Source organism: Halichoeres trimaculatus, unplaced genomic scaffold (assembly GCF_033239565.1).
Source record: "Halichoeres trimaculatus isolate MK-OKI-2021-1 unplaced genomic scaffold, fHalTri1.1 fHalTri1_scaffold_11, whole genome shotgun sequence".
Classification (NCBI taxonomy): domain Eukaryota; kingdom Metazoa; phylum Chordata; class Actinopteri; order Labriformes; family Labridae; genus Halichoeres; species Halichoeres trimaculatus.
This window is the reverse complement of record NW_027437189.1, coordinates 9,030,854-9,319,211: the sequence shown is the minus strand read 5'-3', so window position 1 is coordinate 9,319,211 and position 288,358 is coordinate 9,030,854. Positions and strand designations below refer to the sequence as shown.

The window sequence follows — 288,358 nt, the reverse complement described above, 5'->3', positions numbered from 1 at the left end:
ATTTGATTAATGGGTCAACAAAAACAGAATAAATAACATAAATAAAATCAAGACATTAGCCAGAAATGAAGGAACCAGATTGTACTGAGAGTTTCTCATTAGAGAAGTAGAGGATGATGGGAAGTGCAGTCCATGGCAGCTGATGTGTGCAACCAGCACTTGCAACGAAATGTTTCCCAGAGTTAACTGCTGCAGTGCTCACTTTCCCACAGTGGAAATGATCGAGGGTTTCGCCAGTGAAGCACCGGCAGCTCGAAACACAGCATGTAGACTCAGAGAGCTGAAGTTTCATCTGCGTGCTGCGTTTCTGCTTGATTGTGTTTCATGCGAGGCGTGACACAGCTTAAGAAAACGAGAAACAAATTAAAGAAGCTGTCTTCTAGATGTAGTCGGTCCTTTCACACAGCCCTTCATATTCACAACACTAGAACATGTGCACTTTTTTTTTACTAACTGTGACAAATAGTGACAGGTTCAAAAAGTAAAACAACCCAACAACAAAACTGGTTAACCACGGCAATAAATCCAAAAAACCACCTGCACACAGACTGAGAAACGAAAGCACTTCATGTTTACAAGGTACAAGATTGTTTTTGGTTCCATATTCATCAATTAGTGTACATTAGTGATGCAAAACAAAGAAAAAAGCGTGTGCAGAATATATGTTTCAATCAATATTTAACAGAGAGGTTTGACAGTGAAGATTCCCTTCAAAGAAAAAAGAAAGAATACGACAGAGAAAGCGTAAACTGGCACAATAAAAGGTTGATAAAAGCCCCATGGCTTGCTGTCCACAACAAGGCAAAGTATAAAAGCTTTTTTTCTTATACAAGCTATAAAATATCAAAAAGAACACACAATAAAGCTTAGCATCCAGCACTTAATAATAATTAATAATAATAGGAACATCAACAACAATAACCATAGTTCTGATACTCATAATAATAATAATAAGACATCTGCCTCACTTGAATTGTCAATAACATCGCCAAAACAAGGAAATAATCTGAAGAAATCAATATAGAATTTTTGGGGGAAGATGGACACTCAGACATACCTGCATACCTGTCCGCACACACACACACACACACACATACACACACAAATAGAAAGAAAGAGGGACTGACCCCACAAAAAAGGCATCCACAAACAGTTTTTTTCCATAATAAATAGCTGTTAAAAACAAAACAAATTAATATTACACTCTACAAAGTTCAAGCACAATTTTTGATCCTCTTCTTTTAACCTCACAAAAAGCCAGAGAGAAAAATACGCCACCAAAAAGAAAGAGTAAAACCAGAGAAACCAGAGAAAGAGTCTGCATATTCTGGACTTGACAAACTGGCATCACGTGACTGACCAAGAAGAAAAGAAACAGAAAGAAAAAAGATTTTTGAAAAAAAAAAAAAAAAAAGGAAAAGGCTGATCCTCTTTAGGTCCGATCATCACGAGAAACTGCACCAAAGACGCTGGGAGAAAGAGAGACGGAAAGAGTTAAAGTGTCGGTCGTGTGGATTAAATGTGTGCTTGTGTTGATTTTTCCAAACATGGACGCGAAAACTGAAGTCCACTTTGTGTACAAAGAGATTGAAAAGTGAACCATACACTCCTTAAAGTCTCTTTCCATCTCTCTGTCTCACGCACACCTCTCCCAAAAATCCCCCAAAACTGTATGTACATTAGTTCAGTATTGTTGGAATGGATTTATAGAAACCGTGTGGTAAACTTAAGTGAAGAAAAGATTAAGGACCCCACTGAAAGGCATAGGCTCTATAAACAGCAATCTGCACAAAGATTCAGTGATATCATATCGTGATAACAGTCAAGAGGACATAAAGTATACCCTTAAAGGTAGGTGCGGTCACCGAGTTGTTTTAGGTAAGCAAAGATCAGATCAAAAATGTAAACCACGGGTTCAGGGCTTTGATACGAGTCATTTGTCGTTAAAGTGCAAGTCTGTGGCAGTAGGACTCTGCATCAACAATGTGCCGTCGGGCTGCCCGCTCCTCTGACACACCAAGCATTGCAATAGATTTTAGAGACTCCCCCCTTTCCTCACAGAGAGCCTTCCCTTCCCTTTCTGGCTATTTCCCTACACCGTCAGTGATCCTTGGTTTCCATGGTGATTGTGATGGCAAACATACAAAGTTGCAGTCTTAACGTCCTTGGCAGCGTCCTCGTTGATTCCTGTTGTGACAGAGTAGAAAACTACTGGACTCTGGCCTGAACCCTCGAGAAAAAGAAACACTAAACACTGCATCAGAAGTAAAGGAGGTAAGCGGAAAAAGCCTTGCACTGGAGCCATCTCTTCACCATTTCTTCTTCAACTATGGCAGTCAGTGTTGAGAATGGCCTAAGTGTGTGTATATGTGTGTGTGTGTGTGTCTGCATGTGTGTGTGTGAGATCATTGTCGCGCATCACCCTACAGCGTTTCCGTTCAAAGGAAGGCCTGCCCACGCTGGGACGAATGGGTAAAGAGAGCAGAGGGTTCTGCCCAAAAGATCATGACAGATCTTCAGAGATTGGTCAAAGGAGGCGCTAACAGGAGCCCGGAAGATTCTAGGAGATCCAGGCGAAGTCCCTCTCACTCCCGTTCTGCTGCTCCCCTTCCTGTGCCGAGGAGTCGCTCTCCTCCTTCTCATTGTCCAGTGCTCTGTGTGCCTCAGCCCCGATCCCTGAGTCCTTCCACTTCCCCCCTCCCCCTCCCCCGCCTCCTCCTCCTCCGCCTCCTCCCTCCTCCTCACCCTCTCCCATCATCTCCCCGTCCCCCTCCACCATCATCTCCTCCTCCCCCTCGCCATCGCCGTCACACTCTGCCTGGTCATCGTGGAAACGGTCGCCTGGGTACAGCTCCTCCTCGGGGGAGATATCTCCTCCCGTCTCCCCGTTGTGGTCCAGCAGGGCTGCCATGCCCCGGCCGGAGCAGTCGGCGCAGACACCGTGACGACGCGAGCCGTGTTTGATTCCCACGCTGGCTGCTGACATGAAGACACGGCTACACACTTTGCACACGTACTTCTTGTCTTTGCTGTGGACCTGTTGGACAGAAAACGTCTCTTTAGACCAAATAAACACTTAATCAAATTTACATTTACTGCAGGAGAGCCAGAAACTGCAGTTCCTCTAATGGACACTTGAGGGTGGTCCCAAAAGTGAGTTATATCCCAACAGCTCCCATTTTAAAAACCTAAATTTCAATCAGTGTTTAACACATAACGCTCTGACACGCAGGGCCCCATAGCTGTCTGCGAAGTCTTAAGCCCCGCCTCTTTACCTCATCATAACTCAAATGGAGCTTGGTTCAGTGGCCTCTGGTTACGCTGACCCATGAGCAAATTGTGCTTACTGACAGCTACTGTCCCTGTAATGCATGAGGCTAATGCTGTTTCTTTTTCTTTCCTGTAAACAGCAGGCAATGTTCACTTTTATGTGTATTACTGCCACCTACTGGGGTGGGTCAGTGTTACAACTTTAATACTTCAGTTATGTTTAACAGTTTATTACAGTAACAGGATAATGATGTGAAAGAAACGCCTCTGATTCTTGTCACTTCTGGTTGTTACAGAGGTGGGACTCATCTCTTTTCCTTTCTACAATATTTATTAAAGTCGAAATAAATCACCTCTTAACTTTTTTCAAACCACTAATTGATGCTAAGAAGTAGTTTTGCTATCAGCTCAACTTTTTCCTTACCTGAAAACCATCGAAGCGTATTAATCGTCATTTTTGTTATTGATAATTTAATCTGCCAGATAAATAAAATGATGATAATGGGATTGCTCAAAGCCTACAGTGTCCTTGTATAGTCACACAACCCTCAAAACAACCTGTACTGATGGGCAAAAATGCTGAAGATTAAACCAGTTCCCCATAAAAATGACAGATGAAAGTTTTGGTGTCAGTGGCTAACTTTTATAATCTGCGTCAATTTCAGACACAGCGTGTGTCAGTGTTGCCACAGTTACCTTGAAAAAGAAATCCTTTGAAACCCCTTTCTTGCATTCTCTAAGAACTTTAAAATTTAAGAGCTTTAGTAATGTGGAGGTGATATGTCTTTGACTTTTGTACCCTAGTGAAGTGATAATAAGCTGTGTACAATTACGGATGTCGCAACCCAGTTGTTTTTTGTTTTTTTTTAAGGAATAAGGGGAAAGGATTATTTTACAGTTGATGGATCTATGTTACGTTATGTTTTATGTATTTTGTAAACTTGTAAAATCCCAATAAATACATATTCATAAAAAAAGCAATCTGATTACTGATTACTTCTTTAAAAAGTAACTAAGTTACTTTACTGATTACTCAGTTTTAAAAGTAAGTAAGTTAGATGACAACACCTGCAGCTGCATGATTTGGCGAAATTGTGTGGTTGCGATTACAATGAATAATATGAGTCTTCATGTTTTGTTTTAGAGGAACATGAAGAGATTATTGGTATTATATTATATATTATATATTATATTATATTTATAGTTGTGAAATATCTACTTTACAATTAAAAACAAGAATTCTTTTTTTACACACCTTGAATTTTAAAATATGACTAAAGAAAGCCTTCACAGTACTATTTTTGGTGCACTACAGCACTGCTCAGGTACATTTTTTAAATTCTTTGTTTTAGTCTACTTTGGGTTTTAATCGGTTTTATTTTTTAAGGTTGTAGTCTGTTGATCCTGTATTTGTAATTCAAATAAGCCAAAACAAATTTTACTGGATTGTGGGCTCACATAATCCCCAGTACCCTGCTCAGGGACTGTGAAAGACTGGGCACGCCCCTGCTTTTCTTTGGGTGCCTTGTTGTAGCTTACAATATGTTTCTCTGCTCATTCCTGATGGATTTATGCTAAACAGAGGGTTCAACTCATGGAACAGAGGGAGTTACAGTGAAAGACAGGACTCATCTTTCCCCCAGGTAAAAGTCAAACAACTTGTCAAGCATTTATGGCGACAGTGCACCAATCTCTGTCTAACTGATTCCTAAATGTTTCAGTAAAGGATCTGAAGCAAACTGCCAGCACAGAGTCTACGACTTATCTTAATACTGTCATCTTTAGCAGACACAAACTCAAAGAAGTGACTGTATTTCCGGCTAGAAAACACTCATCTCTCTCCTCCCATTGTTGTTTACGTTTGTGTAGCTGGCTGCAGGTGAGTTGTCCTCATGCTAATAACGCAACATGCTGAGTACGCAAATCCTGTTACTCCCCAAGATGAGAAAAAAAGCAGATATTTTTTTAACTGAGAAAAATTAGAAAATTGTAACACACAGTGACTTGGATAAGTAACTTAAATCTGATTACTGGTTTGGAAAAAGTAACGGGTTAGATCAGACGTTACAGAAAGTGCTCATATAAGAGTAACGCATTACCAGCATCACTGGTGTGTGTCTAGCGCTCAGTCAATCATTTTTTTTAGCTTGGTGTCAATGTGACTTTTGGTATTTCTGCAGCCAGCCTCAAGCAAACACTCAACAAACTACAGATTTGAACACTTCTGCATTGTCGCATCTTTTTAGCTTGGTCCACACACTAACTACTGCTTTATTAACTTTTAACGTTTTCCATTTGCTTGGTGAGCCACTTATTGAGGACCTGTGAGCTGTCCAGTAGCTCGCGAGCCACCTGTTGGATTCCCCTGGTCTGTGGCAAACAGACTCCCTCACTACCCCCTACTGGTGACGGTGCTGCACTCACCAGCGTGTGCCTCTTCATGTGCTCCCTCCTGGTGAACTTCTTGCCGCAGATTTCACAGGGGTAGGGCCTCTCGCCGGTGTGGGAGCGCATGTGCCTCTTGAGGATGCATTGGTGCATAGCGGAGAAGCTGCAGTAGGGGCACTTGAACTTTTTCCGGATCACCGTGAAGTCATTCACTGTAGAGACGGAAAAGAGGAAAGAGAAGAAAAAAAGATTAGTGTTGAATGAGTCTGGTTTAAATAAACCGAGACGTCACTTTTCAGTTATTACATTTAATTAGCAGCATGGTCTAGAAATGTACCATCAATTCCCATGGCCACCCTAATCCCAGTCAAAGCTACAGTTGCCCTGGCAACAGCTCTTCCTCCATACTAAAGCAATAAAGGCAAAGAGATACTATAAACACGACACAACAGTCAGTCTGCCTTGGTTTACTCTAGAAGGTCTCTGCTATGGATGACAAAAACACAGACAGAGAGGCAAACACAGACGACGACACGGAGGCTGAGGGCTGGGAAATAAAATCACACACACACACACACACACACACACACACTCAGAGAAGCTTCAGAGGGAAAGAAAAAAAAGCACAAATAATAAACAAATAATTTCAATACCATGTTCCAATCTTGTGTAAAGGTCTGTTAAGCCAATTATCTCAAGGTCTAGACTTAAACGCTGGTTAAGCCAGGTGAAGGGCATCCAAGTAAACAGATTGTGTGTGCGTGATGTTTGTGTCTGAGGGGAAACCGAACAGTGAGGGCATACAGTGTGTGACCAAGAGAGATCAGGGCTGGTTTTAGAAGGAAACAAGGACAACACTCACATCTAGTGTCATAAAGGAGGGATCCAAACACACGCAGACACACACACACACACACACACACACTGAGGGGTTATACGCTAAAAGTGATACAGTATAATTACCTCCATCTGCAGAGCGACTTCTGCATGCAACAAACACTCACAAAAAAACATGCAAGTATGCATCAAGTGCACAACACATGAGAGCATCTTTGTAACATGTTGCATATGGGGAAAGAAAAAAAAGAGTTATGTGATTTTGCAAAAAAGACAAAAACTACAGAGAAGTTTCTGATTTTCCATCACGTTTTAATTCAAGCATAAAACTACAAGCAAAATCTCATTCTTTTAAGAAAAAGTACATATCTGTGTACAGTACATGTGTGCTTTTTTTCCAATGAGAAAAACATCTAGACTGAAACATCTTTAAATATTCACAATGACTGAAAAAATAGCCGTAACAGTGTTTGATAAACTCCTCTTCATGGGTGATTTTTCGAGTTCCTTCTGTTAAAGCAGCCGGACAGGAGGACTTAGTGTGCTACCTGAGATATGGGGTTTTATATTAGAAAGGATTTGGCATTTTGGAGTTCCTCCGTGCAGGTATACGCACGACAGCAAGAGGGGAAATGTTCCCAAAAGACACCAGCTCTGCATTCAAGGAGCACTGAAACAATTTGAGTTCCATGTTGTTGTAAAAGTGTCAGAATAAAGATAAACGTGGATGTGTCAAAGTCTGGGTTTTCCTCATCCCTGCAGGGGAGACCTGTTGTAAACTCCAAAGAGGCAGAATTTGGTGTTAATCTGCATCGGTGACAATGATGAGGCCAGGTTTGATCAGATTCAGAAATACTATTTCCCTTTACTCCTCTCCTGCCTTCTCCCACTTGATCCCCCATTTTCCACCCGGCTCTCACAGCTACATTATTATCTGCCTGCAGCAGTGACATCACTGAGCTTGTCTAGTTTAAAGCACATCCACCGCCCTCCCTCCTCTCTTAGCCCCCAACTTCCTCTTCACAGGAAAGGTCAGGGGTTAAGAAGGGCCGGAGCCATGAAGGACCAATTACTGTCCAGCTCCAGCCACACTCAGCTCGGTACAAGACTTACAGATCTGGGACAGAGATGGACACAGAAAGAGAAGGGGGAGAAAATGACACCACCCAACCCCCATCTGAGCTGCTACTGCTCTATTGTTTTTGCTGGCTTTGTCTTGTTTGGTGCATCCCCTCCATCTGTACTGATCTGACGAGGGTAAAAGGAGGACTCCATGTGTCCAGAAAGGTTGGAGGATAATTATTTAAATGGTATGACCGAAAAAAAGAGTGTGAGGTGTTGAAGTGTCAGTTTTTAGTTAATTTGTGCTCAAACTTGCAGGAGGAATATTCAGATATGGGTTTTTCATTCTGCACACACGCTGCACTTTTCCAATCTTCCTGCAGGGGGTGTGGTTGTGTGGTTAAAGCCTGGCAGAGAGGGACTGTTTCTGAGTGTCTTTGTGTCTTTGGTAATGCAGGGCTGGACACAAAGATAAAGATCTCTCTGCCTAAAAAAGGAGAGAGGAGTTTGAGTCAGGCTGGTGACTGCATGGCGGCAGTAAAAACCAGACGAGTGGTTTAGGTCTCGGAGGCAGGGAGACGACCGTCTGTCTCACCACTCAGCCAGCACCGAAACACAAAGTAATTCACCTGTTGGAGTGTCCAAAGAAGCACTCTCAAACTACTCACGAGGATACGTATTATCTTAAAAACCGACCTAAAAACAGTGTGAGTTTTCTCCAAAAGCAGCTTTGCATAGCAGATGTGCATTGTTGACACGTCAGCTGTCAAGTCGTGTTAAATCACCTGTTAGAAAATAATATAATGACATAAAATTTGACAACTCGTAAGACAAAAATATTTTAGAACTATTTATAATCCTGTCAAGAGATGTTTCATCTTAAGAGCAATTCTCCTTTTCTCAGTGCAACGACACCACAGAGCTTCTTTTTTGGCATGAGTGAGCGCACCACACACGTGAGGGTACGCTGCGAACCGATGGGTATTAATGCGTGCACAGAAGCCTGCAGACACCGACTCCAGTCTCAGTTTTCCACATTGATACTGAGATTCTCAACTTTCATCTCTTGAGAGAGCCTCCACAGTGAATCGATAACCCCCCCACCCTGATACATTTCCATGCCTGCGCTTCCTCCCAGCATGCCTCCTGACCCTGACCCCATCTGGCAGCACACTTTAACATGCGTGGCCAGGTTCTTCTGGGTGCTAAAAGCCTTGGCACAGGCCGGGCAGGCGTATCCTCTCTCTTTGGAGTGCACGGAGGACAGGTGCCTGTGCAGGTCTGTGCGGTCTCTGAAGTGCTTCAGACAGTACACACACTGCATCAGCTTCTTCTTGAAGTGGATGGTCTTCTCGTGGCGGTCGGCGTTGGATTTGAGGGTGAAGCTGGCGGGGCACTGGGAGCAGAGGTAGCGTGGAGGGGGCGGCTCAGGTGCCAAAGGGCGTAAGAGCGACTGGTGCAGGTGGAGGGGCTGGCTGGGCTGGTAGTGGGGGCCCTGCATGTTCTGCCAGTCCAGGGACAGGGCCATGAGGGACATGGTGTGGCGGTACTCGTGCGCCCTGAGATGCTGCAGGCTGCTGAACAGCCGATTGCACAGAGAGCAGGCGAACCCCTGAGAGGGCCAGGCAGCGGACCCTGGCAGGATCCTTTTCTCATCGCCCAGCCCCATTAGCCCTTTAGACCCTCTGCCAGCCACGGACACTGACGCAGGCACTGTGGAGCCCTCGGTGCAGCTCTCTACGCCCATCTGATCCTTCTCCATAGGAAACTGGTTACTCTCCAAGGCTGAGGGAGCAATAAGGAGAAAAACAGATCAGCTTCAGCTGCTTTAAAAAAAAAAAAAAAACACTTCTTAAGTCAAAAAGATGTGACATACTTGTAAAAGCCATACCTGTGCTGAATTCTTTCGCAGGTTTTTCATCTTCAATGCCTCCCTGAAAGCAACAAAACACCCCGTTATGTCACACACACGCACATTTCTACACTCTGTATGGAATGTTGTCTAGGCATGCAGGTGGCAGGCAGGTGAAACAAGCTGTGAAGACAACACATGAGGAGAAAAAAGAGAAACAAACACACTGAAACATAAAAAAGAAAGAAATCAGAAAGGTTTAAAGACACAGATACATTTTAAAGATTAGAAAATAAAACAGATACAGGGTGAAACAGAAGTGAAACAGAATGAGCAGTTAGCTTCGTCTTCCTTTAAACACCTGTCCCCTGTCCTCATCTGCATCCCATCTCAACTTCTCCATGTTCCTGCAATTCCTTCACCCCCACCCATTTCCTCTGTCCTTACTCTCCACACCTCCTCCTCCTCCTCCTCCTCCTCCTCTCTAAGAACAGAACACCATGCACTGGGCAAACAGATGGCTTGTCCGTAGAGATAGGGAGGCTTGTTGGGAGGCAGGTCCGCTGAAATCAAATGCTGCTCCTAAATGCTCACACGCACACACACACACACACACACACACTCATACACACACTGACTGGCACGAAACTCATGCTCATACTGCCATACTCACACACACGCCCACACACTCTCCCTCTCTCACACACACACACACACAGCAGAACAAACAATTTCCTGGGCTGCGAGAGCAAACCTCTCATTGTCTACTTGTATTGATTCTACTCAGTCTCATCTCAGCACCTTGGCCGTTATCTGCCATCGCTGAGACACGCCGCCATTGTGACTGCATGTGTCATCTCTAATGTAACCACTACAAACTACATCCGCGCTAATGCTGAGCAAAGATTCCTGGCTCCAACGGTGAATGGGGTCTAGCTATATTAAAAAAGATTACGCTAAAAAGGGAGACGGGAGCGAAGAATTGGAAAATCTGAAAAGAGACAGAAAGCAAAACAAAATGTGGAGAAAAGACGGACAAAAGAAGGCAGCTGGGAAAAAAACAAAAGTTAGATTTGTCATGAAGAGTGAGAGGCAGAGAGGAGTTGGGCGAAGATTTTCTAAAGACAGTAAATAATTATCTCCACATCTGCTTATGAGCAGGGGCGTGTCCACAGGTTTTTAAACATGGGGGCCAACGACAACATGATTGAATAGCATGGTTTAAGATATAAGCCAGATGTCCCAATCAGCATTTTTTGCCTTGATACAATCCATATAATATTGAGTATCAGCCAATAACGAGTCTTGAGGCCCCCCTGAACTTATGTGCATGCAATATGGTACGCGTGGGAAAAAAACATTGTATAGTAGCAGCAACAATTTTTGATTAACGATTTTTCATCTGGATTTTTGGGTAAATTTTTCTGTTTTTTTTTTCTAATTTAAGTCTTTCATTTTAGTCTTTTTTTTGAGCTGGGTTGGGGAAAAGTTGATATGTCAGATCCCCTGAATAGATCCTAAAAACTGACTCTCATGTGATGCACATTTTTGGGGAAATTATGGCTCCTGCTGTAGTCTGTTGACATCACCATTATCATTCCACTTTTTCACTTGCTATGGTGTAAAAAATAGCAAACTAAAAATCACAAAAAATAGGAACTAACAAGGAATCACAATTAGGATCATATTGGGAGAAAAGCATTTTGTCCCAGCACACTGCAAAAAAATGAAATATTATCAAGCGTTTTTGTCTTATTTTAAGTAAATATTGTCTTTCAATGCTTAATCTAAGCAACATTTACCTGACCAGTCCAAAAATATGTCTCGTACCAAGTTATATAAAGACAAAAATGAGGTCTGAGTTGATTGTAACTAGTTAAAAAAATGTCTGCCAATGGAACAAGAAAAAATTGCTTGAAACTAGAGTCATGTCTTAATACAAGTAACTTTTCTCTTGTTCCATCGGCAAATGGAACAAGAGAAAAGCTACTTGTATTAAAATTATTTTTGTCTTTAAATAACTTGAAACAAGACATTTTTCTGGACTGGTCTACTGAAATTACAAGTAAAATTGATAAGATTTTAGTTTTTCAGTGCAATATTCATACAGAACAGCACACCTAAATCTGAGGCTACCCTGAATGCTTTTTTCTGTGACGATGCAAAACTTGTTTTTTTCCCTTTCTTTGAAATATTTGACCATAAACTGGATGTTAACTTAAGTCGACCTGAATCATCCCAAACTGGAAAGTAAAGGAATCAATCCAATGTTTACAGGCTCAGCAGAAACATAGGACAACGTCTGTTGTCAAACTATTCACATCATGTTTAAATCACCCCTTCTTCTTTAACTGTTGTGACTCTCTCTTTGTCTCTTTGGGTATTTATCTGTTATCTTTTTTACAGCCAAGAATCAGCTGCATGCTGTTTTAGGATGTTTTGGTCGTATTAAGTGCATGGCAAAAGATGGTCTTGCATAAAACTATTCATGTGTGGCTGTTGGTCTGTTTTCATGACCTAGTTTGTTAAATTTCCTCACTGCTGACTTTTAAACCTGAGAGTTGCTAACGCTAAGCTAACAGACTGTTGGTGTGTTTGTTTTTCTCTTTTGACCCTATGTCCCTGGAGGGCCACCATAGGGTGCTAAAAAGCAGATAACACCATAATGTGTCTGGTGTTCCACATCAATGTATCGTACATTATTTTATGAGTCTCTTGTCAACTTTACAACGCATCAGCAGGGGCGCCACCAGGGGCGCCACCAGGGATTTTGGGCCCTATGAAAAGAAATATTGCTGGGCCACCCTTTAATATTATTAGTGGCCTTTCTGGGCCCCTGTCAATGATGGGCCCCTAGAATCCCCCCCCCCTTTTTGGCACCCATGAGCTAGTGTCGGCAGCAATTTTTGCTCACTGATCACAGATCAATTAGAAAATGCCAAAAATTGCACTACTCCCATACTTTGGATTGGTATTGGGACTTCCCTACCTTTTGATGGTGATTTAACCTTGACTCATTGAGTTATCATAGAGCTGTTTTATTACTGTCCAGATTTATTTTTATTTTTGGGAAATAACTTTGAAAATTGAACATAAACAAATCTTGTGTGCCAAATATGATAAAAAAAAATGTGTTCACAAAAGCCACAGTGAAAAATTGTAAATCCCACATTTAAAAAGGGCTGATGGGCACAAGAGGCAGCCAATCAGATATAAGGAGGAGCCTATGCCATGCCAAAGACCCCCCTGTTTCAGCCCCTGCTCATACAAATCGACTCTGGTATTATTTACTGTCTGTTTTCTACCAGCACAACCCCTCTCTATGTAAGTGTGGGCCGTGTGTGTGTTTTTGTGTGTGTGAGGGTGAAGCTGCCCCCTGGATGCTAACTCCACTCATTCTTACAAACTTTTATCTGACTGGTGGAGCGGTACCCAGAGAACAGCCTCCACCCTGGAGAAGAGCCAGGCTCTATGTTCGCTTACCTCAGGCAAGGTGGAGGGCTCAGGGCCCTCGGGGGCCTTTTCCACTTCCATGTCCAACCCTTCAGAGCACTGTGGGGTCGCCCCAGCCTGCAGACCGGGGGCCTCCAGGGGCCGAGGCTCAGAGGGGTGCAGTGGCGTGGGTGGAGTGGGTGGGCAGTATGCTGATGTTGAAGATGAGGATGAAGATGATGGTGGTAGTGGTGTCGGTAGAGATGGTGGAAGATGAGGAGGAAGAAGAGGAAGAGGAGAAGGAGGAGGAGAGGAGCCAGCCCCCTGTTTGTTATGAATAGTGGCCCCCGTGGCCCCTGGCCGGAGTGTGCTGCAGTAGTTGTTGGAGCGGAGCCCTGAGGAGCACAGGAAACGAGTCTCACCCACCCACTCACGTACAACTGCAAGTCTGCTAGCAGCTGGCCACCAGAACACAGCGGGAGAGAGTGGGCAGGGGGGCACACAGAGGCTGCCAGTGCTACGTTATCAAACACTACGGAGAGGGGGAGGAAGAAAAACTCTGAAGTTTCACTTTCCACCAGCCGAGGGGAAAGGGTTAGGGCTTCTCTTCTCTCTTTCTCTCTCTTTTTCTTTCGCTCCTCTGCTCTCCTTCTCCTTCCACCCACATGCGTGCGCAGAGGATGGCAGCGTGTGTGTGTTTTGTGTGAGAGTGTGCATGTACTTGTGTGAGCGGGTAAAATGCATATAAGGAAGAGGGCTTGAGGATCCTGTGTAGCGTGGAGGGAGATTGTTTTGGAGAGGAGCCATCCTGCAGCTCAAGCGAAGACTTTTTGTACACGCAGGGTAAAAGGACGACTACACGGACCGTGTGAGATGTTTACCAGCAACAAGTTAAGGCCCGCTGGATGAGGAATTTTAAATTTCATACAAACCCTTTAGCACTCCATAACTATTCACTGAGAGCTTTTTCTGCTACATTAATATCACCATTAGCTGCGGCAGAGAGTGCATCTGTTTCTCTCATAATGAATCAAAGTAGAAAGTGCAGGTTACTCCAGATAATGTGTGTGTGTTAGTGTGTGTGTGTGTGTGAATACGTGTGGAGTGTGTGGGCAGCATTTTGGGGAATGTCTCCAGAGTTATGCAGTGGGTTAGCCATTCATCGCCCTCCTCTGCACAACGGACAGAATCACACAACCATGAGGCTCGACCATGGACGGATTCCTGGAATGTTAAACTACCGCGCCCGACACTCCCCACTCCCACTTACTGAGAACACACACAAATGTTCAACTCCCTATCTCCCATCCTCTCCCACCCCCCCTGGAGAGATGGAGGAAGAACATTAAGAAGACAGAGAGTGGAAGGATGAGCTACAGGTGAAAGGGAATGGCTCATTAACTAATAGCGCTGCCACAGCGGGTGCATCTTTGGGACGATTGTGGAAAAATCTCACACTCCTGTTTCAAAGCGGTGAACAAAACTTAACATACAGCTGTAAATTTTGCAATCTTGTCTCGGTGAGTTTAATATTGCAGTTGTGTCCGGCAAGCTGTGAAGAATACAAATAGCAGCAGGCTGACTCACTGCACAGCCAAAGATACAAAAAAAAAATAAAATCCATGAATGCAGAGTAACTGATTCATTTAAACACACGGCAGAGACGGAGGTGAGGTACACGGGAACATGCGTGAGCTCTCCTGCTCCCACCAGGATGAGGTAACTATAAGGAGACTGAACAATTGCCAAAAGCTAATCAACTAAAACTTGGTAAGCCTATTAGCAGAAAATAGCCAGATAGGATTTGGATTCTTCAAGACTCCATTGTGAAAAGGCTGAACGAAGGCTGATGTGCTCACGATAACTTTATCTATCTATAGAGCACCTTTTCAAGAGCAGAGGTCCCAGTTAGGCCGGCCACACGCTCCACAACTTCTTTCTTTCAGACAGACTGATTCCAGTTAAAGTTTGGAGCAATGGTCTGTCACACAGCAGCAAAATAAAGAGGATTTATTGAGAGGATCATACCAGAACTTTGTCTTCTTTTCAAACTTCTAACGTGACTCTGTTTCCAACCAGAGTTCAAAATTATAAAACACTTTTAAGAAGAGATAAAATAGTTTTATTGACAGAGGTGCATATTGGCCGTATATCGCGATACTTAACCCGTAATAAAATATCAATATTTTTGTTAAAATAAAAATTCATATTTTGGGTAAGTTGGAAGTACAATCTATCTTTTGCACCTCCACTGCAGTAGATGGCGGCGGAGAGCTACTCCACTGGTGGGTTTTGATGTCATAAACATCAATGTTTTCTCTCTGTTCTTGGGTCAGTTGGTTTAAAACCATTTTAAGTTTAATGTTTACCGTGTAGTAGACTGATAAAATAATAATCATAGTCATGTTTTGTGCAATGTTAGATTTTTATGAATCACACTCTTTACACCAAGGGACATTTATTACTTTCACCAACTCACCACGTCTTTCACCCAATCATTTTTTGTAACATTAGTTGAAACACTACATCTGACTTTTATTATTTCAACCACACCAAATTAGAAAAGTTGTTTCAATCAGATAGTTTAATGTGTAAAATCGAAATATATCACAATATTGTGATATCATGATATTATCGTGACCCAAGTATCGTGATGCGTATTGTAACCTTAAAAATCTTGCCAATACTCACCCATAACTGACAACATACTTGAGAATTATTTGGGCAAATAATCAACCATAATGAGCCCAGAACATATACTGTTTAATAAATGGACAAAGGTCGCCGTGATGTCAGCTGACTGTTTCTGAAACAGAGCTGTGAAACAAACCATTGGTGGGGGCTTTGAACTTCCACACTAACAGCTACAAGCCTGTCAGTCAGCTGAGCTGTGCCTCTGATTGGGCGAACTCGTGTTTCGTGTTCTTCTAAACAGCGAGTTAGAAAAACAGTGTACAGTGTGTGCTGATAGTAAAATCAACAATTCAGACCTAAGCAATTTTTGAAGTTTTTTTTTTCAAATGCTGTAAAAGAAGATTATTATTTTTTGGCTTTGTGTGTTTGGCTTCCAGTCTTATAACAGCCAGCCTCAAGCGGTCACTCAACAAAAACAAGATTTTTTGGGGGGGCTCAGCTGTTTAGAAGATATTAAGATCATGAGTGTGTCTAATCAGAGGTGTAGCTCTTGGGACTGACAGATCTGGCGCCCTATAGCTGATAGTATGGAGGCTCAAAGCCCACTTCATTTCCAATATGGCCCCTGTTGATGATAGGCTTCATTATCATGTCTAGGAACAGACAGGTGACGTCACTAAAGCTACGTTTCCACCAAGCAGTCTGGTTCGGTTCGGTACGGTTTGGCATGGTTTGGTACAGTTAAGCTTGATCCCGTTTGCATTTCCACAGCAAACTGTGCCCTCTTGTGGAAGGCAGTGTGTAAGCCAGATGCCGAAAACTGCAGCTGTTAAACAACAGCGTGACACCGAAGCAGTATGACACAGTTTACCCTGCTAATAAATCCAACAAAGAAGAAGAACGCGACACAGTAAACAAAGAGCATAGATGGAAGACATGCAGCATTTCGTCCTCTCTGTGATTGGTATGTAGCTCTTTGATACAAAGTGTAATCAAGCTTTGTTTCAGAGGAGTCTGTGTGCCGCCAGGAGAAATGCAGCCGCTGTCGGGGTAAGTGACGATTCTTTTGACCAACCAACGGTCTGCAGTTATAGCTCCACCTTCCGAGAGCGGATCAATTCATTCTGCTTGGTGGAAACGCGGCTGAAAACTATATCTATATAATATACAGTCTAAGGGTTATGCCTCTCAAACACTCATGGTGGCTGATTGGGCCTTTTACTTAGCTTAAATTTGTACAGTGTGTTTGCACAGGTAGCCTTACTCAATAAAGGGCCAACAGAAACAGTTCATTAAACATGAAGTCCAGAGTCTGACACAGCGAGACCCCAATCACAAGTTTGGATTATGGATGATCTGAAGTGGCCAAACAGAAACTGAGTGGCCCTCTGGATCTTTCTCTGCTCTTTTACTCTGTAGTTCAAGTTTAGCTGTTGGCTCCAGGTTGTGTATCTTAAGAGTCACCCACAAAGTGTTGATAAAGTCCTGTAAAGGCGTGAATTAAAAATATCTTTAGGGAGCGGTCATGGAGCTACTGTCCAGCTTGGGTGACTTTTTAAAAGTAGTTGTAAAGTGAACAAGAGGAAAGTTCAATAGAGGCAGAAGGATCCCCATGGTTAATTGGATGTTCTCTGCAGCCGGTACACAGCGGCACAGTGGACAGGAGCACAGGGGATGGTCCAGCAAAATCCATTGTCTGGCATTGATTATGAAATGCAGAAAAGGTGTGACAGGGGCCCAATCCAAATGATCTTAATTGGATTCAGGAGGCTGATTGATAAACTGACAGGTTGCACAGGAATTCTGCATTCTGCGTGGTCAGAGGAAGCCGTCCGTGACCCATGCAAAAGACGGCGAAGACGGGAGACGTGCATTCAGATTGGAAGAAATGTAAGAGTGGGATGATTTGAGAACAGTGGATTTAACAGGAGAGAGGTTTTCAGAGGTGGAACTGCTGGAAATTGATTTTACATTTTTGAATGTATGAAACTTGTGGAGGAACATGTTTTTATCAAAGAGTCAATTATAAAGAAAAGAGAGAAGTAGAGGGAGATGGGAGGGGGTGAGACAGAAGCTAAGTCAAGGCCTTTTGCTCATATTCACAGGTCTCTCCATCAGACCAGGTGACCTTGCTCTACCTCCTCTCTGAAAAGATCAATACTTTCCCAGGATTTCAAACCCACATACTTTGATGCTGCACGGTTGAAGTAAAAGTGGGGGAAAGAGACAGGAGTGAGACAAATAAGGAGGAACTGCAGGGGCCAGGAGAAGGGAGGAGGAGGAGGAGGGAGTGAGGGATGGGTGTTAAGGAAGGGTGAAGGAGAAATAGATGGAAGGAAAGGAGGAAAGGAGAGAGGGAGGGGGAGTATGGGAGGGAGGAAAGGACAGGAAGGATGTTAAGCAGGGGTGAAGGAGAAACAGGGAGAACAGGAGGAGGGGGAAATAAGGCTGAATGGAAGGAGGGAGACAGAGGGAGGGAGGCAGGGAGCAGCGATCTGTCAAGCCAGGCAGACTTCTCCTCCGCCCAGTAATCTGAGGTACAGTGTTTGTTTATTTTCTGTCCTCATTTAGAAGCAGGGACAGACTCGGGGAGGGAGGGGAGGTTGTTGGCCACCTCGACAAGCCCATTTCCCCAACAGCTATTGTGTTGGGAATTCAAAATAGGGTTCGGCTAACCAAAAACCTCCCCGAGGGTTCTCTGGTGACAACTGAAATACAGCTATAAGACTCATTTAACATGTTTCTTTTTTCTTCCCTCAATCCAATGCAGGGAGCAAATGATTAACATTCTCTGAATTCTCTTTTTCATTTAGTCAAGGCTGGGTGTATCTGCAAAGTGTGTTTGAAAAAGCCTCCTCTTCTCTGTCTCTTTTCTGGAGCATGTAAGGCTGTCTATCTGTGCTATGACAGCAACTGATTCTGCTCTTTAAGCCAACAGAAACATCTCAATCCCACACACTTAACACTTGCACAAAAGGGGGGTGATGTGATGTGATGTGCATGCGCGCCGCGAGCTCCGGTGTGCGACTGCAAACGTGTGCTCGGGCCTATTCAGCGGCGGCCCTGTCTTTTATTTTGAAGGTGAGTGGGGCTCAGCTCAAAAAGGCACGACTGTGCTCGGAGTTGTACCCTTCCTTTTGCTTTTTCTTCAGCTCACAAAGGCAGGCAGAACTCAGGACAAAAGATCCAATTACTAGCCAGTAGAAGCAAAAAAAAAAACACAAACACAAGAGTTGTGTATACACACACACACACACACACACACACACACACACACACAGAAAAAAAAGTGCCCACGCGAACATGGACTCAAGCAAATATACACTCACGCTGGCACACACACACACAGACACACTGACAGTTTAACACCCTCACTGAAGGGAGAGAAAACTGACTGAAAGAAGAGAAAATCTCTGGTTAACGTGGGCTAATCAAGCACGAATAAGGCTGTTTATTGATCTAATATTGATGTGGGAATAAAATATGAGTTTGTACTCAGTCAGAAAAGGCTGGAAATGAAGAATTCAAGCGCATTTTCTGCCACTTTTAAACAAAGATATTCAAAGGTTTATGTAAATGTTGTGAACTTGTGATGCAATCTGTCACATTTTTACAAAACCATTAAATACAAATAAAAAAAACTATAATAAAGCTTTATTTTGCACAAAATGTTCTCCAGAATCTTAATTAATTTCTTCCTTTTTCTCTTTTAAAGAATGGTGGGATAATATGACATATTTTGAGTGATTTTTTTTCTGTGCTGGAGTTGTGTAGCTCAAATCACTTCTCCCTCCACCTGGGAATAATAGCAAAATAAGTTATGTGTGAACAGTTGCTGCAGTTCTGTTGTGCGATTCTGCCGCTGTGAAACGCAGCCGTCGACCCACTGATACGCACAAAGAAACTGTCACATAAAACCAAACAAATTTTCTCACGACACTGAGAGCGATCCCAGCAAAATGTTCTCTCACTGAGTCACTGCTGACTAGTCATCACTAGCAACTGCCACACAAACTCTTTACGCACTCCAGGCGCACCACACACACACAATCACACACGTTTGCATTCAGATTTGTCCATAATGAGGTGTAACAGCAGAGGATACTCGTACCAGAAGTGTTCATGTTTTATGTTTCACAGGTGACCACATGAGCAGGCACTCAAACCTGCACTAAATTCAAAATGTTTGTGCATGTGTGTGTGTTTTCAGCTGTGAGTTATCATGTGTTAGTACAGAGTTACAAAATTGTGACTTACAAGACAGGGAGTGTGTTCCTTTGGGCAGGTACTCGTACAGTAAGGGGTTATCATCTCCCATCACCTCAGCCCGCAGAGACAGCAGGCTGTTCTTACTCATCAGAGCCGCCTTCAGATTGGCCACAGACGAGATGGTCCCGCCTCCGCCTCCTCCCCCGGCCTCCTCGGACTCATTGGGACCCAGGTAGCTGGGCTCTGTGGTCAGAGCCTCCTCCTGTTTGAGGAAGAAGTCGAGGCGTTCGCCGCGGCTGTCTGAGCTGTTTGGTTCGGTCACGTCTGCCCCTGAAAAGAGACAAGGAAAGAAAGGACGGATGAGGATCATGTGATCTTTTTTACCTCCACCAAGGAGGTTATGTTTTTGAGCGAGTCTGTCTGTCTGTTTGTTTGTCTGTGAGCAACACGACTCAATAAGTAACTTGATTAAATTTACAGAAAATGTTAAAAATGGGAGAAGGAAGAAGTGTTTAAATTTTGGAGGTGATCCAGATCACCGTCTGGATTTTAAAGGATCCTTTAGGGTTGTTTTCGCCATATGTGTATATAACTCCACCATAAATGGTTGGATTGCTTTGCAAAACAATACAAGACAAGGTCACCATGATTTCTGACAGATGTACACTGCAATAACTGAAATCTTATTAAGCGTTAATGTCTTATTTTTAGTAAACATTTCTCTTATTACACTTAATATGAGCCACATTCAACTTATCAGTCCAGAAAAATGATTTATTTCAAGTTATTTAGAGACAAAAATGAGGTCTGAATCGTTGTAACAGGTAAAAAAAATCTCCCAATGGAACAAGAAAAAATTGCTCAAAAATTTGCTTGAAAGTAGAATAATGTCTTAAAACAAGTTACTTTTCTTGTGTTCCATTGGCTGTTGTTTTTTTTACTTCTTTTAAGCAATCCAGACTTCATTTTTGTCTTTAAATGATTTGAGATAAGACATGTGTCTGGACTGGTCAGGTGAATGTAGCTCATATTGAGTCTAAAAACACATTTTCTACTAAAAATAAGACAAATCACTTGATTAGATTTCAGTTTTTTGCAGTGTAAAAGTACGATCCAGACCCTGGTAATATTCTGGATACTAAGATCTGGAATATGAAATATGTACCGGGTCATCATCATTTTCAACACTGTGACTAACACCAAATTGTAGCAGACAGTCTGCTGAAAGGGAGTATAACATTAAAGTAGGACCAAAGTGTTGGTGACAATCAATATGCTTAACGGAGGTCTGCGCTCTCTGAGTTCTAGTTTTAAATTCAACTATAACAGAGACACTCTAAAGTGTTGTAAGGGAAAATTTTATGTCAGGGATTTGATGTTTTCTGGCTAATAAAATCAGCCTGTATTGGGTTTGTGAAACACCTCCAAGGAGCATAAAAAAGACGTTCATCCAACTAAAAAAATCCCTGACATTCGGCTTCAATAGCTGTACAAATTTAAGGTTTCCAAGTGTCACAACACAAAAAACACAGTATTAAACCAATCCTTTCAAACCTCTCAGCCCAGTCATCGCTTACACCCTGTGTTTTCAGTAGCAACTACCAACACGTCACTCTCTGAATCATCTCCTTCTCTCCTCAACTCCCTAACATACCTCATCATCACCAGTCAACAAAAATACAGGGAGATCATACGGAGACAGCCAGCGAGAGAGAGAGAAAGAGAGAGGTAGACGTGGTGTGTGTGTGTGTGTGTGTGTGAGTGAGTGTGTGTGTGCGTATGTCTGCATGAGTGTGCTTAGCCATCAGTGTCGTTGAAAGCAGAGTGTGTGTAGAAAAGCTGTCAGCAGCAGACATGTCGCTGGAGGTTCCAATGTAGATCTACAAGACTGTCAAACCACACTGCTGACGACAGCTCCGCTCAACACACACACACGTACGCACACACACCAGGCAAACACAGACACAAAACACACTTTCATTGCCTCCTAATTGACATTTAACTGATGACAGGTTGCTTTCTCCAACAAAGACGTGAACAAAAATACACATCACGCACATCACAGACTCAAAGACTTTGAAAGAACTGCTTGTCTACACTTCAAACACACACACACACACACACACACACACACACACACACACACACATGCACACACGTACACACTCAGACTTCTTAATGCTAATGCAGACTCACAAGTTGCCTGAGGGTGGATGTTTGTGCATTATTATGTGTGATTGTTTTGGACAGAAACCTTCTGACATCCAAATATATACAACTAGAAATCCTTCAAGCTGCTGCAGTAATGGATAAAAATAACCTTTAATGGGGATTAAACACAGTTCATCTGTTCTCCATTGAGTCTGGTTCTGCTCGAGGTCTCTACCTGCTCTTTGTCACTGCTCTTTGTCACTGATGGGTCAGCGTTGGGTCTCTCTATATAACACACATAAAACAGTGTATAATGTCCCTTATGTGATATAGGATATGTGGTTGTGATATAAATGGTGATTGTTTGAGTCTGTTTAAGTGCTAGCTGACAGGATGCTCTTAAAGGGACAGATACATCAGAAGGTGACTTGCAAAATAACCTACTTCTTTGATATCATAACGGTCTTCGATTCTCAGTTCAATATTTTTCGTATTTGGTTCCCATAATTTTGATTTCCTCTTTAATATTTAGCAAAAAATGTGAAGCCTTTCAACAACAGACAAAGATTCTAGTGATGTTCAGTTTTTCATTTCCAGAGAAACATGAGATGAAGCAGATGTTCTTCTCATGAAAAGGCCCACGATTTTTTGTCTGTAAGGATCAAGCCTTCAATCATTTAACAACTCAACATTTTTTTCTCTTACAGTAAAATATCTAAAAAAAATTGGGGTGATTGATTAAGGCCACACTCAGGGATAGACAGTGTGACAAATAACTCACCAAAAATACCCTAACTAGTGCTGCTGCTGCTGCTAAGGGAGGATTTGCAGTGGTTGTGACAATATTTTTCCTGACTCTCTGTGCATTATACGGAGTGTGTTTGTCTCTGTGTGTGCGCACACATGTTTTTGTTTTGTGTCAGGACTTTGCTGTGTGCAATACAGAGAGCAAAGGAGAACTATGAATGTGTGACCATGCACTATAACTCTCGTGCTACTCTCTCATGCAGGTGTGCACTCACACATACACATAAGTCTTTTAGTGAAATTTGTGGGTCTCTGGTTTTCCTCCCAGCCCACAAAATGTGATATTTAATGACAAAACCCTTACCTAAAACGAGCTGTTTTTGGGGATTTGCTGACGTCAGCGGTTCCTTTTTTGACCAATCAGGAGCAAGTCTGACCTGATTGGTCTACCGGGGCAGATACCCCCCGAACCCCCTCCCCGCCTACTCTTCTCCCCGCTCCCAACCAACCATCCGCCAACAAACCTCGGACCCTGGAAATGTGAGTATTTTAAATGCTGTGTGCTGTGGAGCAGATGTAAGAGCTTGTCTTCAGTGTCCCGACTGTCTCTGTGTTAGCTCCAGGATGCTAACTTTAGCTGCAGTTAGCCTGTTGTTGTAGCCTGTAATGTTACGGTAAACAAGCTTTGCTGTTTTCTAAACATTGTGCACTCGGAGCTCGTGGTGCCTCTCTCAGTGACACGGAAGAGCGGGGCGGTATCAGCGGTGGCTCATTTACATATAAAGGCCACGCCCACTAAATCAGACCGTTCTGAACAGAGGGGCTATGAGAGCCTGGAAACAATGCTGCTGTGCTTGATTTATTGGCTTTTTGTACCAAAACATGTTACTTCCATTTCATGAAGACATCAATGATCCATATTAAACTGCAGAAAAGGAGCAGAATATGGGACCTTTAACATATGAACCCTGCCAACCTACGTATGGTGAAATATACTTCTTAAGACAGCCCTCAAAATTTTGTAATTAGGGGTCAAAAGGGGGTCTCTTGTGTCAATTAAGGGGTCTCAGACCCCCGTATTTGGTACAATGAGAATAGAGAAAAAGATTTTGAAGATAAAACACGTCTGTGAAGTTACAAGAAGAAAAAGACACAAATTAACTAGAATAGAGTCACACATTTTTCAGATTAAAGTTGCAGATTGTTGAAGATTAGTCATAAAGTGACAAGAATGAACTCATAAATTTAAGAGATAAAAGTTGTAAAGCTACAAGAGTACAGAGGGTATTTAATGAGAAAGAAGTAAAATTTACAGACTTTGATGGATTTTTATGTAGAAACCTGATTCTTTTGAAAATGTGGTGCTTTTGTGTAGGTTAGGAATTTAGTCTTTTATGAAACGTAACAAAGTTAACTTGACAAAGCGCTCTGTGGTCCTCATTTTAGTTCAGGCAATGGCAGGCTGCTATTCAGATCAGCTCTTTCAAAACACCTGAATTATTTCTTCAGATATTACAAAGTTTATTCTCATAATATTACATCCTAACCCCATTCTTTTTTTATATTTATTAATTCCAGTATCTCAATGTTTCTTTTCTTTAAAGTGGCCTTAAAACTTCAGTGTTGCACACAACTATCCATGGTTGGCATGGTTATATTTTAGAGATCCTTTTTTTTCTAAATTAGAAAAATGCAGCTGTATTGACACATTAGTGGTATGCTATCATGTAAATCTCATTGCCTGCAGTCTTAGAACAGCTAAATGCAAAAAAACTTCTTGATACAAGTCTTGAGACAGCGTTGGAAACAAAAGACCACATTTAATTCGTTACAAATAACAAATCCACTAACAACTCCTGTCTCAAAAACTGAAGCGTCTTTTGGGGATTTGTTGTATTAATAGAAAGTGGGTTTCTTACAGGAAGACAAAGAGATGGGAAAATGCAAGCGAGGGAACAAAACAGCTCTATTGTCCATTTTAACTACAGTCAGGTAGTGCTAAGTGTTTCCTGTGCAGCCCGCTGCTCGTCTGCTGCAGGGGGAGTCAAGGTGACAGAGACAGTAGTTTGCCTCCACGTCTGGAATACCGATGGGTCTGCAGCCTCTTCACAGCCTACTGGGTCAGTGTTGACCACTCTGTCTCCCCCTCCTTCGATCTCTCACACACACACACACACACACTCAGAGACAATGTCAGTCATTTCTCACCCTCAGTATAGATAAATGATCCCCGATCAGATTGATGGAAACACGCTCTGTATGCACAGTTGCACACAGATCTGAAAGGTGTAGCGATACAAGAGAGATACTGAAGATGAAGGAGATGGGGTGCGACAGATAAGAGTGACACACATACGAAGTAATCAGCGGCCATCAAACTCCTCGCAGACGCAGAGGAAGATATAAAAAAAAGGAGATAAAGTAGGAGGAATGAAGAAAGAGGAGAGGAGGCATGGACACGGAGCGAAAGAAAGAAAGAAAAAAAAAAGCCAGGGGAGTGTAGAAGCGGGGGTGTTGAGCTGTGGAGGAAGCAGCACTGAAGATACACACAAAAACAAACGTCCACGCATGCACACCCCCGCCCCACAAACACACACACAAAGTTAATTAAGGAGGGGGTGTAGGGGTTGGCGCAAGGGGGCATGAGGTGCAGGAATTCATTAGAGCTCTGCCCCCTCCTTCAGTGGGCAGCCTAGCAGCCACAGGAGTCAATCAATAACATAGATCTGCTGTGGGCCAACAACAAACACACACACACAGGCACACACACACGTATATGGAGAAAAAGAAGAGGCAGACAAATGGAAGGAGAGGAAGCAAAAGGGGAGGGAGAGAAAAGAGAGTCACCTCTGACCTCCATCTCCCTCCACTCATCTGTTCATTGGGCCAGCGAATGACCCCTGACCACTTTTCCCAGCATACCCCGGACGCGTGCATGTACAGATGGAACATGTCCGCCCTCTGCGCAGTCATACAGTAACAATGCTTCAATCGCAGGCTGTGGATCTTCTCCCATAAAATGGCTAAAATTCTGGAAATGTGTGAAATTAGTATCTCTGTTTTACACTTTAGCGAAGGCCTCCCTCTGTGCTGCTGAGACACTCCGTGGTGCAACGTTAAGTATCCTGCTTCCCGAGGATTTATCCACATTTCTGCGCCTTATCGTGAGATATTAGAAATTAGTATTCAGCTGACCACAAACAGGTCGCCGTGCCAAATAATCGGAATACACCACGTAATCCTCCTTCACTTATGTAAGCTTTATCGGGGCCCAGCATGTGTAGATTGTGGTGTGTTACTTAAACCTCATCCTGTTCCGACAGATAAAATCATTTACCACACCAGAAAACGGTCGCACCTAATCCCATGCACGCAGCTTATGGATTTCATCATACGTGCGGTGGCTTTTGCCGAGGATTTGCAGACACACATATTGTGGCGGTCTTTTCAGAGGCAATAGGTTTATCTGGAGTTTTAGAGACACTGCAGTTACATCATTCCTTTGTGCACATATGCTGAGTGTTAACATGCCGGCTGTCATGAGACAACCTATGAATTTCAATTGCATAGGATCTGGCTTTGAAGTGCATGGTCAGATACAAAAAAACAATGGCATTATCCTCTTCTTCTTTCTCCCCCCTCTTTCTTTTCTTCTTCTGCCTTTACAGTGCAGCGCTCTCTGTACAGTGAAGGGACTTTTCATTTTCCCCTCCATAAAAGAGTCCGAATAATTTAGATTTCTGCTTTCTGAAGAGATCCTCCGTTTAATTTGGTTGCCATGGTAGCCGGGCACCCTTGGCTTCAACATTTATGCTAAATAAAACCCCCTTTTAAAAGGAGAGACAAATATGTGGAAATGGTGGTTCTCTTTGTTCACGTGTGTGTATGTGTGTGTGTGTGTGTGTGGACGATGCTGCAAGCTATGTGGGGGCTTGAGTGGGAAAAAGCAAAGGCGGAATAAGACTTGCCTCAGAATAAAAGATGTGTGTGTGTGTGTGTGTGTGTGTGTGTGTGTTGAACTATACTTCAAATGTGTTGTGAGGGATACTGCATTTATCATCCATTGAGAGAGTTACAGCTAATGGAAAGAAGATACAGTTTTATGTGCTAGGGTTGGAGGCTGCACTGTATATCTGAGTGAAGTGTGAGTGTGTGTGTGTGTGAGTGTGTGTTTCTAAAGGGGAGTTGTGTTATTAGAGGGCACGATTTGACGCAGTAAAGAGGAGGAGGAGAGGGAAGGCCTGAAAAAGGAGGAAAGGGTCAGCTGACCTGGTTTGACCCCTGATCTTCTGTTCTGATTGAGCTGGAGAAGTGTGTCGGTGTGTGAGTCAACAAATGCTATCAGATTCCCCCTTTTTCCTCCAAATGTAACTCTTCCTCTTGTGCGAGGGAGGTTTTCTGTTCCAAAAATACAGCTTTAACAAAGATAAATGGAACAATTAATGTAAAATGAAACACACTGACCACTTGTGTACACTCTCAGGACCTTGGCGCTGATGGACACACTCCTTTAACACCTCCACACACTCATACACAAAAAGCACACCACGCCTTCAAATCAACTGAGACAGTAGCCAAACACAATGGAGAAGGAAAAAAAAGTCCAGGGTGGTTAAGCAACGAGTTACTGAGGCTTGTCGACCACAAGAGAGCTGTCAGAGAAGAAAGTAGGGCTTGTGTGCATGTTTGAGTATGGGAGTGCAAACAAAAGAGAAAGACTGTTCACTGTGTTTCCTTGTGTGTGACAAAAAAGAGGCCTTGCCCCAAGTTGGCCTGGGTAATGGCTCAGTCAGCCCGGGGTTGAAAAGGACAAGGGCCATGTTGTCACAAGACTCCGACGCTCGCCGAGTTGTCTATACGCAACATAACAGCGTGGAAAATGCCATCCCGGCCCCCCCCTCCCTCCTCCTTTCTCAAACAACACAGAGGACCGTACGTGTGATTAGCGTGTTTGTCCTCGAGTGGACAAAGAGACGGGAGGGAAAAGGTGGAACCTGCTTCCTCAGCATGCCAGAGTTTGAGAGGGTAAAAAAGTAATTTCAGCCGAGAAAGGGGAGTGAGGCACTAAAACAGCTCAAGAATTCAGAGGCAATTTAAAAAGCAGTGTGGGAGAGGGGAATGAAAAAAATGCTGGGTTAAAAAGGAGGGAGGATGGAAAGCAAAAGAGGTTGTTATTCTCTCTCCTTCTCTCCTTCCCTCTCCCTCCTTCTCTCTGTTGTTTTTAGGGACTAGCCGGGCCACAACCTCCAGGAGAGATAGGGAAGGGTGGGAGGTGGGTGGTGGTGGTGGGGTGTGTGTGGATAGGGAGGGCAAGCATAAATCAAGCAGAGCCTGAAGGCTTTAGAGGAGGGAGGGAGGGACAGAGGGAAGAGAAGAGTGGTAAAAGACAGGGAAGAGAGGGAGAGATGATGGTGCTGGTGGTGATGGTGGTACTGCTGGGGGCTCGCAGAAAAAGAGAGTGTGGGAGGAGGGGAGGAGAGAAGAGGAGAGGAGCAGAGCGATTGTAAGAGTGGTGGGGTGAGAGGTGGAAGGTGGGGTGACAGAGTGTGGGTGGGTAGGTGGGTGAGTGAAGGGGGGAGTGAGGAGAGGTGAGGAGGAGGTTACAGAGGGTGTAGGAGTGAGGGTGGGTGGTGATGGTGGGGGTTAGCAAGTGAGTGTATGATGAGTGAATCTAAAGTAAGGAGGCTGAGTTTGAAAAAAATAAAAGTATTTTAACTCTTCGATTTGGTCCTGACCAAACAATGAGTGTATTTTTGACACCTCCCCAAAAATACTTGCTTAGGCCAGAAACTCAAATCAACACATCACATCCGACAGACAGCTGGACGTATTTTCAACAAGGCCACTGAATCAGGACAAAAAGCATCAATGCTGCTGAGTTCAGCTTTTTGTTGACTTAGCTACCTGTTCATATGCTTTGCTAAGTTCACAATTTGCTAAAAGCCCTAGTGCAGCTTATGATCATACCAGAATGTGACCACAATCTATCGAGGGATTATTTGTTTATCAGCAACGGCGGATGCACGCACAACTTGAGAGCAGAAGCACTGTGGAGTATGATGGTTTGTCAACTGACGTGGGGGAGTAAAACACCAAAAAACACATTTTTTAACTTGATATTATCCCCTGACGGATGGTTAACGGCTCCCAGGTTTGTAAAAAGGCAGTGATCAGCAAGTGAACAGATATTAGGTGGACAGTTTTTAGCAGAGAAATCCAGTGTGAACTCCAGAGAGGAATTTAAACACACATTTGTCACACTATGCTCATGACCGCATTATCCATGGACACTTACCAGACTGTGACAGACCAGGACAAAAACATGTTTCGATAATTCAGAAACTCTACGAAACCAAAAAGAGCACACGGACTGCTGAGACATAACAAAAGAACCATGTACAGAAAACTGCACCAAATCAGAATGTTACTAGTTGCGTATTTCAGGGTTAATAGACTGGTTAACCGTTTTATAATACTCTGTAATTTTACTTTGATCATAAAATTTAAAAATCTCTTTATTGAGTCCATGTTTGGTCATAACCTCAGCCCAAACTGACTTTTTCCTTAAATTAGCAAAGTCAAATCTGTATTTTGAGTATCAGCAGTTAATATTGCTTTTTTGTGGTCAAACCTGGTTAACTGAGGTTGGATAAAACCACATATTTAATTACACACCTGAAGACATCGCTGGTGTTTCAGTGTAAAGTGTGACCCTGTTAACTGGTGACTCTCGGCTGTTAATTGCTGGTACCTCCAGCTGGGAGTCACCAGTTAGCATGGTTGCTATTGGCTCCAAAACACTGGCTGCTCTGAAACAGTTAAAACTTGACAGATGTGGCCTCTGGTGAAATAGTATAGTTTCTAAAAATTGACCACAGAACAATTGTACATTTTTATGATGATAACAGGTTGAATTTAGTGGTTAAAAATGTTGATTTGTCTGAATGAATGTTGCTAAATGCTACTTCTGCAGTCGAAATCTGGGCCCATCTTTATGATGATGTAAACTTTTTAGCTCAAGACGCTTCTGTTAACATGCAGGTCAGCTGGGATGGAGGCAGTAGCAATGGCAGGCTGACAACTAACAAGCCAGAAACGCCCTGCTGCTAGCATCCGTAAGCTCAAATAGCTAAGCTTTATATGTTACTGTATTAGCTTTTCTTTTTTTAATTTATTTTTTTTAATTAATTTTTTTTTTTAGATTCAAAAAATCCCCCAAAAATGCTGCCTATAGGGTAGCAGGCTAACTGTAAAATCTGCAGATAGGAAGCTGCACGAACAGTCATCTTAGCCTTTAGCTTGCCACCATTATTTATAAATCATTTAGCTCTCCGCTCACTCCCAACAGTACCCTAGCTTGTCACCAATTATAGTTATCCTAGCCACTAGCTTTCCATTAATATTCATCTTAGCCATTAGCTTACCACCATTAGTCAAGTTAGCAGTTGGCTTGCCACCAATGGTCAAGTTAGCTGTAAATCGAGTTAGCCTTCAACTTGCCACCATTAGTCATCTTAGCTGTCAGTTTGCCACCAATAGTCATCTAAGTCATTAGCTTCCATTTAGCTTTCTACCACTAGCTGTGATAGCAAGCTGGCATATTCAAAAGTTAGCTTGAGCCAACACTTGGGGAAATAATACCAGTAGCTTAGCTATTTGTTAACATATTATTTACCATTGCATGGCAACAAACCCAACTCCTGCAAGTTTTAGTGGAGAGCGTATTGCTAGCTCCCTGGCTAACCTAGCAAGAGCTTGTCAGTCCCAATAGCAAAGATGAACTTTGAATACCATTTGCGATCACACAGATTTCACTCAGTTTGTTCAGGAGCTAGTGTCATCACCTGTCCCTGTCCTATTGCTAAAGACACTACATACTGATTTAAGATAAACATAATTACAACACTTACAAGTGTATAAGTAGCATCAGTGTTTACATTGCTGATTGTTATGGTCACACTACCTGGTTTTTAGTCTTTTATTTGATGTTTAATAGAGCTACATGTGCAGACTAGGAAAGACATTTTGAGCTGCTGTCTTGGTTGTTTACAAGAAGATAAGCTCAAGGTGTTTATTTTGACATGTTTGAAGGGCAACCACTGACTCCTGACTCTGTGTTTCTAACTCTGAAAACTATTTTCCAGTAGTTGGACAGGATTGATGCTGGGAGGCTTAAAAAGTGACTTTTCTTGCTTTTATTCGTCTCTGTGATCACTATTCTTTCTTTTTAATAAAAATGCAACTGTCTGACAGAATGACATCTGGGCACAGATGACTGGGTAATTCTATGTAGTTAGTTTTAGGGAGGTTCAGTTTTCTGAAAATAGAAACAGGTACCTCTAATGTAGCCTAATAAAACACAGCACAGGTGATCATGGAGTGCAGAAGGTGACAGACTGGGCTTAATGTGGCTGTGTCTGTCCCACCGCTTACCAGATGTTGGCGGTGAGGCATGGTGAACAGACTCATCAAGTACTTTATTTAAGTATTGAGAGGGGATGATTTCAAAATGTTAATGAGTTTTTTTTAAATTAGCCGCCTAAAAGTGGGCGTAGACTGAGTGAGTGAGGGAAGGAGTGAAGGAAAGGAGGAAACGAGGGAGCGGTGAGTGCGTGGGGGATGGAGGATTGCAGGGCTCAAGGTAATCTGGGGAGTTAATGCAGCTTAGAGGGACTGAGAGGAGTGGGAGGGAGGTAGAGAGCGAAAGAGGGAGAGACGAGGAGTGATGGCAGAGGGGGAGAGAATATAAAAATAATAGGGTCAGCAGGGAGAGAGAAAGAGGGGGAGAGGAATAAATGAAGATGTATCAGAAACAAAAGCCGAAGCAACTGAGGGGAGAGAAGAAGAGGAAAAAGGGAGAGAAAGATGGAGAGCAGAGGGAGTGTAAAAACTGGCGCGATAGGAGAGTGGAGCCGAGTGAGTGTGTGAGATAAAGAGTGGGCTAATGAAAGGTAGGGTGAGGCTGAGCGAGTTGGCGGGTAGGAGGGAAGTCGTCAGAGAGAAAGAGAGCGCGAGCGGGGGAGAGGTCTGCATGGGGAAAGAATGCTGGGTGGGGAAGGAAGGCAGACACGCAGGGCTTTGTGCTAAAAGCTAAGAACGGGAGATGGAGAGGCTGATGGAGAGAAGGAGGAGGGAGGTTATGTCTTGGCTTTATGCACGCTCAGGGGAGGGAAGTGGTGGACGGCGTGTGCCCAAAAGCCCCGTCCAGCGCGGTCCAGGGTCGAGTTTGGAGGGTGAGGTGGGAGAGGGATGGAGGGAGTAAGAGGTTGAGAGGAGAGATAATGGAAAGTGGAGGAGGGAGGACAACAAAAGGCTGAGGGTGGGGATGCTGTACAGAGCCTGTGGGTTATTGGTGTGTGGTTTAATACCCTCTGACCAGCTCACAAGCTCGCTCAGGGGGGGGGACTAACTAGTCATAATGACTTCTTTATTGCTCCCTGGAAAGGATTTTAAGAGTTTGACAAGCGAAAAAGTTGGCAAAGGCGAGTAGTATTTCCAGCTGGAAAATCTAGAGTGGATTACAAAACTATAAATGAAAATAGGAAACTAAACGTTAAGGCAAATGAAATTCAAATTGGACACAGGAGGGGGATGATTGTCTCCATCTTAAACCCAAATAGCACTTTCCATGGCTGAAGTTTCATCACCTGCTCATGCTTGAAAGAAAAAATTAGACCGGACTTCATGCGTCTTCAAGCACACCATGACACACAATGAAAATGTTCAACATGTCTGAGTTCACTGACACACACTGTAGGATGTACAAACAAGTGTGTGCACCTGCTGTCTGCACGGCAGGTTGTGTACCGTCTCAGTAAACTTAAGAAAGTCGGGTTTGTGCCAGAAAAAGAGACAAATGGCTCAGGCCTTTCACCAAAATGCTCTCACTTTGACTCCAGAGTTTGTTATCCTCCTCATTTCCTCTGACGCCTGGCTGACTTTGAACTGAAGTTTTGAAGAGATTCTTTCTAGTTTCTCCACTCTTTCCTTTTCATTGATAACTCAATTTTTGCAGATAATCAGGCTGTATTGTACAGAGTGTTCTTTATAATATTCTCCATTTATTCCAGATTTGTTGGCAGTATGTTCTAAGTGCAGGGAGCTTTCATAATTCCCCCCAAATTGGTGTCACAAAGAAAGACACAAAAATGTGTGTTTGAAGAGATCGTTTGAACTCTCAAATATCTTTTTTAGGACGATTACACCCAGCTGGAATAAATGGGTTTAAACCACAACAGATTGATTTTTACTTTACAGTATTTTAGATTGCGAGCATCAAGACACCTCTGATGACTCTAAGGCGCTCAAAGATTTCTCCCTTTTTATTGTTTGACCTTTGCAGTCTTCAGATGATGAAGAAATGCTCCACAGACCTCAGGAGCACCCGTCAAGTGACTGCCAGCCAAATGTACAAGAACACAACAAATGAAGATGCAGAGCGCAGCCACAACAGGCGAACAAAGAGCAGAGGAGTAGAGGTTCTCCACAGTCGGTGTCACTGTGCTCCATCCACGCAGGGGGGCGAGGGAGGGGTTCGGGGTCTGTTCGGGGTCTGTTGCGTGTCCTTCGTGGGGCATTATAGTGCACAGTAAGGCCGCCCAGTGACCACAGAGTATAAGAGCTATTGCCCCCCTATCCCCCCTCTGTGTTTCTCTCTGCTCATCTCTCCCATCTTATAACATTAAGACTGTGCCTCTCTGTGCTTGTATCCTTGGCAACCTGCCTCCAACAATGGAGAGAGCTCTGGCCTCAGCATGGGAGGAGTGCAGTGCCATGGAGAGGAAAAAGCAAGGGCGAGGGAGATAGTGGGAGATGGAAAACTGGCAGACAAGGCAAGGCAAGACAGAAAGAGACAGAGAGACAGAGAGGGAGCGGGCTGCAGCGTTTCACAGGCACAGGCGCGTTCAGGTCAAAACGAGGGAACTGAGCGCGGGGTTAAACCAGGGGAAGGAAGTGAGACAGATGAGACGTGGATGAGGGAGCCAGACCTGCACAAGCTGCGGGCTTAGTGTTAGTGGATCATCGGGAGATCTGTGTCAGTCTTAAGCTGATAAAAGTTGGATATATCTCAAGACCACAGCAGGAAAGATCTGGACCCTGAACCTCACAGCGCTCCTCACGCCTCTCAGCTGTCCAAAGCTTGTGAAGATGCCACCCTGTTTGACGCAGATCTAATTCCCTAATCAGGGTTCCTGATCTGCCGCCAACACTGAGCTGATAAGGCACAGGGATTGTGTCAATCCAAGTTTGCTTTTACAAGTTTTGATTTTAATCTTTTCAAAGCCGATGTGTGATTGATATGTTTCGTGACCTCAGGAGTCTTCACAACATTTCTGAAACAGTCAAATGTCCAGATCAGAAGGTGGAGATTTTCAAGGGACATTTGGTGGACAAATGAAAACTCTGTTCTGCAGGAGGACATGTGATACAAAATTGTCACAGCACGCTTCCTCTATGTGATAGCAGTGGATGAAATCGCAGAGTGTGGACAGAGGGGGAAAACCAGGGCGAGGGATGCATGCATACAGAGGACTGTGTTCATCTTCTCTTCCCCCCACTGCTGCCGAGCCCAACCATCGAGATTAATTGCTTATGATCAAATCAGCCGAAGCTGTGCAAATTAAAGAGCTGTCCCCACCCCAACCCCCACTCCTCCCTCACCTCCACAACACCACCCACCCACCCACCCCGAGCCAGAAGCAGTGGACAGTGGCTGTGACAAGCCCCGGCTCTTATTCGAGCCTACAAACGTGTCGTTTCTCTTTCCCTGGAGAAGAGCACAGAGCTCAGAGAGGGCCCGAAATGGAGCAAGGGGTCAGTCAGACACTGGACACACACATGCATGCACACACAGATACACACACACTTAGAGAGAGTCATCGCCCTAAGCAGCACTACTGTTATCTCACCCAGCTTCTTAAAAACTGCTCCCTTCTCTGCTGCTCTCTCCCACTCTGACTCTCTCATTAAGAAGCCATTAGAGAAAAGGGCAGCGTGAGACCACATGACCCCTTTCTAACCCCTGCAACACACCCCTGGAAGGAAGGAGGGGGTGGCATGAAAAGCCAGAAATGAGGGAGGGAAGGAGAGAATATGGGTAACGCATAAACAGAGTCGGTAAGAGAAAGGGGAGACAGAGGAGGGAGGTTAAATATGAGGGGGAGGAAATGTGAACAGTGACAACCAGACAGGGGGGCAGACACAGATAAGCAGTACAATTATTCAAAATTAAGTCATTTTTCAGGTATTTTCATTGAAAAATTTAGGAGCCGTTGGTACTTCAACTATTATTTTGAGGGAATTTCCAATAAAAAGTTTCAGAAAGTTTCAGAAACTTCCAATGACTTCTAATCAAAATGTTCTCAGGAACTCGTGTTTTTCTCTTTTATATAAAAGAAAATTTGCTGGTTTTTTTATTTCAAACTGAATATATTTGCAAAAAAAAATTACAACTTAAAAAAAATTTCAGGGAAAATTTTCAAAAAATCATTTGGAATTTCTCAGGACTTATACTTAAAAAAAAAAAAAAACTTTGAAAAATAGAGAATTTCTGAACACTCAGTGGAATTCTTTGTTTAATCTCGTATGAAAATTTTAGAAAATTTTTGGAACTTCATAGGATTTTTAAACTATTTCAATCACATTTTTTTAAGAAATTGCTGGAAATACTCTAAATATTTTTCATAATCTTTTTTTTTTTTTTTTTTTTTTAGAAAATTTTCTTCCGTCTTCTGGTAAAGGGGTCGTTTAATGAGATAATACATAGAAAGAAAGAAAAAAATATCCTCATTTTGAATGGCTAGATGTCTCAAAGATAGCTGATGTGCTGTGTTGCCTTTAACTCTTGTTATAAACAGGATGAATTCAGTCCTTTCAATGCATTTTAGGTGGAGTTTGTTGGCAACAGATTATATTAATCAACAATCATCAATGGGAGAGGAGTCTTGTTTTGAACATGGTTTTGCACTCATTAAGCTTTTTTCTAACCAAACATTCACAACTTGTTTCAAGGTGATCGGATGTTGCATTGTGCTCAGTGGAAGAATAAAGATGACAAAAACACGGCAGATCGGCGAGGTATGCATGAGTCACATTGGAGGAGAGAGGTAGAGTGGCGTGTGATAAGTATGCAGCGACTCTGGGAGAAGGGGATAATTTGGGAGTGGAGGGGAAGACGGCTAGGCTGCTTCCTTAGTCGGACACAGGAATGCAGAGCGGGCGGATCCCTGCGTGTGTGTGTATGTGTGTGCTTTTCTTATGTGTATGTGTGTTTTTTTTGCTGTTGTTGTACCAGACAGGAATCCCTTACCCCCACAGACTGCTCTGGCTCCTCTTATCATAGCCTGAGCAGAGGGGTACAGGAGGGAGGGGGGCTGTCCCGTGTTATCAAACCAAGTCTTAACCCCCACCTGCACACACACACACACACACACACACACACACACACACACACACACACACACACACACACACACACACACACACACACACACACACACACACACACACACACACACACTAAACCTTGAAGCTTGGTGTCTCTGAGGTTGGAGGAACCATGGGAAGGACAAACTGTCTAACCACGAAAGGGAAAGAACCTGCCAGGGTCACAGACAATTACACTACATACATATGCAAACACACATTTAGTGTCTCTACCGCTTTCTCACGCGCTCATCTACTTCAAAACTGAAACAATCTTCCACTTTTCTCAACAGTCATCACCTTGCAGTCCTGAAGTATCATTTTCTCTTCCAAGACTTCTTAAGACTTCTCAAAGTATTTCACTAAAGGTAAAACAACGTCTCAACTTAAGGATTAGTAAATAAAGGGCGTCTCTGTGATAGGAGGTCCAACCCACAACCAGCTAATGCAAAATTCAGTGATACTGACTCAAGATGGCGATTGATAGAGGCTGAAATAGAGTGTGGAGGACATCAAAAAGATCAGATGGAGTGCTTCTTTGTATGCTGCTGCTGCTGGTGTATGAGGGTAGCGAGAGGAAAAGAGGAGCAAAGAGGGAGGAGAGGTGCAAACAATGAGGACAGGCAGACATGCAGGTGATAAGGGGCGAAGGGGTTGGGGAAAGGGAACAGAAGCAAGCGGGGACACTTTTTGTAAAATATGCCTCACATCTAATAACAATGTGCAGAGGATATGGAGAGAAGAAGTTCAAGCATCTTTAGATTCAGGGTAATTCTCTGCTTACACCAGAGAAGTAATTAAAGCTTCTTTTGCATTACCAGGTGGAAGTCAGTGTAAATGACATTAAGTAGTTTGGCTTCTGAGCTGGTAGCAGAGGTGTAACAGAGGCTAAGAGGTGCTGGAATACAAATACTCAACATGTTAAATTCTAAAAACAGGAAAACATTATGATGACAGAACATTGCTGCGATGTTGAGGTATAACCTCAGTGTGCAAAGGGGACAGCAAAGAGAATCTGAACAGCTGTTGATTTAATCCAGAAAAAAGATGAGTGTTCAAAAACTTCCCAAAAAAAACAGTTAAAATGATATAATCATCATATCTATGGAGGGGTGTTTCAGGTCCCAAAAAACAGTTTCTATAACCAGGGATAAGGCCGCCTTTGAATGCTGCCCTGTCTATGCTTCATCAAGGGATGGGTACATTTCACATTTGAAACAATGCAGTACCAAGGACCTGGCAATCAGTAGTGGTACTCAATGGTACTAATGTTCTGTACTTTTTTCTGTTTATGTGATAAATATTAATTTGTTAAATAATAAAATCTCTGAGTTTTTGAATTTAACACATTTATTTCTCAAAATATAAACTTGTAATGTTTATATATGCATTACAACTTATTGCAATGCATCTAGGAACCTAAACAAGGTAGCATTCGGTTTTACATAAATCGGGACTCAGTACTACAGACAGAATTCGGTTAGTGCCTATAAGAAGTACCTAATTCAGTACCCACCCCTGATTGCACCAGACCCCACTGGCTTCTCTCGTAGGGGTTGGGTCCCCAAGAGTATGAACCCATGTCACCCTTTCGGGCTGGGTCTGACCAGGCCCCATGGGTGAAGGCTGAGCCACCAGACGCTCGCCTGTGGGCCCCAACCCCAGTCCTGGCTCCAGGGTAGAGCTCCAGTGACTCTCCAGTCAGGATAAGCTGATCCCTGTCATCTTTCTTCATAGGGAGCCTATGACTCCACTTTTGTTGTCCCTTCACCTAGGACCAGTTGTCATGAAAAACCCTACCAGGGGCAATTGCCCAGAACAAAACAGCTGCTGGGATCATTGAGGCACTCAAACCCCTCAACCACAATAAGGTGGCAGCCATGGAGTCTTCCCATAGACTGTACAAAACATGGACGTAGTCTCGCCGACGTCACCCGTCTGTTTCTGAAACAAAAAATGAAGCACATCGGCTATAGCGGCCATATTGGTAGTGGCAAGGGCTTCGCCTACAGCCATAGGGTGCCTGTCGGTCACGTGACCCTCAGCTGTGCCTCTTATTGGGGGAGCTCTTATTATCCTCTGAACGGCCGTGTTAGAAAAAAATTCACCCCCCGTACAGTGGGCCAGTCGTAAAATTAGTAGACAGGAGACGTTTTTGAACCAGGCTGTAAACAGGTTAATTTCTGCTTTAAAAACAGCTTTTTTTAGCTTGGTGTGTATGTGACTTCCACTACTTCCAGAGCCAGCCTCAGGCGAACACTCGAGAAACAGCAGATTTTAGCACTTCTGCATTGTCTCATATTCTCAGACCGGAGGTTGCCGCTTGAGTCTTCCTTGGAGCTTAAAGTAGCGCCTCTGCTCCTGCTCCTCCAGGTCGAGATGAGGTAGAGGATGCCTCCCTGGAAGCCTTTCTGGGAAGATGTTTCAGACATGCCCAGCTAGGAGGAGAAGAACAGTATCTCTTAGTGGCCTGGGAACGCGTTGGTAACCCGCCGGTAAGAAGAGCTGGTGGAGGTGACTAAGAACAGACAGGTGGTCTTCGCTGATGACCCTGCTGCCTCTGCGATCCGGATAAGTGGTGGAAGATGATTGGATGGATGGATGGATGGATGGATGGATATCTTCAAAGTGACATGTTGATCTTAAAGAACACTAATAAAGCAACATCAGCATTGATTAAAAGCTTCCTTATACGCCAAACTGCCCACTATCAGCGGCTAATTGCTAACTTTGAATGTAATTCAGCTTCATGGGGATGTAATTCTTTTTTTTTTTTAACTAAAAACATCTAATTAGACTCAGAGTAAACCAAAAAGTAATGGCTGCAGGTCAGAAAACCAAAACAATGAGCTGAAAGTTGTTAAGAAGCTTCAATTGAGCAAAGAGAGCCGCAGTGTTTGCTGACTTTAATCTGACTACACACGAACAACAGAACCTGGAAGTTTTGGTCTCACAGCCTCGCACACACTGCAGCTCACAGATCTTAATGATGAAGAGGAAGTCACCCACAGGCTGCCTTTATTTGAAGCCACTGGACACAATATGAAACTCAACACACACACACACACATACACACACATACACACACATGCATGGTGCAAAAACAGCAGCCATAGCTCCAGAGTAGGATGTGAGTTTAAACAGAAGTGACAGTGTGAATTTTACGGGATGGAAAGGACATTTTAAAAAGACAGAGGGAAGGAGGGACAGAGGCTGAAGGAGGGGACAGATAGTTGTGAAGGACAGATAGAAGCTTCCAGGACTGTTTTCAACGCCTCTATAACTATCAAACCCAAAACGAACCACACACAAATACACACGCACACACTTGTATGTACACAGCCCAAGCCATAATTGTCCCCTGTGGTGATTTTGGCCTCTCCCTCCTAGTTTCTCATTGCTGTTGGCCAACTCCTCTGTGTCTTTAACACTTTCTTTTTTTCGAGAGGAGGAGGAGGAAGAGGAGGACGAGGGGGGGTATTTCACAAGAGAAGGAACAAGGGATGAAGGAGACAGAGAGGTCTAAAGGAAGGAGGTGTGGAGGGGTGTGACGGCGGAAAAGGGGGAATGGAAGGAGAGAATGAATGTGTAAGAGGAAGGGAGACTTTGCCCTCCAGCGGGAACACTCCCACGATTGTGTGTGCATGTGTGTGTTTCTTTGTGTGTGTGTGTGTGTGTGTGTGTGTGTGAGCTGAGCCTCGGCCAAACCGACACACCCACAGGCTGTAGACCTCTATATCCTGTTCGGGTTGTCCGTTTGTCCAAACATCATGCACCCTCCTCCCCTTTCTCCCCCTCCTCCTCCTCCTCGACTCTCCCCTCTCTAACTGGTCTGACGGGGGTAGAGGCCGCTGAGGGAGTGGGTACAGTAAATAGAACAAAGCCACCTTTCTAAAATAAACAGAGCGGGAAAGAGGAACTTCAGGTTGACTGAAGACGGGAGAAAAACCCAGCCAGAGGCTTACTGTAAAGCTGTTTTTTTATTCCTGAGGTTAAACTCTTCATGAAAGTTACAGCTTTCTGCTCCTTCCTGTCAGTCAATCTGCCAGTCAGTTTACCTGCCACTCTTCCTCACACACATTCATCGAGATACTCCGGCTGCTCGCGCTCGGCTAACTCTCGTTGAATGCTGGGTACAGGGTGACACACGTGGCACGGCGAGCAGTGCTGCCAGACTCGCGTCTACAGGGCCCATTACTGGCTATCAGATCAGTGGAGGAGAGAAGCATCCCAGCTCACAGCACATCACATCTCCATCTCATGTCTCCAAGAGAAGAGCTGCAGCAAGGATCTCCCATACAGCAAGAGGAGGTGTGGTTTGTCTGAGAGGCACAGATTTCTCAAGGAAAGAGGAATCAAACTTGTTCCATGCATGTACGCGACGTGCTGCATGATCACAAAGCTATGATGATGTGAGGCGCCTTCACTCAGGATGTATGTGTCAGTGATTTTTCACCACTTTAACCCTAATGTAACTCAAAATTCCATACTACTTTACCAAAATTGTGATCTAAAAGTACTTTTTTAGTACTAAGACGTCACTCTAGGAGAAAAAAGTCATCATTTTTTTAAACTAGCCTCCAAATATCTAAACAAAAAAACAAATAAACATAACACACAAATAAGAATAAAAAGGCAAAATATTACTATCACTTATATCAAGAAAATGTTTGTTCTGTTTTTCTTTTGTTGATGTAATTTTGTTCCTAAGTTTGGGGTTGCTTTGCTTATCATCATTCTGTAAAAACATTTAATGCAAAGCTAAAGGCACGCAATTTTTGATTTTGTCTGATTAGGTGTTTATTTAATCATTTTGTGAGTGAGGGGGCAGGTACCATCAGATTTTTTCTTCTTTCTGCTCATTTTCATCAATTTTGAGATTTACTTAGTATTGTACTTATATTCTTATGTCATCATGAATGAAATAAAGACAAACAAACAAACAAAATATCTGCCGTTCAAAAGTTGCATAAAGCATCTTTCACATTTTTTCTCAGCTATGTCCCTAAAATTTCTCAAAGCTACATGTCCCTCACAGTGTAAAGTTTTCCATGTCTGACGAGGGGATTGGAGTCAGGAGATAATAATAAAATATTACTGCAGAAGCCGGGGATGGACATGGGGGACATTATTTGAGGAACATTTTGTTGCTTGCTACAAAACTTAAACTCAAACAGCTTTGTGTGCGTGACCCAGCTTTTTGTGTTTGTCTAACTTTTGCCTAAACAAGATAGTCTAATGATTAATGGGATACATTCGTATGACTTCTTACGACTTCTCACAAGTTGAGCACACCAAGCCAGATTACAGCAAAAACAAGGGTGCTGCAACAACTCTCAGGGAACATATTCCACCGAATGGAAAAGCATAAACTGACTGGTGCACCTGCAACGTAAGTCAAGAAAAGTGATTTCCGTTAATGTGCAGTGCAAGATATGTGGTGTTAAACACTAGAAATACTACACTGCCTGGCCAAAAAAAGGTCGCCACCAAAAAAAAAAAAAAGTCACACACTGTAATATTTTGTTGGACTGCCTTTAGCTTTGATTACGGCACACATTCACTGTGGCATTGTTTTGATAAGCCTTTGCAATCTCATAAGATTTATATCCATCCAGTGTTGCATTAACTTTTCCCTAAGATCTTTCATTGATGATGGTGGAGTCTGACCGCTGTGCAAATCCTTAAGATTCTTAATGGGGTTAAGGCCTGGACTCTGTGGTGGCCAATCCATCCGTAATAATGATGTCTTATTGATTTCACCAAAAGTTGAAGTGATCCCCGGTCACTAGGGCTGAACGATTTTGTAAAATAATCTAATTACGATTTTTTTTAGACCAATATTGAGATTGCAATTTAGCATACGATTTTGGGGTGGGGGCGTTCATCTTCTGCATTGTTCACTTAACACAAGTTTTAAGTTATTCTATAGTATGAATAACACAACAAAAAGATACTATCAACATTTAAACAAGTCTTTTTTGCATTTCTTAGTTGAAAGAGAAAGTTTTTCTGACCTCCAGTTGTCAGAGTGACAAACCATACAGAATAAAGTGATCAAGGGGTATGACTCTGCCAGCCACGATCATGCTATTGGGAGAATCTTTGTAGCTCACCCTTCTCAAATAGACAAAGATCTTTTCCACGACCACGGGATGTGTCTTCCATATGGTTGTTAAAGAAATGAGAAGCAACTTATTGCACCAGTTGGGGTTTAATAACTTGTTACCAGCTGAAAGATGATCTTCCATGCAGTAAATTCAATAGGAAGCTCGTACCTATTTGCTTAGTTGAATCCAGGTGGCAACTTTTTCTTGGCCAGGCAGTGTAGTTTGATGCTAAAGCATGTGTGTTTATAGCCATGTTAGCACGTTGTTGTGACAAATCCAGAGCGTAAATTAGCCTGCTAATAAACAAAATACTAGCTTGAGGTATGCTCCCATTGAGTTTTGTGGAAAAAGAAGGTTTGATGGAAGAGATGATGGCGCGTGTCAAGCTGGAGTAGGAGCCACTACCACGGAGAACAACAGCTTAAAGAGTGAGGAAAGTGTTTGTCAGGTTTATGACTACAGACCAGGAGGTTCGTGTTCAGTGGACCCTTTTTTTTTGTTTATGGTAGTGGAAAAAAAAAAAACTAGAAAAGCACTCAGAGAGCACAGACCTCCACCAAGCATATTGTGATTGTCACCAACTCTTTAGTCCCACTTTAATGTTATACTTCCTTTCAGCAGACTGTCTCCTACAATTTGGTGTTAGTTGCGGGTTTGTACAATAATTTGTTATCTGATAGTGTTGAAAATTATGATGACCCAGTACATATTTCATATTCCAGATCTTAGTATCCAGAATATTGCCAGGATCTGGATCATACTTTTACATCTGTCAGAAATTATAGTGATCTTGTCTTGTTTTGTTTTGCAAAGCAATCTGACCATTTATGGTGGAGTTACAAACACATATGGTGAAAACGGCCCTATCTCACAATGATAAAGAATCCTTTAAAAAAATCCTGGATCCAGATGTTGATCCGGATCACCTCCAAAATGTTATCATTTCTTTCTAACCCCATTTTGAACATTTCCTGAAAATTTCATCAAGATCCATTCATTAGTTTTTGAGTTGTGTTGTTCACAGACAAACTCTCCCAAAAACATGACCTCCTTGATTGAGGTAATAACAATTATTTGTGAGTAGTCCTGTATTCGTTCATTGGTTTTTTTTTGAGTAATCTAGTACAGGGATTACTGTAAATTTCCATCCCAGTGTGATCTTCACAAAGTGATGTCCAAAAAAGCAACCAAGGACAGTTTCGCAAACAGACGAATGTACAGATATCTCCTTTTTCAGCCTTCAGATCTTCTCATTCATCCTGTGACACATCACTCTTTTAAAAGGCATGACGTAAATGCTGTCATCCCTTGTGTGTGTGTGAGAGAGAGAGAGAAAGAGGGTGTGTTTGTGTGTGTGTTCTGCAAAGTTAACCACATTCACTGATAAATCTATGTGAAGACATTTTGGGTTATGATGTGACGGAGTTTGAAGAGTTAGTGTGTGTGTGTGTGAGACGTGTGTGTGTTGAAGTGTAGGGGTGGGGATTTATCTCAGGGGGTACTATTGCTGTAAATGTTCAACCACAAAAACCTCTTGACCCACCCACCTCTGCACGGTGCCAACAGGACATCCTGTCAGGATGCATTCTGGGTAGTTTGGTTCGTAAACCTGAGATATCTTGACAGCATGACGTGTGAGTTAAAGCACCAACATTTTAAAGTGAAATAAAGGGGAAGTACAGGTATTTTATGAGAGGTTTGTGGATGTGAGAAAGGGGTTTCATGTGTATGGTTGTGTGTGCATGACATGTGTGTGGTCATTGCTGGAAAAAGCTCACACATGGGCCCAACCCAGGTGCACTCAGGGTGGGATGGCTAATCTTTAACTCCCCTACACGCATGCAAACACACACACACACGTTCAATCCTCCTTCACTTCTCCACCCAGCAATTCTTCTCTGGCCTGTTCCAGGGGCAGGAGGTGGAGAAGTGGGGGGTGTTGACGCTTTGGAAAAGAGCCATGGTCAGGAGATGGGAGGGGGCAGCTTCCTGTCCAAAATGGCTCTTTTAAAGCCAGAGAATTATAAATAGAGCAGGTGTCAGTATTGAGAACTGAGAGAGAGATGGAGAGTGCTGCGAGAGAAAAAGACAGACAGCAAGAGTGTGAAAAATTGTGTGAATGTGTGTGTGTGGTATGGTGTGATGGCGTGGTGGTGGTGGTGGTGGAGTAGGAGAAGAAGAAGAAGGGGCTTTTAGCTGGTGGACTGCCCACAATGTCCACCAGGATGTGAGGTCATATGACAAAGACGGCTGGTGGGCGGTGAGAATTGATTGGTTATGATGGTGATAATTGAACTTTTTTTCTTTAATCTAGTCGGGGCTTACAGAAAGAGGAGAAAAGGGGAATGAAATCCACAAAAGAGAAGAAAAAAAAGTCTTCAGCTCTGTAATATGCACAACTGAGGGTGGAGTGACTGTGGGCACAGAAAAGGGGAAGGAGAGGATGGAATGAGAGGGGGGAAACTCAGGGAGGTGGGGTGAGCAGGCCACAAAAGTCAATAGGGTGGGAGGAAAGGGCTGAAATCATCTGTGCAGTCAAAGAGGACAAAGAGGGAGAGCAAATAGGGGGTGGGGGAGACGCACAGAGAGGACTGGAGCACAAAGACAGCGAGAGACAGAAGAGATAATAGAGTGGCAATGGAAAAAGTGAGAAAGATGAACCAGAAGTCACAAAAAGGAAAGAAAGGAAGGAGAAGACAGCGAAAGAGAGGCCTAAAAATGATGTAGTTATCCAACCTGTGCGTGTCAAACAGCAAGCCTCAGCGTAAGGGGTTAAAAAATTAAGTCCACACAGTCTGAAATATTAAATCTATTTTGGTTTTTAATGAAGGAGGAGTGAATTAGGGAGGAAATATGAGAGTAGATTATTAAACTGAGGTGAGAAAAAGGGAGAGAAAACGCAGAGAGAAATGTGCAAGGGGTGAGGGGGGTTGAAATGTGTTCAGGTGTTTTAAATATTAAACCTATTTCAAGTTTAATGAAGTGCAAATACTATGGGGAGAGTCTTAACTGGAATACAGAGAGGAAGGGGGCGAAAGGGGGATCCGATTCATTATTTCAAGTGTTCACCTTTAGACTGCCGAGACTTAGGGAGAGGAGCGTAGGGGAGGGAGCGGAAAAAAGAGAGGAAAAGTTTGTGCAGAAGAGCAAACTAGAGGGCAATTTCAGGAGGACACAGGTGAGTCCAGGAGGGGGACCGAGCTGCACGGGAACAAGACCAGGCGGGCAGCACTTGAACGCTCGGTGTGAAAACAGAAAGAGGTTCCAGGGAAGGATGATTTCACTTTTAACATGCACTTGTGTGTGTTTTTTTTATTACTGTGTGTGTGTTAGTGGTTGAAGAGGGGGAACTCTGAGGCCGCAGCTCAGAGAGGAAGAGACTCAGATAAAGATGTTGGATTTTCAAAAAAGATCTCGATGTAATCAATGTGCAACAGCTAGAGGGAAATGGAAAGAACAGCCCACGTGTGATTGAACTGTTCACGTCTACATAATCACATGCTCTAAGCTCTGTGTGTGTGTGTGTGTGTGTGTGTGCGTGTGTGTGTGTGTGTGTGCGTGCGTGCGTATGTGTGTGAGAGACAGCGAGAGAGAGAGAGAGAGAGAGAGAGAGAGAGAGAGAGAGAGAACATCACACCGGCCATGTACCGGATTGCCAAAATCCCCCAAGCTGCCACAAAAGGTCACCGTCTCTGTGTGTACGTGTGTGTGCGTGTGTGTGTGTGAGGGAGAGATTTTAATACCAGGAAAAAAAAAAAAGAAAAGAAACAAAAAGTATTTCCAGAGCTGTTATAATGTGGGATGAAGATCAAGTCGGTGTTTGCCCCAACTATACAGGAAGTAGGAGAGAAATCAATCCTCCACTCGAGTTTTCAGCAGCTCTCGTTTCTTTTCTGTGTGAGACTTAATGCACCATTGAGTGAAAGGGCCCTGTCTCCAGAATAAAACATCTTTCAGAGAGCATGTTTAAGTGACTAAAAACGAAGCGCTGTGTGTTTCATGTGGTGCTTCCTGGGGATATTTATCTATAAATAAAAGTGTCGAATAATGTCTGGAGTTTACAGGAAACCAAGACATAAAACATAGAGATGGGTTTATTTGATCCAATACTGAAAAGTGATACTAGCAGGTTATTTCATTTGGGTTAAAGTCACACACACACACACACACACACACATATATAAAACAGACAGTTCTGGCTCATCAACTCATCAACGTAATGTGTTTCACCGTGACATGGAGCAGTCAGTCTTCATGCAGTCAAACTAAGCACATGAACAAACATCACATGTCCACATGCTGACAACTGTTGTCACTCGTGTTTCTGATCTGAATGTATAGAGATACATCGGCAAACTCTGGATACCTCTTTAAATACACCATGAGCTGGTAAAATACAAAATTAGAATAAGGTGGTTTATAAAGTGCTGTGAGCTCTGTGATTTGGTCATTAGTTGCTCACTTCCTGTTTGTGATGCTAGCAGCAGCTACTGCTTCTTTGTATTCTTTCAATTCGTTTTTACTCCAGTGACAGCTTTTAAGGTTACTTCAATTTTTTGTGTTATAACTTTAAGACTATTATCATGTACATTAACACCACTGACTGTATAAAGAGTGGACAGCGTGGCTCTGCCGTTTACCATTGTAAGGTTTCGAGGCCAAAATACCCCCGACACGGGTGCCGCCATTGGTAGCAGTTTATCAGCCAGAGTCTGCGCAGTAGAGACTGTGAGGGATTCTGGGAGAATCTGAGTGGAGCTGAGTGACATAAATAATAACTTTTTTTTTTCTTTCAAGAGTCTAAACACTTCTTGACTCTACCTCCCTTCATATTTTAAAATCCCCGAAAAACATACACAAGAACGGCAGCTGTCAATCATCGTTAAACATAATGTAAAGCCTTGTTTTTAACCTCTATAACTAATGAAAATATTACTTTTCAGGAAAAAGAGGACTTGAATACAAGACAGCCAAATAATATCTTCCAGCCACCACAATATTTGGACGTGAGAAACATTTCTATGAGGTGCATTAATTTTCTAAAGTTTGACCACAGCCCATCTGGAATGGCTGGAGAGAGATTTTTTGACCTATACTGCAGCCAGCCACCAGGGGGAGCAATTTTCGTGGCAAACTCACTTCGAACCAAGCAAGGTGAATTTTTTTTTTTTTTTTTTTACACCATATGATTCACACCTGTGATGCAATTTCCGTTCTGCGTTAGTCATGACCAATCCAAACTCCCACTTAATGTGTCTGAATACATAAATCTGCTGAACAAGTAAAAATAAGTTACTTTTATCAGTTCTTTGAACTATTAGAATAACAAATAGACAAATAATATTCACTTTACAGTCTGATTACCTTTTGGCTCTATATGCCTCCCCAATTAACATAGTGTCCATTGAGGCTATGTCCACATGTAGTCGGGTATCAAAAAAGAATGTATATAAAAATACTTTTGTCCACATGCAGCGGGCAAATCCAGCTTGAGGCATGTCAAACCCATATTTGTCAGTGTTTTCAAGATGTTAAACTATGCCAGCCAATCAGAATGAGCCCCCGTCATTCAGCTGTGACGTTTGAGAACCGAAAACTCTGTTTACTGGAGTTTTCCAAAATCTTCACTTTGGCCAGAGTTTTCAGAAAACATTGTTTTTGGTCACCTAAAGCTGCGGTTTTGTGTGGATGACAGGCGTAAATGTATAAAAATCTATGCAGTTTCCCAAATACCTCGCTACATGTGGACATGGCCTAAGTCCAGAAGTACCAGGAACTTTTAGCTCTCTTTCAAGAACTGAATGGTTCCTGTGGCAGAGTGTAGTCAAGGGGTGGCCCACCAGTCAGAGACCAAGAGCCACAAAAATTACCGCGGCACTACGGAAAGACACATCACACCCGTGGTCTTATAAACGCACTTCCACTGACACATAAACAAAATGACATAAAATGAAAATCAATACATTTCCAATTTTCAAAGCAAGAGTGTTTCTGTTTCAATTCGTATTAGAGAAGAGAAAGTGAAACTTAAGTATCAATCCCAACTGATCCCAACGTTGGCATCTATATATATTTTGTTTAGACTGATTGGCAGACAACTACTCATTACTATATATATTTTTTTATGAATGGATCGACCACACACCGAAAGGCAAAGAGCCACATGCGGCACGTAAGCCACAGGTTGGCCACCCCTGGTGTAGTCTATATTTCCACTGAGGTGTAAAATCCACATATGGAGTTATTAAATCAAGCAAAAGTTATGTTACTGTGGACTTTGTGTGACTTATAAAACAACATGGACACCCTGATCAAAAACATTCAGCATCGTGGACCCTGTCCCCTGAAGTACCTGGACCTTTGGCAAGTACAAGCAAGGGCTTTCTGGGGTTGATTAATTTGCACTTTAGATCTCTGCTTCTTAACATGCTCCTGTGGTCAGCCGAGCAGCATGCTTTGACATTCCAGGAAGTGTTTTGCAAAAAAAGGAAAAGCACATTAAAACTATATTAGAGGAGGTTGGGGTGAAGGTAACTGCTTGACCTCTGATCCATGAGAGGGAAGACTCGTTCAAACGGACTGCTGCGTCCTTAAAATGAGATGTGATTGGTTCGGAGTGATGGGACGTAAGCTGATAACAGCTGGGGGGGTATGACTTCCATGTCTAGCATGAACTAACACAAGTCTTCGACGGCCTTTGAACCTGTCGTGTCGGTAAAGATGTTGTATTTAAGTCACGTCACACAACAGACAGCACAGAGTCTAGCAACGACAACTTTTTTCTTAATCTTAGTTTAATATTTTAACTACTCTATTCATTATTTAGTCTAAATTTTCTCAAGATGCTCATCTTTTTCCAACCCTGTGTTGCAAAACATGAGAGCAAAGAATATTCAATTAAAAGTCAAGAGAAACAGAAAAAGAGCAGCCAGTCCTCACATTAGAGACGCTGGGAACAGCAAATGTCTCACATGCTTTGGTTAATAAATGATCAATTAATTATCATCATTTTTGTCAACTCATTTTCAGTCGATCAGTTAATGAATTACCAGAGCAGAGGCTGGTACAAGGCATCAAAGGAGAATGTACTGAAATATTAAAAAAAGCCTGACGCCTGATTTTCAAAAACACTCCGCCTCTGATACGAAGTCTCTTTTTAATCCGGGTCTAGAAGAAGCAGCGGGGGCCAAACTAAAAATAATTTCAGGTAATTATTTAAAGGCATAAGCAGACAGGAGAAGCTGAGACTATTTAAAACTCCCCTCCTCCAAAAAATGTCATCTCTAATATAGTATTGTGCAGCAAACTCTGAGCACACGATCAGATCACTGGAAAGCAGGCATTGCTGATTTTTTTTTTTCCCTTTCCAATTCATGTATATGATTTCAAATGTTTGTGTCAGCAGACAAGGTGAGCGGAAGAAAGGGAGAGATCAAGCGTTAGCGGGAAGGGAGAAGGAGACAGAGAGGGAGAGGGAAGGAAGTTGAGCGCTTAGTGGCCTCGATAATGTCATCAAGTGAACGCAGCAGATGTTTGCAGGAGAAGGGGATCTAAAGAAAACAAATCCTAATTCCTGCAGCTGTTTATGTCAACACGAGCACACGGCATTTTCATTTAAAAAAAAAAATCTTTGAAACGGCTGCGCGCTAATACACTGAGCCTTTACACAGCCATATATTATCCTTATATTACACAGTAATCCAGCCAAATCCTCAGTCAAACAGCCGCTGCGTCGAGTGTAATAGAAGCAGTTCTAATAGTAAAGCATGGACACCAATCACATACGTATAAGAGTGTGTATGTGTGTGTGAGTGTGTGTGTGAGTCAAAGCACTTCTCATCAATAAAGAATGAAGCAATTAAGCTAATCTCAGACTGAAGGTGCCCTTTCCACTTTATTCCACATCCCTGTAGTGGAAACCAACGACTGGACTTTATGTTCATCGTCCCACTACACAAACACATACCTTCATAGTGACATGTTTGCTCCTTTGCCTTTGTGAAAACTCAAAAAAGATTTATTATTTATTATAATCCTGCTCTGCAATAACAGAAATGACCCTTAACTTCAAAGCAAAACAAACACTTTGGCATAAAGCTTGGCTTTGTTGAACACCATGCTCCCCATAACTCCCTATCATGGGATTTTTGATAACGGGGACTTTAACAGCAAAATGAAAAAATAGTTTCTGATCTAAGTCTGGTCAATTCTCAGCCACATTACGAGTTAGTGTGTGGTAGTGTCCAGATACCAGTGCAATCTCGTTCTTTTCTAACTGAAGCAATATGAAGACCACAGGTACTATATTAACAATGTAAAGCAAATTAAATGCACTTTTTAGAAATATTCAGAACTTTAAAAACAACATTCCAACTTCTGAGTGTCCCTGCAGAAATCAATATCAATATCATACATTTAAAAGGCTGAGTGAAAGATTGAACATCTGGCCCAGTCTGGGAAAATAAAAACACTTAAAACTTAAAAAGTGTGAAGAAATGTAGAAAACTATAAGGTGATAGTTAGTGGTTAAATTCTGGGAGCCAAAATGTGCTTTAGTGCCCCCCTAGTTGGCAAAACACACTAAACTGGCCCTTGGGTGGTAAAAATGCATGCTAATGTGCCGTCTTGTTGGCAAAATTCAACTGCTTAGCCCTAAAACTGTTGTTGTAAGCAGAGACTGTATATAGAGTGGACGGCGTCGCTCCAGTACGGTTTTGAAGCCACAGGTGCCGCCATTGGCAGCAGTTGTGCAGCCAGAGTCTGCGCAGAAGAGGGATTCTGGGAGAATTTGAGTGGATTCTGGTGACAAAAATAATAATAATCTTTTTCTTTCAAGAGTCTAAACACTTCTTGGCTCTCCCTCCCGACATATTTTACAATCCCCAAAAAGATACACAAGAACGGCAGCTGTCAATCATTGTTAAACGTGATGTAAAACCTAGTTTTTAATCTCTTATGACTAATGAAAACAAAACTTTTTCAGAAAAAAGAGGACTTGAATACATGGCAGCTCAATGACATCTTCAGATCGCCTCATCTATCAGACATGAGAAACATTTCTACAAGAAGTATTAATTTTTGTTAAAGTTTGACCACAGCCCATCTGGAATGACTGGAGAGAGATTTTTTGACCTATACTGCAGGCAGCCACCAGGGGGAGCAGTTTTTGTGGCAAACTCACTTCGAGCTGAGCAAGATTACATCCATTTTATTTTTTTACAGTTTATGGTTGTAAGCTGCATGATAAATCATATTATGTGCCTTTTATATAACATATAAACATGTCTTAAAGGAGCTTAGTGCCCTTTTCAGAGGCCAGAAAGTGCTGCAGACCCCGCTTTCAAAAAGTCTGTGCACGCCACTGACTCAATATCCACACCTTTCTACGCCCCATACTGTCTCTGTAATATAGTCTTAAAAAAACCCATAAGTTATCTGGAAATGAAACATCTCAGCAGGAAACCTCTAGTGTGATCAATAGTCATGTTATAATGAGGCATGTCACATCCTGGGTCTTGGTGTCGGCTGTATGGCCATCACAGTTTACACAGACACTGAAAGGAACACAACCAACTCGTTAGCTGAGACCTCGTTAGTGAAATTAGGTACACCTGCTGTGACGAGTCAAGGTACCTGATGAGAAATGGTTCATCAGTAGAAGATTGATTGATGGTGCTTTTGATAGTAGTTTTGGGAGTTTTCAAGAATTCTTTGATGATTTTATCTTGTAACAAAAGTGAAAGTGTTTGTGCGTCTTATTTAGTTTTATGAAAATTCCTTGTTTCTAAACTTCATCTCGACCTGTCTAGATGTTTCTTTTCCCGATGTCTGAAAGTAGCCCTGTGTAGTCATTACAAGCCTTAACCGGAGCCCTACATCACTTTTTAATTCTTCCCATATGCTTGTACATCTGATTCGGATCTCCAACTGCAGGTGTTAAAATCTGGACTTAAGGAGACTTAAGGCTTAAACTCTCAAAAGCTCGTCCAGATCCTGAGTATTTTTGACCCTGACTTGGCAAAAGTAAGCGCCAACAAAAGTCACCTACTCAAAAGGGTTTTCATGTTAAGGGCGTCACATGGAGAGAAGTAGAAAAGCTGATCCATTAACAAAACATCACACCACCTTACGTACAGGCTCCGATAATGACCCACAAAACCTGTTCAGCAAACCCCCTAAACTTTAAGCACACAAAAACCACCTCCTGAGTACTGACTCAACACACAATGAAGTGAAACCAATCCTCACTGTCATACACTACCACTGTTTATCTTCATGTAAGCCCACTGGAAACATGATATTTCACCGCTAAATGGCAAAGTCAGGTCTGGTCTGAAGGAGGAGGTGATAACCTTCCATTACAGTGGCTCTTGTTTCCTAGTTTCGAAACCCATTTAAAAGCCGGATGAATGGTTGATTTTTTTGGCGAACGCCAGGTGAGTGTACACCAGCAGGAACACTACACTTCCTCTAAAGTTTAGGTGAGAAAACAGCCCTCTGGGTAATGGCTGCTTCACCACAGTCAGACTTAAACTCTACCCAGAAAGTGACCGGTGTGTTTAATGGAGCCGTTCTCTTTGTGGTGACACAAGCGTGTGACTCTGAAGCTCAAGACGAGATGTACTCAGGCAGCTTAACAAGGCCGGACTACAGGTTAGAAAATCTGGGTCTGAGGACAGTTGAGGCTAAGCGGACAAACCCTCCTAAACCCACACGGATGCTCCGTTTCCTCAGCCTGTCTTTTTTTGTCTCTGCTTCTCTTTCTCTCATTACCCCGCTCCTTCTCTCCTTCTTTTCCCTCCTCTTGCCCTTTGTAGAAGGTCCTTCCCTAAACCCCAGAGAGAGGGGGAGGAGCCTGGGATGGCGAGGACGCGCTGGTAATCCGTGCAGTGACCCAGGTCAATTCAATTATCCTGTTTTCTTTCGCTGTGCGACGCGTGTGCCCATTTCACAGCCAACTCCCTTAATGCGCCCAGGATTAGCTTCTCTTACTTTTAATGATCTACCTATCGACGCCTTGGGCCCGCTGGTGCAAACATACGCACACACACTTACACACAGAGACAGACGCCTACACGCGCGGTGCTAAGTGTTTTCTGGATGAGTTTTTAGTGTAAAGGAATTCACTGAACTATTCCACGAGGCTGAGGATCAAGAGACACTTTCTTGAAATAAACACGTGTGCCTTGAGTGAGTGTATGTTTTCTTGTTCACGTAGGAGTGTGTGTTACATAAACTGCAGTAAGATGAGGATTGTATTATCCGTCTGAATTTACCTAGGCTTCACCTCACACCCCCAAGATTTGAGATAATCATCTTAGGCCTCACACGTTAGTGTAGAAGCTCGCTAATCTCAACCCCGGAGGTGGAAACTAGGTCATTTATAGCAGTGAACTGTGCGGATGGCTGACATGCACTGAAATATCCACGCAGAATTCAAAAAGGTAAAAGTCCTGCAAGATATCATGAGAGGAACTCAAATAAATAAAACTACAAGATGAAAGTGGGATTATTTTAAAGGTTTCTTCTAAGATAGAAGCAGAGATAAATTAGATTATTCTATGGTGGAGAGTTGAGACCACAGTTTCACCAAATTATCTAACCTAATCTTATTATCTCAGCAGTCATTTGCTAATGACGTGACGGGATAAGAAGGAGCCTTATGAAAGAACAGCAGCTCCAGGAAACACTGTGGACTCAAAGAAGTGCAGGTCGGCTTCTCTTTGGCCTCCGTCCACACTGCCAGGTTAAATCCACCTGTTGTTTTGCGGGTAAACTCATTATCAGACCCACAAATCCACTATAAAAACAGGATTTGGATCTTGGAAACACACGGATTGCTTTCACTGGTGCCAAGCTGTGACCCAATTCGACCGCTCTGTCAGATCTGCGTGCTGCACGATCTAAAGAATCAAAATAAAAGTGTATAAAAAAAAGCAGGTGTGTGTCTTACCTGGGATTTCCTGGCCGTTGTAGTTCCATCCAGCCACAGCCAACATGGACGGCAGAGGAGATCCAGGCCTACTGTCCCGGTCTCTGTCCCTGTCCCGCTCCCTGTCCCAGTTCCTCTCAGCCTGCTGGGTGATATGTCTGACTGTGTCCTTGTTCTTGCGATTCTTCCTCCGCCCTGACCCTAACAGGGGTTGCCAGGATCCGTCTCCACCTCCTCCTGTAGCCCCTCCAGCACCTTGCTCTCCCTGACTCTGAGCCGCCCCCCTGGGAGCGTCCCTGGGATGAGAGGAGGAGGCAGGGGACACCTGTTCTTCTTTGACGGTGACAGGCCTGTAGTCGTGCGGCCAGGCGGGCTGGGAGTCATGGCAGGCTTCCTCCTGGCTCTCATGGCTCTTGGGGGGCTCTTGGTCCTCCTTTCCGTACGTGCTGCCTCCCTCGTGGCAGCTGGCGATGGCTGAGTCCCCAGAAGAGTTGGCGGGGCTGGTGCGGCGAGCCAGCCAAGGAGAGGTGCTTCGACCAGACATTATGGAGGCCAAAGCTTCAGATGCCATTCCCACTATCCCTCCTCCTCCTCCCACTCCTGCTAAACCTGCGCCTACAACACCTCCAGCTCCTGCTAGACCAACTCCTCCTCCACCGCCGCTGCCGCCTCCACCTATACCAGCTGCGGCGACAGCTCCCATTTCAAAGTCAGCCAGTTCGTCAGCCATCTCGGAGCGGATGCTGATGTCCAGCGCGGCCTTGATGAAGCTGTGGCACGCCTGGACGATGTCAGTCATCTGCAGGTAGCTCGCAGCAGACATCACCTCGATGACGTTCTTACTGGTGAGGGCAAGGTGCGCTGAGTACATGAAGTCCAGGATTGCTTTGAAGCCTGTTGCTGTGACTATGTCCAGGTGAGTGACAGTAGTCTGGTGGTGAGGCTCTGCCCCTTTTTTAACCTGGAAAACAAGAAGAGGTGTTTCATTTTATTCCTTATTTGTCCACAACTTGACTTTGGCAGGAAAGCTGCAAGACACAACCACAACAACCAGAGAGAAAACAAGCACTTAACAGACCTCGGCAGTGTCCCTGAGCGGAGCGGTCTCTTACCTGGCAGTAGAGAGTCTTGAAGTAGCGCGAGGAGCCCAGGAGGACATTCTTATGGGCTTTGAAGATCTTTCCATCCACAATGACACAGGCATCACAGAGGATGCCGTGTTGCCTCTGTTCATTGAGCTCACGGAGGAGCTGACGGTAGTGAGAGGAGATCTCCATGTCCTCCTTCCTGTTGTTCATCTGTGTAGCTGAACAAAAGCCTCTCCTCCAAACGTCTGCTGGGAGAGCACAGAGACAGAAAACCAGTTCAGCTCACGGGAAAGTAGAAGATTAAGATTATAGTATGTGGCCGAATTAAACCCATTTTTACAAACTTTAAGATAACGAGGCTTTAAAGTAACGCGCTCAGGTTGACAGAAGTCGCTGAATTCACACCCTGTCCTCAGAATGACGGTTTTCATCTTTATGTAAAGGGGGGAAAAATAAGCAAATTTAGTCGAACCACTCCTTTACACACGAGCCAGGGTGAGGATATGTGAGAAATGACTGTGACATAAAAAACAATGACATCAATAGAAAGCACATCTCAACCGCTGTAGTTTGATGTCTAAAAACAGCCCAGTTGCAAATAGTCAGAAATCTCTGTTTAAACCGTGTCTGACAGGTTCATTTGTGTGCGTGTGTGTGTGTGTGTGTGTGTGCATGTATTTGTGGAGATAGAGTGTGTGTTTTAAGCTCATTAAAAATGTCAGTTAAAAAGCGTAACACTGTCACAAAACAGTTGAGAGGGAGAAAAAAAAAACACCTCATTTAGTACAGACCACTTTACCATTACATTTATCAATAAACACAGCCTCAGTTCCTTGTTATTTTTTTCCACATCTCCCCTGCGACCGTGAAAATTCAATCAACTGTCTAGTTAAGACGAAAATTCACTCTTGAACCTTCACCTCGGTGTTTCTGATCTTGCACTGTTCGGTCTAGGTTGTGAGCACAAAGTATTTCTGAAAAAACTACAGAGAGAAAAAAGAGAGACAGACCCTTAATGACAATTTGTGGATCTGCTCAGCTGTCAGCGAATGAAGTTTCAGCTTTTCAGTATTAATTGACAGGATTCACAGCTGCGTGACGGGGATACAGGCATAATTTATTATGTCTCTTACAAAATGAAAGCCTTGAAAAAGTTCAAGATTTAAATTTTTGGAATATATTAACCCAACTCAACTTCTTGCTTTTGGGGTTTCAGATATTGAAACAAGATGTTGGTGATTTCTGCCCCGGTGTATTCACATCTTATTAAATGTGAGTTCTCTGCTGTATGCAGAAGGTTGAGGCATTTTTAGCTGACACAGAGGAGGGGATTCAGGTGAGGACGGCTGAGAGGGAAACAGACAAAGGGAAATGTGTGTATTGCTAAGTTGAATCAACGAGGTGTCTGAAAAACACAAACCTAACTGCATATAAGCTCCTGTAAACACACACACACACACAGGAGGGAGAAAGCAGAGAATACACACACGTACAGGCAGGCAGTGCATTAGCCGGAGCATTAGCAGCCGCCGCTCTCACTCTAGTCTTGGTGAAGGCTAAATCGCCGGGACGCAGAGTGTTACCAAACGCAGCAGTGATTTGTTTTGGGAACGCCACAGCTGTCAGCTCTCGTGGGCCATCCTGAGAGATGACAGCTCGGGTTGGCCGAGGTGACAGCAGCGTTTGCTTGGGGGCCGGCACACTTCAGGTCATGTTTAGCAGAGCTCTGCTCAACCTGATGGCATGTAAGATCAGATAAATCCACAGCGTCTCTCCCACGTCCACTCGGACAAACACACCTCCTATGAACAGCGGTGGACAAGCGGATGGAGCGATGGTGACAGTGTCTCTTTCTGGGTCTGATCAGTGCACGGCTAAGTCACACTCTTTCACTTTGACCCATGTTTTTTTTTTCCTCCTTTTTTTAGTGATATAAAGAAAGAATGGCGAGGAGGAAGAAACTTGGACGTGAATGGAGAAAAACTGTGCCTCAGAGGCTCAAAAGGCAACTTTTGACGCAAGTGTTTTTATCCTCCAGCACACACTTCTTAGAAAAAAATCTATTGGCGTGCTAACCTTGAGATATACTTTCCTTTCTGTGCTGCCCTGATGGAGGCATTGAGAGTCTTCACCTCTAACCTTAGGAGACAAAATGAGCGGCTTTAAAGACACAGCAGCTCCCCTCCTCCTCGCTTCTCTCTTCTTCTTTCAGGGCCACTGAAACATTCAGTTGTATGGCGCGGTCTAAGAGACAGACTCCCTCGCAGAGGCACATACACACCTCAGAGAAAGGCATTTATTCTCTGTGAAATACCTCAGTACTCTGCTATCCCTGGTCTTTTCTCATCAATGTGGACGAACTGCAGGGTCGCTCCGTAGCAAACGGTGTTCGACATTTGAAACAGGTTGATATTTGTTTCCCACAGGAAGAAGTGAGAGATAGAAATCAACAGCTGGTATGAAACCACCACTGCTCAAAGAGTTGTATGGTTAGGGATCACCAATCTCCATCTCTGTAGGGATGGGTACCAAATTAGGTACTTTTATAGGTACCAACCAAATTCTGCATCAAGCACCAATGCATCCTTGTGACTGTGAAGGAGTGGAAGAATAGGAGATTTTCTATGCTGCACATGAACACAGCATTGCAAGGTTATATAATGGTGAATAAATATTTTTAATTAATTTAAGAATTTAAGAATTTACATTTTCATAATTATACCAATTGATATTTTTTACCACATAAACACACAGATGTACCAAAAATTGGTACCGCTGAGTACCGGTACCGATTACTAGGTACCGGGTATCTGTACCATATCATTTCAAATGTGAAAGGTACCTATCCCTACATCTTTGTCTCTGTTGTTATTTCTAATGTTTAAATAATTGATGAATAAGAATGACAACATTCGATGGAATGAGCAACACACTGAAGACAGCCAGAGCCAGTCTGATGAGTAGGGACGGGTACCAAATTAGGTACTTTTATAGGTACCGACTGATTTCTGTCAAAAGTACAGGGTACCGATTCACGTTAAACCAAAAGGTACCATGTTTAGGTACCTAAATGCATCTTAGTGACTGTGAGGGAGTGGAACAGTAGGAGATTTTCCATGCTGGACATGAACACAGCATTGCAAGGTTATATATTGAAGGATAAATATGTTAAATTGAAAAAATGTTATAGTCTAACATTAAACAAATTTATATTTTTTTACTACATAAACACACAAAATTACCAAAAATGGGTACCGATGAGTACCGGTACCAATTGCCAGGTACCGGGAATTGGTACCATATTGTTTCAAAAGTGAAAGGTACCCACCCCTACTGATGAGCAAGGTTATCGGTTGTTTTTATGGGAAATACAACATTGCCTCTGTCTATACATAAAAGGTAGGTAAGAGCAGGTTAACTCAAACTGAGGGTATAAAGTGTAGAAAACATGGGAAAAACAAACAAATGAGTGATAAAATAAAAGCTGGACTCAGACATTTCTACAGTTAACCAAAGACTCTGATCGTGTGGCTGAAAAGTGTAGTTTTCTGACATTTCTGTGGACTTCATTTAAAAGCCAAGGAGGTGAAAGCAAAGCCTGCAGCACATTATTATTTTCAAAATTAGTGTGTTGACTTAATCTGATAAATCTGCACTTGCCCACCATTCATTTCTAATTTCACAACCACACATAATGCAACTCTTAAACCTGAACTACGATTTCAGCATCACAGGCAGGAGCTGAGATTACGTCTTCATTAAAAATTCATCAACATAACTGTAATATTTAGTCAAACAAAAGTCACGCTAAATTACTGATTCGGTGTTATCTGCAATTAATAACGACAAACTCATTATGGTTTATCTCTCACTTCACTGTTCACTCGAGCCTCAAACAGACTCTGCAGGATATTAGGACCAAGTTAATCCAGTGTCCTCAGACGATGTGATGATTCTTTAACTCTGTGAACAATCAGCTGCAAGGCACACAGGTAGAAAGATTCAGAGGGAGACTACAGGAGAGGGCTGTGTTCATACTGTGTTCATCACTTATTCAATACAGGGGCTTTGTGTTGGGAAGCATTAATGGCTTTACTAATGTGACATCATGGTTTAAAAAGTTTTAATTCACATATATCAGTTTCATGATATGTTTGATTGGCGACAGGTTGCTGCTTTTAATCTGAATTGAAACAAAAACTTTGGATATACAAAGTCTCAACCAGGTTTGCTTTGCTGAGTATATAAGCATGACATTTGTCCAAGGTCAAAGAAACAGCTTCACATCACTGAAAACTAAGACTATATTCAGCTAACATTGTGTCTTCATAAGGTATGCAGAATTCTGGGAATTTTCAAAGTTGGGAACTCTTGGATTTTAACAGGAATTTTCAAATTATGGGTAAATTTAACAGGATTTTTTAGAATTTATATTGACTGCATTAACCTGGTCATATACATGTATAAATATCAAACCGACACTAAATGTCATAAATTAGTATTCTGGAATTTTCCCAAACTGAGTCTAACTGTGATGAATATCGGCATAAATAGATGTCATAAGCAAACATACAAGCAAATATGCCTGATGCAACATTTATAAATGATACTAATCAGTGTAACTTTAACCCCTTACTGCCTGAGTTAATTACCAATTGTTAAAAATGTATTGTTTTTTCTGTGTTTTTGCATTCTTAAAGATATTCAATTAAGTGGAGATTGTAAATTTGAGTATACTGCACGCAACAGTTATAACTAAGTTATATTATATCTATAGACTAGAGAAGTTCATCCCCTGACCAACATATTGTGACATAATGGATCTCATACGATCTCTGGTTTGTGTAGAACAGGGGTGGCCAACCTGCGGCTCGCAAGCCCCATGTGGGTCTTTGCCTTTCGGTGTGCGGCTCTTTGATCCATTCATACAAAACAAATATTTATATGTATTGTTAAGAGTAGTGCTGTGCTTATCAATCTTAAATAATGTGATGAGATTGATACTGAAGTTTCAGTTTCTCTTCTCCACATGTGCTCATAGCTACCAATCTAGATAGATAGATAGATAGACAGATAGATAGATAGATAGATAGATAGATAGATAGATAGATAGATAGATAGATAGATAGATAGATAGATAGATAGATAGATAGATAGATAGATAGATAGATAGATAGATAGAAAGTCTTTGACACGGCTCCAAGTGCAAATTTAGACACACTTACAAACACAGTAAATCTCGCTTTGAAATTGGAAATATATTGATTTTCATTTAATGTCATTTAGTTCATGTGTGAAAGGAAGTGCATTTGTAAGACTACGTGTGTGATGTGGCTCTTTGTAGTACCATGGTCATTTTTGTGGCTCTTAGTTTCTGACTGGTTGGCCACCCCTGGTGTAGAGTATGAATCAACAGGTAATAATGAGATAAAAAGGTCATTTCAGATGTATCAAGACCTGACAGGGTATGTCGCAAATTTGTAACAACAAGCATCAAGAGGTTAATAGCTTCAACAGAAACCACGAATGGTGAAAAATAAAAGAAGATTCAGGTATTTACAATTACCTAGACATATTTCTTGTGTCCCCTCAGCATCCCCCCAAAACGATGCCTTTGATATCTATGATATCTATTCATTAAGGACCTGGACCTCATTGTCTTCAATGGCTGCTGTCTCCAGATCTGACTGGTCTCTGGCTCAAAAAGCCCAAAGTTTGCCCGAATGGCCACCAGTTTTTCAACCATCTCTTTGGGAAGCTGGTTGTGAACCTTTGTGTTTTCGGAGAATATATACTCCTGAGCAAAAATTCCCATGGAAATTTTTGGAAACTTTTCTGAAATTAACAGAAAACTTCCCACTCCTTGTAAGTTGTAGTTTGGCTTCATAGATCGGTAAATTCACCCAAATCAAGCAGTAATAAGCCGGATTTAATCTGTAATTCTCAAGGTGATTAAAAAACAACTCTCGCCAGTAAAAAAACTTCAGGAGTTGTTTCAATAAAGAAAGCTGATCAAAACATTTCAATTCACCTGTATTGAATTTGGATGGAGGCAAAAAATCTTGAGGGGATGCCTTAAAAATATGGACAAATGAAACTCTAATTATCTCCAAGGCTGGATAGCACTTGAGGTAAGTAATTTATTCTCTTTTATTTTTTTGTGCCTGTTTGTGTGTGAGTGTGTGTTTTGCTCAGTAAAGTACAAACCTTGAAAGTTTTGGTGCTTTTAAAAACGCAAGCAGCCCACAGTATGCTGATAAGGTCATGGGCTAAAGTTCACGACAGAAACTTTTCATTTCATGTGGTAAATTGTGTCCAAAGAGCTAATGATAATGTCAGGGTGGTGCTGCACTCTGACACACAACACCAAGTGTCCAAGGGAGTATTTAAGTTTTTTTTAGTGAGTGGGTGAGTGTTAAGTTTTGTGTTGCTGTGTGTTTGTGCATGTACAGCCGTGATTTTACCCTAAAGTCGTGTTAAATGGTGCCTCAAATTTAACAAAAACAATGATCAGTGGAGGGTAAAACAACAGCGACGGACTGGGAGAAATAGAGGGAGAGGTCTAATCAGATTTATTGCTTCAATAGACTCGGAGACAGACTGAGTTAGTAGTTCAGCTGCGAAGAGGAACTTTAATGGAGAGCGCTTTGACCTCTACACTCTCTGCTCGCCTAATTGGCTTGTTTAATTTCAGCAAGTCCAAATCCCTCCAGTCAAAGCCCCCCTTTTTTTTTCCAGAGGAACCGATCCACATGTACCCCCTGTAGCAGCACATAAGCACCCACAAACACCTCTTCAGTGTTCATCCCGGCTTTTCATTTCCTCAGAGAGCTACTCCATCTCGAGACCATCAACACGACCAAAACCTCGCTCTGTTCTGTGCAAGTGCGGCCTTGATTTATAGCACACTTTCTTCTCCGAATATACACTTGACACAAGATGGGAAAGTACGATAGAATGAACTTGTCAGACAATCAAGTAAAGAGAGGCAGAGACTTTTGTGTGTCATCCAAAGCATTAGCAGTCTCACCAAGGCTACAGAAACTAAAGCTTGCTTTCAGGATGTCACCGAGCAGTAAAAAAGCTTTTCATCCCTCGATGAAAATTCACAGAAAAAAAAATAAATAAATAAATAAAAGCATGAAAAAAGTCGTCAGGCTGACAGTCTGCGAGCGCTTCTGTGTGGTCAGAGAGGATCGTTTCAGTAAAGCATGCCACCAGAGCTCCGAGTCCCTGTCACCCTTCTGAGGCCAAATCAAAAGTGAATGTCCTCCATACTGCCCCCCTCCTCTCCTCTTCCCCACACATTTATTCAGCCCCCTGCCCCTAAATACACAAACACACGCGAGAGCTAAAGACACACACGTTCACACACTTAGCAAAGCCGTCATGGCGTCACAGCCGGTTTGTCCTGGTCACATCAAAGCAAAGTCACTTTAGGCCCCGGCCAGACGACTAAAGAGATGAGACGTGTGATGGAGTGAGAGGACGGGGGCTTCCTCCTTCTTGTGTTTCTCTTAATGCAGCCTGTCCCTTCGAGCCACTTCTCTGCCTCCTTGACCGCGCAAGACCGTGGGGAGACAGAGCGCAAGGTCCTTCTGGATCAAAGACAGAGCCTGGCTTTATATTCCTACAGAGGTTCAACATAGAAAGCTTTAACAGAGGGCTCATGCTGTGATTCCACTAAACCGGATAAAGATGCGATAGGAGCATCATCATACAGAGTTTTAATACACGATAAAATTCTCTTCCACACATTCAGGGACAATCAGATTCTTTCTGTGTGTTGGAACCATCAAGACACTTTCACACTTTGGAGTTATATTTATTTTGAATTAAGGGATTTCCAGTTGGGCAGGGTAAATTATCATTTAGCGGCCTGTGTGCTGCTTACAAAATTGCCACCCTCAGCTAATCACTCCACATTCAAATTGTGGCCCTCTGCTCGACAAATGTAACAGTCCAGCTCATTATTTGATAAAGTGACTTTGGTTGGACGAGCGTGACAAACTGAGTGAACAGAGAGACGCTGATGTGGGCAGCCAATTAAATAAATAAACGAACAAAATCCATTAAGAAAGGGAGAAAAAAACGTCAAAAATTGTTTATATTCATGCGCATTTGTTATGGAGGATGCCACGACATAAGTGCAATTTTTTAGGCAAGTTTTTAAAGATCTCTGGTTGTGCTTTTAACCCAATACTAAAACGAATGACAGGAAGATTAGGAGAGCGCCAGAAAGAGAAATACAATGTGGTAAAAGTGAAAAGTAAGCCATTTTTAAGTATGGTGGTAGTGTAAGTAATACATCCACACCTGCTGCTGCGCCTCTTCCTGCATGCTGTGTGTCTCCCTGCTCCGCTCTCTGTCACAGACACTACACCTCTAACTCTCCTCATTCACAGGTCAGCAAATACTGAGGTCTACTAAGCCTCAGACACACACCTTCAACAGACAGACTGTGCACAGCGGAGGGCGCCACCAATGTCACCTGGTCTTTTTTATCTTTTCATCTTTTCTGTTAGCTTAGCTGAGCCGTCCCTGAAAGGGAGCTCCGTGATGCTGTTAAATAATCACATTTTAAAGAACATGTTGCTAATGTGACAACGCTACTGTATCGCTCTTTTCTGCAAAACATCTTCACCAGCTTGTGAGTGAACAAGTGCATTTTAATTGACAAATAGCTTAACGTTTTACACAGGAGTGGGTGGAGACCAAAACAGAGCAACAAGGCAACCAGTGTTGGGAATAACAAAGTTAGAGCTAACACCATTACTCACGTTACCTTGTCCAGTAACGGGTAATCTAATTAATTAGATTAAGTGCTGTTACTGTTACAGCGGAATGAGGTTCGTTACTATTTATTTGACCTGACACAAGAGAGGAGCTGCAAATAAAGTGTGGGAAAAAGCGGCAGACACACAAGTAATAATGAGTACAATCTAGGGATGGGTACCGATTCACGAAAAACCAAAAGGTACCATGTTAAGGTACCTAAACGCATCCTTGTGATTGTGAGGCAGTGGAAGAGTAGGTTTTCTATGCTGGACTTGAACACAGCATTGCATTTTTTTATATATTAAGGGATAAATATGTAAAATTGAAAAAAAAAACAAAAAAACAATTAATATTTAAACAATTTGATAATTTCTATCACAAAAAAGTACTGATTATTGGTACGGTTGAGTACTGGTACCCAATTGCCAGGTACCCAGCATCAGTACCATATCGTTTCAAAGGTGAAAGATACCCATCCCAAATACAATTGTGTAAACCCGTCTTTTAACAAGGAGCTAATGCTAAAGTAAACTTTTCAGCAACAAATATCACAAAGCTACCAGTGTGCGTCTGTGTAACCTGCAGTTTAAGAGGATCTCCTGCAGCGTTTTTGGATCAAACCAACTCGAGGGAGAGGGGTGGATGCTTTATGACGTTTGAATGTAAGGCACAAGTAGCCGACTTATTTTAACTTGAAAAATATTAGAAATGACAGGACTGCAGTTAAAAATAAGGGGTTAATAGGGAGAAATTACAATTTGGGAGTGGAGCGAGAGACAGGGTTAAATAATCAGGAGCGATTTAGCCAGACACAGGACAGGAGCTGTAAATCTAATATGCACAAATCCGGAGCGGCTTGTGGGGTTAAAACTGGCGTTAGCAGGGAGTAAACAGACACCACTTCAACGTCATAGATGGAAAAGGCAAAAACACACATGTGAACATTATGTCACATTATGTCCCAGAGCAAAACCTGCTAAAAAACTGAATTTTTCAGCAAAATTGAAGGTTTTTAAAAAAATATCAACCTAATAATTACTTTTCTTGGTAGCTTATTACATTTATGAAGGAGTAATTCTGTTACTAATTCAATTACTTTTTGAGGAAAGTTACAAGTAATTATATCTAATTACTTTTCAAAAGTGATTTGCCAATCACTGAAGGTGAGTAGATCTAGATTGTTAATTATTCAAATAGAACAAACAGGGATTTCACATGATTGGGAGTGTTGCGGGACGACTGCAGGATGTGTTAATGAGTGTGACCGAGTTTCTCATGGTGAGGTGTAATCTGCATTGACAGAACTACAGGTAAATTTGGTTAATGGTTACCTGAAATTGAAGTTTTAAGAGGGGACAAAAAAAAGGAATCATAAATCTCATTCAGCAGATTACTCATACTACACCAGAGTTTGTCGGTTAACAGTACTGCTGTGCCGGGTATGACTCATCAAGGCACAGAGATGCAATAAATCTCCACTCTTTATGTTCCAGCTTATTATCACTCTGTTTTATTTCTGCTTTTAGGGTTCGTCTAATCGCAATGAAGTCCCTTCTTCTCACATCGCTACTTTCATATTGGCTCTGTCATTGAAAATCAGCAGGGGGAACGCAGTAGAGACTGGCCTGAAGGAATGAATGAATGTTAACGGAAAGGAGGAGGAGGTATGGCTGAAAAGAGTTTATGTTCATGTTATCAGCAACCTTCCTTTTTGCATATTATCCATCAGTGACTTGCACTAGAGCAGTACCAGGCTACTACATACCAGCTATAACATGCAGTTATTCCTGTACAAGATTCCCTGAAAACAATGTGAAATAAACAATCAAAGCCTAAATAAAATATAGAGAGAAAATCTGACTCTGTGTGGTAAAACATAGACAAATTTATTGGTTGTTGGCAGAGGAATTTTTCCTTCCACTCTTAAAATTGATGGCGAGTAAGTGACAGCGTGCATAAGTGGAATTAGAATGATATTTATCTGAACAATCGAGGCTCTGTTCCTCAAACACATGACACAGAAATCAGCCATTAGATCCTAGAATAAAATCCTCATTTTTTCCTGCTTAAATAAAAAAAGTACAATCAATAATTTAAACTTGACAGGTAATAAATGTTACTCATGGTGTTAGGGAACACAAAGCGAGAAGAGTAAAGGGCCGAAGAAAGACACAGATTAAGAAGAAGAAGAGTGGAAAAAAAAGGAGATTGAGCAGAATCGCAGATGCAGCGAGACTAGAAAGATAGAGACGGAAGATAAAGAGAGGGGGAGACAGGAAGAGAGAAGGGAGAGTGACTCAGGCAGCCAATATTTTTTAAACAGCTTTGCTTCCACTCAACTGGGCATCAAGGCCATTATCCCGGGGTTAATCCCCAATCCGACGGAGCTGGCAGCCTTCCGGGACAAGCCAGGGTGGCAGCCCATCAACAAGACAGGCACTGACAAAAATAACACACACACGTGCTTATGACACAAGACACACACATACACACACAAAGCTACACAGAGGCATGCATGCAAGCTGCAGTACGACACATTAGACAACAAAACTAGTCTTTATTTTCCACGAGGGGATACGCTACCGCTCACGTCGTCTCTCATTCTTTATCTCCAGCGCTGTCTCCTTTACATCCCTCTGCATGACTTCCTGTTGCCATTTTCCCTTCTTTCTTTTATCACACACCCTCCATCTGTCCACCTTTATTCTCTCCACCTCTCCCACCAGCTCTAACCATGCCACATTTTGCACCTCCACCTCGCTCTTCCTTTCTCTGGCCCGCTCTCTGTTTCTCTGGCCGGCGTCCAAGGAGTCAAGGTGGAGGAAGAGATTGACTCAAAGAAGGATAGCCATGTCATGTGGAAAGGGACCAAAGAGGATCCAGGAGGCTTAGGAAGACTTAGCGCTACTCCCCTTCATCCCCCTTGCTTCCCCTCTTTCCTTTCTTTGTCCCCTCCCACACATAACACCTGAAAACAATACCTGGACCCTCCACATCCACGACTCGACGCCTCCACGCTGCACAGCATGCCGTCGCTGTACATTCAGTAACCTGCCAAAATACCTGCTCTTTGTAAGCCTCCAATCCAGCTTATGTCACTTCTGTGCACAGTTCGACACCTTCAACCCTCCTCTGCCATCTTGTCCTCACACCTTTAGCCAAACAGGTGTTAAGCCCAAAGTGATCTTATGGAAATCCAGCCATAGTAAGGATAGATCAGGATCATCCCAGTGTGACCGGAAAACAAGTGTGGTGTTTTTTGGCGGCTTTTCAACTTCACCTCAAGTCCCTCCAATGACCCACAAAGTCGCACTGATGCTACTACAAGCATTATGAAGGAAAATCTGCCTTATCACCATCTTTTTTATGCTTTATCTTCTTCTTTTTTTTATCTACCTTCTCTTTGCTTGTGTGTGTGTGTGCGTGTGTGTGTAGTTTCTGGGCTATCTTTCTCTCTAGGCCCCTAAGCCTGCTACGTCTCCCCGTGGTAACTCCCTGACTGACGACTCGGGGCTTAGCCTAAATTCTCTCTCTATTAAAAGCTGTGAAATGCAAATAATGAAACATCTCATTACCACTGTTGGAGAACCCAAAATGAAAGGAGGAGGAGGAGGAGGAGGTTGTGAGATGAAGAGGCCAGCGCAGGAAAAAGGAGGAAAGGTAAAAGCAGGAAATAAAGGAGTGGAAGGAAAGGAAGATAGGGGAAGATATGAGGGCAGAAAGAAAATGAAGGAGGGGGGTTGGAAAGATAGCCACACAGTTAGTCTTTTGTTTGATATGTGGTGCCGTTATGGAGAGTAGGAGGGATTGGCAACCTATGCAAACAGGGGTGGAGCCCCGATGAGCGGAGGTGTAAGTCAGTGGGTGTCATTTAAATGTCAAACAAGCAGCGCTGAAACCTTCCACTTATCAACTTCAGCTAAATTCAAGTATGAAAACAGACCAGAAATCAGCTGATTGTCATTACAGTGCAATTAAAAGTTACGTGCCTGGATGTGTTGATGGCTAGCTTCATTATGCTTTAAGAGGGACATCAGACATGAAGGTTTGTCTCCTGTTTGGACAGCAAGTCACAGCCTGAACAAAAACTTCTCAACACCTTCCTCATACAGCCACAGTTCAAGTGTGATTTCAGAGCATAGAAGGACGTCTTCTTTGGAAAACACATCTGAGTCATTCAGAGAAGTGAAATCACCTTCAGCAGCAGGAAGTTTCTGTATCTGGGTTTGCATATGGGAGGAGATCGGGGCAAGGGTAGTGAGTAATAGAAGGGGGGGCTCATGTGATAATAACCACACCACCTTGCGATGCTTTGGGAGTTTTTTAATCACAAATAAGCAACACTTTGAGACTCATCGACTGATAAACAAACTCCTGGTTTCACAGAGGAATCCAAACGGCAAAGCTTCAAGGTGTGACACAGTCTGTTTGCAGGATTAGTGCCTGACTTCTGAGAACTCTGTGTTGTGTAAGTCTTTTTTTTTTTGACATGTGATGGATGCATCCTCCTTTGTTTCGGGTCAAGGGTGTAAAATTCATCTCACTCTATGATTTATGCAATCAAACTAAAATTATTAAAACTATTTAACAGCCAAAAGATTTTTAAGCCTTTCTTCTTAGATTTTAACTTGTATTGTACAAAATTATATGCACACCTAAACTAAGTGTGAACACTACACCGAAACACTTCACATCTCTGAAATAAGCAACACCTTATACTAACACCAGCCAAGGTAGTTAACAAGCACCTTTAATAAGCCACACTTTTCTTGAGCTTATCCATACATGTACACAAACTCCTGAAGTTTTTTCCGTACCTGGACTTTTCCTGCCAGCCCCTAAAAAAAATCTTATTTTAAGTCAAGATTAATTGATGTGTAAAGGTAAAAGGATGAAGAAATCATTTGTAAGAGCGGGCGAGTGTTGGTGATGTTTAAATTGGGCAAATAATGCCGTTACATACTCTTTTCTGCTAGTCAGTGTGTTTACACAAAGCGTGTAAAAGCTATGAAGATATACTGTGACAGGGCTGGGTGTTCATATATCGTAGAAATCCTTGAATCTGTCTTTAAACTGCTTAAAAATGGTCTGTCCTGACAAGTAGCATGAGATCTTCATGGGATTATCAGTAGTGTGTGTTGTACTGTGATTAGGTGAGGGGGAACAAGGGAGAGCTGTGGGGGCCTTCAATACAGAAGAAAACTTAAAATATAAACACGATCAAACAGCAAGTATGACAATATTTAGATATTAAAGAAATACTTTAATCATTGCTTTCGTGCACATTCACACAAGATTTTCCCTTAGCTCTGCCCTGAGTTAAACGGAGCTTTGGAGTCAGCTTACCGCCCTGTTTGACTTTTAATTGATCCTCAAAAGGAAGTTTTGTAAAGTCATTTTCTATTAGACACTCAAGGCTTCCATCTCCGTTCATTCTCTGCTAGCTACTTACTGATAGGATTCAGCTTGTCACAGCAGACCAGTTGTATAGAGTGTGGGCGGGTTTTTATTCTTGGTAACAGTTTGTGATTGGTTGGACACGAGGTCTGATCTGGTCCCCCTCAAGTTTTTTTAAATGATGCATTGACCATTAAATGATAAACCTTGCTTCAATCTGATTGGCCAATACGGGCTGTTTTTTTCTCTAGAGAAGGCGAGGTGAAGCTGGCCTCTGAACTGACAGATAGGGCAGAAGGCTTGAGACAGTGTAATACGTAATGAGTGCCTGACAAGGGGTTTTGCTCATGGACCGACAAAGTACGCTGATGTAGAGTTTTAACAACAAGGAAATGACAAAAATGTTGAAAAAAAAACATATACTGTGGTGAGGCAAATAAACATTTTTCTTGTTTTGCAATATTTTATTGGAGGAAACCAGGCTCCCTTTGGCATCCATGAAAATCCGCCACTGTATGTTTGTCAAACAGCCCCCAGGCTCAGCAGCTGTCTTATAAAGTTAAATGAAATTTAAAAAAAAAACTAAAAGCTCCTTAAGTTTTCTAAAGTAAGTTAAGTTTTCACCAATCAGATGGTACTGTGGGTGGGACAGTGCTGGAGATGGGGTAGTGACTGCAGACAGAGAGTTGTGGCTGTATTAGATCTAAAATAATTCAGTGTAAAATCTAGATTCTTATTGGCTGCCGTATGAAAAAAAAAGGCTGATGCCAAAATGCTCAAAAATGCTAAATATCAGTGTGGTCCATAATCTTTCTATCTCTAATATATATATATATATATATATATATATATATATATATATATATATATATATATATATATATATATATATATATATATATATGAAACAAAATGTTTTGAGGCTAAAAAATAAGGGTTCTCCAAAACACCAGTGTGAGGAAAAAACAGACAGTATAAAGCTAAAAAAAAATTAAAATCAAAACAAAACAAAAAAAAGCCCCTCTTTAATTTTTTTTTTTTTCAGGAAGATACATTAAGGTTTGAGGGCTTTGGAATTGTTCTCCAAAAGTCAACATTCCTTTGAATAGAAGATATAAGACACCAAGACTTTGCATTCAGTTTAGTTAAGTTGACTCAAGGCAGTCATGTGACCTCTCTTGCTTTAAAAAAAGAAAGACATGAGGTCAAGTATAACACTTTTGTCTGGAATATCAAAGTGAAAGGAAATCAGTGATTTAAGTTAACCTTACCCTTGTGTGACCTCTCTGAATGCTCCAACTTTAAGTCTGAGATTTTCTGACAGCTCAATTTGTTTTACTGACAATAAAATTTAGTTGTGTTTTCAACTCTGACATCTCTGCCGCCTTCTCCTGTCCAGTCTCTCAATTTTAGTGATTTGGCAAAACTCTCCTGTTTTGAAAAGCACCACAGCAATAGCTTTGCAGCAAAAGTGATGATGACAAAGTAAGACTGCGGAGCGGCTCAAAACTCTCATCAAACACCCACCCTGATCTGTAGCTCTGCCAACGAACCACTCGGAGTGTGTCTGTGTTTGTGTAATTGCGTGTCGTTGTCCAGACCCTTCCATAGGTCCTAACACAAAAAACCTGTCGCTGAAAAAAAAAAGAAATAAATAAAATAAAACAACCTGTCACGACTCAGCTAGACACGACTGTACATGAGTGTACCACACAGAATGCAGGCAGTCTGTTCCCGAGCTGTTAAAGGAGTCACTGCAGTCACCAACTACAAAGGTCTCAGACGAGAACACACACACACACAAAAACACGCAAGAATGGATTTATAGAGCGCATAAACAGTATGGAAGAAATGAAACACACGCCACTAGGAGGAGAATGTAAAAGTGAACATATGGTGCAACAATATCATGCCTTAAGGAACGAACTTCTCAAACGTCTGAGGGCTGAAATCTAATTGTTGTTTGTTAAAATGTGTGGTTTCTGAATGACTGAACGCTGGTGACTCACTGCTGGTGGCCAGTCACTATCTGGTGCCGAGGCGGGTGTCCAGAGAGAGAAAGAAGGGAGCGGGAGAGTGTTTCTGTGTGTGTATGGGTAACTTGGTGTGACTGTCGCTCTGTCAGACTGCAAACAGAGGCATCTTTCTCAAATCCACACTGGGCCGCGGCTTACAATGAGCTCATGCAAAGAAGGGAGCAAAAAAGGCCGCAGATTAAGTGTGTACTCGCAAGGACAACAGGCACGCCCTCCTTCCCCCCCTGAGCAAATATTAAAAGAGACTTCACTCCCGGCTAATCTAATTCACAAACACTCCAGAGCACACGCAAACAAGAAAAACACATCATTTTACTACATTAACTTAGCCCTCAACATGCAACATTCACTTAGAAGTTCCTGGCTAACGTTCCCGCAGACGGCCGCACAACCACCGAGCAGCTTAGTGATTTACATTTAGATAGAGAAGTGTTTATAAAAACACATTTGTATATAATAGCCCGGGGCTGTGTTGTCACTCATCAAGCTGATCAAAAAGCAGCTACTATACAACACTGATGAATCTCAGAGCGCTTTTGCGAATCTGTCCTTCAACAGTCAAAGGGAAGAAAAAAAAGGAGGTGAGATAAAGGGAGAGGAATCAAGGGGAGAGAGGAGAGAAGCGGCTAAATATAGAGAAAGACTCACATTTTGGAGTCAGAAAAGAGACGGTGAAGGGTAAGGAAAGGGAGGGAGAAGAGGAGGAGGAGGAGGAGGAGAAAGATGGGGAGAAGTAGAGTTGGAGCGTCACGATCAATGTTTGGAGAGCCTTGCTGGGTTTCTCGTCTACAGAAGGGTAGACGTGGCTCTGAGTGGACTTCCAGAGGACTGGACACTCAATTCTGCCAGTGCAGTGTATCACAGCTGACGTTCATCAATAGTCAGTGTCAATACAGAGGCTCTTCTCTTCAGTGATCTCTTTGACACAGACTGACACAGAGTAAACTCTCATAGTTACAAGCGAAAAAAGCAATCTGATTTAAATTTTCGGTTTTCTTTGTCCTGATTGGCTCCTCAGGGGTTTAATGCTGTCTGTAGTGTCTTAAAGCGGGTCCACACTACAGGATAATAAGGCTGAATTTTGTCCCTATCTCCCACTTATGAACAAAGCTAGCAAAGGCCTGATTGTGTGATGACATCTTGTGTTATTTTCCTGTGGTGTGGGGTGTGTTATGGTACGCCCACACCGGCCGAGAATTTGCGTCAAGATTACATACAAAGTCAATGCAAAGACGTGTTTGGATGCTGATTCACCCTGGACGGCGTGTTGGACGTTTGGGGCGTCAGAGGCCTCTACGCTCAAGTATATTAAAATTTTGACGAAAATTTGCGCGAGGCTGTGCCACGGCAGCCAATCAGGGGTGGCATTCCCCCACAACGTCATTGATTTGATGACTTTAGGGGGGAACCGCCACCTGCTCCAACTTCAATCCCGCCGGAAGATGGAGGAGAAAATAATATGTGCGGTGTGCCATTATCCAGAGTTATATGATATGACATGGGAAAAAAAGGAGCAGGCTTGGGTGAAAGTTGCTGAGGAGACAGGTTTTGAAGGTAAGTTCTGTAAATACTTGTTTCGAGCTGGATTTGCCTGCACGGGTCATCAGTAGCCACGTTTACATGGACCCAAATATTCTGCTTGCATTCGCTTTATTTGCTCAAACGGAAAGAATTTAACCTTTGTATACACCTCATTCAGAAAGAAAAGTGCCAATCCGAATAGATTCGGATCGGTTTCACAAGGGTGGGCTTTCCCCAAAACGATTGAGGTATCATGTATCCACTCAAACCGAAAGTTGTCAGGGTGCGTTCTTTCAGCGCATGCTCAGATATGACATAAGACACAGCTTGAGACGTTTCTCAATTTTAAAAATGGCAGCGAGCAGTCAGCACTGGAGGAAAGTTTGCTTTTGATCCAAACTTTGAAGAACTCAACATAATTTCAAGACTGGACAGACGAATAACTCGCAATACGGAGTATAATACCGTGATAAACAAACTGTCGTCCTCCGTCTTTAATAAATCACGTGATGTTTACGTTTGTTTGCGCATGTCCCATTGACTATTCTGTTTGATTATAGCGGCGCATGTAGACCAGAGATTGGAAAATTCCTTTCCATATATACTATTGTTTTCGGAAAAGTCATTCAGAAAGATTCCACTTAGAAAGACGAAAAACTCTTCATGTAACTGTGGCTAGTGAGTCCGACTGTGTTTTCCACAGTGGTGTTTTGTCGTAAAAGTTGTAAGAGCCTGATAGAGAGGAGGGAGGGGCAGAGCCAGGGAAAAGATGGAAGTTCTCTGCGGTCCTCTCTGTCCTCGACCCCTTCATTATCCCCAGGGAGACCTCCAGGAACATGGGACGGGGTGGTCGAGGATGAGGTCCCAGGGAACAGCCAGGCAGGGCCAGTGGAGGTGGATTACCAGGGAGAGACTGCAGGCATTGATTGTGATCTCCAAGGCTTTCACACACTCTCCTGTCATGCTTTTGAAACCACAGCTCATTGTTTTTCAGATGCTCTTTTGGGCTTTCCGTCTTTAAATGAGCAGGGTCTCTACTCCCCTCAGCTTGTCAAAATAGTCCAGCGTCCAGCCTTGGGCGTGACCCGCGTTTAAATAACGTGCACATAAAGAGTGATTTCTTCTGGTTGGAGCCGCTCAGAAGGCCTCTGATTTAGTGATCGTAGATAATGAACATGTTTAATATTTGCGACTAAAAATCCTGTAGTGTGTGGGGCGCTCTGAGAGGAGCCGAAATCTATCTGTAATATTTAAACAGACTTTACTCACCACCAACTCGCATTGTTGTTCATACAGCTCATATCCCGCCGTCTCCACAACCTTTTCCACAACCTTTTCCATCAGCCCTTTTCTTTTCAAAATTTCAGAGTCTTAAAACAAACATCTTTGCTTTTTCCCGTTCGTCCGTCGTGTTTGTTTACACCAAAGTCACGTTTTACCACGCAAGATTTGGAATATTGAGCATGAAGAAGCTGAAGCTCTGCTAAAGAATCTGTTAATGCACTGGAAAAAAACTGAAATCTTATCAAATGTTTTTGTCTTTTTTAAAAATTGTCTATTCTACTCAACATGAGCTACATTAAACTTATCAGTCCAGAAAAATGTCTTGTTTCAAGTTGTTAAAAGACAAAAATTAGGTCTGAATTGCTTGTACCGAGAAAAAAAATCTGCCAATGAAACAAGAGAAATTTGGTAGAAATTTTGTTTGAAACTAGAACAATGTCTTAATACAAGTATTTTTTCCCTTGTTTCATTGGCAGATTTTTTCCACTTGTTCCAAGCAATTCAGACCTCATTTTTGTCTCTAAATTACTTGAAATAAGACATTTTTCTGGACTGGTCAGGTGAATGTGACTCGTACTGAGTATAATAAGACAATTTTCACTGAAAATAAGACAAAAACACTTGATAAGATTTCAGTTTTTTGCAGTGTGTTTAGTGTCCTTGGAGTGCAGACCACACAGTGTAAGATCAGGAGAGAGAAATCTTGTGTAATCTGTCTTTCGTTATCATCAAGTGTGTGGTCTCTAAACGTGTGAAGTTTTGAAGAATCCTGTAATGTGTACCAGCCTTTAAAACCATCTTGATGGAGAAAGTTTCTCCTGCTGAAATCTAAATCCTCCTCTTATGGACTTTCGTACGGGTGTTGATGTCGCTCGAGGCCGCCACGTCCACCGTGATTGACGAAGAGCGAGGTTTGACCAGACAAACGCCTCACCTACATACCCCTGTCTTCTCGTCTTCTGTCACCCCCCACACCTGCCTCCTCATCTGTCCGTCTTTTCACTCACAGTGTGTTCGACTTCTTTGACGTTTGACTGTCACCTGTTGCCTAACGTGAAGGACTGGCGTTGCTCGCAGGCTTTTGGGTCTACTGCTGCTGCTGCTGCTTTCTCCCTTCAACCATGACAGAGACGCAAAGAGCTGCCAAGACAGACACAAAGACTCAGAAGGAGAAACAAAAGGACCCAGTGTGTAAACTTTTATGATCATCACTTAGGACAACACCCACCTTAGAAACCTAATTTTGAAGTTGCACATACCCACATTGTGAGGCAGCGCCAGTATCAGGTGTCCTGTCCAAACCAGCAGCCCACCAATCAACAAACACCCCCCTTTTCCCTTCTCTTTCATGACACCACACCAAAACAAGTAGGAAAGATGGGGGGAGGAGGTGAGATGAAGACATCAGGGAGGGGTGGGTGCGGGGGTGAGAAAGTGAGAGTTAAAAAAAAAAGGACAGGGCAAGAGAAAAGGCGAGCAGAGACAAAAGCACAGAGACAATGAGAGGAAAAAAAGATGATGAGAGGGGAAAAACGAAAATAAAGAGGACGAGATGAGCGCTGTGAGTTTACCGTGTGCATTCACAGAGCAAGAAACAAATGAGACTTCCATGTAAATGCACATTTCCGTTTGTGTTGGAAGAAGCAGTGAAAAGGCCGTTGTGGGAGTTCGCCCCATGCCACTGAAAAGGGGATGTGAACCTACTCACTTCTGTTCACCTAGTTTGTGCAAAAAAGGGAAGTTTACCGACACAGGAGAGCTCATAAAACGTCCACTTTTTAACATAATCACAAAAAAAGCTTCTGTTTTTTTTTTTTTACAGGGATGAAAAAGTTGTAAATCAGAATGAAACCCTGGTTCCCCTTCGAGACATCACACTCGAACCTAAAGAGAGCAGTTATTCTAACTCAGCAGCTAAAGGCCACGTCAGGTCAAAACGATGTTTGTATTTAAAGTGAATACTCCGCCTGTTCGTTGAATAAGGGGATGTCTAAGTATGAGCGAGGGTCAGGGGGAAGGATAAAAATGAGAAAGAGAACAGGGAGAGGGTTAAAAAAAGGAGAAAGGGAGTAGAGGAAGGGTAAAAATGAGAAATGGAGTAGGGGAGGCCACAGGAGGCACCTGGCCCACTTACAGAAGAGGAGGGGGTGGAGGAGGAGGAGGAGGAGGAGGAGGAGGAGGAGGAGAGGTGGAAGATTAAGGAGTGGGGGGGTAGAAAAGGAGAAGGAGGAGGAGGAAGAAGAAGAAGAGGGAGAGATGGCAGCTGGGACAGAGCAGAGGGCAAAGGGAGGACGGGGGTAAAGGAGCGGCGAGAGGAAGTGAGACGAGGACAGAGGAAGAAAATAAAAAGAGATGTAATAATGGGAAGGGGGAGGTGAGAGCAGCAGAGAGGAGGTGGGGGCTGGAGAAGAAGAGGTGGCCTTGTGATGCTGAGAATGGAGGTGGTGTATGAATGTGCATGCGCTGCTCTGCGAGTGTGTACGTGTGTGAGTGGGTGTCTAAAATTATGACGAAAAACTAACACCTCAACCCAAAGTATGAATAAGCGACCACAACAGGCCAATGTAGGTTCAATCTCTCCTCCACCGCCTGCCTATAGCACTAATATCCCACTAATACCACCCACAGTCCGCGCTCCACCTCACATCAATGAATATTTCATGTCCTGATGGCACTTTTAAAGCAAAAACTAATTAGCAAATCCAAGTTGATCTGGCATTAGTCATATCAGGCCAATTAAAAGCCCAGTCCTACTGTACATGTTAATGGCAGCGAAGTGGAATAATTGTATGTTGAGCAGGGGAGAGAATGTTAAACAGGCCTTGTTAGCAGCACTTTAGCACTCTAGCCAGAGTCCATGGCTGGATTACAAAACTCTACAAAGCTGGATCATTTTTTTTTACACCACACACACACTCAAAGAGCAGCACACACGCACACACACATCTTTGAAAGCGCCAAACGAAAACTCTATCCATTAATTAGAGTGTCGCCATCAATTCCACAGGGTCAGGTCTGATACTTATAGCTAAAGAAGAGAAATATTTCCAGGGAAAATGATGGTTTTATGCCTCAGTAATAATATTAAACAGGGATCCGAATGTTGTCAGAGGCTCACAGGTCAGATGTTGTGCAGTGTCAGCGGTGGAGGGAGGGGGCATTTTTATGTTCCTGTGGTCAGCGCCAGTCAGCATAAGGTTGTGGAGAGACAGCACCGTGTGGTTTTGAGAAGAGAAAGGTGTCGCTTTGTATCCGAGTCTTTCCGACCTACCCTCTGTGTTTTTTTTTTTTACCCATAGTTTAGATTGAGACAGACAGCACTGACACACACAGACTAAACTGTGCAGCACACACCAAAAAAACGCGACAGAATAACAAGGGCTGGAACTCTTTTCAGAGTGGATGTCTGTTTCATCACCCCCTTCTCCTCCTCCTTGTTCTCTCTCTCCTTCTCCTCCTTCCTCTCCCTCTCCCCAGTCTCCCTCTCTCACCTGAGCTTTGATATGGAAATCTCTCACCAGCCACAGCCCGAGGCTAGTTGACTGTTTCTAAAGATGTATTTGCTCAAAGCCGCTCAATTTCTCATCAAATGCTCACACTGTGTGTATGAAAGACAAACTCTTTCACTGGGAAAATAACAACTAACAACCGCGTACTTATACGCGGCTTTCAGGAGTCTGCAAACACCGAAATTCAACAAAGATGTTTTTCTACAGCAGATCCTTCAAGTTCTTAATAGCTTATATAAATGTGTCAAAAAAGACAGTGAAGGCTCTAACTTCTTAATGGATCACTTGGGGCGACTGTGTGTGTGTGTGTGTGTGTGTGTGTGTGTGTGTGTGTGTGTGTGTGTGTTTGCCAGTCCAGCTAGGTTACGATATAGCATCAAGGATGCCGGGTATGCAAGTCCATGTCTAAGCTGTTGTTCAAAGATAAGAAAAACAATTTGCTCAAGATTTGGAAAGATGTGAACATTTTTGGAATAAGTCAGCGTCTGCTCAGAAGACAAAATATTTAGTCGGCTTCAGTTGAAAGAATGCAAATCGTGAGCAACAATCAGTCCCGTGTCACCTCATTATCAGGGAGTGGTGATGTTTAAAACAAGCTCATGTGTGAATCAGTGTCACGCAAATCCCTTCTTTTATAAATCATTTAAACAGAGCGAAAAGTCAATTTCTGACTTGGAGAAAAAGTTCATATTCTGTAAAGAAACCACAGCTTGAGTCACCTTAAACCAGCATTCAGAGCATGATACACTGATTTTATCCATCAAAGGATCAAACAGAGGTCTAATTATAAGATAATCAAATCTTTGACATTTTTATCCCATCTTTTGTTCTTTGTTTAAATTCTGCTGAAGTAGACATAGCTTCTTTCTGGCTTGCATTACCTGACATGCCGAACAACTGCCGTCATCACTTGTTGCAATATTTGTTGTGACAGCATCTGAACTGGTGCAAACAGTCAGTGTATGAAGCCAACAATTAGGAATGCTCGTAGGAGGGGGGAAAGGAAAAAAAAGGAAACAAGGACAGGGGACTTCTTCAGCTGGCCTTAAATAAAAGTCATTGGGTGGAATTGATCACTGATGTCAAAGAACGTCATGAATTCCAGAAAATAACTCATGATGCGGGTAAGCACAGTGTGATCATGAGGCTCTGCTTGGAAAGAGCTGATCTGCCCCGCATTCCTAAATAAAAGAGGAAGAAAAAAAACACACACCCTGATGAAAGCACACAAACTGAAATCCCTCATCTGTTTGCTCAGGAATGTGTGATCCAAAAAGGTGTTTTGCAATATCAACAACTCCAAAGAAAAATTCCGACATCTTGCTATTTTCGCACTGCACAAGCTCCCCTATCTATTGATTATTTTTTGGCAATAATAAAACGATCATTTTTGAGTGTGTGTGTGTCTGTACTTTTGAGACTTGCTTTTAGTTTTTAAATTTTTGACAAAATCACATTCCAATTATAAATTCAGTGACAAAAGAACAGAAAGGAATGAGTGAGCTTATTGCTTTTCAGCGACATCCTATCCTGCGCGCACCGTGATGAAATATTAACACCTATGTGAAAAGACAAGTGGGTGCGTGGATGTGTGTGTGGAGTGGGGATGGCTTGAACTCACCTGTTCTCTCTGCTGGGGGGAGGATGAGCATGTCAGATAGGTGGATAGGGAAGACAGCTGTTATACACACACACACTAACATCCCCCACAGCATCCGTGTAACCCCGTGGGGATTAAGAACACCTGTATTCAGTGCTGCACAATGAGCTATAGAAGCAGTTAGGCTTAAAGGCCTTGGGAGTTATTAGGGGAGGGGGATGTTGGGCAGTGATGGTGGATGGGGGATGGTTTAGGTGCAAGGGGTTAATGTGTGTGTGTGTGTGTGTGTGTTTGTGAATTCTGTCACGAAATCTGATGTGAGAATAGTAATATTCACGATGTGAAGACAGAGTTGTTAGAAAACTCCAGAGAGAGGTGTCATGTGAGACATGTACATGGGAGTGTAAACGGTTCACTTTGCAGCGTGTTAGCCAGACAGGTGTTCCCATTAACGAGAGAGCTCCGAGGGGGGAACAGGACGAGGGAACCGGCTGAGAGCAAGAGAGGCAGGGAGATGAATGGAGTACAAGGATACTAACAACCTCTGTCATCCATTTTTAGGGAAAGTACACAGGACTGGATGAGTGTGCTGTACAGTTTAGTGTCATGTTGTTTCATATCTGACTTTGGTCTTTTCCATTTAAAAATTAAAGCTCCTCTGAGAAACTTTAAGTTTGGTTGATATGAGCGCCCTCTGTGGAAAAACTGGCACCTACTTTAACTTTACTGATTTTGTCCTTGTGTCTCACCTCTTTCATGTCTTTTTATCAACCAAACATACTGCTTATTGAGACTTTTGCTGTGGTAAATTTAAAACCATCTTGGTACTACTTCATCTGAAGCCCACCCCACAGCAGCAGTTTCAGGCATCAAGAATAAAATTAGAAATAACACATCTTTTAAAACATAGTCTCATTTGCGTTTGTCGCTCATAAAGAGGGTAAAAGTATTCATTTCAGCCCATTTTAAAACCAGCAGAAAGTTCCCCACAGGAGCTTTAAAACACAGAAACTGCTCTCAGATACGTTCTGTACACAAACAGGCAGCCAAGCTCTTTGATAGTAGCTGTGTTTAACTTTATAAACCTGGCTTTTTTGATTATTATTCTAAAAAACGGGGAACAAATGATAGGATGAAGGTCTAAAAATAAAATTTTTGACATGATAATGTGCTCTTTAACCCTAAAAAACTGTGGTTTGTTGTGTTATTTGACCTGTGTTACATTAAGCATGTTTCTCATTCAGTCTGTCTCCCCTGCATCATCTTTTCTGTAACATCCTGAGCTCAAACTTCAGAAAATTGATTTTAAGATCTTAATTAATTCATGTCATATAAATATTTCATCCTTTTTGTTTTCTATAGATTTATTTTAGATATATATGTATATAAATGATTCAAGGATGGAGTGAAGTTGTGTAGGGATATTTAGAAACAGAACAGCATCAAAAAGTACATCACACAGCTATACCTAAACACTTACACACAACTTTAAACATTATATAGAAGTAAGACTAGAAATCTACATCCTTTTTATACCAAAAAATGTCAGAAAATAAAAAAAGCTTTATATATTTAAGCTCGTGACTTCACACCCTTCTGTGAGAAAACTTTCCAAACAATAATCCGACAAAGATCCAGGCTGGATCAATATTTTTTGTGGCAAAGAGTGAGATACAAGCTTTCCTTTTTTCCATTGATTATTTTTTTCTTTATAAACACACACACACATGGACACACACACACGCATATATATGTTTTTGAGGGGGTGATATCTCCTGGGTGTGCATGGCTGAAGCAGACTAAACTTCTACCACACAGCTCAGCCCACAACCTGCATGGGAGCACTGAGCACCACCTACATACCAGCAGGCTTACACACACGCATACACACCCACACACACACACAAAATATCACGCACACAGCTAAAACGCAAGTGTCACGAGCTTCAAACCAGACTACTAACCAAAGCAAACCTCTACATTTAGTTCTCAGCCCCTCTTTTCACACCCCAAAGTGCCTTCAGTGCGACGAACCCACAAACACCGATAGCACTACTTGGATGATTTCTATTGTGACTCCCTTCAGCAAAACACACACACAACTTTGGCTTCAAACGGTGAGTTAAATCTAACTCCCTAATCGTATTTAATCAGTTCTTAAAGTCCATTCATGAGAGAGAACACAAGTGCTTCAAATCCTCCTTTTCCAATCCTACAAGCACATGCACTGTTAATATTTTTTCCATCTTTCAGCCGTTCTCGCCTACACTCCTCCTCCACTCATCCTTGTAGCTGTTGTCTTGGTCTGTATTAAATTTTCCTTGTGGAACACACAGATGGAGAAGGTGCAGGCACACACACAAATTTACACTGAAAACACACTCATGCACATGCTGTGTCCACTGCTTTTAAATACTATGTAGCCTCTTTCACAGAGAGCAGCCTCAGAGAGGGAACAAAGCAGCCTTCGGACACAAAGCATTCAGGGACAAAGTCCATGCCAAGATGCCAAGGCTTTGCTGGTAAGTTAATTAGTTTTAATGCTACTACAGTCGATAATTCTTGATTTTGAAAACAAGGATATCTTCTGCTCAGGTTGACGTATTGTGTTGAATAAAAGAGCCACATGAAAATATACACACAGGCCTACAGTAACTGGATCACTAAATAAAAAAGGTTTATCATATCAACAGTCAACCCTTAACTCTATACAAGGAAGTTCAAAACAACCACACAAATCCAGGGAGGCCTAAGACTATTTGGAAAAATCAGAAGCTTGGCTCTTAATCCCAGGGATCCAGTTAGCCATTGTCAAACAGGAAAATACTGTGATCTAATTGGATATAGGCCTAACTCTTGGAAGCCAAAAGCCAAGACGATGCGCTTTCTGGCAAAGTCAAAAGTGGCGTCTTGGTAGGTTCACTAAAGAGCTCCTCAATTTGATAAGTGCAACACAGAAACAAACACAGGTTTTGGTAAAAGTTTGCTCAGCACCAAAACTGCTTGCTAAGTCTTTTTGGCTAATGGGTCATGATCATTTCAGAATGAAATATTCATAACACAACAAAGCCTATCAGTTCAAACTCCTCAAAAGTTTGTTTCCAATTAGAAAAAGTTTTAACACACCAGTGCAAAGAGATACGAGCTGCAGCGTGACATGTAAACTCTGTCTCTTACTTGGTCTCAGGTTGTAGCCACACCTGGCTGCAGGCTAAAGGTGCAGGCGGCTGTCTACGCACAGGTAGAGAAGTGGGTTTGTTCCCCTCCTCTCACATGGTAAGCATGGCAGAAAATGGAGGAAGACGGAACTGACCGGTCTGAGAGGGCAGACACAGACAGCAGACACACTCACACACATGCAAACACACACACACACACGCACGCAGCTCTCCAGGAGACAGAGAAGCGGCGGAGAAGAGTAGACGCTTCCAGCTTCAGTCGCCTATAAACAGCAAACACTTGACGCCACACTTTTCAACTCTCAGTGATGATCAGCGGCTACAAGAAATCACCCGATCTGCAAACCAAACCCCCCAAACACACACCTCCTGTCTTCTCGTCTAGAGGTAGTGGTACTCTAGGGCTGGGTGTTGACGCAGCAGAAATTTCCAGCTGGAGAAATCCCCCTTTTTGAGGTTAATCGAGGGGAAAAGGGGGGAGGAGGAGGAGGAGGAGGAGGAAGAGGGTTTAAGCCCTTGTCTTCCAGGCACTGAGCGCTTTCATTTTGAATCCCCTCCAGACGGCTGCACGGAGGAGCATCACTCCTGTTTTATGTGGCACGATATCAGTCTGTGCATGGTTTCCCCACCTTCACAGCAGCAGATGTGGCACTGAGGTTGTCATGCTGTTCAAAACTTTGCAGATTTTACTAGGATGCGCTCGTTTTCATTTAAACTCCACCAGGTTGGTGAAACCTGACGGAGAATGATTCACGTGTGTCTAGAAGTAAAATATCCCACCTGGGTTTATTTTAGTTGATGTTTGTAGAATTGTAAAGAAAATATATTTGTGTAGGATAAAATTCAGAACAGATTTACGCTCTTTTCAGGAAATTTTAAAGTATCAAACAATGAAATATCAAATTATTTCAACAATAGGTTACTTTGGCTAGGCTACGTGTTTTAAACACATGCCAAGACACATTAGAAAGTAGCGTTTTCCCCCGTTTCCAGACAACTGTCTGTGCTCTACAAGGTGTGAAATATACAATGTGCGAATGACAGCTTCTCCCAATATCAGCACGCGCAACAGACAGCTGGCTGTCACGTATGGAACAGGTAGGCGGACTTTGAGACTGTCGCCTGCTCACTCGCTCGGCTATTTAGCTGTCAAAATACACTCACGCCGTGGCTAACATGATGCTAGTGGACCGGAATTTTAAGAAATAAAACAGACAGACAGGCCTCCACACTGTATCTTTTCCCTATGGTGAGAAATAACAGTGGCACGAGTTGCTTTGTGTCATGTCTCCAACCTGTACGACCACTAACTACCAGCTCCGCGAGGCAACAAAACTAATTGTTGTCATGATAAACGCATGGAAACCAAGCGGTTCACGCCGCTCCTGAATGAAACCTGTTCGCGTCAAAGCGGGGCTCAGCGCTGATAACACAAGGAAGTCAGACATACCTGTTACCCCATGGGGTCTGGGGTGGACGCGGTGTCGGTCCTTTGGAGTCCAATCTGCTTGTGACAGCCCGAGAGAAGAAAGGAGGGGGTGTCCAAAGCACCAGGTACTGTCCTTCCTCTCCTCTCTATGCTTTCTTGAAGTGTTATTCCCCCTGTTTTCTCCCACTCCCCGCTCCTCTTCTTCCTCCACCAGCCCCTTTTTTTCTTTCTCTCTTTCCCTCCCCTGCTTTTCCGTGTCTTGGTATCAGGAGCCTCCCCCTCCTCCTTCTCCTCCTCCTCCACTGTGCATGTCTATGTGTGTTTCTCTCTATCTCACTCTCCCCCTACACACACTCTCTCTTTTCGTGTCCCCGTATCTCCTCTCTCTCCGGGCAGAGTCAGGAAATGAGACAACGAACGCACACACCGCGCGTATCCATCTCATCTAGGACGAGTCCAGCTCATATCAAGACCACTCAGGCAAATTTCATGTGCTAGTATCACTAAGAATAATATTTATACTTGTAATAGTTAAATATTTAATATGAGCTTTTATAATTAAAATTTTTCTGTAATATAATGAAAGATGGGGGTGGGGGGAGGTGGGGTGGGGGGTGTTATGAGTCCTCTCTGGTTCATAGGGGCTTCAAGCTCCTGCGTCTGTTGCCATAGGGCCCAGTAAGGACCAGAGGTTTACTGTAACTGACCCCCTCTTGTGGCAACAACAAGAAAACACCAGACAGTCACACACAGAAAAATGAAGTCTGACATTTACAGTGTGACTGTGGCTGGAAAACACCTTTGAAAGGCATGTGATGTTACAGAATGCAGGCCAGTTTTTTGTTTGGCAAAATTTTGGGGTAATTCCACCCTAAGCTTACTGCTCCTCTTTTACATTATGGACTTTTTATTTTTTTTTTTACACACAGTTAAGGTGGTACTTTGAAGGGAGAATTGTGTATAAAGAAGGGGACAAAAAGAGAAAAAAGATGTGGGAAGTGTGTTTTTTCACAGCTCGATAATGGTGTTTGTGATGCAAAACACTTCCTGGAGTTAATTGTATGGGAATGCACCTGCTAGTTTTTTATGAGAATCACTTATGAGTAGCCACAACATTCATGTGAGTTAAGCTAATATGCTAAAATGGCAGTACACAATAACAATTCACAGGTAAACAACCCACTATCAGAAAAATTATTAGCAAAATGTATGCAAATTATCTAAAAACACAAAATGGGAGGCAAAAATAGGGAGGTCCTGAGTAGACGTGCATCCATAAATTTACAGATTTTACCTCATTAAGAAGTTACACTGCAAAAAAAAAAATGAAATCTTATCAGGTTTTTGTCTTATTATGAGTAAAATTTGTCTTATTATACTTTATATGAGCCACATTGACCCAACCAGTCCAGAAAGATGTCTCGTTTCAAGTTATTTAAAGATAAAAATGAGGTTTATTTTTCTTGTTCTAAGACATTATTCAAGCAAATTTTCTTGTTCCATTGGCAGATTTTTTTTTTACTTGTTACAAGCAATTCAGACCTTATTTTTGTCTTTAAATAACTTGAAACAAGACATTTTTCTGGACTGCTTAAGTAATGTGGCTCAAATCCAGTGTAATAGGATGATTTTTACTGAAAATAGGACCAAAACACTTAATCAAATTTATTTTTTTTTTGCAGTGTAATTTGTTATCTTCTCGCTACATAACACAGCTTTTCTTTCTTTCTTTCTTTCTTTTTGGGCTTACAGGACAACTCTCTGTCGATGAGGCCACACCATGCTGCCATTTTACTTTTTCAAAAACATTGAGCATAATGCTAGCATAGTGCATCTCTCAGGATATGAATTTTGCGTACACTGCAAAAAACTGAAATCTTATCAAGTGTTTTTGTCTTTTTTTAAGTAAAAATTGTCTTATTATACTCGATATGAGCCACATTCAACTTATCAATCCAGAAAAATGTCTTGTTTCAAGTTATCAGAGTACAAAAATGAGGTTTGAATCGCTTGTAACCAGTAAAAAAATCTGCCAATGGAACAAGAAAAAATTACTTGAAAATTTCCTTGAGACTAGAACAATGTCTTGATACAAGTAACTTTTCTTTCGTTCCATTAGCAGATTTTTTTTTTACTGGTTACGAGCAATTCAGACCTCATTTTTGTCCTTAAATAACTTTAAACAAGACATTTTTCTGGATTGGTCATGTGAATTTGGCTCATATTGAGTCTAAAAAGGAATTTTCTACTGAAAATAAGACAAAATCACTTGATAAGATTTCAGTTTTTGCAGTGTAACATAAATTAGGATCAAGCTAACCCAGTGATTTTCAACTAGTGGGTACAGGTGAGTATAAAAGGCCAGGAGAGGATTTCTGGGATTGTAAAAAGGCAGATAAGCCAAGGATGATTTATTGAAAATCACTCAATATGTGGTTATATTTTTCATCTATGTGAGAGTGAGAAGTTCAGTATCATCCTGTGACATTAAGCAGAGAAGAAATAGTCTAAAGGAGGCAGATTCAAGTAACACAAGCACTCAAGGAGAACTTAATGTGATGCTAGCAGACAGCTTGTCTTTAGTTGTCAATACCTTTCAGTTTGCTTGCTTACTCTGAGCTTAGAACATAAATAGAGTAAACTAAGGAGGGCCAACTCCTACAGTGTCTCAAAATGTTGTTGACTGGTGTGCGTTTTTGTCCATAAATGCAGTCCAGCCCAGTGTGAGAAAGTCTGCAGCAATGAGGAACTGTGGAGGACCTTCTTTCTTAGGAAACGAGAGTACGAATGCTGTGAGCAGGAATTGTTGTAGCTTTGAGGAAGTGGGAGAAGTTAATGGGGAAGAGAGCTGGGTGGCACAGTGAAACGTGTAGTATTTGTATGTATTCATGGATGAAAGTGTGTGTGTGTGTGTGTGTGTGAGAGGAAAGCGATGTGTGGCCTGACACAGCGGGGGGTAGATCTGTGCCTCCATCAGTCTGGGTAGTTGGCCGCTGAGGGCCGGATAACGGCGAATGTCAGGCCATGTGGATTAAGGCTGTATGTCTGTAATGCCCAGGCACAGAATCACTCCCTCCCTGTCCCTCCACACACACACACACACACACACACACACACACACACACACACACGTTCACACTGCCTCTCTCTCAGAGCAGAGTCCGCAAACACAATCCCCGCCTGAAACAAGCTGCTTTACTCAAAGCTGTGCTCCCACACGCCAACGTGGCCTTCCAATCCGCCTGACACGACAAGCATGACCCTTGGCTCCCCCTCCGCCACCTCCCAGCCCCACCTCTCCCCCCTTATCCCCCCCTCTCCCTTCCTCTGTCTGCTCATGGATGGGTTTAGGCATCATTAGGCCACTTACACATGTATTCAGCCCTAGGAACACTCGTCATGGCAATCCACTTGTGAGGGAGAGGAGCTGTGTGAGGGGGAATCAAGGATTCTGGCCGACTGTGGTTTTGTACCTCAGTTTGTGTGTGTGTGGCACTTGTGTTCCCAAAGAGTCCTTGAAACACAAGGTAATGGGTGTGGTGTGTTGTGTGCGTCTTTGCATTGTGGGGAAGGGTGTGGGGGGGGGGGTCAGCACACGAGGCTGAATTGCTGCTCACCCAAAGGGACACTCACTCGTCTTCTCCATTCTTCTCTTCCTCTTCCTATTTGACTTCCAGAAAGTGAACATGCGCATGCTGATTTCTCTTTAATGTTTGTCATTCAGGCCGGTGAGAAAGCTTAAAAAAAAAAAAAAAGAAACAGGAGAAGAAGAGACACATTTTGCCCAACACAGAAAGTGAAACCTGGGTTTGTTTTTGAACCGTTTTTGTTTGAACCGTAACAAAAGCACGAGCAGCGTTAACGCACTTTAGGAAAAACTTTTTCAAGTCAAAGAATAATTTGCTCTCCCAGAGTCTCCCCCCTGCTGAGGAACGTAGCGACATAATTGGTCACATCGAATTAAACAGCTAAAAAAAAATTCTACAACTGTCATAAAAATAGCACAAGGCGCTTTCAAAGCCCCATCCACTACCCTTCACTATCAATTTACCGAGGGGAACAGCTGTGTGCTGCTTGTGCCATCCTAGCCCGGCTTGTATAGAAAGCAGCGCCTGCAGCTGAAAGAACACTATCTCTACCAGGTGCAGGCAGGGGATGGGGGAAGGATGTACAAAGGAATATTTGGCACAAGGTGTGAGGCAACAATATGTGTGAAGGTGCAGCTTAGTGATACTCAAATCAGTATTGGGAAGCGACAAGGCCTTTTTTGAAGGAGTCCTCCCTCAGAGAGAAAAAGCAAATTAAGAGTACAGGGCACCAAAAGAGGACGGAAGGGATTGAGGGGCAAGAGGAGAAGGACAGATAGAAGTAATAAGGAAGGAAAGGAAGCCAAAGAGCGAGCCGATTCCTCATAAAAGTGTTAATGAATGAATTCCAATGAAGAATGACACCAGGAGAAGCAGAATGAATCAGTGTGATTGGATTTAAAGGATGTATAATCATCTGGAGGATACAGAGAATGTGTTTGTGCTAGCTGCCCACACGTTTGGTTCCCGTGTAAAGGGGGGCTTGGGGTATTCACGCCGCTGCGTGTCCTTGTGTCACCCATAGGACTTCCTGTCCTCTCCACAGCAGCAGGCCTTTGTTTGTCCATTGTATGTATATGATGGAGAGACGCCTCTGGACAGGGATGCAGATAACGCTCTTGCCGTCCCTCAAGTCGTGCTTTTCTTTGATAAGGACGACTTCTGGCTGACCTCACCGTGTCCATCTGTGCACGATGAGAGAACACATGTATTTCCCCCCCAGTTCAGGGCAGGAGGAATCTTCCTCGCAAATGAAAAATAGGCAGACTCTTATTCGAGCTTTTCCTGGCCTGGATTTTGTGAGGTTTCAGCCCTCGTCTGCTGCGCTCTAACCCTTGGAGCCGCTTCACTTTAGGGCAATTCAGATCTTCCCCTGTTTATCATATCTGAGCTCTCTGTGTTACGAATCCTACATTAAACTGCCCTCTCTTCGCTATCTCTGTCTCTCTTTCTGCATGTCTACCCTCTTGATCCCTTCCTCCTCTATCCTACCCCCCCTTCCAAATCTCATTTACTCCATTGGAAGTGGTAGGAGAAAGAGAGGGAGAGGGAGAGGAGTACAAAACAACCTTCTCTTCCCCGAAGCAAGAACATCTTCTTATTGTGGAGGTCACCGTCTCAGTGCAGCCCCACGCTCTGAACACTACTCTGCTTGTTTTAATGATGCACAGAGCGGAGAGGGAGAGGGAGGAAAAGACAGAGAGACAGAGAAGAAGGGAGAAGAGGGGAGTGGATGGAGATGGGAGGATTGGACTATTTTTTTTCCATGACTCCTTTCACCCCCACCCCCACTCTTACCTTCCCTCCCCCTCTCCTGTGCAGAAAGTGCACCTCTCTTTCCACATCCATCTTGAAAGGTTCTTCTAAGCTGTCTAACCTCTCAGCAATATTATATATTATTGCTTGCCTCAACCCACACTGAAACCTGGGTTGCTATGCTACAATAATATGACCTCTCATCTCTTCTCCTCTACTACATTTCCTCTCTCATTGCTTCCTCTCAGTTCTGCACGGAGGCAGGGGAAGGGGTTAACAGCATGCCCCGCTCAGCTCCCCCCACCATCAGGACTCTCTGTCTCCTTAATGACCTTCTTGTGCTCAGAGCCGCTGTTTGATTTGACCCTGCTGACCGTGTGGGGTCATGACCCCATTCCACACCACAACAAATTATCTTTGACCCTTGTGAGAGGGCTAAGAGCCTATTTCTGCAAGTCACCATTTTTGTTTGTAATTAAGTACAGTTTGTAGAATCTGTCTGTCTGTCTGTCTGTTTGTCAACCTACCATGCTAGCTACTCTTGATCGACTGATCTACAAAGCATTGACTGTATATAGAATGGACAGCGTGGCTCCACCTCTTACCATTGTATGGTTTTGATGCCAAAATAGCCCCTGTCTGAAGCTGAATCATTTAAATTTACAGCCAGAGTCTGCACAGTACAGAATCTGGTTGGAGCCACGGTAACAAAGCTCTGACCATACAGTGTGCCATCCTGGGGCCTTATGCAGCCCCTCTACGCACATAAAGTTTCATCCTTCCTGCTCAATTCTTACAAAGTGTACAAAGAAAAGGGTAAGAACCTCTTCCAAGCATATTGTGATTGTCACGCAACACTTAAGTCTTACTTTAATGTTATACTCCCTTTCAGTAGACTGTCTGCTACAATTTGGTCTGAGTTGCAGGTTTGTACAATAATTTGTTACCTGACAGTGTTGAAAATTATGATGACCCAGTACATATTTCAGATTCCAGATCTTAGTATCCAGAATATTGCCAGGATCTGGATCGTACTTTTACATCTGTCAGAAATTATGGTGACCTTGTCTTGTATTGTTTTGCAAAGCAATCTGACCATTTAGTGGAGTTGTATACACATATGCTGAAAATGGCCCTTTATCACAATGAAAAAGAATCCTTTAAAGAAATCCTGGATCCAGACAGGGATCCAGATCGTCACCAAAATTTAATCACTTCTTCCTTATTCCATTTTGAACATTTCCTGAAAATGTCATCAAGATCCGTTTTTTTACTTTTTGAGTTATGTTGTTCACAGACAAACAGGTAAATATCTGTTTACTGCAGAACGTCTCACTTTTCTATTTAAGGACAAGATATAAACCAATGATGATGAAAGTCTAATCTCTTCTTGGCTCTCCCTCCCAACATAACTTACTGTTGACTGTGCAAGAACAGCAGCTGTCAATCATGGTGAAACCTGATGTAAAACCTTTTTTTAACCTCTAATAACTAATGAAGAGAAACTTTTCAGAAAAAAAGACGACTTGATCAAAATGCAGCCCAATGATAACTTCATGGTACCACAGGTAGGAATGTGAGAAACATTTCTAAGAGGTGTATTTATTTTACAAAGTTTGATCCAACCCCATTTAAAAAAAAATGGGGGAGACAGAGTTTTTGACCTATACAGTAGTCACTCACCAGGGGGAGCAGTTTTAACTAGCTAACTAACTGTCTAACTATTGCATTTATTCCTGAGGAATAAACCTGCTTAGATTGCTATATTTCAAACAAAATGTATCATTCTCTTAAAAAAACAAGAGATGACAGCAATGAACAAGAAGACAATACGTGTTAGCCAATGATTAGCTTGTTATCCAGTCTGAAAGCGTGTTGCTCAGGTTTACTGTCACTGCTCTCATAGCATTATTTTTGAGAAAAGCAAGCTGCTGTTCCACCAAAAATACCCTTGAAAACCTACTGAACAACAAAGGTGGCCTGGGTCTTTCTGTCATGACGCTCGCTGCATGCATACTCAACATTTTGACATGTAGGTATTGAAATAAGGCCTGTGGCCCGGTGCAGTGCTTTGTTATAAATATTAATGGTCTGTAGAACAAGCTGAGCAAAACCCAGACATTTTCAGGGATTTTGTAAAATTCCTCCAGACATAATTGTAGAACCAAAAAGAAGGACATGTCTGGGCAAAAGAGGACGTATGGTCACCCTATGAACACTACCTGTACACCACTAAGTAGCACACGCAGAGTGGGAGCAACTAACTCACAGGCAGTGTCAGTATTCAGTGGGTTTTTCTTTTTTTTAATAAATTACAATCAGATGTAGATAGGGACAAAAACAGAGCTCAAAGTGTGCCATAGGGAACACAATCACAATACAGAGATATACATAGGTTATGTTTTTCACAACTTGTTGCCTTAACTGCTAATTTTCGTAAAAGTTTAACCCTAAAGTTCAATTCATTTTGCCAGTGTGACTGCTCCAAACCATGCACAGGCACGGTACACTCCCTTGGCTTCAGCACACTTTGGAGAGGTTTGCTTCGGCACGGCACTTTATGCGCAAGCACACTTTGGCCATTAGGACATGACGTATAATCTACAACGTATAATCAATACAACGGCTCCTCTGGACAGTCGTATTAAACAGTAGCGGGGGGTGTAAGAGGGCTGTGTTGGACCAAAAAGAATGTAACATGAGCCAAAAAGTAACTAAAGTTGCAGCCATGTTCCCTGTGTTCTCCATTGTGCTGACTGATGAGACCACACGTCTTGTTAACAGACGCTTCATGGTGACGTAGGCGTGCCATGCATGTGTTGTATTAGGATGTGATGACCAAAGACTGTATAATTAATGGACATAAGCTGTGTTTCCACCAAGCAGACGGTTCAATTTGTCTCCGTACGGCGCGCATTTTATGGCGGCTCCACTGACTTAGCCCGGGACAGATCCCCAAATAACCACAATACCAGCCGTCTCACTTTTTGGGACCCTTTCGTATGGGTGCCAGACTGAACCAATTCGCTCTCGGAAGGTGGAGAAACACACTGCAGACCGTTGATTGGTCAAAAGAATTGTCACTTACCCCGACAGTGGCTGTATTTCTCCTGGCGGCACACAGACTTCTCTGAAACGAAGCTTGATTGCACTTTGTAACAGAGAGCAACATGTCTATCACAGAGAGGACGAAATGCTGCATGTCTTCCATCTGTGCTCTTTGTTTACTGTGTCGCGTTTTTCTTCTTTGTTGGATTTATTAGCGGGGTACACCGTGTCGTGCTGCTACAGCATCACGCTATTGTTTAACAGCTGCGGCTTTCGACATCCGGCTTACACCCCGCCAACCACTAGAGGGCACAATTTTGCTGTGGAAACGCAAACGGGATCAGGCTTAACTGTACCAAACCGTGCCAAACTGTACTGAACCGAATCAGACTGCTTGGTGGAAACGTGGCTATAGTCTTCCCGACATCACTCGTCTGTCTCTGAAATGATTTTTGAAGCAGATCGGCTATCGCTGCCATATTGGAAGTGGCAGGGGCTATATGTCAATCACGTGACTGAGCTGTGCCTCTGATTGGGCGAGCTTGTGATCTTATTATTCTCTATACTGCAGAGTTAGAAAGAAATTCACCCCCGTACAGTGTGTGCCAATAGTGAAATTAGCGATTCAGACAGGAGACTTTTTTTTTAATCAGTCCGTAAATAGGTTAATTTCTGCTGTGATGCTGTGCTCTATGTGACTTCTGGTACTTCCGGAGCTAGACTCAAGCAGACACTCAAGAATTAGCTAATTTTAGCACTTCAGCATTGTCTCATTTTCTTAGACCAGAGGTTGCCGCTTGGTGATGACATATGTACAAAAGGCATTTGTGCTTAAGTCTGGTTTACATTGGAGTTGTGTGACTGCCAAACTGGCCAGTGGGGGACAGGGGGTCAATCGTGCTTCAATAACAGTACAGTATGGATGACCACTGGGACGTGCTCCAAGTGCACCATGTGACCAAAACTGTGATAATGTGACAGTGTTCATCAATGAATCACATCCTTCTGTAATGACAAAAAATAGCTCGTCCTGCATTAAAATGCAATCAATGCAAGGATAATGAGTCATAGCAGCAGCATCTTAAATAGTACCCCAGTCTGTCTCTTTTAATGTAAATTCATTCTTCATCACGATCTTTGACTATTAAACTGCTTCACTACACTCTACAATCTAGTTTCAAATAATGTGGTGTAGAAGTTTAAAGTAGCATAAAAACTCATCCACATTACGAGGACTGCAACCCTGAACTGAAGTACAGCTCATCCACATCCCCACCCTACAATCTCCAACCTACCACCACCCAGATTGACTGATGATTGTCTGACAAGAATAACATGAAACCAGCGAGATAGACAGAGATATTGAAAGATATGGTCTGATATGAACTGCTGGTTCCGAAACTCTCAACCCAAATCCTAATGCACAGCCAAATTCCCTGTTACATCATCCATCTCCAATCCCTTCCTCCTCCTCCTCCTCCTCCTCATTCTCTCCCTCTGCCATCCTCTTCTTTCTCTCTCTTATCTCTGCTGGCCCCGTCTCTTGGGGGTCGTTCGTTTTTTGTCATAATCACCTCGGAGATTGGGGACCGGTGCCCATGGCAGAGCTGAGCTGAGCTGAGCGGAGGAGAGGAGGAAAGAGGATGAGAGAGAGAAAGAGTTGAAGTGGGGGAGGCGGTGGGTAGAGGGGGGGTGACGGCTTGTCTGGCTCAGCCCCGGCTAATGTGAGGGGACAGCCTTGGCTTTTCCTTAACCACACTTGTGCCGTCGATGCCAGGCGGAGCGGGGAAGGAGAGAATAGACGGATGAAACGCTCTCCTTTTCAGCACTGCCTTTCTCCCGCCCGCACTGACTGCATTTGGAGGCGCGTGGGGCCCCGATGTCACACCCTGTAGGTGTTTAAGCTGCTTACTTACACCAACCAGAGAAAAAGAGATGAGGCAATCGAAGACAGGGAGACAGAAAAAGGGAGAAGGAGCTGCTGAGAGGATGAGAACGGGAGAATGGGAGAGAGTTAGAAAAAGATGGGGGCGGAGGTCACGGTTGTAGGAGGTTGTAATGTGTAAGAATCCCAGTTTGACTGTCTGTGGGGGAGATTCATCACTTATAACGCCTGTGTGGTTCGAGGCTTTTTTTTCCTGAATGTGACGGTTATTTTGCATTGACAAAGACTGAACCGGAAGAAGCAGAGTCATCAGGGCGATAGCATGATAGGTGTTTTCCTTCAACCCCACCCTGCTGACTATTCATCTTTACAAGTGAAAAAAAACAGTTATTTTTGTGCTTTTTTGAGAGGGAGAGGCTGACTGGTAAGACATGGGATGCATCAAAAAGAAGGAGGCTCTTTGAAAAAAAAAATCTTGCTGTTGGGTGTATCTTAGTTCAGACCAGAGGTGTGTGTGAGGTGATGATGATGACACGTCACAGATTTTGCATGGGGGCAGGGTGATTGTGAGGATCATTTAGAGCTTTAATGAAAGAAAAAGACATTCACGTATGAGGGTCAAAGGTCACGGCAGGACAAAGACGACATGCAATGACAACACTCAACATTCTCTGTGCTGCTATCGCTGTTTTAACTCTTTTTCTGTCCTCTCAGCAGCCTCCTTGTTGATGCATGCTGGGTAAGTTCTCAGACACTCCCTCCTCAGGTCACTGGCTCTGTTTGTCCTGGCCCTCCTTTCCTTTACCCCCCCCTCCCCACACACACACATACACACACACACTCCTTCTCTATCTACCCCCTCTCCTCTAACTCCTCTCTGCCTCTCCTCTTCTCCGCCTGACCAGTTCCTCTAATTTGGTTTCTAATTTTTTTTTCTGTACCTCATCTCCTCTCCCTTCAGCTATGTGGGGGTAAAGTACAGCCCCTCCCCTTGGCTGTGTTTGCTCTGCAAGTGCGTGTGTGTGTGTGTGCGCGTGTGTGTATGTAAATCCCCTAAAGTACTCCCGTTTTCCAGCTATGCAAGTCCTTCTTCTAAATGATGATTTAACACTGATGGCCTTTGGGAAAACATGCCGCGCGTACGACTCAGACAAAGTTAACATGCAGTGAAAACATGTGGGCTTATGTCACGTCTACACACACACACACACAGACACAAACACACACAGTGATGAAAAAAGACCAGCAGAGCAGACAAATGTGTTAAACATAAGCCACAAGTCAGTCTACAGTCCAGTTTTGTTTTTCATCCACGCCGACAAATCTTTCTTTTATTTCTGACAGCGTGTGCACTTGCATGCTTGTGTTTGTGTGTGCACGCGTATCGGAGTGTGCGCGCAGAAGGGAGGGTTAGAAATTGAGCGCTGCGTGGTGGAGCTTACAGTAAATGGAGACATTTAGGAAAGCAGCAGATAGACAGACACAAACACACAGATCAAAGAGGTACGAGCATTACAATACACATGGGAACAAAGGGAATAAAGAGAGAAAGAAAGAGAGGATGTGAGTGAAGGTGAATAGAAACCCGGATCAATACGCCATCCAAGAACAGTTTGGGCCAGTGAAGGAGCGGAGAAACTAAAAGAGAGAGCGATGGAGAGAAGAAAAGTGGGTCAAATTATGAAATGAAAGGATCACAATTTGCACAGGGGATGGAAAGATGGAAGAGGAGAGACACAGATCCATGAGAGAGCAGGTGTGGGGTCAGGAAAATGCTAGTACAGAGCACGAACAAGGGAGTCACAAGCTCCCGACCCCTGCTGCTGACCCCCAGGAAGGCCCGAGGAGCTCCAGGCAGGGACAGGATGGGATGGAATGGGGGGAGGTCTTGGGGGAGGTTTTGCAAAGAGGAGGAGGTGATATTGATGTGGAGGAAGAGCGGGGAGGGGGGTTTACAGGAGGGTCAGGGGGGTTGGGGGTCAGCACCAGCATCCAAGGACATCAAACCTGACCAAACCTGCCTGTACACCCTTTCAAAATAAAATGTCATATTTAATCCACCTTCACATTGACTGTCACTGAGCATCTTGGCTGGATTTTACCACACCAGATGTTACTTTTGAATCGAGAGTGCTTTAACTCCAAACTCCATTTGAAAAGTAATCCTATTTCAAGTGTCTGCTATTTTGCAGTAGTGCCTGATTGTCTGGAGAGACTCAAATTATCCCACAATGTAGTGAGTAATTAGAAGATTAGTAGTCATTAATCAAGTGCCAACAATCATCATGTACTGTTAATGCTGGATTACCAACCAGGCACAGGCAACTTCCCTCAGGGGCCCATAAAAGTCAACTAAAGCTCCAGGCTTGCTGGGTTGACTACTGTGTTCATTTTTCTTGTTTTAATATCCAACGTGTATTGAAGTGGGTGCAGGCGCCTGTTTGGCACAGGGACCACACAGCAGATCCCTGTCCAAGTAGTATTCTAGTTTTAAGAGCTTTTTACACACTACAAGAGGACTTAATTGAAAATATTTTTTGAAAAGTTAAAGCAGGAAAAGCACAGGTGTAAAAACATGAAATCAAAGATGGCTGCACTCCATGAAGCTGCCTCAGTGTTCGGATCCTTATTTTGTGCGTGCTCATTCACTTTAGCTCTGTCACAGCTCGGCTGAGGAGTTTAAATAGAACAGAGTCATCGTTAATGTCATTAGATACACCTGTGCTTTTCTTTATGAGTCAAAATGTCTGCTGTGAAAAACGGCCTGCTGTGTTTGTATGGACAGAAAAGTGGCAGAACAGTTATCTGTAACCAACCTTAAGCAGTGTGTGATGTTGTATGCCAAATGCCACACCGAATTTACCTCACACTGTCAGATCAGACGTTTGGATAATACACCAATAAACAGACTTGAACCTTGTTAAGTCAGAATTAAAATGGGTCTTCTGGTGGCCTCGTAGTTAAAACAGCATTCATGTGAGGACTCTATAGCCTCAGTAACTGGGGCACACGCTCTAACCACAAGGACAACAGGTGTGCTGTGGCGGGGAAACTTTGCTGTCTTTCAACACTTTCTCTTTTGATCAAGTTATCACAGCGATCTTGTTCTTTGATAGCATCCTGTATCACTTCATGGTTGACTTTTGGTTGCACATGTCCATTTTTCTGTGACTCACCTTTAAAAAAGTGTCCCTGGCAGGCTTATAAGTGTAGTATAATGTATAGTGAGTGGGTGTTCATGTGAAATAAAATCACATCTGGAGAACAGTCTGCTTCAAGCCAGGATCTTAGCCACCCTGAAGGGTTTTAGTAAAGATAAAAGTAAATTAAAAAGCAAAGATACACAGAAGTTGACGCTATTGGTTTAAAGAATATTATAAAAATGATTGACACACTGATTGGTGTCTACAAGCTAAAAAAAATATTTCATCTGATTTAATGGCTGACAGTGCTTTTAATGGCAAAAGCACTTTATTCATCCTCTGTAAACTGCTGACATTTTTCATCTGCATTCTTAACAGATGCAGAAAATAACAGCTGTACCTGTTTAGGGTCTTTCCTCCTAACTTTTCTTTTTCTTTGCTTCAACCAGCACCACCAAAACCCATACTGGGTTTCAGCTGATGGTTGCTTTGTGTCTGTTTCCCTCAAATTGGTTAGTGTCTCCTTCACTCAGTTGGTTTCAGCATCCCTTGTTGGTTTTTGTACCGAATTTCTTCCCCTTGTCTTCCTTTTTAAGCTGGTAACAGGTCAGCCGTTCTCCCTGTATTTTTGCTCTCTCATTAAGTTAAGTGTGATATCAAGAAAAAGCGTGTGTGATGTGGTTGTTTGTGGCATTGCTCATTCTATTCAGGATTAACTATCGTTTTTGTGGGGTTTCGACCAATCAGAATCAAGAATCTAACCCAGCTTTAAATCATTAAGAAAACTGGAATATATAGTCCAAATATGCATGGTACAAATCTGTCAGATTATAAAAGTTACTTCTTTTTACTTAGTTTGTAAGTCATCTTGAAAAACTTCACTCCTAGATATATGCCTAATCCCAATCCATGATTTAAAATGAGATATTAGGTGATTTCTTAATGCTTTTTCCTCAGTTTCCCTGTCCAGGTTGCCCAGGACTGATTTACAGCACATAGAAGTTCCTATGACAACACTATGCAGGCTGACAAAGTTAGGTAAAGAGGAGAGAGATCTGTCTGCTGAAAAGGATTTTTTTTTTGTTTATTTTGTAGTAATGGGTGAGACTGGAGCAGAAGAAAGCTAATCAGGAGAGTGATTGAGCACGGGCCAAAACAATGGACTGTATAATTTATGGATGTAGTCTCCCGGGTTTTTGAAGCAGATCGGCTATCCCAGCTGTATTGGAAGTGGCGGGGCTACAAGTACATCCATAGGGTGCCTGTCGGTCACGTGACCTGAGCTGTGCCTCTGATTGGGCTAGCACAGGATCTTAATATACTCTAACCCCCCCCAGTGTGAATCAATAGTAAAATTAGCGATTCAGACAGGAGACAGTTTGTGAACCAAGCTGTAAATAGGTTAATTTCTGCTTTGGCTTTTTTTTGGCTTGGTGTGTATGTGACTTCTGGTACTTCCAGAGCCAGCCTCAAGTGGACAATTGAGAAACAGCAGATTTTAGCACTTTAGCATTGTCATATTTTCTTAGCCTGGAGGTTGCCGCTTGGCTAAAATACGAGTTGAGCTTTTTCAGATAGTGTCCATTCCAACCCACATGCAACAGTTACACTACAGGAATCTGTTCAAACTTGAGAGTCTATCAGTAAAATGAAAAGTGAGGTGACGTTAGCTCTGCTTGGTGAGGTTGGAGTTGGTAGATGAGGATAGGTAGGACATAACTAGGATTCACAAACGTTACATGTTGCGGAAACATCCCAGAGCACCAAATATAGCCGGCTACTAAATTACAACACAACCCAAGTTTACTAAGCTTGCTTGTTTTAAATGGGGTGTTACATAACCATTGATAGATACATGAACTCATCGCTCTGTATCTGGTAAAAAAAAAAAAAAGTTGTCCTGAACAAAAAAAAGTACTGTTGGTAAAAAGGTCTGATCTCCAATTGTTAACCCCAAAACAACACAGGCCTTGGCAAGGGTCACATCTTCACGTCATTGGGTGATGGTGCTCATGGGAAACGGAGTCTTTATCCCAGAAAAGCACTATCTATTCTGGAAAGTCTTCACAGCACCTTTAACTGTGTTCATACCTGAATTTGATATCCCATACTGTCCTGTCAGTGCCTTTATATATTGAATTGAAGTTAACTCAGTTATGCTCAATCATGTGAGTCCGAGATATATCTTTCCCTTGTTCGTACAGATATAGTAGAGTTTAAGTTGTGGGACGGCTGAGGCAGGCTTACACTCTATTCTTAAAAATAGGATTCCTCATGTTACTGTAAAATATATATTGACTGAGTGAATGTGGAGGCTTAAAAACGCTTGTGTCTCTTCAGCCTCTTCTCACATGCACATTCACACACTTACTGTCTCTATCAAGTCAAATCAATACATGAAGCAGGATGTCGAGTATTACTGTAGAAATGTTCAGCATAATGACCACAAGCAACATTCCTCTCTCTGTTGCTCTTCACGCCATCCTTTCTCCCACACCTTCAATTTCGCCTCTTTCTCCCTCCCTCTTTCCACCTCTTCTCTCATCCCTTCTCCCTCCTTTCTCTCTGTCTCTAACACACACACACACACACTCTCCCTTTCTTCAGCCTCCTCACAGTCCAGATGGCCCAACTGCCCCCACACTCACTCCCCCACATACACTCACTCCATGCACTCCACCCCACTCCTCCTCCTCTTCCTCCTCCTCACCCCTACGGGAACAGCACTCCCTTTAGAGGAGAAGACCTAACCCCCTCCTCCCCTCCCAAATAACATCACTACCACTTTGCGCTCGAACACACTGGCAATGTATACACACGTCCCCCCCCCCACACACACACACACTTCTCCACTGTCCTTCCACAGAAGACCACAGGCTTGTGTACGCCCACACACACACAAACCTCGTTCAAAATTCTTCTTCTCTACAGCGTGAGTATAGTCGGAGGGCTGGCCGGTATTGTATAGAAGTAGGTGTGATGTATGGCATGAGTCACAGCCATTAATAAAAAAAAAAAAGAGAGAGAGCATGCCTGTCATAACATTTTTGTTTCTCCTCTTTGTGTTGTTGTTTTCTCTTTCATTCAGCCAGATAAAAGACATTATTACCTTTCTTTTAACATAACATATCCACACAGCAGCCATTTCCTCTGCTGTGACACTGAGGATGGGGGACTCAGAGGCGGTTATAATTCAACACCACAGAATCCAAGGTTAAAAGTGAAAGAAATGTTGGAGACCTTACAAGTCCTTTTCAAATATGTTTTCAGTGCTTTCATGTACAGTGCTTAACAAATCTATCCAACCACCTGTTATAAAAATGAAAAAACCAGCCAGCATCATGAAGCGCTTTGACTCTGATTCTTTGTTTTCAGAGGTTTTCCTTCACCTCACCATTCTAAACAGTAATGGGGAGTAATGCGCTTTCCTTTTTCTTCCTTTTTGTAAATCGGTACATTTGAGAATTCATAGATAACAAGAATAATTATGTCTTAGAATTAAATGTATCATAATGGTTAAATAAATTCCTGGTGGATTAACCATTACGGAATCACAAAAAGTGTGTTGGTGGTCAGCTATATACTGCTCATTAAAGGCAGCAGAGACAAACACCTTACAGCGGGTGGTGATTGAGTTAAGTTGTTAAGCACAATAATTTAGCAACTGTATGGACAACAGATAGTGAGAATTTAAGGAAACAACGTAATTCATGTTTTGAAAAAATATTTGAGGGCTCATTGGCTACCATCTACAACAGCTTATAACCATTTATTGTAATATCAACTGTTACCTAAGATGCTAAATGCTAACACATTTCTAGAAGTATGTAACATGTTCGTAAAGGTATTGGGAGATTTCACCTCATACAATAAATAAATAAATAAACAACTAGCCTATTTACCGACTGATTCATCTATAGCAGCGAAGCTAGCATTTAGCAACCTTCTGTGTTTTATTGGTATTATTATGTATTCACTTTTGAAAGTTTCCTAGATATGGTAGGCTTAACATTCACAGACACATTATTTTTAAATAACAACTAACAACTCGGTGCTTTGTAATTTCTTCACTTTGTATAGCATTTCTTGCTAACCATTAGCTAGGTAGTGGGTGTTCTCTACCATTCCTTTTTTTAATTTTTGAATGTGTTACATGTGTTAAAATGAGTTTAAATAGATGCAATTTAAAGATTAAATGATGACCCACAAGCTACCATCTATGAGTGCTATGTTAGCATTTAGTAGTATTCTGTCTGATATCAACCGTTAGCTGGGAAGTAGCTAACTGATAACATTACCTTCAGATAAGTGCTCTAAGATGAGATAATTACGAAGATAATTTTCAAAATTAACACATTGTTGGGGAGAAAACTAAATAATGCAAGCATTGATTTGAAAAAGAAGAAGGGGACGAAGTAGGTTACACAATGTAGGAAAGACTTTCGTAAATATCACTTACAGAACATCTGATGACTCATTAGCCAACATCCAAACAGCTAGTTTGGCACTTCCTTTCTGATATTATCTGCTAGCTGTGAAGTAGCTATATTCTCACCTTTGCTAACTGTTATAGAAAACGCCTAAACAACATGAACAACAGCACATCTGACAACCTTTTAGTCTTTCACATACAACAGCTATGTTAGCAGCTAGCCATTTCCTTCTGATATTAACCAGTACCTTGGAAGTGGCTGGAAGTAAATATTCAGTTTGAAAAAGTGCTGTAATATATATGAAAGGCGTAAAGAGCTGTGACTGTGCAGTGTTAACATGTTTGTTGACACTATTAGCTATAATTTACAATATCTCGCTCATATTTATCGGCTGCTAACACAATTTTTGAAGTGTTAAAAGATAAGAAGTCAGTTTCTGTCGCTTTCTTGAGATCTGGAGCTAAAGTCAGAGTTACAGAAGCACCACTCAAACACAGAAATCAGCTTAACTTTCTTTATTACTGTGGACAATGGCAGCGTGTCACAGCTGCCTGGGCTATCACAGTGACTAGCCCGTACTAGACTGGGGGGGCACTTAAAACCTTATTAATCTTTATGTCCGAGAGAACTCCAGAACAAACTGTGTCTGAGATAACAGTGCAACAGTAGTGAAGACTGAAAATTGTGCATTACTTATCAATAATCACAAGAAAACAGAATAGATATAATATATGGAATTATCTGGCTGCCATATTTTTGAGGTAGGATTTTTTCAAAGTGCAAGATTGGTCCACACCATCCAGATTTTCACTGTTTGCTTCTTAGTTCCTTCTCAATAAGAGTAAGTAAAATGACACATTCCTTTTCACCCCCTTTTTTAAATCCATTTTCCTTTCTATAATTTCTTATTCTACCACTTACAGTAGCAATGCAACGTTTTAGCATGTCAGCTTTCAGCCCTGAACGTAGTGATGGAGGGAAATGACCGCAGTGTTGAATAGGGTGAATGGGAAATGTTTGGGAATTTGCTCGCTGACATCTTTCTGCCATGACTCAGCTGTTGATGAACATCTTAAGGTTGTACATCAATGAAATGCATGTTTTTAATGATGGGATGAATACAACTGGACTAGGTAGAAAGCTGTAAACCACTCATGAGTGTGGAAAAAAAAAGTTCTGCAGAGCAAAGAAAAAACAGGTTTTGTTGAAAGTATAATTGAAAAATACAAGTAATAGATACCAAATGATGCTAAAACACGCTAACGTTTGCTGTAAATAGCAGGTAGTGGTCAAGCATGGAGAAACAGAGCAGAGCACAAAGAAAGCTGACAGTAGCAGACAGAGGTATGACGACTACAGTACGACAGGAGAAGAGCTGATGTGTGTGTGGATTGGCCGTAAGGGAAGAGAGATGATCTGGTGTAAAAGCAGGGTGTTTTCTAGGTTGGAGGTAGTGGTGGTGGTGGTGTGAGAGGGGTTGTAGGCCAGGGGAGGAGGGTGTGGTTAACGGTTAAAGCGTTCACAGGAAGCCGTGAGGCAGGGAAAGGGGAAGTGAACCACCCCCACACTGTTCCAAGGCCGCAGCGGCGCTCTCCTCAGGGTTGGAACTGACTGACCTCGCCTCGCAGATCTCCTACCACACCTTTTAACCCTGTAACACACACACACACACACACACACACACACATGCACATAAACAAGGAAAGACAGATGATGCATGGTCACTTGTTCAGATAAAAACTGTAACAGGAGTGGATGTTTATCATCGAGTAAGAGAAATACAGTCGGACTAAAAGGTTGTAAAAACTTAAACACCACACTTACTCAGCTTACTGTGATCAAATGTTTCTTGTGATAAATTAAGTCAAAATTCTTAAATGACGACCTAACAGAAATTTGTCGGCTGAAAAAATTTTGCCTAATGTAATAAAGAGTGGAGTCTCTTGTGCATTTTTTTTTTATCTGACAGTTTGTAAGATTTAAATTGTCACACACACACACACACACAAATCCAAAGGATCCAAAGCTTCCTCTTCCCTCTGCTTTCGTGACACAGCGCGACCCCGACTTTCACTCTGAGCCTCCAACGACGTGTGCCAGCCACCTTGGCTCACACTTGGCCACTGTGAGCTTGCTTTTTTTTCTCCTTTTCTGACTCCACACACACACACGCACACACACACACACACACACACACGCACACACACATGTTCATTTAGCTCATTCATTCACAGCCAACTGACCCCAGGCGACACGGCTCAAACCCTTCAACTCTGCTCGGCTGACTCACAAACACAACGCTGTGGGCCAACAAAAAAGGTTAAAGCGGGGGGTGTGTGTGGAGGGGGGGGGGCAGGCGTGAAAAGACACGCATGCTAACACAATTGGAAATCATGCATGACAGCTCGGTTCTGTACTGCTTTTATCAATAAGATGAAAATATGAGACGATGTTTTCTTTTGTACCTATTAAACAAAATTCAGCGCGTCATATAAGAGTCAGTGGTCTCTGTATGACCCTTGTCATCCTGGCTGTACAAAATGTTACCGTGGTGACCGGGTTTAATCTCTCCACAGAGAGCTGGATTCCTATCTGACCTCTGACCCCACATGAAAGAAAGGCCACTGAGGTCACACACTCCTCTTGTTCATTCTCCACAAAACCATTTTTCCTCTGAAAGGGTGTTTGTTAAATCAGTTTTCATGGGCCACAAAAGCTTATGTGATTACATTAAACTGTGACAAAGTTCTCTTCATACGATTTCTCCAGAAAAAGACAGAAGACACTGTGAAGTTTAGAAAAGGGGAACACAAAGATTACAACACTTCACTGCTGTGACGAGAGGCACCTGCTGTCTTCTTATTCTCTTAGGGCGATGAGGAAAAGCCAAAAAAATCCAGTATAACCAATTAAAAGGGCTTTCCAGTAGCTGCAATCTGTCTTTTTTTAAAGACTACAACAATATTTACACACTTTCCAAAAATTACAAGGCACTCAGTTATAATCTGATCTCTGCCAAAACAAATAAAAAGTGTCTCTTAAAAAGTGTTTTTTTCTTATCCTTTTGCATCCCTAACCATTTGATTTATTCAGTCTGAATTTTAGCGAAAGAAACTCTGAGGGAGAATCATAATCTGAAAAAAGTCAAAGCCTTCTTATGTTGTTTCATAACAGCAGAAAGGATAGTCGAACCAACTTTTCAAAAGTCTGATTGGTGACATCAAGGCTCCTGTGCTTCATTTTGAACTTCATTTTACACCTGCCATCTTCAGATTGAATAATATATCCTTCACCGTGAGAGGTCAGAATATAAAAAAATATTCCAATTTGTTCCCTGAAAATGTGTAACTCACCACTTTATCCAATCCTTATTTTATTTTTTTCGAGGAAATGTTTTAAAATGTCCTTCATGGGGAGATGAGAGAATCTCAGTTACGGACAATGATCTTGTTTTTTTAAAAAAGGAAAATGTTTCACAGAATTTTTGATAAAAATAATCTGTTCACAAGAGAAATAATGAGTTCATAAAAAGCAAATGAGACAAAACCGATTTGTTGTAACGAGCGATAATTCTTTCAGGCTCATAAGCTGAGGTAACAGTGAAGCCCAGAAAAGTCTTTCAGAGAACAAAGAGGAGCTGAAGTGCTGCAGCAGAGCGAGATTAAAGACGCTGCAGATTCAACAGAGACACAGATTAAGACACATCTTTTTTCTTATCGCATCCTTTGTTAAGATTATCCAAAAAATAAAAGATCTTTTCTTTCTTTTTCTTTCTAGATTATGTGCTTCTATCTGGGAAAGTCTTGAATTTTCAAATTTGAATTATTATATTCCTGATTGAGTGTGTAAGATTTTATGCATAAGCTGAACAGTTTGTGCTGCAGTGTTTTCTGCTTTTAAAAATTTAGAGCGCAGAAACATTTTTCCTTGAAACTGAATCAAATTTAAAAGCATCATTAGTTCATTTTTCCAAATTCTAGTTTCTGAATTTAATTTTTTTTTAAATCTGTAAACTTCTCAGAATTGTGCAAATAAAAAAAATAAGAGGACTATAAACCAAACACCTTTATGCATCCGTCCAATAAATGATCAGCTTTAAAGCGGATGAATAGATTTTGTTAGCATGCTCCTTATTACGTCTGTAACTCTAAAACCAGTTACTTGAGCTGTTTCTTTAGATGTTAAAAAAAGGGCCTGGTGAATGTTTTATCCTAACATGGGTTCAAACAGGAAATTTTTAGAACAGGTGAATGAATCACTTCCAATGAAACCACTTTGCCTCGATGTTTCAGAACACCACATTATAACTCTAAACGCAGCAACGTGAGGCAGCCTTCAACAAGCCCATTTTCTGTTTTAATCACTCTCAGGAGTGAACAAAAAATGTGGTTCTTGGAGACATTAAAGCAGAATCCCTGAATAGGTTATTCAGAAAATTTTAGCTTTGAGAGTCAAATTACACTGATCAAAGTCATTTCTTCACACAGCAGAGGCCTGGTGAGTGTGTGCAGTGCTCCCTCTGCTGGCAAACAGGAAGTGATGTGTTGGAGGGAAATGTTGCTCTGTGTCTCAGCATTAGCTCAGCTATGTGTGTGGAAAAGAAAACCAGGGAGGATCAATGATAAATAATAATTTATTCTCTTTTAGAATAAGTGATATAAAAAGCTTCACACAGAGAGAAATCAACTCCTACGTCTGAAATGGTCGAAAACTTCCACGCTTTGAAATACACAGCAAGCAATCAGAGTTGCACACTTAGGCCCAAATAAACAGCACAACTGATGAATTAGAAAAAGAGCACCCATCATCACTTCTGTCGGCTTCATGTGAAATAGTCACTAGATGAATTCCAGGAAGGTTTTTATGCTTTTGAGACGACCCCACTTCTTAATCTGCTGAGGCGAGGCGGCGTTTCATGGGCTGACGAACCTGAGATTGAGCCTGAAATCACCATTCTCAGGTTGGACAGTCCTAGAAAGAACCACTCAAGGGTTAAAGCAGGGGCTGGTGTGTTGTTCAAGCTGCGTCAAGGGACTGTGGACACATGTGGGGTCTTTGGGGAGCTGAACTGTGGAGGGCGGCTTTGAATGAGTCCACTTTTATGTAGGAGTAGACTTTTTTTCCTCCACACTCTCAAAGGTCAACATGATGAGAAAATACTGCCTTATTATATATTATATTATATTGTATTATATTATATTATATTATATTATATTATATTATATTATATTATATTATATTGTATTATATTATATTATATTATATTATATTATATTATATTATATTATATTATATTATATTATATAAGAATATATTTCTTTTTATTTTATTTTATTTTATTATTTCAAAATATATTTTATTTCATTTTATTTTATTATATTATATTAAGATAAATTATGAGTAATATTTTAAAAATTAGTTTATCATGGTTTATTTTGTAATCATCATTGTCATATACTACATATTTGAATCCTTTTTCACCCGTATCTGCCTGCCATAAACACCTGTTACACAAGCGCCATTTTTATGAATGAGCGAATCAAATTGTATTACATAATAACAAAGTTATTGTTATCAGTGCCGATACTATAAGACAGCTGAGTCTCTGCTGTGTTGCAGTTTGATTTGCATAAATGAGCTTTTTTGTTGCCCAAAACAGTATTAGCATTTGGCAGTGAAAGTGTGGAAATAAAATATTTTAAAATAGCATGTTAAAAGGTAAAAGGAGAGGTGACAGTTTGAAATTTAGGATTTTTTTTTTTTTTTTAACTTTTTTTTAAAACTTTTTTTCAGTAAATTCAAATAGATACATGACACAGCTTCTGTTGTAAATTAAAATTTAGCAAAGCATTTAGCTACTTTTTTTTTGTTTTTCTTTCTTTCTTTTTTTTAACCAACAAACCTGAAAAATGTATATAAGCCTTTATTTAACCAGGGAAAAAAGCCCTCTTAAGATTGAAATCCCTTTTAAAAGAGTGGCCTGGGCCAGATTGCAGCATACAGTCAGTTACAGACATTAGATTTGCACATGCTCGATGTACACTCACCACAAACAAAATTTCAATAAATTGCAAAAATTCCCACCAACAAAAAGAATAATAATAAAAAAATAATAAAACATTATTAAAAAAAAGGACACGTGTTTAAACAATGCAGTGGCTACTAGGAACAGAAACAGCAGCCCAGGCTGTTAACGTATGTATGTATTTAAATGTAAAGTATATCTTTCTGAAGTATGAGCCACTTTCTCATTTCTTATTCAGAGCACAGCTTAACATGACTGACGACACGTGTACCTTGGTGTTTCTTTTCTCAAGAGCTTTGTTTAAAATTCACTCAGTCCAGTGCACAGGTAGCATCTGATGCTCAAACCACATCAATCACCAGGCCCTGGCTTCATGAGCACAGTCCGGTTTGTTATAAATCTGTGATCAGCTATGCAGATGGACAAACAGAGAAAGGGAGAAAGAAACAGACTCATCCAAACCCTCTTCTCCTGATTCACAAATACCACCCTGTCTGAATTATTCATCCTGGCCTCTCTGCATTAAAGCCTCATGTATTCTACTGTGTTGTATTGGCCTGCACACAGCATCACTTCACTTTTACAATCCAGACACACTCCCTGCCAGATACCACATTACCCCAACAAATAACAGCCATAAATACATACTCACTCTGCACGTTTCCTTTCATCTCACAAAAACAATCATTACAATAATGGAAGGATTGTGGCACATTTCTGGAGTCTCCTTCTCTCTAAGTAGCTTTCAAAGCCTCCTCTGCGCTCTCCTTACCCACATGGCAGACCCTCTGACTCCTCAGACGAGGGAACGATCTTCATCATGTAAAGTCGAGGCCAGAAAACAAGAAGAAAGAAAGAAAGAAGAGAAAGAGCGCAGAGAGCAACCTGGAGAGGATGAAAAAGAAGTTTAAAAAGGCCACTCCTGCTCTCTTTACGAGGCTGTGACCTCATCAGGCTCACTGCTACCAATGGGGATGCGAGGCGCACAAACAGACACACACACACACACCATCTTCCTGTTTGTCAGTGGTGGTAAACTTTCCACTGACATCTCCATTCAAAGGACAGAGGTGAAGATGTTGTGTACTCAGAAAATAGAAGATGATCTTTTACAACAAATAAGCAAAAAAAGATAAAACTTTATTTGTGTGTAAAGGAAATGACATCAAATGTGTTTAAAGATGAAATGAACTCATTCAGTTTAAACTGAAAACAAAGCCTCCAGCTCTTCTGACAGCTGTATGTTTGACTCCAGATAAACTAACACAGCACAAGAATAAAAATTGCAGCTTCTAAGCTTCCAGATATTCTTAGCTCTCACACGTCTTTTGCCTGTCCTTCTCGCACCTCCTCCCCCGCAGAAAAAAACGCCTCCTGTGGGTCAATATCTGCCTAATAGGCTGTCGCTTTGTAATTGTCCATCAGCCTCATCAAATGAGTGTCAATCATACTTTAGCGTGGCTGGCGTCTTGACAGCTGTCAGAGTGATAATTATGGAAAGTGATGGGAGATATCGAGGTTGCTTTCCATGAGAAGAGGACGACCACAATATCCTTCCTGTTTGTTTTCAAAGTGGTGATGTTTTCTGTTTGGAGAGGTAAAAAAGAAACATTCACAACAGGGTGTGAAGTTTGAGGTATGTTTTCATCACCTCGACTTATCTGTGGCTTTAACATGACCTGTGTGTGACTGGGGATGTGAGCTTCCTGCAAATTAAGAGACACAGTCGACATGACTGATATCACGCGTTGAGAGCAGCTCAAAAGCTGGATTGCACTTTTATTAAATATGTATAAAAAAAAACAAAACATGCAGCATAAGTGGTTAACAGAAAACACAACCATTGGACTCAAGTACAGTGACTCACTAAAGAGCAGTAAGCACAAACTGTACAGCAGCAGGTGGAAAAACAAAGGTGTCAACTACAGTAGTAACAGATAAAGGTGACGACAGGTTGCAGAGCTGCATCAACTTATTGTTTTCCCTTTTTGTTTGGCATCTCAACACACATTTTACAGTGAATCCAATTATAAAAGAGGATACAATTCACATCACTGAAACTTTAAAACCGTGTCCTTCTGATGCCTCATTCATAATAAGCTCAAACATGGATGGATATTGTGGAGTGGCACCAAACTCTTCCTATAAATGTAAGGCAATGTTAAAAAGGCACGACCTTCACAGACATATGTCAATACTGACAGAGTAAAAACATCAGGCACTACTCTTATGCATTCACAACGACAGCCCTTTAAAAAAAAGAGAAGAAGAAGAAAAAAAAAACAGTTTGTGTGTGTGTGTGTGTGACTAAAATAATCTGCGTTGGTTAAATGCATTGACCCACTTTTCAGAGCGGTAAAAAAGATGTCTGACTCGCCTGCTGACTGGTCACATCTCTCCATAGCTAAAATATGTAAATGAAGAACATGCCGCATATCACAAGTGCATACTTAAAGCTGTATAATAAAAAAACGGCTTTTAACACTCATTTTATCTGGTTAGGTCAGCATCAACTGAGAGGGAAAAAAAGGTGAACCAGAGAGCTTAAAAAAAAAAAAGATAGAGAAAGAATAGATACACCTACACATTTTCCGATTGAATGGTCCTTCAGAAAGTGCTCACGGCCATGGAAGTCGAGCAACACAAGTTCGTGTTACGGTTTAACTTTTGTTAAAGTTTTGAAGAAGGTATGTGGTAGAGAATAACCTCAAGAGTGTAATGTTTTCTCTCTTCCCTCGCACGTGTAGATTCACATTCAGTGGTGTCGGGCACAGTTCAAGCCTCAAGGCTAGATGTGTATCCTTTCAAAATAAAACGCCTTCAAACTTCAACCGAGATTTAAAACACTAAAATAAAACATTTGGACTCTTACTGTACATATAAAAATATCTCAGAATTTACAGCAAAACTTTTAACAACAGAATTTACACTCAAGTTCAGCAAAAGTGACAGTACAGGAGCATCGCAGTCTCTGAGTTTATTTTCAGGCTGTAAAAGCGAGAAGTTTGTTCTGATGGTCTTCTGAGGAGCACAGCGCTTGGTCTAACAAGAGCCAGAAATATGATCAGTAACTGGGTTCGTCCATCTCATCGTCGCTCCAGTCAGGAGGCGCATCTGTGCCAAAGTATCGATCTCCAAAGTTTCCTAAAAGAAGACGAAACGTGGTAAAACAATCATGTTGAGCTCAAGCTCATGTTTTTGATCGAAATGTCTCACACACACACACTCACCAATGCCAGGTATGATGTGAAAGAGGTCGTTGACCTTCTTGTCTACAGCTGTGGTGATGATTTTGACTTGTGGGAACGCGTACGCCACAGAATGGACTCCCATTTCTGCCATCAGCAGAGACACCAGCAGGATCTTGTCCTCTTGGACATCATGGTCCTACAAAAAGACGACACGGTAGATTGTTTTTATGTGTTTTTGCATTCTTACAGATGTTAAAATACGTGATTTTAAATGTGAGTATAGTACACACAATAGTTATCACTAACTTATATTACAAATATATATAGACATGAGAAGTTCATTCCCTGACCAATATATTGGGACAATGTGGATCTGATACGATCTTTGGTTTGTGTAGAATATGAATCAATAGGTAATAATGAGATTAAAAAGGTCATTTTAGCTGCATTAAGACCTGACAGGGTATGTCTCAAATTTGCGACAACAGGCATCAAGGGGTTAATATGAGGTAAACAAACTAGTGATCGATAAAAGATCACAATCACTCACTAGTAGGACTCTAACAGCCATCATGGCGGCAGCCCCGGTTGACACGGTGCAGTCCATCAGAATCACATGATCTTCCCCGATGTCTTTAGGCAGACGCAGGTAATGAAGCTGAAAACATTCAGAAGCAAGATGTAAGTAAAAACATAAACAGAACCATCGTGGATTCACATCACTGATGATTTATGCAGAAATCGGACGTTATCCTGGGACGATATGCATTCTCGCAATTCGATTCTATTACGATTTTTGGGGTGCTGATTCGATTGAAATTGCGATTCTTTGATATTTACGATTTTCAGTTTGCTTTTTTAACACCAGACCATGTAAAGAAGTTAAATGATGCTAATAATGTCTGTAGACTATATCAGGAGCCATATTTTCCTATTAAATGCACACCACGTGAGTCAGAGAGAAACATTTCACCCTCTGCTGGAGAAAAGTGGGAATTTCTTTTCGAATCCAGTTTATAAACAAAGACTAGAATGAAGAATTTGAGTTACTGTCAAACAAAAAATCCTGATAAATCAAATTTTAAGTTTTTCTACTAGCCTAACTTGATCTGTAAAAACAAACAGAACACAACAAATCCACATGTACTGGAAATGATCTTTTTTTTTTTTTTTTTGCTTCATAAAGATCTGCACCTCTGGTTCTCCCGTGTCTTGGTTGGTCTGGATGAGGATCTTGCCGATGCGGACATCTTTGCACACAGCCCTCAGGGCTGGCTCCATCGTCTCCCCGGCTCGAAGGATGGAAACCCCTGTGATCTGAGGAGAATCAAAAAGCAGAGAAAAAGGAAGCAGAGGTTAATTGAACCAGTTTAGGTAGAGACAAAACTCTCCTGATTTTTCTTGAAAGTTAAAAAAAGCAGAGCAGCAGCAGCAGGAAGCAAATGAAGTTCACTCACCCTCTTCCCATGGAAAGTCCTGCCTTCATAATCCTCTCCCTGGGGCGTCTGGACCACGTGGACCTGAGATGATATTAAAAATTGTAAGTGTGTGAAAACAACAGAGAATAGTTTGCTTTAGTGTCATGTGATTGTCTGCGTATCTCTAACCTGAATCGTCTGGTTAAAGTATGGAAACTTTCCACTGTGGTGAGTTGCTAAGTTTCCATCCTCTCGCTGCAGACCAGTGTGTGTGTGTCTATATCTGATTCTCTTTTTTTCACTCAAATATAAGCACTCTCTCTTTTTCCATGAATCTTCATCTTAATGTGTCATCTTTAATGTCAGCTGTTTGGTCTGCTTGGCTTTTGTCTATCCACCGCATATTACACCTTCTCTCCTGCACATCCTCCTCCACACTCAGGTTTCTGAGGCTTCAGAGTCCATGTCCTTCTTAACACAGAGGGTTACAGAGCCACCATGCAGTGCAGTGACTTTACTGACTGTGTGTTTGAGTGTTGGGCACCTGTGAGGGGAGGAAGGAGAGCGCTCGCTCAATCAGCAGACGCATCAACCTCTTGGAGTAGAAGATGAACTCGTCTCGGCTGGTCTCCTTGTTTCTGGATGTGGTGGAAGATAAACACAAGTTAACTGGAGAAGCACTCAGAGAGCACAGACCTCCGCCAAGAATATTGTGACTGTCACGCAACCTTTAAGGCTGTGTTATGCTTTCCGCTCCTTTCCTTAACTGCAGGGGGCAGTGTATCAGAAATGTAAATCTACCAGAGAACTAAACAAGAGTCAAAGAAGTTTGCATTTGTTTACAACATGACATATCAGTCCCTAAGATTTTTCCAGGCCGCAATTTCACGCCATGAATTATTTATCACTTAGTTATCACAATGATCTCTGTGTGAAGAGTTGTACAGATGCCTGTTTTTCTACACTTCGACCACTAGGAGATCCTGTTCTTCCGCCATCTTGTCCGCGTGTCTCTGTCCAGCAGGTTAGAAATCTTCCACATGAAAGGGACCACACGAAGGGGTCGTAAGTGTGAAAATGACATAATTTGTCTGCACAAAGCTGCGCAGACCCCACGGACGCATCAAGCATAAATCAGCCTTTAGTCCTACTTTAATGTCATACTCAGGGCAGACTGTCTGCTGCAATTCGCTGTTAGTTACAGGTTTGTACGATAATTTGTGACCTGACAGTGTTGAAAATTATGATGACCCAGTACATATTTCATATTCAGGATCTTAGCATCCAGAATATTGCCAGGATTTGGATCATACTTTCACATGTGTCAGAAATTATGGTGACCTTGTCTTGTATTGTTTTGCAAAGCAATCAAACCATTAATCATGGAGCTGTATACACATATGGTGAAAACGGCCCTATCTCACAATGATAAAGAATCATTTAAAAACATCCTAGATCCAGGCGGTGATCCAGATCACCTCCAAAATGTAATCACTTCTTTCTTATCTCATTTTGAACATTTCCTGAAAATTTCATCAAGATCCGCTTTTAACTTTTTGATTTATGTTGTTCACAAACAAACAGACAAACTCTCCCAAAAACACAACCTCCTTGGCGGAGGAAAAAATGACCCATGATAAAAACAGGTGAGTGAGCTCATACCTGATGATGGTGTGCATGCCCCTCACTTGGGGCGTGCTGTCCAGAACACTAAGGGTCTGAGGGAGAGGCTGGGCCTGGTGTGCAGAGGCCAAGGCTGCCCTGTGGCCACGAAAAGCAGAGGAGCAGAATAAAAAAGAAAGTGTGATTAACACATCTTGGAAGATAAATGTACACAAAGTACTGAGTGCATATTCAGGAAACTAACACACACACACACACACACACACACAGATGTGTCAGTACAAGCAGATCAAACATTTTTCAGCAGTGGTTAGAGCAAAGTGGATAAAAGTAGTGTGTTTAATAGGATTGAGAAAAGACAGAACTGCAGAGCACACGGTGCTAGTTTCAGGTGTTTCAGTGGAAAATTACAACAGCACAGAGACCGTGATGATGGAAAAGAGTTTTGCCATTTTTTTTAGGACAGGACAAAAGTGAAATGAAAAGATAAAATGAGTGACACAGGTGTTAAAAAAAGGGAATTTCATTCTTACTCACACAGATCAATGTTCTGGGCTAATTTTCCATTACAGGTCTCTACTGTTGTAACTTACTCAGCAAGTTTCCACACATGAGATGTAAATATCTGGTAAGCCTAAGTCTACCCATGACTCCAGAAAGAAACAGGCACGCTGCTGCAAATCCTCAGTGAACACTACGTCTAATATCCACACCGTCACTGAGGTATAAATCAGCAAGATGCAAAGAAAAAAGAAATCATGGCGAATGTGCTCACATATCCCAGCGAAGTTTCCTCTATGGGGTGATTTTTTTTTTTTTTTTGGACAAAACACAACGATCACAACAGAGGGGGGACACAGAAAGACGAGAAACAACAAGTAAGAAGGGAAAAAAATGAGAAAGACACAACATCAGGTGGATGAAGGGAAAATTAAACACAGTGAAAAGTGTGACAGCTGAGACCAGGTCCAGTCATTTAAACTTAAAGTCAATGAATGCATCCTGGGTGGTTTTATGTCAGCTCTACAGCTTCAAAAGATTGTTTGCAGGAGCCAGAAAGAATTTCGAAGAGATTTTGTATCACTACACGTGCCTCCATTGCGTGTTGCGTGGGAGGTGCAACCAGCAATGGTGTGGCTGTCACTCTTTCACCGTGTCGACGGTACAAGTTGGTATTTCAGCTCACAGGCCCCAGCACATCCTGTGTCTAAAGACAGACACCGAGCTCACTTCCTTTCTCTCTCTGTCGCACATACTGTGGCCGACATTCAATGGAAAAAGTCAGCGCTTTGTAGTAGGGTATTGGAAACTTTCTCTGTGGCTGAGGTGTATAATAGTCGACAATAGTTGCAGCAAGAGCTTCCTTTCTCTCTCTGTCTCTTTCTTTCTGTAACAGTCACTCTCTTTTTCTTGATGCCGCTGAAAGGAGGGGTCAGTGACTCGACTCATTGGTGTATTTTTAGACACAGAAGGCAGGGAGAGTGTGAGTTGTCATTTCTTGAAAAAAGTAGAGAGAAGAAAAACCAACGTCTTTGCGTTGAATGCTGGCTGCACCACACTAATTCCAAACTTTAGATCTTGGTTTCACTTTTGGATGTAGATAGCAGATCCCATGCAGTCTAAAGATGTGCTGGATGCTGCTGTGGGGTCTTAACAACACTTTGGCACAGCCTCCTTCTCTCAGGACTGATTACTAATTAGACACATTTGCTCTACAGACACAACAGTGCCGCCTGGTGATGTGCTGTGGCAGCCAGCAGATCAGTGGAAGGTAGAGGTTGGTTTTTGCTGGCCTCTTTTCCTCTCTGTCCCAGGGAGAAGCTGGAGCGGTCGGGGAGGGAGGGGGGGCTGAACAGATGGCGAGAAGAGAATGACAGAAAGGATAAAGGCCACTCTACCTGACGCTGAGCTCGCGCTGTGAGCCACGGAGGGGTTTGGGGTGGAGGGGAGGTGGAGGGGTAAAAAGAGTGAGAGAGCAGTCCATCAGCAGGATATGTGGGTTAATGTGCATGTGTGTGTGTATTTGTGTGTGTGTGTGTGTGTGTGTGTGTGTGTGTGGCAGGGAGGAAACAAAGCAAACTGCGCTGTGGCACAAAGTGGTCCCCACCAGCCAAAATGTGTCTTTGGCGTCACTAAGTGCACGTTGCACAATACACGTTCAAAGGTCAAAAAGCACACCAGCTCAGTGTGGAGGGCTCACTCTGGAGAGAGCAGAATGAACCAGGGCCATGCAAGGAATGATATATAACCGTTATTCCTTTATTGTAAATGTTTTGTGACCAATGTTGTGTCACCTAAAAAATCTAATCCTGTAAATCTAAAATAAATTTGGGTATATATTTGGGTGTCGAGACTCTAACAGACTTGGATGCAAGTGTGCGTTAGAAAAATAAAGGTCTCATTGCCACCCAGAAAGTAAGAGTAAAAACTCTGACGCAAAAAAACAAAAAAATTGAAAACGTCAAGGTTTAGGTTTAAATTAGAGTGTCATCGAGTAAAAGTGACTGGAATTATTAATAAGTTTATTTAAACTCATTTTTTAAATTAATCAATTTAAAGATGCTATGAGGAGGATCTGTTTTGAATGGAGTCTCACGCCACCTTCTGGCCCAGAGTCTCACGCCACCTTCTGGCCCAGAGTCTCACACACACTGTCGTAAATTACTTTTAGTAAGGTGTGTGTTTGTTTTGGAATCAAATGGATCAAAACAAACCTTTTACTGGATACACTGTTACAGTTACGTAGTGCTACGGTTTGAAATGTGACATCAAGCAAACATTGTAGTAGTCGGCTATATGTAGCGCTATCGGCAGCCTGGTGCTCTGACGTATCTGTAGGCTAACGTGACAACAAGAAAACGCTGTCATTTTGTATGTAGTTTAGTAGCTGTTTATATTTAGCACAGCTGGCAGCCTGGTGCTCTAAGACATGTCCGTAATGTGAAATGTTAGTAAATCCTGGTTAGCTATGTCCTGCCAGTCATCTACCAATCAGAGCTAACGTAATCTCACTCTTCATTTTATTGATAGACTCTCAAGTTTGAACAGACCACTGCAGAATAACTGCTGACTGTGGGTTGGTATGATCATTATCACAAACAGCTTAGCTAATGTGTCAGCCTTTGGCTCAGGCTGTATCATTCTCCTGTTTAGCTTTCTTCTGCTCTTCTGTCCTTTTTCTGTCGGACAGTTAGGCTCCTGTGTCCACCATCACTACAGAACTAATTCAAGAAATTGTTTTCAGCAGAGAAAAACATTGATCTCTGTGTTTTACCTCTTCTCACTACTAAACTTCATCAGTCGGCGTGGCGTTGTGATAGAGACCTAGATTTGCTGTAAATCAATCTGGTCCTGCTAGACACGATCAGGAAGCTAAGAAGTAGCAACTGAAAATAACCTGTAACCTATGATATTGGCATTAATAATCTCACTTTAAAGTTTGGATTGCAATCAGGCATATATCTACCAGGGAGACTTTTTTAAAGATTACTTTCAAACTCCTCACAGCCTCTTTAATCTAAGGTTATAAGTGTGTGTACAACATTTAAAGCTTCTGTATCATTGTCTGCTTAGTTAAACTGTGAAATACACTGAGTGCAGAATGATAATAGATTTAGAAGAAAACTTTTTAGAGTATGGCAACTACATTTAAAAAGAAGGTATAGGCTAAATGCCTTTTTTCCATAAAAGTGGTGTGTTGTATATTAACTGTACATGTTTGAAAATTGTTGGTAAATTTAAGATAATTTTATGATTCCAGTTAGGCACTATAATGAAATTTAAGATGGTAGAATAAGACAAGTTTAAGCTTTTTCCTACTCCTTTTTTGTTCATGTAAGCTGAGAGCCTCAAGAAATTGCAGTCAATAACTGTCTTCTTTTGTTTTCATTATTTTGTCTTATTTATTTGTGTTTATCTGTTTCATGTTGTCATCAAAATAAAGACAATCAATTGCTTGTTTTCTTAATACTTGTAAAAAATCAATTATGTCTTTCCAGTATTTCATTTCAAGCCAGTTAAGGAAAGCGATTCACCCTTTCACTCCACACATTTCGATACATGTTATGGCCACTAGAGGGAGTGATGGAGCTGGTTATTATTAGCTTGTGTTCTCAGGGGGGAATCACTCAGAGGATAGACTGCAGCTGCTAGTAGCAAAAGAAGAATTGCATATCATCTGCACCCTCTATCTGCTCCATCTCAAAGTCTAATTTACAACATGCAAATAAAAATTCAGCGTCTTGCGCCTGATTGTGACTGAGATGAGCCGCCACATCTCCACTCTGTGCTGCGTAGAGCTGTGCTGCCTCATGGTGCTCAATTATATCCAAATACATGAATGATGAGCTGGATGAAGGGAGTAAGCCCTGAACTTTTAATTTAGGTGTTAATAAATAAAAGTTGGGTTAACAATTCCCCAGTTTGAGCTCACTTCCTGGAGTGAGCTTGCAAGATTGAATAAATGGCTTATTTAGATTTATGCAAAAACACACTGACAGACAGAGTCGCTGTTTGCTCTGCATCGCAGTTTGTGGAAAATCAAACCCCATGTTTTGTAAATTAGACATTGTCTTTTTGCATATGGGTGCAAAAGCTATGCAACTGTTTCACTGAATCAGGCCCTGAGTGAGGATCCTTCCTGTTTTGGACTTGATGCACGTTCAGCTTTTTAATAACTATGTAAGTCAGGAGGAAAATCATGTCTACCAGCTCAGAGGAATGCCTTAATGTTAATATAATAATAATTACTCCTCCATTAATGCAACCTCTCTTACCTCCTCCAGCTGACTGTGGACGTGCTGCACGATCAGATCTATGGCCACCATGTTTCCACCACCTGAGGAAACAAAAGACAAAGTTATATGATGACAATTTGGAAGTATGGGGAATACAAACACTGAGTGATTTGGTTTAACAGCAGAGTCCGCTGCTCATTAAGCTTCATTCTTTTTATAGGATTTGTATCATGATACTTGTTATATAATGTTGAGTGTAAACATGTGTGTGAGGAATGTGCACACACCACGTGGCACCACGATGTCTGCGAGACGCATGGTGGGCTCGATGTACTGCTCGAACGCTGGTTTGACAAACTTGTTGTACTGTTTGATGACACCCTCGATTTCCCGGCCTCTTTCTGTGATGTCTCTCCTCAAGCGCCGCACCAGCCGGATGTCAGAGTCTGTGTCCACGAAGATCTTCATGTCCAGCAGCTGAGAGGAGGAAACAAAACAGAGGGGAAAACAGTGAGCCGAAAAAGAACCACGGAGCCTGCATTCCAACAAAGACAGGCTAATTATACACTTTGAGTCTATTTTTATTTTCCTCACAGTGTCTTACATCAAACTAGCCTGACACTTAAATTATGTCAAGACTTTTGTTTCTCTGCTGAAGTTTATGTTTCTATTTGAATGCAAACATTGTTCTTGTCTCAGAAATAATTGGTCCAAAAAAAACACTACTACATGTTGATGAATCTGTAGTGTTGTGGGTGTTTTTCAGCACATGGTTATCAAAAATACTGTTTGCCAGTAGCCTGAAATAACCTCCAGCACCTCAAATTATCTGTGTTGACAAGACGAGACGGTGAGTTAGATAATCTGTCAATCAATGTGAAGGAAAGAATATAGATATTTACATTTGGAAAAATAAACTTCTAATTGTACTCAGGGGGACTAAAAAGAGAGCGTGATTCAACGCTGCTTCTGTATCACTTCAAACGTTTGCGTATTCAGCACTTCTGCTCTGTAATGTCAGTGGACTGGAGTAAACAAGCTCGCTGTTTGATCACATGTGCACATAAAAACAAACTCGACACCAGCTCCCCTCCACCGTCCAACTGATTCAGTAAAAATAACCTTGGCTTACCTGCAAAAGCTTTTTATCAGTGAAGGCCATGATTCCCTCGAAGATGATAACACTCGCTCCATACACAGTTTTCTGTGGAGGACACGGCATTTAGTGTTTCAGTTTGATGGACACACACACATAATACAAAGGCATACTGACTGTTTACTGCAACAATCAACATAATGAGTCAGAATTTGGGTTTGATTAAAGAACTTTGACCTGTTTTTCAGGATAATCAGGCGTCATCCTGCTTGTATTATGATAACTCACAAAAGACTAAAACACCATGATGTGGTGTTTTCATCTGCTCTGTATTCAAAATCTCAAGTTTTTGAAAAGCTGTAACACAGTTTCCTTGGTAACACCTTGGGGTCCCTTCACTACTCCAGTCAGCTGAATAGATTGTTGATTCAACTTGGCAGTGAAAGACTTTTCAAGTCTGCTGTCCTTAAAGTGTGCAGCCAAGATTCAAAGATTTCGAGTCAACAGATGAACTGACTAGTCTCACGACTTTAAAAACTAACACATCAGTCTTTTCTTTAAGCATCATGAGGCATTGAGAGGATGAGTTACTGCTAACTTAGAAATAATTGTTTTTCTTTTTTTGGCTGACATGATTTTTCTGAATTTAATCTTTTAGATCTCTGAGAATAAAGTCAAAGTTTTACAATGGATTCAGGATTCTGACTTCCTCTGGAAAAACTCAGATTTTAATTTAAGAAGTCTGACCTTAATCTGTGGTTTTTGACTTAAGAGTCAGCATTAAAATTACTTAGAAGATTAGAATTCTGATTGTAATCTCAAATTTTGACTTCTTCCCCTCAAATTTGAGACAGACTTAAGACTGAGAATTCTAATTCTAATCTCATAATTTGACTTTCATCTAAGGAGTCTAAGAATCTAAATCAAATCTTTAAATCAGCATTTTGACTATTTCTGACATTAAACATTAATTTTGATCTTGGAATCAAGCCTTTTTTTCAGAATTCTGACTTTGAGGCAAGAATTAGTCAGAATCAGGGTCAAACCTTAACCCAGTAACACTAAATGTATCATATATGATTCATAAGTTTCAAAGGCCTCCATCTCATCAAGATGATAGTTTCCTCAAAAACCTGTTTAAAATTAAAACAACAACAAGAACAACAAATATTCACAAATGTGAATACACTTAAAAAAATACATCAAAGAAAACGACAGAGCAATGTATTTCGTGGATTTTGTTAAAGGGTTCATCAGCTGACAGAATATCTCAGTTCCATAAAATCAGAATTTTGTAGCTAATTTAACGGTTCAAGCTTTACAGGGTTAAGGACAGAATTCTCAGGGAATTTTATTTGCTTGAGGTTAACTTTTAATAGGTAAAGTGAAAACTAAAGTTAAATAGTGTTCCCTTTTTTGGGAGTTGACTTGAACTTGAACTTGAATCACTGTTGAGTTTCAAAAAAACATTGAAAAGTAAAATAATAAAGGGTTACAATTAAAATGACTAAATGGTAAATGTATAAGAAGAATGATCCAGAGTAAATCTTGTCATGATTCTTTTTTTTTTTCCATTACTGATATTCTGGGTTATTTTGTGGATTGTATAGAATAGGCAAAAATAAGCCTCGGCTTTAACCTTCTCCTTTTTCTGTTACAGAGTTTGTTACATCTTTGTTGTTTTTTTGTGGGAAAAATATGCGAAATGTGCATACACGTTTTTTATTTTTTTTTGCAAAGTGACCGCACATAATTCATACTCTGTACTGGATAATGAAATGGAAATAAAAAACTCAAAACAAAAAAACTTGAACCCCTGGACATCCCTAAAAAATGTATTTCTTTATTCTTTTCTGTACATTTTATCTTACACCCAGTCATTTTAGCTGTTTTAGCTTTTGATAGCTTTTCAAAATGTTTAGTGAGTGTCCAAAGTTGGAATAAAATATTGTTCCACAGACAACCATGGTATGACAGGAAGTACCACAGAAAGACAGTGGTAAGTATGACCGGACTCAAAACTCAATTACACTTTGACAGTGACCACCTGGAGCAAAATGTGTCTCTAAACCTCAAGTATGGGGGGGGGATTAAAACCCTGTCAAGTAATCTCCAAACTGAGATTATATGAGAAAACTGGTGCTGGTGACAGACACTACTGTACTGTGTGTAATGTTTAACCTTACCCACTCCTTCTGTCTGCCATGGGTGGTGAAATCATACACAGGGATTTTCACGCTCTTTCCCTGTTTGAGTTTGCGTAGGGTGTGTGTGAGAAGATCAAAGTCAAAGGCGTCAGGGTGGTCAAAGTTGTAGTCGTTGCTGGCTGCCTGGGTCTGCTCTTCTTCAGACAAGACCTGAGGGGGGGCAACAAAAGTTGGAATGATTTCACAGCAGATCAGCAGCGTGACCAGAGGCTTCCAAAGACTATAAAAGTAAATGATTAGGAACATTTCCTCTGACACCCACATCAAAAACTGTATATGCAGAGTAAAATGATAACAATTCCACATGAATGCATAAAAACAGGTGCTTGTGTAATGGTTTTATGCACAATTTACATAAGCCTCTGCAAATACACTTGTACACAGATCACCGTTCAGGAGCAGTGGAAGTTAGGAGACCTAAATTTAGGAGAACATCATGTGCCCACTGTGACGTCTGTACCAGGTGTCGAGAGTATCTGTGTGTGAGTGTGTGTGAGCGTGCCCTCGGGGTGGCTGAGCATTAAAACCCCAGATCTGGAATTTGGCAGTTTCAGAGCAGCAGTAACCCCTTCTCAAATAAACCAATCCAACGCTTCGTATGATGAACCGGTGTTTCTGGATTCCTGGGGATGAGAGCGAAGAAGGAGGAAACCCCTCACGGAAGAAAGAGCATTTGAATACAAAAAGAGATAAATGCCAGCCCTGGGTATCACAGCGCTGTGGGCTGCAGCACCAGTGGTCACTGGTAGATCCCTCCCACTCTGCATGGTCTGAGCTGCTGCTGTCGGATTGTGACAGGATTACATAAGCAGAGAGTGGGTGGAGGTATAGAGGGGCAAGAATGGTGGCTCTTGCTCGATTGCACTCCACCACCACCACTCTTTTTCTGTCCCCAAGTGCTCACCACTGTGCTTTTTCTCTGACTCATCCAGCGCCTAATATTTGATCCTTTCTGTCTCCTTTCTCTGCACTCACTCCTTTTACCCTTATTTTCCCTCCAGGACCACAGAGTAATCTTATTTTCTCTCTTTCACTCCATCTCCTGCACTCTGTCTCACTCTTCCTTACCCTTCCTTCAGGCCACAGAAAGTTTGGCAGTCATACAAGACAGAAATAAAGTCATAATAAAAAAGGCAGAGTGATTTCTTGGACTCCTTTGATATCAGGTTTAATCCATAGAATCTAAAAGCCTGTGAACCGGGCCAAAAAGATGAAACATGAACAAACATGGAGCCAACTCATATCAGAATAAACAAGCTGGTGCAGGGCTGCATGCAAATGAACCAACTCTATACAAAGTGAAAACATGCCCACCTTGTAGAAAGAGTCCATCGAAAGCAGCACAACCCATGGAACATCAAGAGCTTCAATGATTTTTCTTGCAACCGTTGTCTTTCCTGAGGCACTGCCGCCGCACAGACCTGTGACAAACACACACACATGAAACATTTCTGCACGCATCTGATTGAAAATGCAATTTGAAAAATTCCTTTGCTTGGTGGGACTTTGCAAGTGGTGACATGACATCCTGTCAATTATATGTTGAAGCTGCTCCAGGCTGTTTTTTGCATGAGAAGAGGCAGGTAGCAACAGAAACTAGACTCATGGGTGTATATTATTAAAACAAGAAGACAAAATGTTTTCAGGACGTTGAAACAAACGTCTAAATCTGAGCTGCTTCTAACCGTGTTATGATGAGACTGAACAAGCTGGTCAATGTCCATCAGAAGTTGTGGGAACTTCTCTAGACAACATATTTGCACTTGGTGCTTAAATGTGTCTCAATGGAGCATTATCCAAAAAAAAGGGAAAACTTTTTTATCACATTTCTTTGGTGGGTTATTGCATTCACCCAAAAATAAAAAATCCTCCTGTTTTTATGAGTTAGTATCTCATCAAAACAGATTTTTAAAATCTATTTTTGATTTTCCTGTTTTTATGAGATACTAAAGCCCCGTTTCCACCAAGCAGCCGGTTCAGATTAGTACAGTTTGGTACGAGTTGTCTTTGTTAAGCTTGGTCTTGTTTGCATTTCCACAGCCAACCATGCCCCCTTGTGTTAGGCAGCATATAAGTTGTATGCCGACAGCCGGCTGTAGTATGACGCCATAGCAGCGCGACACAGTGTATCGCACCAATAAATCCAACGAAGAAGAAAAACTCGAGACAATAAACAAAGAGCAACGCATTTTGTTCTCTGTGATTGGCATGTAGCTCTTTGATACAAAGTGCAATCAAGTTTTGTTTCAGAAAAGTCTGTGTGCCACTAGGAGGAATCCAGCAGCTGTCGCACAGTAAGTGATGATTCTACTGACCAATCAACGTTCTCCAGTTTTGTAGCTCCACCTGTCCCAGGATAAGTCAGTGGAAAAGCCACAAAACGCGTGCCGTACCGAGATGAATAGACCTGAACTGCTTGGTGGAAACACGGCTTATCTCGTAAAAGTATTTTGTGAAGGAATTCCTTAAAATCTTGAATCGCCATCTCAATAAAGAAACATGTCTCACCTGTTAACCTTATTCAGTTTTATTTCTCTTGGAACAACCAAGATTTTCAGGAATTCCTTTACTTTTCGGATTTTTTTAATGAGATAGTATCTCATGAATACAGGAAAATCAAAACTAAATATTTTCTGTTTTTACAAGATACTATCTCGTAAAAACAGGAGGGTTTTTTTTCATTATTATTTTCAGGTGAAAGCAATACGCCACCATACATTTAGACTTGTATCTCCTTTAAATGACCTACCGATAACAAAGGCCTCTTTGGACTGTGTTCCATGCTCGTTGTACCACGGTGGTCGCCCGGCGGTGTAGATGGTTCGTTTGGAGGTGCGTAGGAGAGGAGGCTCGGACTTGCACTGGCTGGTGGTCCTTTTCCGAGGTGAAAGACCTGTGCTTACTGAGGGGAGGAGCCGGTCCAGTGACCCTTCACCACCTCCACTGAAACAAAAGAGCAGAGAAAAGCAGATTTTAAAGACACCGGAAATGCATCAAATGTAATTAAAGACAAATTTTACTTGACAAAAAAAACTGTTTTTAGTGCAGTATGGCTGAGGTTTCCAACTTTTTACTGAGTCCCTTCAGTGCACAGCTTCCACTGAGTTAATTGTTTTTACATGTTTTGCAGATTGTGAAAAATGTCTGATATTCACCTGATGAAAGATGTTGTCAAGCTAGTACCAGGGAGATTATGATCTGCATTTTTGGAAGTAGGATATTAAGTGAGAAAATACCGAAAGAGCGCTTGAGACTGTCTCTGTCAGCCTGTGATTGACTGGAGACCAGTCCAGGACAGCTGAGGACAGCTGGGATAGGCACCAGCCACCCGTGACCCTGAACATGACACATGGTAGAAGATGAATGAGTGGATGGCACTTTGTTGTGTATCAAATGTCTGGTCACATCCAATAAAGAGGTCAAGAGACACTGAAAACTTGACATGACAATAAGATGCCCATTTTCCGGAAGATTATTCTCAACTAAAGCTCAGTTTTTGTCACACTAATGGAAACCAACAGCTCAGTAACAGGCTTGATACCTCCTCTCATATCTTTTCATCTAAAGCAGGTGAGCTCTGGCAGACCATGCAAAGTGCTGCAGGCACCAAAGGTCATCAAGCAGCATGTTAACTGGACGAGAACAATATGTTGACACAACGTCCATGCAGACGGGTCCTTGCTCAATTATGTAACCTACTCCTGTGTGTACACATTATTCAGAGGTTGTTACAAACGATTACGACCCCAGTAATGATGATGTAATGATTACAGACAGAGGGATAATAAAATGAGAAACAAATAAGAAGAGGCTTATTCAAAGCAGGTCTGAGGCTGCTGCGGCAGACAGGGAGTTTGTCTGAAATATTCAGACTAATCATGAGAGCCAATTATATTTACTGCACCACACACCAACAATACTGGGAACTTCATTCTTAAGAAGTCAGGACAGAAGTGAACCTGGGGAAGGAGTGAGGGGACATTGAGACTACAGACATTAAAAATATCAGTCAGATGTTTTATTCTTGTGTATAAAACATATTTCTCAGATTTTTTAAAGTAACAGCTGGGTGCAGCACATACTCTGTCTATGTCATGTCTATCTTTTGAAACAAAGATGTATATCCAAAGTCAAAAGCTCAATAAAAGAAAGTATGCTACATACAGACAAACTGGTTTTCATAGTAGCAGATATAGTACTGGGTTTGAAAAAGGCTTATAGCCAATCATATTTCAGGATTTTTGGGGTTGGAAACAGAGGTGACTGATCTTATTTTAAAGAGAGCCAATGCCACCCTCGGCCACCTATCTGGTTATGCCCCTTGAACCAGTACAATGTCTATTATCCAAGGGGCAATATCCATTTACAAAAAGTAGAAACCTATGCAGAGGTGCTCAGAGTTGCAGTTCTTTGAGATTCCACTAGGGGTTGGGTGCAGAAAGACCAGAAACCACATTCACACCAAGCAAAAAAACATATCTCTACAGTCAATGTGTAAAACCCAAGGCCCGCGGGCCAAATGTGGCCTGCCATGCCATTTTATGAGGCCTGCAAGAGCTTAAAAGGTCAGAATGTATTATAATGAATGAATCAAAAGGGTGCCGATCAGTTATGTTACCCACAAAGTGACAATATCCTGCCACTATATTTCAGTGTTTTTACATCAGTGCCATTTTCTGAACTAGTGGAATTGAGAAATAAAACAATGACCCCAAAATGTCCAGGAAGAGAATAGTTGATGAAAAACAACAAAAAGTGCACAAATTAAAACGCAAACTGCAAAAGAAGCAGGATATTTTCAAGAAAGCTAAAACCAAAAACAACGTGGCAGTGAAAGCTAGCTTAATTGAGGCTGAAGAAACTCCCCGCACTGCAAAGTCTTTTTCAGAGGGTGCATTTTTGAAGTGGTGGTTGTATTTATTTTACATTACATTTGGCTACATTTTATACTGTCTTAAAGTTACATCTGGCCCTTTGAAGGCAACCACTATGCCTGGTTAAAAAAAAAAAAAAGGTTTGGGTCTGAATCACTGAGTTCACTATCGGCACACGTTGTACAGAGGGTGGATTTTTTTCCAACTCAGTGGTTTGACCGATCAGAGGAGAAGCTCGCATTTGGTACCCTATAGCTGTCAGTGAGGAGGCTCAAAGCCCGCCTCTTGAGTCAGCATTTCCAATATGGCCCCCATTGATGATCAGCTTTACTACTAAGTTCAGGAACACACAGGTCATGTCATAGAGACTACATCCACATAATATACACTCTATGCTTTTATCATAACTTCCAGAGAGACTTTATGTAGTGACATTATAAGGTCGGGATGAGTTACAATTTTTGAATGTTAAGATAGTTGTTTGTTAATAAAAAACTGAATAGTTCGTGTGATTTTATCTTAAAATGTAACTTTACTTAATTTCCCAGCGTGGAGTTGTAACAGTATTTAACTACCAGGCTGTTTGAAGGGTGGTTGTAGGGCATTTGAACAGTGCTTGTCTTTAAATAGCAAAAAGACTTTCATAACAACAAAGTAGCATTTCAGGTTAAATAAGAAAGCGTCGCTGCCAGCTGCAGGTAAACAGGTGTGGCATCGTTAGATTCAGAACTGAAGAAAAACAACGTTTAAGACTTCTGAAAAGAAGAGGAGGGATTACATTTAAATAATCAGCTATCAAAAATACTCACTCCTGTCAGGGGACAAAAGGAAGAGAAATCAGCATCTTCTTAAGATTCTGAACAGAAAACATCACCAAAGAACAGTCCTGAAAGGCCTCAGAAAGATGAGGAACCTGAGAAGTATTATCTTTATGACAAATTATTCACTGATAATGTTTATTTTAGATATGTCCAGTAAAGAGATCACCTTATTAAAACAACTATTAAAATCACCATGAGCATCAGCTTAACAAATGTTTCTCCAGCGACAGGCGTGCCCAGGTAACAGTTGCTAGAAACAACTTACTTCAGTATCCGAGCCATCCACACTTCACCCAGTGACGTCTGTAAAAAGCCAGATGCCATAACTTCAGCAGACTGTGAGAAAGTCCCTCTGTCTTTTTCTCTGTTATCCAGCCAACTGTTGGCTCGTACACCTTTATATAGGCCGAGCACCTCCCCAGGTGCAGTGTCAAGAGGACAGAGGTGAAGCAAACAAGAGAGAGCAAAGATTTATCTTATCTCAGCAGGGTCACTGGAGCTTAGATGGAGCAAGAGAGCGGGCTGAAAAACTCTGAGAAACATGCACGAGGCAGAGCTCACTTAAGCTGGGTTATCAGTTAAAACCAAACCAGGGTGCTATAAAAGATTAGCCTAGTGGACTGTGCTGAATCATTCCCTTGTTCAGAGCTTACAGGCACAGCTCTCTGTGCTCTTTTACTTCACACAGCAACGCAATAAAGAAAAGGGTTGTGAAGAAGTCTGTGGGCTGGGCACCTGAGACAAGACTGTGAAGAGGCAAAACATACACCACATATAGGCAGTAATCTGAAAATCTACACAGCATGACGGGATGGGCCACACGGCTGGAATCATACAACTGTATTTACAGAAGGGTTTCCAATATTTGCACAAGTCCACTATGGGATCAGCGTCAACACCTGCCTCTGTTTCTGCCTTACATACAGGTTGATTTTCACATGTCAGTTATTGCAACAAACTTTCAACACAACAGAAAAACTTCCTAGAAACAACACAGACTGTAGTAAATCATAGAGGCACAACAACAAAGTGGTGTCAGCAGAAAGTGTCACATAAAATAGTAAAACAGAGCGAGGAAATAATCTATCAACGTTTCTCCCCCAAAATCATTAAGTGTTTTTTAATAAAGTGTGCCAGAGCCATTGACACGAGTTGAAGTTTCAGCATTTGACAGAACTCTCAAACACTTTAAGATCAACTTCATGTCACTTGTGACAGTAAAATCATGTCAATACAACAGAAACCGTCCTCACAACCAACTTCAGTTACTAAGCAGCAAATGCAAACTTTCTCAAAGTATGTCAACACAAAACTTGGACACGACACTTCAGACACCAGAGTTGTCGCTCCTGTTCATCAACATTTGTGACAGAAACACTCCAACAATTAAGTAACCAGTACGTCAACTGTTAGGTAAACTTGACTATGATTAAAAAACAAGAGAATAAATGAATATGATGTACTCACCTGCCATCAGATCTTAGAGTCCAACAGCCAGATATTCTAGCTCCTGAGTAAGCCGGTAGAGAGTTCATAACTGGAGAAAAATATAAGGGAGGGTTCCACTTTGTGTGTACTCCAAAAGTTGTGTTTTGCACCTATTTTGCTGCCAAAGGGGAATGCTGAAGATATTTATACACTGTAGTAAAGCAGTAAAGCACTTATCAGGACTGTCCTCTGGTACAACACAGCAACAGATAATGTCAGGAAGATGTTTGGGAAATGTAGAGGGCACTCGGCTTTGATGAGAAACGAAACTTTACACAGCTGTTTTAGCTTTCTGTTCTTCCATTCAGAGAGAAAGAGAAAGAGAGAAGGCACTGCAGCTTGTTGGAGAGAATGCACTCAGTGTGACAACTACAGCACAGCTTTTCCCTCCTCTTTCCCTCGCGTTCCACTCCGCCCCTCCGCGAGCCGGCCAACAAATGTAAGAGGATAACCTACCCTCCAGATTATGTTCATTAGCTGATATTAATAGCAGCAGGTTAGAGCCAGACCTTCCCACTCGTAGCGCACACACACACACACACATGCCAAGCTGGGGTCATCTGTTTTTGACAGCCAGTGCTGCAGTCTGAGGCTTGAGGTGAAGGAGGGACCGGAGAAGCGGGGCAGAGACACCAGGATACCAGGAGGGGGGAAACTAGGAGAACAAAACGCTTTTATCCTTCTCTGATGTTGTTACAAGTGAGACGTCACAACAAGAGACGCTGAAGGCGGCGCTGGGGAGGAAACAAGAGTGGAGAGGGAAAGAATAGGGACAGCAGGGAGCAGCAGAGTGTGCTTTTCCCCTGCAGGGATTCACCATGTCTCAATGTGCCTTACACCCGAGGCAGTAAACACACACACACACCCACACACACACAGGCAGTAACATCCCCTCCCTAACTTCACCCGCTATGCAGAGTGGGAATAAACAGCATGATGAAACCCAACACTACCTCCACTGCTCTGTCAGCTGACAGTCTGAGGAGCTGCCCAGGGCACTGCACACTTACAACAAACAAACACACACATGCAAACACATGCATACACACACTTCTCCGAGGCCATCAACTGTAGAGACAAACAAATCATTATTCTCAGAGATCATAGGTTGCGGGCAGACTAATTGCTTTCTGCACAATAAAGGAGCCACACTGCTTACAGAAGCTACTGAATATGACTTGAACCAACATTCAAAGAGCTCCTCAAATATTTGAGTTATGGATTTGAAAAGCTCTTATTTCTGTTTACTTCCTCATTAAAACCACAGGGGAAAGTGTTTTTCTTCTAATCTGAAATGTTTTTCTGGGACTGTGGCTGGCAAGTAAAAAAAAACAGATGCAAAGTGAGAACGCCATACTGGAAAAAGAAGCATGAACTGGTTGCTATGCAAAACATCCAGAGCTCTCTATGGCTACAGCCACGCACAGAAGGGTTGCAGTCCAGAGCTCAAGTTCAACTTAAGTAGAAAAACAAGGAAACACAAAAATGTTGCATCCACACAGTTACAGCTTTTTAATTACTAGCAAGTTACTGCCAGAGTTCATATTTCAAAAAGGTCGTAAAGGTATAAAATATGTCAACATGACAGAAATTCCACATGCTTGTTCTGTTCTATTTTCAAATATAGGACACAGTTATGTAAGTAGAGATATGGACAGGGAGTGGAAGCAATAACCAGAGCACCTGTAAGGCAGCACAATCAATAACTGCTTCAATGTCACCACAGAGCGAACAATCCAAATAAACACACCTCATTTAATGATGACAACGCCCAAAGAACAAAGAATAATAAACAAATCAGCGCTAACTCTGGTCGTATTTTAAAGAATTCTGAGTTAAGGGAAGTAAAGTGGTACATACAAGTAGGGTTGCAAAGGGGTGGAAATTTTTTTGTAAATTTAGGAGCGTTCTGAAGTTTTTGTTGCCATCAACTTGAATACATTTTTTCCCCCAAAATTTCCAGGAAAATTTGGATCAGAAACCAGATTTTTTTTTCTTGTTATAAACTTGAATGAGGTTTTCAAGGATCATCTTGGTTGAAACAACATGATCGAATGCAAATTCAACTGCGTACCATGAATCACACGTGCAAACAATTCCAAGCACATTTGATCACCATCAATTAGGGCTGAACAATTAATCGAATTTAAACCCACATCGCAATGTAATATAATGCAATTTTCAAATCGCAAGGGCTGCAATTAAAAAGAAGAAGAAAGAAATTTTGAAGTGCATTTACTTTAGTTTGTGTTTTGTTACTTATAAAAGATCAGTAATATTTTTATACAATTAATATTGATATTTTTGCTCACTGGTGTTTCTTTTTTATTTTATAAAAAAGTGCATTCCACATGTTGACATAAAAGTAATTAATGATAATTACATTACACATCTACAAGGCAAGTTAAATCAGTCAGTCAATATTATACTGTGAATTTAATAGTTAAATCAAGATATGTTATTCCTATCAAATCATACTTCAATTCATCTCATTTCATAACATGTTAGGCCTGGCCTACAGGAAAGACTTGCTTATATGTTGACAATATCCTTTGTTATGTTGGTCATACTATAGAATGTTTTATTGCTTGTGTTCAGTGAATAATGTAGAAGATAAACATCCCCCTCAAAAATCGCATGTTAAATCCCAATCGCAATATTGGCCCAAAAAATTGCAGTTACATTATTTTCCGAAAATCGTTCAGCCCTACCATCAATCACTACTTTTTGAACGGGACTTTTTTGGGGAGGTTGCAAATGGGGCATATGGCGTATGTCTAGGCTATTGTAAACACATGAATCTCCTTCTATTTTTCACCATTTATGGTTTTTGTTGGTCTGAAAAAAGAAACCATTAAAGCTGTACAGTTATAAAAACTGATTTGTTCAATTTAGTAATATTGGCCCAGGCTTATTTGCATGTATGTAAACTTACAACTAATATTTCTGCCTATATTCATGAAATTCATTCATTTATTTATGATATAATTTAAAAATATCGCATTAAATATGTTTGCACGCATGCCTGCTTATAACAAATCAAAATATTTAAGTATGCATGTATGTGACCAGGTAAATGCATATAAAATAATTAGGGATGCACGATATTATCGGCACAATATTGGTATCGGCTGATAAAAGCTTAAAAACACGTTTATCGGTATCGGCAGATATGAAAATTTCTGCCGATAGGCACAGCCGATAAGGTGCTATTCAGTTAGGATCATTATTATTTCCCATCTGAAAAATAAGCTCCTTAAATAAAATGTAGCACTTCATTTATTTGCACTGCAGAGCTCTGTGTCTGTCACCAGGTTGTTACAGTAGCTCTAAAATAATCAAATGCAACTTGGTTATGTTTAAAAATGCATTGTACATTTAAAGTTCATGTGATCTAAAGAAATTATTTTTCTGTATTTCAATACTGAATGTCTTGAGTTTGAAAAAATAATACATTTCTTATTTATGGTAAAATCAATTGTTTTTTGTCTTGTTTTATGTGTGTTTTTTAAACAAATAAGACCATCACAATGAGAGTAACATATAAATTCCAGTACAGGATAGACTTAGCTTTCTTTACAGTGAAAAAACAAACAAACTTGTGATTATCAGTATCAGTATCGGTATCGGCCAAAAGGGGTTTCTATATATTGGCATATCGGATATCGGCAAAAATCCAATATCGTGCATCCCTAAAAATAATAAATATAGAAAATTTTGCAACACTACATACAAGTAATGTGTAAAAAAGAAAAACAAAAAGACAGAGGGGTTGAAAAGAATAGCTGATGTGTAGACAACAATGCTTCTGATTGCATTCACAATAGAGAGAAGCTTTAATTTATGTCAGGTTGTATCCATAGACTGTATAAAACAGGTTGTATCATGTGTAAAACTGAGTTTAATCTAAATTGTCTTTTTTTTCCCCAATTTCAAACTGTTCAACTGAACCCTAAATAAATTCTTTACACTAATAACTTTTAATGTCTTGGATTTAACTGATTCATTGTTGTCTAAAGGGCTTTTCATATATTTAACTGAACTACATGTGCTTCTGTGAAGTCAGGTTTAGTGGAACAAACCCTGAGTGGAGCAGTGCGGTGTCGCCCTCTAGTGGCTCAGCAGGATGTCAACCTGGAGTCTGCTTTTACCGTGGGTGGTTACAAAGGGCTAATAACTGGGTCAAAATAACAAATGACAAAGGTTTGTGTGACTAACTACAGCATTAGTCACCTAAACCGTGCATTCTTATTATCTCTAATATTGAGCTTTTCCCGATGAGAACTCAGAGAAAAACACTTCAACATGAGTCAACCTGCACTTCACTGAACAAGGCAGCAAACGTCATGCCATGCTTCTCTCCTCTTATGTCTCCGAAGCTTTCATGTGGCCATTCGTTTCCTTGCCTGTAGCCGTTAAAGATTATTTCAGTTCAGAATACAACGCTTGGTTTGGTTACGATGTAATTATTCTTTTCTTTACTTGTGAGTCAAATAAAGTTGTGTTCAAAAGGCACTTCATGTTAGAATCAGGAGTACCAACTTATTTTGAGAGTGAACATAACGATGGCTGTAGAGTATGACAATTAAGTATGACATCCGCAATAAGCTAATTATGACACGGTAACTTCCTAGCTGCCATTGCAGCGACATGCTACTTTCATATATGGCACAGTGACTGTACCCATAAAGGCACACAGTGTGACAGTTCCAGAGATGCTTTCATCAACTGCGAGTGGAAATTTTGAGAAAAGGAACAAAAAAGACCATGGGAAGCACAGTTGTCTCTGAACGGAACCTAAATTTTTACCTGGTCGATACAGACGGAGTTTTCTCTTCGTTCTCCATCTTTGAAAGCTTTTCTTCCCTGCTAACGGCAGACATTGCTACTCTGTTGACAATCAGGTGGTGAGAGAGCAAACTGGGCCGCGAGGCATCATGGGGCTTGTAGGCGTGTCGCATATGAGCTCGGAAAATTCACACCAGCTACTCCACGGGTTAAACTACAAGCCCCAGAATGCATCTCGTCAGAGCGTCCTCTCTTAAGCCAACAGCATGTGCAGTGAAATAATCGTTGAAGGGCCTTTCCCAAAACTGGCAATGGGCGAGGTGGGTGCACTTGGCCACGTGTTTAAGATATGAATGTAAGAAATTACTAGAATGATTTTGAAATACGTGGAACACCCTATGGGAACATCTTTGTACTCACAACCATGTTGGGTTTTATGTAATTCAGTTATATATTATAAGTCCAAACAGGGGCAGTCATTTATATTTATGAAATATTGACAAAGTAGGTTTACAAAAAGACATTAAAAATGAAAAAAATAGTAAATAATAAAAAAACACAGAAACCAGATGTAAATTACATTAACAAAATTAGTCAGTTTATTACTACTACATATAGTAAAATACTTACCAGGAATGTCACTAGTCATTATTGTGATAAAGATGGCTCTGTTGTAAGCCCGGGTCAGTTAAAATACATTTAAAACACTTGTATAGCTATTGGTGGTGCTTTTTTAAATTTCAACAGGCACACATGTCTGATAAGTTAAGATATTTGCCTTGAGAATGATCTACTACAGCTAATTAAATACTTACACAGAACGTACTGGTAACTGTCAACAAAACCAGTTTGATGGACACAAATTTAGTCAACAAACTTTTATTAATTAGTTGAGGGATACTTACGCACAGGTAATACAACGAGTTTGGGAAAAAAAACTGTAACAGTTCAGACTCAAAGGAGGCATCAATGCTTCCTATATTAAGTTCTATACAGCTTAATTTCAGATATGGAAGTCTTTAATACATCATTAGTCTCATGTCACCTGTTACTTATATATCATAACCAGTTATGAGCTACAACATCATGTCTTCAACCTCTCAACAATTTAATCACAATGGCCTCCACAACAGAGGCAGATACCGTGTCGAAGTAGGTAGCATACAAAACGAACATCTGTTGTCCAAATAAAAGGATAAAATTATTAGGCTGTCTAAGGGGATTATTAAGGATTAACCTTGATATCAGAATTAACATTGCTGACAAAGGGAAGACACTTGAGCCTGCTGTTTCCCCAGGTACAAAAGTCACACCACACACAGTCAGGGTAACTAGAAAGCTCCAACAACACTCCTATTTCAAGCCTATTTCATGGTATAGTAAGTGCACTACATACAGAAACAAACACATACATATGCCTTGTTGTCCCATATTGAATATGTAATAATAAAGGACTCTCTCAGTGTGTTTGTCATCGTGTACTGAAAAAGCTCAATTTATGTGCATCATCAAAATGGATAAAATAACAGTTGTATGCCGACACCTAGGCCTACAATGTCCTTTGTGGTCTACAAATTTTTAAACCTTTTTTAAGATTTCATAACATGTAAAAAGCATTTTGAAAGCAATGAAATAAAAGAAGGGGAGGAGTAGTGGAAAAAAAAGCCATACAATTTCGAGAAGACACATCAATATCAAAATATCAGCAAGCCAACAAAAACCAGCTAAATATGGTGTATTGCTGTACTCTCTAAACATGTTGCAGTTAGCTCACACTGCGGGATAGATATGTGTTTTCCACATCATAGGAAGACAGATAGTAAAGGGTGTGATAAAATATAAAATACCCACTGTAAAAAGCAGTGCCTAACTATCATATTGCAACACCAAAGCTTGTCAGGTAAACACAGTCAATGTGACATTAATGAAACGAGTAACAAGCAGCTGATGAACTGATTCTGTGCCACGGCATAACACTCAACGAAAAGTGTTAACATCTCAAACGTCCAGTCATTACAAAGGTGCTAACTGTTTATATACACACACACACAAGGTCTGGACAACTCGTATCGAAAAGGCCCGGAGACCCATCAGTGCTTGTCTAACTTATCCTCTCCGTCAGTTTAACCTGGATAGAAGATAAAAGGTCCATCCCGCTAACAGGGATAGACACATGCATAATCATCCCCACCTGAATTAACTCCATCAGTTGATTAATAATGAAGGAATTCAGCCTCAATCTTTGCTTTACAATATAAAAGGTCACAGCGTAGGGATAACACCACCTGGGACATAAACATTTCAAATTCAATGCTTCTTGAAAATGTTCCGCTGACATCAGTGCTTCATTTACATGATGACATTTGACATTTGTTGGTGCAAAATTCAGAGGCCTTGCCAGTGAGGAGAAAATGGATAAATGATTTAGTGGACTTACTGAAGTATCAGGTCCTTAAGGTAGAGTGGCAGGTAAAAGCACCCTTATTAATGCACCTTTGTATCCTCACATCCCGACTTTGTCCAAAGCTATCAGAGTACTATCCAGGTAATACACACAAGAGAATATAAAATATCTTTCAGTTCGGTTTCTTTTTAGGCAAGCAAATCTTTTCTTATGATAGACTGCAAATATAACCATGGCATTTCCATTTGCTCAAATTGTTACTATAACTGTGAATTCAATTATCTGCGTTAAACATGTTAAAGTGAAAAGTCTCTGATTGCACAAGTTTTAGATTTGAAAGTCTTTAAATAAAATTAGATTAATACTTTTTTTTTTTAAACTGGAGCTAAACTAACTTTAAAGTGGCAGAGCAGCATCAAATTCAACCAGACCAGTTATGGCTTAATGTGGTGAGTCATAATTACACGGTCCTGTCAGTTAGAGATAATATCTAAAAGAAAAGTTCACCATGCTGCTCATTACCGCTGTAAAGACAGGTTAAGTTTTCCCCTAGTTTAATTTGTTACCAGAGTTAAATATTCAAGCTCCTGTTGCCTGACAGCCACTACGTTAGGTTAAACACCCCTGGAGTGCAAAAATACAAGAGGGAGGGAAAGTGGGTTAAGGGTTAAAGTGCAAGGTAATAGCTTTGAGCATCCAGGAGATAAATCATATAGATTGATAAATGTGAATTTTCATTAGCATTTTTTCTCTGTTTAATAAAAGATTATTTTCCTTGACCTCTCTATAAAAGATAATCATTTTATTCTCTCCTCAGCTCTTTGATTCAAGATAAAGCCACAGCCAGAAAATGGCCTTTTTAAAATGGTGTCCCATTATTTGATTGTGCTGCAATGGTGCAACAAAGTTCATACATAATCCATCTTTTCAGTCCAACATTTCACTTCACCAGTCTGATTTCGACAGAATGCTTCAAGTTTTCCTTTTAAAATCAATTGAACAATGCCATATTGTTACAACTTATATTTTATAGAATGGAAATCTCAAACGATTACTCTTTAAATTCTGCAACGCTTAATTATGGTTGTCAAAGCAGATTCCTTTCATCATTATATGATGCAGATAAAATAAAATAAATGTCACTAGATTTTATAGCTACATAGCTGTAAGAATAGCAGAGTGGAATCTGATTTACAACTGACCATCATTTTAGCTTATGTGATGTTTGCTTACTTAAAACATGAAAAGTGGAAAAAACACAATAAAAGTTCAATCCATAAGAAACCAGGAAATCAAAACGAAACTGCACGACAGCACACACTGCAAACGTTTGGATTGCTCATGGTCCAATTGGACGTGTCAGGCTTGGAAATAACAGATAGATGGCATCATCGTTTTGAGTAAATAGATATATAGAGATAGATATTGTTTATGTACACAGTACTGTATATCTGTGAAAAAATGTGAAAACACTAGCTATTATTAAATGACTTCACCATGCTAATAGAATATCCTTTTTTAAACCTCTCAAACACAACATGAATCTTGAAGAGAGACTGACTCTGCATTTGTTTGGAATACTACGTTACCTCGGTTTAGAAAAAAAAGCGATCCATGAAGTAGTCAGGATTAGATCTTTGATTACTACTGACACTCCTGCTGTGAGTACAGAAACAGATGTGTGCCTTATAAAGGAGAAAGAGGTGGAATGGAGCAATGGACACTACTGTTACATTAGTATTGTTTATAACAGTAGACACATTAGCTCTGGGGTTTAAAAACTAGGGTTGAAGTCCATTCTAAGTGTCTTACTTCTTAATGGTGGATTTAACTTTCCTCTCAGATCCAAGTCCTTGTGGAGTTGAAAAAGGTCTTTAAGCCTACTGGCATAACATTTACAGTAAGCATCCTCTCTGGCTCCTGGGTCGACAAAAGCAGAGCTACTCTGAAAACGACAGCCTCTTGGGTTTGCTTCGTCTGGCAGCAGAGGGGGTTGGCTGTCTGTTTTGGCCTGAATTAGCACTGTCCGTTGGGTCGGGGATGAGGGTGGGGGACTGTGTTGAGACCAAGGAAGGGTTCACGACTGAGGCTGAGTTTTGAGTAGCTGTAGGTGCCTCAGTTTTTGTTTGGAGAGGCTCTAAAGCAGGTGGGCGCTCTTTTGGCTTGCGTCCCCTTTTCTTTCCGGTGGTGGCACCGTTCCTCACCTCAGCTTTTAATCCGTCGTTCTCTGGCACTTTAATCTTGCTACCGGACACCACTTGAGTGGCTGCTGCTCGAAACCAGTTCTGAGGCAATTAAACACAACGTTAGTGATCAGTTTGAGATCAGCAATAGATAATTATGACAGCACAACCTGTCTAAAGTTACTCTGGGGGAAAAAACTGTCTTCATTGTTAACTTTTGCATGTGTAAGATCAAGATAAGTTTCATGTGCTGACAAGGTGTTCCAGCACTTGTTTGCACAACAGGTTAACACCTTTTAATCCTGAGATAAACAAGCTTTTTCTATGAGTCAGCTGTTTTTAAAATTAAAAACAAATATATCAGATTTGTAAAGTTCACACACAGACAAACCCACCTGTGAGTGTGTCTTACTGATGTGGTACTTCACACCGCTCTCAGAGCTAAACTCCTTCTGGCAAATCAGGCAAGTGTACTTTCCCAGTTCACCACCACTCTGTAACACACACACACACACAAAGACAGCACAAACTTATACACACAGTTTACAGTAAGGATAGATGGCATTCAGCTCAAATAGTCCCTGCAGCTTTACACTTCTGTAAATTATCACGTCAAACACCAGATTAGAGGAGGTGGGAATCAGTCAACGCCGCAGGTGAAAAATTGTGACATATATCAATGTTCTGATCTGTTTTTAAAACCTACATAGTTGCTATGCTTTAATGTGTTATCAAGATGCAAAAACATTATTTGTTAGCTTTTTTAACACTTCGAGTTAAAAAATCAGTTGAGCTGAGCTTGACACCCCATGTTTAGAAGTTAATTTTCTCTAATTTCTGAGTAATAACCCTTTTGCTTAGCATATTTTTATGCTGTTATAATTTTGATATTTGACAATATCAAAATCGGAATTAAAAAAAAATGACTTTTTTTCTAAATTTTTTCTTTAGTCTTTGTTTATAAACTGAATCAGAAAAGAGTTACCACTTTTCTCCAGCAGATTGTGAAATGTTTCTCTCCGACTCACGTGATGTGCATCTTATGGGAAACTATGGCTCCTGATATGGTCTGTAGAAACTATCATCATCATTTAACTTTTTACCCATAGTCTGGTGTTAAAAAAGACACCAAAAATCACAAAAACCAAGAACATTAAAGAATCACAATTTAAACCAAATCGGCACCCCAAAAATTGTTGTAGTGAACTGAATCTTATCTGCAGGCTGGTTACAGAGATAAAAGACTTCATAAACACTCCTTCAAGACAAAAATAGAAGTTCAGAGGAGTTCATACACAGTCCTGACCTCAATATGTGTTACAGAAAAAATCTGGGTCAAATTTCAGAGGGAACTCCGACGTATGAGTGAGTCCCTGTGTTGTTATTTTTACTACATTGTCTAGAGAGCTGTCTGTCATCAGGTTGGCTGGGCTGCAGGTGAGTGTTTGTACCTGGCTGCAGTTGGCAAGGTGCGCCTTTAGCCCTGACACACTGGAATAGACCGCCTCACAGTTCTGAAACAAGAAAAAAAATGTGTATGTTAGTGAACTCACTCACATTTGTACAAAAATGGTTTGCAATACTCAATCATAGTGCGTGGTATATTAAATCTGTCTGTTCTCACCACATTAGTGCAGCAGATGAAACCTTTTTCCTTGACTTGGTTTTTCCAGCTCTCTAGCATCTCTGGGCTGAAATTGGGAAGGCCAGGACGAGTGTAGTTTAACTAAACAGAGAAGGAAACTTAGTGTTATTATTGCCCTAAGTGTTTAAGGTGGTGTTAGAGTTTAGAAGAATGTGATGAAGTAATGTGTGGATGTCTTGTTTTGATCTCTAAAAAGTGGAAAGGCTGGCTGTGATGGATGCTAGTGTGGATGTGAGTATGGTATGAATGTCTGCGACAACAGGACAAGTCTTTGAATGTAAAGTTTAATGTGTTTTGACTGATCTTCCTCTCACCCTCTTGCTATCAGGCACCAGGTCGTCCTTGATGCGGCGCTTTGTGCCCCAGTCTTTGGCTAGCTCATCCTCTGCTATCTCCTGCAGATGGAAAACAGCCACCTGAGCCGACCGGCGCCTCACTCTGCCACTGGGGGTCCGTTCAAAGTCATCCCCTTGGCTCACTTTCTGCGCTGCTTTTTCTTTGTCCCGCTCTTTTTCCTTTTCCCTGTTCAGGTCCCTTGCTTCTCTTTCCTTCTCTTTCGGCTGGATGGACAGAGCTTTCTCTTGCCAATCCTTCTTCTCTGGCAGGATTTGCTCCTTCTTGCCTATTGTTGGAGGTTCCTCAGAGACAACCTGGAGAAGCAGTGTGACACCTCTTTGAGCTGGTAAACTTAAGCTACAGTAAAATCCAGTTCTGTTTGGTGTAATAACTGTTGTCTTACCCTCTCTTTCCCTGTGTTGTTGTTGGTGTCGGTGATGCTGTCCTTGCTGTTGGTGGCTGTAATGGTGGTGGTCAAAGTTGGGGAGTGCTCGGTACGTACATGGTAGTCTCTGCCAGCCTTGGAGCGGTAGTTTTTTCCACAGTGCTGGCACAGAAACAGGGGCTTCTCATCGTCAGAGAACTCTCCTCCACAGCGTTTCTGGTGGTACTGAAAACCCATCAGACTGGAAAAGTGTGCTGAGCAGCCCTGTGTGTTTAAAAGCACATTTACTCCTGTGATCATGTGGATTCCGTAGCAAAATGAGAGAATGAAAACACACATCAAGCAGTCGATCGCAGAGTGGGTTTAATGGAACGATATTACTGCAGTACGTCAATACTTTGTGGTCATGGTGAAAAAGACGGAGCGCAACGGGGGAAACTGCTCATTCTTTAGTGTGAGGACATGTCACAGTTAGAGAGTCTATTTTTTGCAGCTCTTTCTCTCTCTGCCTTTTGCACTCTTGTGTGAGTAATGGGAAGCAGAGTGTTGATGTGGTTTTGGGCAACATGTCAAGAACAAGGCATAAAGGAAAAAGGAGAAAAGGAAAGGGAAAAGGAGGCAGACACAAATACAGGGAGCCTGAGGAAAAGGGAGAAACAAAAATCCAATCTGGCATCAGGGAGAGGGGAAAATGTGACATGAAAGATAAAATAGTTGTAGCACTGGAAATGAAGGGCACAAAAAAGGAAAAGAGGGGAGGACTCAGGGTATAAAGGTGGAGTGCATACCTCACTGGGACACTTGATTCGTCCCATCTGTTTGAGCACTCGGCGCAGCCTTTCTCTCTCGTTGTGCTTGTCGTCCGTCTGGCCTTCGCTCCCCGAGGGCTGAGGGGGCGACAACCACAACGTCACCTAAACATTTCCCACTGCCATCCCTCCCCCACCTCATCTCAACAGTGATGTAAATGTGTTTTCCATCTCGGGTGTTCACACTGTGCCAGGATCATTAAATGGTTTCACGGTGAAGCCGTTACTCAAGGCGTGTTTATGACAACTGTCAAACTCGTGTTTTCACTCCAGGATCCGCTGGTGCCAAACCCCAGCCTAGACCAGAACAACAGATGGCAAAGCTGCCAGGGAGAGTGCAGGGGACCCCGGAGGAGTGTGGACATACTGAGTAATCCCAGAGGAATGAACTTTGTGTGTTTCCCCGTGTGTTAACACACAGAAGAAGCCCTCAGAAAGACTGAGACACAGCTGAAGCTCTCTGTGACGGTAAGAGGGAGAAGAGATATTGCCAGGGTACTTCACAGCTTCAAGTGAATCATGCTCAAGCCTCCAGGCAAGAGAACAGACACCAGCTCAGCCATTGATTTACACTCAGAGGGGGGGACCATGAAACTGCTTCAGCATGTATTCTAAAAGCCTATGTCAGAGACACAGAGAGCCAGAGAGCAGCACAGGAGGAAAAGAGAGGGAACTGGCAGCAGTAGAAACAGCAGCATCAAGGTCAAACTCAGTGGGTGACCCCTCTCCTTCTGTCAGCCCTGTACGTTTTCCCACACTGCACTGGGCCTTTGGCACGTGACTGCACTGACAACACACTCTGTTCAAAGTCTAAATCAGAACAAATCAGAATCAAATCAAACTTTCACAAATGGGCTCAAGGAAGCTGTGCTAGTCCATGTTATAATCAAGACTCTGAGTCATGGCCACCAAAAACTACACCTGTCCCCAGCTTCTCAACAGAATCAAAGCTCCTTTTTTTTTTAACGACACAACAGAGCTGTGTCAATACACTAAGTTAGACTGCACCACAAAGACACACTTCAGTTTTAAAATGGTAACGATATGACATGTTGTTGATGGTCAACTTTCCTGAAAACAAAGCCCACTTCAACACACAAACAAACACTTAAGCACACTTAAAAGTGATGAATTTTACCCCAATGCTCTTAATTCTATAAAACCATCCAAGAGTTCTGTTAGACTCTACGAAAGCCCTTAAAATTCATAATTAAAAACATCTTATTTCCCACTTTTCTAAAGTTAACAAGTTAATTTATTTTTTAGGATCTTGACTCTTTTTCTTATCACAGAAAAACAAATTATAATTTCTCAAGAAAATTGTGTAATTTATCTCACTATACTGAGTATGGCTGCATGTTCAGTCCAACAAGCTACATGACTGACAGACAGCTGTAGTCACAGACTGAGGAGTTCCCGTACTTCCCTGCTCCAGTAATAGGCCTCTCTTCATTCATGTTGGGCTGTAAAACCTCAAACCTGTTGAGTCCTGGTCTGGCTTCCCTCATTATGTCCATTTATCATCGTAGTCAAGCTAAATACAAACTGATTCTGACACAGTCTGTTTTATTTTGAAAGTCACTGGGTATTTTTTGGTAGTTTCTGGTCCCAACTTCCTGTTCCACCCGATCTTTCCTACACTGAATTTATGTGTCATGGTATTACCTGCAACACGGTGCACCAGCCACACAGACGTACTGCAACAGGACTGATCCAGTGTAAGTTCACACATTGATTTGATGAAACCTATTTGATCTCAGAGATTTCATTTCTTGGGATACCAAGACACAGTGTCCCTCCACCTTAAGACAACAAGATTTGTTTTCTTGAGATAATGAGAATAGAAAAGTCAAGAAACCAACTGAAATCAACTTATCTCTAGGAAACAGAGAAAATAACATGTTAATCATGATCTCTTCAGACTTTTGTACAGCATTACAGAAGCTTTGGAAACCCTTATAGGCCCTGTTAGAGCCTGATTTGTAACAACCACCCAAAACATAATTTTAAAAAATGTAACAAAACCCTGAAATGTAATAACTGACCCAAATGTTGTCACATTTTGGATCAGTTATTGAATTCTGGATTTTATTACATGTTTTTTTCTGGTCGTTGGTGCATTTCTGCCTCTAACATGCCTAAAAGCATTTTTTATCTCGGGCAAACTAGACTTCAATTCTTGAGACAATAAGAAAAATAAACTTAAGATTTCAAGAAAACAACTGAAATTAACTTATCTTGAGAAAACGTGGACAATATTTTTTTTCAGTCATTATCTTTTAGAGCTTTTTAAAGCACTAAGTATCTTCATCTTCTCTTTCTTGTTTAATAAATTATAAAAACTTTTCTCGCACATTGTGAGTCACCACCCAAGTCAAGCCTGCAGATGATAAAAGCTTTCTTTAATCAGCAGCTAAAGCACAACCGCAGATGCTGACAAACCAACATGTGATGAACAAAATAAAGGCTCTTGACATTTCATAGAAGATTTAATCATCTGATCTGATCTAAAAAGTACTCCAAGGAAAATTTAGTGGTAAACTCCTGACAGTATAACAGGGCTTTCTGCTCTGCTGCACTGGAATGACGCCAATAAGGTCAGGGCACGACGCGTCTGGACTGAAGACAAACGGAGACATCAAACTGTTTAACTTGGCTGACACAGATGGCACAGTCATACATCATTACTATAAATGTGACAAACATCCACCCACAAGCCCTTCACACATATTCAGAAATACATGTGCACTTATACCACATATCAACACACAGAAACACAATCACACGCTACATGCTGAATGGTTTGATGCTTGAGCAGCCATTAATCTTTCATGATCCTTTTTGAAACAGGTAGTGCTGAATTATTCAGCAAAGTTCATAGAATTGCTTTAATGCAGGAGTGTCATGATAATATCTTAATGAAGCTCTCTGCTGTCAGAGTTAAGAAAGCTGCAGGAAGAAATACGAGCACTTCAGGGATAAGAATCCAATCAGCAATTCGAGAGTATGATGGTTTACCAACCCAAAGATCACACATTTAAAAAAAGAACAGATGCATCAAACGTACCGTCGTTTGACTCTGGATGCACAACTATTTGAAGGACATGTATCAACATACACAGCTGAAAGCCGACACTAGCGATAGCATCCTTGGATTTTCCATACATAGAAGCAGAAGGACAAGTCTGACCACCTCCTACATGCTTGTGGTGTTTTGGTGTGGTGTGTCGTAACCCTGTTGGTTCAGTGGGTCAGTGTGACAGTGGTGAAACTTTATCTCTCTCAGGCCTCAAAGCATCCTAATCTGATTGATCAGGAGTTAAAGGTGAGTCAAAGAGAGCCAGAAATAACATGTGTGTGTGTGTGTGTAAGTGAGGATGTACCTTGGTGCTGTGCTCAGCCATGGTGTGATAGTTGAGGCCAGCCTTTGATCTGAACTGTTTGTGGCACTGCTGGCACCTCAGGGCGTCCTGGAGCTGCAGAGGTTGAAGGCAAAGAAGATCAAAATCACATTTCTACGACATGACATGAAACTGGCTGAACCCTTTATTGGATCTATTCTAATAGCAACATTTCATCTCTAACCCAATCCAGTTTCATGTTATTGCACAGTTTAGCTCAACATAAAGAACAAAGGACATGTTAAGTAACTTTGAGAGCAAGAAAAGTCAATTTAACACGCGTTCCTCCTTCCCATAGATTTCTCCTCTTGTCTCTGTATTGATCTAGACACAGAGGTGTTTCTGTGTCGAGTGACCCCAAGGTAATGTGGTGATTCAGTCATTGCTTAACGGTGCAAACTGTCACTTTAATGGAGTCACTCAGTCCATTGGGCCAAGGAAACACTGAAAAGGCTGTAGGAACGTGTCTTTCTGGACGCCTGGAGGCGACCGCACCACTCCAGCTGGTTTCTCCACATGAAAAAGCTCAATATAATGCATCTGGATTAACTTCTTCTGTGTTTCACCCCTTCCTTGTTTATTACTACAGACCACAATTGAGTGCAATGCAAACAAACCACAGCAGTGTACAGAGTCTGTTTCCCTTAATTCATTTCAGATGCTTCATATCTGAGCAGATGAGTGAGGGATATTACACGAGAAAACAGTTTGAGATGACTGTACTGAGATAATGCCTGGTGTTATTTCTGCAGCTTTCCAATCAATATCATTACTGTGAAGGCTCCCTGGACTCTGAACGGCAAAGTCAGGGGGAGTTATGTAATAATGTTGAAGTCAGAGTTTCATCAAGTGAGGAAATAAAAGATTTGAGAGGAGAGAGGTTTATCTCATTATCAGAGGAAGTAAAGTGAGATGAAGATTATGGTTCACAAAGGTTTTCTTGGTATATGAACTGTTTTTTTTTTGTTGATGTATGGATTTCAGTTGTGCAGCCTGCTGGCAAATTGGCCGTCATTCAGATCAAGATCATGATCCAGATTTAAAACAACAGAGGTTTAGGATTCTATTAAACTGAACGTTGTACCCTTTGGTTTTTCAGTCTTGCCTGATTAGTTGACATTAAAGGCAGGGTCTGCAGGATTTTCCTTTAACATATATGTCAATTTTTACAGGATTAATCCTGCTAAATCAACACTTCTAGGCCTTTATACATGTGTGTGTCAGTGCCTGTGTCAGCCTCAAACACTCTCCTCTGCCTGTATGTTGATGTTTTGGTTGTATTGGGATGTTTCTGGGCAGCGAGTTAGCATGGTAACATCAGCCAATCACAGCTCAGCCAGTGTGCAAGTAACTGCGTGTTGATTAGCGTGTTGGAGAAGCTGCTCCAAGCGGCTACGGTCGAGGACATAACACAGAGAAATGAAATGCCAAACAGATAAAATCTTTTCCTAAACAAGGGTGAAGCTTGGCGTAACTTTCACTCGCTTTCGGGCACTTGAAGAGCAGCTTGGCCAAAGAGCAACACGAGTTAGCTTGTCTGCTAACAAGGTATGTGCCAAATAACTCAGTGATTAGCTTGTGCTAATACGTCAAGTCAGGTGCACAGCTCTTGAGTCTCTCCCACATAGAAACAGGATGCTACAGGTGGTTGCTAGGCTAGCTAATGTGTTCATGTGATCACAGTTGGAGGTAGTGGGTGTGGGCTGCCACTGGCACTGAGCCAAGGAGGAGCCCAGTTTGAATTTGTGTTTTCTAACAAGTAACAAAAATTCCTGCCATTTTTTCCTTTACTGAGTGTTTGTGGACTACATATTTTGATCTCATTCAAAATTCACACCACTCTAAACTGGTGTTTTCCTGAGATAAAGACTCTGTTTCCCATGAACACTTGCACTTTTACCAGAGCGTGCATTAGTTCTGAAACAAACAAATGGAGAGTAGATCTTTTTCCACAACTTTTCTTTGTTCAAGACAACTTTTTTTATTCATCACCTAAACATCACCTGCAGATGCAAAAATACAGCATTTCTAGCACCTGAACCACAAATGGGCAGGCCACTGAAACATATTCATCGCCTGTGTTATTTTATCATCTGTACAAGATCACTGGCCATGATTAGTCAGTTACAGGTGATCTGAGATAGAGAGACATTTTCTTTTGGTATGTCACTCCTGGTAATTATGCTCATGACACCGTTTCAACAGCGTTGTGCAGCTCGTTGCCACACTCCTAGTTTTGGATCATCATAACCGAGCCTCTTTTACTTTGGCAGACTCAGGCAGGCATAAAGAAATCGCAGGAAGTGGGGCAGGACATGGCAGAAGAGCATATGTGTCCCCAAGAGGGTGCCTGAAAAATTTGATTGGACACTCCAAAATCCTTAGGTATGATTATTTGCCTTAACCTGGGGGGGGACTTTTATTAAATTAACTATTTTGGCTACTGAGAGTGCAAGTATCTTTCTGTGTTATTCAGTTTTCGTAAATTTTCTGTTCTGTGACCCACTTTGAATCCTGTCTTCAGACAAACTTTTTATTCTTGAGTCCATAAAGATTTCAGCCAAGTTGCTTTAGGTCAAATGTTGCTGCTCTGTTTTGTTACTTTTTCAAGTTAAAAAATAAACACACGGAGATGATACAGTAATGTTGGAAGTTAAAAGTGATGAAAAGAGAAAGAAAAGAAAAGAAAAGTCAGCAGCAGTTTCATCCCCTAAAAAAGCATTTAGATCTACCTCTCACAAGTGTGTGTGAAAAATAAAGCAACATACAACGATAAAGAGGGTAGTATACTCAACTTTAACTGGCCCATTTGACCCTGTGCTCTCTGTCTAGTTCAAAGTTTGAGGGAAATTTAAAGCAAGCTGTCCCAGGAGTTGTGACAAGCGTCTATCTGGCAGACAGTTGAGTGGCTGACTGACCTTTTGACAAATCTCCATGTGTTTCTTGAGACCATGGATTGTTTTCCGGGTGACGATTGAGCAGGTGGGACACACAACTTCACCTCGATCTGAGATCGTTCGCTGCCATTGGGTGTCAGGAACAGCCCCTAGAAACACGTGGAAACAACAGGGTCATATCAGTTATTTAAAGGTCCCATATTATGCAAAAATCACTTTATTAAGTCTTTTAGTGAAATTTGTGGTTCTTTGGCTTTCCTCCCAGCCCATAAAATGTGATATTTCATGACAAAACCTGTACTTAGTAGTGCTTGTGAATGTAAAATCCTGACCTAAAATGAGCTGTTTGGATTCGGGGGATTTGCTGACATCAGCAATTCCCTTTTTTGACCAATCAGGAACATAGTTCGATGCACAAGCTTCCCATCTCGGAAGAAGACAAGACTAAGTGGCTAGAGTTCATTTATCAAGGAAATGTGCCAGCTACACTCAGTAAAACTGTGCATGTGTGTGCTAGTCACTTCACAGCCAACTGCTTTTCCAGCTTTGGACAGTCCAACAGAGGGCTAGCGAATAGACTGGTCCTGAATCCAGGCGCATTACCAACCATCCAACAACAAACCTCAGAACCTGGAAATGTGAGTATTTTAAATGCTGTGTGCTGTGGAGCAGATGTAAAAGCTTTTCCTCAGTGTCTCCCCTGTCTCTGTGTTAGCTTCAGGATGCTAACTTTAGCTGCGGTTAGCCTGTTGTTTTAGCCTGTAATGTTACAGTAAACGAGCTTCACTGTTTTCTAAACATTGTGCACTCGGAGCTCGTGGCGCCGCTCACAGTGACGTGGAAGAGCGGGGCGATATCAGCGGTGACTCATTTACATATGAAGGCCACACCCACTAAATCAGAGCGTTCTGAACAGAGGGGCTATGAGAGCCTGGAAACAATGCTGCTGTGCTTGATTTATTGGCTTTTTGGACCAAAACATGTTACTACCATTTCATGAAGGCATCAATGATCCGTATTAAACTGCAGGAAAGGAGCATAATATGGGGCCTTTAATCGGGTGACTCAAGTTGCTAAATAAATAACGATCCAAATGCTCAAATGAGAGGTTCTGTAGCTCTATGCTTTGCATTTAATTTTACTTTGAAGAAATTGAAGAGTTTAATTTAGGATCACTTTTCACTGTTTTATAACATTTTATTTACTTGATGACTGATTTATTCACTGATTGAAAGTAAAAAAGTTAGAACGTCTTAAGTGGTGTTAAAGCGCTCTAAATGGTTACAGGAAGTAAGAGTACGAGACAATCTAGGTCATCACCAGAGTTGGTTGTTGTGGCGTCTTTCTTTGAGGACTGACTTGGAGCTGGTCTTCTCTGAGGCTCCTCACTGGCTCCGCTTCCCTCTGATCTTTTCACACGACCCGCCTTCAGCTTCTCCTCCACCTTAGTCATACCTACAAAACACACACAGTCAGGGTCAATGATTAAGACTCCCTTTGAGAGTATTCTTGGTAAAGTGAAAGCAGAGAGTGACGTGGAGAATAATGCTGACAAATAAAAATACCGAAGAAAGAAAGTTGATAGAGATAAAAATACAAGATACTTAAGTATTTCACAGCCCAGTATATGCTTTATGAGTCACAGGACATTTCCAGCGTTTGAATGAGAAAGAAAGACAGAGAATCTGTGTGTGTACGGTAAGTGTGGTCGGTGTGAGTCACTGATTCACTTAGCCGGATATGAAACACCTCTACAGTTGCTGCATTAGGTGTTAAAATACAGGTTTCATTGATCAGCAGCAGAAAGGAGCTTTCAAAATCATTCAAATAACTGATCACGTAATCTTGTAAAGTTCTTCTGGATGCTTTGATACCTGCATCTCGAAATAAACTGAGTGTCCTTCCATGGCAATTTTAGACAGTGATTCATCATCGGGAACCTGTGGCCTGCTGTCTCACCGGTAATCAATGACTCAGCTCAGAGTAATGAAACCTTCTTCACAACTTCATTTGTCCATTAAATAAAACCACACATGGTGCTTCAAAGATTTTTTACAGTTACAGAAAGCATTTATTAGATAATCTGCATGATTTTCCACCAATGAGTGACGTGACAGAGATGTTCACGTTTACCTTTCAATCCAAATGTTCCCGATATAGAGGGCTGCTCTCCAGTGAACTTCTTCGGCGTTTTCTGCTTCCGTCCTGGCCCCAAGAGAAAAACACAAAGCAAAGAACGGTCAAACACAAGCAGAGCAAACACCACAGAGAGCGTTTATTCCAGATGAGATTCTTATTCTTACTGTGCCTCATTCTCTCTGGATCCTCGTCAGGAAAAGAAGGAGGAAGGCTGCCCCCTTCGCTCTCACTCCCCCCTGCGTCAGACGACGTGCTCTGGGACTGCGACTGCTGGGACTGGGGCTGTACTGGCTGGGCCTGGTGGCTCTGCTGTGAAGGCTGGCTGTGGCTGTGCTGTTTCCTCTCGCCCCTCTGGTGGGCGAGCTCCCCGTTCTGAGAGGGCGCGGACACCTCGTGGGTCTTTTTCACTTTGAAGAACACCGGAGAGGGGGGACTGTTCTCCATGGGCCTGAATTCACACATCAAGGGGGACTCAGCATTATGACGTTACTAACACCATTATGTGTGTCGGTGTGGGAGGGAATTTGCGCTTCAAAAATCCCAGTCACCTTTTCTTGGTGTTGAACTTGACGGGGTTCTTTTGAAGCTTCGCCTGCTCGTCCTTGGGCTCCATGCTAACTCTGTCCGGGTGGTTCCACAGCTTGTGCTTCTGCAGGCGCACCTTTGTGGCAAACACTGCCTCACAGTAGGGACAGCCGTGACTCAGCTTCTCAGCTACAGTGGCCTGATACAAAGAAAGGGATGAGGAGAGGGGATTTAGAGTCAGCTTCCTTCCTACGCAAAAATGAAATGACAGTGAGTTGCTGTTAACGGGAGCCACTCAACCGACTAATCACGTGTTCTTAAAAGAGTAGACTATCTGGATAACGGGTGTGGGCATTAAAGCTCTAATTCTAACTGCTTTAACAGGTAATTTATCACTAACTGTAAGGGTTGTCCCTCCAATATCTACACGGCGAAAGTCTACTCTAAAGCATTTGTTAGAAATAGCCGCATAGCAGGAAAAAACAGAGGTTAGTGACTCACCCCCTGGCAGCGTTGATAGTGGTACTTGACGCCATAGATGCTGGGAAACTCTAACCAGCAGCCTGAACACGGACACTTAACCCTGGAGCGGCGCTTAAACTCTTCCTTCCATTGTACTATCATATGGGCCTGCTCGGGGGGTGAGGAAGAGAGAGTTCACTGCAGGCACGGATTAACGCTATACTGTACCGTACACAGTGCAAATTCACGAGACGCTGCCTACTCTGTGCAGAGAGAAAAATTGAAGCCCACTTCAAACACCTACTCGGTTCAGAGAGGGATACTCACAGGGATGCTTCTTAGTTCCTGCACTTCGGCTTTAGGGCGACCTTTCCTCTTCCCCTCTGCTTGCTCATCACACACCGGACCTGGAGAAATGAGAGGGGGAACCTGAGTGCTGCAAATTCTTCACATTAATGGGATAAAACATTTCATTGTATGTAGGGGTGCACCGATTACAATTTTTTGCCCAATACACGATCTTACAAAAGCCTGACTTGCCTGACCTTTTAATTTTTTTTTTTCAATTGACAGCTTATACCTTCAATGTTCCAATGTTATTTTATTGAAAATCCTTGAACAATACCTGTGAAACAATAAGATCTTTATTTTTTAACTTAAACAACCAATGACGTGTCCTGAGTTTGGATCTCAGAGCATCCAGCAACAATGGCTGGCTGTCAGGTATTTAAGATCAGTTTCATACATCAGGATGGGCTGATCACCACTCCTCCAAAATTAAGGGAATCGGCAGAGGGCAGACCTTCGCCAAGCATATTGTGATTGTCACCAACACTTTGGTCCTACTTTAATGTTATACTCCTTTTCAGCAGACTGTCTGCTACAATTTGGTGTTAGTTGCAGGTTTGCACGTTAATTTGTTACCTGACAGTGTCGAAAACTATGATGACCCAGTACATATTTCATATTTCAGATCTTAGTATCCAGAATATTTCAAGGATCTGGATCGTACTTTAACATCTGTCAGAAATTATGGTGACCTTGTCTTGTACTGTTTTGGAAAGCAATCCGACCATTTATCGTGGAGTAATATACACATATAGGGATAGGCACTAAATTAGGCGCTTTTAGAGATACTGACCGAATTCTGCCAAAAGTACCGGGTATTGATTCACATTAAACCAAAAGGTACCATGTTTAGGTACCTAAATGCATCCTTGTGACTGTGAGAGAACAGAAGAGTAGGCGGTTTTCCATGCTGGACATGAACACAGCATTATAAGGTTATATATTGAATAATTAATATGTAAAATTGAAAAAAATGTATTTTATTATTTAAAAAAATGATATTTTTTACAACATAAACGCAAAAAAGTGTACCGGTTAACAGGTACTGGGCATTGGTACCGTATCCTTTCAAATGTGAAAGGTACCCATCCCTGTACACATATGGTGAAAACGGCCCTATCTCACAATGATAAAGAATAATTCAAAAAAGTCCTGGATCCAGATGGCGATCCGTATCACTTCCAAATTTGATCACTTCTTCCTTATCCCATTTTGAACATTTCCTGAAAATTTCATCAAGATCTGTCCCTTACTTTTTGAGTCATGTTGTTCACAGACAAATAAACAAACTAACAGACAAATTCTCCCAAAAACATAACCTCCTTAGTGGAGGTAAATGTGATCCCAAAGACTAGGGGCATGCAAACCCATTATATCCCTCATACAGAGCACACAAATGACCTTAAATCCAGCACTTCTGATGTGTTTTTGATTTCCAGTTAGATTTCAATACATGAAAAAAACAAAAGTTAAAAGAATCCCAGAGGCTGCTCATAAATCCAAACCAAACACAGACAAAGGCAAAAAATTTTGACTGTAGTGATTGATTAAACTACTCAAAGACAAAGGTTTGATATTGAGAGAGGCAGAGAAAGAGAGTGTGAACAATCCTGTGAGAAAGAGAGAGCGCACTATGGGTAAAGGCCTTCTGTTGAGCCAAATAGATCAGCTATAAATCGCCAGCGCCTGTGTGAACCTCTGACACAGCACACAGCAGACCGACTGCCTCAGCTCTCTCCTCTTTCCCCGCTCTCTTATTGCTCACTCCCTCCATCTCTCATTCTGCCACTTTCCTCTTTTCTCAAACCATCGCTAGCTTTCTCGCTTTCCCTTCCTTTTTCCCTGCCAGCAGCCTCCTCTTCCCGTCTCCCTCCCTCTCTCCATGTGAACTTCCGCAGACGGGCACCGCGCTGCCTCATTACTGCTCTCTTCTCTGCCACAATTAAACCTCTACACTATCAGCCCTGCACTCCATTTCCTCCGTACTTGAGAGGGAGAAAGAGGGAGGGAAGATTGGGAGAGCTGTGTATGCATGTGGAAGAAGAGGAGGCAGTGGGGGAGGGAGTGGAAGGAGGGGGTGACAAAAGGGAGGAGAAGAGAGGAGAGGAGAGGGCAGAGGATGCTGAGGGAGAGAATTGCAGAGGCAGATGACTTCCTTCTCTGACCAAGCAGAATACTGAATGACAGAGGTGCAGGTGGGAGCTGAGGCGGTGGTGATATATCTTTACATTTTCGCTACACGGTCCTGCATTGATCTGCTCGAGCTGAACAGAAGCAGCAGAAGCAAGACAAGCAGGAGACAATGGGGCTGTTAGAGCTAATTCAGTCACATCAAATGGAGAAATGTCAAAGTGAAACCACATTGAATAGCGGTGATAGCTTTTGGATTGCAGCAACTGTCTTACAACAAAAAACTGATATGTCTGCAGCTTCTTCTTCCTCTTCTGCACATGTATTGACAGGATGCATGCATGCCTCCTGCAGCCCATTTGTGCAGGGTTCCCAAACTGGATCAGGGCACTCCAAGCCTACCAGGATTAAACTAATGGTCGGAGGATTTTCCATCAAATAAATGAACTGACTTCCTGCCATGGTTGCTCGTAGAAAAAGAGGTCACGCTAGCAAAAGGACAGCTCTGTGCACTGAAAAACAACTCAGATTCTGTGTTAGTATGTAAAAAACACACTCTGGTTTTCTCTTTTACTCATTTTGCTTGGTTTTATTACCCAGCATACACAGCAGCCACCTTCTTTCTTTTCTTTCCTTTTTTTTTTTTACCTCATTTGTCTTCCTTTTGTTCTCATTCAAACACTGACGCAAACACAGGTGGGCAGATTATACGTTTTCTTTTACTCCAGATTCCCTGTAATAAGGTGGCTGCAAAAAGAAGGCGAGGCTGATTGAGGATGAATAAGAAGCAGCACAGAACTGCTGGCTGTTGGGAAATAGTTCATGACACAAGGTGTAAACATATGCATAAAAAACCAACGCTGATGCACACAAATAAGCGCACAAAAGCATTACCCATTACCAGTGTGTGTGTGATGTGTGTGCATAGATATGAGTGTATTAATATTCTCCAGGCGATGGAGCATTTCTCTATTAGCTGTCTGGGTAGCAGCTGGAGAGGTAATGCAGTCGGCGGTGCGGCTCTTGTGCTAAGGAGGAAATTGAGCATGCATTCTAATTCCTGTCTTAGAAAATAAAGGTCTTGTAAAAAGAAAGGCATAATTAATGAATTCAGCTCTTGGGAAAGATTTGTTCTTGTTGCTATGGGAATAAGATCGTCTTGTCTTAGTTACCATTATCAGAGGCCCTTTCCTGCAAGAAGAACAATTAGCCCCAGATATAGAATCTGACGACGCCAATGCGAAAGTTTACACATGAGCCGAAGAAGAGCAGGTGCAAATTTACAGTAAAAAAAATAAATAAACACAAACCAGCAGACTCGCCTTTCCTGGGGTGAGACATGCAAACAACAAAATGTGTTCAGTATCTTCTCGTCTGCTTGAGCTTGGAGAAAACACTCAGCTGAAGCAATCACAGCTATTGTCTTGGTATAAAACAAAGCAAGCCCATTGTGTCAAATCTAAACCCTTGGTTCTCAGGCACAGGCCATGCGGATAAAACAGCTGTTCAGCTAATGTCAGAGTATGACTCGCTCCCAGCTGTCTGCAACTGTTGCTCCACACACTAATCCTGACAGAGGAGAGAAGAAGAAGAAGATTCAGGACCCAGGAGTGCTGGCAGCTGCCTAATGATCTCAAATAACCTCTGAGTTCTCCTAGCTACGCCTGCAACTGCCTCCCCCTGAGTGCAAGGGTGCACACACACACACACACACACACACAACACACATTAACCACAAACACACACAGGCGCAAGCACAGAACAGTCATTTGTTTTTCTCGACAAACACTCACACAGGAGCCTTTGTCTGCGTCTGCACAGCAGGGTTTAGACATACTGTAGTTCAGAGAGACAACACACACAAACACAAACACCACTCAGTGCTGACACAACGCCACAGAGAAGACGACTTAGTATCACTACTTCCTCAATCTCAACGGACAATAACGGAGAAAGTGATACACCTGGACACACTGCGTAGAGAACAAGCTGACAATGAAACCATCTGCTTGATGTGTAATCTGTCCCAGACCTTTCCGGAGCTGTTGCTTCTACTCGCTTCTTTAAAGTTCATTCATTTCACTTTTACTACTTCACAACATTTCCTCTCTTTCTCACACACACATTCCCTGCTCAGCATTTCTTCACACACCTCCTCCTGCTACTTCCTTTTTTTTCCTATGTGTTATTTTTCATCCGGCACTACATTTCTCTCCCTTTCCTCCACACGCAAAAAAATATATAAAACCTCCCACAGTGGAAATCTTCCCATCATATACGCACCTCTCTTCGGAGACGTCCCCATGCTGCCTCCCGAGTCAGGCCTGGTTCCAGACAGTGAGTAAGAAGAAGAAGAAGAAAGAGAAAGAGAGGTGGAGCAGCACCAGAACAGTGCTGCTATCCAGACACTGGCTAACTGAAAGAAAACCAGACTCTCTTAAATCTGGCTCTCACTCTGTCTTTGTTTTTTTCTTCCCTCTCTCTGTTTCTCTGTTTCTCTCCCTCCCTACCCTGCATCTCTCTTTCTGTGTTACTGTGTTTCTATGCAAATTCTCTCCATAGTTACACTTGTTGATATGAACACATACAAACACATGCAAACCAATTTGTGATTCTAATTTGTTTTGATCCATTTTAAACACTGAAAAGTATTTTTTTTCTGCGATTAAACTTCCTCTGAAGGTGGCCCCATAAAAAAAAAAAAAAAAAAAAATTATATATTTTGTAGAAAACTATAGAAGACAGAGAAGGTCCTTCCAGTGTGCTAGGTGGCCACAGATGAACTGAACTTTTTATGTCCATTTTTCTCAGCTCCTCCATTTTAACCAAGTGGCAACATCCGCTCAGTAAAAACAAAGCCCATGCAGAGTTGCTAAATGTTGCTGTTCATTAAGAATCCACTTGAGGCTGGCTGCAGAAAGACCAGAAGTCACGTACACATCCAGTCATAAAAACTGATTTTTACAGCATTAAAAATCATATTTACAGCCTGGTTCAAAAAATAGCATGGGTCTTAGACGCTGATATCACTATCGGCACACACTGTATGGTGAGTGAATTATTTGCTAACTCCATGGTTCAAAAGTGATTGGGATTGTTGATTGTCCAATCAGAGACACAGCTCAGGTCATGTGACTGATGGGTGCCCTGTAGCTGTACGAAAGGAAAATCACAGCTGGCATCATATGTAATGCTGGCTGTGGATTGGCTTAATTTCACGGTATCAGGAACAGACGGGTGACGTCACAGAGGCTACGTCCATGTTTTATACAAGGGATCTCAAACTCGTGCCATGGAGGGCCAAGAGGCTGCAGGTTTTCTTTCCAACCAGGAACTCCACCAGCTGATTTCACTGATTACCTCACCTTCAAGCAGAGAGCAGGGACTAATCAGTGGCAAGTTGCACAGTTCTGGGTGTTTTTGTTCTTCAAGCAAAATTTGAAGGATGTAGCAATTTTCTATTTTGAGATTTCTCCTTTAGCGTAAACTTAGTTTTGAATCACTTCTAAATGGGTGTGGCCAGTATCTCAGGTGTAGTTCCTCAGGAATTCAAGGTATTCAACTATAATTCATAATTTGAAACCTTCAAAGGGTTTGTAATATAAACTGAACAATAAAGAACTTTCTGAGTGTTATACAGTCAGAAAATTTTGTGTCAAAATGACCATATTTTTGCCCAACGAGCCACTTTAAATACAACAAAATTTTCTGAATATGTAAGAGTCAAAGTTGTGTCCTAGTAAACATGGCTCTGAATAAGGGAATCATAAGCAAATACAAAGGCAACCAATTTATGATTAGCTCACATTTTCTCAACCAAGTTCAAAAACTATTGTTACAAATGGACTTGCCAAAGAGCAGATCTATTTAAGTCAGTTTCATGCTTTTCTGTGTTTACAACTAAAAATCTTTGCATTTTTGCCAGACGGAGCTAGAATAGCATGAAGAATGATAACCACAGCAGCTCAGCAGTTTGGAGGTATTTTACGCTTGTTTGTCCAACAACTCTGATGGAAACTTTCAACATGTGGACGCTTAGTTCCCTTATTTATCCACTGCTGAGGTTTACAGTTAAACTGCTGTTCCTGTTCACATTGGAGATGTACTTGGCATGTATTTACACTTTATGATCCAATAAAATAATGATAAAGTAAGTTTTAGTATATTTCTATTTGCTTGACAAAGTTAGAAAAAACTAAAAAAAAATGATTCTCAGTCTTATTTTTATATTAAGGAATAGAGATTCTGAACCCTTTAAAGCCTGACCCATCAAAAAAAACCAGCCAGAAAATTCTGTATTTTTTAGACTGAAATATTTTTAAAAAATTTTAAGAAAATCCACAAAAAATATTGCCATATCAATTTGTTTATGATATAATTTTTGTATCAGATTGCACACATTGGGCAGTTTTAACAACTTTTTGAGTGACATTTTTAGTGAAACATTTGGTCATCTCTTTCTATTAAAAAAAGGTTTGACTCTCAGAATGAAACTCAGGTCCTTATCTTTGCAGAGAGAATCAAAACAGTAGTTAGAAACCTGTGTGAGTGTATGAAGGTGCGATTTCAGGATGAACATGTCAAACATGAACCTCAAGTTTCATGTTGGACAGATATGCTTTTTGAAACACGTAGATCACATTGTAATTCTGAATTTTTTTGATTCAGGCATTTTTGATGATGGAAAAAGTTTCTAGTGCTTCATGACTCATACAGTTGATCTGTCTCCTGTCTAGGAGGGATGAAAGAACAACTGTCACTTCCTCTGTGGTCTGAACTAAGGTGCATGAAACCACCGAACAGTTTACTGGCACCGTTAAACCACCACATTTAGAGCAGCCGAACTACAGAGAAAGCTGAGGCTGGATGTTCCCACTACATAAACTGGTGATTCACAGTACCTTGATAGCCTCTTCAGACCTGCATTGATTTTACAGCCTTCCACATCAGCTGCATGCTTCATATTATTGGAAACCTAATCTATTGTCTGAGGCCCATTTGGCTCACGGCTGAAAGCATGTTTGGTGACATCCAATCACAACCGCTTCGGATGACTGGCCACATATGTGACCAGTGAATCCCCCACAGGTACAGAGCTTACAGGGATGCTAAGAGTAAAAAAGACAACATTTCTCAACAGGACACTGACCAAACAGAAGTTTGAAGCATGTTGTGGTTTACACACAGAGCATATACCCGCAGCGTGAAAAAAAGGCATGTGTTTATGCGACAACACATACAGTATATGCGAGCCAGACAGACAATGCCTGCTCCAGACTGTTTGCAGTGCCCTCCTTATGGACTGTGACTCACCAACTCAATCTCTCTCCTCTCCCATTTTCCTGTGCTTCCTCTCATCTGCCATCCCCAAGCCTGCCAAATGAAGGTGTGACAAAGATGACAAAGGACTCCACTCTAAACAAGATGCGACACTAGACCCAGAAAAGCACCAGAATTCAATTTCACCTCAGAACAAACATTATCTATAGCTCTTTATCGGTTCTATCCCTCGGTAAGTCACCAGTTTGAGAAATCATCAGCGGAAGAGAAGTACGAAATAAAAGCGAAGATGTGAGAGGAGTCGGGATGGGTGGTGGGTGAACGGGGTTCAAATGGCAGAGATAGTGAGACTAGAGGCCCTTTTTATTCCCTGCAGCTGGTAATACTGAGCAAAATAAAGCAGGGTAAGGAGTCTGAGGGAGCATGAAATGAAAATGTGTGAGATTTTCTGAAGGGAATGGGACAAAAACAGTGAGAGGAAGTGTGCGAAAAGAGAGGAAGAGCAAGAGATTGCTGCTGAGGGAAATATGCAGGGTCAGCAGGCGGCGTGTGTGGGTCTGAAATGAAGGTCCTGCAGCCGGATTAGCGAACTGTCACTTGAGATGCATGTACACACACACAAACGTGTAAACACAAACAAAAGCAGCACAAACCAGAACTTATGACATTTACACACAGCCACACACAGGCCCCCCTCTATATTAAAAAGACGGAGCACTCATCTTCTCTTACACAGCCTGTGCACAGTCAAAGGATTTTTTCTGGGTTCAGGTCGAGTGCTGCACCACTCTTCACTGAGGAAGGAGGATGATCCCACACATACACACACTTAATCGCCTCGCCTCCACTCATTTATTCTTGCATTAATGTGTGCAGAATGGGGTCTAATTTCAGGCTTGCCTTAAGCATTTGGCAGAATGGCATTAGTTCTGTCCAAATACTTTTATTGTAGCTTTTTAAGCAGTAAAATACAACAACACCAAGGCTCTGATAACAAAATGCAAGAGCAAGAACACCAAGAGAGAGCAAGTCACCCTCAAGGACCACATCCTTTCCTGCAAGTCGTCTGGTGTGGCAATGTGACAGCTGAACCACACCGCTCTAGGAAAGCAGACAAACTCAATTTGCACTCTTTGTTTCCAAAAGTATAAACCACTAAAAAAAGAAGAGGGAAAAAAAAGCAGTCGAGACAGACAGAGAGGATTTCTTCATTGTTACATCACACAAAGTTTCTGACAAGCATTCATCAATCAATGTGAGAATTAACAACACAAAGGGGCGTCCAAACTATCTGTGGATATTGAACAGAAAATAAGAATTGACCGTGGGAAGAGGGTCGATGATGTGGAACCTGGTTATTTAAAGATCACACTGTGTACAACGGTCATGGACCGAGCACTGAAAAACTCCACAGGGAGCTTTAGATATTGATGCCTTTGTTTCCCCAATCTGAGGCTAACAGCTCCTCTTGGGATAAACAAGCTAGCGCCATGCAGGCTCATTATGATTAGCACCGTAGCATTCCTTTCTCATCTACGGAGAGCTCCAGCTGAACACTCACTGAGGAGAAGTAATCTAAAGAGGTCTGAAAAGTAAAACAACGTGATGAAGATGTAGTGGATGTTTTGCTGGAGGATTTACAAAAAAGTCGATGATTACTGTCTTCATTTAGCATTAACCAAATCTGAGTGAAATCAGCGCAAATGAGTTCCCACCAGGGAACAGAAATGCCATGGTAATGAAAAGCCTCTCTGAAATGAAAATGTAAAATTCCTCATGCAATTCTCATGCTCCGCTTTGTGTCTTAATCAATTCCTAGTTTCACACTCGTTTCTGCCTGTTTTCCAGTCATCTTGCGTTCGCCTTCAGGTTGCTGAATGTTCTTAGAGAATCTTCAAACCCCATAATCACATAAAAAAACTCAGTCCACTGGCAATCGCACCAACTAAGCCTCTCTTAAGGCTGGGGAAACCCCTGGTAATGTTCCAGATAAGAGCAACTTTCCAGCCAAACAAGACAATTGTTCGACTACAACTTAGCGGATTTAAATTCCTCTCTTGTGCAATCAAAACGTGCTGGAAGCTTTCCTTAGCTCTGATTTTACAGAAACAGTCTCCTTAGTGCAGATTAGCTGTGTATAAAACACTGATATAATTACTACTTTAATAGGAATCAAAGGAGATCAACTGTGAAGAGGGAAAACGAAACAGGCGAGCAGAAACGGTGTCATGTTACCTCCAAAAGTCCCGTAAAGACCGCGACCAAGCCATCGCCTGTTACAGAACTATAACACACACACACACAAACACACACACATATGTTCAGTCATCAGTGTTGCTCATTAGTGAACTGGCGCCAAGATTGTTGCTCTCAATTATAGCTTTCAGTCACTGAATGATCAGCTCAGAGCTCACTAGCGACTTGATTGATTTATAAACAGGTCTTGTTTATTGAGTAATAAAATGGAGAAAGAAAATCTATAAAACATAAGACTCCGAGAGGCTGCAGAGAAAAACCTGTCATTCAAATACGCTGTGCTCTGCTACGATAAATTCTTTAAGAGCATAAACAACAAATCAGTCGACAGCCTGTAAATAATAAGAGAGGAGTCCATACTTTTATCTGTGATGTGCTGCTAACTCAGAATAGTTAAGAGAAATAAAGACATGGTTTTAAAACAATCTAATAAAAGGCTTCTGTCTTGCAAAATTGGCTCTGTTACACGCACACACACACATGGACTCATGCACCCACATAGGAATGCAAATCCAGCCTTCAGGGCTGAATATTAACAAAGAAAGAAAACAAACCAAAGCACCTTGCCTAGCATTGGTGCTCTGTGTCTGGGTATGAGTGGCTATTTTCTAGCAACCAAAACAACTGGGTCAAATTAGCACAGCCCCATTTTTTCCAAGTCTGCCTGACTCCATTAACAAAGTCATGATGATCTGCTGGTTATTGGATTGAAACATTATTCCCCGGTCCGCCTCTCTCTTTTCCAAAAAAATCTTCCTTCCCCGTCCAGATGGCTGGGGGGTTTCACTCATGTCAGAACTTGGCACAACTTGTTTGTTTGGTTTTTCTCACTGTACGGCAGACTGAGGGAATTTTTTTGTAGTTTCCAGGCTCTTCTGTGGTGCAAGAGGCAGAATTTCATTTGAGACTGGGCAAACCATCGAATCTTGGTGAAGTGTAACCCATTCACAAAAAGCTGCAGACACGGTTATACTTGTTGATCAAATTCTTGCAAAACAAGCTTGGGATCCCCAAAAGTCCAGCTGGTTAACAGTCACTGGAAATAGAGAATCCACACACAACACATCTCTGACACATTCTAGTACGTAAAGTTTTAAGCAAAATAAAGTGTTGATTTTTTTTTCAAACACATACTTTGATGTAGATCATACTGGAACTGGCTCAGAAGCAAACCTGAATCACCAAAAACAAAGCTCTCATTGTTCCCACATCTAAATCAGTCCGTGAAGAAACACTGCATAGATTTCTTTCATTCTACTCACTGTGTTTGTTGTTGTTTTCAGGGCCTGGTGAGGGTCTGACAGACTCCTGGGGATGTCCATGCTTGGGGGTCCGGCCCCTTGGCAGCCCTGATGAGGACAGCTTCCCAAGCCTCGGGCCACTTGGGCTCTCCATGCCTGCAATGGAAGCAAAGGGAGATAAAGACACAGGAGACACAGTTAGCTAGAGGTAACATTGTGATGCTTTCTGCCGCTCATTAATCCCGCTCCCTTGCTTGTCAACACATTATTAGCAATGTCCGCCACGTCGATAGCTTGTGATGATGCTGTCTTCCTTGTTCTGGGGTACACTTTTTTCTTGTTGGCCATCGGCGCTCGTGGAGTGAAGGTTATATCCGAGTGGAGGCACACACATCATCTGCGGTGGTAATGAGGGTGTGACCTTCCATGTTTCATTTCAAAATCAATACCCTCACTTACACGCTAACTCCATGCTCTGCCCATTAGACAAAGGTGAGTCAAACCAGCACAAAGCTCTGTTTTTAGCAGCCCTTCCTTCTTTACTTACTTTTATAAAAGGTCACATTAGTGGATACTTTTTTACCACTAAATGAAGGCTAAATCTAGTTTACTGTCTGCTAGCTTAATAGCTTTTGCTGTATAACCCACCAATCCATAATCATTTCATGCCACCATTAACCACAGTAAGCATATATGTCAGATTCTGTGTAGCTAAACCCCCATCCCCAACCAGCATGGGACAATCTAATGGATGAAGGCTGACAATCGCTAATTATGCTAAGTGGGACTGATTAGGATCCAACATACTTTCTCTTAGCACACATTCCTGTCACTCTGCTAATGAATTACAACAGCACACAAAGGGTCACTCAGCGGGGGTCATGCAGTGTCTGTTTACACGCCATGCTGTTCACTGTACACTGAGCGGCCATGGCTCATCCATCACAGTTTTAATACAGCATGCTAACACTTTATTAAAGGTCGTTAATGGGCTTTTAATCCAGATAATTGTTGTCTTTGTGTTACTTTTAAATGTCACATGGCTTTAGACATGCAAAAGCTAGAAACTTTTGTCTATTTTTGTTCACTCTGTCAAGTCTGTTTGTCCCTACGCGAAGCACTTCCTGGTGGTAAAAGTTGCTACATGAAAAAGTTGAGTTGACCTCAGAGATTAAACTTTACAAGGCTGGCTGCAGGAGGTGTTGCATGTTGCAGAGTTGTTGTTCACATTAACAAGAGACACCTTCCTGTTCCTGTTTCACTGTCACAGTGTCACTAAAAACTAGCTTCCAGCTACAAATAAGGTTACAGTAAGTTAGACACAATCAGTAAGTTATGAGATTTATTCTGTTTTTGTTTTTTTTAGTGTAAGTTTCAATAGGAAGCTCTATAGTTTTTGTGCACTGAGCACTTTAGCTCTCTGTTTCAAATTGTCAGCTTAGTCATAGCATACAAGACTTCTTATCCTTAGCCTGGCATTTATACAAAGTCCCTCAATAAAAAACAACATTACAGCTGGTGTTTTCATAAAAGAATAACTCTACGTCGACAGTGCAACATTACCATACATTTAGCTAGACACAACAAAACCTGGTGACACCCACACACATCTCCTCGCACAATCTGCTGACAAACCAACCTGGAAATAAGTATTTTAGCTCCGCACGTGGCACGCTGCCATGCTGTGTGTGTCAACCACAACAAGGTTACACAGTTGCTTATTTATGTGGTAAAGAAAGAATGCCGTTAACACTTTTCCTCCTCGTGCTCGGCCACACCTACCTGAAGTGTTGGGCAGTCACCCAGAGCTAGGAGCAGGGTGGCCCCGGGTCACCACGTGAGGGGAGGAGGAGGGAAGGGGGGGTCAGGAGACAGGCACCTAAGTGGGCGTTTTTCCACCAATGTTATGTTACATGGCAATCACACCTGCTGTGCGTCAAGGACCGGTCAGACTGGGGTTTGGGGGGCCTGAAAGGAAGCGGACAGCCGTCACCGTCGTCCGGTCCCCCCCTTTACTCTCTGCAGACGACGACGAGGTGGAAGAAAAACAGAGCAGGGCAGGAGAAGAGAAATTACAAATTCGTCTGTACATGAACAGAAATCCAGGATACTTTCACCTCATTCCCAGTTTCCATAGCCTTGCCCCCCTCCTCCTTTTCCTGCATTAATATGTATACCACGAGGCACTTCTTCAACCTCTGTCTTCTCGTTAAACACTCCAGAAATAACAGAAATTGCCACCAAAGATAGGTAGGTCCTCGACTCCTTGAGGAAAAATATTAGAATACGGGATGGTTTATATAGGCAGTGAAGCAAAATGGCGACTTTATTACGAAGGAGGAGTAAAAAAAAAATCCTTGCGCTGGCTGGAGCTAAAGGGAGGCACAAAAATATGTTTAGTGCAGTAATTTCGACGGCAGCGAGGCAGTTGGTTGGAGTAAAAGGAAACGAAGCGAAGGAAAATAAGCACAAACGACAAATCTCGGTCGGTTCTGGTTCACTCCTCGGCTCCTTACCTCGGAATTATTTCGGTTTTTTATACGGATATTATCTCGGCGGCCGTGTACAGTATTACAGTAATGTGTGTTGGGTCATGCGCGTATCCACTCCACCTTTGACAGTTGCAACTACAGTCTTGAGGCAACTTGCAAACTCTCGCGTTATTATTATCTATATCGAGCAGATTAATAATGGGGGTTTCTACCTAATAAACTCGCTGCGATGCCGGCTCGCGTTGCTCCTCCGACGTAACGGCGCTCGTTCCTGACGAAAAAAAGGGTCAGGGCTTAAATTCCTTAAATCAACCTTCGCCAAGTATTTTAATGTTGTTCCTCTGAAATAACAGCTCCGAGCGTCCTTACAGCTTAGTGGAAGCAGTCAGGGGAAATAATGTTAGTCCAGTAAGGTGGGCTGTGTTTTGTCATTGCCTCACTGTAGGCCAGTGCTTTAGTCTGTCAGTGCAAGGAGCCCTCTCCAAAAACCTCTGGAATAACAAATATGCCCCAAATATCACTTAATTCAAAAGAGATTAGATAGAAAAGCTCAATTTAACATTTGAATTAACTGTCATTGAATCTTTTTGGCATTACACAACCTCCTTTTATTAGCCTAACAATCTATAAAACATTCCCAAAATTCAAGGTCAACAGTTAGGCATTGGATTCAACCATAATGATGTTAACAGCAGCTCAAAAATAATTAAGCATGCCGTAAATACACTACTAGATATTTAATTGCGACAGGAAAAGTGCACACTCCAGGCGATGCCTCAGTTGAGACAGCTAATAATAAAAATTCAACATATGGTGTGAAGCCACTTATTTCTTTTTATTACAGCCAACTAAGTGAATCATTCATGGTGTCATTACCACCTCCCCCAGTTCCTGTCAAACAACAAAGATTCTCTCTTACTCTTTGATTGGTGCCAGTCATCATGACCTAATATTTCCTATTAGTGGAAATCATCTGAAGCCATGATGTAATGTATGTGTAAAAGGAAAGAGGCTTTATTACTTCATGACCAGTGGAGGGCAGGAGAGCTTCATTTTTGGAGTGAGTTTGCTGTCACCAGGTGTTTCAGACCTCTGTATTATCTGCTGATAAATTATTTAAATAGCTTTACTTTTCAAATTTGTCTTTGGAAATTAAGGGAGCTTCACACATTGGAACACAATGTCACTGAGACTAAAGAAGGATAAAACACTTCTTGAAGACAATATTTTATTGTATTTAAGGTTGTTTTTTTCTGTGGCTTTTTATGTATTTTGAATCAATATTTACACATTAATCATAGTTCATCTATCTTTTATTCACAAAGTTGGGGGCACTTGAAGAGGCAAAAAGATATTCAGGGACTTATCAGCTGCTGTTATATTGCATATGGCTTCTTTTGTAAAAAATAAAAAATATTCATTCCAAAATATGTTTTAAATGCTGTAATTTCATTCAACCACTCTTACCTCTAATTTCTCCTTTTTTTTAAGTTTAGTTTTGTTTTAATTAGCAATCTATTCTTAAAAAAAATGTCACATCGAGGCACGTTTCTATCAATCTCCCACTAGGGGGCAATGCTGCACTGGGAGTTGTCAAAATCAGCTCCTAGATAAGAGACACAGATCTATCTACTTATTTTTACTTTCACACTTTAGAGTTAAAGCACATGTGTTTGTCATGTGTATTGGGATGACTTTAAACTTACCTGACCTCAGAGTACAACCAGCATCTGAATGAAACATTAAACTAGAGTTAAAGTGGTGTTAAACTCAACCTGTCATTTCTCTGCACACTAATAGCCCAACAGATAAAGTGAAATCTTCCTCTTGCTCAGTTAAACGGCTGGTGATGAATAGTTCATGCTCGGCTGTTTTTTGACCTGAGTTTAATCCTTTTACATTGGCAGTGATTTATGTTCCCACTTATCCTCTGCTGAGTGAGCAAAAAGCTCCTTTAATGCTTTTTAAAACCGTCCAGGTGGAGATGTCCGTGCCCTGAAAGGCTCTTGAAGAGTCCATCCAGCAGTTGATTGTGTTATTTATATTTTGACCTTTCTTGTGAAAGTTGAGGGAGCACATGCGCATTTTTCCATTCTGACTTGCTTTGCAGTGGTATGCTGAATATTAACGCCTGGGTGCAGGCCAGAAAAACTACAGTCTTCATCTGTTTATGTCGTTGAGCAATTCTATTGGAGCAGCTGCTTAAGGGCTCCTCAGTAGTATGTGAGGAGAGTGTTTCTCAGTCTGTTCCAGTGCTGTCAGCACACTGACACCCAGCTGATCAAAGCCACAAGCAGATAACGATAAACAAGCTGAATAAAGATCCTCTACTTTTGGGTGTTCAAGAGAATACTGACGAAAGACAAGCTTTCAAAATAAAAGACATAATAAGAGACAGTCACCAATTAACCGCACCATCCAACCATCTGTGCCACAGATTTATTCAAGGGTGAGAAGTCCACTGTTCACTGAATCTGTTTATCATACATGTGCCTTGTTATCAACCGGTGAGATGCTTCATGCCTCTCAGTAATTGGATCCCAATGTGTGTGTGTATGTGTGTGTGTGTGTGTCTCAGAGACAAAGTGTGTGTCTCCAGGCGCTGTTTTGCATGCAGAGAGTTACAGTTGTGCCTCCTGCACCCTGAGTGACAGGTCAGAGTGGAGGTGGAAGTTTGGAGAGGAAGATCAGGCTATTGAAAATATAACAGACAATTTTTAAAACTCTTATTGTACATGGAGTATCAGAAAATTCCTTTTACATATTTAAAAACGGTTTTCTTTTAATATTCAAATCACAACATAACTATTTATTAGAGCCACTGATGTGATTTTGAATTATTTAGAGTAATAACTGATGAACAGATGAATTAATTAGTTGCAAGAGAAAAGAGTGTGAGCTAAGAGCTGTGCATTGCTTTTGGAGTAATTTGGGAAGTGATGCTAGACTGAATCAGTTTTTGGAAAACAGAACATCCAAGCAGAGTTGGCTTGTTGCTAAATGCTGAAGAGACAAATGAAGTGAAACACTTTGTTCTTTTTCACTGCGTGTCCTTTCTCTGAGTTTGCATGTAAGATAGATTGAAAACAAGAAGAAGTCTGTCCACATTGGCATTTACTGACACAAGACCCCCAACCACTGAGCACAGGTTACTGACGACAACCATCCAAAGCGACGTGTATTTTAGATTGAGATAATGCTGGATTGATCCTCCCCCACAGAGACCAGGCTATTTTTGGATGAGGACACTACCGCTTCCCTCTCATACCCAATCAGCTTTGATGACGGGAACACTGCCAAAAAAAGAAAAAAGCATTCTGAAAACCTGGAAGACAGAAATTATATTGTTTTCCAAGATGCTAACAAGAAATGATTTCTGTCAGACATGTGGAAAACAACTTAAAATTTCTATCTATAAGGGGGGAAATGGTTGGGTATCTTTGTACAAATTCTTGAGTCAAGATAAATGAGAAGTGACTTCTTGTTTTGTGAAACTGGCTTGACAGTAAGTTCAGCAGACATTCAGATATGACTTGGATCTGGCATCTTTTTTTGTCCTCAAGTTAAATCATACTTCTTTCTGCCTTTGTTTCTCTTTTGTTTGTTGTCTTAATTTGGGAGGACAGCTTCAGAGAGACAAGAGATGTGGAGAAAGAGGGGATGACATGTACCAAATACTGTGAGGAGCAGGGATGGATTGTACCACTTGCACCACTTGGACTGCCTTACCAACTGACCTAAACAGGGGCTGTGATGTAACTTTTGTATTAGATGAGTCTATAAGCTTCTGATTACTGAATATGAATATGAGAGAGAAAAACAAAACATACAGCGTATCCAGGAAGGATTGACAGTGCTTCACTTTTTCCACATTTTACAGCCTCGTTCCAAAATGGAGTAAATTAATTTTTCACCCAAATTCTACACACCCTATAATAAAAATGTGAAAGTTTGTTTTAAATTTTAGAGAAATTATTATTATTATTATTATTATTATTATTATTATTATTATTATTATTATTATTAATAACAGAAGTATTCACACCCTCTGCCACAAAGCCCAAACTTGAGCTCAGGTCAATCCTGTTTCCACTGATCATCCTTGTGAGGTAGCTACAGCTTAACTGGAGTCCACCTGTGGTAAATTCAGTTGACGGACATGATTTGGAAAGGCGCACACCTGTCAACATAAGGTCAAAAAATTCTGATGCTTGAAGGTCCCAATGAGCACAGTGGCCTCCATCTTCTGTAAATGAAGGAAATTCAGAACCACCCGGACTGTTCCTGGAGCGGGCCGCCCATCTAAACTGAGCAATCAGGGGGGAAGTGCCTGGGTCAGGGAAATGATCAAGAACCAATGGTCAATCTGTCACAGCTCTGGCAATCCTCTGTGGAGAGAGGAGAACCTTCCAGAAGAGCAACCGTCTCTGCAGCAATTCATCAATCAGGCCTGTGTGGCAGAGTGGCTTGGCAGAAGCCAAATCTTGGTAAAAGGCTCATGGCAGCCCACCTGGCGTTTGCCAAAAAGCCCCTGAAAGACTCTTAGACAATGAGAAAGTAAATTCTCTGGCCTGATGAGACAAAGATTGAACTCTTTAGTGTGAATGTCATGGGTCATGTTTGGAGGAAAGCAGGAACCGCTCATCACCTGGTCCATACCTTCCCAGTGAAGCATGGTGGTGCCAGCATCATGCTGTGGGGATGTTTTTCAGCAGGAACTGAGAGACTAGTCAGGATTGAGGGCAACATGAATGCAGGAATGTACAGAGACATCTTGGATGAAAACCTTTTGACCTCATACTGGGTTGACGGTACATCTTTCAGAAGGACAATGACCCTAAGCACACAGCCAAGATACCAGAGGGGTGACTACAGGACAACTCAGGAGAAGTGTCATTGAGTGGCCCAGTCAAAGCCAGTCAATGACTCAATGGCTTGAGAGGTGCTGCAGAGAGGAATGGGTCTAACTACCAAAAGTAGGTGACCCATGCTTAGGGCATCATATCCAAAAGACTTGAGGCTGTAATTGCTGCGAAAGGCTGTTAATACTTAAATACATGTGATGGTTTAATTTCTTATTTTCAATAAATTTTTAATACTTACTTTCTGGAAGCACTGTATCACACTTTGAAAATACAATAAAAAGCCAGGACAAACAATTCAAATTAGTTTATTCTAAAAAGACAACTTTCAACATGTTCCATACTGTATATCTTCACATCTGGAAAGCAGATAAATATGTTTCATTTGTACCTTTTTGCTCATTGCTCATTTTTAACAGTCCATCAATCAAAATCGGTCTTATTTACAGTACATCTGGATATCCAAAAATAATAACTTAGTGTTTTTTTTCTCCCTTTAACAGTCAATTACTTGCACTGCCAAAGACTCTTTGTTAAAAGAAGGATTAGAGGGTGTATTAGTTCACTGGAAGTATTATTCACATTGTGTTATATTTTCATGTGACTTAAACATTGTCACTGTAAAGCTCCCAGGTGCTCACTTCAGCTGGGAAATCTTGTCATGGTTTCTTGATTTTCTGAGCATTTGAAATCACAGAAGGGACCATCAGGGACAGAGAGTGGGAGGAATAACACAGAGGCTTGTCCTTTTTTTAAAGGAAAAATAATAATTTGTGTGCATTAAATGACACACAACTTACAGTAGCACACGCAAAGGACAGAAGCTATGAGGCTGGAAGATTTGATCGCTGTCACTCTTTCACGACAGTAAAAAAGATTTGATTATTATCCCATACAGTTTCATCCCTCTGCCTTTAATCATTTAAATTATTGCTTTACATGTTGTCACTTTAACTCTACGCTCGCTAGACTCACCCCATTGATAAGAGACTAAAGGTACTTTCACAGTATACACGATTTATAGTTTTCTACAACGCTCATACTGCTTATGTTTGTCTAATTTCTCACTGCAGATCAGTCACAACGTTAAAAAATTCTCAAATAGACAAATAAAAGAGGAGAATGCAGTGTGAGCTCTTTGTGAAGACTTGATCAGGATTGTATTGGCAACATTTAAATGCTTTTCTTTGAAAATCGATAAAAGATAAAAGGAGATTGGAGATTGTCCTAACTTTAGATCCACTTACCAAATGATTTGTGTCGATTTTATCCCAACAAATTATTTTGTTGTTTATATAAGTTCAAGTTATAAGTTAAATGCATTTTGTATGTGCACATGTGAAAATGACAAAAATCACTCTGATCTCAATGAATCAGGAAACCAAAGAGAGACTTTCTGCTATCAAGCGTTAACCAGTGACAGGCCTTACATCATCACCCGTGTTGTGCATCTTACATCTCATCACTATGCTACAGTGGGCTCCCCTGCCTTGAGCAGGGCTTTGTCTCAGTCTCAGTGTCTGTAAACCAGATTGGCCGTGTTGAATGAGAATCCTCCAGACCGCGTTGGCATGTCGTCTTTTGGCTCGTCCCTGCCCCACCACCTCCTCCTCCTCCTCTTGCCGATTCTCTACTCGCATATCTGAAGACAGCAGCTCTTCTGTGGCTCCTGGAGATGTATTGTGGCCAGGGGATGAGGGAAAGGGGCTGCCAAATGGATCCAGAGATGAGCTAAGAGAAGTTTCCAAAGGAGGCTGCAGGGAGAAGGGTGAGAAAAAAAGAAGGAGAGAAAAAGCAGAGGTTAAAGTCTCATCTTAGAGGCTTTCTGAAGCACCAGCATGGGGTTCATAACCCTCCTGAATCTGTATGAGACTCCTTTTCCCAAGACTCTACTGAATTATAGAGTAACCAGTGTGGCTGGCCTCACTTCATGTAACACGCTGTACTCAATCACAGAGCGACAACCTCTGACAAGCTATAATTTAGTACGAAACACTGTCTGCATATGAAAGAGAGTAATGGTGGTGCATGACAATTGCAATTTTACAAATGTAGGTAGATAGAAAGACGCTTAAAAGAATAATACATCAGAATGGGTTTAATGAAGCTGTTAATGGAAAAAAATGAAAGAATTTGAAGTTTGAATAAAAATTTCACTCACTTTCAATCCACTCCTGAAAATTACTTGACATTGTCAAGGTGGGTTACTTATTTGAATGCAAAGTGACAAAGTGTGTTCACTGTGACTTTGGACTCCCACCTGTCAGCCAATCAGCTTATGTGTGCCCACTGAGAGGAAACTGACATAGTTGAAAACATTCACCTCCACTGAAAGTGGTTGATTTTGTGCTCAAAGCATGCTGGGGTGGCTAAAAATGTGTCAACTTTTTTTCTTTATAAAGTTATTTTCAAGGCCTTTTTGTCCCTTTTAGATAGAAAACCTGAGAAGAGACAAGGAATGTGGATGGTAGAGAGTAGGGGAAGATGTGCAGCAGATGTCTGTGGCCAGGAGCAGAGCCAGCAACCACCACAATGAGCCAATTTCTCCAACTGCACTTACTGTACAGGAAGTGAATATTATTCTAACTCAGCAGTTTAGAAGATATTAGGAGCACAAGTTCACCCAATCAAAGGCACAGCTCAGCTGACTCACAGGTTGATGCCCTCTAGCTGTTAGTGTGGAGGCTCAAAGCCTGCCCCATTTCCAATATGGCTTCTGACGATAATTTGCTTAAAATCTCCTTTTCAGAAACAGACGAGTGATATCATGGAAACTACGTATGGAGCCAGATTAGTTTCAAAATTCACGAATACAAAATTTGTGTGCATGTAAATGCAGCCATAAATGCGTAAACTGATCCCCAAACGTGTGAGTCAGTCCACAAATGTGTCAACAAATTGGCAAATGCATAAACTGATCCACAAATTTGTAAACAGATTTACCAGATGTGTAAATTATTTACAAATGCGTGTGCAAATCAACAGGTTCACAGAAGGATTAACAACTGAAAAAAAAAAAAAATTGTCATTTGTAGACCTCGCTGCATTTGCGTGTTGATTTTTGAGACTCCTCTGATGAGCTAAGGTCCACAAATTCATTTTTTCTTCAGGGAAAGTCTGTAGCCAATCAGACGTCTCCCTCCTTTTCAGCCAATCACAGTCAGCTAGATTTAAGGGTATTTTTTATGTGATCACTGTTGCAGCATTTGCGGATACAAAAATACTAACAACAGCATGTACTTCACACTGAAATTACAATTAAAACCTGTCCATTCCACTTATCCAATTTATGCATTTATAAATCTGTTTTCACATTTGTGGACCTCCATAACTACATACATTTATTATACAGTCTGTATTATTGGCTTGAACTATTAGAAATTAAGCCAAAAAAAAGTTTAACGCAGGTATCAACAAATCCAGATATCTGTTGATAATGAATGTTTTATTTTTGGTGTCTAAAGTCAGAAATATGCCTTGTAACAGATGGATTGAACATTCATCTGAAATGATTTTTTTCATACGAAGAATGTCATCAGTGTATAAAGTATGCTGTGTATTTCAACGTGAATGAATGGCAAAGTGACGTCATTTCCACTGAGAGGATGGATGTTGATGTCTGAAATAAAAACGGTGGATGGGAAAAACTTTTTGGAACATGTAACATGTATGTGAGCTTATAACACAACAGTTGGCTATCTGGGCTGTTGTTCTGAGGCTATTTAGCTTGGTGGTCCGTGGGTTTTTTGGGGGGGATAAGTGGTCTTTGGTCTAAAACAATTTGAGAAACACTGATCTAGAACACAACAGGAGTGTAAAAGGGGCTTCAGAGAGTGAGCTCAATGAGTCAAGATTACAAATCAGGTGAGTTCATAACTAATAGATACAAATAATATATCATGCATGGTTTTCACAGTCTTGCTCTGCCATACAGATGGATGATATAATTTAAAAACAGAAAGTAGGAACATGAGTTTAAGCTCATCAGCAAATAATTAGCCTTTATTCTCCTTTATTAGCCTAATGTCCCTTTTCTCTCTCCAAACAACAGATGCGACCAGGTGGTTTCCCTGACAACCAGCCAGTTTGTTCCATCCTGAAATGACACCAAGTGTCAGCAGGAAGGCAGACTCTCCTCTCCCAGACTGTTGGCATTTCAGCTCAAAGGCTCCTCTCTCCTGATAGCCCAGGAAGACGCCGCAGCCACCTGTCTGTAGACACAAACAGATGTAGCGTGGCACTGGCGTGAACCTGAACCAGGAAGCTGTAGGGAGAGACAGAAGGACGGAGGAATGTGGATACAGCTGGAGGCTCACACGAGCGCAGAGGAAACCGGTTCTCTGATAGAAATCCTTTTAAATGAGCTCCCAATGGAGTCGTCAGAGCCAAGGTGCAGCAGAGGAGGAGGAGGAGGAAGAGGAGGGAATAGTGAGCAGAATTTGTGCTGAGGAAAAATGTCCTTTTACTCTCTTTTCCTCTCTCTGTCACGCTCAAAGTTCATTCATCTCCTAAATCAGAGCAACAGTTCATCTGGCAGACGCCACATGAAGCTCCGAGTTAAAGGACGGGAGGCATCAGACAAGCGTTTCAGGAAGACAAGGTTACCATGACAGTCTCTAACAGCAACAAAAGTGCTGCTGACAACATGTCTTTTGAGGCTGGGGAAGAGGTCAAGGGTGGCATCGGCTGTTTCAGCTAATTACTGATGAGAGTTTGAAACTCGGCAGATGGCTACAACAAAGACAAAGAGGAGCTTTGATGAAAATTTGATGTGCTGAGAGGGAAGGAGGGAGTGACAGTTATAATAATAAAGGTATATAAACAACCAGAGGCGGAGTGGGAGAAGAAGAAGAAGTAGACGAAGATGAAGGGGGAGGAGGGCAGACTTCCCCTCCTGCTGGGTTCTGATCTGAATCCTGTCTCAGAGTTTTCCAGATGTAACAACAACCCCTGAGAGAGCTGCGGCTCTCGGCTGTGGAAGACATCATCCTCACCTTTCACTAGCTGACTGATATCACTCAGCCTACCCTTCTGAGAAGACATGAAATACTGTAAGCCAGGTGTAAAACACAAGATTTATGTACAAAAAAGTAAAGATATTGCTTTCTCAACGATGAAAGAGAAGTGTTCAAGAAGAAATGGATACAACAGACTTTGAAATGATGCAATGCAAACAGTAGCGTTGAAGGTTGAGGCGGAGGATGGGCTTATGTATGTACATTTGCATTCAGCTTTGATGCCCTGATTTGAATTTCCACACTGCATTAATGTGAGCTGTAAGCAACTTTGACATTCAAATAAGTGTTGTTTTTTAACCCTGACCTGTAACTTTGCCCTGAGTTTGAATTATTACTCATACATCAACAAAAAAATCAACTCTGGGAAACTTGAAAAGGTGGAAAGGTGAAATAGTTTGTTGTTGTTGTTGTTGTTGCATCAGGTTCCTAAAGTTTCTCAGCTTACAGGTAGTCAGTATTTATCATAAGTACTGCAAAACTTTCCTCTGTGCTCAGTAAAGAAATATTTGTGGGGATTACTGAGAAAATAATGGATAAAGAGTATTGGACTGTGCAAAACTCCAAATTTATAAAATCACACTGACTTTCATGTTACCCTCTTCTTAGCAAGAATTCAGTAAGCATCATAAAGACCTCTCCTTTGAGATTTAGAAGCCATAATAGTTTACTTTTTGGGGAAACTTAATTTACTTAGACTTGCACTTTAACAGCAACACAGCTTGTTTTTTTATTAGTCTCTATAATATGGTTCAAACCAAAGCCAGTTTTCTGTCAAGTGTCTGAAGTCTGACAACACACTCATGAAAACCCTCAGGACACTGTCAGGTTTACTTTTCCACTTATGAAAGCTTTTTTCTGGAATCATCTAACAAATCGTGCTCCTGCTCTGACAGGCAGAGTCGTCATGATGAGTAAGCTGACCTTTACGGGTAAAATTGCAAGAAAGCACCTCTGATACAAAATTAATTATGTTCAAAATGAATGACTGTGTTTGCTGCTCCAGACATCAGTTCAACAAACAAGAAATATATATTTTTTGGCAACTATGAGACACTAACTTTTTCAACTCGTCTTTTATTTTTGTTTTTTAACAAGTGCTTGATTTTCCCTCGATTATTCTGTCGTCAATATGATCAAGTGTTCAGTAGAAATTATATGATTCTATCTTGAGTAAGCAGAGCTCGCTTTGGCAAACTTTCCCAGAAACTAGGATTGGGAAACATGCTGGTCAGAAACTTGTGCAATTTTTCCATGAAAATTTGGGATAGTAGTCCCCTAAGGCCTGAAACTTAGGTCAACTTCCCTCTCTTACCAGAAACTTAGGCAATTTTTCCCCTTATATGTTAGCAAACTTGACCTGACTCTCTTTTTTCATTTATTTTTCCATTTTGATTCAATATGAAAACATGTGCGGAGCCTTCACCTGAAACTGCGAGTGCGAGTACGTCAGTGTTTCACCCTGAAACGCTCTGCTCTGTGTTTACACGAGGCTGGATGGAGGAGCGTATTCAAATCTTTCCACTCTGGGGAGCGTTTTCAAAAGATTGCGTTTTCACTGAAAACGCAACGTGGTCTCATCCAAACGGAAGGCCAAAACGCAACGAAACGTTTTCGGAATTGACCGTTTTCGGCGTCATGTAAACTGGGCCTTAATCTGCTGACTCTTTTAACAAAATGTGCATCTGTTGCTCCACTTTAGTATTCGCCAATACACCAGCCCAACTCTACTTCAGTTGACATCTCCCAAAAGGCTTCTGGAGAAGACAGTTATAGTGCCACCCACAGGCCTGGCATGCTCACTACAGCATTTTCAGCGGGTTTTTTTTCACTGCGTTTTAGCGTTTTTGGATGAAACATTGTCGTGTAAACGGGGCCTAAACTGGGCCACCCACTTGGAGGACTATAGCCTCTGTACACAGGGTTTCAACATGTGAACACTCAGCTAATCTATAGCCCTGTTTAACCTTTTTTTGAAGGCAGTACTAAATCAAAAAGTTACCAAAGTTCCTCCCGTATATGGCGTAGATATCAATATCAAGTTTTAATCGTGAGTCGTTAACAGTTAGTTTGAAATATCAATCAGAACCATGAATGTCAAACTGAAGTTGTGGTTTATGGAAGGTCAGGTGATTAGAAAAGTAAGTAGGCTCCAGTTTATGGGGACCGTGAATATTCCAATAAATTACAGCCCACAATTAGTTCAGCACACTGAAAATACAGGAGTAAACCATTTCCGCTGCTGAGAGGGAAGGGTTCATTCTCCTCATTAGATGTGTAGCAAAATGTTTGACATTTGATATCAACCTTCTAGTTGAGTTAGTTTAAAGAGGGGCTAATGTGCTTCCACACTAGTGTTTTAGAAAACCCTTAATTCAGCCTATGATGGAAACATTTTGTTTGAGCTGCTATCTCTTTAAGGCTCCCAACACCATTAACCCCCTTCGCTGTGATTGGCCAGCCCTTTGAGGGCCAGTTATGGCAAACTTTGGTGTTTGAGGCCTGCTCCTCCAGTGTGTCACAAACCAGTCAGTAGATCTTTGTGTGATGATCTCATCATTTCAGCGAGTCCTGTGAGAACAACGTTTTTATTTTAAAGCAGACTGTTTTGACTTGTTTACTTGTTTAAAGACGGATTCAGGGGTTTCAACAACAGGTGAATATCTTACAGTTTGAAAATCTGCACAAGTGTTGCACAAACATCCAGCATTGTTACTTTACATTCATGTTTAAAATACAGACAAGAATAATAACCCCCTTTTAAAAATCAAAGAAAGACAGAAGTCAATAAGAGATATTGCTTTCAAACTGCAAAGTTTGTGCAGAAGGTCACGGTGGACAATCTAATCATCAGAATATCTAAGTCGAGATAAAAAAAGACTTTACTTGGCAAAGTCACCAACATACTGCTTAACTATTTGAGAGGCTTTTAATTGTTTTTGCAGGCTCATCCATTACGCTAATTTTGAAGTATGTGCTGAGTTGCAGGGACATGGGTTAGCCAGCTGGGTCACGAACCTTGCTGGGGCGTCAGTTGTCGTGCTGGAGATAATGACATGAATTGCACGACAATCTAAGCACTTATTTTCTAATCTTCCAGTCCACTCCCAGACCTCTATCACCTCTGCCCTCCTTTACAAAATTATCACCCTGCTTCACACTTTCAGTCCTGATATGACTCCCATCATCGCCCCGACAGACACTTCCAACCGAGTCCTACCTTCATCACCTCTGAATGCCCTCCAGCCCCGTGAACCTCAGGTGTTTAATGCTGCCACCAAATTAGCCTGCCCTTATAGCTTAGAGTCAGAGCCTGCTCAGCTGGTAAATTACATTTGCATTGCTCTATTAAAAGAAGTGTCCAACAGCAATTCAATTACATCTCCTTAACAGTCAGTTGCATTCTGTTCCTCCGTTAAAGCCAGTTTGAATTATTTCAACAAAACTGATGTGCATGTATGGTAATCCACTGGTTCACACACGTTTTTAAGACTCGTTTCTTCCTTGTCATGTTTCCTGTTACTCTTTTGAAAAATGCTGCAGAGATATTTAGTCGTACCAGGTGTCTCTCCTGTATATTCTGCTCAAAGAAAGCTTGGTTTGGTTTGTAATGACTGGATTTTGCTCTCTTTGCGGCAGTTTTAGAAAACTGTTTATACTGTTTATTTTGTACCGTGCTGTCAAAGACAGGACCACACTGAAAAGAGTTGCTTAGGGTTGTCCTCTATCCTTTATTTCACACCTCACTCTCACAGACAAATCTGGAGCTTCAAACAAAGCTGATGCGCCTACAAAAACACTTTCATGTTCCAAAGGTGAACTAAGAGCAACATTAAAATGAGCATCAGAAGTTATTCTGTCTCTTTCTGTTGGTAACTTTCGGCAAAGACAGCTTGAGTGAATAGAAAAATGCCTGATAAAAACACAGCCTGAGCAGCATGAATGATCAGACAGTGTGAGCTCACCGGATTGCAGAGACCACTTCATTTACTCGTCTGAAAGGAGCTGGTGATTGTAAGAGCCCTCGCAGCATCAGCTCATAATGATCAGTTGATGGCATAAACAACTTCAAAGCTCTGCTTCAACTAACAATATTCTGTTTTTAGTCAGACGCACTTATGTCAAGGGTGATTGGACTGCTTGCAAATGGCTGAGCAGTTATTTTTATTTTTGCATAAAGCTCGGCTCTTCGGGCTTCACCATGAAAAGATGAAGAGAACAGATTCCAGGTTTTATTAACACCTTGTTATCTAATCACATGGGGGGTGCAATAACACAGCCAGAGTGACAAACATGATGTGCATTCCCTACAATTGTTGGGAAGTCATTCAAACATGAGCTCAACCTGAACACAACTGCAAACTATGGGTCGCAATCTTCAAAATGGTGAGAGGGGAGACTTTAACTCCCAGCCAACTCTCTTGAAGGCTCCACTGGGAGTGACGGACATAAGAATGTAAAAAAACAAGACAAAACAAAAAAACTAATGACATTTCATTGAGCTTATAAAGAGTTAATTAAATAAATGTGACACTGGTCAATCTGGATCTGGATATCTCTGTACATAATTTGATTTAGATAAGTAAAAAATCACATGTCACCTGGCGTTGATTTATTGTTTTGTTATAAGCTATTGACTGAAGTAGGCCATCTAGTGTCTTGAAGTGGTAACAGCTTTAACTTGAGCCATAGCCTGCATGTAAGTTTTTTTTCATGTTCCTGGTGGAAAACATTTGTCTATTAGTATTTTGACATTTAGAGTTTTGAGTAACAACTGAAGTTATATCAATATATGCTGCTAGCATATAAATGCAATTTACGTTGCAAAATGGGCATGAGCATCAAGCTAGCCATTTTTTTTCATATTGTTTTTGGTATATTACAGGGGTGGCCAACCTGCGGCTCGCGAGCCACATGCGGCTCTTTGATCCATTCATTATTGTTATCATGAGTAGTGGTGTACCAATCAATCTAAATTTTTGATATATTGATGTTGTGATCAGTATTGACCAATACTTGGGTATTGAGATTGATTCTTCAGTTTCAGTTTCTTTTTTCGACTTGCACATGTGCTCATAGCTATCCAGATAGATAGATGGATGGAACTTTGTCTCTTCTGCAGTAAAAACAGAAACTTGTCCTAGACACGGCTCATGTGTTCGGTTCTTCAGTAAAACTTTAAGCAGAAAATCTGAATCAGAGTTTTCTTGAGGAAACTGTCTTTCATCTGCTAAGCTAAGATAGCTGAGGTGTGAAACGAATGAGGAAATAAAAAACGAGATCATAACACCAAATGTGTCTACCTAACATTACTTTGAAGGCAACTGTAAGTTTTACATTTTTACTTCATATCCTGACGTCACTTCCTTCTGACAGTGGAGGAGTAGAGCCTCTGAAGGTGCGTTTCCACCAAGCAGACTGGTTCGGTTCGTCTGGTTACGGTGTGCATTTTGTGACGTTTCTACTGACTTATCCTGGGACAGATCCGAGACGAGCTGTCCCACTTTTTGGGACCCTTTCGTATAGGTGCCAGACTGACCTGATCCGCTCTCGGAAGGTGGAGCTACAACACCCCAGACTGTTGACCAAGCTTGATTGCACTACAGCTACATGCCAATCACAGAGAAGATGAAATGCTGCATGTCTTCCATCTGTGCTCTTTGTTTACTGTGTTGCGTTTTTCTTCTTTCTTGGATTTATTAGCGGGGTAAACTGTGTCGCACTGCTACGGCATCACGCTATTGTTTAACAGCTGCGGCTTTCGGCATCAAACTTATACGCTGCCTACCACGAGAGGGCACAGTTTTGCTGTGGAAACGCAAACAGGATCAGGCCAAACTGTACCAAACCGTGCCAAACCATACTGAAACAAACTGGACTGCTTGGTGGAAACGCAGCTTAAGAGAGTGGAGGTCTGCAGCTGGACTACCTTACCTTAAAAATAGTGGTGCTCAAAACACACATAAAGAGAATCTTCACAGATTATCTTCCCATAAATCTTTGAAACACACAGAGCAAGATTTTGCAAACAATGACCAGTACACACTAGAGGATTTTATCAAACCAAAGAGAGAGAGATGCACCATGTGATCCTACATCACGTCACAAGGAAGTGAATGTAAACAAAAGCATAACAAATGTAGACGAGTGCAGTACTGCTAGCTGTAGTCAGTATTTAGAGTAAGAAAAGGAAAAAGAGAAATAAACGCATCTGTTCCTTGTTAGTGGCTCTTTCTGATCGTTTTTTGTCATCCTCAACAGAAATGAGTGGTGTAACAATACTGATAAACATCAAACAATTCTGAAAGGTATCGGGGCGGCTCCGACCGGTCTGTGAGTCCATCGTGGGGCTTGAGATTGATCCACCACCGCTCACACTGGAAGATTACCGAGACTGAACATTGGGGGCTAATCTTGATCCTGAACCAGATTTCTCCACCAATAGTCAGGAGGGTCGAATCAGCAAAGCCAGGCTTTAATGGCTACAAGCATAACCTTACATTGCTCTACTACCTGGATGTAAACAAGCACAGATGACAGATGGTATCTCATAGCACGCTATGGTTTGGAAGAATTTTGACGTAGACATTAGAGAAAAACAGTGTATAGGATGTGTCTTGTTAATTAAGCTGGATCAATGCAAATCCAGCACAGCATACTGTATATGTTAATTTGGAAGGATGATTGCAGGTAGCGGTGCCAGCTCTGCTAACGCTAGCCACACTCAGCAAATCAATTTGACACCGTTTACCCACAGACTTTGTGATCCTGTCTTTAACTGTGGCAAAAACCAAATCAATGTGTTCACATTGAACTATTTTCTATTTTTTTTTCTTTCTATCAGATGAAAATGCTAGTCTGAAACCTTAAGTTTAAACAAAAAGGGAATAAACTGCTTCAAAATATCTCTGCTGCTCACTGAATTTACCTCTGAAGATTCTGAAAAAGAAATTTAGTTCACAGCTTCGATCAATTTTATACCCTGAGCCTCTGTGTTACTCTTTTCTTCTTGTAATGTTTTTACTTGGCTGTGAAATAAATTTCCTCCTGAGGACAAAGACATCTCAAATTTTGACAAAGTGAGAGAGAAAAATCCTCTCTACTTAGAATCCAATTTAAATGACTCTTTTTCTTTTTAATTTGAAGTATTTATCCAGCCACCTGGGGCAACATTTTGCAGCAGAACAGAAAGATTTAAACAATCTTCTGGGAACATTTGAAATCCAGTTCAGGAGAAAAGAAATGGTATTAACACCTCACTTCGATGACTTACCAGTTGTCAATGAAAACAGGAAATAACCACCTGCAGCAACAAGGACGTCAGAAGAAACAGCCTTGAAAGAAACAAGCTTCTCCACTTGTGAATTCAGGTCAGTGATTGACTGAGCCGCTTTATTGATGGCTGGATAATAAAAGTGTTTACTAAAGCCATTATTCAGAGTCAGGGCAGCAAATCAAAGCTCACATCAATAAAACCCACACAGAGCTGCAAACACCTTGAAGTCCAACTCCACGTATGTCACAGCGGGCCTGCGTGGTCTCAGACTGCCTCCTCACAATTTAGCCTGTTTGTCACTTTGTTTGATTTTCCCTCTCTTTAAAGACACAGTCACCAGCAGAAACTCACAGAAACATGGTCCATCACATTCAGCATCTTGTTACTTACTTCTACTAAGAAGCTGCAGGTTGCGGACTTCTTCTCTGACTTGAAGCTGGAGGACTTGTTGGAGGACCTCCTGCCTCAGCGTCTCCTGGACGATTCCCATCCTCTCGAGCTTCTCCCCGTTCAAACGCAGCAATGCCCGGCCTGAAAGTCAGAGAGGAGTACAGATGAAAGCTCCTGTGAGGAGTTTTTGACATTTTGTGAAACAGTGAAATCAAAACTGAAGCCTTGCAGACTTGTAATTTTAATGCATGTAAACAAAGCAAAAGGGTAGGTGTCACCACACTGAACAAACACTCTTATTTAAATTTACCGCAGCAAATATTCACACTGAGTCATTTGACTGTGAGGAGAGAGCACTATGAGATGTGCAGGACAAATACTTGGAGCTTATACAATTCACAGTGACATGAGACTTGTGGGTTTTTTTTTTGCTTTGTACATCATAAATACACTTTTTCATCCAGGGATTAGGTGTGCATTTCCACACCTGCAGACTTACACTGCAAAAATTTGAAATTTTGTCAAGTGTTTTGTCGTATTTTAAGTAAAAATTATCATGTTACACTTGATATGAGCCACATTCAACTGGTTAAATTCAGAAAAATATCTTGTTTCAAGTTATTCAAAGACAAAAATGAGGGCTGAATTGTTTGTAACAAATCTGCTAATGGAACAAGAAAAAATTGCTTGAAAATTTGCCTAAAACTAGAATAATGACTTTATACAAGTAACTTTTCTCTTTTTCCATCGGCAGATCTTTTTACTTCTTACAAAAATCACTTGTTACAAGCAATTCAGACCTCATTTTTCAATCAAACTTTGTTCATAAAGCACTATTCCTGCACAACAGTGGCAACACAAAGTGCTTGGCAAAAGGAAACAAGAAAGAAAAATAATAATAACAATAGTCATAAGTGACCTCATAACCCCCCATAAACACACACATCAGTGTACAACCCTCTACTTCCAACCCACCAACCACACCCCTAGTGCACAAGATGAACACAGTTTAACTAAAACCCGTGCAGCTGACCTGAGGAACTGTGGAAACACTTGAGGTAAAGTAAAATGTTGAACTCAAAGTAAGAAAATGAAACAAGCAAATTAGAGGAAACAAATAAGATAATAAAACATTAAAGGGATAGTTCAGTTTTTTTGAAGTGGGGTTGTATGAGCTCTATGTGACCACTAAGAACATTAGATACAGTAGAAAATTGTCTCCTCTCCCTCAGTAAGACACAGACTGTAATCGCTGGTGATGAGGAAATAGGCACTAACAGAGAGAGACGGTACCAAATTCAAAGGCTATTTTCTCTGCCTACAGGAACTCAAATCAAAAAGTAATACCACAGTTTAAGAGTACGCTACATAAAATATTTTTTAAGTGCATTAAGTCTATAGAAATATAAACATTTATCCGGACCTAACTAACTGGACATGTGTCCTTCCGCGCAGCGCTAGAATGCTCCGTCCCCCCTCCTCCTTTGAGCTGTAGGGAATGTAAACAAGCTATGCTTCGGGCAACAGTTAGAGCCTCGTGTAAGTTTGATCAAGTATCGTAATTCTTTTGTTTGTACTCTAAGGATTGTGAGGCAGCGTAGGAAATTCAAAATGAGTGACCATGACAGCGATGATGAAGTTTCATTCACTTTGGAACCAAAAGGATACCTGTATGAACTGGAGTAGCTACACAGAAGAGGAGCTGCTACAGATGGCGACTGAAAGGAATACAGAGGAAACATCTGAAAATCTGCGGAAAATAAACTGTTTCCTCTAGTTCAATTCTGTAAAAAAATAAATAATTCTACACTCTTTACTGCTTTAGACAAGCCCTGAATGATTGATAAATGTCCTGTATTTAAATCTAAAGAATTCTTTGAAGATTGAAGTGTAGAACTTCATATTGCAGTGAAAATGAGTCCACAGTGAGTAAAAATGTAACAGAAGCAACCCTTCCTATTCTAATTTCATTTTAAATACGATAATCAGAAAATTTCATTTTTTGTTTCTCTTTTTTCCTAATGAATTACAGCTTTTAAATTTTGATACACAAAATAAAGACATAATTGAGTCACATAAGCCTATAGCCATGGTTTTCCTGAATCTTTAGAGGTGCTGCTCTTCATTCTATGGAGAAAAATGAGACTACAGCGAGTAAAAAGTTTTAAGTTTGCTGTTAAAAATGTTTAAGCTCTGTGTAGCTCTCATGTCTTCAGGCTGTTCCATAGTCATGGGCCATAATATTCAAAAGCTGCATCACCGTGGGTCTCTGTGTGAACTTTTGGTACTACTAAAAATCCTAGACCTGAAGACCTGAGGGCTCGCACAGGCACATTTGATAAAAGCAGGGTGAAAGGCCATTAAGACATTTAAAAATCAGTAAGAGATCCTTGAAATCAATCAGAAAAAAATACTGGTATGCAGAGACTTTAAAATCGGTGTAATCAGCTCTCTTTCTGGCCTTCGCCAGTATCTGCAAAGCTGAGAGATTTTCTTTTTTGAAAGAACAATAAAATAATCAACTATACGTGTAATAAAAGCGTGAACTATTGTCTCTGTTTTTTCTTTAAATAACTTGAAAAAAATACATTTTTCTGAACTGGTCAGGTGAGTGTGGCTCATATTAAGTCTAAAAAGACATTTTCTACTGACAATGAGACAAAAACACTTGATAAGATTACATTTTTTTCCAGTGCATCATCAAATGGGGGAGCCACTGCTTAGACTGGCAGTTTCTCTGTGACTGAGTTTTACAACAGAATCTGGTTGTTAACCCAGAGGACACACATTTAACACAACATTACCCACAGTCAACAGAGTTTACAACCAAGTGGCATTTGCACAAACAAAAACCAAAGCTCTGCTGATGAAAACTTCAACATGCATGTGTGAAAAATCAAAAAAACACATCTGCACAGTAACCATGTAAAGGGGACTAATGTCCTTCACAGAGACAGACAGCAGAGGAATCCATCACTTCCACAGACGCTCTGTGCAATGCCCAAATCATAATTATCCTCATTACTCATGCAGCTCATCCTCCATATTATGGATTCATTCCCATTTCCTTCCTATGGACACTGGTGCAAGCTCGGTCCCCACCGCTTCTCTGTATTTCTGCATGTTACGTTCTGTAAATGTTGGAGAGAAATCTCTCTAGGGTGATGTATGCATGTATAAACATTGTGTACCCTATACAACGAGTAAACACAGTCTGTTCCTCAATTTAATTTTTTCTCTCCTGAGATAGCGAGGCACAGTTATCAAAAATATGTGTTGTTCATTTATCCACAGAGGTTGATGAGCTGTCTGTCAGGCATGGGTATAAGAGGAAAATAAATAACACTCCAGACCAGAACAGAGGAAAAAAGAGAAATACCAAAGGTACCTATACATGAGGTGAGCATTAGACTGTCAGAGCTCATGAAATATAAATATACGAGAAAGTCAGCAGTCATATTTCATAAAACTACCTGCAGGGTGGAGAGCAAATCTGTGTGTGTGATACATTAAAGCAGGTCTGCTGTGACCCTCAGTGGACCACAACCTGGACTAAAAGCTTCAGCAACAAACAAATGTAACATGAGAAAAGCTATATATTAGCAACATGTACAACTATTAGGTAACAATTAAATCATCCTCTTTAACACTCTTATTGTCCTCAATTAAGTTACTGAAGTCAGTTGTTGTTGTTTTAATTTAAAAGGCATTGTATGTTCCACAGAGGACATCTGGACTGGAGTAGCTTGTACTTTAAAAAACAAACTTAAAACAGCACCAGTCAAACGAGTTACACTTAAGAGCTAAACTTTGGAATAAATTAAAAAAACCTGATGACCAAACTAAGTATCAGCATTAATGGCTAACATTAGCTTAGCTAGCACTACAGTCAAGTGGTCCTCCTAGCAGGTTGATGTCCATATGCCTGTGATGGTTATGTATTGCTCTGGTCAAGGGGTTAAAGGTCAATTTGACCAGATACAGCCAGCAGACAACTTAAGCTACATTTTCAAGATCAAATTACTGACAAACCTTAAGACGCTGTGAGATGTCAGCTGTCACCTGCTCCTGTTTACAAAGTAATATCCTGAACTGCAGCCCATGGTTGAGGCAGTTTGTTCAACTTCAGCTGAAACACATGAGACTTGCATTGAGGGCTTGCAGTTAAAAAAAAAAAAAATCAATTAGCTTAAAGAGGGGTTATGGAACCCTCTTGGTGGTATTTCATGAATCACGGCTAAAAATAACAATAATAATAAAAAAATCTCTCTTTCACACTTGTATTCTAGAAAGCTCTTATTTCAGCCTCTATCTTTTAGCTGCTGTGCACCACAACCCCCTTCCCTTGGCAAGTCCACTACAGGCCTCTTTTACCTCTTTCTGATAGAGCTATTGCTAATGCTAGCTCCAGGGTGGTGCCTGTGCCTTAGCATAATATCTTTGTGTTTCCATTGACAAAGCACCGGCTACAGGTGTTACAAACTGGTGCTTAGCTAGTGCCAAATCTTTGCTGGGCCAGAGCGAAGCAACAGCTACATCCGGGGCTGGGAGCAGGGTTACCATGACCAAATATCAGAGGTGGAAAACAGCCATTTTTAAAAGAATAGCCTCCAAGTGAGTTGTATGTTATTTTGTTGCAGTTTCTCATTTAAAACTTAAAATGAAGGCGAAGTTGAAGCAGCAGTGCAAGCACACGATGAGCTCCTCCGTTATTGCTTTGTGGGCTCCTGCATGGCACAAGCATCCTGGGGTAAACAGCTACGTATGCAGTGACGATACCAATGTTAGGGATGCAATGACATGGCTCCAACTTGACTCCTTGCTGATGGAAAACCAAACTGGTTCTTAGGAAGACCATGATTAAGCACTTAACCAACTAAGTGCAGAGAATGAGCACCTGTTTTATTTGATGGAAAGAGGTATGAAGGGCAGAGCAATGGGCAGAATCTGGTGGCCCTTGAGGCCCACCCTTCCTATGTGTCATGAACCAGTTAAAAGATCCATATGACCCGGTTTACATGACAACATTCCATCCTAAAACACTAAAGCGAGGTGAAAAAAATCTGCGTTTACAAGGAAACACCAAGGGACTTAAAGCGCTGTAGTAAGCATACCAGGCCTGTAGTTGGCGGTATAACTGTCTTGGTCAGAAGCCGCTTTTAGCAGATCTCCACCAAAGATGAGTTGAGCCGATCATCTGGTGAATTGGTGAATTCTAAGTGCAAAGTGGAGCAACAGATGCACATTTTGCTAAAAGAGAGTCAGCAGATTCAGCAGCACAAGCACAACACAGTAGTCTGCGATGATCGTAACAACAGTACTGTCGAAGCTGAGCGTGACGTCAGCTTTTCCACTGAAAATGCTGGTTTACTGTTTACACGGCAACAGTGTCGGCAGCCTTTTAGAAAAATTCCACCCTGGCAGCCATTTTCAAAAGTTTGTGTTTTAGGTTGGCTAAAATGCAGTTTCCTAGTAAACTAGAGGCTGAAACGCAACAAAACTTTTGCGTCTCACCCTTAAACCGTGTGTGTTCACATCATCATTTCAGAAAGTCTTGTGATAATCCCATCCTATTTTGAAAACACACCATTTTGAACAGTTTACTGACTGATTCAGGGATTTCTTCAACACACGAGCATTTAGCAGTTTGAAAATTTGCAAACACTTAGCATGGAGATCCTGCATTGTCTTTTTATATTCATGTTTAAAATATGGGAAAGCAAAACAGCTCCTCTTTAACTGTTTATTATTTTTGGTGTCATCTTGGTGTCATCTCTTGATCAACCCCCCTGGAGTCATAATTAGTCAGTGGTGCTATGGAAAGCAGAGGATCAAAAAGAAATTCAACCAGCAGTATTTTGTTGTTGGGTACTGGTCCTTTAACAGATTCATATTCCACACATGAGTGTTTTTTCCTCCCATAAGACTATGTGGTTGGCCTTCTTAACAGTCTTACCATGTTCTTGAATGCATGACTCAGTCGACTCAACTGCTGATCGATGCACTCTCACAAATCAGAGTGCATCGTGATCTATTCCAAGTTTTTTTTTTCCTTTTCAATATCCCAGCCCAGGTGAGCTGTGGTGGGATATCAGCTTGAAAACTTATTTGAAAAATGAACAGAAATGCAACTTCAATCTTTTAGCGGGGTACTTAAGTCAAACATTGATCATTGTTATGGAAGCAGTTTGTCTTTGGACCGGTGTCCTCTTTCTACAGCTCAGAGGAAATTTTTTCAGCGAGCCAAGCTTCGTCAAAGTTAAGTGATTGATTTGTTGAAGGCAGCAGAAAGAATACTTTACATTATATGAGGAAGCAGCAGTAATTAAGAGACTCTTCACACACTCCAACTCTTTGAGATAAGATATATAGCGCTCAGTGAAGCCAAATGAGGACGCAACAGTCGGCCAGTTTTTGCCTTATAACCAGATGTGCTGGAACAACACAAACAACAGCTACCGCTACTGTGAGCAAGACTCCACTCCCTGAGAGACAAAGCGTGACAAACCAGTTAGCTTTCATCATGGTTTAATGGGTATGTGAGAGTGTGTTTGTGTGTATGTGAGTGTGTATGCAGTTTAAACACAGATTATTGACTTGCCTCAGTGTCCAGGCGAGTGAAACAACTTATTTATCTGTGAGCAAAAATGTCACGGGAATACAACAATAATTTTCCATTTATTTATTCACAGTTTCAGTCATTTTTCCTCCACACACACACACAGACTACTGTGTTGTCTCCTTCTGTCTCCTCTTGTATTAGCTTGCCAGCAGCAACAGCACCAGGACGTCCTTAGAAAAACCACTGCCCTTGGTCTATGTGCATCTGTGCCTATGTGCATGTGTGCGTGTGTGTATACGAATGAGACAAAGCAGATGAATGGAGCTCAAATCAATTCCCCTCAGACAGACTTAATACAGCTCCTAATAATTGCCCGCAGATAGGGAAAGTAGTGCTGTCAGAGGGAGGAAAAAAGACACAGAAACAAAAAGCGTCTCAATGCAGATCGCTTCTCTCAATTTGGCCTCAAAACAAATTGGTTATTAACAATGCCTGCGGGAAAATGGGAACAGTTCTGCTTGGGACAGGACAATAATAATACTTCAACTGGGTGAGCTATCCAAGGGAGGGGGAAAGTAAAGACTAAAAGAAAAAGATAAAAGCTTTGATAGCTGACAATTTCAGCCAATGCTGTCACTGAGAACTAGAATTCTGATACATGGGAAGTTCATGGACTGACACTCCTACAAGAACATGATGTTGACATCAGACCCCGGACATAAATAAAGCTTCTGGTGTCGGGAAGCACTGCTGGAACCAAATGTTTGGGCCTTTTTTACAAAACATATTCTTTTATATCTTTGTACAATCTATAAAAGGTATTTCTGTGCTCATGAGGTTACTGGTGTTCTATCAGTCTGATGTACTGCAGCATATTTGATAGCTTCAGAAAAGTGGCTAGATGCTAAATTTCACCAGATCCGTGACTGGTCCGTCTCTACTTCGTAACATTCGATTCTGGTACCGTTTAAGGTCCGTTAGACTGCAGCCCTCCGCACCTGACACCCAAGACTTAAAATTTTGGACAGAAGTCGGGCACTGGCATGAAAACATCTGTTGATTTTCAGATTTAGTTCAGTTTGCGTTGGCTAGCTTCACAGCAAAGCGATGTCGTCCATAGCTGTAGATGGGATCAGCCCAACTAAAAATGCAAAGAAACATATTGTGGTTGTTTGCTGAGCAGGGTTGTATGAAGCTCAGTTCCCACAGGAGATGCTCCCACTTTAGCTCCTTTGTTTAGGGGAGGGAAACTGATGTGCAAGCTAGATTAAAAACTCCAGATGCTGAGGTGTAAGTATCAGTGAGTATACGCTCTGTTGTGAAAAATTCCCAGGGCTTCACTTTGCCATTACAAAACCCATTTCTTTAAGCACCAAACTCACAGACTTTCATTAGTGTTTGAGTCAAATTTTTAAAATGGTTGGTTCTCAGCCTGGTTTCTTGATAAAAGGGTTAAGATGACTGTGACCCTCAGTCGGTAGTGTACCAAACTATTCCTTCTGAACATGGGATTCCTCTAAATTAATTAGCTAGTTACTGGTTACAGCACTTCCACATACATCTTGAGTTCAGCAGCAGCCTGAGCTTCATCTGCAATGCAGGCAGAAAAGCTTAAATGAAAAAGAAGTTGACTCCTTAACATCTTCAAATCCTAATTATACCCTTCTCCACAATATACAATAACATCATTATATTCACTGTTTCATATAAACAGTGTCTATTTCTTCAGTCCAATGTATTGTTAATCTACCAATCCGTCTTTACCCCTTTTAGAACTGTATGTTCTGTCTGAATCTCCTCATCTGTAATTTACTCATGAAAAAAAAATAATGTAAAAAAACAGAGCTGTGATTCTTGATTTATGACCTTGATAAGTAAAATAGTATACTACTCTGTGGCATAGATCTATGCATCAGGACCTTGAACCAGTCCAGTCAGAATGACCACACCTGAAGGTGGACTAGCTCTCTTCATTATCAGATACCAGGCTGTATCTTTATTGGATCAATAGGCTGCAGGCATGAGAAGATATCTGCACATCAGCTGAGGACAGCATAGGACAGTTTATTGACAGTCAGACCTGCTGCTTTGCCGTATGTTTATCTCATTACAGTGTGGACAGGAAGTAGAGGACGATAACTCTGGTATTAATGCAGGTCATCTGATCAGGTGGCACCATTGTAAAAGCTCCTCCTTTCACAGATCAAATTATTGACAACAGGCTGAAAACAGGGTCTGTTAGTAACTCACTAACAGAGAACTGCAGCATTTTTACTACACAGTTTTAAAGTTTAACAGTCTGCCTGTATTGATTGTAATCCAGCCCATTAGTTACACTGTGATGCTGCTACAAGTGCTGAAGAAAGTCAACAGGGAGGGCCAAGGCAGATCTGTCCAGATTCTTTATTCAAACTTACGTTATGTAGTATTTGACTTGAGTAATTATTTATCTGTTCACTCAAAACACTTTTGGCCTGGTAGGATTACATAGATTGTATTGTGCATTTTTTTATATTTATCACAGGGGGAAAAAAAAGTTAGAGATGCTATAAGGGGTTTTTTTTTTTAATTGGACCGACTCGCCACCTTCTGGCCCAGAGTCTCACGCACATTGTCGTAACAATGCGACTTTTAACCAGGCACGTGTTTGTTATGGAACTAGTTTTCTTTGTTCAAGACAACTTTTTACCAAATACAATGCAACAGGGTAAGGTATCGGTACAGATATGTAGCGCTGTTGCTTGAAGCGTGACAACAAGCAAACATTGTAAAATTGTACCATATGTCAGCTGCTGAAAGCACTACTAGCAGCCTGGTGCTACGACTTATCCACAGGCTAACATGACAACAAGCAAGCTGTCAGTTTGTACTATAGTTTAGTATCCGTCCATATACCTGTATAGCGCTGACAGCCCAATCCTGTGAGACGTCTCTGTGATGTGTAATCGTAATGAATTCAGGTCATGTCCTGCCAGTTATCTACCAAGCAGAGCTAACGTAACCTCACTCTTCATTTTATTGATAGACTCTCAAGTTTGAACAGACCTCTGCAGAATAGCTGCTGCATGTGGGTTGGAATGGATATTATCACAAACAGTTTAGCCCTTTTAGCCTTTAGCTTGGACTGTTGTCATGGAGACTTGGACGCGCTGTAAGTCAATCCAGTCTTACTCGACCCAATTGAGAAGGTACAAGAAAGCTACAAAGTAACATTTTGAAATAACCTGTTGGCGCTGATAATCTCACTTTAAAGTGTGGATTACAATTAGCAATATATTTAGAAGGGAGACTTTTTCAAGATCACTTTAAAAATCCTCACAGCCCATTTTAATTGTTGAATGTCAGTAATAAACTTGGGCATTTTCAAATTATGAGGTTACAATTCGTCAAAATCATAACGTCATCAGTTGATGAATCTTATTGTTAAGGCAATTTTCTCATTTTTAAAACCTTTTCACATGGCAACAGTGAAGGAGGCTTCCAGAATGCTGGGTTCTGGAATGCTGGAAAGCCTTAAAGAGACAGTAACTGAAATTCAAAGGCCGAAATAGGGAGTTTGAAAGACCCTCGTCTGAGGGTCTGTAGTCTGTTAAGTGAGGAAATTTTTAAGTTGAGAAGCATGTAAAGCTATAAGATAAGAGCTATCAGAGCAACGATACAAAGCCTAAAAGGTCTCAGTACCCCCTCTTTCAGCTTGTGAAGACTAATGTCACCATCCATTTGATGTTTCATAACTGAGCATGTTCACTAACATATTTTCTCTCTGCTTTGTCTCTCAAACTATATTTCACATCACAATCACTGTTATCCTACAATTACCATTACTGACCACGAACACCCCTGTTCGGAACAAGCTACAAAACATCTGAGAGTAAAACTACACATTGAAGCCCCTAATGAAAGCATCCTATATCTAAACTTGCCAAATATCCTCCATGAGGTTTAAACTCCCTTTTCTGTGCCAATATCAGTGAGTCATCATATATTCAGTTTACACATGGTAATCTTCCTAAAAGTTATCATTTCAGCCCCTTAATGTACATAGAAAAGTAAAACATTTCTTTCTAAGATGATGTGTAAAGTTCCACAATCCCGAGCCCCCACTGTCAGTAAATTAGGTTTTCTGCAGGGAGATGGGCAAACATGCATTTTGAGTTTGGTTAATCAAGCTCTTCTCAAACTGCTAGGATACGAACACAATTAAATCCAGTGATTGAAATAGAAAGAAGTAATGAGAAATAAGCAATATAGGGTATTCAAGCCCCCACTCTCTGCATACAGAGACATGTCATGAGACAAGATTATAATAACATAGCAAACAGAGTCTGGCAGTCTGTTTCCGACTCTTGGCCAGCACCCAAATGAATCTATTTCATGTCTTCCACAAAGTAATAAAAAGAGTCATGATAAAAGAACATATAAACACACAAATAGATGTAAAAGGAAGAGACGCTGAGGAGGCTGCACTGATCTCCCCAGGCAGCCTGCTCGGCTGTAATGGTGCCCTTACCGAGGAAGATACAATTACTTTTGGGTCACTGAACTAAGATGGTCCAGACACAGAATCCATTTCTGAGAACCAGCTTTTCTTTTGTGCATGAAAAGGGCAGAGGATTTGTCTGGACAACGTCTATTGATGTAGATCTGTGATACTGGCATATGCATTGACAGCAAAAAGCACATGTTCAAGCAACATTTGCACAAGAAAGACAGATGCTAATAACTCTGGGGACTCTGAATCCTGCTGGACATCAGAGAGTGAATACAACAGAATCTAAGCCTCAGTCTGTTTGAGAATATATAAATAAAAATGAACAGATCCGAGCTGCTGTAACCATGACAGAGGCAGAGGTCTTTGCATGTTAATGTAAGTGACCCTATAGCACAGATTGGTAGTCTGTTCTCTGAGAGACGCCAAAAAATAAACTCATCTACCATCTGCTCCGTCGATGCTGGTGATATCTGATAATAAACACATTTATGTGTGATGTGATGTGCATGTATGTTCCTATTTGTTACATCTGCTCATGTGGTCTTTTGCCGTGCGTCTGCATGTGTGTGTGCGTGTGTGTTTTCTGAACTCGAAACACGATAACCCCCCTTTTTTCTGCAGCTTTCCCTTTCTTCTCCAAAAATAGCCTGCACTACTTTTGTTACCTCACATGAATGCCTTTTAAATCTTCTTTGCAGAGATTTGGGTGTAAACCTGTTTCCAGTTGAAAAGGCTAAGCTGCGGAACCACGAACCTAAAAATAAAACTTGTGTGACATTTGGTAAGCCTTTTAAGGCTTTGGTTTGCAATGTCAAAGGAGTTTCACTGCAGGGCTTATTAAAAAGAGCAAAGGTCAAAGAACATGGTCCGACTATTTCCTTGTCAGACATAATCACACAAAATCATACCATGTGGGAAAAAACTAAACAATTGAGCACATTGTTTTGGTAAGAGCTGCTGAAACCTCTTTTTGTGCATATATCTTTATATGCTGCATACTCTACCTGTGATGGCGTGATGGGAGAAGGCCTCTACGTAGGTCAGGTAGTTGTGAGGACAGTGTTTTTTAAGCCACTTGCAGACATCCTGCTGAGTCCACAGCACCACAGGTTTGGACAGACAGGACAGAGTAGGACTGGTGTGATACACAGTGAAGGCCTCACCTGGGCGCAACTGAAACACACAAACAAATAAAAATCAATAAACTTTCTATTAAAGTTCTCTCTTTCTCTCCTTCTCCAGGCATTGATTGAACCTCAAGAATCTCAGCTCTGTTCATCAAAATGAGTTATTTAAAATGTTCTATTCCTTTGCCTTCATTTAGTATGCATGGATTTATAAATATGCAAATAGACACCACCTCTAAATCTTGAAGCACCCCACCGTTTGTTGCCTGCAGCTTTATTCCACTTGCAGTATCACAGGCAGTGTGTTTCATGTACTGTTCTCTGTAATGTTGAAAATATATGAAGTGTAATGTAAAGAGAATTTAGCATTAAGCTTAAAAATAAGCCTGAAATATGTTACTGTTGAAAGATAACCAATGGTACTAGTGGCAAACTATGAATGTTAAATGAAATCTTGAATTGACAAGTAGCTGCAGGTAGAAACGCCTGATTTCACTTCTGATAGCCCTTGTTTGGCTCCAGCAGTGCCTGGTACATAATGTTTTTCAAAAATTTCATCAGAAAATGTTAATTTTAAAGCTGAAACGACCAGACACAACTAATGATTAGTCCTTTTTCAATCTCTACACATTTTAGTCTTTATGAAAACACCCCTGATGATATTTTGGTTGGTTCTGAGATTAAAGGTGATGACTCACAAAATCGACACGTTTTCTGTAGGGATAGACCGATTATCGCCCGGGCCAATTATTGGGGTCGATATTTGGCATTTTGGGGCATATCGGCATCAACCTTTTGAATGAAACCCGTTAAAAACTTTTTTGTTTTGGCTCTGATGCTTTTCTGAACAGAATTTCTCCTTGTCTACACTATGGAAGCCCTAGATGGTCATTTAAAAGAAGTTGTGTAAAACCAAACAGAAAATTAATTCAACTGAATAACATGCCTGTAAAAGGCAGAACAAACTCAATTCTGTCTAGTTTTATTGCAGTTACATAGAAATTTAGGAAAACTTTATTTACTGTAGAAAACTTTAGCTATGATTTTTTTTTTTCTCTTTTTTTTTTTAATGTTTTACGCCAATATTTTCACTTTGACTGCAAATGAATATCAGCTTTAAATATGGTATCGCCTCCTTGCCTACTAATAATCAGTAGCGGTATCGGCCCCAAAAAATCCATATCTGTCTATCTCTAGTTTTCTGTGACGTTGCTGTAATGTATGAAACTGCTGCTTAAGGGCAGCACCATGCCAATACTGTGTGATGCAATTTGGTGTTATAAATGCAAGTCAATATAATGTGATGCTATATATTTCGAGTCAATATTATTCATTGCAATATTATACAAGTCACTTAAACTTGATGCAATTTGACATGACACAACACAATGGGACAAAATACAACATGAACATATAAAGGGATGCAATGCAATTTTATGGGATATGATACAATGGGATATTATACAATATAATAAGATTTGATACACCCTAGAGAAAAGGTCCTTATGTTCTGCTGCAAAAACAACAAAGCAACGATCCACATCCAAAACAAGTAGCAGAAAGTAGACTGAGTGCTAGCTGCCTACAGAAGCAGCAGGGCTCGGCTTTATAACTGGTCTACAGTCCCAGATGCATGATTGACAGACTGGGTCAAAGGATTGTATGCTTCACTAACTTGCTTGGGCCAGTCATATCAAATACTTTTACACAATGTTCCTGCAATATTTGGGTTTTGTCAGTGAGTCTTTTCTCCTTGTTAGTTAATGAGTTACTGGAGTTGGCTGTATTATGATGCAGCTGAAAATTAAGCCTCTTGCTAAATCTGCCCATCAATGCTAACATCTGTGGACAAGTAAGTTAAGTACAGAAGGAGTAAGCTTGTTTAGCTTGGTTATAGCAGGAATAACTTGGAGATCTGCTAACTAAGCGCACAGTAATAACTAGCTACAGTATGAATACTGTGTATGATAACTATGTTAGCCTAATTCCAAAGCAAGGCTAACAGATTAGCCACAGGTTACATAAACCTGTTCACAATGATACGAGAACCCAAACTGCATCATAACAGTTCTCTGAGCATTTCCCTGTCAGTCAGAGTAAGGTATTAATCTTGACTTATTTTCCAAACCTAAAGTAAAATCAACATTTTCTAAATGTCAACTCATGAACAGTTTTGTACTTTCTGCAGCAAACATCACAACTGGCTCATTCACCTTGTCCCAGTTACATTAATTCATCGATGGCAGATGCTGCCAAAAAAGTGGTGCCCATCAGGATCCGATGTAATTAATTCACACATTAAAGACTATGCCTTCGTAAGCAATTTTTTAGTCCAGTACACTGCTGAAGGACACCACAACATATGGACCACATGCGCCTCTGATCAAACCACCCATCTTTTTTGAGATTATAGCCCTGTTCTAATAATTTTCTGGTGTCACGGATGATGATTTATGACTGATACTTGCCATCTTAATAACAGCACCTGCTCGATTTTCAGTGGAAGGCATCTTTAATACATGCTGCTACATGTGTTTGTGTTTGATATCACTGAGATGGAGTCAGTGAGTGTGGGCGTATGTGTGTGTTCTAATTTCCAGAGGAACTTTATGACACAAGTTGGAACATTGCTTTGTTATTGCTCTTAGATAATCACCTTGTAATTGCTTTATCTCACTTTAATATGCAACATGCTGGATTTTCTCATTACAGTAAATTAGCAAGGATGATGTGTTTTAATGCTATACTTCCCGGCCAAATCCCACCTGGTAGTCTGGGGATTAACACACAGAAAACATGCAACATGCAACATGCAAATTAAAGGAGATCAATCATCTGGCAGTGTTTTCTTAGTCCAGGAATGCACCTAGTACCTTTAACCACCCACGAACATGAAGAGGTTATAGAGTGTGAAGCAAACAAAATTCACATAATGAGCTGAAATGTGAACCAAATTAGCAGAAAAGTAAGGTGTGAAAGCTTGCAGGCATAGAAGAGGAAACAGATGCTGTACTTTCATTAAACATGAGCACCCTTTTAATAACTTTTCAGCCTCAAGTCAGAAAGACGCATGTTGTTTCCATTACATAACAAACTTAATCACTCTGTACACTTTCAAATAAAGTGCAATCCGGCACCATGACATGTAAAAAATACATCTTCACACATTAATATCAATATTTTAACAGCAGTTCTCATGTTGTATTGTGGCTAGTGTGGTCTTTTCTGGAGGTAATTCTTCATGGCAGCAGCACCTTCATTATGCACTAAATATAATGAGCACATCTTTATTCCTCTCATTCTCAATTTTTCTGCCACGCTCATATCTGTTCTCCTCACTGTACCCGCTTTGACCCCAGCCATTGTCCGACAAAACTGCTCCTCTTTTCTTTTTGCCATGTGCTGGGAATTAATGTAGACGTTAATAAAGTCACAATCAGTTCATATGGGCAGAAAATACAAGCACTCTCTCCCTCCTCCTCTCTTGTGGGCCATAGTCTCATATCTAATCCATTCATTCATGCTCTGACTGAGCCAACTCCACAACAAAGGCTTTGGCTGATTCTCAAAAGCAAACACACAGAACTGCTGCCAAACGTTCCACTCCATAACTGACTGCATTTAATGGGATTATGTATGCTGAAATGTCATACACACAGATGCAACATTATTGAAGTTTAATATCCAGACTTCTCCTGCTGCTGCTTTTCTTGTTGATGGCACAATTCGAGCTCCCAGAGCACCTTCATAACTCATCATGTGATGGACGTGGCTTTATTACTGTTTACATCTTGGCTTTCTGCTGTAATAAGATTTCCTCCTGTCAATTTAAGCACCAATCAGCCCTATCCAGTCCTGGCTGATGCTCCGGCTTGAAGTGTGTTCTGCTTTGTAGGCCTTAATTGAAAACAACTTCATTTCTCTGCTCCACTGTGTTCACTTGTTTCCTAATTACACACATACTTCTAACCTGGTTCAATGGAGCACTGAAGCCATTTTAATAACCCAAATTTACTGCTTGCCCTCCATCATTAATTGGGATTGAACTGGAAAAGGTGGGGAAATGCACTTTCGGTGATGATTGAGTGTGGACAAGAGAGGGTAAAAGTGCTCCCTCGTGTACAATGAAGTTGCAAACCAGCAGATTTAATCTACAACAGTCATTTTGACGTAGTGGAGCATAAATCTGGTGTGAATTGGGGCTTCGAGGGGCTAATCGATCATTAAGCTGATTCAACATGAGAAAAAGAAATTGATCTAGCCTGAGTATGAGTTCTCTTGACAAACAGGTGTGGAGAAATCAAAGGTCAAAGGTTTTGGTTTGCTGATCATTTATCAGCTGTTCAACGGAAGTTAGAGAGGTCAGTTACCCCAACGGACACAGAAAATTTGTGAAAGTAATTTAACGATTATCTTTTTTAACTTTATCTATGATAAATAAAGCTTTGTAGGGGTCTCACCTTGTTATATCCTTCATAGTACTTATATATTTTTTTTTCCAGAAAAATACATCATCTTGAATTTAGCTTTATGAATCAATAACGTTAGCATTTAAGCTATATTTATCTTAGCTGAAGGTAAAAATAGACAACAATCATTTACTTAATTTTACAACTTTTCTGTGTCCGTTAGGATAACTGTCCTCTCAACTTCTGTTGTGGCTGCACTTCCATTGTGTTGTGGCTTTTGCATTCAGGTTGGTGCTTTTGCTGACTGACACCTAGCGGCCACTGTAACAATGGCATCTTCTATCAATACACCAGTAAGACCTCACGCCACTCTCTGACCTCCGTATCTGATCACCTGCAGTGCCTGACCTGTGATATGCTCTACAGGTCAGAGAGACCAGTCGATGACCTATTCTGATGACAGAAGTGAAAAATTTCCGAATACAAGTTGTGTTTGAAAAACGTTTTGCTGATGAACACTGTCCAAAGATCAGACGTAAAGACAGGCAAAGAGAAACAGTAGGAGGTGGGGCAGAAATTACAGGAAGTAGTCTACTCAATCAAATGTTTAAACGTTGTCACCTTCGGTAGTTGGCACCACAATTAATCGCAGTGAGTTAAACCAATCAGGTATCAATAAGGGCTGAAAATACCAGTCATATATTGTGTCTGACCTGTAATACAGCCACTGACCCCAGCAGTGCCTTCTGTGGCATCTAATGACGACTACTATAATGCTCTACTACCTGGATGTGAACAAGCACAGACTAACTCTTGTATCTCTGCACAGTTTGGCAGTATTTTGATACAGAGATAACAGAGATAAATCATGTACGTTAGTAGTGCCTAGTAAAGCTGGCATGTCACCACTTGACCTGAGCAATACATTAAGGCTGGTAGTGTTAGCTTACATCAGTGACACTTGGCAAACCAATTTGACATCATGTACCCCAATGATCCAGTGTTTAGCTTTTAACAAATAAGTGGTCAAATGTGAGTGTTTTCTAAATTCTCCTCTACCTTTAGAGAAGTCACTATGTTGGAACTTAAAATTATTTTCAGTGGACCAAATAATTGGATGCTTTGGAGCATCCCTAGTATAAAAGAAATACACAAGGTGCAGAGTTTAACTTCTCCTGTTGTGCTTCATTTATTATTTGATCTACAGGGCAAAGTAAAACTGACCTAGTAAATTTCTCTTTCATATATTCTTTGTACCATGTGTTTTGTGAAGCAAAGGTTGGAAGATTTTCTCGTCTATGTCCTATTAAAGATATCAAAAAGTTGAGGACTCCAATTAGGACTTTTTGCATCTGCTAATTGGCTTAGCTGTGTATAAGGACTGGCAAATACTGGAGCTGTTCATAGTTTTCAGTCTATGAGCTAAGGTATGCTAATTGGCTGCTATTAGTAGCATCATATGTGGGGCAGATTCAGTACGTATACAAATAAGAGAAACAATCCCTCTGACTGTGTTTTTTTCTGTACTTGCAGCAGTTTTATATATATATATATAAATATATATATATATATAAATATATATATATATATATATATATATATATATATATATATATATATATATATATATATATATATATATATATATATATATATACTTCTGAATCCTTTTGTGTGCTTTTTTAAAAAACAAGAAATACTCCAAAATCACTTCTGAGGCAGCAACATTAAAACTGCTCCACAAACAAATGTGTACAAGTTTAGGGATGGGAATCGAAAACCACTTCCTGTTGAGAATTGATAAGAAATGTGAAAATCCCGCCTCCACCTGTGTTTGGGGTTACACCGTGCATTGTGAGCTATAATTGCATCTCATTTTAAATCCAGATTCAGCCTCCATACACACGGCTGCATGCACAGACTCTGCAGCTTTATTCACACTCGAGTTTATGCATGAGCATGCTGACAGCACACACACACATACACGGCCTGGCCAAAAAAAGTCGCCACTGGGATTTAACTTAGCAAATAGGTATGAGCCTCCTATTGGGTAATGACTGCATCTGCGATTATCTTTCAGCTGGTAACACATTATTTAACCCCAACTGGTGCAATAAGTAGCTTCTTATTGCTTAACCATGTCATGAGACACATCCTGTGGTGGTGGAAAAGATGCTAGTCTGTTTGAGAAGGGTCATACCATTTGCATGCATCAAGCAGAGAAAACAGCTAAAGAGATTACAGAAACTACTGGAATTGGGTTAAGAGCTGTACAACTAGGGATAGGAATCGAAAACCGGTTCCTGTTGAGAATCGAATAGAAATGTTTCAGTCCATTGATATTGTTAGCCTTTGTGCTTAACGATTCCCTCGTCAATTCTCTACATTGTGCTGGAGCTGCCGGGCCTGACGTCGACTAGTCTGCTGCAGCTACCTTAGCTTAGCAGTTAGATAACGTTTCCCAAGAAAACTCTAATTCAGGATTTTCAGCTTGAAGTTTTACTGAAGAACTGACTTCATAAAGAAATGTACATTACTCGCTCTCAGAAGATTCATATCCAGTACATTCAAAGTGGTATAAATCACCTTATTTACACAAACAACAAAATAGCGCAAGCTTGATGCTAACGTATATGGGTAACTGCATTGACATGCTAGCAGTTAGCATACGTCAGTAGAACTTCAGCTTCAGAATATAATTTCAACTTTCATCACAGAAACATATCACATCAACTCTTTGTAAAAAAATACTGAGAATTACTGAGAACTTCCAAACAACCTAAACCGTTGCTATAACCACTTTGAGACACTAGATGGCCTACTTGAATTATTAATATATTACAACACAGTACATCAACATCACATTGTGTGCAATTTTTACCCTTTTCTGTATAATTATGCCCAGAAATATCCAAACTCAGGGACCAATTACATTTTATTCACTTACAGTATAAACTCAATTAAACATTGTTGACACAGAAAACCTGTAAAGCTACTTTTTGTACCAAGAAACTTCACAACAGGAATTGATAAAGGAATCGATAAAGAATCAGATCGATAAGCAGAATCAACAGCACTGATATCCATCAATGCTACGGAGACGAATTCAGCTGTCTGTAAGGGGCATTCATTGTGTGTTGTCTGCCAACAACACACTGCAAAAGTTAAACGTACAACGGGAGAGCAGAGTGAGATAAGATTTTTATCTTTACCTCCACCCACTCGGTTTACAACCCATAACATTAACACATACATCAGCACTATCACAGATAACGCTGTAACAGGCTACATAGAGGAGCCCATATGTTTAGGAAAATTCATTTTAAGACATAATGTAATGACAACACACGGCAGCAACACATCAGAAACAGAAACAAATTCACTCCCTACCCCCATCAGCAGCCATAACAAATCTGACCAACAAAGCCAGGGCTTTGCTTTTGTGGTGAGGATGTGTTATTGATCTGTGGGATAACACACAGCTGTACAGAATGTGGCTGAATGAACTACACAGATGAAACACAGATAGTGTGAACAAAGACAAAAGACTTAAGGAAAGAAAAGAGTGTGCGGCGGACTGTGGTAGCCTTTGAGTGAGTAATGGCCTTCATCATCAAGAAGCCAGACAGAGGGGAAATGGAATGATAGCTCCCCATCATCCCTCCTTCTCTCTTTTTTCCCTCCCTCGTTCCTCTCCCACTGTCCATCCATCAGACTGTATCTCCTCTGGCCAGCACTCTCGTCCCTGTTCACCCTTTACTGCCTCCCCCACTCCTTCTGAGACCTACTTCTGTCCGGCAGGAGGAGCACCCTCATTTATAACGTACAGGGGAGAAAGGGGGGAGAGATGGAGCTGCCGAAGAGGCAAAGTGCAGAGTATATATGGAGCAGAAGTCTAATGAGAGGTGGAGGACAGACAGGGGAGAGAAAAAAAGAAGGGGGAAGTTGAAGATATGTGGTAGTCAGCAGCGAAAAAAGCTGGCACAGTGAGAAAAAAGTGCCTGAATGTTCCACTAAATATTTACATATTCTCACAAGGAACCATCCTTACTTCAGGGGAATATCTTTCACTTTCTTGATGAAAGTTGGATGAGTTTGATAATCCTGATGCTTTAACAGGAAGAAGCTACAGACAGGAGCTGGCTAGCTAAGCTAAGCATTAACACTGTTAACAGCTCTGGCTCTGAATTATGCTTCTTCACTTTCTTGCTGAGGTTGAGAGAGAAGACTGATAGTCTGCTTATGTTTGTACAGTAAAAATGAAAAAACCTTGGTTAGCTTCTTTTAGCATAAACACAGGAAACAGCTCACATGGCTCCATTAAGATGAAAGAAATAAGCCTTCGAGTGCCTACAAAGTTCACACATTAGCATTTTAATGTACCCTGTGTGTCTGAAAAAGAACAACATGTTAATCAGCAGCTGTAAAATATGCTGACTGTCCCTTGTGACCACAATAAAATCACTTCCTTTCCTGCTTCTTTAATGTATGGGTAGTAAACAGTGGCGTGCACAGATTTTTTTAAGGGCAGGGGAGAAAGGCTAAAAAAGGCACAAACAGCGTGTAGCAACCACTGAAGAGTCCTGCAAGATTTGCCTCCCAAGAGGGCACTTTAGCACATGTTTTTGCCATCTAAAGGCCTTTGCACATGAATGGTGGTGCGAATAAGCAGCACGAAAAAATTTGGAGGCAAATTTTGACACTTCTGTCTATGCACGCTTCTGTCCACCGTGTTGAATGTTTTGATATGTGATGTGTGTGAGCATTTTGATTGGTGAAATTTGTACTTGTCGCAAGTGAAACTTTGGAAAAATCTACCTTGGTCTGAAAAAATAAATGCCACAATTTGCCTCGGGGGGGGGGGGGGGGGGGGGGAGGGGGGCAACTGCTGGTGTGGTGCTAAAAAAAAATAAATAATGTACAAAATATTCACGCAAAAAATATGTGTCTGGTGTACAAAGGGCTAAGAGAGCAGTTGTATTTTGCCAACCAGGGGGGCAACTATTAAGGGACCGTTTACACGACAACGGTTTTAGGGTGAAATGCAAAAGTTTTGTTGTGTTTCAGCCTCGTGTTTACACGTTTTAGCCAACCTAAAACGCAAACTTTCGAAAACGACCTCCTGAGTGGAATTTTTCTGAAACACTTCCAACACCGCTGCTGTGTAAACAGTATGCCGGCGTTTTCAGTGGAAACACTGGCATCACCCTCCGCTCCGTGACGTTGTTATGATGGTCCCAAACTACCATGTTTTGCTTGTGTTGCTCAATCTGCTGAATTTGCTGACTGTCTTTCAACAAAATGTGCATCTGTTGCTCCACTTTTGCACTTAGTATTCCCCAATACACCAGATGATCAGCTCAACCTTGCTTCGGTGGAGATCTCCCAAAAAGCAGCTTCTGGACAAGAAAGTTATAGCACCACCTACAGGCCTGGCATGCTTACTACAGCGTTTTCAGTCCATCAGCATTTCCATGTAAACGCATATTCTTCATAACTGCGTTTTAGCGTTTTCAGATTCGACGTCATGCAAACAGGGCCTAAACAAGCTTTTTTGCCTCTCATGAGGGCAGTTTATCGTGTTTGAACAGGCAACGGGGGGCAATTTAGTGTCTTTTGCCAACCAGGAGGGTGCTTTAGCACATATTTTAGCTCCCAAAATGGTTCTTTACTGCACATTTTGGCTCCTAAGAGAGCACTGTAGTATGTGTTTTTTCCACAAGAGAGAGCACATTTTTGACACCAAAGAGGGAAGTTTAGTTTGTTACAACCAGCAAAGGGGGCAGTTTAGTGTATTTTGCACACCACTGATAGTAAACAGGATCCAGAAGGTGATCAAATCAGCCTACCAGCACATCTGAAGCTCACAGGTCTGTAGAAATATTTCTATTTCTACGACTTAAAATGTTGGGATATGAAAGCCCAGGGACAACAATGAAAAGCTGTTATGTGTCTCCTTGTTCTTTTGCTAGCAAACAGTTATTATATACTTTTAGAAAGCCCCCTTGGTGCAGTGCTCACTTTAATTCATCTAGATGTGGAATATAAATGAAACAAGATGAGAAAATTGCAATTTCTACCTTGGCTTTCAACTTTTACTTTGGTTTTATAGTTTAGCCCATGGTCCATTAGTTAGCATAAAGAAGGTGGACTTTATTTACCTAACTGTAGTGAGTCATCTCTAAATGTTTCAGTCTCTGATTACAGAAGTCCTCTATCTTTTTGTACAATGACCACAACATGCCCAGACATTTTCTCTTTATGAATGCTGAACTAAAAGGTTACTTTCTTAATTTTACATCTCTTAACCAAAAATGTCAACCTACTCCTTTAATTCATTACACATGCATGCTTATGGAAATTCCATTCAAGATAGTTCAGAATTAATAATGGGCATATAAACTACCTTTAGGCATCTCTGTGATCACTCAGACATGTTCTGATCTTATCTTGTTCCTGGTCTTCTCCCTTACATTGCTTTTCTCATCCTGCGCTGCACTCAGATTGTCTTCGCCTGCACTCCTCTATTGATCATTCTGTTTGTATCCTTGAGCGGCTTATTTGTCCTTCCGTGCTTACTTTGTTCTATCATGTCTCTAACTCCCCGTCTGCTTGCTCTTCATAAATTTTATCCCCTCCCTGCCTGACACCTTCCCCTCTGCCTCCCTTTTTTCCTCATTCCCTCCCTTCGATCTGTCTTTTGCCTCGACTTCTGTGCACCTACCACTTTTTTGTCGCGTTAAGAGCCTGTGTTTCTGTGTGTGTGTGTGTGTGTGTGTGTGTGTATGCCCTACCTCTCAGTGTAGATAAATCGAGGATTAGCTGAAAGTCAGAGGAGCGAGGGGAATCCTTAAAACTCACTCTTCACGACTGACAACACCTCTCTTCCGACGCCTGCCCCTGTCTCAGCACATTCACACCCTGCCTGAGATTGATCAATGATGCTACGCCAATTAGCACTGAAATATGAAAGTGTGTGTGAACATCTCTGAGAGGATCTCTGTTTTATAATCTGCTAATCATGCACTTAGCCAACACTTGCCTTTTCTTATCTGCTCTACATCTTCTCCTGTTGTCACATTATCCTGATGCCAAACTCTCCTCTGTATTCTCTGCTGTCTAACCCAACAGCTCTCTCTGTCTCCTCATCTCCTGCACCCATCTATCTCCTGCTCTGCTGTCATCTTAGGATCAGATCTTCAATCAGTTTTTCTCCAATCCCAAAGACCCTGACAGATCCTGACATATGATCTGTCAAATCTCCTTTGCACCTCTCTTGCTTGTTTCTCATTTCATCCTATCCTTCATCCCTTCCCGTTCAGAAACACTACATCCTCCCCTTGTCCCTGGCAGCTTCTGTTGCATCATTTAGCACCCTTGTGTCTCCCACCGCTCTGTCTAGCCTTGTACATAACTGTGTTAGACTGTGATTCGGCAAACGTTTATGAGTGGGCTTTTCTGTGAGTGTATACTTGACTGTGCCTGTGAAGGCGAGTGTGTGTGAGCGTGTGAACTGTCAGCCTCTGTTAGCTGTTTGTACTACTCTGCCTTTGGTTGTCCTCAGGACTCAGAGTTTGTAAATGTCTTGCACTCGTGCAAATGTGAGCCCACTCTCAGTGGGAGGAGGACAAAAGGCCAGATGGGACTTTCACAAAGCTCTCTATTTAGCATGAGTCAAACATGTGTCTCGGACTGAACCATGCATCACCGAGGGGCAGGACAAGGACGATACAGACTACAGCATTTCTGCCTCGCTGGCCTGCAGCTCTTATTTTTCCTCCGTGTCCCTGCTGTGTTTTTGAAACGCCTTTTCTTCACAGCATCATCGAATCTCCAGCATAGCCTCTTTTCATATTAAAGAGCAAATTACTTCACTTATTACCTTCCAAACCAATGCTTACGAGCATTTCCTCATATCGTTCCCCTGCTAGCAGAATAAACAGAAGACAAAGCACAACACAAGAGCACGACCAGCTGCTGGAAAGAAACTTAACTGTTGATCTGTCTCTAGAGTCTGAGTCTTTGTAACCACAAGACTGAACATCTCCCCAAACATCAAACATCTGCCCCTCCTTCTCAGAGAGGATAACCACTATTTGCATGACAAGAGGTCACTTGTCAGATGAAACATAAGGTTTCAGGCAAACAACCCATGCTGTCATCTGTTTGTCAAGGACAGTCTCAATAGATCTCTCCAAACTGTGACAGCTGCTCCACTGCCCACACCGGCCAAATTATTTCCCTCACATTGTGGCTTGAGAAGATAATATGAGATTTCAAAGATTCACTCAGAGAGCAAACAGCCGTATGGTGATTCTTGCTCTGTGAGGCTGTAATTAGGCACAATACTTTGATCTGATGCTAACAGCAGGAATGGTAACATCATAAGACATTGGAATCAAACCAGTGCTAACAGCTATATTGTTCTGTAAATGTAAGCTATTTGTTTTCTAAGCTGAGCAGTGTATGATTTCAGACTTGACAAAAACTCACAATAAAAAGCCAGGGTCCCAAAATATTTAGACTTCTTCCACAGGGGAAATGATTTTCTTAATTGATCTTCTTGAGGTGTGAGTTGTCCTCTAGGAACCTCAAATCTCTTTGAAAAACAAAGTGCAGATTCATGAAATGGACATAAATATGATCAAGTTTTAGTTGGACTTCATGCCAGTCTGAGAAAATATTTGGTTCTTCTTAGTCATTGAGGGGCATCCTCTGGTAACCGCCCCGCTCTTCCGCCTCACTGAGAGCGGCACCACGAGCTCCGAGTGCACAATTTTTAGAAAACAGCGAAGCTCGTTTACTGTAACATTACAGGCTAAAACAACAGGCTAACCGCAGCTACAGTTAGCATCTTGAAGCTACCACAGAGACAGGGGGACACTGAGGAAAAGCTCTTACATCTGCTCCACAGCACACAGCATTTAAAATACTCACATTTCCAGGGTCCGAGGTTTGTTGGCGGATGGTTGGTAATGCACCTGGATTCAGGACTAGTCTATTCGCTAGCCCTCTGTTGTACTGTTCAAAGTTGGAAAAGCTGTCGGCCGTGAAGTGACTAGCACATACATGCACCGTTTCACTGAGTGTAGCTGGCACATTTCCTTGATAAATGAACTCTAGTCACTTAGTCTTGTCTTCTTCCGAGATGGGAAGCTTGTGCATGAAACTATGGGGCTGTTTACAGATTTCACTCCAGCAGTGGGGAGGGGAGTGGATGGGGAGGGGGTTCGGGAGTTTCTGCTCCGGTGAACCAATCAGGTCGGACTTGTTCCTGATTGGTCAAAAAAGGGAATCGCTGACGTCAGCAAATCTCCAAAATCCAAACAGCTCATTTTAGGTCAGGATTTTACATTCACAAGCTAAGTACAGTTTTTTTTAAATTAAAGATCACATTTTGTGGGCTGGGAGGAAAGCCAAAGACCCACAAATTTCACCAAAAGACTTTGGTGATTTTTGCATTATATGGGACCTTTAAAATAACTGATTGGTAAACTGAAACATAGACCTATCACCAGCTTTGGTGACATTTAGGGATTATCCTTAACAGCTGAAATACAGCAGATGTATCTGCAGTGCGTCTCCGTTCTGTCACGGCTTTTCATTCAAGTCAAAGTGTCGAATTACACTGGATCCGTTCTGTTGCAGTCTGTCTGTGTGGCTGCTCCGTCATGTTGCAAGTAATACACAGCCATCCTATTTTTGACGGACACAGAGCTGTGACACATAAATTCAGCATAAGAAAGATTGAGCAGGACAGGAAGTTGTGACCGGAAACTAGCTAAAAACACCCAGTGACTTTCAAAACAAAACAGTCTGTGCCAAAATCAGTTCGTATTTACTGAAATAAACGGACATAATGAGCGAGGCCAGACCAGGAGTCAACAGGTTTAAGGTTTTACAGCCCAACATGAATGAAGAAAGACTTATCAATGGAGTGGGAAGCGCGGGAACTCCACGGTCAGTGACTCCGGCTGTCTGTCAGTCACACAGCTTGTCGGACTGAACACACAGCTGGTGTAAGTTGACAAACGCAATCAAGAGGCAGCGCAACGTAGTCGCACTGCAGACGTATCTGGTGTATTTGAGGAGAAAGAGGCAACATTCAGGAACCATGAACGTCTAGAAAAATAATCTGTCATTTCATGGTGTTATTGTATTAAAATAATTAAAATAGTTTACTGATCAAATGAAATGTGGGTTTATCACTGGCTATTGGGGCAACTTCTGGGACAATGAATGCCTTGATAAACATTGTGTATATTCAAAGGAACAGTGTTAAATAACTGACTGATAAACTGAAATACAGGATTATCGCTGCTTTGGTGACAGTCAGGGATTACTTAGTATAAGGTGATGTCTGGGGACCATGAATGGATAGAAACACAATCCGTCATTTCATGTTGTTGGTGTTAAAAATAACTGATTTTTAAACTGAAACATGGGCTTGTCACCAGCTTTGGTGACAGTCAGAGATAATCCTGAGGAGGCAAACTCTGGGGACCATAAATATCTAGAAAAAAATGTGTAACTCCAGGTAACAGTGTTGAAAAACTGGATGATATATCAAAACAGAGGCTTATCACCGGCTCTGGTGAAAGTCAGGGCTCACTCGTTATGAGGCGCCCTCTGGGGACCATGAATGTCGATACAAAAAACAATCTGTTTCATTCTATTGGCGTTAGAATAATGATTTGTTAACTTAAAAATGGGCCCACCAATGGCTGTTATGAAAGTTAGGGATCACTTGGTGAGAGGCAACCTCTGGGGACCATGAATGAATGAAGTTTCATGGGATTCTTTAGTATTTCTATTTTTCAGTCAGCGTGGAAATATGTGAAATTTTTTGGGTTTGAACTGAACAACAAAATAATGCATGTCCGATCCCATGTATTTATCAAACTCAAATAATAAGCTTTAGGAGAGACAAACTAAGGCAATCTTACTCCTCACTCACAAAGAGAAGTCAAACTTTGAGTGGATAGAGTGGTTTATGTGTTTTCTGTCTACTTTAGTTCACTACTCTTTATTCATGTCAGGTGAAAAACCCAGAGAGAAGGGAGAATAACCACAAACCAGTTCTTATTCTTCACCCACCTAGTACGACAAATGAGAAATAAGTAGCACACTTCTTCTTTCAGGCTTGGTTGTGATATAGGAAAGAAGGTAGAGTAGCTGCTGTTACTTTTTAGATTGTGTCTCTGTTTTTTCTACCTATTCCCCGACCTCATCTAAAGGCTCACCCACAAGCTGTGTGTCAGGAAGCAAAATAAGCTACGCACAAAACCCATCCCCTCACCCCATCTGGCTACACAAACAACAGCCAATTCAAGGATGGCACTGAGGTTGCGCCAGCTTTATAATGAGTCATTATTTGGAAAAACCCGACCAACAGATAGCTCTGCAAACAGGTCGACCTGCAGCTATGTAGCAACACAAATGAGTACGCGGCCATGGTATGGGCTGACGCTGAGCTGCAAACTGTCGGTGTGAGGTTGCATTGTTTCAGCTATACACGGGACAAAACGGCTTGTTATTGTTGCTATTTTCTACACTGAGGGGAGCAGGAACCAAAACAATTTTTATTATTTAGAGACCTTATATTAAAAATATGGGGGCCCTGCAGCAAATGATGTTGCCGCACCCTCGTGTGACATGGACGGAGCTGAAATTTCAGTTTCGGGTGAGCCAGACAAATTTTGTCTGGGCCTTAAGTTACAAATATTTGTAAGTCATTAATTTAATAAACAAAACTGACGGACAATTGATTCGGTGTCCCTTTTATTGTAAGCTGCGAGAGCAGAGACATTAACCATGGTAAAATTTGAACAAAAACAAGAAAAAAACAGTGTTTCCAAAAATAATATTTTGATCCCACTTAAAGCTAAATGTTTGGTAACTCAGTTATTTATTTTTTTCCAACAGGCTTAAACACATGGCTCATTTTACAAAGACAGGACCTCTAACACTAACAATGTCTTTTCACTAACAAAACAAACAATAAGTGACAAAACATTACAATTTTAAACCATTTTTAAAAAAAGAATAAATAAGATTTAAAAGAAAAATTAAGGCGGGCCTGGAACCTTCGGGCTCACCCATAACGCCACCCCTGCCAAGTGACTCTGCATTGTTTACATGTGAAATCAGCTGTTAGCAGCCTGTAGCATGTCAGTGCTAACTGGTGCAAGGCCTGATGTCTTCCCACAAGGTGAGGAGAAGGAGGTGAGGATGATGTGCTGGTACCCAGGTGTGAGGTAAGAAGTGACAACAATGACCATCCAGCGTTATTAGGAATGTAAGATCTATCTCCAATAAGATGGAAGAGCTAGCTGTGCTAACCCAGCAACAGAGGGAAGAGAAGGTAGAGTAGCATCATGCTATTCACAGACATGGCTAATGGAGCTAACACTGGAAGAGCTTCACCTGCTATGAGCGGAATAGGATACAGGAGAGAGAGCCTGAACAGACTGCTGAAGAAGCTCAATCTTGGACCCTGTGGAGGTGGAGGCTGGCTGAACTGGAGAATGACAGACAAGCTGTTACTCCTCTTGAATTTCCCCTCAGGGATAAATAAAGTAATTCCTATTCTACTCTATTCTATTCTAAATCACTTTGAATGTAAATAATTGTGTATGTCTTCACATGTATTACACCAGGAGTGTGTAAATCCTTGTCTATTTGTGTGCACTTACACCGTGTTAGCACTGCAAATACTCACTTAGAGCTTCTGACAATGACAGCCATGTTTGCACAAGCAAACCCCACAAATCCTTACTGTCTGGTCTGCATTGTATGTGTGTACACATGTTGATGGAGGAGTTTGCATAGGGGTCTGATGTGTTGTATTAGCTTTATTAAACAGATAAGGTGAATTCCCCAGGTCGGCCGCTCATACACAGACGCTGAGCTTTGTTTCACTTAACTGGCTCCCTCATTACAGCTGATGTGTGCACAAGCAGAGCAAAGGAGTATAATCTAATCATCACTCCTGAGAGGACTGGGCACACAAACATTAGTCCAACACACACACTCACACACACACACACACACACACACAGACACATAGACACTTGCATGCACGTAAATGCAGATAACTGCTTCTGGAAATTACAGATGCACAAGCAGACAAGTTTTGTTAAAGCACACACACACACACACACACACACACACACACACACACACACACACACACACACACACACACACACATCACAGAGAGAGCTGGACTTCTCTCCCAGTCGTTGAATAATGTATTAAGAGGCTTGTTGCCACAAGGAAGTGATAAGCCTTACTTCTCATGGTATAGCGGAGGTTTAATTATCCAGTCTCTGTGTAATCACATGGAAACAGCTTCCCACTCGTCTTTTATTAAGCCTTTTATAGCTTTTACAGCTGAGGGGGCACTCTTTTATGAATTATTGAATATTCTTGCAGTGTATATGAGCATCTTACAGTTGCAAACTTTTTCAAAAGGCAGTGTGGAGACTAAACGAATGACCTCCGCTGGACTATCAGCTCTGTTTCATGTTGAGCGTAGGTTGTTGTGTCAGATGCTTTCAGGTCAAACACAACCAGAAAGCCTTAAAATAGATGATTGTCGTCTCTGTTTTGCTTCTCTCTTGTGCTGCATGATGGAATTTAATCTGAGCACAAAAGTGATGCGTGGAAGTAGACGAGTCTCTGGCTAACGTGGACATTATACGGTGCGTAAGCAGGGTTTAAATCTGTCAGTTTGGTTAAAGCTCTGGCTGAGCTCCAGGACAAAAACATAGGTATGAGAAATAATCAGAGCTTCAGATGTAAACCCTTTATTTCTAAGAGTATGTTCTATGAAATATTCGCTCATTTGTACAAGCACTATTACATCACAAGTGGTGAGGTAACAGTTCCCATGGACTGTTACACAACACCCTCCTCCTTGGTGGTTAGCGCTCAAAGACTCTGCTAAGGCCGGCCTACATCATGAACAAGATATAACAATTAGCCTCCCTGATACCACTGATGTTTGACAGCCGCACATGTTGATGCACTCATGTCCTGTCATGTCTCCATTTGATGGTAACAGATTATCTGCCACAGTGAACATATGGATTTTTGTCTCATCTGAGTCCAGAGGGCTTCTTTACAACATCCTCTGTCTTAAACAGTCAGAGACACTGCTGTATAAATACATCACTTCCATGAGCTGCTGGTTAATTCACACTGGACCGTGTTGAATTAGAACAAAGCTCCATGAGGGTTTTATCTAACATGGTGATGCAGTTTCATTCCAAATTGTACAAGTGAAGCGTAAAATTAATCAATTGTTACTCACGTCACAACCACTGCCACCAGGTGATTAAAAATGCTTAATTAATTACAGGCTGATTGAAATTGATCAAAATTAATTACATTTGCCAATAATTTAGAGAGAGACACAGTTTGTGTCATTAGAGTTCAAGTCAGTGACTCCATCAAAGGTCTATGTAGCTCTGTCCATGCTCATGAGCTAACACATGTAGCCTGCTTCTCTTCAAACATACAGTGGTGGACAAAATTATTCAAACACCTGAAAGATCTAAAAGAACTAAACTTTTTTATCTCCAAAGTATGATCATGAAAAATGCAGATGGTTGATCTAAAGTAGCCCTGGGACATTAGTCAATAAATCATTTAATTAGGAATGCACCAAGATGACAATTCTGGCCGATAACCCATATTTACTGACATCAATATTGGGAAAAAAGGTAAATCTTGACACAGATGATGTATTGAAGTAGTTCAGAGAGAAAAAGTAGTAGAGAAAGATGACGGAGATCATGGCGAGAATCAAAGGATGGAGCGCCCGAGATGAACTGGATCAAGAAAAAGTATGTTTTGTCTGTTTTTTGGATCAAAAAACAGGAAGACAGACATAAAAAAGGTAGTTTTGGTGTTTACATAGTCATAGAAAACAATATTATTTGGGTCTTGAAAGATTGCTCCAGATGCTCTGAAAGTGGCTGGCAGCTAATGAGTACATGTCAGCCCACTTTTACACATCGGCTGATGCCGATATGTTAAAAAAATGACCAACACCAGCCAATACCGATATTGATACCAATATATCGTGCATCCCTACAGTTAATTGTAAGATAATATATCAATATATCGCCATGCGCATGTGTGTTTGTTTTCTTAATCTCTCGCCTCCAAACGGACTGGATGTTGAGAGAATTCAATCTGTATATCGCTCTAGCATCAGGCTAACGTAAACACACACAGAGTACATTTAGCCTCAATAGCTCATGAGGGGCGACACTGGTTGACGTTGTAGAAATTAGGAGGAAAAAAGATGTTTCTAAAGCCAAATGCCACAGCCCCAGTGTAAGAAATATATGGGCTCCAGCTGATGAGGCTGAGGAAAACTTATGGATGAGAGCAGGAACATCTTCAAAAACTCTGAACAGTCCAGTTGCTTTGGTTTGGAGTTCAGAATAACTGAGCTGGATGAGTAAGAATTTACACAAAAGAAATGCTGCTCTTTAATGCAGTTTTTGGTTTAAGTGCAAATTTTGACTTTAATAAGTCTAATTTAATTTTACCTACCCCAAGGAGGTTATGTTTTTGGGAGAGTTTGTCTGTCTGTGAACAACATAACTCTAAAAGTTACAAACAGATCTGGATAAAATTTTCAGGAAATGTTCAAAATGGGATGAGGAAGAAGTGATTCAATTTTGGATCACCATCTGGATCCAGGTTTCTTTTAAAGGGTTCTTTATAACTGAGATGGGGCTGTTTCCACCATACATGTATATAACTCCAAGATAAATGGTCAGATTGCTTTGCAAAATAATCCAAGACAAGGTCACCATAATTTCTGACAGAAGTAAAAGTACGATTCAGATCCTGGCAATATTCTGGATACTGAGATCCAGAATATGAAATATGTACTGGGTCATCATAATTTCCAACACTGACACTGACTGAGGTAACAAATTATCGTACAAACCTGCAACTAACACAAATTGTAGCAGACAGTCTGCTGAAAGGGAGTATAACATTAAAGTAGGACTAAAGTGTTGGTGACAATCACAATATGCTTGTTGGAAGTGCTTTTCTAGTTATTGTTTGTCATTTGTTTGTTTTTTTAGAATATCTGAAAGTAATTGATATTCTAATTAATTTTGTAAAAAATACTCATGAGAAATAAAAGTTTATTGAGTTTGAAAGAGTGTATTGCATTATTGTGATATATTATTTTTATATTTGTGGTTAATTTGATCTCAGAATAATATTGTCAATAATATCATTTATCGTAAATAATTGTGGGATAATATATCGTCCAGCAAAAGTTCTTATTGGCCCAGGCCTACTCTAAGGACAACAAATATCAGAAGGACTGATTCCTACTGGTTTGATCCATTGAGATTCAGCCATAGTCTTCTGTGCAGCTTCTGAGAATGCAGAAAATAACTATGACTAGCACAGAAATGCTAACTAGCATCTGGGTGGAGAATTGCAAAGCGACAGACACTTCATCACAGATGCACGTAGGGCCCTCGATGACGTTAGACACCATCGTGTATATGCAGCGCTGAAACACCTGCATCTTGTCTCTCTTCACAAAGTCTCTTGTTGCTCGCTTTCATCTCTTCCTGTTTGTCTCTCATGTCTGTGTATTCTCTGCAGAGCACATGTGTGCAGAGAATACACCTGTTGAACAAATGGCTGCATGATTGCTGGCCCATGAGGTCATAGTGGGATCATAATTTTTGAGCATTCTTTGCGAGATGAATTGATCTAAATGAATCCTTTATTTTGACAGCCATGGTCATAGCATTGAATGAGTAATCGTATGCTTATGGTAAATGGATTATATTTATGCAGCACTTGTCTGTAGTAGTCTTGTGCAACCACTTCAAGTGCTTTCACATTACATGTCACATTTACCCGTTCACACCAGATTCACACACTGATGGCAGACGCTGCTATGTAAAGCACCCATCACCTCCAATCTAACCCTAAACTTTTCCAACGAGAGACGGCAGATTGTCGCTGAGTCACAACAGCCCCCAGTCATGGCCTTGATGTGATCACAGGACTTATAATGTCAAAGAAGCAACCGCAGAGGATTATCTACTATAATGCACTGCAAAAAACTGAAATCTAATCAAGTGTTTTTGTCCTATTTTAAGTAAATATTGTCATGTTATACTTGATGTGAGCCACATTCAGCTGGTCAGTCCAGAAAAACGTCTTGTTTTAAAGCTATGGTCTACGATCTGAAACTCAGTTTGGCTGATGAGACACATTTGAAAAACGCAGCCTGCCCCTTCCCTCTGGTTCCAAGATCCCCCCCCCCCAGCTCGTATTGCCCTACCTCGCCTCCTAACAACACGCCCCCTCCGACAGAGCAAGAAGCCGGCTTGCAGAAAATGTAACAAACACGACAGTCATCCCCCTTGTAACACACGGTGGTAGCTTGTTCAATTGGACCGGCGCGATAAATTCCATAAATTAGCGGGACGAAGCGGGTCTGGCCTTGCCACTACCAGCTAATCAGAGCAGAGCCGACTGTGGGCGAGGCTTAACCTTTCTCGGCGTGTCTTCACCAGCTCAGTTTACAATGCTAAAGATGCGTGGCTAACTTTTGCTACAATCTATTGACAGAGCCGACCTGGTCCGACCATAGACTGTAAAAAAAAAAAAAAAATGGAAGTCCTCTTGCTCTGCTCGAAGTGAGGTCTCCACAAAAACTGCTCCCCCTGGTGGCTGACTGCAGTAAAGGTTAAAAAATCCATCTTTCCAGTCATTCCAGATGGACTGTGGTCAAACTTTGAAAAATCAATACTCCTTGTAGAAATGTTTCTTACGTTCGATTTCTGTGGTGATTGAAAGATATAATTTGAATGTTTTGTATTCAAGTCAAGTCAAGTTTTGTTTTCATTAGTTATACAAGGTTAAAAAAACAGCGTTCTTGTATATTTTTTTTTTCAGGGATTGTAAAATATGTCAGGAGGTAGAGTCAAGAAGTGATTAGACTCTCGAAAGAAAAAAAAAAAAATTGTCACCCAGCACCACTCAGATTCTCCCAGAATCCCTCACAGTCTCTACTGCACAGACTCTGGCTGCACTTGTGACGGAGATATTTTGGCTTAAAAGCGTACAATGATAAATGGCGGAGCCACGTTGTCCACTCTATACAATCAATGGTTCCAACCAGCAACACTCAGCCATCAGCCAGTATAGACACAGACTAATCACAGTTATTCAGCTGACCTCTCCCACTGTAGAAAACAAAGTAATTACCTGTTCAACAGAAATTTTTCTGCCTCTGCAGCTTTTTCCACACATTTCTCCAATATTCAGTCTCCGTTGGCACCTGTATCGCTCATAATTCTTCCTTGCTTCAGCCTTTTCCTCAAAACTTTTTTGTTTTTTTTCCATTCACTGTTGAGGGTAACGGAAACAGCTTCCTGGTTTCGGTCTTCTCCGGCTCCATGACACTTCAGTAGCTGAGCAGCTAGCTGACGTGAGAGGGGTAGTGAGGCAGGACGAAGCGGGACCATAGGCAGTACGGTGTGGAGCAGTTTTGCAGCTGGTGTACTGAATGGATTTTTTTTGTCATTTTTGGTTTTTATATTGCATAGATCTGACCATCAGACCATAACGGCCTCATAAACTTTGTTATTAATAATTACCAAGCTTCCAAATCATAGACCAAAGCTTTAAGTTGTTCAAAGACAAAAATTAGGTCTAAACTGCTTGTAACAAGTAAAAGAATCTGCAAATGGAACAAGAGAAATTTTCTCAAAAATTTGCCTATAACTGCCTTAAAACATGTAACTTTTCTCTTTTTTCATTTTTTTGCTTGTTACAAGCAATTCAGACCTCATTTTTGTCTTTGTATAACTTGAAATGGGACATTTTTCTGGACTGGTCAGGTGAATGTGGCTTATATCAAGTCCAAAAAAGGCAACTTCTGCTCAAAATAAGATGAAAACTCTTGATAGGATTTTAGTTTTTTCAATGTATGAATTAAAAACAATGAAACACATCCTAATATTTGTATACTCTAGTACTGAAGTTTGTTCACACACCTCTGCATGCATTATTTTTTGTTTTAAAGCTTTATTTTTTGACTCAGTGCTGCTTTAAGCGGTCTCCCGAGGCTTGTTTTCGTTATGCATGTTATGTCCAACCTGTCCTGTCACACATGATTCTTGTCAGTCGTCTGTAATCTGACTCTCTTACACAACAGCACATTTGAAAGGCATTAATATGCAGTGTAAACACTCCCCCACTCTGCCTCAGCTCTGTTTCTCTGCACATATTTATACCTGGATGCCCTCTGTGCCGGGCTGCTGCAGGAGTTTGACGGTGCGCGTGTGCGTCTTCTGGCCGCGGCCGTCGTGCCAGGTCAGGTTGCTGCCTCCGGCGCGACGCGGCAGCTGGTAGCTCAGCTCTTCAGCGGACAGCGTGTGCTCCAGGGAGGCACGGCAAAAGCTGAAGCTGGACGCCGCTGAGAGGAGGCAAAGAGGGGAGAGAAAACTGAGAGTAAGACAAACATAGAAAGGCTGCGAGCACTCACTTTGTGCTTTCTTTGTTTCAAGGGTTTCCATGCATATTGTTCACGAACTGAGCAACAGGCTCACTCAAAAAATACCTCAAAAATAAATAATTGATAATCCTCTAAGAGCTTTAAAGGCTGCGTTCACTTCAGATTATATGCTTTGTGTGCTGACTCTCTTACAGCTGCAGACAGATGGTGGTTTTGGGGATATAGTGGGCAGCAGTGCTACTCTTCTGTGATCTCTAATTATTCCGAGTGCATATTCACCGGGGAAGAGCATGATTTCCAGAATTGCATCTCTCGCTAGATTAGTCCTTGATTATTTAAATCCTCCATCATGAATATTTGATTTCTTTTCTATTCTCTGTCTATCCATCCTGCTTTTCCTCCTAGGACTGAGCACAAGCTGCCAGGCAGCCAAGCAGACATGTTGGGTCAGGGTTTGATTCTGTAAGAGCCATCCAGTTTGAAACACGTGAATATCAGGGGAAAGGAAGCAAAGAATTAAAAAAACATCCATAAAAATAATCTCGGCCACTTTTCCTGAGCATTTAAAATCCCAGAATAGTTGTTTTCACAAAATAATGAAGAAAGTACGACTTCTATTTTGTTTAATATCTCACTTTAAAGCTCCTGTGAAGTGTCTTCGGCTGGTTAAGAAACAGAGAAGCCTTTATATGATACGCAAACACACTCATCAGGAAACAGACTGTCATTTAGGAAAGGATTTAATGAAAGATTATGGGATTTAGCCTTAAAACGACTTTTGATTTAAAACTATTCTAACACTTTTACCATCAAGTTGGAGAGCTTCAGCTCTTATTCATAACTGGTCCAACACTCTTCACTCTGTCCTTTAGAGAAGATTAGTTCTGCTTTTAAACAAAGGTGAACCAAACATTAGTACTTCTATATTTTTGAAGCCTTCACTGGCAAGCCCTCACTCCTGTTCAAACGTGCGGCAGTTTTGATCTTTCACGACTAATTTTTCTGATTGGCTCGTCCTGAAAGCCCCTCAAGCTTACACTGAGACGACGCTGACTGTCAGTCTGTCTCAACCTTAATGCTTCTGTGATGCTGCAGTTTGTTGACATTTTGACTGCCATACTTGGTCTTTGCTCCACTACTGGATCTCATAGCACTAACTCTCGTACTTTCTCACCGACTGTAACTTTTGCGCTATGTAGGAGCCACATTGGCCAAAAAAAAGTTTTTTTTTTACAAGAGCCAATATAGCCCAGATGGACTCACAGTTTAGGTCACGCCTCATCATGAGGTCCGCCCTCAACTGGGTGGCCCGGGTTGGAGTCCGGCCTGTGGCCTGTTTCCTGCATGTCGCTCCCCACTCTTACACTCTTTCCTACACTATTTACTGTCCTCTATCGTCAAAAGCATGAAAAACCCTAAGAAATAACTTTCAAATACATAAATAAATCTTCAATTTCTTCCTTGAAAACAGCCTGAATGTGAGAATAGGTATACAATTAAACTTAGATTACAAGGAATGATAAGAATGATATTTTGTGCAACAACTACAATTTATCATTACATTATGCGGTCAAAAATATTATTTAAGTGTTTTAAACAGTTCAGCTATTTTAGCTTCACTAGCGTTTCAACATTTAGCTTTCCACCTTTCAGAAAGTTGGGACTGAACTCCAGGATTTTTGTTTCATGATGGCCCTGCACATTAGACCTTTTGAATTATGAAATAATGTGATCGAAAATCATCCAAATATGTTTGCGCAAACTGCACTTCTACTTCTGTTTTGAACATTTTAGCTTCATGCTACGTCAGTCGTCCCAGTGAGTCTGTACCTGTCTCAGGGACCAGCAAACCAAACAAGAGGTTTGTAATAAAATAATCTAGTTAATAATATCCCAATGAGATGAAGAAGGGGGGAGTGGTGGATTGAACTTGTGATGTATCAGTTCTGCTGACAGTGTTTCCTTTTTTTTAAATAATTTTTGGAGATTAATTTTTTAAGTAGGACTTCAAAGACCCAAAAGGGATTATCAAAGAGCCACATGCAGCTCTGGCGCCACATGTGGAGTATCGCTGTTCTAAAGGTTGCTGAATGGCTTCACAATTTGTGCTCTACCATCAAATGAATACAACAGTTCTTATTTTGCCCAATAAAGTGGACCAAATGTACACCATAATGGATTAACGTAGCATTTAAATGACTAAAATCACTTATTGCGGTGCAAAGGTAAGTGAAGAATGGAGGATCACAACTTGAAAAGTTGATTCAGTCAAGACTAATCTTTTCAAAATACTTAGTTATTTAATGGTGTAGTGCCATTCTTGGAGCTCCCTGCCTTTACACATACATAATGGGAATGCCAAAGCCTGAAGTATGGAGAGTAGAGGTGGAGGATATATTGAATATACTTGATATTTCGCTAGTTGTTGCATGTGAGATGTACAAAATGACGATATCGTGACCATGGAGTACAAATTGTCACATTAATTTTTTAAGACGTGGGTATGTAATTCTCTTTCGAGTTTCACTTCCTTCACTATCTGCTCCTCTCACAGCAAGCAGCATACTCACCTACTCAGAAAACTCTTCTGTGCATGCATGTTTTTGTATGTAGGGGGAGGAGGGAAAGAAGATGCTTGAGTATCTTGTTAGTCGGGGGTTTGGGGTTCGCAAATGCAAATTTTAAAATTCCAGCTAAAGGGTCTGCTTGAATCATTATACTGGTCCTATATTTGATACCGAGATATTGGTTTTAAGCCATGTCGTGAAGCCCTAATGTAGAGCACACCCTTTTTTTTTTCTTTTTCGTATGCATACACAAAAAGCCGAGGCAGGCAGAGCAGCAGCAAAGAGAAAGAACAAAGCTGGGATCAGTTATGATTCGTCAAACACTGCTCAAAACCCAATCAGTCTTTATCAATCAATCAGGCTTTATTTATATGGCGCAAAATCATAACAAACATTATCTCAAGACACTTTCCAAAAACATAAACAGGTCTAGACCCATTAATGTTGATAAAATATTAACAGAAACCAAACGTGAAGACAAGATAAGGAGTCTCATCTCATCTTAACCCAACCTGACAGCGTAACAGAATGATTTTGGGTGCTTGGTGCAACGAAAATGACGTCATTTTAGGCAAAAAGTTTGTACAGATGTGTTCATTATAAAACCCAATACATCAAACTGACTCAGCAGGGAGAAGAGAGAAGTAAAACAGCTTTGTGATTTCAAACATAGCTCTTGACTTGTATGGTTAATATTTCTTGATAGCTCCTAACAGTCCCTCAGTTGAAATTCGTGGGAGAAACACCTGGTTGCCTATGAGTCAGGAGGAGGAAAAAAAATCCCTCTTTTTACCCAGGAGTCTTCTCAAGTGAGCAACGCTGACTGCAGAGTTCACACAGCCATGATGGAGGAGCAAAAAAAGGGAGAGAGGATGAAAAACAAGAAGGGCCTGTCAGGAATCACTGATGTGGAACCCTTCCTGCCTCCCCCCCATTCGTATACCGCTTTCTCCCCCATACCCCCTCGTTTCTTGTTCCTATATGTTACTGTTTTTGTTTCTTCTGATGCTGCAGTGTGTGTTTTCTCCATCAGCATGTCTCTCTCTGGTTGGCAGGTCTTTGGGGTCGTCCGGACAAACCCAGCCTGCGCCCTGGTGTAATTACTGCCAGTCAGACAGAGGAGGAGGAAACGGGAGGAAGGAAAATGGGAAGCTAAGCGCCTCGCGACCCTGAAGACCTGCCAATCTCACAGCAAGAGTCAAGAGAAAATACAACACAGACAAGAAAGAGAGGGCGAGATCAGGGCTGTAAATTAGTACGGGATCGCGCCTGCTCACGGTAAACTGATCAGGTGGAGGAGCTGAGGGAGGAGAAAGAGGCGGAATGATGCGTTAATCGACCACGAAACAACTTCATTTCACAAGCTGTTAAGGACAGAGCTTTCAAATTATTAGGCAGAGACCACCCTGCACTTTATAGACATCACTTTAAAGATGGAGATATGCGGGATCACGGCTTCTTGGTTTCAGTGAAATCTCATTCGCTGCCACAAGGCCCAGCCACGACACATCACAGAAGTCATAAAACAAAGACAAAAGGCTCATTCTGCGAGCTTTAATGGACTCGAATGGCTTAACCTCCTGAAACCGGATAAGGATGAGGATCTCAAAGCAGTCAAAAGTCATTAAATATCCATACCACCCACCTGATGTCTCTGTTACAACCGCAGGTCGCTAGTAACAGAGCTAAAATGTTAAAAGAGACTGAAATTAGAAAACGCAACAAAGAGCCGTGTTAAACCTCAATGTTTCTAAATTGATTTCTTTGCGTTCCAATTTGATTTCCATCCCCGCTGTTCAGCGGCGTCGCGGGCTGTCTGTCACCTTTCCCTGCCTGTCTCGACATGTATTCGATCAGCCTGGACACCCGCCAAATCTCCTCTGTCCTATTTGTCGCTAACTGGTGCTGTATTATCTCTCTCTGCCCTTGCCGGAGACTTTTATCACCTCGGGTTGAGGAATGAGAGAATAGCAAAGAGGGAAGGGAGGAAGGGATGAAAGGCACAAAGCGTGATACGTGCCCCTGAGTTACAGACACTGAATGAAAAAGAAATGAAAAGATATGATGTAGTGCAAATTTAAAAAGCTCAGGGATCTGCGACTTGGTACTCACTTTAAGAGGAGGAAAAGAGAAAAGTGTTGGTGTAAGAGATGCCAGAGTACAGGGCAAAGTGTCAGGCGGGTGTTTGTGAGGGTGTGTGTGTGTGTGTGTGTGTGTGTAGAGGGTAGGTAGGTCAAAGCGACTCAGCCCAGTGAAGTGTAGCCTCATATCAACTCCTCTTGACTGAGCAGCATATCTGTGCAGAGTGGCTTCTAAATCTCAGAGGTATTCCCTTTTGAAAAGGTAATTAAGCTGTTAGGTACAGCACCCTGGAAGGTCGTTCCAAGCCGAATCCCAGAGTAGATTAACACAGCATCAGTGGACATTACTCATTTGACTCTAAATGAGGGGATCTAAATTAGCCCGTGTGGACTATTTTGCTGTGTTGGCTTTAAAGGGGGAGTTTGATTTTTTTGTATAACCTTGGCAGGAACTTCAGGCTGTGAGTTTGCTTCATCCGTTTGCATGCAGGATGAGGCAAGTGGTCTGGTTAATCCACTTTAGTTCAGGCGTCACAGGGAAGGTGCCACGGTGTATTTTAGCAGCATGGTATTGGCATCACCTCCCTCCTTCTCCTCCCTTCTTCCTCGCTGAGCACCTTTTATTCAACTCGAAAGATAAAATTTCTATTTACAGTCCAAGTTTTATACCACAGAGAGGGGAGGGGAGAAGAATCTCAGCCATCCTCATTCCTCTATAATCTGCGATGGGGTGAAACTTCATCACGCCGTGATTTCATGCCCGTGTAACACATTAAACCTGAAGTTCTAAATATAGCATCAAACAGAATGATGCTGCCAACTCCCACTTTGTCTCGCACATCCAGATTCAGATTTGTGGGCTCTGTGGTCATGTTGGAGGGGGGGACAGGAGGCTATTTACAACTCTTCCACTCCACAAGACCTGGTCTTAACCCCAGGAATGAGCCATGAAATGACTCCATTTTCAGAGAGCTAGGAAGGGGGTGAAGAGGAATCCTGGCTGAAGGTTTAAAAATATATGAAAACCAAGAAACCCAGGGGGCTTTTCCCATGATGCATTGCAGTCTATTACCCACTTTGACATGAGACACCATTGCAGTGGCTGAGGTTTACCTCTTACAGATAAAGACTTTATAAAAAGATGGACAACATGACAGCTCCCCAGAGGTGAAGCCGTACAGTTTACAACCCCAACAACAAATTGGCTGCCGACACGGTCAAAAGGTTTGCTGTCTCCATGTAAACAGATGGAAGATGAATGAAACTTCAAATCACATACATTTTTCCAAAACTTGCTCAGGACTACTTTCAAGAAAGAGTTAAGTATCTTCAATAAGTTAAAATGGGTGGTAAGGCCCTTTCCTCGTGTTAAGTGGAATACCAAAGCTTGAGGTGGGGAGAGCACACCTCCCCTTGTCTTTCATGAGCATACACAAGAAGTCAAGGCAGGGGAGCTGGGGAGGCTGATGCAGAAGTGCTAAAAACTGCAGTTCCTCAAGTATTGATTTGAGGCTGGCCCAGGAAGTACCAGAAACCAGGAACACATCCATTGAAATGTAAGCCTGTTTACAGCCTAGTATGAAAAAGACTTGAGTCTGAAATGCTGATTTTTTCAACAGTGGGTGAATCTTCTTAACTGGTTAAGGTTTTGATCATGAACAAGGTGGGAGCTGGGCAGTAACTGTTACTACAAAGGCTCAAAACCCAACCTAATTTGCCTTTTCACCAGACCTCGATGGAAGTTTTCCAATATGATGATAGGCTTAAACTCTGCTTCAGAAGATAATGGGTGACATCACACACATACCCCTTTTCCATCAGAAGAACCAGGTGTGTGTCCGGTACTAGCGCTAGTGTTAGTACTAAGGGGCAACCTGCATCCGGCTGGCTGCAGAAAGACCAGAAACCCCATACACATCAAGCCAAAAAACAGACTTTCACGACATCAAAAAGCTTGTTTACAGCCTGGTTCAAAAAACAGCTTGGGTCTGAAACGATCATTACTCTATAGGAACACACTGTATTCCATTGAGGTTTAATTTTTTTCTAACTTAAGCCACGTTTCCACAAAGCAGTCCTGTCTGGTTCAGTACGGTTTGGCATGGTTTGGTAAAGTTAAGCCTGATCCTGTTTGCACAGCAAAACTGTGCCCTCTCGTGGTAGGCAGCGTGTAAGCCGGATGCCGAAAGCCGCAAAGAGGAAAAAACGCGACACAGTAAACAAAGAGCACAGATGGAAGACATGCATGATTGGCATGTAGCTCTTTGATACAAAGCGCAATCAAGCTTTGTCTCAGAGAAGTCTGTGTGCCACCAGGAGAAATGCAGCTGCTGTCGGGGTAAGTGACGATTCTTTTGACCAATCAACAGTCTGCACTGTGTTGCTCCACCTTCCGAGAGCGGATTGGTTCAGTCTGGCACCCATACGAAAGGGTCCCAAAAAGTGGGACGGCTCGTCTCGGTTATTTGAAGATCTGTCCTGGGATAAGTCAGTGGAAACGCCACAAAATGCACGCCGTACCGAGATCAACCGAACCAGTCTGCTTTGTGGAAACACAGCTTCTGTGGCTTAGAAGATATTAGGATCATCTAATTGTCTGATCAGAGACACAGATCAGCTAACGTGACTGATGTGCGCCCTATGGCTGTTTTAAAGGAAGCCCATGTCATATCCATTTTAGCTGTATCTGACAAGTGGCTTTTTTTCACGGTATCAGGGAAAGACGGGAGACGTCACACAGACTACATCCATATTTTATATAGTCTATGGCTAGCATTAGCTCAAGTGCTTAGTTGGTTCTAGTCACGTTCTACCAAACCATTTTGGTTTTCCATCAGCAAGGAGCCAAGTTGGAACCATGTCATTGCATCACTAGAACTTGTCAGTATGTTACTGCATACAAAGCCATTTATCTGAGGACACTCGTGTCATACATAATCCCACAAAGCAACGGTAGAGGAGCTCATCGCATGCATTCACTGCTGCTTCAATTTCACCTCTATTTCAAGCTGAGAAACTGCTACAAAATAACAGATGATTGGTCAAAGTAACCCCACCCCAGCCCCTGGCCTAGCAAAAAGTTAGCACCAGTTTTGAAAACCCAGCACCAGTGCTTTGTTGGTCAGGTCCCAGCCTGGGGCTAGCTCTGGCAGTGGCTATTGTACAATTTGCGGTTACAATACCAACGACATTAGTAATATCAGACTTAGCATGGAAGGGGATGGGTTGAATGCGAGTTGCTGAGGAAGCAGGAAGAGAGCAGGCAGGCTGAAGCAGTTAAAGTAGAACTCGAAGTGGATGTGTAGGTGTAATCAGCTGAGCTGTCAGCTGATAAGGGCAACTGACTGGCTGAGCTAAACTTTGAGGCCTGCCTGAACTAACGCAATGCTCAGTATCTTGTCATGCTAATTTATGTCTAGTTTTATTAAATTTATGTCTTCATTTTCTTAAGTAGTTTCATTTTAATTAGTTATTTGATGCTATAAAAAGGGGTGCCATGATTGACAACCCAATGGAGACATGCAGCTCCCATGGTGCTGTGTGCTCTGTGTTAGCGGTGCAGAGGAGAAACACAGAGACAAGACAGAATGGAATACAAGCACAGCAGTCACTGAAGTTTCCATAACTGAGTGTCGGCTTCAAACCAACTTAAGTGGCTGTTTTACTGGGGGAGGGGGAGATTTCATGCAGCAACTCCACCAACATGTAAAAAAGGTGAAAGCAGTGTGTCCCTCTTTGTACAGAGTGAATGCTTCTAAACCATCAGTGTTATGAATACACAGGTCAAGAAGAAGGAGAAAACAATACCACAAACTAACCTTCATCAAGACAAAACCAGGGGAAGGCCAGCTAAATCTGTGAGAATATACACTGCCTGGCCTCCAAAAAAGGAGCCACCAAAGCACATACTGTTGATGAACCAAGACCTGACCAACTGCAGCAACCCCAGATCATAGCACTGCCCCTACAGGCTTGGGCAGAAGCCACTAGGCATGATGGGTGCATCACTTCATCCGTCTCTCTTCTTACCCTGATGGCCCATCAGTCTGGAACAGGGTCAATCTGGACTAGACCACATCTTTATGCTCCCTAGCAAACTGAAGCCTTTTTTCTGGTTAGCCTCACTGATTAGTGGTTTTCTTAAGGCTTTAAGACTTTCACTATCAACATAGCCCTGAGTTCTACCATTGTTTTTCTTCAATTTGATTGCACCCAACGTTTCAGAGTTCACCTATTACCACCATGCAAGATTTTTTTCCGGCCACATTTCTTCCTTGAAGATGATAGGTCCCCACTATCCTTCCATTTTATAAAAATGCGTTGTACATAGGGATAGGAACTGATAAGGTTTTGTCAATACCGATGCCCTTGTTGATTCTTTATCAATTCCCTTATCATTCCTGTTGTGAATTTTCATGGTACAAAAAGTAGCTTTACAGGTTTTCTGTGTCAAGTTTATACTGCAAGTGAATAAAATGTAATCGATCCCTGAGTCTGGATACTTCTGGGCATAATTATACAGAAACAGGTAAAACTTGCGCACAATGTGATGTTGACATACTCTGTTGAAATATAGTAATAATTCAAGTAGGCCATCTAGTGTCTGAAAGTGGTTATAGCAATGGTTTAAGTTGTTCGGAAGCTTTCCGTAGCTATGAAGTCAGCCATGAGCCTTTTAATTGCCTGTTAGCTTTTGGCATTTGAAATTCTCAGTATTTTTTTCAAAGAGTTGAGTTATGTTTCTGTGATGAAAGTTGAAATTCTGTTCTGAAGCTCAAGTTATACTGATGTATGCTAACTGCTAGCATATCAATGCAGTTTTCCATCTACGTTAGCATCAAGCTTGTTATTATACTGTTTTGTTATTTTGGTAAATAAGGTGATTTATACCATTTTGAATGTACTGGATATGAATCTCCTGAGAGAGAGTAATGTACATTTCTTCCTGAAGTAAATTCTTCAGTAAAACTTCAAGCTGAAAATCCTGAATCATAGTTTTCTTGGGAAATGTTATCTAACTGCTAAGCTAAGATAGCTGCAGCAGACTAGTCGACGTGAGGCCCGGCGGCTCCAGCACAATGTAAAGAATTGATAAGGGAATCGTTAAGCACAAAGGCTAACGATATCAATGGACTGAAACATTTCTATTCGATTCTCAACAGGAACCAGTTTTCGATTCCTATCCCTAGTTGTACAGCTCTTAACCCAATTTCAGTAGTTTCTGTAATCTCTTTAGCTGTTTTCTCTGCTTGATGCATGCAAATGGTTTGACCCTTCTCAAACAGACTAGCATCTTTTCCACCACCACAGGATGTGTCTCATGACATGGTTAAGCAATAAGGAGCAACTTATTGCACCAGTTGGGGTTAAATAATGTGTTACCAGCTGAAAGATAATCGCAGATGCAGTCATTATCCAATAGGAGGCTCATACCTATTTGCTTAGTTAAATCCCAGTGGCGACTTTTTTGGCCAGGCAGTGTGTGTGTGTGTGCTGTCAGCATGCTCATGCATAAACTCGAGTGTGAATAAAGCTGCAGAGTCTGTGCATGCAGCCGTGTGTATGGAGGCTGAATCTGGATTTAAAATGAGATGCAATTATAGCTCACAATGCACGGTATAACCCGGAACACAGGTGGAGGCGGGATTTTGCAAGTCCCTATAGAAGTCCTTCATCAACCTTAAAACCACAGAGGGATAGGAAATGCAAGGACAACCTTGCCTTTGTCTCTCTTTCTGTCACAAGAAAAAATCCTGGAGGGTCCAACATTTAGGACAGGATGACTTTTACGCTCTAAGTCTGTAGGCAGACAGCTCTATTGATTACCCATTGCTGTGTCAGAAAACATACAATTACAGATCACTTCAGATAAATCCCCTCGCACACACTCACACACACAGAAACTGGCACGCACACAAACACAGTGAGCCTAATTCCCTCACCCGAGGCCGCTGGCTGTCATATCCACTCCTGCTCAAAGGATCTCGCTGCATGTTTCACACAAGAGGAGAAAAAGGAAGAGTGACACAGGAGGGAAGATGGGATACAAGGGTCTGACATGGTCGTGGCCTCTTAAGAGGATGAAGGGATGAAGCCCCGGGTAAATGTTGCAGAGAAAGACTGAAAAATGGGTAACATGACAAGACACAGAGAAGAGAGGAGAAGAGAAGAGAGGAGAAGAGAAGAGAAGAGAAGAGAAGAGAAGAGAAGAGAAGAGAAGAGAAGAGAAGAGAAGAGAAGAGAAGAGAAGAGAAGAGAAGAGAAGAGAAGAGAAGAGAAGAGAAGAGAAGAGAAGAGAAGAAGCATTGAGCGTCAAAGTGTAAGACTCCAGGAAATGAATGAAAAGGTAAAATGGGATGAGATCATGTGTTGTTTCCTCCTCTTCACAGCCAAGCTCTTGATGATGACACAGGAGGACAGATTAAATCTCAGTGACATTCGATAATTCAGAGTGGATCGTTAGAGGAAGAGGGAGGATGAGGACAGACACAGAGGAGAGGAGTGAGGTGGAGTAGAAAGATGTGACTAGGCATTGTCTGCAGTGAAACACTAGTAGCTACCTTAATCTCTAAACTGGAAATAATATTGTTAAAATGAGTTTTAGGCCAAAGCAAAGAAAATTATTTTCAAAGGGACTGTGGGGACTATCTGTCTGAATGGGACAACAACGACATCTTTTGGCCTGGAGTCGCGAGCACGCTGTCGTGAAGACATGACTCTTCGCAAGGTGTGTTTGTTATTAGAAAAGTAATGAAATCAGATCTTCTTTTTAACCAATACTTCTTTTGGTCCAAGACAATTGTTTTTTAAAACATGGCAACAAGCAAACTTTGTCAATTTGTACCGCAGTTTACTACCCGGCTATTGTTAGCGCAACTGACAGCCCAGTCCTCTGAGACATGTCTGTAAGCTTGTGTTTTAGCCTTTAGCTCGTGCTGTATCACTCTCCCTTTTAACTTTCTTCTGCTCTTTTGTCCTTTTTCTGTCTGACATGTAGGCTCCTGTGTCCTCCATCACAACAAAATTAATCACAGACAACATTTTCAGCAGAGAAAAACACAGATCTCTTTTGTGTGGTGTTGTCAAAGAAATATCAGAGAGACAGTCGCTTTAAAGGCTCAAAGCATAAATTTGAGCTGTTGCTAGTAGAAGAAGCTATAAAAATTAGAGATAGGAAATTTCAAATAATTCCAAAGTCTTGTCAATAAGTACAATTTCTGAATGTCAAATATGCTAGCTGAGTGTGGCTAACATTAGCACAGCTAGCTCCACTCCTCTTCCTTTCTCCCTGCGGATTAACCTTGCATATGCTTAAGTTTTTGTCAGTTCAACCAGACACTTTATATCTATTTTCTAGATCAAATTATTAGCAAACTGCACCATACAACGAGATGGCGTCTTTCCTCTTTACTTATTTACACCTGTGGCAAAACATTATAGCATTTTGGTTTGTGGCTGTGCTAAGACAAATGACGTGTGTGGGCCAATTAAAACAAAAATATAAAGAAGTAGTTGAACCAACTTGTAACTCTGGTGCCAAACTTCCCACCCAGCACCAACTGGTGCTTAACTGGCACATTGTTAAACAGTTAGCTTCTATTTGTAAGAAAGCTTCTTAAGCATTCTGTTAGGTTAGGTTAGATTACTACAATAAGATGATGATGATGTCAACCACTTTGACAATGCGTCACAAAACAACATTAACACAAAACCATAAGAAACGGTCGGAACTGGCAAACTATTAGGATTCCACCAACCATAATTAAAAAGAGAGAGTTTAATTTCAAAGATACATCCATAAAATCAAATGAAACAAAGAAAGGAAGTACGTAAGAGTGTTGCTGTCATGCTAGAAAGAAAAATCAAATCATTACATGATACTAAATTCATAATTATAATCTGATTGCTTATATATTGTATAACTCAGGTTTGAATGGGGAAACTGTACAGAGAACAGAGAACTCAATGAATACAGCTCACTCAAACTATCTGATTAAATTTCACTTGCTGCTCAGGGTAAGACATGGGGAGATTCTGTTATTCATGTCAGATTAAGCAAGAAAAAAAATACTATAAGGCCCATTTATGTCAGGTTAACTTCTTCGAGCAGCTTTATCAAGTTAACAAATGTGGTTTGTTCTAAATAAGCAACATTAGCAATTCAGGTTCACGCTGCTCAATTTTGATTGGCACATAACTTAAAACTAAATAGCTTGAGTTAGCAACATTTTCACAACATCTCTTCATCATCATGATCTTCAAAATCATTCTCAAAGTTAGCCAATATTTGTCATGTGAAGCCTCATATACACTTTCTGAATGTGTGGTTGTATGATCTTAGTCAATAAAAAGACGGATTATTATTTGTGTTCATTCTTTTCACACATGCAAAGCCACAACAGTGTTAGCATTCACAGCTCATAAAAAACAATAAAAATACATCCAAATTAGCCTGGTAACCTTCCAAGATGATTGAAGCATCATATTGTATGGAGCATGGATTATGAGAAATTACAGGAAAAGGTCAGACGGGCAGAGCAAAGCTTTATGCACATGTAAGCTTTGTGATTTTCATGGTGGTTACTAACAGACATTGCTTTAAAGGTTAGGCTATCTGGTCTGATTGGTTGAGTAATTCAATACTGCAAAAGGTCAACTGCTGATCAAACTAACCCTCCTCCTCCTCCTCCTCGGACATTTTCATTCTAATGCAAAAATCAGATTTAACAATGCAAGGAAAATGGGACGATGTTGCATTATCGTTCGTCTGCATTAGCTGGATTACAGTCCTTCCAGCTGTCATATAAAAATAAAATGTCAGGCTTCAGCTTTCCAATCTAAGAACCTGCTTTGATCTAAACTGTCTTTGCGGTACTCTCCCATAAAGCTTCTGTATTCCTTAGAAAAGAACAAAGAAAGACGAGAGGAAGAAATAAACAGGGGCGCATAACTTCTCAGCTTAGATAAGATTGGCTATTTAAATATTTAGTGTTTGTTTACAGCTACTCCTGAGTGTTAAAATGCTCTGTCTGAGTGGATTAACAGTGTTTGTGCACATCACAGAAAAGCTGTGAAATATTCCATTTCCGTCTTAACTTGCAGTGCAGCTTGATAAAGACACACCCTTGATACTAACGGCAGGATTTATATAATTACGCTTGATTTTGGTTACCACAAAAACAACGCCTGCATGCACTTCCACATCTAATATTTTGATTTTCTGTGCAGTTTAAGCCGATCATTTGGAACCAAGAGCTATAAGCCAGATGGTGTGCTAATGAACTCTAAAGTGATTCAAGTAATTAGAAAACAGGTTTTTGTCATTATCTCTTCCACTGTGCGGGAATTTCGCTGAAAAACTTTGTACGCTAGTTCTCTGATGACACAAATACCTTCAGTGATAGCCTGCAGGGCTGTCCGACAGGGATCCACCACGCTCTGTCTGCTCAACATGGAGAAATCGGCTCCTCTTATGATCACCGTGCATTTGCTCATCATCATCTGCAGATGTTAATGTGAACAGAAAGGAGACCAAACACAACCTTACACCGCCAGTTTGGTAATGGCGCTGAACTGGCCTGAAGTTCATTGTGATCGTCACATGTGGTCTGTAAATCAATGGGGTGCACTCACGCTGTGGCCTGCACAGTGGACGGGATGCTGAGGCCTTCAGTGCTCAATACTTTATTGAATGTCCTTAAACCATCACACAAGTACCCTACTTTGTTGCTGAATATATAACGCTGCTCATAGACCCTTGTGACATATAGGGGAAGAAACGTCTGAGCAATGTAGCGTGGAAAAAATAACAAGCGGTCGATAGCAAGTGCGCACACGGGCACGCTGGCACAAACAAACATGAAGGTTATTGAAGAAAGGGGGGGTTTGCAAACAATGAAGTGGATAAATGACCGTTGCAGGAGTGCAGTTGATAATCCGTTCGACACAATCCTTGCATCCCCTGCACAAAGAGACCAGGATGAGGGGATGAAAGGAAATAAAGAGCAATGAAAAAGAGGAGAAAATAGGCTTACAGAGTGGGCGGAGAGCTGGTGGAGAGAAAAAAAAAAGATAAAAAGTTAATGCTCCATAGAGGTAAACAGAAAAGAAAGGAGCACAGGGGAGAGAAATGTGCCAATGAATTTGAAGCTGAGATAGACAGGGAGGGATTGAGGAGCACAGACAGGGACTTAGTTTGAAGATTCATAAGCAGCATGAATGATTAGAAACAGCAACACAGCAGCGACAGCGCTGCTGGAGGTGCTGGATCTGGTAGCGCTTTTGTCAGCCAAGTGAAGTTTTTAAAAGTTTTTGTTTTGCTCTTGTGTGATGCGATCCAGGAAGCTGACTCTAATCTTTCCCCGGAGAATGAGGCAGAAAGAGAATAAGAAAGAAAAAAGGTAGGGAGAAGATGTAAAGGTTGTAGCAGGGGGCCACCGCACAGAGAGACTTATGGGTAATACTACTGAGACAGTTGAGTGGAGAAAAGCAGCACCGCCACTGGCAAAAACCATCAAACAGAGACATAAAATAACTCTGCTCTATTTCCTCCACACTTTATTCCGACAAGCTAAAAAAAAAAAAAAAAGATTCAGAAAACTTTGCCAGCGCTCTTCTTCCAGTAAAACATGCACTTAAACACTGTAGGAATAAAAAGATGTGACAATCTGAGGGTCTCTCCGCAGCTGAAGCAGCAGGTGTCTTCAGTTGGGGAATGAATGGTATGTGTGCACAATACATCCAGGCATATTTGGTACAAGCCCTTCAGGAGCTCTCTTGTTTTCAGTCAAACAGCGAGACAAATTAGCTCACACCTGGAGGGCGTTCACATGTCCCCCCTGTCTCTGGATCCCCCTCCCTGCACCCCTACCTGTCCCTGTGAGTCCCCGCAGCGTGCTGTGCTGATTGGGGGTCTGTCTCTCAGCAGCTTAATTGCCATGTTATCAGCTCCAATTCTGCACTGCCACTTCGCCCAGGCCTTTCAGTCAGACGGACATGCCAATTACCCCTCCTCCACTCACACACTTGTTCTTGCTCACTCACATGGTTACCAGAGGCTGGGCTGTCAGGTACAGACAGCAGCTGGTACAAAGCGGGCACTCTGGGATGAGACAAGGAAGAGACTCAAAGCTCTCTGTAGCCCCATGTGCACACATATGGACACACATCAATACACATCAAGTCCCAGCAGGAGCCTCTTGTTCAGTCCAAGAGATCTCAGGGGAGGCTTCTCCTCTTAATCTTTTACTCTTAGTGGTCTCACACTGTCTTCCATTCATCTCTCCCTGTTTCCTGTTTTTCCCTTTTCCTTTGGAGGGGAGGATTACATTTTCTCTTTTATATTTTTCTAAGAGCGACAAAATTAGCACCACTCTTACATCTGTGCAGCAAACATGAATCTGGAGGAGCAAGCTATGTGCTAGCTTATGGTAACATGGTAGTCAGCGGCAAATGCATGGAAACGAAGCACTACAATAACAAAAGAGAAACCAGACTGAGTTGTACTGCAAAAGAGCTGGAGAGTATAAATCCTTACTGCAACAAACAACGACCATGACTAATTACAGTGACTTGGTTTTGCCCAACGAAATCAACCTGTTAGCCACTGAGGCGCTTCATAACCAGACATGTGCAGTCAAAGCATGTCGACGGAAACGCTTCACCAAGTGACATTTTCAACTGTTTATCCACTTTTTTTTGTACCATAACCAAGAGAAAAACAAACAAAAGAAAATAACTCCCGTGAACATGAGTCCAACACAAGTAAAATATGTTTTAAAAAAATCACAAAGAGCAAAAACCAAAACAATGGCAATGATGATCAAAAATTTGGTGCTTCTTTGGCCACAAACACACCTGTCTCCTGAGTGACCTAGGGCTTCGTCCCACTCTCAAACACAATAAACCAATCACAGTGCACATAGCTATTCCCATACACTCAAACATGCCCCGCCCTTATGTCCACTGAAATGTAGAGTCATTTTTTATTTGGTTTAATGAGGTTTTTATAATATTTTAAGTTGAAAAATGGTCAAATGGTGTTCACAGGGTGCATGCAACTCCTAAACAAGTTACCCTGAGAGGCTGGGCGTATTTTTTACCCTTCCCTTATCCACATCCCAGCCGAGAAAAGTGTTTTCTCTGGATAAAGTTATGCGGTAGACCACAACATCAAATCAACTTGAATCAACTTAACAAGGACATCTACAACTGTTCTGAGGTAAGCTGACAAATAGAGGCAGCATACTGTCACTTTGCTAGAGATAAATATAAAGTTATCATTAACACTAGAACTGCTACTGCAGTCTGACAGTTTGGGATTTTCTGTAGTGTTAGCTAAAATTAGCCTGTTAGCTCCTAGCAGCGCTGTTCATCATGTCACTTTGTTTGCTGGGAGTTCATTGGCCTTTTTGGTTCTAGTTTTTGTACTTTAATGGTCAAACATCATTGTCATCTGTTTTAGGGCTTTAGTTAAACTAATGTTAACATCTGGAGCTTAGCCTCATTCACTTGTCTGTAAAATGCTAAATGTCTTAATGTAAATACTGTAGCACCAGACTAAAAGAGAGACACTCTTGGACGGGATGGTAAAAAGGCTGTTATATTTTTCTTACACGCTGTTCAAAGACGGTGATGGTGGTGCAGTTTATCATATTTGCACTGGGACCTGTAAATTTTGTCTTGTAACTGGAGCATTTTATTAACCTTCTCGACAGTAGAATGATTCATATATCCATCCAATGTGTAGTTTAGACCCTTTCGGTGACTTCTAGATGATATGTGATCCTTCTGTCTCCATAAATTGTCAACAGGATCCTGCAAAATGTCCCGTACTGTGATACCTGCAATAGAGCCAGTCAACGAATGTTCATGGTTTACCAGTGAGTATGGGGGGCATGGCTTAGCGATAGGTCAACTGTGTCTTTTTCTACTCAAGAACTCCCAAAAATACAACAAATGGCTTTAACACTGATGAAAGTGATGTCATTGTAAATAGGGCTGAACGATTTTGAAAAATAATGTAATTGCGATTTTCTGTCACCAATATTGTGATTGCAATTTAGCATGCGTTTTGTTTTGTTTTTCTGCATTGTTGAGTAATTTTTTAGTAAGACCAACACGTCAAAGGATATTGTTAACATTTAAACAAGTCTTTCCTGCACTTTATAATAAAAAAAAGAAAAAGGAACATTGTGAAATTTTACTGATCTCTAGTTGTTAGTAAGAGTATCAAACCATACAGAATAAAGTAAAGAAGGAGTATGGCTCTACCAGCCACAATCACTCTACTGTCATGGATCCCTGTGGCTCACAGGGTTTATGACAGAAAACCAACATTTAAGCTTTTGCTGGTTTTAAGGAAGAATGAGTACAAATTGCTATATTCCCTCCAGGTCAGTATACATGAAACTTTTTTCTTTCCAATCGCAGCCTTTGCAATTTGAAAATTGCATTCTATTCAGGTTTCAAATTGATTAATTGTTCAGCCCCAATTGTAAAGCTGACACAAACGGCTGTCTAGCAGCTGAGTACCTTCTGTAGCTTATGCAGCCAAGGCACCAAGGCACATGACAAGAGTTGCTTGCAATCAAGTATGCCAACTAACACTTTCAAAGCAACTTGTGCAGGTAGTCATCTTGTTAATTCTCCTTCGTAGCAGGTTATACTTGTATGGTGACTGTTTCTTACCAGCTCACTAGTGTGACTTGACATGTCGACTTAAAACAGAAAATTTTAATAAACAGACATTTGCGTCCTTTTTAGGTTATAGTTCAAATCGAAATAAACATTTCCACTCAAGGTAAAGTCAGACTAGATCAGGGGTGGCCAACCAGTCAGAGACCAAGAGCCACAAAAATTACTGTGGTACTATAAAGAGCCACATCACACACACACGGTCTTACAAACTAACTTGATGAGATTAAATGAAAAGTAGTACATTTCCATCTATCCATCTATCTATCTATCTATCTATCTATCTATCTATCTATCTATCTATCTATCTAGCTAGCTAGCTAGCTAGCTAAAAGCACATGGGCAATTGCGGGGAGTACATGCAAAGAAGAGAAACCGAAACTTAAGTATCAATCTCATCACTCAAGTTTTGATTAATACTGATCTTAATGCTGGCATCAATAGATCAATATTTTAGATTGATCAGCACACCACTACTCATAACAATATATTGATCTATATATATATATATATATTTTTGGAATGGATCGAAGAGCCGCACACTGAAAGGCAAAGAGCCACATGCGGCTCGCGAGCCACAGGTTGGCCACCCCTGGACTAGATAAACTTGTGTATTATTTTGTTTTTGCTAGTATAATTAGGCAAATACCATATGGTACTGTTATCCCGGTGGTATGTCTTTATATTAAGATACATGTTGAATTGAAGTAGGGACTGCCAAAAGTTCAGCAAATTCAATTTAGACATTTTGTGAAGGAAAGAAAGTAATCAAAAAATAATAATTGCTTTCACCCTCTCTTCATATTGGAACAAAACACATCAGAAGCAGGCATGAAATATCTGAACCACTCTTTATTTGGAAGTCTGAATACTGAATCTGTGCTGTTTCTCTTTGAGTGTGATCACATTAAACTGCGACTTATAGAGTGACTGAACTGGCAACCACCCACAGCTTCAACTGTAAATCTCCTGAAAACAGCCACTACAGTAATAGTCAGTGTAATGGGGTGATTTAGAAACCCCTTCCTTTACCCACTTGCCGTGGCACATACATCACAGCACCCCATCACTGTCAGGTTTTCAAACTCTATTAGCCCTCTATTGATAAGTCCCCTAATGTTGACTTCTAATGATGCCAGATGTTTCACAGACAGCAGCTCAGTGAAGTCAAGGCTGCTCAGGGCTCGTCTCAGGGACCCAACAATTAATCAACCCAGGTGTGTGTGTGTGTGTGCATCCATGTCAGTGTGTGTGTTTTCTTGTTGTAAGGCCTGACACTGCCACTTCTCACGGTGTGTCACAGTGTTTTTCAGCTCGAACACAGCCACGCCAGGCCAGCTCTTACCCCTGCTCTTCCTTCCACTCCACTGAACCATTTCCTCATTATCACTCAGACATCACAGACAATCTCACTCACACAGAAATTTCAAGATACTCTCAAATTATCTCATCGACACATCATGTTAACACTGGCGTATTGCATGCAGGCTACACATTTTTCCTCTAAAACACACCCTGTGTCATCACATCAACTCATGTTAATGCACCCGCTGATTGTGTGCAATTTTCACTTTTGATGAGAGGGAGGAAGAGAAAAGAGCTTCATCATCCAACCCTTAATTATTTCACTTTCAGCCAAATGAGGTGCCTCTTTCTCTTCCCATATCCCTCAGTACAGTAACAGCACTTTTCTCTGCTGCTAACTGCTACAGAGGCATCCAAACTAGTTTAAAAAGTTTCAAAAGCTATGTGTCATCTCTGGTGATCTCTTTTGAAAAGCTTTTTCCCCCTCTCTATTGATGACAGAGATTCTTGCAAACTTAATACGTGACATGTTTTCAGTTTTTATCCCCAGCTGAGGATCTGTCTGTGACAGTTTGTGACCCAAATGTGCAGAAGTGGGCGCATAAGTGTCTGAACTGCATGCATATATGTATGTAGGTTGAGTTATGTGTGCCTCTTCGTGTGTTTTATCCTGCAGAGACCCAAAGCCTGCACAGCACCAGTGACCTGATATGTAGGGCGAGACCGAAATGCTGGGATGACAGCTCAGAGCCCGCCCCCCACTAACGCTGACTGACAGCCCTGTAACCTCGGCTGCCTCCCGTGACAATAGCTTAGTCTTGCCTCCACTTTAGCGTCTGTCATTTCATCCTCAATAAAAGAGCATTTTCTTGGGCAAAGTTCTTTAAAAGCATCGTAACAGGACAGGAGGTGAAGAAGAAGAGGAAGGGAAGAAATGACAGCTTTCAGGGCGATATGGAGGCACTTTGGCAGAGTGGCCGTCATTCCTCAAAGTGACTGTCAACTTCAGCATGTATTACGCTGCCCCAGGTGTTAGTTCAGACCTTAAATATACATGTCCGACATGTATCACCACAGCTTTCTTTGGCCTTTCACTCTGACAACCTCTGCGACCAATGCAGCACTTAAGCAATCACATCTCCCTCCTCTATCGCCCACTTTCGCAGCACAAATCCCTCCTAATCTACGGATAAGGTACAACAGCCACATGTCCCTGTGGATTTCTGCAAAATCAGGTCGAAAGGGTGCTGACACACACAATAGCATTATTGTACAAAAGAGAGCACGGAGTGGCAAGCAGATTTACCACCAGTTGAAGCAAAGGAGGCCAAAGACCAAAGGAAAGGATTAAATGACAAAAAAGGGAAAACAAAGATATGGAGAATGGTTTAAAGGGCATATTTCAGGTTAAAGACAACTGTTAAGAAAATGATAGGAAAATAACTTTAAAAAAATATTTTGAAAGACATTCCTAAACTAGCAAACCACACAGTCTCCTGGAGACATTTTCAGGTTTTTGTACTTCCACGTTAAAAACTGACATTTAATCATGACGTCACAATCAGGAGTCCCGCTGCTTCTGCCTCTGTTTAACATTAACAAACATGGAGCAGACTGTCACTCCTATCAATGAAGAGGAAGGAAATCTCAGTTCCTATACATGATGGTCCTCAGGGCTATAATTATGAGCCTGTTGGGAAAGATGGAGACCGGGAACAGGGCAGGGTTAGGAGGAATAACGGCCATAGGGGAGCAGGTGTCCTGGCGAGTGAGCACTGTTAGCTAGTGATATGTCGCCTAATGATGTGTTCATATCAACATATTTAGTTTGAAATCAGATACACTGACTTGAAAAATAAATAGTACGTGGAAGTGGTGATTATAAATCAACACGCTTTGATAAAGCCTGTAGAAAGAAAGATGGAGAGGTCTGTCCGAGGTCTATCCACTGATCAAGGGTCAGAAAATCAAGACTTAGCTATGATGTCAGCTTACGTTTCCATCGGGTTGAATCTTAGGCTGAATCTCTGACAAATCCTTGTTTACGTCTGCCACCAGAAGCCTGGCTAGGGGCCGCTGCTGCCGGTCAACCTGTAGTTGTCTGACGGGACAGCAGCCGCATCAGTCTTCGACAACTTCATTTTTTGTGATCGATGCAGAAATAAAGCCCCAGCTGCACATAACAAATCCGAGCACGAAAGCTAACTCACGAGTCCGAAAAAGTGGACTCAATGTCCTGTTAAGCTAGTATCTCTGCATTCATCCTTCCAAATACATTTTAATCATCTTAAAGATGCTATGAGGAGGATCTGACTAAATTGCACTCCCTCACCACCTTTTGGCCCAGAGTCTCCACACACTGCCGTGAGGTACTTTTAGTGAGGCGTGTGTTTGTTTTGGAACTAAATGGAGATCGAATTGAAAAAAATTTTCTTTGTTTGAGACAACTTTTTACTGGATACAACACGCCAAGGTAAGGTACTTGTCTGTAAAGTTACATAGCGCTACGGTTTGAAATGTAACATCAAGCAAACATTGTAGTAGCCGGCTATATGTTAGCCCAGTGCTCCAATGTATCTGTAGGCTAACGTGACAACAAGTAAACACTATCAGTTTGTAAGTAGTTGTAGTTATGTAGTAGTTTGTAGTTATATTTAGCACAGCTGACAGTCCAGTGCTCTAAAACAAGTCAAATGTGTAACGTTGGTAAATCCCAGTTAGCTATGTCCTGCCAGTCATCTACCAAGCAGAGTAAACGTAACCTCACTCTTCATTTTATTGATAGACTCTCAAATTTGAACAGACCACTGCAGAATAACTGCTGACTGTGGGCTGGAATAAAAAGGCTAATTAGCCTTTAGCTCAGGCGGTATCACTCTCCCATTTAGCTTTCTTCTGCTCTTCTGTCCTTTTTCTGTCTGACAGTTAGGCTCCTGCGTCCTCCGTCACTACAAAATTAGTCATAGAAATTGTTTTGAGCAGAGAAAAACTCAGATCTCTGTGTTGTATCTCTTTTTATCACTGAACTTTGTCTGTTATCCAGACCTGCACGTGCCGTAAATCAATCCAGTCCTTGATGTCCTGATCGGGAAGCTAAAAAGTAGCTGTAACCAGTAATATTGATGCTAATAATCTAATTTTAAAGTGTTGGTTAGGATTAGGCATATATCTAAAAGGGACACTTTTTTAAGATCACTTTTAAACTCCTCACAGCCCCTTTAATGGATGGTCAAATTAAATAATACTTTGGACGAAACACACAAACACAACCCAAATGCCTGCTCTCACTCATGACAACCTGTTATTCACATTGGCTTAAAGCAGAGTAAAGGAATGCGAGTCCCTTTTGATTTGTCAAAGAACACAATGTTAAAAAAAACAGTTGAAAAAAGGGCGTATTGAACAGCTATACTGAAAACAGCCACTTCTTCCTCTAAATTAGTGCCTTTTGTGTTGAATAACGTATAAAATCAATGATTGACTTATTCGACAGCCATTATCAGACGATTTCAAGTATTAATCTACAAAAAAAATTAACCTGCATTATTTCCTTTAAGCTGTAGCTACATGAAATCCCAAGAGGTGAGAAATGATCAGTTGATGTTGCACCAAAGCGAAACTCTGGCTTCATGTCTCCAACATCTCTCTGAGAATGAATCACTTATTAGACGGACAGGAGGGTGAACATGAGGTGGTGAGTTACATTTAAGCCAAAAGGGATCGCTCCTGTTCTGTCTGCAGGACATTTTCTGGGCTCTGACATCAAGAAAAATCAGAGTCACTTCTTATTTATGCCTCAGAGGCAGGAAACCAGATTATGTTGGCTTAAAGCAATAATATCTGTGTAGCTTGAGCATGATGTATTTCGCTATATGCACCATGGCGTGAGGCTTTTCCTGATAGCGCCATATGGCTTTAAAATGACAGCCAGCGCTCAAGTCTTGAGCATGCGAAGGGCTGCATGACTAACATGATATGGGTGGGGCATGTATAAAAATGTAACTCCAGAGATGTGAGAAGTAGGAGAAGAGAGAAAGAGAATAGTTGTTGAAAATAAGAGAATAAAAACAGCAAAAAAAAAACATGCTGGAAATGGAGGAGTGTTGGTTTCAAAGTTCCCATATTCTGCTCCTTTTCTGCAGTTTAATATGGATCACTGATGTCTTCATGAAATGATAGTAACAGGTTTTGGTCCAAAAAGCCAATAAATCAAGCACAGCAGCATTGTTTCTAGGCTCTCATAGCCCCTCTGTTCAGAACGCTCTGATTTAGTGGGCGTGACCTTCATATGTAAATGAGCCACCGCTGATACCTCCCTGCTCTTCAGCGTCACAGAGAGTGGCGCCACGAGTTCCGAGTGCACAATGTTTAGAAAACAGCAACGCTCGTTTACCGTAACATTACAGGCTAAAACAACAGGCTAACCCCAGCTAAAGTTAGCATCCTGAAGCTAACACAGAGACAGGGGGGACACTGAGGAAACGCTCTTACATCTGCTCCACAGCACACAGCATTTAAAATACTCACATTTCCAGGGTCCGAGGTTTGTTGGCGGATGGTTGGTAATGCGCCTGGATTCAGGACCAGTCTATTCGCTAGCCCTCTGTTGTACTATCCCAAGTTGGAAAAGCAGTCGGCCATGAAGTGACTAGCACACACATGCACAGTTTTACTGAGTGTAGCTGGCACATTTCCTTGATAAATGAACTCTAGCCACTTAGTCTTGTCTTCTTCTGAGATGGGAAGCTTGTGCATGGAACTATGTGGCTGTTTACAGCCAAAAACAGAGCAGTGATGGCTCTTCAACTTTGGCATTCTCCACCCCGCCGCTGGAGGAAGGGGAGTGGGTGGGGAGGAGTTTCAAGGGTATCTGCTCCGGTGGACCAATCAGGTCAGACTTGCTCCTGATTGGTCAAAAAAGGGAATCGCTGACGTTAGCAAATCCCAGAAATTCCAAACAGCTCGTTTGAGGTCAGGATTTTACATTCACAACCTCACTAAGTACAGGTTTTGTCATCAAATATCACATTCTGTGGGCTGGGAGGAAAGCCAAAGACCCACAAATTTCACTAAAAGACTTAAAAGTGATTTTTGCATAATATGGGCCCTTTAAGGGTTAAAGATAGTCACAGAGACCTGAGCAGCATTTAAACAACCCTTTATCCTCACCTCAGCTGTGGAACTGACACGCTGACACTTGGATGCCTATTGACATGGTAAATTGAGGACCCGTTCGAGCGGCACTGTTTCAGCCAGCCTCCATAGAGCCTGTCAGAGCTGTGTACTCACAGGCCACTGTAACAACACAAATCAGGAGAGGGGGGAAAGACACACCATGTGCACAAAGAAGTGTGTATCGGCACTTGAAAAGTGTAGAGGTAAAACAATTTTTTATAAAAAAGTAAAATACAGGCTGGAGAAAGAAAGAAGGAGCGGGGAGAGTAGCAGTCTGATAACACTGGAAGACAGAAAGCAAAATTGATTTCTATTTTTGGAAGAGGTATGAACGACGGCTGGAATGAGCCTAAAACATGTTCAATTTTAAAGTTGCACAACAACACACACACACTGAGTCAGTTTTGTGTATGCATACAATCCATAGCCCCAGATCATGCTCTGAGATTGCGAGTGGCAGTGTAATTGCTTTTTCAGCGGTCGGACGTGACTTGCGCTCCTGAGTGCGCGAGGACGTCTGCCTTGTTACGGCAAAGCCGGAGCCATTAGCCATTTGGTTTAATGGGCAATCTGAACCACAGACTCCGCTGACCCCCCAGCACTCTGTGGAAGAAGCGGGCCAACCTATTAACAATGAGTGAAAAGCTCTGAGCCACACTTAATTAGACTGTTTGTTTAGCAGGCTCTAATGGGAAGGAGCGTGAGTGGGGGGAAAAGGTTGACTGCTCTCCTTGAAACTGCACGCTGAAAGACATCTGGCCAAGGATGAGGCAGAGGACGTGGAACGTGGCCTTATCACATTTGGGTTTATCTCATTTTCTACAGACAGATGGTTCTGATAGGAAGAAAAATAATATTCATGAATGCTAAATTGAGTCATTACAGTTTCACAAACATAATAATAGGCTGGATAAAAGTAAACAAATCCTTTATTTGAGGGGGCAAAAACATATTGATTATGTTGATTAAGCATGCACTGGAAGGACAAACAGAAAACAGGGAAAGTGATGGAGTTGATGTTATGAGGGATAAAACCCCTGTATGAAATTAAGCCCAATTAGCTCCAGCCCTCAGAAAAATTACATCTCTCTTTATCAACCATCCCGGAAACCTTTCTGCACATCTCCCTTGATCCCGCTCCCCATGCAGGAGGCTAATTAAAGCAGAGAAATTGGATATGGGCCCTTGCGCACTCTAATTCAGAGAGAGCAAAACGGGGAGGATGAGGTTTAGGCAGCGGGGGGAGAAGTCGGACCCAGGACAAGGGCACTGGATCAGAACGGCGAAGCCTTGTCGTTTTTGGCAGTATTAAAGGGATGGTGAGGTTGGCAGTGAGGGCAGACAGGATGAGGCAGTCGAAGTGTGACGCCTCAGAACAGAATCCAAAAAATCCACCACGCTGTGCCCTTTTTAATCCACCGCTGATTTATACCAAAGGGGACCTCATCAGTATGTGAAAAGCTTGTGGCGTTCATCTGCTAAAACATCCAATGTCCGTCAGACCCCCTCCGCAGAAGGTCAAAGGTCAAACCAGTTGTGGAGAGCATCTGAGAGGATCATTTGAGAAATCTATGAGATCAATAACTAGGCAAAAATGCTCTCAATCAGCCTTTACACTCTCATGGAAACTAAATTGATTATGTTTCTTGGAAGAAAATGCATCTCAAGTGTCGCCGGTCCAGATGTCTCCCCGTGGGTAATAATTATTGTGCTTATTTGGTCTTATTCCAGTCATTTCCATAAGACTCAGGTAATACATCACGAAAATGATTGATGAGCCTTTTGTGAATCCTTGGGGAGCTGCTAGAAACCTTATATACTGCGTCAAGTGATATCATACAGGCAGTGTTGAGTGGGGTTAAACAGTTTTTAAAAAATACAGTGGTGCCTTGACGTACGACTTTAATTAGTTCTGTGTTGAAGCTCATCAATTTTCTCCACTGAAATGAAATGAAATGCTTTTAATCTTCTTTGGACCCCCAAAAATACAGTGTTTCTGTTATGTTTTTAAATAAGAAAAATGTATTAATAACAAATATTGTATAAAAACAACACAATAGAATATAATACAATAAGCTGGTTTTGTTAAGTATAATGTTCAGCAGTCACCTTTGCGATCAGACGACTCACTGAAGGAAGTGGAGGAGAAAGGTCGAACTGAATAACTCAATCTATTTGCTGATTTTTGCCTTTTCAACACTTTTTCCAGATTTTCACCTGCAGGTGTTTTTGATTAAAACCTTTACATGGTGGTCTGACTTAGGCAAGTGTCGCTAAAAAGAGCAGTCACTTTTTTAAAAAACTTTTTCTGGACGTTTATTTTGAATCAAGTCTGAAAGTTTTGCAAAACAACTGCAAGCACGACAACACTGATGCTTCCACTGAGCGCAAAGTGCTTAAATTGCAACAACTGAGAAACGGAATGGCGGGGAGATGTTGTGGCGTCCAAGATTAACCCGAACTTTTGGTCTCAACTCAACGTGTTAGAGATAGAAAGCAGGTAAAACACAATGTCAACAATATGTTTAGAACTACAAACTAACTTTTTTTCTGTCCATTCTTGTGTTTTTACTTCAAAATATCAACCCTCCCATATTATCTGGACCGGCATAAATGACTACGAGACATGCACTTGAATTATTTCATCTGCTGTGGTTGAGGACTGTCTCTGTGTTTTGGATAAGGGTAGAGCTCAGGATAGCAAAGGCTGCCCATTGAGGCCCTTAAAACACACTTTATTCTCAGATTCTCCAAACTCCAGAAAAGTCGCAAGAATTTTCATCTATAGAAAAACTCGCCAGAGGTCTCTGAAAAATCATTAGATACAGCGGCAAAGTCTCTAAGTTGGCAACACTCAGTCACAGTTTTATCCTCCACTTTCTTACCACCGTCATCAGAGCTTGCATTGAATCTTAAGTGCTCCACGACAACACAACGCCACAGGTACACCCTCTAACTCTGTCTTCGCTGCTCGTCATGTAAACAACACACGTGCCCTTCCACAACTGCTCTGCTGTATCCTTACCCTCACGTTGCTTATGTGTATGATTGGAGCAACATACATAGAGTGGCAGAAAAGGGAAATGAGAGTTTAGAAGCCTTGTGAAGACTATAGCTCACTATTTCTTTGGGAGAGCTAGGGATGGGTACCTTTCACATATGAAACGATACAGCACTGATGCCTGGTACCTGGCAATCGATATCGGTACTCAAGGGTATCAATTTACAGTACTTTTTTGTGTTTATGTGGTAAAAAATATCAATTTGTTTGACAATAAAATGTTGGGTTTTTTTAATTTTACATTCATCCTTTAATATAAACTTGCATTGCTGTGTTCATGTCCAGTATGGAAAATCACTTACTCTTCCACCTCCTCATAGTCACAAGGATGCATTCAGGTACCCAAACATGGTACCTTTTAAATTTTGGGAGAATCGGTACTCGGTACTTTTGACAGAATTTGGTCGGTACCTATAAAAGTACCTAATTTCATACCCATCCCTGTTGATGATTTTATCACTGGTTAAGGACCACTCGTGTCATAAGAGTTAATTACTTGCATCTTCCTCTATGGCCCCGTTTACACGGAGACTCCCGCAACGATTCTTCCTTTGCGTTTTCAAAAGCCACCCGCGTTTACATGAGGACGGCGTGAAAACGATCCGCGTTCATACGACTCCAGGAGGACAAGTCTCCTCTTCTGTTCTTTCTTTTTCTGCCGTTTTGTTGTGTGAGACGGTCGGCAATCCAACCATAACACGTATTACCGCCACCTACTGGCTCAACTGGAAATGTGGCTGAGCGCGGAGCCTTTACCTGAAACTGCGAGTGCGCATGCGGTGACGTCAGCGTTTCACCCTGAGACGCTCCGCTCTGTGTTTACACGAAGCTGGATGGAGGAGCGGATTCAGATCTTTCCACTCTGGGGAGCGTTTTCAAAAGTTTGCGTTTTCACTGAAAACGCAACGTGGTCTCGTCTAAACGGAAGGCCAAAACGCAACGAAATGTTTGCGGAATCGACCGTTTTCGGCGTCGTGTAAACGGGGCCTATAGCTCTGTTCTGGGAACTCCCTGCTCTTCCATGTGTCAACCTGGAATGCCAAAGCCTGAGCCTGTTATACGTACAGACAGGACAGGTAGAGCATCCAGACCAGAGCAACATCAGTGACAATACTTATGACAGAGGTAAAATCAGACATAGCATAGAAGAAGGAGCTGGGGTGGTGGTGGGTTGCCAAGCAATTTGCAGGGGATGAAGCGAGGAAGGAGGAAGGCTGAAGTAAAGAACCCCTAGTAGATGTTTAAAGCAGCTGATAATCCGAGCTTGACTTTGTGGTCTTCCTGAACTAACACCATGAAGGATGTTTTCTGGATGATTTTATAGAGTTTCGTTTTGAGTCTTAAATCCGAAAATCCTTGATAGAAGTGCTGTGCTATTTTGCTAATAAATGCTAAATGAATCCTTTGTTTCACTTTCAATCCTAAAATTTACAGAAAATTCCAGCACTCACTGACATTTTAAAATTTGTTATGAACACATGCGCCTCACAGCTTGAAGTTTCTGATTAAAGAGAGGGGAAAAAAAAACACGTTGGCAGACTGAAAAGAGAAGCAGAAAGGAACTGCAGGATGATCACACAGGTGGCAGACTGGTCGCAGGGTGTGACCGTTTGAGGTGGACTTTCCTGGCTGATGCCTGCTGTTCACACATCAGCTCACCCCAACTTCTTTGAGAAGTTTACTTTGGGTTTGGCAAGAAGGAAGTCTGGGTTTATTCAGGGGGGAGAGTTCAACTACACAGGTTTAAAACCAATCCACAGCTAAGTAAGAACATTTAAAGAGGTGATCACAGAGATGAAGGGCACATTTGAAGTGTGAATGTTTTCTCTGTAACATTTTGAAAACCAAGTTTTTTTTTCAACTCTGAGCTTAAACTAGTGGGCGAAAAAGGAGTTTCGATTATTTCTCTCTGAACTGTTGTTTGTGTCAGAAAACACAATTTTTCGGAAATCATATATTTTCAAAGATCTCCTTTCAAAAAAAGGGAAAATATAAATGCATTTTCCAGTCTATAATCTCACTTTTTAAGATATTACAGACACTGAACTCATGTATACAAATGCATCCCTCTCTGTTCCTCACTTCCTTTGTCCACTTTCTCTTCATTCATCTCTCTGGGAGGCTGAGATCCACGGGCTCAGGCCAGGTGCAGCGACAAAGCTTGCGGTGGATCAGAGAGCTGATGATGGATGACAGCAGGGTGTGTGCATGTGTGTGTTGAAGAGGATTCTCCATGCATTATATCGAGTGACACACGCCCTGTGGTAAAGAAGTCAGGGGATAATGACGGACTGGGGAAAGAGGTTAACAGCTTTCCTGCTCTTTCACATGTGCAAACATTAAACGACACTCTAACTCCTCTACAGCTGAGAGGGTTAACACACTATTAACATATTACTTTACTACAGAGGCCAGACACACATTTGGCATCAACACCAAAAGCACCAAATGGACGCAGTCTCCAGCAGGTGACGTAACACATGCCAGAAAAACAACAAAGGGTGTATTTGTCCGTGTAAAGCTAACAATCAGCACCCCTGCCACCCCCATCGTCCCGCCCACCGGGGTTGCTGGCCCTCTTTTTGCTTCATCTGCATACACACAAACAAATACAAACATACACATGAGCCAAAACTCATGCACACACACACACACACACAGATGGGAATCCAGTGCATGACAGGAGCAGCCCACTGGAAAGGGGCAACTATTTCACAGTTGAATGAGCAGATGAGTGTGTGACCTGAGCTGGAGGAAAGGGGTGTGTTGTGGTGCTGTGGGGGGCTCACACACAGCCTGTGAGGTCACACGTTTCAAGGGTTGACACAGCAATAAAGTTAATGAGCTGAATAATCTCTCAATAATAAATGTGGGTTTTTGTTGTGTAAAAATTTTGGTAGGCATCAAATTCTCTTTAAACACTTTTCCTAGGAGAACAAGTTTTTTTCTTCAGTTGGAGGGTAACTCCAGTAAAAACTAGAAAAGCACTCAGAGAGCGCCAAAAATATTGTGATCGTCACATAATGCTTTAGTCCGACTTTAATGTTATACTTCCTTTCAGCAGACTGTCTGCTACAATTTGGTGTTAGTTGCAGCTTTGTATGATATTTTTTACCTGACAGTGTTGAAAGTTATGATGACCCAGTGCACATTTCATATTCCAGATCTTAGTATCCAGAATATTGCCAGGATCTGGATCATACTTTTGCATCCGTCAGAAATTAAGGTGACCTTGTCTTGTATTGTTTTGCAAAGCAATCTGAACATTTATCTTGGAGTTATCAACACATATTCAACTTCAACTTTATTTTATTTGTATGGCACTTTTCATGCTTGTGCAACACAAAGTGCCTCACAGAGGATAAAAACAAAAGGGAAGACCAAACAAACAAACAAAAAAAAAAAAAAAACAAAGACCAAGGAATACCATTAAAACCCCAAACCTCCCACCCCCACAAATATACCCATTATACCCACATATGGTGAAAATGGCCCTATCTCACAATGATAAAGAATCCTTTAAAAGAATCCTGTATCCAGAAGGTGATCCGGATCGCCTCCCAAATTTAACCACTTCTTTCTTATCCCATTTTGAACATTTCCTGAAAATTTCATCAAGATCCGACATGTTTTTGAGTTAAGTTGTTCACAGACAAACTCTTCCAAAAACATAACCTCCTTGGTGGAGGTTATTGGTAGAGACAGACCGATATAGATTTTTTGGGGGTCGATACAGATACTGATTATTAGTAGGCAAGGAGGCAGATAACCGATATTTGAAGCCAATATTCATTTGCAGTCAAAGTGAAAATATTGGCATAAAAAAATCAGGGCATTTAGGGCTTCCATAGAGTAGACAGGGAGAAATTCTGTGCAGAGAAGCATCAGAGCCAAAACAACATGGTTTTCAATGGGTTTGGATTTTAAAAAAAGGCCGATGCCGATATGCCCCAAAATGCCAAATACTGGCCCCGATAATCTGCCCGGACAATAATGGGTCTATCCCTGGTTACTAGTTATCTTTTCCTGTACTGGAAGGCATCATCTGTACACACATTTCTCCACATCTGTTACCCCCCCCCTTTCCTCCTCATATGTCCATCACACTGACAGACAACATCAACCCTCCTGCAGCGAACTATCTACCCACATGCCCACGGAGACATGGGGTTGAGATAAATAGATTGGTAGTTTCTGGATTCATGTCTCCATGTGGGGCTGTCAGGTCGATGCTGAGCACATATGTCTGACGGTGTATGGATGGATGGATGGATGGATGGATGGATGGAAGCCACCCTGGATTTCTACATGCAGGCTTGTACCTTCAGATATTCAGCACGCCGAGTTCAGCCTTAAGTGGTTCACACTCTGGGATCACCCCATGCCAATTCTTGATGTAAAAACATGCTCCTCGTATTCTGTCTCACTTTTTGCCCTTGTAAAAAGTATTTTCTCCTGCATTTGCTCACTGCACTATCCCTATAGTATCGTTTGTATAAGTCTGTTTATCACAGTTATAACAATACAGCCAGATGTCCTGGGAGATTTAAGCAAACATCTGATTTATTTCAGACACTCTGCACAGCCATGCAAGGAAGAGACTAAATTATACAGCAGGACTTGCAGCAAGCAGCTGTTGGGAAATGCAATTTCCAGAGTAATTTATGTGAAGATAAGACAAAAAATGTCTCAAATGCACACACTGCCCCTTGTAATCAATAGCATCACAGCCCTGTAGTTGAAAGCTCCACAACAAAGTAGTCGCAGTCTCCTGATGAATGGAAATCAATGAGAACATCACTAAACAACTTAGCTATTATACCAAACACGGCCCTCTTAAATCACCCACAGCTAACAAATTAGGTTTCAGGATGTTCCCACGCAAAGTGTGAAAGTGTTTGATTATGCTTTCTCTTCACTTTAAGGATGGAATGTAAAGTGTCTCATCACAGAATTCACTTTTTAATGTTCAAACTCCTGCCAGCACTTGACAGTTATTCGGTTCTTTATCAAAAAGCATAAAATCTTTTGAAAATCTTGTGCAGAAACTTCTCAAACATGAGTCATTGCCCTACATGTATAAGGAGGGTTAATAAATCTTAGGGGCCCGTACATCTGACAGAGAAAATCAAGCCCTGTGCATGTCTTCAAACAGCTCCGCACTCTTTATTAAAGTTTAAGTAGCACAGCACTGTCAGGCTGCCGTCAACGCCCAGGGCTCTGAGTAAATTAATGATGCTTAAGTAAACTACAGATTAATTATAGATACCCAAATGTGTCGCTTGGCATATATGCACATTTGATTGCACGTCCTACCTGCAGACATGTTAATGAAAAGCTAACCTGCTTGGGTAGAGAAAGAGGACAGATGGAGAACACACTTGGCACTATGCTGGTGCTCTCACATGTATTATTGCCCTTGAGCAGACAGAGGCTCTGATTAGGCTTCACCAAGTCGGCGACACACAGCAGCCGGCCCCGGCACAGGGATGGAGAAAGGACAACAACTACAATAGTTAGTTCTGCTGTGCAAGCTGCACCAGAATAGTTGCAGATATTCAAACTGTATTAACAGCTAATCAGCTTTACCCCTGCAGCTGGAGAAAGTGATCACAGAAAAGTTGTTTCAAGTGCTTCACCCTGGTTTTATTTGCTTAAAATGTTTGATTAACATCAAATCAATCTGCTAGAAATTTCAAATTTGCAACATCTTTTCAATCAATTATACAGTCTACAGAGGATTAATCAGTATTTATTTGTGAGTTTGGTCATTTTTACCCAAACACTGTCAGTTTTCAGATTTTTGAGTGTGTAAATTATTTCATTAGCATTTTCAAAAAATCTTTGGATGCTTTAGATGAGAAAACAGCTTTTAAAGGTCTAATTTTGATTCAAATGACTTAACAGATGTAACAAAATAAATAAAATAAATAAATAATAATAAAAATTGAGGGTGTAAGTTATTTCATTAGTATATTAAAAAAATCTTTGGATGCTTTTGATGAGAATACAGCTTTTAAAGGTCTAATTTTGATTCAAATGACTTAACAGTTGCAACAAAATTAATAATACCTTGCATATTAAAAAGAATTTTTTTAAAGGGGAATAATAAACAAACCCATATTCTACTCAATAAAACGTGTTTCTTCTTGAAAGGCAAACACATGTGCATAGAATTAATTCAATGACATCCACTTTGAAATGAGCTAGTTGAGGTTTTGTGGTGTGAACAATGCAGGGTGTGTGTTAGGCTTTAATCCTTGTCAGCAAACTTTTTACAAAGAGTACTGGGATTCCTCTCCTTTGATTTTAACCAATCAGAGAAAGAGAATTCATTTTTGATAAAACATCATATCTGTTTGTAGCATTTTAGCTCCATTATTTAAAGTCTTGAGAACAAAGTGTGCTGTTTGATTGCTGGACCTCTGAGCTAAATACTAGCAGTGACTTAACCCTGTGAGTTTGATACTTAGAGGTTGAAGCAGATATAAAAACTTCAAATTAATCTTTTCTTTTTTTCTAAAAGATTTTAAGGATTTCTCGACTGCAGTGAAACTCCACATATGCCGAAACACTGCATAAACAAAGGGTTTAACTGTGGGTGCTCTGTGACTGCATGGGTTATTCATAAGTTTCTGTATTGTTAAGCTAACCGGACATGGTGTTGCACTTGTCCTGATAGCATCTGAAATCCTGTCAGAAACAACTTCCATTTCGGACTGGCTTAAGGATTTCGAGCTCCATAACATTAGTGGTTGTATTTTTTTTTTTTTTTTTTTTTTTGGATTGTAACTCTGCAAAACAGTGATATCAATAAAAGAATGTAGTATAAATATACTGCTTAAGGTTTAGTAAGAGAAATAACAATTTCAAAGTGCTGTCGAGTTATACATGAGTGATACATTAAGTCCCTGTGTGTAAACTGAGGCTTATAACACGGCATAATGAAAGCTGTAGTGAGCCCTTACCGTCCACAGCCATAGTCGGTCTCAGCGTGTATCTCTCCGTGGTGTCAACAGGACTCTCGCATCCTTCCGCCAGATGGATAAAACGTGAAAGTGTGTGAGGATTCAGCGCGCTCCTTGCCCCCTTCAACCTACATGGAGACTGCTCTCAGTTGAAACCTATGATGAGAAAATAAAAAGAAAGCTGGCTCACAGTCTCCCTCGTTAACGGTTCACGGCCATTTGTTGTCCGGTACGCCGCTGGGACGAGTCCAATATGAAGCGGCTCCTTGTGAGTCTCCGCCCCCCTCTCCGTACCTGACCGCCGGGAGACAAAAGGTCATTACGCCCCGACACCAGCTGTTACTGGATCTCACTCACCCTCTCCCCCTCTCTTCCTTTCTCCCTTCCCCTTTCTCCCTCCCTCCCTCTCTAACGTATACACACTCAGTCATACACGCCCCGTTTTATTGTAAGCACAACTATGGGAAATAATAGGGATGTTACTGTAAAAAAAATAGTCTGCAGACTCAAATGTTCATTGTAGATGATTATTTAAGTTAGCCTGTTAAACTACTTCGAAAGACTTGTATTTCTATGGTATTATTGAAATAGAGATTATTTGATGAGTAACACAAATACAGTTGATTTGAATACCCACTAAATTACAACAACAATCCCTCTATATAGTGTTATCACGTGACGTCATCAACTGGAGCAATATCTTTTAGTCGATTTTTGTAAAAGGGTTAATTACTGAAGAAGATTAGGGCCACTGGGGGAAAAAAAAGTCAAAATTCTTTTATTACTATTCTTTCTGAGAAAAGTCAGAATTCTGATTTTTTTTTTCTCATAAAAAATAGTATTTAAAAAAAATTAAAAAGTCAAAATAAAAAAAATACATTTTTTTTCAGTGGCCCTCATCCTCTTCCATAGTTAATAAACATCTCGTTTCCAAAAAAAAAAAGAAAAAGAAAAAGAAAGAAAGAAAAAAAAACTATTTTCTGGCCATTTTTGATGGGTAAGGCTTCCTGGATGAAGTGTGTACATACAAACTAGCTAAAGTGTTAGGCTACTAAAACTAGCTAACCTTGCTGTGTTACTGAATGATTATGGGGGCAAGAGGATACATGGTTTTTGATCATTTAGATTTATTCTATTTGTTACATTATTGTATCATTGTTTAACATAGGAAAAAAAGTCTTCTTGCACTTAGCAGCAAATGCAGCCAAATAACTTTTAGCACTTTGTCACACCATCCAAGGTTTTCCCTTCTGTCTAATTTCTTGCGTGTGTTGTATGCCACTTAAATAAAAGCATCTATAATTTTAATATATATCTATTAGAATGTATCAAAGTGGACATTAGTATATTTAGATTTTTTTTCTCCAGCTTTTTCAAGGGTGGCTAAAGCTAGCCCTAGCATATACTCCATTGCCTATAACATAAAGTTCTCTGATGTTTACAGGGCATCACAAAAACACCTTTAATGTCTCTTTAAAGCCATTTCCCCTCATAATGACCACTGAGGGTTGTTGTCATGAAAGTTAATGAAACCTATTTTTGATACTGCAATATGAAACTCAGGGCCTGGGAGAATCCTAGGGCAAACAAATACTTTCACTTTATTAAGTTGACACCAATGAATGTGTCTGTCTCTTAAGGCCACAACAGCACTTTTTTAGTCGGGGCATAATCTATTTCTTTGTCATCTGTTGACTTTTTGTTCATTTAAAGTATTACCGAGAAGTCCATTGCAGAGATTTGAGATGATGTAGTGGTGAAAGTATTAAAACTGCCAACTCGACACAATTTAAATGCAAAATGTCATTATGTCCCCAGGGAAAACAAGGTGATGGAGGACCAAGATGCAGATTCAACAAAAATATATTTATTTTTACCAAAACTCAAAAGTCCAAAATGTCTTTCAAAAGAAACAAAATCCAAAACTCACAGGAGAAGAAACTCGAGGAGCAGCAGAGAACACACAACAAGATACCTAATGAACGCTGAGACCATATAGACAGGGGAGCAATTAAACACAGGTGTGAAACGAGACACAGGTGAAACACATGAGGGGCAATCAAACAGGAGGGAATCACTAGGAGAACTCCAAACCAAACACAGGGAAACAAGATAAGAGACAAGATAAATCCAAAACACAAAAACACAAAGAACACCACCGCATCCACCATATTGTTTTGGCACAGATGTGATGTCACAAGTCGTAACTCGCAGTACATCGATCTGGTACGAGTTCACAGGTCGTAAGTTACAGGTTCAACTGCTGTTCCAGGGCATTTTCACGAGTTAAAGGTGGGAAATATAAGAGTTACGTGTCGCCTCGAACACACCAATACTGCGGCTCAAAGTATGTCAAGCCCATATTTGGCAGTGTTTTTCAGACATGAAACCAGTGCCAGCCAATCAGAATGGACCTCCATCAGTCAGCTGTGAAGTTTGAGAACCAAAAACTCAGTTTCCCAGTGTCTACACCAAACCATAAAAAAATGAGTTTTTTTAAATCTACACTTTGGTCGTAGTTTTCAGAAAACATTGTTTTCAGTGACATAAAACTGTAGTTTTGTCTGGTGGGCAGGCCTAAAGATATAAAGATATATGTGGTTTTTCAGATACCTGGCAAAGTGTGTACATTGCCTATAAGAGGAAACACAGAGGAACACAGACAGGACTCATAAAGAATAATCAAGGAAATTCAGGAAACACAAGGACACAAGTCAGATAAGAAAATCAAAAACCCAGATATACTCAAGCCTAAAACTGAATCATGAGAGCAAAAGGTGATTTTTGAAACATGTCATCCTGTTTGAAAGTAAAGGTATCTGCAGTGACTCTGTGTAGCACTGTTTACGTGAAAGCACAGTGTGTATCTTTGTTTATCTTTGTCTTTACATAGAAACCCTGCTGGGATGGATCATCTTGCACTCACCACTTTACTATGCAAATAAGCCAAATCAAAGTGGAGCTCTATAGGATAAACAAACTCTAACACATTTCCAAATACAGTCAGAAAGTCAGGCAGCAAGATGACAAGAATCAGATATTTCATGTAGCTCTGTGTTGTTTTGCAGTCAGACTGAAGTAAATAAATAAAGAAGCTCAGAGATGGTTGCTGTTGAATGTCTTTTGCTTTTCGTGAGCTGTAGAGAAGTTGCACTTGTTGACCCAGAAAGTTTTTTTATTCCCATTTTTCAAATGCAATTTGTGGGAACATAACTATGTTAGTGTGATTAACATTAATAATGGAGAAAGAATATGAAAACATAGATTTGTGAGGAGTTTTTGAAATGCATCACTTTTTTTTTGCCTCCCTTTTTTCTCGAGCTGAACTCAAAGATTTAAGACTTTTTCTATGTACACTTGAATATTGTTCACAAATTTGTCTAAATCTATGTAAGTGAGCATATCTTCTTTTCCCAAATAATCCATCCAACTCACATACTGTATTTACTGCACTGATAGGTCCAGGGGCTTGGTCAGAAAACCAGCCAGTATCTGGTGTGACCACCATTTGCCTTTTGCAATCCAACACGTCTCCTTGTCGTAGAGTAAATGAGGTTGTGGTCCACTCCTTTTTAATGGCTGGATGACACTGTCACATACCCTGATCCAGAGCATCCCAAACACGCTCAGTGGGTGAAATGTCCAGTTAATATGATGGCCGTGCAAGACCTGGGATGTCTTCAGCTTCCAGGAAATATTTACAGATCCTTGCAACATGTTGCTGTGCCTTATCATGCTGCAACATGAGGTGAGGGTTGAGGATGAATGGCACAACAAAGAGCCTGAGGATTTTGTCACAGTATTTCTATGCATCCAAAATGCCATCAGTAAAATGGACCTGTGTTCGTTTGCCATAACATACCCCAGCCCAGACCATAACCCCACTGCCTACCTGGGCCCCTGGATTCACAACTAGACAAACTACTCACCTACACTACGGTACCATCAATTCTGCGTAACATCTTAAACACTTTCCAACACCTTCATAAAGCCTCCCTTCAAAATCATATACCTGGACACTGGACAATTACCATGGTCACACTTATTTAACATATTTAGCTAAAACTAAATTTCATGTCCTGACTGTACAATCTATCTGCAACTGTCATTATGTACAATACCTGTTTGACACAATCCAAGTGCAATATCTGACTAAAGCAATTCAAATGTGCAATAGCTGTGTAACCAGTTTCAAAGCGCAATATCTGATTTATATCATTTACAAGTGCAATATCTTAATTCAACTCATCTTGTCACATTCTTTAATTAATTATAGCTTATCTTATTTTTCACTTTTTCTGGATGTTACTGCTAACTTTATTGCTTACTTATTGTTTACTTATTGCACAATTTGTTTACAATTTTTTTGCATCTCATTCTTTGCTCATTTTATTTTTTTTATTACATTGTGTACTTACTGCCCTGTTTTATTTCCTACTGCTATACTGTGCGACAAGCAACTGGAAAAAACCAAATGTCCGATTTCTGATTCTGATCTGCCATCAGCCCTGTGCAGTAAAACCAAGTTTCACCCATAAGTAGCACACCTCTCCAAAGTGCCAGACGCCATTGCGTATTTGCCCACTCATATTGGTCATGTCGGTGCAGTCAGGTCAAGACCCCGTTGAGGATGAGCTTCCCGAGACAGTTTCTGACGGTTTGTGCATAAATTCTCTGGTTATGCAAACCAGTTGTGGCAGCAGCTGACAGGGTGCCTGGTCTCAGACAGTCTTGGAGGTGAAGATATGTTGGGTGTGGAGGTCCTGGACTGGTGTGGTTACACCTGGTCTGCATTTGTTGTTTATTTGTTTGTTTTGTGAAACACCTATAGAGATGGCTCATGTTTTTGTTTTGTTTTGTTTTTCATTCTTCTCTGTACAACATTCTTTATTATTATTATTATTATTATTATTATTATTATCATCATTAATAATAATAATAATAATAATAATAATAATAATAATAATAATAATAATAATAATAATAATATAGAATAGAAAAAATAGAGCATAAGTAGCAAGAAAAAAAATCTATTATTATTATTATTAATAATAATAATAATAATAATAATAATAATAATAATAATAATAATAATAATAATAATAATAATAATAAATTATTGAAAGTATCCTTACTTTTAATTTTTGTCACTAAATTGTTATTTAAAAAAAAAATTATTGTTATATTATTATTATTTTTTTTATTATTATTATTTTATTTTTTTTCCAAATCTCACTACTTAGGTACTATTTTTTTCTATTTTTGTTATATTTAGTATGTGTTCACAATAATTGTACAGACATAGTGTGGTTAACCGGAGCCAAATTCCTTGTACTCTTGAGATACTTGGCAAATAGAGGCGATTCTGGTTCTGATTCTGATTCTGAAATGAACATTCATTTCACGGGCAGCAGCTCTGGTGGACATTCATGCAGCCAGCATGCCAATTTCACGTTCCCACAAAACAAAATTATGCTTTGTTTCAACTCGGCATCACAACTGCTTGTCCAGATAGAAATAAATGGGGGCTTGTTTTCTTTGAGGAATTGATCTGAAATACCTGTATGGCATCTGAAATTGCGTCTATAGGGATACATTTTTATTATTTTCAATATTTTATTATTTTCAATATTATATTCTTTTCAATCTGAAGATGACCTAAAAATACTTCATTATCACTTATGTCCATGCTGGATAGTGTTGTCATGGTAAATACACTTTTTTTTGTGTAAAATAAGTTGGGTGCTTGTGTTGTGGGCTTCGTGAGAACAGTGGAAAAGTCAAGAATGTGTCTTTATTATGCAAGTCTCATTCTTGGAACAAACCAAGAAAATGAAACAGGAAAGAGATCCGCCGACTGCCTGCAGAAAAGCCTAAAATCAGCCGTTTTCCTAGTAGACACCCACGCCAGCCGCTATTTGCCCGTCAAACAGCTGAGCTTCACTTCAAAGCAGAGGATTCTGGGACAAGTTGTGAGCACGTCTGTGTCAATGTAATCTCACAACATACCCAGCTAATTGATTCTGCGGGCGCTCAGATGCACGCAGACCGCTCTGTCCTGGTCCTTTTTTTGTCGAACAGCAGAATGATATGTCCCTGAAAGACTTCAAGACAGTCTGTCAGGCCGTGTTGGAAAGACGAGGGCCGTCCCCGAAGCCCAGGCCGGATCATCAAAGAGAAAGGGATGAGGATCAAAAGGGCCAGCTGTGGTGTATCATGGCTTCACCAAGAACACACACTTACTGGTAGTGAAAGCTCCAAACACTCAATCCTTTCAACCACAAACACTCATAGATATGTTAAACATGATGGCTTATCTTACATCTATGCATCAGTATGCTCATCCTCAGAGATAGTGTGCTACTGTGAGCCTGTAAGGACGCTTTGGTCCCGTAAAAAATTGAGCAGTCCAAGCCCGTATCTTTAATTCAGAGGATGGCCAGTGCTGTGAATAATAAAGAGACCAAGATGTGCAAAGATCAGGAGGTAAAACAGGTCCTTTGGGTGTTAAATTGCTGAGAAGTAGCAGCTTAAACATAAGTATCTCTTGTAAGAATAAATGTTTGTACAGGGGCGTCCAGATAAACATGAGGGAATATGAGCTCAAGGGAATGAAAAATGTTGTTTATGTTCATTCTTTACTTCCCAGATATTCATTCTTCAAGTGGGTGTCAGGAGTTTCCTTCGAGAGTTTGGGGAAAACAGATTTCTAAGATGAAGCAGTTGTGGAAGCGAAGAGTGATGAGCACTCAGCACGTGTTAGCATCTCCGTGCAGCCTATTTATTACATCCTGTAACTAGCAGATGATGCCATTAAACTTTTATCGTCAGTGTTATTCCATCACATATGGTCTGCTCTCCGCATGCCAAAAAAACCTTTGTTGTGTTTCTGAGACGGTGCAACACACATGCATTGAAAAGTGCATCACACACTAAACCCAGCGCCACTTTAAATGTTTCAAACAGATGTAACACGAAAACACACAATATGTTTGCACTACAAACAGCCAGATTGTGTCAGATAACATGATGAAAAAGAAGCGTCTCTGGCTTGGAGAGCTCTGGGGAGACTCAGAGGGAGAGAGCGCTCTTCCTCTAGAGACACAGAGAAGCCATTGATATTGGAGTGTGGCGTCAGCCTTGCCAAACCTGGTGTCATGGTGAATGGCTGTCCCTGAGCTGGCAGCTTGGAATACCGGAGCCAAATTGGACCGAAAAAAAAATGTGAAAGAAAAGAGCAGCTCAGGAAAGACTCGAACCAACCTTGGGTGCAGTTTCTAACCACTTGGAAGTAAAAAGATTCAAAGAGGCTGGATTTCAATAGAACATAAGCTCCCTCTTCTGCCTGTACTTAATCTGACCTGAAAGCTTGGGCTCTTTCAGGTGGAAGTGAAAGCAATCTAATGAATTCCCACAGGAAGCTATTTACTCCGCTGAGATGAGTGCAGATGATAGAGAGGAATCCACTTTATAGTGTTAAGTTGTGGCCTTGAGCTGTTTTCCTAATCACCGGCCTGGGGGAGATTTCTGTAATTCTCTGCACATATTGTGGAGAGGTCTTCTTTGGGGGGAAAAAATCTGTCGCCTCTGTGCTCTTATTCAGTATATGGAGCAAAAGATGACAGAACCTATTTGAGAGATATATTCCCAGTGCCACTCTCTGATCATCACCTCTCGTCTCCCTCTGCGCCCTGTGTGTTTGTGTGTGTGTGTGTGTAGTGTTCCTGCTTTTCTGTGTGTGTGTGTGTGTCTGCATGTGTTTGTATGAACATATGTGCAGGAGGGATGAAAGGAGGGAGGGACAGCAGAGCATTCATCTCCCTCTTACTCAATGACGGTGACCTCACTGTTGTGCAAATGCACAGAGTAACAGACAGTATCTCAAGCCGAGCTGTGCTCCAAACACCAACTATTACCAACTATCACCACGTTCATTTGTTTTAACACATCTGTGTTTCAGTTTATATTTGCAAGTCTACAGTATTTTCTTGACACACTGCCAGTTTTCCCCCTTGTGGACAAACTCCTAACATGAAAGAATTTCATCTTGAGATGTTCACTGCAAAAAACTGGAACCTTATCACGTGTTTTTGTCTCATTTTAAGTAAAAATTGTCTTGTTAAACTTGCTTGAATTCAACAGTCCAGAAAAATGTCTTGTTTTATGTTATCAAAAGACGAAAATGAGGCCTGAATTGCTTGTAACTAGAAGAAAAAATCTGCCAGTGGAACAAGATAAATTTGCTCCAAAAACTGCTTGAAACTAGAGTGATGTCTTAATGCAAGTAACTATTCTCTTGTTCTAGCAGCAGATTTTTTACAAGCTTCATTTTTGTTTTAAATAACTTGAGAAATAAGACATTTTTCTGCACTGGTCAGTTGAATGTGGCTCACATTAAGGCCATGTCAACACGTAGCCGGGCATTTGGGAAACTGCATATATATTTTTTTACGTTTACGCCTGTCATCCACACAAAACCGCAGCTTTATTTCCCTGAAAACAATGTTATCAGGAAACTTCGGCCTAAGTGAAGATTTTGGAAAACTCTGATTTCAAGGTTTCATGTGTACGCCAGTAAACAGAGTTTTTGGTCCTATAAATGCAGCTCAAGGCATGTCAAACCCACATGTGGGTGGGTTTTCCAGATGCAAAACCCGTGCCAGCCAATCAGAATGAGCCCTGTCATTCAGCTGTGATATTTGAGAACCAACAATTCTGTTTACCGCCATCCATACAAAACCATGAAACCAGAGTTTTCTGAAATCTTCACTTTGGCCGAAGTTTTTGGAAAACAAATTTTTCAGTGACAAAAGCTGTGGTTTTGTGTGGACGACAGGCGTAAGTTTCCAAAAATACCCAGCTACGTGTGGACATGGCCTGAATGACAAGGGATCATTCTGATTGGATGGCACAGGTTTTACATCTGGAAAACACTGCCAAATATGGATTTGGCATGGCAGCAGATTTACCCGCTGCATGTGGATAAAAGAATTTTTAAAGTTTTTGAAGTTTTTGAAAATACCCAGCTACGTGTGGACATGGCCTAAGTCTAAAAAGACATTTCCTACTAAGAATAAGACAAAAACACTCAATGTAGATTTCAGTTTTTTCCAGTGTTGGCCAAATGATTCTCCCAATACTGTAAAAAAAAATGCATGCTCCAAGAAATAGATTTGCAACCAAAAGCCACAAAAAAAAAAAAAAAAATGTCACTCCAGCCCTGTTCTGATTTTGGTACCAGTTTTGTTCTGGATTCTCGGAACCTTGGTGCTTTCCAGCAAATCAGCCCGTTTGAAGGGAACAAACAGTGGTAGAGCGTTATTCCATGTTACTCAGGCAGAAGTGAACAACACACCAGCTGAATCGCAGATTGTATCGATATTCCAAAAACGTTTGTTGCTTTACATAAGGTTTTTGTTTTCATTCAGCATCAAGCATGCGCCGACTGTTGATGATGAGGAGATAGAGACAATAAGACAATAATGTATTCTCAAACCGCCATCAAACATTTCATCTCCTGTCCCGCTTTTTGCGACCCTTCTTTTGGGGTGCCATTTCTGTGAACATAACTCACTGAAGATGTATGGGCTACCACAGCTGACTCTGAAGAAGACCACTCCGGATGCTCTACTGGCCTGCCAACAATCCTGACTTGACATCATGACACAAAGGAATGAAAAAGCAGACCCCAAAACTGTTGAGCAGCAGAAATTCTATACGAGGCAAAAATTTGGCATTCAGCTTTTAAAACTTCAGAAACTGGTCTCCCCAGTTCCCAGACTTTTACATCATTTTCAGAAACCCGGATGATGCAATGTTTTGATGAACTTGCTCTTATTCTAACTATTTTGAAATGCATTACTGGCATCGAATTTAAAATGAGGAGACAATTTTCATAAAACAATAACATTTCTCTCTTTCAACGTTTTATGTTATCATATTTATATATCTAGAAGGGAAACTTTTTCAAGCTCACTTTCAAACTCCTCACAGCTCCCTTGAATGAGGGCAACCATGAAATTGTGTTCATCATAATCATACACAGCATATGGACGTTTTTGGAAATGGGTTTGGACGACAACAGTAACCCTTTATACATATGTACTCTTAAACACAAATTGGCATAAGACAATATTAGTATTAGTCTATGTTTTCTCTATGATAGGCCTGTGACCCATCCTTGGTGTACGCAGCCTCTCGTCCAATCACAAATGGGTTAGATACAGATGATTTAGATACAGGTGCATCATGTTGTGCCCAACTGAGTCATACTGCATCTTATCCAAACTTAAAGATGCTGTGACGAGGATCTGTTTTAATTGGACTGCCTCACCACCTTCTGGCCCGGCGTCTCAGGTTTACTGTTGTAAAAGTTTGTCTTTTAACCAGGAATATATTCGTTTTGGAACAAATTTCTATGTTCAAGACACTTTTTTTATCGAACACAACGCGACGAGGTAAGGTATTTATCAGTACAGTTATGTACTGCTGTTTTTGAAACGTGACAGTAAGCAGATGTAAGTTTGTTCCGTACATGAGTATCTTGCTATATGTAGCGCTAGCAGCCCAGTGCTACAATTTATCTGTAGGCTAACTTGACAACAAGCAAACCGTTAGTTTGTATATTAGTTTAGTAGCCGTTCATACAGAGCGCTACTGACAGCCTGATGCTGTGAGATGCCTTCTAAGTGTGTAATGTTTGTACCAACACAAACTCATCTACCAAGCAGAGCTAGCTTAACCTCAGTCTTCAATTTGTTGATAGACTCTAAAGTTTGAACAGACCACTGCAAAATAACTGCTGCATGTGGTTGGAATGGACATTAGCACAAACAGTTTAGCCCTTCCAGCCTTTACTTCTTCTGCTCTTCTGTCCTTTTTCTGTCTGACAGTTAGGCTCCTGTGTCCACCATCACTACAAAATAAATCTCAAAGATGGTTTTCAGCAGAGAAAAACACAGATATCTGTGTTTTATCTTTTCTAACTTCTAAACTTTGTCAGACTTAGACATGCCGTAAATCGATGTGGTCATGCTCGACCCGAGCGGGGAGCCATGAAGTAGCATTTTGGAATAACCTATATTTCTGCTGATAATGTCATTTTCAAGTATGGATTACAATCAGTCATATATCTAGGAGGGGGACTTTTTCAAAACCACTTTGAAACTCTTCACAGCCTCTTTAAGTGAATTTGTGTTATAAGAAATTATTGGCCTGAATACTTGACCCCACAAAGAGTGACGCCAGCTGCTCTGTTAAGCTGTGGGGGACGTTTTCCCAGCATGCTTTGATTTCACGTGTCTCCTCAGAGGGAAAGGTTTCTGTAAATCAATACAAATGTATTCTGAGTTATTATCTAAATCCTGTGGGGAGACATTTATACCCTGATGAGAGTGATCTCTATCAGAGCGAGTGTGACCTCAGCCACGGGGCACCAGGGGTCACCGAGTGGTTTGATGAGAATGAATAAATTGTGAATAATATGCTCGGGGAATGTATCAGGTCATAACGTGTGTATGGATGGAGGCAGGTTTTGGATCATAGCCCTGAAACACTTCTTGGTTTTCAGTCGTTTGAGCTGTTACACCAAGGGGCGCAGAAAATATGAGTAAACGAAGCCAGATCACATTTTTCGTGAAACTTACTTACAGCAATTCTGTTCCCAGTTTGGATTGTGTTTGAGGCTTTTAAAATCAAATAGTAACAGCTTGTTACTGAGCTGACCTTTGAAAAAAATACCTACTGTGGCTGGACTGAAAAATAAAACCTCTTAAAAAAAACACAAATAATGACAGCAGCAAACTCTGAGGTCAAAAAGAAAAAAGTTTGCACCATCCTTTTTTATCACAATGTCATAATCCCTCTTATGTGACCTTTGTATGCCTCCATCATCCAATCACTTTTTCCTAAAAGAACCCTGTACTGACATCCAGTCACTGCCGGATTGTTGTGCCATACACGGTTTTTCTGTCCATTGGCCAAGGCCAGCTAGTATTTTTGGAGATTTTTTTTCTCTTCTTTTTTTTCCCCCTGTTTTTGTTTGTTTTAAACACTTGTTTTCCCTGACTCCAGGTCCAATCTGTAAACCAGCTCAACCACTTCCTCCTCCACAAGCTATTCCTTCACCCTGCACAATTCTGTAAATAAAACTTTTGAAAACCAAACCTGACCTTCGTCTCTTTTGTCGTCTCATCTTTGGAAAATGATGCCTGTGTAACCAAGCGGTCTTCCTCCAAAAATGTTTCCTAAAGTTTAAAAATAAAACGTGTTTGATGCCTTTTTGCAGAGAAAAAATACATGTTTCTACTCTTTTGGTTTAAATGAAGTGTATAAAAAAAGATAAAGCAAAAGGTCAAATAAATCCTTACTTAAAAAAAAATAGCAGTATAAGACGGTAAATCTCCAGGACACGCTGGAAGCAGAGAGCCATGGAAGATGATGCAATGAGCCAAAATGGAGGGAAGCAGCAAACATGATCAAGCAATCAGACACAGGTGAGACAATCAGACTCAGGTGGAACTACTCAGCACACAATCAAAAAGGGAGGGAAAACAACTTAAGATGTAACAACACAAAAAAAAGAAAAAACTCTGGGAGGCTGAACAAGGACACTTATATAAACTCATACAATCAATGCAGTTAGTCTTATTCCCTTCCTGTTGATCTGTTAGTGCTTCATGTGAAACTCTCCACATCTCTTTCATTTCTTTTTTCAACTTATACCTGTTGAACTCAAGCAATGAAAACACTTCCTTCTTTTCCTCTCAGGCTCAAATAAAAACAAAAGTACGCTCTTGTGTTTGCCTGTGTAAAAAAAGAATAAAAAAAGTTGAGCTGTGTATGCGTTTCATGCAAACATGAGATCAAGAGAATGTCTTTCGTCTCTCACGCTGTATTAAACCGAACTCCTACAGGCAGCAGTTTGCTGTTGTATGGAGAGAAAAGTAAATTACATGCTACAGAATCTCTTATTGTACCAATCTTCTCCCTAAGTCTCAAGGCTAACTTGTGACTGTTTGGGTCATTCAGGTGGTTACCAGTACGACTGACCTATATATGCCACATTCTTCAACAGTAAACTCTAAATCATTGACATCAAGCATCCTCTTCTCTTCCCTTCAGTGTCTCAGGTTCTTCCCAGGACTTATTAATGAACTCTCCTCATCCTGAGCTCTGTTGTGGATCAATGACGATCCATTTCAGCATCTGTTTCCTAAATGCATCGGCTTGGCTACTCCTCAAGGAAGGCTTTAATAGCAATTTACTGTTGTCCTTTCTCAAGGACACTTCCCTTTGTTTCACAACAAAACACGCTCCATAATCAGTCCTAAATAGATCATTAATCCTCACAGAACTTGCTTCCATGTATGAATCCCAACCACTTTCTCCTCAAAGACAGTAACTGAGTCAAGCATGTGTGTATAATAGTGAAAAATGATGTCTGTGTCCCATTTCGCCATCTTCTGCTTCCCCCACATTGTATTGTTGAATATAATTAACTAAAATTAACTCACAATGCAGCTCAGGCAGCATGAATGACGTGTCTGTGTTCCTTTATGTGTGTGTAGGTGTGTGCTTGTAGGTGATGCGTGAAAGGATATCAATAAACCTGTCGTGCCAAGATCCCCCCTGCTTCTTTCATGCTTACAGCACATTTCTCTCAGTCAGCCGACTACAAATGCAACATTATGCTATTTTCTGGGATGCTTTCAGGCTTCATCCTCTGCATCTCTGCAGCTCCACCTACATTCCTCTTCCACATTTATCATCCCACTGTGGACATCTGCTGTGACAGATAGGACGGATAGTCCAGTGGTCCTCCCCTTCTATCTCGTGTCACATGCACTGAATAAACAGATGAAACGGAGTCATGCATCCATGCAAGCTGGCGCACACATGAATGAGTAAACACGCAGATTCCTTCATGTTTGCATGGAATATCATCACGGCTCTTGTTAAACCCACTTTTAAATTCACCAATTAAACAATTCCTCATCCAGCAGTTACTCTATCAAAATTAGAGTCATATTCATGAAACGAGGGGATTAATTTTGTTGCTTTCCCTCAGAAAAGATGCAATTCCTTTCAAATGAAGCAATTTATCTTTGTTAAAAAGAAAATATCTTAGCTGTTGAATGATAGTCTTTCAGATTTGCTCACATAGAAAAATTACTCTCTTTGCTTAATCTGATTAATCTCTATCTTTTAACCTCCATATAATTGAAGTCTACAAATAGACGATCAATCATAATCCTTTTTCTGTTAACATGTTTGACACTTGTGGAGGAGATGATAACAGCATGATCCGTGCAGCCACCGTGACCCCCAGCCCAGCTGATATCACACATCTTCAGCTCTCAATGACCCAAGAACTGTAGTTTGCTTTGGGATATATTGATGTGTAGATTTCTGCTTACTGTGTTTGTGCCAAGGTTATAATAGTTGACTTAAACGAAACTAAAAACAAAAACTAAATTTGAAAAAATACATTGCAGTTAACTCAAACTAATAAAACCAGAAAAGAAAAGAAAAACCAACAGTGAACTAAAACTGTATCTTCTGTTAATGATGCTATCTGAATTTGACTAAAACAATAGACATAATGTCCTTAGTTATTGTTTTTGACAATATTAATAGCCTTTAGGATTTAAATTAATCCAACACATTTTCCCAACAAATTTTTCAGCAAAATTATTTTTGCATAATTTATGTTTATATTTTTTATATTAAGTTCATATTATTTTTTGTGTTTAAGGCAGCAGCCAACAGTTAAGTATCAGCATTGACTGAGCAGTGAGCTCTATGCTGGACTTGAAAATAAACATTATTACAAAATATTTACTCTGAACTTTTTGAATCCTGCACCTGGTTAATAAGGTATGAAAAAATTAAAACGAAACTAAAACTAAACTAAAACTAAGCCTTGTTGGAAAAATCAAAACTAAATAAAAACTAGAATGCCCGCTCTAAAACTAATTAAAACTAAACTGTAATGGGGAAAAAAATGTCAAAACTAACTAAAACTAAACTATAATGACAAATCCAAAACTTTTATAACCTTTGTTTGTGCTTTGTAAAATGAAATGTTTGTGACCATTCTGTGTGACTAATACCTGGGTCACAGCAAAGACAAACTAACCTTTATGTGTGCTCGGACGAGGCTCTGAAGTATTATCTTATTGCTAACATTAGCTTGTATCGCTAATGATTTCTTTAACTCTAATAGGACTGACCTGTCTCCGCTTTGGTTTGCACATCAGGATGTAATAAATGGTCAAGTTTACAACCTTGTACTTTGCTAGATTTAAAAAATGATGAAAATAAATTCAAGTTGTTAACAAATTCTTTCATTTTCTCCAGATGATTCAAAAAATATGTTCACTAAAATGAAAGAAGTCTCAGGAAAGTAAAAGAGGCTGAGTGTTAGAGATCAAATCAAGGCTCCAGCTACACTTCGTGCTTAAATTGGCTCTCGGCTCTGTGAGCTATACATCTTCTAATGTGCCTGACAGTCCATTTTCATCATAACAGTCTTCTCCCAGGAGTGAAATAATGTCTGCCCTCCAGGCAATGTAAATGAAGAAAAATGTAAAGGCCTGGGCCGAGGCTCACACTGCGGGTTATGCTATAACATGTATGAAACTAATTGACGTATGGCCTCACTTCATCTCATGGGATGAAACCCAGAAATGTCACATTAGATTGTAATTACCTTTATTGCAGTCTCCTGTCTCGTGTTTGAATATCCTCTCAGACTTTGACATTTTGCCTCTTCATGTGAGAGAACATATCGCTATAACAGTAAAGTACCCGCCAGATTTAATCCTACATCACACAAATGTATAGGCTTATCAGCTCCATGCATCTGAACAAGCTCTCTGAGGAAATGATCTAAACCTTCATTAAAACTGTTAGAACTGATCTTATTCAGTGTACAACAGATAGATAGGGAAGAACATAGACTTTAATATATGCTTTACTGATCCTTTTCAAATCCCTATCCCACTTTACAACCTGAGGATCATGGGAAGTTTGTCTGGGATCAATGGTCTATTCATGAAAGTTAGTCCAGCAAGGAAGCCAACTTTATTTTAGGTGTAGTATAAACAAGGTTAGCAGGGGTTTGGGAACATCATATTACAGACATGAGGCATGAAAATTATGAGCAATAAAACTTCAGTTTCCATTTTCAAAGACTGTTTTAGGCACAAAGATAAAAACATATATCATTGGTCAGCTCTGCTACACTCTAAAGTATGAGAAATTTTGACACGAATGGTTCATTACAAACTAGACTAAAGTATTGAAAGTAAAAGATGAATGTCATGATGCATGTGAAGTAACAAAGAGTGAAAGTAGAACTTCGATTAAAAAAAAAAAAAATCTAACAACAAAATCAATTGACATTATTCCCTACGTTGGGGATTAAGGCAGGTGGGGGCTGGAGTTTACAGACATTTGGTGAGATGATGAGGTGATGAATGAGTGGCTGTGGAACATCAGAATCCATTTTAGGACTTTTATTGAAGTAAATTGTTATACTTTTACTGCTCAAGTGGTATTTTTGGAGTTCAGACAAAAAAGAAAAGAGTATAACATAATTATTAATTTAATACTTCGCACATTTCGACATGATTTAATTTAAATATATATATATATATATTGAAACATGTTAAATAGAAAAATGACTGATCTTCAGATTTAATATCAAATAACTCACTATGCAACAAAACAAAGCAACAGGGTCTAAACGGGGACAATGCAATCAGAGCACTGAGGAGGCTTTGATCCCACCTGTGCTTGGTTCCATACAGCCAGCACAGGTGTGTCTGGTGCTCCTCTTTGAGATATGAAAGAGTTCAACATTAGGAATACAAATTATTTCAGTTTCTGGATAGGCCTTTCATTCTACGGGATGTAGCGCCCTCTTGTGGCTGTTGTGGAAAAGTTAAAAGAGTGAAATACTTTAAATATCTGGAAGTCATCCTCTAATTTACACAGTCGCAGATTCAGTATTTAGGAAGAAAACGAAAATTTTAAAAAGAGAAAATTTAAAAAAATGGAAAAAAAACTATACATTTCCAGAAGCGAAAGATAATAATCAAAACAACTTCCCGTCCTGTGGGGGCGCTGTGCAAACACTCGAGTACATTTTTAAAAAAGGGGCAGAGTTGATGTGCGCTAACGGAAGTACCTCTGTTGTTTATCCGGTAGTTAGCTCGTACGACGTGAGAAGCAGCAACCATGGCGAGCGCTTCAACAAAACAAGCGCCCAAAATTGTCTCCAAAGCGTCTGCTGGAGGAGCCGGGGCGGCGGGGGTTGGTGGCGGGCCCCCGATAATGCCGCTCGCCTCTCCCCTCATGGGGAAGAAGAAGAAGCCGTTCCTGGGGATGCCCGCGCCGCTCGGATACGTCCCCGGTCTGGGCAGAGGGTAAGCTAACTTAGCTGGCTAAGTAGTCACCGTTACTATTAGCTGTCTTTAAGAAATCCTCCAAGTTACGTCTGTATGATGAAGAGAGTTTGCAGCATCAGGCTGTGTACAAAATTATGATTATTTCCCATGGTTTTAAAATATTAAACACAAAACCCCATTCGTACATTAGCTACACTGCCAATTCAGAGTTGAATTGGTATAGCCTGGTTAATATGTCCAATTGAAATTAAACGTTAATTACTCGATCATCCCAGTGTTCAGAATCAGACGGAAATTTAAATTGAATTTAAAATTTGTATAATTATAATTGATAAAAAGAACAAAAAGTCCAACATTTAAAAAATTATTTTTTCCCAGTGCCACTGGTTTCACCACCCGATCTGATATCGGTCCTGCTCGTGATGCCAACGATCCAGTGGATGACCGACATGCACCTCCAGGGAAAAGGACAGTTGGGGACCAAATGAAAAAGAACCAGGACGATGATGATGAAGATCTGAACGACACTAACTACGATGAGGTGCCAAGGATATGTTCATATATTTTAGGCTGATGTGCCTGATTTATTCAGTTATTCCCAATGGATTATTTATTGATTGATTTACTGGGACAGTGAATATGTAGTAACATTTTTGTAAATATACCAGAGAATCTACATGAAAAGCATTTAATCATATCAAATAACACGGGATAAAAATGTAAGGGCAGAAGGAAAAGTCGCCAGAATGAAAATAACCCCTGCAATTAAACTTTCTTAAAAGCTTCATTCAGAAAGTCACATGACTGTAACTAACAATACATAGAATACTGTGCAGGCTAAACAAGCTGAATGATGTTAATAAGTCACTGTTTGAATTAAATCTAAATGATTTTTAATGTTTGTTTTAACTTGTTTCTCCCAGTTTAACGGATATGCTGGTAGCTTGTTCTCCAGTGGACCCTATGAGAAAGACGATGAAGAAGCAGATGCCATATACGCAGCACTGGACAAGAGGATGGATGAAAGGCGCAAAGAAAGAAGGTGACCAAAAATATTTCTTACTTGAATATAGGACTGCACACAGTCTCAGAACTAATCTCTATCTCCTGGAGGCAATGGCCCATTTTTGAGGCATATTAGTGTCAGGTGAGTCGTGATGAAAGACTTCAGTTTAAGACTTATTTATCTGAGAGATGCCATCCTTTACAGTCTTACCTGCAGATCAAGAAGTGAGATTGAGTCAGAGTTGTTGCTTTTGCAACTTCTATTTAACGTAAAACCTTGAAAATATAAAATACTTGTATTAAACTTACCCACCCCCACACCACTCACAGTGACATGGAGGAAAACCACCTCAATTTTAGAAGATAAAAAAGATAATAATAATGACTACAATACATGAAGTAAATACAGTTTTTTGTTTTTCCCTTTAAAAAAAAAAAAAAAAAAGACTTAAAACAGGGATCGAAACTAATTATAATTACTAATTGTAATAAACTCTATTATCTGGTGTACAAACAGGTGTTGAATTGCACAAAAGGGAGGTGCAGTGATGTGTTAACCAAAGAGTTTCAGATGTTACCTATTACAGACATGGATGTTTAAGATCTGATCATTTCATAAATGAGTGACCTTAAACTGTCAACACGACTTAAAAAAAAGGTTGCCACGTCAGGAAAAAAGATGTCATCTGACCCCCTGACAGTATGCCTTATCTTCTCCAGTTTGATAATAACCGCATGTCTCTAAACCACAATGTAAAGGCTGGGTTACAGTCTTCTCATCTCCTAAAAAATTGTTTTCTGGCTACAAGTGTAGCAAAAGACACAACTTTGTGTGTATTTTTTTCAAGCAGATTTTGTGTAACAATGCCAAATAAAAGTAAAAAGGAAGATGGTTTGAAATCTCTGCCTATAATTTTAGAGAACGTATCAAACAGATCAGCCAGATGAGAAACAAGATAACTCAGGACATTCCCAAAGAATATGGATTTAAGTGTCTTGAAATTGTTTGTTGTATTTGGAAAAAATTAAGACAATTGAACTTTGGTCTTGTGCAGTCCGTGGAAGATTTTGAACTGCATGATGGTATGTTTCATACATTAAAGATGTATAGAATTTACATTTGTGTTAAGAGGCTTAAATTTGCTTCTTTACTTCTACACGGGACAGTTATTCTGCAAACAGTTGATTCCAGTAGAAACACTTGCAGACAATAATGCATAAACTAGATATTGACATTAAAACAACCTTGTTACTATCACACTGAAATCTGCTAATAAAAAATTGAAAACTAGCATTCCCTGTTTGTAATTTGCATCTCTTTCTGTGTAATTTTACAGGGAACTGAGAGAAAAAGAAGAAATAGAGAAATATCGTATGGAGCGGCCTAAGATTCAGCAGCAGTTCTCAGATCTTAAGGTAAATGTTTCCACGTAAAATGCTAAACATTGCCTCTATTTCCTTCTGTGATGATGTTTTTTTTTCTATAGTTTTTTTCTTACACAGCTAAACATTTTGCATGACCTGAAGGATTTTCCTGTTCACAGAGAAAGTTGGCAGAGGTGTCAGAAGAGGAGTGGCTGAGCATCCCCGAGGTGGGGGATGCCAGGAACAAGCGCCAGAGAAATCCCCGGTATGAGAAACTCACCCCAGTTCCCGACAGCTTCTTCTCCAAACACCTGCAGAGTGGAGATAAAAACACCTCCGTTGATCCTCTGCAAGGGGTCAGTTTACACGTTAACACTTATTCACTTACCCTTCATTAAGATTGTAGTTTCAGTTTACACCAGCAGGAGTCAGGGTGTTCAAACAAGCAGTCGCTGACACCATGAGTTCAGTGCAGTGTATGTGAAGCATAGAAGAGGCTTGCTCACTCTTATAGGTATCCTTTACATAGTCATAAAAGTGTCATATGATCTAGGTCTATCTTCCTGAAGCCCTTTCAGCATGCCATTACAGAATTCTCAAGAGTATAATGCTCTTCTCAGTTACCGTCATCTCTGTACTTTTCTAGCTGGGAGGTCTGAACACACCTTACCCAGGAAGCATGACCCCAGGTTTGATGACACCAGGAACAGGAGAGCTGGACATGAGGAAAATTGGCCAGGCCAGGAACACACTGATGGATATGAGGCTCAGCCAGGTAACGTTTGAAACCCTGTCCCAGCATTCATCCATGTAAAGCTGCTGTTATCTTGATACTCACATTTACTGTTACCTGTGTTTGTCTTTTATTCAACCTCAGGTGTCTGACTCAGTGAGCGGACAGACAGTGGTAGACCCCAAGGGTTACCTGACAGATCTCAACTCCATGATCCCCACACATGGAGGAGACATAAGGTACGACCACAGATGATGACTTGATTCTAGGTTTGGTTTATGCAGATAACATGTGTCTGATGGTTTATCCTGTGCTCTGCTCGTCAAGTGACATCAAGAAGGCTCGTCTGCTGCTGAAGTCAGTGAGGGAGACCAATCCCCACCACCCGCCTGCCTGGATTGCTTCTGCCAGGCTGGAGGAGGTGACTGGCAAACTGCAGGTGGCGAGGAACCTGATCATGAAAGGCACAGAGATGTGTGCTAAGGTAAAGGATGACTAAACGAGTTTACTGAATAGGGCTGGGACGATATGCTATTCTCGTAATTTGATTCTATTACAATTTTTTGGGGTGCCGATTTGATTTAAATTGGAATTCTTCAATATTTACCATTTTTGCAATTTTAAGTTTGCTTTTGTAACACCAGACCATGATAAAAAGTTATGTAATGTTGATAATGTCTGCAGACTATATCAGGAGCCATATTTTCCAATTGCATTCCCAATGCACATCACATGAGTCAGAGAGAAACATTTCACCCTCTGCTGGAGAAAAGTGGTAACTTTTACCAATCCAGGTTACAAACAAAGACTAAAATGAAGAATTTGAATTAAAAAAAAAAAACATCTTTTTTTTTTTTACAAAGAATCCAGATTTTGATGTTGTCAAACAAAAGATCCCAGTATATATCGATTTTTGTTTTTTTCTCCCACCCCTATTTAGAGATGGGTACCGAATTACTATTAGTACTAGTACTTTCAGGTACCGACCCAATTATGTCACAAGTACCAAGTACCGATTCACGTAAAATCAAAAGCTACCATGCTTAGGCACCTAAACACATCCTTGTGACTGTGAGGGAGTGGAAGAGTAGGTGATTTTCTATGCTGGACATTAATACAGCATTGCATTATTATTAAAAAAAATGATATTTTTTTACCACAATAACACAAAAAAGTACAGAAAATTGATACCGTTGAGTACCGGTTCCAAGAGCCAGGTACCGGGCATGGGTTCCGTATTGTTTTAAATGTGAAAGATACCCATCCCTACCCCTATAACTAAAGCTTTCTGTTTAAAGATATGTCCTCTGGCTCACCCTTACCATTGACTGGAGTAAGGGTTAGCATATGTAATACTGGTTGAAGACAATAGATCATTTAGTCTTGTTTGCTTGTGGCCAGACCAGCAGATGTCCTTCTAACGATATAAGCATCTCTCTGTCCACCAGAGTGAGGATGTGTGGCTTGAGGCAGCTCGGCTCCAGCCTGGCGACACAGCTAAAGCCGTCGTAGCCCAGGCTGTCCGCCACCTGCCACAGTCTGTGCGCATCTACATCAGGGCTGCAGAGCTGGAGACTGACGTTAGGGCCAAGAAACGAGTTCTCAGGAAGGGTAAGGGTTTCATATTTATCTGTAATTTCACAAAAAAATCTGTCATGACTTTTTCTTTGATGCTTTTAGTTGTCTTTGTATATATTTTGTTGTTGAGCATGAAATCTAAAAGATTCTCCCTCTCAGTTGTCTGTGAATGAGTGTGTTGATTTGTCCCAAGGCTTTAATTTTGCTGTTCCAAAAGACACAGCAAGTCTTAATCTGTCCATTATCTGTCTATTCTAAAAGCACTCACATTAAACCACTCCGAAATTTCTTAAGGGTTACATTTGGCAGCTGTTGCTCTGGCTGGGAACCCATTTTCAACCATAATGTCAATGCCCTTACACACACACAAACAAACACACACACACACACACGGAAATTTCCCAGCAGCATACCCAACTGACAAAGATGGATGGAGAGCTTCCTTTTCGGAAGAGCCCTCTCTGTCTCTACATGTTCAGCTGCTTCTGCTCCTTTTTTTCTGTTTCATACACAGCACTTTTCCTTCCCACACAGACACTGTAAAACCCTTCTCTAACTGCAGGATATTCAGTTTGTTTTCATGTGGGGTGTGTTAACTGAAATCGGAGGTGTCTTGATTTCCTCATTTTGCCACCATGTACCAAATGCTGCCAGAATAAATATTGAGGTCTGTGTGTCTTTTAGTGTCGACCATTTTGTCCTACTTTTGAATCAGAGAGCCAAGTAAAAGTTTTTGTGGCGCTAACCAGCTGGCTGCTGTAAATAACTCAGAATAAGAGCAGTTTCTTAACATTCGCGCAATTGTCCGTTTAGCCCTGGAGAATGTTTCCAAGTCGGTGCGGCTGTGGAAGACGGCTGTGGAGCTGGAGGAGCCAGAGGATGCCAGGATCATGCTGAGCCGAGCTGTGGAGTGTTGCCCGACCAGCGTGGAGGTACGCTCACCACCACATTTTCATCATCATATAGAATCCACAGGTTTCCCCAAGCTGCATTGTTGATCTCCTCTGTGTCTGCGTACCTTCCCCCCTGTAGCTGTGGCTGGCACTAGCCCGGTTAGAGACGTACGAAAACGCCCGCCGTGTCCTGAACAAAGCCCGAGAAAACATTCCCACAGATCGCCACATCTGGATCACTGCCGCCAAGTTGGAGGAGGCAAATGGTAACACGCAGATGGTGGACAAGATCATCGACAGAGCGATCACTTCTCTGCGTGCCAATGGTGTGGAGATCAACAGAGAGCAGTGGATTCAGGTGTGCACAGACACAGACACAGAAAACCTCATATTTTCGCTGAGTCAGTGTTTTGGATGTTTTTTTTTCTGTCGTCATGCTATTATAATGAGCGAACAAGGGTTTTGAAATCAGCAGATCAGATTATTGATGAACTGATTCTGTAGCTGTAGGAGTGTGGATTTTCAGCACTGCAATGTACCGTCATGTGCCATGTTATTCCCTTTTCATGCCCTTTATACAGGCTTTTTAGCTTCCGTTACTCTCAGCGCTACACAATTATGTGGTGCTGAAAGCCGGTCCCCTATTAAATCATGACATTGCGCATCATCAGAAGGTGTTTTAGATGTTCATCCATCGTCTCACTTTATCGTGGCATTTGGCTCTTGCTTCAATGCGCTGCGCACTCTGTATGTGAGTCACCAACAGTTTAACACAAGTTAACACGTGAACTGCACTTGCAGTTTCTTTTAAGGGGCAGTGAGGAGTTTAAAAGGGATCTTGAAAAATTCTCCCTTCTAGATATATGTCTGATTGTAATCCACACTGTAAAATGAGATTATCAGTGGCAATATTGCTGGTTACAGGTTATTTTAAACTGCTTAGCTTTCCAATCGGGTCTTCCAAGACCAGATTTACCTACGGCACATCTAGGTCTCTATGACAACACCACGCTGGCTGACAAAGTTTAGAAGTGAGAAGAACAATTACTAAAGACGATTTCTGTGACTAATTTGGTAATGATGGTGGACACAGGAGCCTAACTGTCAGACAGAAAAGGACTTAAGAAATATAAACCGGAGAGTGACACAGCCTGAGCTAAAGGCTAATTAGCTTTTAGCTCAGTGTCTGAATGTGTACCAAACTAGTTTCAGGTTATCTGAAGAGGAAACAACATTTTTAAAACAATGGCAGAGATGGATTCACATGTAGCTAGAGCTGAGACAGGCACTTTTCCCCCAATCCAATTCTGTTACAATATTTGGAGTGCAGATTCAATTTAAATTGTGATTCTTCGATAGCCGCAATTTTTAGTTCACTTCTTTCAGTTTTGTAGGATTTATTCAGGGTATCTGACATCTCAACTTGTCTTTAACCTGGCTTATAGAGTAAGACTAAAATGAAGGACTAACATTTGAAAAAAAGCAAACAGTTTTTTACAAAAAATTACAATTTAAATTTGTTAAGCAAAAAAAACCCGGATACTACGATACAACAGTTTTTTCTGCCAAGCTTAGCTGTAGCTATCTCTATCTTTTTACTTAAGTATGTGCCATGGTGTTTGTTTGTTCTGTTTGTGCCATAGACTGTGTGAGCACAGCGACCCTATTTAGCATGGATATCTACTTCCTTTTTTCAGCTTAACTCCAAGGCTCACTGAGACCTGCTGAATCCAACCATAGTTGCAGTATCTTGATGTGTTATTGAGCTATACTTTACTCCGTTTTGGTCCAACTAAGCTGTTAACATACATTTTATTGTTTAATCTCGTGCTGTCTGAGCTCATAGTCTGATTTCTGAAGCTGGGTGTAAACAGACTGACTAAAGTACAGTGAATCTGTTCAGCATTTTCAATTAGAAACATCAAGTGATTTACAGGCTTTGCTTATGTCGTGCTAATGCGCCACACCAAAAACCACTAATTCTAAAAGCACTTGAGGTTCCTGTGTAAATAATATTATAGACTTACGATTAGTGTAAACTGTTCATAAAAGGAGAAAAAAGAGATATACCATGATACTGTCACAATCTGTCACAGAAATTACCATGTTATATTTTTTTCTCCACACTGTCCAGCACTAGCCAGTTTAAACTCAGTGAGTAGTGTCAGTCAAAATCAGGGGTTAATAGAGCTGTAGATTTTTTTTTTACCTCAATCATTAACAGTTTGAATAAAGCCACAAATTATAAGTCAAAACATGAATGATAGTGCAGTTGAAGGTGTAGAGACTGCGTCATTAGTTGTTGAGCTTTGATAGTGTGCCAGAGGTTTTTGGCAATGCTGCCCTCTGCTAGTTCATCTCAGTCCAATGGAAATCGAGCCAACGCTCTGACTGACATTTCGTTTGGTACAATTTAAAGTTGTTGTGCAACCACAAGCCTTTGCTGCAATCCCTCAACTTTTTTGAATGTTCCAACTATTCAGCTAATCCTCCTCTGGTTAAGTTATGGGAGCTGTGGCAGGTTTGAAAAGGCCGTTTGCCAGTGCAGTTATTTGAACTCAGATTTACCTGCTCTTCAAAGGATTCCTGAGAATTTCTGTGCTAAAAACTCATGTGTGCTGAAATGACCTTTCATAAAAGGTTTCATTTTCAAACTGTAAATCATCTGCACTGATCCCTTCGAGGTACCATGGTTTATCTTACTGTGTGTGAGGCAGTTGCTCATTTCTTGTGTGTATTTACCACTCCTTTGATTTTAGATCCTTATGACAAGAGGCTCTTACTACCTCCTTTTTTCCTTTTCCCTCCTTTTCCCACGTATCTCTTTTTGTGTTCTCCTGCAGGATGCAGAGGAGTGTGACAAAGCTGGTAGTGTTGCCACCTGTCAGGCCGTGATAAGGGCAGTCATTGGGATTGGAATTGAGGAGGAGGATCGCAAACACACCTGGATGGAGGATGCAGATAGTGTGAGTAGTTGTACCAGTACCTGAGTTTTATTTCACACAGGCCAACTTTGAAGACAAACACAAAATGCTTTCAGTGTTTGAAGAAATTCAGAGCCTCTTTGTTGTGTTTCAGTGTGTGGCCCATGGCGCTCTGGAGTGTGCCCGGGCTATCTACGCTCACGCTCTACAAGTGTTCCCCAGTAAGAAAAGTGTCTGGCTTCGAGCTGCCTACTTTGAGAAGAATCACGGCACCAGGTGACCAAAATATGTTTCTAGACAGAGAAAGCAGCAGTTCCAACACTTTAAGTAAAAGTTAATATTTCCTTGTCTTTATCACACATTCCTCAGGGAGTCTTTAGAAGCACTGCTCCAAAGAGCTGTAGCTCACTGCCCCAAAGCAGAAGTCCTGTGGCTGATGGGAGCTAAGTCCAAGTGGCTGGCTGAGGATGTGCCTGCAGCAAGAAGTATCCTCGCTTTGGCCTTCCAGGTGATGATGCTGTTTCCAAACCTTCCTTTTTTCCATACAGCAGTCATCACATAAGCTTTTGCCCTAACTCTGTTTCCCCCCTGTCTTTTTCTGCACTTCTCCCTTTTTTACTTTCCGTTTCTAGGCTAACCCAAACAGTGAGGAGATCTGGCTTGCTGCTGTCAAGCTGGAGTCTGAGAATAACGAGTATGAGAGAGCCAGACGACTGCTGGCCAAAGCCCGCAGCAGTGCCCCTACAGCCAGGGTGAGTGAAAGGCCGGACAGAGACGGGCAGATTTCTGCATTAGTGTCTGGTTAATAAAAAGAAAATACACACACTTCCACTGAGCTGCTGGATTGAGTTTGAAAAGTGATCTCCTTGGGCTGAAAGGTCATAGTTAGTCAAAACATTCTTCAGACTGTCCATACACTCAAATTATTCTGGATTATGAAACAAAGGGGAGAGCAATTTTACGAAAGAACTGTCCTTTGAACACATAAAATAAACACTCTTTTTTTCCCCATTGTTCACTCACACAAGGAGATTACTTGTGTATTTGAACTGTCCTCTACTTTTACTGTCAAACTGTCCTCCCATGACCCTTTGTGCTGATGCAGAAATGTTGTTTTTCATCCAATATTCTTTTGATTTTGAACTTTTTTTGAGGTTGTGTAGTGTTTAAAAGCAAAGTTAATCACAGATTGTCCCTGATTTTTTTCTGCCAGGTTCAGACTTGTTTGTTTCCTGCTACTCAGTACACTTAGCTGTAGTCATGTTGACTGGGGCTGTCAGCACTGCCCTTACACTATCACTGTCTTTATCAAACCTCACGCCCTCTAGTTATCTCTATTGTGTTAGCTGACAGATGTGACAGCGAGTGCCTGTTTTTCATAATGGCTGAACTGAAAACACAGCTTAATGAAAAAGATGGTAAATGAAGGGTTCATGGTTTAGAGTTTGGCTGTGAACTGTAAAGGTGGATTTTGCACATTTGAACTGCTGAAGTATTTGTATTGCATCAAGTGTAAAAGGAGTCAAGTTTATACATTTCTGACTGAAAGGCTTGCACGTGTGTGACTCTTCCAGGTATTCATGAAGTCAGTGAAGTTGGAGTGGGTGTTGGGAAACATCGAAGCAGCGCAGGAGTTGTGCACAGAAGCCCTGAAACACTATGAGGACTTCCCCAAGCTTTGGATGATGAGGGGGCAGATTGAAGAGCAGTGTGAGAACATGGACAAGGCCAGAGAGGCGTACAACCAGGGGGTGAGTCAGGGGAAGCGTTTGATGAGATAATATAACCATCAAAGAACACAAGTTTGATGTACTCTAATCTTCTGACTGTGTTTTTGCTCCTATAGTTGAAAAAGTGTCCCCACTCAGTGTCCCTGTGGTTGCTGCTGTCTCGTCTTGAGGAGCGAGTAGGACAGCTGACCAGAGCCAGAGCAATCCTGGAGAAAGCCCGACTCAAGAACCCACAGTGCCCCGAGCTCTGGTGAGAACATTCACAGCTGAGTTCATGTAGGATGAATTTGATGGATGTGCTATATTTTTTTATTTCCAGGGCTTTGACAGATGCCATGTTTGATGTCAAATTTAAAGCTGGAGTAACCCAAAAACTATCCTAAATTATAAGATTTAACTTTGAATGTGTGCATCCTAATCCATGTGTCCTCTTGACTAGGTTGGAGTCTGTGCGTCTGGAGTTCAGGGCTGGACTGAAAAACATCGCCAACACGCTGATGGCTAAAGCCCTGCAGGAGTGCCCCAATTCAGGTGAGGGTTTTGCAGGACTGCGCATTTCTTAAGCCCGGTTTCCACCAAGCGTTTTAGTTCAGTTCATCTCGGCACAGCATGCATTGTACGGCGTTTCCACAGACTAATCCCAGGACAGATCCCCTTGTAACCGAGACAAGCCGTTCCACTTTTTGGCACCCTTCCATAGGGGTGCCAGACTAAACAGATTTGATCCCGGAAGGTGGAGCTACAACACTGCAGACTGTTGATTGGTCGAGATAATCGTCACTTACCGCGCAACAGCGGCTGTATTTCTCCTGGTGGCACACAGACTTCTCTGAAACAAAGCTTGAGTACACTTTGGAACAAAGAGCCACACGCCAATCACAAAGAGGACGAAATGCTGGATGGTTTCCATCATTGCTCTTTGTTTACTGTGTTGCGTTTTCTTCTTTGTTGGATTTATTAGCAGAGTACACTGTGTTGCACTGCTATGGCGTCACAGTATTATGTTACTGATGCGGCTGACAGCATCCGGCTTACATGCCGCCTACCACGAGGGGTGCAGTTGTACCAAACTGTACTGATCTAAATCAGACTGCTTGGTGGAAACAGGGCTTTGAAATGTCTTCAGGTCCCATTTTTTTCTCTAAGTTTTTGTCTTCTTTTTTGAATTTCAGTTTCAATTTTAAAAAGCTCTTTATCTCAGGAGAATCGTTCATTTCTTATGCAGCTGTTTATAAACTTTTGCTTTATTTCTCCCCTACCTGTTAGGTATCCTGTGGGCTGAGGCAGTCTTCCTGGAGGCCAGACCTCAGAGGAAGACTAAGAGCGTGGATGCTTTGAAGAAGTGTGAACATGATCCCCATGTCTTGCTGGCTGTAGCCAAGTATGACAGTACTTTTTTCAGTAGCAAGTTTCACATTTCTAACCTTGATTTTATGATATTTTCTCTGAATGATGAATATCCATTTTAATTCACTCTAAATGCAATTTTGCTTTAACACATTTTAGGTTGTTTTGGAGTGAGCGCAAGATCACCAAAGCCAGAGAGTGGTTCTTAAGAACAGTGAAAATTGAACCAGACCTTGGAGATGCATGGGCTTTCTTTTACAAGTTTGAGCTGCAGCACGGCACAGAGGTGAGGGTCTTATTATTATTCCAGTCCAGTCCTGCATGCTAGGGTAAAAGGTCAAAAAGTCAAAATCCATATCTTTGCAAGACTTTGATTCATGCATGCATTGCTTTATCTAAGCTCAATGTTCTGCATCTACCAGGAACAACAGGAAGAGGTGCGCAAGCGGTGCGATAATGCTGAACCCCGCCATGGAGAGCTTTGGTGCGCCGAGTCCAAACATGTCCTGAACTGGCAGAAGAAGACAGGAGAGATCTTAGCGGGGGTAGCCAGCAAGCTCAAGAACACCTTTTAAGACTTGGGAAATTTGAAATTACTTGAAGAAGCTGCGATCACGAGTCTGACAGGAAGCAGCCATAGACATGCTGAGCGGTTGTTCGCCATGTGAAGTGGCCTGTCTGGGGCAGATACACAAACACAGACTTTTGTCAATTTATGTATGGAATTAAATTCAATCTTGTGGACTTAACAAATGCAAAAGTGAAAACAAGACACATTTATAATTTAGTACAGATATAAACCAAAATATCCCTGTTATAGTGAATAAGCTATGAAAACAGTGTGAGGCTTTGCGTCTAGTCTTTACAGCGCTCACAGGCTAAGTCAGGGTTTTTTAGGTATTGATAATTCAGTTTTTATGTCGTTTCTTTGTGGCTTTGATTAAATATGACAGTAACATCCTGTGGAGAAGCCAATTCTTAAATCATTTTGCAGATGGCTGCAAGTTGCCCATTTTTCGTATTTTCATGTAACCATGCTATTCTTTGCTCAGAGGGCTACTAGAGATGATAACCTAAAGCTCCAAGACATCACAAAACTCCAAGGTGGACATAATTTATCTCTCAAAGTGTGATTTATGCCCTAAAATACAGTTTTCTGTGATGGTTTTCATCAATTCCAGCATTGTTGACTAATCTCCAGTCTTTCATTTGCCTTCTGGCGATCAGCAGCTCTGATAAATCAGGATTCTTTTACAACACTTGACTCCTCCCAGCAACAACGCTATAAAGCTGCACCTGGTGAGTCATCTAGGCAACTGTTTTTGTTTAAGTAAACTTCTGTGTTATGAAAGACGCAATTCCCAGAGTACATGGTAAGTTCATGAAATGAAAATGAGCTTCAATTAAATTTGATGAGAATCTTCAGGAAATTGTTCTCACAGGTCTCCGGGTTGGCTTTGTTTGTCTTTGTGGTGTGTTTCCACATCAAAATAGTTGAGTTGTTTTGTTTTACATTTGCACCAAATGTAGACAAATTAGTTGATTTATGTCAACAGAACACAAAACAGCAGTCATGTAAATGTGGTCAAAATAAACCCCTTTTTTACTAACCTAGTTCTCATGTCAAAGTTATTCACTGCTTTCCATTTATTTAACTGCAAATATGTTGATTTTGTAGGCATCCCATCTGCAAATTAGAGTTTATTGCACCATTGTGTGTTTTCCACGTTACATCATTTGGTAAACAATGGTTGACTTTATGGGCTGCGTCAAATTTATGAAGCATGCTGGTCCAGAGTCTCATAAAGGTCAGTGGGAATTTGTTTGTGGAGCTACTTTTAGTCAAATGTTTTCCCTTGCTACGCTTAACTGGTCACAGATGAAGCTGAGAGCATCCTGAGGTTTACTATACAGCTGCCTTCAGAAAACACAAGGAATTGAGGCAGCTGAAATTTATTTTTACCCACGACTGTGAAACATGAAAAACACAAGATTCAACAAATTTATGACATTTAAGTAGGAATGGTATCAAGTATCGGGCTGATACTAGCCTTTTTTTCAAGGGTATCGGTACTCATGAAGGCTGCAGATACCAGCAGCTGATACTCTAGGCAAAAAAAAAAAAAAAAAAATCGTATGCCGACTAAGTCCTCCTCACTTGTACTTGCTGCTACTTGCTGCGGTTTAACACCACGGCAAATGTGAGTCAGGTCTTGTTCAGACAACATGAATGAAGCAGGGAGAGTTAATATTTAAACTGTTCTATTTTGCACCTCAGTTGTTAGACTGTGCCATCTTTGTTCAAAATGATGCTTCACTGAGAATTGTAAAATGAAAATTGAAAATTTTATGTATCAAAGTTACTGGTGGTATCGGTACTCAGTATTGTAAAGTACTCATATTGATATTGGTTTGAAAAAAAAGGGTATCGAATATACCTTGAGTACAGTAGGGGAGAATGGGTTGTCACACAACTCTCTTTCTCTCCACCAGAGGGTGCAATTGTGGTAAGGGAATTTGTGAAATTGGGATCAGACAAATCAAACTTTTGTTTATTTTTATTTATTCCTTTATTTTTTGAGTAAGACGTCTGAACTTGAGGTGAGATGGCTTTTTATGTTTTTTTTGTTTGTTTGTTTGTTTTTTGTCAAATTGTAAATAATAAGCTCCCCTTTATTTTTCTTCTAGGCTTTCACACAATTAGTTTAAATAAAAAAACAATTATTACCCTCAAAAAGTGTAAAAGGAAAGCTATAGCTTTGATTATTATCATTAGTAGCTAGCTAGCTAGCTAGCTAGCTAGCTGGTTGTTAGCTAGCTAGCTTGATGTTGTATGGTTGTTTAATGCTATAGTGCCTTAATGCTATAGTGTATGACAACCATCCCCGATGGGGTTGGCTTTCATGGTGAGTCAGTGTCTTTGATAGGTAATTACCCCTTTGTTACGATGGGTTGGACCATGAGAGAGCTACATATTTCAAGCCAACACCTTAAGCTACAATGTTGTCTATTGACAGATGTTTTGATGTTGAATAATTCACACTGGAGTAAAAAGTGTGACAACCAACCCCTTTCTCCCCTGGTCAGATTTGTTTTCGTCTTAATTTGACCTTTTGATTTCGCTGAAGCCATTTTTACTTTACTTACTTGCTTGACTTCACTTACTTTCCTGCAAAGTTTGTTCATTTCTATAACATCCCTAATCACGAACCACTCTCTCATTGTAAAAACGCTCCAGATCTGCTCCCGTGCTTCCCACAACTCCTCCCATACCACCAGCGAAACCGAAATAGATGAAGGCGAGTGATTGATTGCAAAAGTTTTCCACGACTTGATCTGACTAGAGTTTAGTGATATCTTAAGTTGAGCGTCACCCATCCATGACGGAGAGAGGAAACCGGAGCGGCAGTTTTCCTGGTGATGTTGGAAACCACGCAACACCACGTCGGAAACCTATCGCGTCTCCTCCAGCCTCCCAGAGAAAGTGTCGAGTTCGGATCCCACCGTGTTCACTGTGTCTAAACCCAACCAGGAGTCGTTTCTTGGACCCGTCTGTCGTTTGAGATGGCTTTGCTCTTCTGAGGATTCCACAGAAGAGGATGATAAATGGTGAGTGTCGCTTGAACACAAATCCTGTGCGATGTTTTGTTTTTGTAACTGCACCGTTAAACAAGTGTTCACCATTTGTTCTTCCCTGAACCATGTCTCTTCTGTAGTGTCAGACCGGAACTCTACTCCGTAATGTCCTGATGGTTCTCCTGTTGACCAACTCGTGTGGTAAACGTAGATGTAACTTCACAGAAATACTGGGCTCCTACAGAGAGGTCATATCCGTTGAGCTGCAGAATCTGGTATAAGAATGTCTCTATGTCATTATGTCTTTTAATGTGTTGTGTGCACATGATGTGTGCCATAGAGGAAGTTTTGATGATGTCAGTTTTTTGTAATTGGTTGCTGTGAGCATCCTCTGATATTGTTTGCCACTGTCTTCCACTGTCTTTTGATGAATGTCATCTAACAGGTACATGTGTGTTCTTATCTGCAGAATTTGACGGCCGCAGTACATACCTTGAAAGAAAGAGACATCTGTCCATCAGAAAAGGTGAGAGGTGTAACAATGTGTGCAAAGTTCAGCACCATGGACAGGGTAATAATGACTGATACCAGTCTAATATGTCCTGATACCTGAAGACCTTGTCTCATAAATTGCCTTACATCAAAAATTTGCAAGACAATTACTTTAAATATTGTTTTGTTTACTTTAAATGCTTTCTTTTACCTTTGGGTTACTGTTCGATTACAGGCACGCCTCATCCTGGTTTCAATATATGGTACAACACAGCAGATACGATGTCAGAGGAGTGGGAAGCAGCTGTCTGACCTGGAAAAGCCCCTTGAAAAGATGGAGCAGCTCATCACTCACAACTGCAGCCCTGAGTATCTGGTGAGGGGAAAGGACAACAGAGGGGTGTATTCTTCCTTTGGTGTTGTGTCAGTGCAGCTATCAGTTTTTAATTTTCTCCTAAATAAAACTGCATGCAGAGAAAAGGGAATTCTTATGTGTAACCACTTTTTTTGTGTTGAAAATAAGAATATATTCAAAAGATAAAGGTTGAAGAGTATTTACAGTATAAGTACAACAGTACTTATACTGCAGGTGTCAGATTGGGCTAATACTTACTCTGGTGCTTTCAGGGTAAAAGAGTCTCTTGTTCAGCTGTCAAGAAGATAAGAGGAAAGAAGAGAAAGAGAAACAGACTGAAAAAAGTTATCAACGCGCTCATTACTTGTTGGCGGAAACTTCAGAATGTCTTGGTGCTCTCAAAGAAGAAAACTGTGTCACCTGCCTCTTCTGACTTTACTTTCTCATAGTTATTTTCCTGCTGTTTTTTTTTTTTTTCAAATGCAATGTTATAAATGTTTACTGTGTCAGTTCTCATTTTGTCTCCTGTGTTAAACCATGTCAGACTTTACCTGCCAGCATTGGTGTTTGTGTAATGGAGTAGTTTGAAAGTAACCACAGATAAGCTACAGTGTCTGCAACAAAACACTTTGAGGATGTGCACATTTTCAAGAGTTTATGTGTTAAAAAAAACGCTTTTCTTCCTGATGCCGTATTTCAGGATACTTAATTAAATTTTATTGGTCAGTCATGTTTTGTATCATATGCAAAGTAATAAAGATACTTTTTAAACCTCTAATTATGACTTATAGTTCTGTCAATTTTTAATTATATGTAAGGTAGAATACTTTTATGATTTTTTTTTAAATGGAGGGTCTGCAAAATTTTCTTAAAAGTAAAATGTCTACTTTCACGAGAATAATCTGCTTAATTAATCCCCCCCTCCTCTACCTGTATGTTGATGTTTTGGTTATCTCTGGCCTTTTCTGGGCGGGGCGTACGCAGGATGGTCCCAGCCAATCACAGCGCGTTTAGTGCGCAAGTGACTTTGCGTGTTGATGAAAACGCGTGGAGGAAGCTATTCGGAGTGAGGTCCATCAAGGAGAAAGAGAAACAGCAACAACGTGAGATGAAACGCCAAAGAATGAAGCTTGGCTTTCACCATCAGGCATTTGGAGCAGTTCAGGGTGAAGAGCGAGGTGAGTTTGCTTTCTTCTGAACTGGTGTGTGTCAGGTACCCCAGTGATTAGCTCGTGCTAACTTGCTAAACTAGCTAGCCTTTCCAGTACGAAATACAGCATGTTTTGCTCTGGGGTAGCTCAAGTATTGTTCCATCTATTTGTGTATACGGTAAGCTGTGATATCTGCGAATATAAACAACCTGATGCACTGAGTCCATGCAGTGTCGGATCTTTTCATTGTCATTTGTGTAGCATGGTCACACCGCCAGGATACAGCCCCTACAAGCTGATTGTTGGAGGCTCTGTGCTAGCTGTGATTGTGCACATAATACAATGTGCTGTAATACAGAAATCT

General features: G+C 41.2%; 5 protein-coding genes and 1 long non-coding RNA gene across 19 annotated transcripts in view; 2 read left to right on the top strand and 4 right to left on the bottom strand.

The window, feature by feature from the left end:
- The window catches only part of zbtb46 (zinc finger and BTB domain containing 46), an 85,491-nt gene extending 1,297 nt beyond the window's left edge, over window positions 1-84,194 (bottom strand). The window contains exons 1-9 of one of the 3 annotated variants that reach the window (XM_074681396.1): window positions 83,892-84,182; window positions 55,162-55,385; window positions 54,071-55,010; window positions 19,733-20,014; window positions 12,893-13,236; window positions 9,449-9,491; window positions 9,217-9,342; window positions 5,695-5,870; window positions 1-3,037 (exon numbers count right to left, since the gene is read on the bottom strand). The exon at window positions 1-3,037 is cut by the window's left edge and continues 1,297 nt beyond it. In XM_074681396.1, the coding sequence (XP_074537497.1) occupies window positions 2,561-3,037; window positions 5,695-5,870; window positions 9,217-9,342; window positions 9,449-9,491; window positions 12,893-13,236; window positions 19,733-20,014; window positions 54,071-55,010; window positions 55,162-55,347 (2,574 nt within the window). In that variant the 5' untranslated portion in view covers window positions 55,348-55,385; window positions 83,892-84,182 and the 3' untranslated portion in view covers window positions 1-2,560. Of the gene's footprint in view, window positions 3,038-5,694; window positions 5,871-6,874; window positions 9,343-9,448; window positions 9,492-12,892; window positions 13,237-19,732; window positions 20,015-54,070; window positions 55,011-55,161; window positions 55,386-83,891 lie in introns of those variants that run through there. The other 2 variants (XM_074681394.1, XM_074681395.1) reach the window with 2 other exon arrangements.
- Window positions 84,195-109,485: 25,291 nt separating this feature from the next.
- Window positions 109,486-134,132, bottom strand: uckl1b (uridine-cytidine kinase 1-like 1b). Of its 3 annotated transcripts, none has more exons than XM_074681239.1 (15): window positions 129,180-129,576; window positions 124,767-124,960; window positions 123,332-123,438; window positions 121,997-122,167; window positions 119,847-119,918; window positions 119,002-119,191; window positions 118,754-118,815; window positions 114,754-114,773; window positions 114,018-114,116; window positions 112,900-112,993; window positions 112,395-112,457; window positions 112,132-112,254; window positions 111,488-111,595; window positions 110,977-111,133; window positions 109,486-110,890 (listed from the first exon to the last, which is right to left on the bottom strand). In XM_074681239.1, exons 1-15 carry the CDS (start codon window positions 129,245-129,247, stop codon window positions 110,811-110,813), a joined length of 1,608 nt encoding a protein of 535 aa, XP_074537340.1. In that variant the 5' UTR covers window positions 129,248-129,576; the 3' UTR covers window positions 109,486-110,810. The 3 variants fall into 3 exon arrangements, with proteins under 3 accessions (XP_074537340.1, XP_074537339.1, XP_074537338.1); XM_074681238.1 differs by lacking the exon at window positions 129,180-129,576 and adding an exon at window positions 134,010-134,132 and having other exon boundaries at window positions 109,492-110,890; XM_074681237.1 differs by lacking the exon at window positions 114,754-114,773 and adding an exon at window positions 115,877-115,893 and having other exon boundaries at window positions 109,492-110,890; window positions 129,180-129,249.
- A 733-nt stretch (window positions 134,133-134,865) lies between these two features.
- znf512b (zinc finger protein 512B) lies at window positions 134,866-165,367 on the bottom strand. 7 transcript variants are annotated; one of them, XM_074681246.1, is made up of 18 exons: window positions 165,134-165,367; window positions 164,212-164,448; window positions 162,451-162,585; window positions 151,502-151,581; window positions 151,214-151,342; window positions 150,736-150,911; window positions 150,352-150,635; window positions 150,182-150,259; window positions 149,369-149,503; window positions 148,070-148,197; window positions 145,134-145,226; window positions 141,730-141,828; window positions 140,960-141,205; window positions 140,535-140,870; window positions 140,200-140,301; window positions 140,027-140,089; window positions 138,971-139,069; window positions 134,866-138,677 (listed from the first exon to the last, which is right to left on the bottom strand). In XM_074681246.1, the coding sequence occupies exons 3-18, from the start codon at window positions 162,581-162,583 to the stop codon at window positions 138,333-138,335; spliced, it is 2,526 nt and encodes an 841-aa protein (XP_074537347.1). In that variant the 5' UTR covers window positions 162,584-162,585; window positions 164,212-164,448; window positions 165,134-165,367; the 3' UTR covers window positions 134,866-138,332. The 7 variants fall into 7 exon arrangements, with proteins under 7 accessions (XP_074537347.1, XP_074537346.1, XP_074537349.1 ...); XM_074681245.1 differs by lacking the exon at window positions 165,134-165,367 and adding an exon at window positions 164,946-165,127; XM_074681248.1 differs by lacking the exon at window positions 165,134-165,367 and having other exon boundaries at window positions 150,182-150,253; window positions 164,212-165,127.
- A 4,751-nt stretch (window positions 165,368-170,118) lies between these two features.
- Window positions 170,119-265,680, bottom strand: LOC141798778 (sterile alpha motif domain-containing protein 10-like). Of its 4 annotated transcripts, none has more exons than XM_074680619.1 (6): window positions 265,602-265,680; window positions 253,432-253,587; window positions 218,359-218,540; window positions 194,523-194,691; window positions 182,465-182,605; window positions 170,119-171,537 (listed from the first exon to the last, which is right to left on the bottom strand). In XM_074680619.1, the coding sequence occupies exons 2-6, from the start codon at window positions 253,442-253,444 to the stop codon at window positions 171,515-171,517; spliced, it is 528 nt and encodes a 175-aa protein (XP_074536720.1). In that variant the 5' UTR covers window positions 253,445-253,587; window positions 265,602-265,680; the 3' UTR covers window positions 170,119-171,514. The 4 variants fall into 4 exon arrangements, with proteins under 4 accessions (XP_074536720.1, XP_074536717.1, XP_074536719.1 ...); XM_074680616.1 differs by lacking the exon at window positions 265,602-265,680 and adding an exon at window positions 255,362-255,404 and having other exon boundaries at window positions 253,432-253,725; XM_074680618.1 differs by lacking the exon at window positions 265,602-265,680 and adding an exon at window positions 255,362-255,404.
- Window positions 265,681-270,631: 4,951 nt separating this feature from the next.
- On the top strand, window positions 270,632-284,030 carry prpf6 (PRP6 pre-mRNA processing factor 6 homolog (S. cerevisiae)). The gene is made up of 21 exons (XM_074682008.1): window positions 270,632-270,863; window positions 271,224-271,386; window positions 271,769-271,887; window positions 273,188-273,266; window positions 273,395-273,571; window positions 273,862-273,990; window positions 274,093-274,187; window positions 274,276-274,432; window positions 275,397-275,559; window positions 276,340-276,458; window positions 276,559-276,777; window positions 279,263-279,385; window positions 279,498-279,619; window positions 279,713-279,851; window positions 279,976-280,095; window positions 280,918-281,094; window positions 281,190-281,323; window positions 281,513-281,604; window positions 282,340-282,454; window positions 282,580-282,706; window positions 282,843-284,030. Exons 1-21 carry the CDS (start codon window positions 270,676-270,678, stop codon window positions 282,993-282,995), a joined length of 2,910 nt encoding a protein of 969 aa, XP_074538109.1. The 5' UTR covers window positions 270,632-270,675; the 3' UTR covers window positions 282,996-284,030.
- A 2,105-nt stretch (window positions 284,031-286,135) lies between these two features.
- LOC141798878 (uncharacterized) lies at window positions 286,136-286,843 on the top strand. The gene is made up of 3 exons (XR_012599204.1): window positions 286,136-286,271; window positions 286,466-286,522; window positions 286,724-286,843. It is a non-coding gene; the product is annotated as an uncharacterized LOC141798878 (long non-coding RNA).
- Window positions 286,844-288,358: the final 1,515 nt, after the last annotated feature.

Excerpts from the sequence above, each read along its gene's own strand:
- prpf6 (XM_074682008.1), top strand. The coding sequence starts at position 270,676 with ATGGCGAGCGCTTCAACAAAACAAGCGCCCAAAATTGTCTCCAAAGCG. Across the intron at positions 279,620-279,712 it reads GAGAAGAATCACGGCACCAG|GGAGTCTTTAGAAGCACTGC; the intron begins GTGACCAAAATA and ends CACATTCCTCAG. Across the intron at positions 281,605-282,339 it reads GCAGGAGTGCCCCAATTCAG|GTATCCTGTGGGCTGAGGCA; the intron begins GTGAGGGTTTTG and ends CCTACCTGTTAG.
- LOC141798778 (XM_074680619.1), bottom strand. Across the intron at positions 194,692-218,358 it reads CCGGCACAGAGGGCATCCAG|TTGCGCCCAGGTGAGGCCTT; the intron begins GTATAAATATGT and ends TGTGTGTTTCAG. Across the intron at positions 182,606-194,522 it reads CTCCCATCACGCCATCACAG|GCCGGGCATTGCTGCGTTTG; the intron begins GTAGAGTATGCA and ends TCTGACTTTCAG.
- znf512b (XM_074681246.1), bottom strand. The coding sequence starts at position 162,583 with ATGGAGAGCCCAAGTGGCCCGAGGCTTGGGAAGCTGTCCTCATCAGGG. Across the intron at positions 141,829-145,133 it reads TGGCTGAGCACAGCACCAAG|CCCTCGGGGAGCGAAGGCCA; the intron begins GTACATCCTCAC and ends TCGCCCCCTCAG. Across the intron at positions 141,206-141,729 it reads GAATCAAGTGTCCCAGTGAG|GGCTGCTCAGCACACTTTTC; the intron begins GTATGCACTCCA and ends TTAAACACACAG.
- uckl1b (XM_074681238.1), bottom strand. The coding sequence starts at position 134,083 with ATGTCTGCCGTTAGCAGGGAAGAAAAGCTTTCAAAGATGGAGAACGAA. Across the intron at positions 119,192-119,846 it reads CTGATAAAAAGCTTTTGCAG|CTGCTGGACATGAAGATCTT; the intron begins GTAAGCCAAGGT and ends TCCTCCTCTCAG. Across the intron at positions 118,816-119,001 it reads AGACATCGTGGTGCCACGTG|GTGGTGGAAACATGGTGGCC; the intron begins GTGTGTGCACAT and ends TTGTTTCCTCAG.